The 272,247-nt window shown below is 48.5% G+C and overlaps 1 protein-coding gene and 1 pseudogene across 2 annotated transcripts; one reads left to right on the plus strand and one right to left on the minus strand.

The window, feature by feature from the left end:
• Positions 1-10,353: 10,353 nt before the first annotated feature.
• LOC144167634 (uncharacterized) lies at positions 10,354-11,981 on the minus strand (annotated as a pseudogene).
• Positions 11,982-93,602: 81,621 nt separating this feature from the next.
• LOC144167644 (organic cation transporter protein-like) lies at positions 93,603-243,585 on the plus strand. Of its 2 annotated transcripts, none has more exons than XM_077696836.1 (10): positions 93,603-93,735; positions 95,922-96,334; positions 177,653-177,756; positions 187,584-187,738; positions 200,599-200,767; positions 202,822-203,055; positions 205,089-205,312; positions 227,458-227,639; positions 237,589-237,740; positions 243,406-243,585. In XM_077696836.1, the coding sequence occupies exons 2-10, from the start codon at positions 95,942-95,944 to the stop codon at positions 243,479-243,481; spliced, it is 1,689 nt and encodes a 562-aa protein (XP_077552962.1). In that variant the 5' UTR covers positions 93,603-93,735; positions 95,922-95,941; the 3' UTR covers positions 243,482-243,585. The 2 variants fall into 2 exon arrangements, with proteins under 2 accessions (XP_077552962.1, XP_077552970.1); XM_077696844.1 differs by lacking the exons at positions 93,603-93,735; positions 95,922-96,334 and adding exons at positions 123,739-123,825; positions 126,014-126,426.
• Positions 243,586-272,247: the final 28,662 nt, after the last annotated feature.

Below are 272,247 nucleotides of genomic sequence, written 5' to 3' on the forward strand. Positions count from 1 at the left end.
TCTTTGTTCTCAAGAGCTCGTCCCGGTTTGCGTCAGCACCCCGCCCGGCCGCTCGCACCTAGGTTCGCGTGCAGTCAGCCTGCTCATGCCCGAAGCAATGGCACTCCACTCATTTGGCCACTCTGCATTCACGTCTGATGCACACTGTAGTGCGATACCGCAGACAAACCGGGGTCCTATCTGGAACATCTACGAGGGCTTTCCCCTTTCTAAGCAGCAGCTGGTGTGGTAGACATTCCGGGGTGACACCGTCGCGAAGCACAAGTTGGAGCACACGAGTGGTTGAGTCCGCCGTTTCAAAATCAGCTGCTCTCCATCGGTCGCTAGCTACATTCATCATTTCACCGTACAAAGCGAAGGCCCGGCGAACCATTTCGTTCGACACGTCGAAGGAAACCCAATGAAGCTTCACTCGTACCTCTTAGTTGTTTGGGTAGATGACCAAACACGTACGCCCCTTCACGTCGAGCTTCCCTGCTTCCACCAGTTGGTTCTTTGCTTCTAATTTTCTTTGCTTTGGAAAGTTCACCAGCCAAACGTGCCATATCTGCTAAGCACCAATCCCGCCCACTTCGTGTATGACGCCGAAATCTTTCAGCAGTTGCCGAAAATCGTCAATCCTGTACGGTCGGCAAGTATTATCGCAGTGTAACACGACTGGTATACTTATTGATTCACCTGTGGGCAAGGGGGGCAACACAAACCTGTAATCCTTGGGGACAGCGAAAGACGGAATACCACGGCCGGCATTGGCCGCTATCGCTGCTCTTTCGGAGTCAACCATTATGCGACCGCTCCTATCGGCACCGGAAACAAAATGGCTACACTACACCGGATGACGGAAGCTGTGGTAGATGATATTGAAGTGTACAGCATGTAATGCTGTGCAGAGTGCGACAGATTCATTGCAACTGGTGTCCGAATTTCTATCCGTGCGAGCGAACGCGACCACGATTTGCGCTTCGCGCTTAGAGCTTTGCTAACTATAGGGACTATTTCTCAGTTTTATTCTAAGTACAGCCTCACAACCATAGTTTTTTTTTCTCGTAAAAAATACCAACTCGTCGCCTAGTTGAGATAGATGACTGGGTGATGGGATGACTCATTTTTTCCGGGCAAATTAGCGCCGACTAAGTGTATGTTTTGTGTTCGATTCATATGTGAAGTCCTCAAGGAATCGTATGGGAAAGAGTCGTCTGTGTTAGTGTCAGAATAAGGAAACAGACCATATTTTCCTGCGTCGTAAAAACCAAATTCGGTGTTGCTTAGCCTGAATTCTACAAGTTAGCGTTGATACAGGATCGGGAATGGGAAATGCAAATTGGTTTTAAAGCAGTCGCAGCATTATCAAAGCTTTGGTGCACAAGGCAATTATGTACAAAGTGTAAAAGATAACTTCAAGACGATTACCTGTATACCTGTAGACGATTACCTGTAGACGATTTTAATTTGCAGTTGTTGTCACCAGCGACTTATGCATTTTTCTCGTATGTTAAACATATACATATTCATTACAATTGGGGGTCAACGTTTGCTATTTTCGCTAATATTTGTTCATTGACGCGCTTCAAATCATTAATTGGCCGTTATTACGTCGCGCGAATCGTATGCAACACCGCGTATCAACATAAACTCACCGAGAAGTGTTTGTCCATCGCTCTTAACCGCTCCTTGCCATTACCTGCGGCTGTATTAACCGTAGGCGCTTCTCTTATAATCAACTTTGGTATTTTCTCCCGAGACACCATGTGAAGGACCCACTCACTGCAATGACCTATTTTTTGGAAATCTAAAACTGTCCGCAGACATATGCGCGAAATGGCAATGACGACGCCATTACAGGATATTAATGACGCAGCAGAGACTAATTCTATGCGTTTATTCTTGCCGTTATTGCTTATAGATCGGCGGGGACGAACATATAGTCCGCTTTTGTGCACACGGCGCACACTCTGCCACATATACTCTCCCTGAAGATGAACTGTTGCCAATAAGGACTAACGGCTGTATTTTAGTCCATATTTTAGTCCTTTTTGCCTTAGATTTCAGATTGAATTATAATATTCAAGGAGACACAGTAGAGAGTGATGCGACATGTGAGAAATGACCTCGTAGGTTATTTCATTTTCACCCGTTGAAGGGCGTTTGTTGGCACCAGAAATGGCTGCTTTGTGTTCGGTATAGAAAAACAAAGGTCGATGGCGGGGCAAGCGGCAAGCGGGACTTCGGAGGGGGCACTTGTGGGGCGTGTCGGTGCTACTCATCTTGTAGACAGTAACCTAAAATAGTCTTCAGTTGCATCTCTACGTTAAATGTCGTCCTGCAACGATAGCGCTCAGAAAAAGTACAGCTGCTGAACATTGCTGCACATTCCCTTTCCGACGCGCCAAATTCGCGATAGATGCTTGCGAAGGTGCAGTTTTAAATCCTGCCACCGCTGTCTGCCGAACTTTTCTAAGTGACAATGAGCAGCTGTATTGATATTTCGTTTGTATCAAGCCATTTCGAATGAACATTTGCTTGGAGGACAGATCTAGAAACGGGACCGAGCGAACACTATTCTGTTCTGATATCCTTTCCCGATGCGGCTATGCGTCGACGTCGAAGTAGGATCAAACTCACGGACTGGGAAGCCTACGGAGCCCGCGTAAATCTCAGAATTACAGCTGCAACTCCAGATGACGACCTTATTTCAACCATGATCAACTTTCTTCAGAAGTCCTTCTGATCCACGATCGAGCGTCTCAACGTGAAGACAGACCAAGGGTATGAAAGATTACGAGCTCTCCGCTGGCGTGTGGAACGAAAGGCCCGACGCTCTAAGAAATCAGAAGACGTTCCAGAGACTCCCAGAATGTAGAGGCACGTAAGACGGAGCTCTGCTAGTTCATCGGTGCATATATGTGTGGTGCAATAGCGACGCGTGCCCCGGCACATGAACCGTCAACCAGCGATGGACAAAATTCACTTCGTTTGGGTATCACTTCTAGGTCTGGGGTGAGAGTCCGAAGGTGGCGGGCTGGCGTATGGCGCGTAGTGCCAAACGAGATGCCCTTCACGATCGTGAAAGGCAACCTTTCGTTTGACCAGCGGTATTTCACGACTTTGGCGTACTGAGAGAGACATCCCCCCGATAGGGGGTCGCTCTGGGCGTCACTCTGCGCCGTATGTACGTAATTGAAGCTTAGCGATTGTGGTCTGGTAGTCCATCAATGCATCCATACTGAGGAGGATGTGCGCCGAGTTCCGAGATAAGACAGCGACTGCCGTCGAGGCGGTCGCGCCCGGGGTGACGGACATCACCGCCGGACATTGGGAGCCCTAAAAATCTCCGCTGCGGAAACTCGCCAGAAAATACTCAAACCTGTCTCACAGATAATAGGATGTTACTAATGCTCAATAACAATTTTATAGAAAGCCTTGATATAAATTTATTAATGGCTCATCAGCAATTCTTTTCAAACTGAGATTAAATGCTACAGGATGTTAGGACCAGGCACAGTAAGAATTTATAGAAAGCGACTTGGGGTAAAAAAAAAACACACCGGAAGTTCTATTCAAACTTGACTCACGTACAACAGCATGTTTCGTCGATGCTCAAGAAAGTTTTTATAGAAAGCTAGTTGACATAAATTATTGAACCCCACCAGAAACTGTATCTGAACCTGACTAACACGCAACAGGCTGTTCGTCTATACTCAGTAAGAATAGTAAAGAAAGCTTATGAAAAATATAATACGTATCCTACAAGAAACTGATAACAAACTATATTCAAAACCTGTAAGGCCTACTGACTTGGGTCTATAGACTTTCAAATAAAACTAAGCTGCCAATTTATAATGGGAACTCGATATAAATATCCCATAAAACGTTAACATAATGTTTAAAGAATACCTTGAGCCATCTCTATAACAAGTCTATGAAATCTCCGTAAACATTTGATGAGGAGTGTTTTTCTCTCTATTTTTCTGAAACATTACATCTAGGACAGGAATCAAAGCCCAAATAAGTATATTCCTGAGCTCCCGGTAACAGATTTCCAGAAAAATAAAAACAAACTTGAGTGGATTATTTTTGTCGTAGATATGAAGGGAGACGCGGTCATCCGGTTTTAACACCGTAGCCCATTCATGACCTCAGGAAGGGATATTATTATAAATGGTGAAATAGCCTGTGAATAGTAGAATCTGGATGGCCTCGTTTACAATGAAAGCTCTTCATTGCAAAAAATTTAAAGGGACCAAAGACGCAACTTTTCGATGGTCCATCTTTTGATGGTCCCTAGACCATCAAAAGTAGGATTAAGGCTGTCCGCTCTTCACCCCCTTCCATCAAATAAGCAGAAATGCAGGCAAAAGGAAGGAGCGGGGAGGCTAAGAGGAAGTTTGTGAATAATGTTTTGAAATAAGTTTGGCCAGATGGCCGGTTCTACCACTAGGTGCAAGTGACCTTCATGTATGAGGGATTAAAAGAACACTTGCATCCTACTGCATGAATCCCTAGCGTTCAGGTATGCGGGCAACATGCAGACATTGTGCACGGGCACCATTTTATTTGCAATCCCTAGACCAGGTTCAAAGGCGGTGCAAATGTGCGAATAAAATTTGGTAGTTTTACAATCAATATAATTACTGTAAAGAACTGCAGTAGAATGTGCAGCAAAGGACACTGTAAAAACGCGCCGAATTTGGTTGTGTCTCTGTCATTGTTACACACTAACTAAAAGTCTTGACCTGGACGAGAGCCTTCTTACAGTCGTTCCGAAAAGGTGATGTAGTTGTAGGACACGAAGAACGGTGTAAATGTTGGCATCGGCTATTAAAAAAAAACACCGCAGTGCCGGTCGGTGAAACTAATCCTGATTTTACCTGTTACATACCATCGCTGTCTACCGTAGTTGCACAGGTACGTAATCACAAAATGAGAACGTGAAGCATATTATGCATATAAAATGTGGACAGTGACACCTAATTATGTTACTGTAACAAAACAACTACTCTGCCAATATTTTCGTACCCTATTTTGTATCCTGCGCCGCAGAATTTCAAATGCAACCTCTCGTTGCACTTGTGGAAAGAAGTGCTAACGTTTGCCGCAACAATTCAAACATACAAACATACAGGCACACCATATCAGAATGGGATGCGCTGAGCGAGAGCTTGTTTCTGCGTCAGCATAGGGTGCTGCTATGCGGGCGCACGTTACATTGCCAGGATTGCGGATATGCTTCAAGGTAAGCATCATCTTACAGCTGACATTCGAAAACGCGGGACGAATAGATTTTGGGTCGTCCCCGCTACAAAACCCGAACCAAGTTGCTGCATCGCCGGTAAGTGCCGCTTTGTGGGAAGCGCTCAAATGTGCTTAGGTCTACACAAGCGGTGCGGCTGCTGGCTGATTACGTATACCGAGATCAATATCCACGTAATCTGCCCGCTTAATCCACATATACTAAGAAAAATAAACTAAAATAAATTATTACAGCAGCTGGTTGAACGCAAACAAAAAGTACTATAAAATCGGATGAACCAATCACAAGGCTCGATTCAAGTCACGTGCGTGGCCCGACACTCCTCTCAGAGCACTGCCTTCGAATGCAAGAAAAATGGCAGTCCGACACGGCCCGCTTGTTGGGTCCAGCATGTTAGATCCGACATGCCCGCATCCAACATGTTGGACGAATGGTGAAACAGGCTACAGTGTCACAAATAGTTATTCAAAGCGGGGAGTCTGATTTTTTCAGCTTTCAAAGCGACGGTCCACTGTACCAACGTTCTCACTGATAGGAATATAGTATATGTCTAAAGCGCTTTCAATCCGCAGTACGGGAATCTTGCCATTTGCTCTCAAACATACTTCCAACCGGTTTCGTCTTTTAGTAAAGCAGTTTATCCTAGCAAATATTTCAGTCACATTAACAGATGCTCGTAAAAATAATGGCACCTGCGAGTGAAAGCTGGAGTCAGTAAACTTCAACCCACGAGCACGCGCTTTAGCAAGAAGGCTGTCCCATTTCTGATTCTGCACGAACCGAACTCTTACGCTTTTCTTAAAATATTTTCATTCGGGACTCCCTGTTCAAAGCCTAAAGCTGCCGAAAGAAATGGTCCACCTCTTTTTTGGCCAATTTTACTATTTCAGCTAAGTCCTTACAGTCTGCAAGTGCGTCGTGAGTGTTGCATCCTAGCCCCCACAAACGAGTAACGGGGCACATAAGGATGGTTATAGAAGGAGAATCGTCGCCCTCCGCCGTTCGCACTTAACTGCGAGAAAGCTGCGTGGGGCATCTATTGCAAAGCATGAGTAACTTCGACTGAAAACTGTTTATCAGAACACATGTAAACGGATTGTTGCGCTGTTACCAGTGGCTGAATAATCCGAAATAATTTGTTTTATCTTCGCTTATTGTTCAAATTGCATGATGTACGTTAAAGACAAACGGGTTTTGTCACATGGTGAAAAAACCTCTACCTACGACTCCGGTTCTCCGAGTTTTTAATGGTAACCTTGTTATTGGCATCCTTCTAAGAAAACCTCTGCGTGTGGAGACAGGCCGGAGTGAGCCAATTAGTCACCAGAGTGAGCCTGAGTTTCCCTTTACTCTTGGTAATTATACTTCAAAAACTGACTGGCTTTTTTATAGTGACCCCTTATGAACGACTTATACTTCTTAGGGGTGTCCTCAGATGAGCAAACTAGTTGGATTCCTGCTATTACACATCAATCTCACAGGTGGCGGGAAAAGACTATAACGTAAGCATGCCTACTAAGCAGTGAAAAAACATGATTTTTGTGCCTGATGGGACAAACTAGTTGTATACAAACTGTAGTACATTTTTCGTAGTAATCATGAAGCCCATGTGTTATGAGAAGCTTTTTGTAAGTAAGAAAATGGGAGACAAATATTGCCGCAACAAATGTTCGGGAAGGAGTTCTAACAGCGAAGCTGCTCAGCAATCGTAATTTTTTGGGTCCGCAGTTAAAAATACCATGAAATCACCGAGCGTGCGCATGTGAGTGCGGGCATCGCAGCGGCGCTCCAGAAATCGGCCAAATCAAGAAAATGCCAAGCGCTTCTGTGTGCGTGCCTTGCGACTACGACGCCCGTCCAGCGCCCCCTGCGGACTTTTTCCGAGCCAAGCATAATCACTTAGGGAGATTAGCCAAGAAAAAGAACTTCAGTGTTCGTCGCAATCCTGGCAACACTTGGTCGGAACGAGCAAGACACGTCATAGCGTGCGCCCCTCTAAGGTGATGTCCAATTATTAGCACTTCCAAAAATGAGAGAAGCACCCACCTATAGCAACAATAATGGAGTAAAGATCGTTGCGGCAGCGAGGACGCAAATCGGCTGCAAACATGGGCCTAAACCTTCGTGATGGTCGTAAAGATTGCGTACAGCTTTGCTGCCTTCAAGTCAAACGCGTTAGTGTGAGCTTCCTTCATTTTTGTGTATTTTTTTATTAAACCAATTGGTAACGTAAGTATTCGGCAACTTATCCTATATTTGGTAGTACATAAGCAGAAAAAGGCTGCCGCAAAGGACGCATATGAAAGAGCAATTAAATTCCATTGCCATTCTGTCTATGTGTCGCGAACAGGCAAGGCTGCACGTAATAATTATGCGACGGCATTGCTAGGTTCATTTAACAATTTGACACAAGCAAGAGGCTTCCGCAGCCGCCATCAACTTCACCCGCCCGTTTCAGCCATCGCCTGCAAGCGACGTCATCTCCACCAGGCGGAAACAAGGACGGCGGTAGCAAGCCGGCACCAGCCTGCTGCCGGAATTGACCGCAGCGTGAACTGAAGTGTGGAAAGAAGGATAAGTGGCGGTGGACTCGCCTGCAATTAAACTACAGTGGAGATGAACGAAATGATACGTAATTTCAGAACGTCTTATGGCTGCGCAGATGGCTCCCGCACTCCGGTCGTCACTGCTCGTGCCACTCACACTCACACATGATCAGTTTAAAGGTGCTCACGCGCGCATTGGTAGGCGGGCCTTTTAAGCTTTAAAGCGGCCGATCTGAGAACTTTTGAAATAGAGATGGCATTCCATTCGTCTCTTCGTAGTCTCTTGCATGATAAAGCCTTGATACAGCCCGGTATATACCGCTGCTGCTTACGTTTTCACCATTCAAGCGGTCACATTCAATTTGGTGGTGACTCTTCTCTCGCTCGCTCTGGCTACCGCGAGCGCTTGAAGAGCATAGGTGGTAATTGTCGCAGACGTTTCAAAACGCGCCCTGGACGGCGAAGTAGCGCTGTCGCTTCTCACTTTGAAAGCATAAACGTAAATGTCGTCTGGATTTTCCAACTATATTATTAACTCATAAGTGCAAGAATGTTGCACTAGACTACATCTCCCATTAAAATAATGTCTATTTTTGGATAACTATAGTAGCGACCGAGAGATTCTGCATTTTGTTTAACTGGTACCCATTCTGCAAACACGCTCATAAGGACACTACGAAAAACCTCGGCGACAATACAGACATTGCGTCAGACCACACAACCCGAGCGTAAAGCGATGTAGGTTCAAAAACGAGAGCAGTGCGTAAAAGTTGTTCGCAGAGGTATCTCCAATTAAGTTATATGTTGAGTCCCGCAAGGCCGTATGTTACGACCCTTTTGTTTTAACATTTTATCTACGATATTTTAAAAGCGACAAGAGAACCCAAATTTATAATGAATGCCTCCGAGCCCACATTGCTTATTTGCCGGTAGTTCATTGAGGGGATTCAGCAATAGGGTTTTCGGGCGATAAGCGCGGCCCGTAGCGGTTATATATATTCAGAACAGACGTTAGCAATCTTTGCCGTTGGTTTTTTGCTACGGTGCACAAAAATATACGACGATTCCTTTGATTTTTTAATCCTAAAGAAGACAGTGGTTAATTTTTGGTAGTGCGGAAGCTGTCAGCCCCGCGCGTGAGGCCCACTGTGTCGGTCACTCGGTAATGTCGTCAGGGCTGGTGTTCTACCGCTAGTGTTGGGAACCATGAGATGCCCTACCCTGTCGCTGCAGTATGGTGTCGTAGTTCCTGCAGCACTTCGCTTGCTTTCTTTCTTATGAAACACAAAGTAAGGAAATCTTGAAAGCAAAAGTTGCATCCACTCGCACACGTTTTATAACTGGGTGAAAGCTCCGCGCTGGGGAATTGCAATATAGTAGTAGGAAATCATAATTTTTCCTTTTTTTCTTCTTTTATCTCGCGCCTCTTCGATGTCGTATGTCGTTTTCAAATGAGACAATGACGTTCCTTTTTCTTTTATCTTTGAGTCAATATTGCGGTGCCTGGGATTGGCACCCTTGATAAATTTCTTCGCCTTCTCGAAGTTCTAAAGTTCTTGGTTTTCACTTTTTAAAGTTTTTGCGTTCTTGAGTGAATCAGGTAAATACAGTTGATGAGATAAACCTTCACAACTTCGCAAATACTTAGGTTTTTATTCATGTTCTAAATATGTTTTACGTTGCCATTTTATACACTGTCTCTATTTGAAGTATTGTCTCCTTTTGACAGACAAAGAGCGCGATGCTGAGAGTGAGCCAGGAAAAGAATAGAGTGATGCCATGAAACCACGAAAATATTTTGGAATTATGCCTGGCGTGGGATAAGTTCTATTTAGTTTTCTCTAATATGTAACACAGTCAGAAAACCGCGAGCACTTAGATATCACTTGGAGCAGCGGCAGGGCAGCACCGCCACTTTTGGTCGCGGCTTCCGCACCACCGGTTCTTTCGTGCTCCAGTCACCGGAAGGGAGAAGCAATTCCTCGGGGCCTAGCTCCTCGTCGGCTCCGTCCTCTTTCTCACCCTCAACTTCATCCTGTGCTGCACCTCGGTACTCGAGCGAGCCAGTATGGCGGTCGGAAACTGCAAAGGCTGCCCCTTGCTCTTTGCTTTCAGGTCGGCACAGACGTGTGCTGCAGCGGCTGAAGCGTAGCAACCACTCCATGGACCCCGTGGTTCGTGTCGAGCAGATGTCGCTGCGCCGCCCGTTCGAGACCGGTACAGCAGAGGACAGCTCCCACGGCCACAAGAAGCTGCTGCCCTCCACGTAGCAGTCGTCTTCCTTGACTCCGCGAGGCTTGGAGCTTCTGTATGGACTAGGAGCAGGGCAGGACAAGAATGTGGTGGGGGCCGAGGCGACAGTTTCCGGCAACGTGCCAGCGGCTATGGCGGAGGCCATGCAGGACTGCGTGATGACTATCACCCAAAACACTGTGAAGGCAGCCCCGTGAGAAAGGGGGCGGTGGTGGTGGTGAAAAAAAATTATTAAGTCTATATACAAGTGAGAGATAGGGGCGGCCTTAAGGGCCGACCCTGTACAAACTCTAGGAGGAGTCCCTAGTCCGGGACCCCTGTGGCTTCCGCGGTGGCGCGCGCCCTGGCCACGAGGGCTCGTTGGCCCTCCAAGGTCGAGCAGCCGAGCAGGGCAGCCTCCCAGCTCTCACGGGTAGGGGGGGAAGGGGACGTGATGAGGGGGACCGCCGGGTTGGATGGGCATGCCCACACCATGTGAAAAGTATCCGCAAACGGATGGTCACAGTGTGGGCATTCCCCGGAGAAGGCCGGATTGAAGTGCTTGAGTATCGCCGGGCACAATACCGTGTTAGTTTATAGCCGTAAGAGCCAGCGCTCGTCAGCCTTAGTCAGGCCCGGCGCCGGAGGCGGAAATCGGAGCCTGTTCAATTTGTACATCGCTGTGATGTCGCGAAATGAGCTGACCGGGTTAGGTTCTGGATCGTCAAGAGATGGAGGGCGAGGAGGGTCCCGGGAATCAAGCGCGCGGGCTGAGGCATCGGCAGCCTCGTTACCACCTAGTCCTGCGTGAGCTGGAGTCCAGATGACGGAACGTGTATTTGGGCGGTCCATATAATAACAGCCCTTGAGGATTCGAGCGGCGCGAATGGTGATGCGACCTTTGGTAAGATTTTGGCACGCACTCCGCGAATCGGTAATAATGATCCGAGATGCCGGGTCCGCTGAGGCGAGAGCTATGGCGACTTCCTCCGCATGAGAAATGTCCGGTGCTCGAAAAGTGAGTCCTTGAACAGGCACGTTTTGATGGATTACGGCTGCCGTGTACCACCCCCCGTGGTGAGGGCCAGACGCGTCCGTGTAGAATACTCCAGGCCGGGACCCATAGCGTCCTTGCAAGGCTGTAACCCGCGCAGTTCGCCTGCCTTCGTGAGTACCCCTAGCCATATTTTGGGGTAGAGGCTGGATATCCAACGCACCACGCCAGTCCTCTGGGATCGGGGTTCGCTCTTCTGCCTGATATGTGTAGGAGATGTGGAGGCGTTGTAAGAGGCATCTCCCAGCGTGCGACTTGGTAAGCCGCAGGTACTGGTTGTGGAGATGGGCCTCTTTGAGTTCTCCGTACGTGTTGGTCAAGCCCAAATCTGCAAGACGCTGGTTAGACGTCGAGATCGGGAGGTCGAGGGCGCGCTTGTATATCTTGCGGAGAATGCCTTCGAGCGTGTGCACATCACATTTGGGCAAACGTAGGTAGGGTGTCGAATATAAGATCCTACTGGTCACGAAAGCGTTGGCGAGGCGCAAAGCATCGCGGCTTCTGAGACCCCCCGCTTGTTTGAGACCCGACGGACCATGCGGCCCACTTGATCCCCGACCATACGTAACTTGCGCAGGGTTGTGTCGAGTTTCCTGCTCTTGTGTATGAAGAGTCCCAAGACACGGATTTCTTCGCGTTCCGGGTTTGGCCCGGTTCGCAAGGAAAGTGCGATTTGAGGCGTATCTTTTGGTTTGGGGCGAAGATGCACGTACTCCGATTTTTCAGGGGAACATTCGAGGCCGCAGCGGCGAGCGTATTCATCTACGACCGATGCTGCATGCTTCAGGCTGGCCTCAATGCTGCCAAGGGAACCCTGGGTTGCCCACAGCGTGATATCATCGGCGTACAGAGCGTGCCGTACGCCGGGGATATCCTTCAGCAGTGGGGGATGAGCCATGGCGAGATTGAACAAAAGAGGAGAGAGGACCGCTCCCTGTGGTGTTCCTCGAGTACCCAGAGGGTATGGGCCATGCTCCTTGCCTTGAATGCGGAGGTACGACTGCCGTTCAGTCAGGAACTGACGGATGTACCTGAAAGCATTATACCCACAGTTCGTTTGGGAAAGATGGGTAAGAATGATTTGGTGGGTAACGTTATCAAAAGCCCCCTTAAGATATAAGGCGAGGACTACCTTATCGTTACTTGGATGCTCGATCGGCTCAATGACGTCACGATGGAGTTGTAGGAGAATGTCCTGAGCAGAGCGATGTGGACGAAAGCCGTGCATAGTGTCGGCAAAAGTGTGCTGGGCCTCGAGGTAATCGGAAAGCCTATCCCTAACCATTGTTTCCATAAGCTTCCCCACACATGAGGTTAACGAAATGGGGCGTAGATTTTCGATGTTGATAGACTTGCCCGGTTTTGGAATAAAAGTTACCAGAGCCGTTTTCCAATCAATTGGTAGTGGTTCGCGCCCCTCCAAAATTTGATTGAAGTAGTCGAGGAGGTGAAGGTATGCTGGGTCTGGGAGGTTGGCAAGAAGCTTAACAGTCACTTGATCCCGACCCGGTGCCCTTCCTCGCTTCATTTTCGACAGGGCCGCCTTCAGATCATGGAGTTCAAAGCAACGATCCAAGCCTGCGTTCTCCGAGCCTTCATATGAGAACGCCGGTTCGATGGAGTCCTGCGGGCCACAGATATGTTTATCCCTAAGAGCCTGTGCCAATTTATCTGCGTCACCCGCATAAGCGTAGAGCGCACGTTAAAGATGTTTTTGTGCTTCTGTGCGCGTTTGGCTAGGGTCGATGAGGGCCCTGAAGAAACACCACGTGCTGCGGTTGGACATATGCTTGGCGGCATTGTTGCAGCGTTCTACCCCATTGGAGTCAGCGAGCTGGGCCGCGTACTTGGCCGCTTCCTGAGTGAGGGCTGCTATGCGGAGTTTGAGCTTGCCATGCTCCGATTGCGATCGCCGTTGCTGCGCGGTAGCGCCAGGGCTGCAAGGCGCAGCGCTAGAGGTAGCTCTCCTGCGATGCCCCTATCTGAGACAATGGCAAGCCTTACACACATTTGCTCACTTACAGAACGCCCTCGTCATCACTACTGTGAGCCGTAAAGGAAAGGCGCAAGAACGTCGGCTACCTCCAGAAAGAACATCGATGATGTTGCTGCGGCAGGTGATGCCGTAGATGTTTGTAGCTTGTACGCACATGGGTAAATTGGCCAGGGGTATATCATTGTAGTTCGATTGTGCATTGAAATGAGTAATTTATTTTTCATGCAAAAAAGGGCGTGAAATGGAAGTCCACTATTAAAAAAACCCGAATTACCCAAAAATTAGATTCTTTATCAATTCAAGTAACTTGTACCCGAAAGTAAGCGTGAATACAATTAAAAATATGGCTATTTGAATACCAATAATAGTTGCCACAAACAATAAGTGGAATACAAAGAATCAGTCCCATATACTCAAGGGGTTCCTTCATAAGCCCCTTTCTAGCTGGCGAAAATTGGCGGCAGTGGAGTATAAATCATACACCCCTCCTTGTAACGACGACGATGGCTGAACGCGAAGCTTTCTCGTAATGGATTCCTTAGTAAGCCAATCCCACACTGCGAGTAAGATCTACTCTGGAGGTACGCTCCGCTTTTCTAGAATTCCCACAACAACTCTCGGGTGTGCACTCTGCTGACCTAACGTATACAAAGACCTAACCAAGCAGTAGGAACCTAACCGGTACTGCCACTTGGGGTTCGCTTCCTCCATTTCGACGCACCCTCCGTCCTTGCCTGTTCGGCTAATCCTGGCTTGTCGGTTCCTAATTTCTTACCATTTGAGGTACTGGGGCTCTGTTTTCGACTCCCGGATGTTAGTTGAGCCCTTCACATTTTATATTGAAAATAGGTCGTTTACCCCGTGAGTAAAATGAATCACTGCATTACTTTCCGGGAACGTTAGAGTAACCATTACTTTTGGTTTAAACATGGTTGTCATTTCTAGAACAGTTTTTTTTTCTCAAAATCACGAACATTGCTTTACCTCACAACAATTTTCGCTGAGGTATAATTATTAACCTTCTTTCTACATGACACCCCAGTGCGACTTGGCCAATCCCCCACCGTGGATATGCTTGAGGTTCATCTTACCTCCAAACAACCAACCAACCGATGCGGTGGCTGCATCGCAGTGCCATCGCCATTATCGCTGCACTACGTCGGGGAGAGCCCGTCTGCTACATTTGTTGGAGCGCCATCTCCCGCAAAGCATGGATTCCGCCAAACTGAAGCGGAATTGATTCTATCAGTCTCAGGCAGCGCGATTAACGGAGAAACTGACAGAGTGAAGCTGCTTATTCTGATCTTCCTCTTCGGAACACTGCCGATGAAGATATTTTGATGAGATGTCAGAGACATGGCTCTGGGGACAACACCTGATGTTGCATGCACCTGGCGTTAAAGCACTGGGATCGGCACAGCCCCTCCGTTGTAACTGTAAGGGGAAATCGGGACTATTCGCGTGACACCCGCTCAGTTACTGAGGCAACAAGCAAAGGTGGAGGGTAGGAGCCTCACCTCCTTTCTTTTCCCTCCGCCATTTCTAGCTCTTGGTGGGGCAACATCTCCTTCGATGGTGTCAAAGCTTTACGCGGCCAAAATTGCAGGGACCTGGGAACCAAAAGAATTTGTTTACCACTTTAATTGTTTCGTTTTCATTAATAATATTACATTGTTTTTTTGTGATTTGTTTTCATAAATGATGTAGCGAGTGTATTTAAGCACCTCTTCTTAAAGTTAGACACTGCAATGCTTTGAAAACATTGCGTGACTACTTGCCCGGGTTAAATTTAGGGTACCTGGGCCTTTTGAGGACTCCAAAACCGTACACCCGAATTTATTTATCTAAAGAGGTCACTGAGCCGCCGCTATGGCACAGTGGCTAAGGCGCCCTGCTACTCAGCTCAAGAAAGCGGCTTTGATCCCGGCCGTCGTGACTGCTTTCAGATGGAGGAGAAAAACGAAAACGCTCTGCTGCAGAGATTTCAGCGCACGTTAAATACCCCTCGGGCTCAAAATGAATGTGGTGCCCTCAACTACTGCGCACCTCATATCCCAGGTGTAGCTTCTGCGAGTTAAACCCCACAATCACTCGTATTAGCGGGGGATAAGGGAAAGCTTACACCGCGACTGTTATTCAAACAATGTGTAGCTTAGCAGTTTGGAATTCCCAGTTCAACGAGTAACAGCAAACTACGACTTGGAAGGGAAGGCTTCCCTTTGTTTTCCTCGATATTCATAGGGTCAGTTCATTCCCTTTGCTCAGTTGTTCAGAGCTTCCGTGGTGCTGTGGTCGTATGCCGGCTTCGATCCGGCTAAGTTCTCTCTAAAGCACATCCATATTTTGTTTGCATGATTTTGTGGCGTATCCTCCGTTGTTAAAAGAACTAAACTAATGCACAAAACGAACCTTTTCCGTCACCAGTACAAGCACAAGGCAAATATTGTATCATCTTGACGCAAGCCCTCTCATTATACACATATATAATGCCGCTTGCCACATTCATTCAACAAGTACACTTTTTTGTGGAGTGTTCACCTATCTCGAAGGTCAGATACGATTTGGGTAGTACAAGAGTTCTTCGTACATATTATTATTCTACGTGTTCACCAGACCAATGCATTTACAGCTTAGTGCCTTAGTGCCAGTGCTATCGTCATCCATGTGATACAAATCGTTGCATTCACAGATCTATTGACGTCACGTGCCCGTAATTGCCATGTTAAACGGAGAAATTGTCACCAGCCTTCCGACAGCCCTGTCCCCGTTAAAAATCCCTCAGGGATTTTTGTTCTACATAAACAAAATTTTGCTTCTATGCTAGAAAATAGCTGTAACGCTGGTAGCGTCTGTCTGGAGCAGAAAATCCAGAGTTGCGTAAAGAGGAAAAGAGAACCCCGCAATCGAGGTGTGGGTCGACCAGCGTGCCGGTCGCTCGGACACGGACGCTCGCCGCACGGTGTTGGGCAACTGAATAATCCGCCGGTCGTCCTGGTGTGATGGTGCCTCTTACTGCTCGGACTATCTACTACAGAAGGGATCCAGGTAAGCTTCTAAGGTTTCAGGGGAAATGCCTATCAGTGGAGGGTCGCCAATGACGCGGATGACGTTTGGCCAGTGTGTGCGTCGGTCCTCCTTTGAAATTGAATGGTAATATGCTTGCTTATCCCCCTCATGATGCAGCCTACAACATGGCAGAAACAAAACATGCCGATTCCTAAAGTAACGCGCTTGCAGGACCAATAATTATGTCGGAAGGCAATGCATGTTGTTGCGGGGTGCTGTAACCGGAGATGCTGTGGGCAACTCTCAAAAACCTCATGAACTAGGTGACCGCCCACGCGCCTGTTGCAACTATAACTAATTCTTCCTCAAAGACAAAATCACATTCAAAAAGGCGGAACTCCATACGCAAAGCGGTTTCCCCGCTTGCCTCTGTACTTCGTTACCCTGTGTGACGCGCTAGAAAAGCAGCGGTCACGCCTCCTTATTTCACAAGGCCTCAATATTACTGCTGCGTTATGTTACGTTGCGATTTGAAGATTTGAGTAGCCACGAGCATGGTGAACAGCTTAATTCCGACGGGCCCGTCCCGTCTTAATTTAGATAGCACAGTTATGGTGACGCTGGTTTTTAAAGCCCATCGCGGCCGAGTGCTCCTGATCTTACTTTCCAAGAACTATATACTCTCCACCTTTGCAACCTAACGCCTGGGACCAAGGGCAGGCCATTATAATAAGTGCGTTATCGCTTCATTTTAGTTTTTGCAACCACTGTGATATTTTTATCTTTGAAACCCCTCTCTCGAAGTCCATTTTAATTACTAATCCTGTTGTAGATAGGTAGTGTCAAAACGACTACAACTCAAGGTGGGGACTTTCAAGAATAGAACAAATATCAATCACTCAGTTATCCGCGTGTTGGGATCCGCATGACCAGGAAGCTCTTTTTGAGGAAAAAGCAACAATTTTCTGCATCTGACCGCCTCGGGTGTGCCGCACGTGTCGCGCCGAGCATAAAAGGTCACCTTGAAAGTTTTGGCAATAAAACACTTCAAAGCAAATTTTTATGTGACATTAAGTATTAAATATTTTAAACAAAAAAAACATAACTAGGCGTAATTTTTATTATTCGTTGTCATTTAAAACTATTCTTACTTAAGTGTAGGGCGGCGCAACAGTGACAGCTGCGCCGCTTAATGGAGTACCCTGTGCACGCCTACACGATTATTGGTCTCGTTACTTGTTGCAAACGAAGTAACTGGCCGGCCGGGAATCGAACCCCCGAACTCGTGCTTAGCACCGCAACGCCTTAGCCACTGAGGCACCGCGGCGGGTAGGGGCAAATACTAGGCCTCGTACACCTACCTCGGTTAAGTGCGTATAGACCACGCCAGCTGGACGTCGTGGCTGAACACAACATTTCTCGGAGGTAAAGCTGGTCGCGCTGAAATGGCGTACGCACTCCGTGTACACACCTTCGCCGAGGCCATGCATGGTCGGCGACCAAATAATCTCCGGTATCAAATTGCGCCATTTCCAGTTCAGCGACCTTCACATTTTGCTTTCTCTTCGGTATTCCAACGGTCGTAGAGCACGCCATATTTGGTGCACTCGCTCGCTGAGGGAGGCTTGCACTCTAGTATTTCGACCCGACCGCGATAGCGTTCGTGTGGACAGGTCACGCTGCCAAGAGAATGCTCTTTTCTCCCGTTGGTGCTGGGAAGAAAATAATGTGAACCCATTCAATCTTGCAGAGCTATGGTGTCGTAGTTCCAGCTGTTGTTCGCTTGCCTCCTTTGGTAAGAAACCCATCCTTAGGCTATCTTGAAAGCACAAGTTGTGCCCGCTCATACACACGTTTAATAAATAAGTGGGCCGAAGCTCCGTATTGGGGAACTGTCATATGATACGCGCCATTCACACTTTTTCTGTTTTTTGTTCATTGATATCGCGTCTACTTAATGCCCTCTTTCGTTTTTAAAACCGGCCGTGACATATCGTCATTTTTTTCATTTTAGATTCAATCTTGTTGTGCGCTGGATTGGACACCGTGACGATTTTCTTAGGTGTTTTCAAAGTTCAAACATCTTTGGATGTCACTATCTAAAGTATTTGCTTTCTTAACTGAATCAGGTAATGACACTAGAACAGGTAAATCTTCATTATTTTGTAAATATTTTGGTTTTTATTCAGCTAAAAATATTTTATGCATATTTTATGAATGCTTGCCATTTCATATATGTTTTGTTTCGGACAGACCAAGATCATAATACAGAGAAAGACACAAGAAATACCGTGATGCCATGAAACTATGAAAAGAATTTTATTATCGCTAGCGTAGGATGATATCTATTTAGTTTTGCGTGAATTTTTTAGCAGTCAGAAAACCTCAGACACTTCGCAATCACCTGGAGCACCGGCAGAGCAGTACCGCCGGTTTTGGCCGCGGCGACCGCACCGCCGACCATGTCGGGAGCAGCAAGTAGTCGAGGCACACCACCTTGTCGTCTCCGTCCTTTTCTTCACCCTCACCTTCACCGTCTGCTGCACTCCAGCACTCAGGCGGGCCAATACGACCGCCGACGACAACAAAGGCTGCCTCTTAGTCTTGGCTTCGAGGTGGCACAGCAAGGCGCTGTAGCGGCTGAAGCGCAGCAACCACGCCATGGACCCCGTGGTGCCCGTCGAGCAGATGTCGCTGCGCCGCCCGTTTGAGACCGGTACAGCAGAGGACAGCCCTCACTCCCAATTCTTCCAATTCTTCTTCCGTGTTCTCCACTCCCAAAAATAAAACGAATAACGTGGGAACAACACCCCCTCCAGCAATGCTATGACAGGTCGGCAGCCATTAAAAAATAAATGAACTGGGGTTATAAACCAAACATACTTTTTGTAGTAAAAGCCAATTTGTAAAATGAAAAATTAAAAACACCCACATATTGGTACACTTTCGGCCAGTTCATAGCAGTTCCGCCAGTTCATACCCGCACGGCCACGCATGTCCACCAACCCGTCCACACGCGTACGAAACGTGAGCGAACACCACACTAAAACATCTTAAAACAGGGCACTAGGACACGAGTGGTTCACGAATCCCGCCGTTCCCATCCGAATGCTGGGGAACACCACTCTGAAATCGCGATTGGCATACACTGTTTGGCCACTTGGCAGCAGGAGCACAGCACAAAGAAGCAGCGTCCGGAAGAATTACGCAGCGGATGGCTGTACTGACACAGTTGACTCCACGAACGTCCCAGAAGCTGTAGAAGAACTTGAGTTCCCCCTTTATCTCAGGCTTTGCCTTGAGGCTTCGATCAAAGGCCGTAGGGGAAGGCAGATGGCATGAGCAGAGCAAACAGGTATTAGCTACTAGAGGCCAGATTCACTGTCGCGAAATGTCTGACATGCTGTTACCGACAAACTCCACCAGTCCTATTAAAATTTTCACCGCTTCAGCATTGTCCAGCGCCTAACGCAAATTAAGGAGGTACCAGTGGGAGGCGTACGAGGTGTCCTAATCTGGACACAAAGGGAACTTTTTTTGCACAATCCAGGAGATAGTGGCTCACGGAAGGAGCACTGAGTCCACAGAAGCACGTGTTATTATGCAGCAGATCAAACATGTGGAAATAATTGGGAAACCATCAATGTCTGGTTAAAAGTTGGGGAAGTCTTCGGGGTGGAGGAAATAATGGAGTTATGGCCAGAACACTTGATTCCCATCGAAACAACTCAGTGACTGTGTTGTCGGAGCTCCACCAACGTCGCACTCCAGCCGACCTGTCTTCAAAAGCCATGCTCTTACAATTCGCTTCGAAGTACGCCCCTCCACTTCTGCACCCCTTGTTGCCGCACTTGTAGCGACGAGATCGGCGAGTTCGTTGCCCCACACACCGGGGTGGCTGGGAACGTGGAAGAGGAAGACTCGAACGGAAGAAGCCAGTGATTGATAGTTTACTTGGATTTCATGAACAATTTCTGAGGAGTTGAAAGGATCTCCTAACACCAAAAGCAAAGACGGACAGACAGTCAGAATAAATGAAAACGCGAGAGGAGGGCTTGTTGCTGTTGGGGTAGACGAACAAATGGTGTAAGGCAATAGCTTCTGCGCCATAAGAGCCGGTCGGTGGCAAAATTGGAAACCTTTGTGCCACCAAAACCTCATCAGACGAGCTGAGCACAACGAACGCTGCACCGGCAGATCATGTGTACGCATGTAAACCAGAGCTCAACTTTATCCTCGCAGCTGTACGGCAGTCTATCGTGCCGTGTGGAATCGCCAAGCGCAGCGTGGGATGACAGCAGGTCAAAAGAAGAGGATGTTCCACGTCGCCCGGGGAAATGCGTGTTCCATGCCGCTCAGTGGACTGTCGCAGATGAAACAAGTCGAAAAGACCTGTCTCGATAACCAAGACCAACCACAGCAGAAGAAATTTTGCCAGTACTTCCAGGCCCGCGGTTCTAGTTGTGGTATAAGATCCGGTGAACACAAACAGTGACGAACCCATCAAGGAGTGAATTTTAGCTTTTAACAAATGGTTCTGATGATCGCCCCACCATGCCGCTGCAGCATAAGTTGCAGTCGGCAGAAGTTCTCTGTGGTAAAGAAGGCGAAGGTGTCTGCGGTCCAGAAAGGAAATAAGACGCGCAAAACCGATGATGCAGAGGACGCCTTCTCAACGCGGTTCCCAAAATGATTCGTGTGGGCGACAAAGGTCAAGTTACTATCGAACACCACACCCAAGAGCTTCACCTCAGTGACTTGCCTCAGAGTCGTGCCGCACAGCTTAATGGTGGGCTTCCGCTGTGTACCTCTGTCCTTTCGATACCAGCAGGCATGTACACTTCGTGGGGTTCATTTTAACTTCGCAGCACGCGTCCATTTTAATATTCGCTCTAGAGTCTCATTGGCGAGATTCTCAAGCGCCCGTCGTGTACCTCCCTTGATTACGACTACTGTACCGTCAGCGTAGGCCTGAATATGCACATTAGGTGGTACAGGAAGGCACAGTAGGTCATGAATCGCGATATTGCACAACAGCGGGCTCAAAGGTGAGCCCTGGGGGCTGCCCATCGTTGTCTGGACACGCACACACCCCGCATGACTTCTGTAGTGCACCGACTTTTCATGTAAGAATGATTCAAGCCAGCGGTAAATGTTAGAAGGGCAGCGGTGTGCTCGCAGGAAGTAAAGCAAGAACGGGTGCCAAATGGAGTCAAACGCTCCTTTAAAGTCCAATGGAATGGGCAGAGCTAACGATCCCTCTTCACGGCAAGCCTGGAGAGGCGAGCGCAGGTTGTGTAACGCCGATGTTGCACTCTGTCCCTGAGTGAAACCATACTGGTGTTCGTGCAGTAGGCTGGACGTGAGCAGGAAGAAGTAAAGTCGACCGTTCCGCATGCGTAACGATAGCTTACCGAGTCGAGATGAAATGCAAATGGTGCGGTATGAAGAGGGGTCATGCGGCAGGCGGTTCAGTTTCAGTAGAAAAATAACCCTCGCTTCTTTCCACGCCGACCGGAAATGGCCAAGGAATAGGCACGCATTAAACAAGGACAGCGAAAACGGGGAAGCATGCCTAACAAGAAAGGCCAACAGACTGGCCGTAATACCATCAGGTCCAAGCGCGGAATTTACATTTAAATTTCTAGCAGCCAGTCGAAGTTTATTCATAGTAAATTCTGAATCCGTAGTTGGCGCGTATGCTGTCCGGCGTATCAGCGTCCTCATAGCTCGATGGGCTATGGGCCTTCAGAAACATCGGTTGGCACAAGAGTTCGTAGCAGTAACGCTGCCGATTCTAAAATGGAGAAAGTAGATGAGATGTCAGATGAGTGAAGCGGTGGCAGAACGGAAGGAGACGAAAACTTTTGAAAAGCAATTTTGAAGGGAATTCGAAATAAATTCTTACGGGAGGCTGCAGTGCACCTTCTCCTGACGGCTTTATCTTTTGCTCACTCGACGTGCCGTTTGTGCTCAGCGAGTAACTTGTAATACCAAAATCTGAAATCAGCACGGAGGAGGGGATCACGACACATCTGGTACCTCCGACGCATTGATCTCACAGACGAGCGTTCCCAAGCCAATTCATCGGTCCACCAAGCATTTCCCCTGTGACGTTTTCGCAGCCGCTCCAATCGCTTCCTCAGGCAGTCGACCTTCGCATAAAAAACATTGGCGATGCCATCCAGACTCTCCGGAGATGCCATAACAGTAGAAGATACAGTGTGGAACCAGGGATCCTGTAGCAATTCCTCAACTAGACGAGACTCGGAAGCTTTGGTTAACCGCTTCTTTCGCTCAGTTGGAACATCGTCTATACCGAAGACGATGAAACGGTGATCCGACAAGGTTGGGGTGTCCCGAACTGTCCAGAAAACTCCAGAAGCCCAGATTGGTTCAGCAGTCAACGTGACGTCAATCTATGTTTCTGTGTAGTCGGTGACAAAGCTAGACAGAGAATTGGGGTCATTCAGCATCCGCAATTGACGCGAGCTAATGAACTGCGGCAACTGCTGCCCCCGTGTGTTCACCACATCACCACCCCACAACGACTTTCTCGCATTAAATCACCCGCAATGACCACATTGTCAGAAATTTGACTGTGTAATATTGACGCTAAAGACGTGAGGATATAATCCAGAGCCACTGATGGAGCGGCGTGTACTCCAATCAAAAGTATAGAAATGTCCGGCGCACTCAACACCAGGGCGATGATGAATGGTGACACATGAACAGGGAAGATGTCCAAACGTCCAAAGATGGTTTAGGAAAGACAACCATGCACCTCGCGGTTTGAGCATGACGGAACTTAAACCACTGGGGAGGAATTTCCGGGAATAGTTTTTTTCGAATGTATGGGTTACAAACAACTGCGAAGTCAATTTTTTGGGCTTCAATATACCAGACAACATGTGCTATCGCTGCGCGCGTGTGATCCAGATTAGCCTGTAAAAACTTGAGCGATGCCATTTTTTCGGGAAACCTAAGCAGACAGTGGGGAAACCGGCGTAATTTCGTCGTAGATTGTCTTCGCTCGAAGTCGGGCGATGCGCGCAGTCAAGACTTCGCAGCATGGTGAGTTAAAAGTATAAGAAAATCTTTCTTTCCCAGCAGCACGTTACTCCCTGCACAACACGTTATTGTAGTTTTCAAGATTGCAGGCAGCTGCTGAGTGCTCCTCTGCACAATATGGGCAGGTGATGTGATTGTTTGGACAGCGGGGTGACACATGGCCATAGGAACAGCACTTCTGGCACGCGGCGACGTAGACGCTTTCTTTGAAGGGGTAGGAGGTCCAGCCTATTAAGAGTCGGTCCCGATTTTTAAGTAATCCATACACCGCGGGTCATACCTCGATGATGTGCACATTGTTCCCGGCGCGGTCTCTTAAATATGCCCGATGACGGAAGCCGTCTTCGGGAATGGCAAGGTTGTGGCGCGCATTGATATTTGCACGCAGGATGCCAGGGAGAATGCTAGGGTCCACACCGGAAATTTTGAATTTAGAACCACAAGAAGGTGCTGCCCTAGGAGGCGGCGCCCATGACTCTCCGAGGCCTGGAGCTTTCTACGCACTAGGACCAGGGCAGGCCAACGATGTGGCGGGGTCTGAGACGCAGATTCAGGTACCGTGCCGGTGGCTCTGGCGGAGGTCATGCAGAACCCCGGATGACGGTTCTCCACAACAATGCGACGGCTGCACCCCCCCCCCCACCCTGAAGAAGGGGGCCGGCTCTGCTCCGATTGCGATCGCCAATGGTGTGGGGTAGCCTTAGGGCTGGAAGACGCAGCCCCCGTAAAAGCCCTTTTGTGTGTCCTTTACGGACGCACTGGCTAGCGTTACACACATTCACTCACTTCCACAATGCATCCTTTCTCAATACGGTGAGCCGTTAGGAAAAGTCGCAAGAACGCCAACGAGTTCACTACAGAAAATAGAAGATGCGGCTGCTGATGATGATGCTCTCGATGTTTTTCGCTGTCGCTACAAGGGGGAATTGCCATGGCTATATCGTTTAGTTTAGTATGATTTGACGCTAAAAAGAAATATTTATTTTTCAGGCGAAAAAAGGGCGTAAAACGAAAGTACACGAAGGGAAAAACCCTAATTACACAATAAATTTATGTTCTTTATCCATTCAAGTGGCCTGTATCACAAAGTTAAGCTGGAATGAATTAAGCATATCCCAATTGGCATAACCAATATTTTTCGCCACAAAGTAAAAGTGGCATAGAAGGCGTCAGCCCCGTACTAGCAATAGGCTCCTTGAAAAGCACCTTTCTAGCTCGCGATCAGCGGTGGAGGTGGAGGATATATCATGTCGTACGACGACGTCCACTGAACGCAAAGATTTCTCCTGATGTATTCTTTGGTTCACAAATCCCACCCAGTTATATTTCGCCTCTCCACCTTCTTGGTGACTGATGAAGACGAAATAATAAGGTTCGTTTGACGCTCGAGCCGAGACGACGATCTCGACTCGTTCCGATGACCGACGTCCGATGCTTGAAGCGGGTTAGGGATGAGGACTGCTCTTCTTGGTGGATATTAGGTTTATTTACACTATATACATTACATGAAGTATTCACATCAGGACAGAATGACAGTTACATTTTCACGGCCCCCAGCAGCCTGTTCGGCCGAGATCTATACTGAAGTAGGCCCCTCTCGACCGACCCCGGACCAAACCCAACACTGCGGTTTTGATCCCCACAACCACGCCTCCAAAGGGGGCGTACAAGAAAGAGTGATAACCCCTTTCAAAATAATTTATATGAGCCGTTTATTGGCTACAAGAACCAGCCAATCCTACACACGTCCGCACCTGCGGTCACGTGACACAACGCTCTCTCTCATGCACTCATAGTACGTTTCCCACGCACTTTGTTGCTACCGACCAGCAAGTGCAACCTAAAGGCACTTACCGCGCGGAGTGGACACACCATTACGTTGAGCGGGCGGCATCTGCTCAAAAGCCAAGCCGAAGGCTTAGAGCGGTGTTCGCGCGACTAACCTCTTCCCGCGTCCTCGCCTTGGCGCCTCGTCTGCGCGTGCGCCGGGACAATGAGGGAGTCGTTGCTAATCCCCTCCCAGACGAAGGGACGCCGCCGCCCGCTGTCTGACCCACGGGAAGAGGCGCTCCAAGCCCAGACGACCATCTTTCAGGCGAACGACCGATCAACGAACAGCGCCGATGCCTGCTTCGCAAATCCTCCAAACCACGCCGCGCGTCTTTTCGACACCAAAGCCCCGAGCCCCGTTTACATTAACCCGACGAGTGTGTGTTGAGTTGAAATAAACAGGTTTTTTGGACTCGACGTACTCATGTATAAGCGGTCGCGGTGAGTCAAAAAGCCGTCGGAGCGAGTCCGGTCGACTCGCAGGCAGGGGGTGGGTTGATGCGCTCGTCGGGCTGAGTCGGCGGACCGTGGGGAGATGGATACCGTATTTTCTCGATGCTAACGCGCCACCGATTCTGCCGCGCGGGTACGTTCGCGCAGATAAATCTGAAAAAATATTTGGACTCCGGCTTTCCCGCGATGATGTAAAATACATGAGACGACTTACCTAGAAGTAGGAGATGTTATTTTGCGCCTGCAACTGTGGCAGCCAAAAATAAATTGGGCTTCGTAAACTTGCTTATCCAGGTCCTGCAGGGAATAAAACTATAGTGGGAAACATTGAAGCTGTTTGCGATTTCAAGTGTCTTGACATTAATAATTCTTTGTGTGACGGGTTAATTGCAATAGTATAAAAATGTGTAACAGCTGACCGAGGTATGTCATTCAGGAATGACTGCGCCGAAGGTAACTCACGTGATATTTACTGATTGTTTCATTGGATTGAGTTGGATTTTGGGAGGACCTTGTGCCTATGGCAATGTTGCTGGCCTATTCGGACCTGTTTCGGTTTTGAGCCCGATTGTAACGCGCACACAAATTTTAAGGCTGGCCGATTTGGAACCTCTTTCGGTTTTGAGCCCGATTGTAACGCGCGCACAAATTTTAGGGCTGGCAGATTTGGAACCTGTTTTGGTTTGGAGCCGATTCTAACTCGCACACAAATTTTAGGGCTGGCCGATGTGGAACTTGTTTCGGTTTTGAGCCCGATTGTAACACTAACACAAATTTTAAAGCTGGCCGATTTGGAACCTGTTTCGGTTTTGAGCCCGATTGTTACGTGTTTCGGTTTTGAGCCCGATTGTAACGCGCACACGAATTTTAAAGCTGGCCGATTTGAAACCTGTTTCGGTTTTGAGCCCTATTGTAACGCGCACACAAATTTTAAGCCTCGCTTTTAGCAAAAGAAGGTGCGCGCTAGAATCGTAAAAATACGGTAGCTTCTTCTCCGGTAATCCCCCGGCCCCCTCGCTTCGGCTCTTTGAATGGAGCTCATATATAGGCGTGAGGGGTCGAGGTAGCTGAACCCGCCAGTCGACTCGACCCTCCCTCGTGGGGTCCATGTACCCGGGGATCGGGATACATGAGCCCCGTTTACATTGACCCGACGATCGAGGTACAGTTGAGTTGAGAAAAATTGGGCCCATCTCCCCGCGAGTGGGACTCGAGTAAATGCGTCGCATAGTGGGTGGGTGTATTGCGTTAACGTTTAGTTTTTGGGGAGTTGGTGGAAGTGAATGCGTTGTATCAGCAGCTTCTTGACGTAGTTTGAATGAGCCAAGGATATAAGGCGCGTTCGTAGCCTCCCATTCTTTGTCGGCTTTGTGGCGCAGTGGGTAGAGCACCATGTACATTGCGTTCCGCCCGCAGGGTCGAGGGATCGAAACCAGGCGCCGGATAGTATTTTTTTATATAGTGTAGGGGGAGGGGTGCGGACTACGACTACGGACGTCAACGCGGGTGACATCGTGAGTTACTGAAAGGCTCTGCATTTAAAAACTGGTTTTTTCAACTCAACACACCCATGTATAAGCGGACGGGGTGAGTTCAAAAGCCGTCGGGGCAAGTCCGTTCGACTCGGAGGCGGGGGGTGGGTTGACGCGTTCGTCAGGCTGAGTCGGCGGGCCGTGGGGAGCTGAATACCGTATTTGCGTGATTATAGGCAGTTTTAGCATATCGTTACCAGGTTTGCGTTACCGTTTACGGTGTTACCGGAAGCACTGGCGACGGTGAAGCCTGTGCCGGTAAGTTACCGTTCGCGGTAACTCTCGCGCTGCGCAGTCTACTCCCGCAAACACGGTAAACGGTAACGTAAACACGGTAACGATATGCTAAAACTGCCTTATAACGTGCCACCGATTTTAACTTGCGTTAGGTTCGCCCACTAAAAAAATAAAAATTTGACGCCGGCTCTGCCATGTAGATGTAAAAGACTTGACACCACGTATCTAGAAGAAGGATAATTAATTTACGCATGCAACTAGGCAACCAAAAATAAATTGTACTTCGTAAACTTGCTTATCCAGCTCCTGCAGTAGATAAAACTATAGCGTGGAACATTGAAGCTGTTTGCGAGTTCAAGTGTCTTGAACTTCATAATTCTACGTGTAACGGGCTAATTCCAGCAATAAAAAAATGTTTAACAGCAGACCAAGGTGTGTCATTCAGGAATCAGTGCGCTGGAATTCATTCACGTGGTTTGAAGAATTTTTTTTATTAGATTGAGTTGTATTTTCGGAGGACCTTGTGTGTCAGGCAATGCTGCTGGCCGATTTAAAGCATGTTTCGGTTTTGAGCCCGGTAATAATGCGCACACCATTTTTAAGGCTACGTTTTAGCCAAAGAAGGTGCGCGCTACAATCGTACAAATACGGTAGGTCCTTTTCACGGAATTCCCCCGGTACCCTCGCCTCGACTCTTTGAATGGAGCTCATATAGTATACGCGTGAGGAGTCGAGGTAGCTGAACCCGTCAGTCGACTCCCCGGATACATGGACCCGACGAGGAAGGGTCATGGACCCGACGAGGAAGGTTCGAGTCGACTGACGGGTTCAGCTACCTCGACACCTCCCGCGTTTATATGAACCCCGTTCAAAAAGTGAGGTGAGGGGAGTGGAGGGGTTCCCGGAAAAAGTCACCGTATATTTACGATTCTAATGTACACCCTTTTTTGCTAAAAGATAGCCTAAATATTTGTGTGCGCGTTATAATCCTGCTCAAAACCGAAATAGGCTTTAAAGTGGCCAGCAACATTGCCATGCGGCAGACACGAAGTCCCCTCAAAATCCAACTCAACCCAATAAAAATAATTCGTAAACGCCACGTCAATAAATTTCTGCGCACTAATTCCTCATTGGCATACTGTGTACCTTGGTTAGGTTTTGCACTTTTTTGTGCTTCTGAAATTAGCCCGTTACACCTAGAATTATGAAGATCAAAACACTTGATATCGCAAAGAGCTTCAATGCTCCCCGGTATAACTTTATTTCCAGCAGTAGCTCGATGAGCAATCTTATGAAGCACAATCATTTTTGGCTTCCACAGCTGCATAAGCCAAATAAAATCTCCCTCTTCTAGGTACGTGGTGTCATGTCTTTTTCATCTGCACAGTACCGTCAATGTCAAATTATTTTTTTTTAATTTTCCTTCGCGATCTTACCCGCGCGTTATGATAGGGGGCGTGTTAGAACCGCGCAAATACGGTATTCTGCTCCCCGTGCCCGTCCACTCATGCCGACGAAGGAGCCAACCCACCCCCTGCCTCCGGGTCGACTGAACTCGCCGCGACGGCTCTCCGAACCAACACGTCCGCTTATACATGGAGGTGAAGAGTTCAGAAAACCTGTTTATTTTGACTCAGCGCGCCCTCGTCGGGTCAATGTAAACGGGGCTCAAGAGACACCATCATTTCGCTTCCCGTCAGCTTGTCATGACGAACGACTCAGCCACCTCCCACTGTCGGCATGCCATAACAGCGGCGTGCGCGCCGTACGAGTGGGAGCCCCGCGCCGCACCTGTTTTCACTGCTGTGCACCCATCCGCCGTTCGCTTAGACCGCCCGGTCTAGCTGACTACGCACCGACGCGACAGAGGTACTCAGGCTATAAGCACCCCCGTCTTTTGACACACAAAATGAAAGGACACAAAGCATGCTCTCAGCGGCTGCCAACCTGGCGTCCGTGCGGCTGCATGAAAGCAACAGAGGATAGTATCTACAAGCGTAGGCGACGCCGCTACATGAGCCACCGGCGGCTTTCATTATTAAATGAGGAGGCCGAACTTAACACACCCTGCTCCTATGCGCTACTCTGTAGCTATGCACGCGTTTTCTAGAATACACGCAGGAACTCCGGGGTGCGCACTATGTAGTCCTAATGTTTGGATTTGAGGTGTGCGGCGCGAATCGGTACCTGCAGCTGCGTGTTTGCATCGGCCATCTCGAAATGAATTAATCCGATGAGCGCCAGCTTCATCTGATTAATTCCAGTTTCCACTTCCAGTTTCCAGTTTCCACTTCCGCCCCCAGAAGCATTGTTTTATTTCACTAAACATGATAATTCATCATTATCGTCACGAAAAGGTGGTCTTCCTACAGGGTGTACAGGAATGCAAAGGCATGAGTTAGGGCACTAAAGCTTTGCATTAAAAATTGTTCTGTTGCTTTCTGGACCTTGCAGCCTACACCTAGTTCAGCAGCGGAAAGCCCTGATCTAACGAACATTTCACCAGCACGATTTCACCCTCGGAATCCGGCAGCGCAGCGGTGTCAGATTACTTCGCATTGTTGCGGACGACAAAGGCCAGTATTCTGCCCAAACTTTACACGCCTGTACTCTTCGTTTTGATAAGAGTTCATCTAGACAAGTATTGTCTAGATGCCAAATTATTCTTAATCTCCAGGATGCAAAAACCGACCGGTTTTGCATGCAGAATTGACCGGCTGCTCTGACAGAGAGATTCGCTGCATTGCCCGATACCTTGTTATCGCTGATTCTGGTATGCCCAGGGACCTTCACCAATCGTACTCCTTCACGTGTCCCGGAACGAAGCAACGTATGCGCGGTTCAGTGGAGAGTCTCTGAAGAAGCTAGCCGAAATAGCTGACCTGGAATTGGATTAAACGATGGTTATTTTTGCATGTGCTACTTTAACAGAGGGAGTCCTCTTGCTAGAAATTCAGCGCACCCTCCCTCCTTGTCGTGTCCGGCTAGCTCTAGCTTGTCGGTTCCCATTGTATTATTATTTGAGGTACTGGCCACGCGAATGTTGGTTGAGCCCTTTACACTTTTATTTTAGAAATAGGCCGTTTACCCCGTAAGTAAAATGCCTCACTGTATTTCTTTACCGGAAGGTTACAGCAACCAATTTTGTTTTGTTTTTAAATGGTTTTTATTTCTCGCATCAGTATTTCTTTCTTTCTCAAAAGTTTGAACATTACTCTCCCTCACTACGATTTTCGCTGACTTTAATTCCTAACCCGCTGTCAACATGACACACCAGTGCGGTTTTCTCAATGTCTTACAGTGGGTACGCGCAGGCGTTATCTGGGCTCCATTAAACCAACTTACAAAAGCTGTGGCGGCATCACCAGTGCCATCACCATTGACGCTCCACAACTTCGAGGGCATCCTCTCGAATGCATGTCTGAAAGCGCCATCAACCACAAGGCAAAAATTCTGCCAAACTGAAGCAGAGTTTTGTGTATCAGTTTCAGGCAGCGCATTGTCGGAGAAACAAACGGAACCAAGGAGTTCATTCTGATCTCCCTCTTCGGAACACTGGCTATGAAGATACTCTGATGAGATTGCAGAGCCATGGCGCTCTTAAAATACTTGACTTGCCTCTTCGATAATATACTAGGATCGGTACAGCCCGTCCCTGTAACTGTACGGCTAAATCGGGACTGTTGGCCTCGCACCCGTTTGTTACTGAAGCGGCTCTACTTCGTCTCCCTCCACCTTGACTGATTCATTGTTGGGTTTAAAGGGGTCGTGAAGAGAATTAAAAAAAAGTTGTGTTGTTTGTGCGCTTGTAACCATGGAACCTTGATAACCAAACAATGCCTACCCGTTTCGTTGCCCAATGTCGGCAAATAGGAAAACAGGTGCAGTTACGGTTCACCTTGCAAGTACGGGTGCAAGGTGAAACTACGGGCAAGTACGGGTGCAGCGATGGCGTAGAGGTAGAACACCCGCCTCGCGTGCAGAAGGACCGTGGCTCGAATCCCGGTGCCGGACAATTCCCACCGGTTTAAAAAAAAATCCGCGTATTGATGGAATTGCACAAAGGGGCTTGGGGTGCAGCTTGACCCCGGCGACCATTGCCGGTAATGTACTCCCTCACCAGAGCAGGATTGGCCACCCTGGTGTCGTAACGGCCACAACCTCCCATGAATACACCAATTACCCCTCGGCCCTCAGTCCCCAGAGGCTGCGAAGCAACTGACCACGGCGGCGGTCAGACCTGTGACGCAGCAGAGGGTGCTAAGAATCCCTGGATCCGGACAGGCCGCCAATGGAATCTGAACCTGGCAACGATTAACGCGCGAACCTTATCTAGCGAAGCAAGTCTCGAGGTGTTGTTCGAGGAATTAGAGGGCATTAAATGGGATGTAATAGGGCTTAGCGAAGTTAGGAGGGCAGGCGAAGCCTTTACGGTGCTGAAAAATGGACACGTCCTATGTTACCGTGGTCTAGAGGACAGAAGAGAACTGGGAGTGGGATTTCTAGTCAATAAAAGCATAGCTGGCAACATAGACGAATACTATAGCATTAACGAAAGGGCAGCAGGTCTTGTAATTAGGATCAATAAGTGGTACAAGCTCAAGGTGGTGCAATGCTACGCGCCCACATCCAGCCACGACAACCAAGTAGTGGAACGCTTCTATGAAGATGTGGAATCGGCAATGGCTAAAGTAAAAACACAGTATACCGTAGTTATGGGGGACTTCAATGCTAAAGTAGGCAAGAATCAGGCTGGAGACAAGGGAGTTGGGAACTATGGTCTGGGCTGTAGAAATAGCAGGGGGGACCTACTAGTTGAGTTTGCAGAACGGAATAACCTACGCATAATGGATACCTTCTTCTGTAAACGGGAGAGTCGGAAGTGGACCTGGAGGAGCCCGAATGGGGAGCACAAAAATGAAATAGACTTCATATTATGCGATACCCCTGGCGTCGTGCAGGATGTGAAGGTGCTCGGAAGGGTAAGGTGCAGTGACCACCGTATGGTAAGATCTCGAATTAGGCTAGATTTGAGGAGGGACCGCAACAAGCTAGTACGAAAGAAGCCGATAAATGAGCTAACAGTAAGACGTAAAGTAGAAGAATTCAGGATCGTGCTGCAGAACCGATATTCCGGCCTTAAAGAGGAAGCCGAGTTTACGACACAGGAAGCCAGCGACAACCTTACACGCATTATCACGGAGTGCGCAGTAGAAGTCGGGGGCACTATGGCTAGACAGGATACTGGTAAACTTTCACAGGAGACGAAAGATCTAATCAGGAAACGGCAAACCATGACAATCTCTACCGCAGCTGACAGAATAGAACGAGCCGAGCTCTCGAAGTTAATCAATAGGCGTAAGACAGCTGACATACGGAAGTATAATATGGAGATGATCGAATACGCTGTAAAGAACGGAGGTAGCCTGAAAGCACTGAAGAGACGTCTTGACGTGGGGAAAAATCAGATGTATGCACTTAAGGATAAGCAAGGCAATGTCATCACAAGTAGGGATAAAATAGTCACAGTGGCCGAGGAGTTCTATAGGGATCTGTACAGTAGCCGAGACATACAGGATAATGCCGAACGAGACAGTAGCTCAGAGGAGATAGACATCCCACCAGTAACGACCGAAGAAGTAAGGAAGGCCTTGAAAGAAATGAAAGGGGGCAAAGCACCTGGTGAGGATCTGATAACAGCAGACTTCTTGAAGGATGGCGGAGAAATTGTACTTGAAAAACTGGCAAACCTATATACGCAATGCCTAATGACCGCAATGGTACCGGAATCTTGGAAGAACGCGAACATCATCCTAATCCATAAGAAAGGCGACATGAAGGACTTGAAAAATTACAGGCCGATCAGCTTACTGTCAGTCGTCTACAAGGTATTTACCAAGGCAATCGCTAACCGAATCTCTGCAACCTTAGATTTCAGTCAACCTATAGAACAAGCAGGGTTCCGTAAAGGTTATTCAACAATGGACCATATTCACACGATCAATCAGGTGATAGAGAAGTGCGCTGAGTATACTGAACCCCTATACATAGCCCTCATAGACTATGAGAAAGCATTTGGCTCGGTCGAAACCCTAGCAGTCATTCAGGCATTACGGAACCAGGGGGCAGATGAGCATTATGTAAGAATACTAGAGGATATCTACAATGGGTCCACAGCTACCATAATCCTCCATTGGGAGAGCCGTAAAATACCTATAAGAAAGGGTGTCAGACAAGAAGACACAATCTCTCTAATCTTATTCACAGCATGCTTACAAGAAGTATTCAGAACGTTGGATTGGGAGCAGGTGGGAGTAAGGGTTAATGGAGAATACCTCAGTAACCTCAGATTTGCGGATGACGTTGCCTTGCTAAGTAACTCGTGGTATGAATTGCAAAGCATGCTTTCCGCACTGGGCGAACAGAGTAGAGCCGTGGGCCTGAAAATTAATATGCAGAAAACTAAAGTAATGATCAATAACCTCGGGACAGCACAGCAGTTTGAGATAGGTGGCGAGGCAGTGGAAGTGGTAAGCGAATATATATACTTAGGCCAAGTTGTGACCCCACATCCCAACCATGAGGCAGAGATAATTAGAAGGATCAGAATGGGGTGGGGCGCATATGGCAGACATTCTCAGATAATGAATAGCAGCCTATTATATTCGCTAAAGAAGAAAGTGTATAACAGCTGCATCTTACCGGTACTCACCTACGGGGCAGAAACTTGGAGGCTCACTAAGAGGGTTCAACTTAAATTGAGAACGACTCAGCGGGCAATGGAGCGGAAAATGATAGGTGTAACATTAAGGGACAAGAAGAGAGCGGAGTGGGTCAGGGAGCAAACTGGTGTTAAAGACATATTAGTAGAAATAAAGAAAAAGAAATGGACGTGGGCAGGGCATGTTATGCGAAGGCAAGATAACCGCTGGTCATTAAGGGTAACAGAGTGGATCCCTAGAGAAGGCAAGCGTTGCAGGGGGCGGCAGAAAGTTAGATGGGCAGATGAGATCAAGAAGTTGGCGGGGATAAATTGGTCACAGTTGGCACAGGACCGAGATAATTGGAGAATAATGGGAGAGGCCTTTGCCCTGCAGTGGGCGTAGATAGGCTGGTGATGATGATGATGATGATGACGGTTCACCGAGGCTTTCCTCCTCAACTCATGAAGTGATGTTTCAATAACTCAGTAAGAAGCCAATCACAGTACTCCCTCGTCTGCACAATATGTCGGCATAGAGCGGGCTTGCAAAGGGTCAGATGAAGCTACAACATCGGCGCCATGACATAACTCGCCGTGCAACTGAACGGAAAACGTCTGATCTCTGATACAAGTGATCAACATGGTCGAACTGCCAGTCAACAACGAGGGCGAGTGGCGCAGGCAGAAGTAACCACGTTTAATCTAAACGGGGCATTCGTAAACGGTTTACGCTGCTTCGCACGAGTCTAAACTGTCGTTTTGCTTGACGAATTTTTCACAACTTTGCAGACGCCTGTTTCACGTATTCTGTAATGTGAGTTGAGCGAACGTGAAACTTCTGACCTGACAAGATGAATGAACGAACGCTTAAGATGAGAATTTGTTACATAAACACGTTTATCGAAGGACCATCCAGTAGTCGGAACTTAAAACCCATCCATCATGTACTCATCAAGCGGAAACATAACTAGCGAGAAGCAGCGATTCAGCACGGAATCGCCGAGTCCCACCATCACGCAGTTCGACGATTGCTTTCCTGTTTCCGGTAATAAACAATGCTAATAATGCGGTTTCGTTGATTGTATACGCTCCCCATTGGCTTACTGCAGAAGCGCTCAAAAGTAAGTTGGTGGTTAAAGCTCTGGGTTGATTAAAATTTATGAAAACACGACAGACTTCTGTGTTACAAATGCGAAGAGGCTTTTATGCAGCAGTTTTTCGCCACGCGCGCTTCTCACGTCGATAGTGTAAGGATAAAGAGACCGGCTGGGCGGGCCGTAACGTTGGGCTGGCCCGGAGGCCGCAAGTTCGAATCATACAAAGGGCAATTTTTTTTCCTTGAGTGGTTTTCTGCCATTTCATACAAAAATGTCAGATTCCGAAGAAAATTCGGCAAACAATGTGGAATTCAGCAGGAAACTGGCTACAAACTGTACAAACAGCCAGTAGGTCTGAGTTCTGCGGCAATGGTCGCCAGACAATTGAAGCGGGCACGACAACGCTGACGGGGATAGAAAACTGTTTTTTGGCAACGAATAAAGGATGCATTATTTTTAAAATATCGGGTTTGTAGCTTTTCAGAACAATATACACAAAGAACATCGAACGCGTTAAACTTTTGAATACACTTGACGTGACGTCACTCTAGTTGCGCTGCCGATGGACGACGCGCTCATGGTCGCTTGCGATGCGCCTCAAAACGAGAATTTCAATGCGCCTCCTAAATTCAAGAAGCGATGAATTGTGAAAATATTTGGGATTTACGTTCTTAAAAGGTACTTCAAGCAGTCAATATTAGGCAAAGACAAATGCATTTTCTATTCACGACCCCTTTAACGCAATGACGGTACACACGCGGTGAGGCGCGCTGTAGTTGGACGCTCTGGTGGGGGGCTCAAGGAAGAACTGTGTGTAGTATGTGCACTGTGTGATATGCGGTGGGTGATATTCAAGGGAGAGCTGTGTTCAGTATTTTGGGCTGGCTGACAAGCATGTATAGATTTGTGCGAACACGAGGGGAAAATAAAAGGCCTCGCTCGACTGTGACGAAGAGCGTACGGATCGCGTCCGCTGGACGTTGTGGCTTTGCACCACAAATCGCGGAGCCAAAATACAAGCTGCTAGCACTGAAATGGCATACGTACTCTGTGTAGACACCTTTGCTGTGGCCGTGCATGGTCGGTGATTGAATATTCTCGGGTATCATATTGCGCTGTTTCCAGTACAGCGACCTTCACATTTTGCTTTCTTTTCGCTAGGCAAGGGGCCGTAGTGCACGCTATAGTTGCTGCAGTCGATCTCTGAGGAAGGCTTGCAGCCTAGTAGTTTGTGCCGGCCGTGATACCATTCGCACGAAAGGTGGCACCGCAATGGCAATGCACTTTTCTCCCGCTGGTGTTGGGAAGGGAGGCCTGTGAAGCACTTCCCTGTCGCATCACTATGGTGTCTGTTCCGTTGGTGCTTCGCTTGCTTCCTTTGAAAAGAAACTCATGCTTAGGCCATCTTGAAAGCACAAGTTCCGACCGCTTGTGCACACGTCTAATCACTGGGCTGAAGCTCCGTATTGGGAAATTGTGATACAGTACGCGCCATTCCCCCTTTTTCCTTTTTTTGTTCTGTAATATCCTGTATCTTTGATGTCTTCAGTCGTTTTTAAAGGGGAACGTGAGATTTCGCCAATTTTTGAGTAAGTCTTGCGCTGCGCTGGGTGGGAGAGTTTCATGATTTGGTGAAGCGTTTTCAACGTTTAAAAAATGTTGTTTTTTATTTTCTAAAGTGTTTGGTTTCCTGGGTGAATCAGGTAATGACGATGGACCAGATAAATCTCAACAATTGCGCAAATGTCTAGGTTTTTATTCCCGTTCTAAATATCTTTAGTTAGATATTTTGTAGACTGCTACGATTTGAATTATTTCCGGTTTCGGACAGACGGACAGCACAATGCAGAGGAAGAACCAGGAAAAAGATGCAATGATTCCATGAAAATAGGAAAAGATAAGAATTGTATCGGGCGTGGGATGAGTTCTATTTAGTTTTATCTGAATATGCGACAAAGTCAGAAAACTCCAAGCAAATCTAAATCACTTTGAGCACCCCTAGGACAGAACTGCCTCTTTTGGTCGCGGCGACCGCACCGCCGACACTTTCGTGCTCCAGCCGCTGGGAGGGCGGAGGAAGTGGTCGTTGCAACGCTCCTCGTCAGCTCCGTCCTCTTTCTCACCCTCAACTTCATCCTGTGCTGCACCTCGGAACTCCAGCGAGCCAGTACGACTGTCGTAAACTGCAAAGGCTGCCTCGCGCTCTTCGCTTTCAGGTCGGCACATCCGTGCTCTGTAGGGGCTGAAGTGTAGCAACCACGCCATATACACCGTGGCTCCCATCAAGCAGATGTCGCTGCGCCGCCCGTTCAACGCAGGTGCCGCACAGAACAGCTCGCACGGCCCGGACGATGTGCTGCCCAGCCCGTAGCAGCGGCCTCTGATGACTCCCCGAGGCGTGGAGCTTCTGTAGGTCCTGGGACCAGGGTAGCAAGGATGTGGCGGGGCCAGAGGTTACCGATTCCACGCAGGATCCCGTAATGACGATCACACGCGACACTGCGAGGGCTCCCCTCATCAGGAACGTGGCCACCCTGGCTACGATTGCGATCGCCGTTGCTGCGGTGTAGCCTTAGAGCAGGATTACGCAGTGGGTGTGGAAGCCCTCCTGAGGTGTTCCCATCAGACACAGTAGCAAGTTTTACACACGTTCACTAACTTGCAGAATGCAGTCTTCCTATGTATGGTGAGCCGTGTAAGGAAGCCGCAAGAACGTCGACGAGCTTGCTGCAGAAATTCGACGATGATCCTGCTGACGATGATGCTCTCGATGTTTTTGGCTTGTCGTCACATGGGGTAATCGACCAGGCCTACATAATCATCCGTAGTTTAATTAGGCAATATAAAGAAAAACCTTTTCTCTGGCAGAAAAGGACGTCAAATGAAAGTCAGGTATGACAAAAACCCGAATAACACACTAGTTAGAGGTTATTTTAAAGTGACCTGTAGCAGAAAGATAAGCTTGAATGGAATAAAAATATCCCTTTTTGCATAACCACTATATGTTGCCCCAAAATATGAGTGGGATAGAAACGTCACCCCCATACACTCAATCAGCTCCTTTAAAAGCACCCTTCTAGCTGGCGACAATAGACGGCATTGAAGAAAAAAATCATGTCTAGCGACGAAGAAGTCTAAACGCAAAGCTTTCTCGTGATGGATTCTCTGCTTTGCCAATTCCACACTGCAAGAGTGTGCTACTCTGGAAGTACGCACCACTTTTCAAGAATAGCCACAGCAGCTCTCGTGTGTGGGCTCGGTAGACCGGAAGTTTTGGTGTACGGCGCGAATCGGTTCCAGCAGCTTTGCGGTCGCTTCGACATTTTCGAAATGGACTTATAAGATGGACCCATGTTCGAATCCGCCCCCGGGAAGCATTTTATTCTTTTACTTCACACACGATCATTCAGTATCATCATCGTCAGAGATAGTTGTCTCCAATGCAGCTCTAATTGGTGTACAACGGCATCAGTGAGGACACTACAACTTCGATTTTTTAAAAAATTGTTTTATTGGTTCGGAGACTGTAACGATGACAGCGCCGATGACCCCCGTCTTGACGATGACCCCCCTCCCTTCTCGTGGCCTTGCTGGGTCTCCCCATCCGGTGTCGGAATGTTCGGCGGCCTCCGCCGACGCCAGCGAGTCGCACCCTTTGTTGGGCCTCGCCGGCGGCTTTTGTGCGGCGTCGGGGGAGGCTTTCCTTTCATCTTGACCTTCGGGGACGGTCGGGGGGGAGCGGAGGTCAAAACCCTTTTTGGCATGTGCGCTGCTGTGGGGGAGGCGGCATTGCTCGCGCCCTGCGCGCACACGCTTCGACGAGTTGGTCGAGAGCTGCGACTGCAAGTGGTCGCACGAAGACTCGCTCCCGTGGCGGTTTCTGGGCGCCGGGACCCCACGCATCTTTTCCAGCCAACCGTGCGGCGGTTTGGCACCTTTTTTGGCCTCCGGGCCCTCACCAGGGATCGTGCCGCGATACCCCCTTGCGCGCTGCGGCGCCTTTTAATTTTAATCCAGTTTTCATTGTCTTATGTTATGCTTCGTCGTCTCTTGTAAATACGTGTAAATAGACTTCTTTTTCTTCATCACCTACTGGCCTCGTCTCGTCATCGGGTCCTTCACCACCCTCCACGACGACACCAACCACCTTCACCAACGAACCAAATTTTACTGGCGCAGCCGACAGGGTCGTGGATATCTTCGTCGCTTCAAGTGACGAACTCGTGAACGAAGTGTGACCCAAAGGTGACCGCGAGAGTAGAAGAAAAAAGTCGTCTACACGCAAGGACATAGACGAAGCAGGGCGGCTGCGAGCCGCCTACAAGACAACGAATGGAATAGTTTTCCTGCCGGGAAGACTACACTTCAGGACCTTCCAAAGTCCCGCGGGGGACGAGAGGGACTGACGTGTGTGTTGCAGCGGAGCGGCCGTATCATCGACGGTGAGTGGTCCGTCTCTGCACCTTTTCTTTTTTTGAGGGACATCTTCATTGCCAGAGCCCACCATGGCTAGAGATAAAGAACTTGAAGCCGAACGCGCAAAAACGCGAGAGCTGGAGCGGCTTGTGAGGTTGGCAGAAGCGGAATTCTTAGGGCGTCCGGGAAACGAGAACGTTGTGCGGCCGTGCTGCAGTTGTGGCCGGACAACACATTCGTCCGCTGACTGCCGCCGTTACCGCTATCTCGACCGCGAAGCCAGTCCACCCCCACAGAGGGAACGGTGGGTTGAAGTAGCCGATTCCGAGGCATGTGAAAAGCCGCGTCTCGTCACTGCGGCGGTTTCCGGAATCTCAAAAAGACGACCATACAAGGTGGACGGCCGGCTAGTGGGGCCGAGGGTCTCCGCTAAGCCCTTCAAGCTGAGCCTCAACGCAGTGAATGAAATTGCGGTGTTGAAAAGGATCTTCACCCCTGATCAGCTGACCAGGCCGGCGAAATCTGTCTCACTGGCTCCCCGTGAAGGCGCGATCGCGAGCCCCGAGGTTCTTCCCCCGTCGAAGGCATGCGCCAGGAAAGTGGTGGCGGGCTTGGTCGGCGATTGTGCGGGCAAGGCAAAAGAGCCGGGCAATACCGAGGCGCCTCCTCTGAGATCCACGGGGGTAGGAATAGAGGCGGTCGGTCAGACAGCCAACGCCCACTTGGGTGCTTCAAAATCTCTGCCGTATCGCGACCGGCCCTGCCCAAAGGGTTTGCTTGGGACAGACGCTACCGCGGACGGCTGCGGTAGTAAAACTCCTGCAGGCACGGCGGCTGACGGCAGAGTACGGGGACAGGACGGTGGTGCCATGTCGAGAGACACAGACTTGCACGCCATTCAGCTTCGGTCCCCTCGAACTTGTGCTTGCGCCCGGGCGTACCCGCCAGTGCTCCCTTGCTTTGACAAGCCGATGTACAGGAGAAAGAGAGGCTTGCGTTGTGCACCGGGTGACTTCTTTGGTCCCCCCAGGCGTAGACGAAGCTCAGCAGCGTCGAACGTGGTTGACCACCGCAATGCTCGGAAATCCTTGCCGAATCATGCCCGAGCCTGCTCAAACGGGCTTCCGGTGGCAGTAGTTCCCTCGGACATTTGCGGTGGCAAAAAGACGGCAGGCATAGCGGCGGCGGTGTCCAGCGGGCTAACGCAGACGGGCGCTGCCCCGACGAGCGACATGGACTCGGACGGCACTGAGCCGCCGTCCGTACAGGCGGGTACGCGTCCTCAACAACGTCCGCCAGCGCTCATTAGCGTTGACAAGCCGTCGCCAAGCTGTGACAATGGCTCCAGTGTTGCGCTGTACAAGCTTTTGGGGTCTCCTAAGTCTAGACGCAGCTTCACAGCATCGAACGCTGATAAACTGCTGCCTGCGGGAGCAGTAAATCGAGGGCCCCAAATGAGTGCAAGGGTCGACAAAGGGGCAGCGGAGAGCCACTTTGCATGCGCGGGAGGGGGACAGTGTCAAACGCGTGCATGAGAAAGGGCTCGTGGTCATGCGTGTGGCTCTGACAGTGGGGACTTCCCCCACGGCTTGCAGAGGCGGATCACCTCACGCCTCCGCGAACTCCGAACATCGCAACTGGTGCAGCAACCAGGTGGATTCTCACCTCGAAGCTGCGCCCGATTAATCCGAGTGCTACTGGCGGAAGGAAAAACTGTGGTGAATGGATTGAACGCTCGTACGCGGTTCATTCCGCTGCTGTTTTTTTTTCTTGTCTGCCCTTTGGGCGGAGTGTAACTTTCACCCTGCGTTTTGTTGCTTTATTTTGCAGTTGCGTTGTTCATTGGGCCACCGTTTTCTCTTGTTTCTTCCCTTGTTCTCGCGAGTGAGCCTCACTTTTGCCCTTGTTGTTGTATCCCGCACGCGGGTACTTTTCTGGTTTGCATGATGTGCCCCGGTCGTGTTATGCAGCATTTGTTTTTCTCTTCGTATAACATTTCACTTTGTGCTTTGCTGGCATGCGGGAATCGCGTTTGCACGCATTGAGTCCTCAAGAGATATTCCTCGCGGTTTTTGTTTGCTTGCTTGGGTTACGGCACTGTGATCACGGTGTTTTTGTGCCTGTAGTAGTCCAAACAGTCCTCACACAGGCTTCTGATGGGGGAGCTGTAACGATGACAGCGCCGATGACCCCCGTCTTGACGCAGACCCCCCTCCCTTCTCGTGGCCTTGCTGGGTCTCCCCATCCGGTGTCGGAATGTTGGGCGGCCTCCGCCGACGCCAGCGAGTCGCACCCTTTGTTGGGCCTCGCCGGCGGCTTTTGTGCGGCGTCGGGGGAGGCTTTCCTTTCATCTTGACCTTCGGGGACGGTCGGGGGGGAGCGGAGGTCAAAACCCTTTTTGGCATGTGCGCTGCTGTGGGGGAGGCGGCATTGCTCGCGCCCTGCGCGCACACGCTTCGACGAGTTGGTCGAGAGCTGCGACTGCAAGTGGTCGCACGAAGACTCGCTCCCGTGGCGGTTTCTGGGCGCCGGGACCCCACGCATCTTTTCCAGCCAACCGTGCGGCGGTTTGGCACCTTTTTTGGCCTCCGGGCCCTCACCAGGGATCGTGCCGCGATACCCCCTTGCGCGCTGCGGCGCCTTTTAATTTTAATCCAGTTTTCATTGTCTTATGTTATGCTTCGTCGTCTCTTGTAAATACGTGTAAATAGACTTATTTTTCTTCATCACCTACTGGCCTCGTCTCGTCATCGGGTCCTTCACCACCCTCCACGACGACACCAACCACCTTCACCAACGAACCAAATTTTACTGAGACCTTGCACCCTATTCCTTGTTAAGTAACGGAAAGCGCTCATCTAACGAAGAATCTATTCAGCATTGGAATCCGGTACCGTAGCTCAGTGGCGTTACTTCGCATTGCCGCGGACCACAACGGCCAGCGTTCCGCCCGAACTTCATATACCTGTACTCTTCGTTTAATATTAGTTCATCTAGACAAGTATCGTCTAGATTCCAAATAACTCTTTACCTAGAGAATGGAAAAAACGGACAGGTCTTGGGTACGGAATTCAACGGCAGCTCGAAGAGCGAGATTCGCTAGATTGTCCGCTACTTCGTTGTCACCGGAGGCCGTATGGCAAGGGAAACTCACGAATCTTACCTTTTCCCCGTGCTCCGGAACGAAAAAAAGTTTTTTGCGGTACAGTGGAGAGTCTCCGAAGAAGAAGCTAGTGCCGAAGTATCTGACGTGAAATTTTATCGTATAAATTGAGTATTGCGGAACGGAACGATGATTACTTTTACATTCGCTACCATAGATACAGGGAGACCTATTGGTTAAAATGCAGCGCAGCCTCCGTCCTTGCATTTTTCGGCTAATACTACCTCCTAATTTATATAATTTGAATTTCTGGTCCGGAGGATCTTTATCGAGCCTTCACACTTTTATTTTGGAATTGAGCCGTTCACCCCTTCAGTAAAATGCATCACTGCATTCTTTTCCCTGTACATTAAAGTGGCCCCTTCGCTTTGGTTTATATAGGGTTGATATTTCTGGCCGCAGTATTTTTTGTTTCTTAATATTATCAACATTTCTTCCCCTGTCTACAATTTTCGCTAGTTTAGTTCTCAACTATCCAACATGACACCCAAGTGCCACTCAATTAATTCTTTACAGTGGGTACGGTTGGGGCCAAGTGTTATCTTGGCTCCAAACAAATGCTGTACCCAATAGACCCAGCCTTACAGTCCCGTTTGAATGTGGAGCTGTCACGAAATGTAAAACTGTTTCATCACATGTGGCTAGTTGTGGCTTATACAAAGTCGTTTCTGTTCGAAAGTTACTGTGCAAACTCACCTCCCTGGGCATGCGGAGCTGCCGACGCAGCTATTTCCCACATGATGTTAGAGTGCCCATTATATTCACGACAAAGGCATGACCTTTATAACAAACTGCCATTAGATAACCGTGGTGTGATGTGTTTAGCTCTTTTGTAATTAGATGGGTTTATAGTGGCGGCAGCTTCAGCCACTATCAGCGCCACTATCCTCACCATTGCATCCAACAATCATCATCAGCGGTGCCTGGCCAGGTCGCGTATTTCCAAACGCTTCGCTGCACAGAGCACCCACGTGACATGTCCGTTCGCGCCATGGAGGAAAGAAAAGCTTAGGAGAGGCCCTGACGTCACACCCAGCGCAGCCGGAAACGCCATTTCTGTAAGTCGAATGGCGGACCTTTGGCCCTCCATGCCATTGGCGGACTCTTTTTGCCTCTCTCTCTCGGTGCACCTTCTCCGCCTCCTCCGTCCTGTATCGCCTCTCTTGTCGTCTGCATCTGCCAGCGCCGAGCCGGCGGAAATCAGCTGATGGGCAGGTAGAAGGCCGTTTTGCAGCGCGTGACCGTGAACCTAAACGCGCGGTTACACTGTTACACGTCTTCAGTGTGGCCGCAGCAGGTTTGCGAAGCGGCTCGCTCTAACAATGCCGCAATGCTCGGTGCCAGGCTGCAAGTCGCGATCGGTACCCAAGGAATTGGGCGTCACTTTCCACCGGTTAGTGCATTATTCCGCTGACAAGTATTGCTGTACATTGGTGTGCATTCATCCTTTGTTTGCAATCGCCGCCGTTTATAGGTTCCCAAGCGATGGAGAACGCTGCAAACAGTGGGCGAATGCCGTGCGGCTACCGGACTGGAAAGTGCCCAAGTTTGCGTTGCAGTTTCACTGGCAATCAGAGATGATTAGTCAATTAAACGGCCGTTCTATATATATAGGTAAGCAGTACTTCATGCAGATTTCACGCTAAAAAATTGTGGAATGTTTTTACCGTTGTTCGCGTGCCTTCGATAGAATTTTTTGCGAAGGAGGAGGAGGAGGCAAAACGTTTTATTGAGTAAAAAAAAAAATGAGAGGGTGGGTGGCGTCAATAAACTTTTTTTCGCCAAGTTTCAACTTGTCTCAGTGTCAATAAAATCAAGGTGATATCAGTTGAAAACGTTCATACACTAACCTCGCAGTATGAAGCGTTGAAAAGCGAAATCCAGAGCGAGACCACAAAAAGATCCAGATTCCAGATCCAGCACTCTTCCAGTCAACAGACGGACACCTACTAAGGTAATAGGACGATGGAATTATATCAACTGAGAATCTACCTTGTAACAGTTGCAAAGACACTGCCGCGCATTGCCGGCCTAGCAACTATATATTGCAGCGGCGATAACCAAAAAATTGAGTTGCGAATCGTTCGGTTGCAAGTCGCCTACGTACTGCACACCGTGTATCACTTCCCGAAAATCTACCTGACGGGTGTCCGCGCGTACGACGGGACGGCGCGTTCACGATATCTGCACTTCAATAGGCGCGTCGTGATCGCGACCGGAGGAAAAGCTTGACGCGGTACAAGGTGCACTTGCAAGTAGAAATTAAATGACATTCACATCGGCGCAGCTGTCGCAACTCGCAGCATCCTTTTCGAGTTCCGCAAGACCACAGCGCAGCAAAGCGAAGCAGCAATCTTCGCAATCGGACGACAAGGCAGGCGCTGCCTTTCCTCCATGACTGGCGAACGGCGGGCGGGCTGTTGCTAGGACGCCGTTGCTAACGCTACTTCCAATGGCCGCCGAAAACACGTGACTTCCTCCACACTTTTGCCAATGCGCGGGGATAGCTGGGGGCCTCTCCTAAGCTTTTTTTTCCTCCATGGTTCGCGCGATGGAGAACGGTCATTCAACGTGATCATTGGCTGCGCCCAAAAACTAAAGCGACCTAAAACATGCCAAATAACCATTATTTACAGAAACTACACGCGGATGTGAGTTTAGAAATAAAAACTGAAATTTAGAAAAAAATACGCAATGAAAAAAAAACAAGAAATAGACTTTCCTGGGCTCGAACCCAAGCCATCCGCATCAGTACTCAGTGCTCTACCTCGAGGCTTCAGAGTCAGAACTGCGGGTCCGTTTTAGCAGGCGCTGAAAAGGATAGCGCGCGCAGTGACATCACACATGCCACGTGGGTGCTCTGTGCAGTCAAGCGTTTGGAAACACGCAGTCAAGCTGTTACACGCGACACAGAGATCGAACACGACCGTGCAACTGGGCCGTCGCATGTCTGCGCCAATCTCCAGTTCCAGCCGGGACTAGCACACCTGAATAAATGTCGGAGAGCCAGAGCATCGCCGTGTCCACGGCTTACTTTCCTACAATTGGGGACCCGGACGTGAGACCCGGCCAGCGGCACACGGAAAAGGCGACGTGGGGGGACCCGCCAATACCGGTGTTCTACGCACGCCAGGTTTTTCAATCTTGAGGCCACCTTTTTGCTGAACTACGTCACCATTCAGCCGCTCAAGCACTCCTTCCTCTGATAGACGCTTACCCTCGAGCTCCGCTGCGTCCTCGCCCTTCCACCGCCCAGCGAAACACCGTACGGTGACCTTCGCGCTGCCCTGCTCGTGCACTACGGCTTCGGGGACGACTGCTTTCGGCCTGCAGCAGATAAGGTACCCGCGCTCTCCGCGCACGTTTCGCCGCTGCACATCGTACCATCCGCACCATCGGTGTCCTTTCCTGCCACGAGTGTAGCCCTCCTAGACTCCACCTCCAGCGCGGCAGCAACAGCTACACCGACAATACTCATAGCCGATGATGTCACGGACGCCAACCGGGCGCAGCCCTCCTATTACGCTTCTACCACGCCATTCAAAGGCACCGGTGAGTGCTCCATGACCATTCGATCTGGTCTACCACGGTCGATCGCTACCCCACCGTCGCTCATCATATGCAGCATGGCGCTGACACTCTGCCAAGCACCAGAGCATTCGCAGAATAACTCGCACGATGCGCATGTCGCGGTTTCCAAAGCCAACCCCAAAAAACTTACGCCTCCCATAGTGGTGCCGTCAACGCCTATGCTGGAATATAGAGTGAGTGAATCCGCTCACCAGGACTTCCACATTTCCGCCTTCCAACCCTCGGAACAACACGCCCAAATCCGCCCTGAAGTGCACGTTGACAAAGCATCTACGACTACAGCGCTGCTGTATGCGGTGCCAGAGCTTTCTCGCCTCCACGACCAGTAAGCGCTCACAAAGCCCGACTCTCCGGTAGCACGTGCCAGGTGCGCATCGGTCGATGTCGCCACCAGTTCAGCGTGCTTCGGCGAAGCGGCACCGACATCTCACCATCAACGCCCTAAGCACCTGTCGCCAAGACAAGGTGCATCGCGGGCACTCCTGAGGGGCACTCCCACGAGTGATAAGCGCTGTGTTGCCCAGCACCTTTTCGTACACGTGCTGTCAACGGCGATTCCTGTTTTGGGCCCATCATCGGCGTTCCGGGACTTCGGCGGCTCGAACCCGCGACACGAAGATGCAGCCGAACGAATGCGCGAAACGTCCCCGTCAAGGCACAGGGCGGCCTCTCTAGCATCCACCGTGGTCCCGCGTAATTCGCGCCAACAGCGCCAAATCTTCCCCTAGTGGTACGTGGCGTCTGAAAAACGTTGCATTTATCGTCATGGCAACGAGTGGCGAGGGGGAAAGGAGCTTGGTGACGTCGCCGACGCTGATGACGTCATTTTTTCCGCGGCAGCCGGTCCGGGCCGCCGCGCCGGCCGCAGCAACCGACGCTCGCCCAACTTCCGCGCCTGCCGCCGGTCGCTGCTCATGGGCCGCTCGGCAATGGCACCAGGCGCGAAAGTTGGACGAGCGGAGGCGATGCCTCGGAATGGCCGCCGCCTGTCGTTTGGTATGTGTGTGCAGTAACGTGTTTAACAATTGACCGAAGGAAACATGTTGGTAATAGTATGTTTTCTGGTGTCGAATTGTTGTCTTTGTGGCGATAATAATTGGAGCGTTACACAAACATTCTTTTCGCTTTTCTTTTATTCAAAATTCATATGAAGACATCTTTGATTCGAAGTCATGAAAACACATGCACTACACAAAATATAATGCACATACATTTTATGCACACTCTGTTGGACTCTAAGCAAAAATATGACATGCAAATTTAGGCATGCAACATTGCAGAATAGGAAAAAAACGTGCAAGATGCACATTTAGGTACACAATAATTGATTACGCAAGAATAACCTCGAAAGTTCTAATCACTATACATAATTTTTTCGCGCACACCTCGGCGGAAGAAGGAAAGAACTTGGAAGTTCCCCTCAAATTATACTTATTTCTTGGGCTCGCCTCGAGACGGGAATGTTCTTTAGACATTCAGAAAATTCGTTTCGGTTCAGAGGCACAGTAAACGGGAACCTATAATTTAAAAGAAAGCAGGCACAGGTATGCTTGAACGCCTTCCTTTTGGGCCAGTTAACGCAAACTCTGAAAGGAAGCGTTGACCCGACCATACACTTCCGAGAAATCTTGTTCACACCAACAAAATGCAGCGAGAAAAAACTGTTGCAACACAATAACCGCACTATTGACCACTCATTGCTAGATTATATCTGCGTACAAAAATAATGCGCAACCACGTCGTATAATACAGAACACAATCGCAACACAAATCGAGCGCACCCGTCTTTTCTTTTAATGGCGCTTGAACAGTCTGATTATGAGGGGGGGGGGGACGCGCAGAAAAAAAAGTTTTCCTGTATTGTAAGCCGCATGTACCGACCTCATTACTTGCAGATATCGGCTAGGTTGTCACACGCTACTCCCTAGCTCGTGTCTGGGCAGCGCCTCTTTTCTCATCCTGTCCGATATCGATTCTTTCTTTAGAACTATGGAACAGCAAAGCCACTCGCGATAAGATGACATGGCGCGGGCGCGCAGGTTAGATTGAACAGCAAAGCCGGCAATGCTACCTTTTTTTTATGAGCGAAACGCTTGCAATGGCAGCTGCAGACAACGCATGTATTTCGGCTTGGCCTTCCACTGCTCCCTGTGCAAATTGACTGGCATTGAACACCGCGGTTTTACGTCAGATTTTTCGGAGCACTAAAGCAACGTTTGGCAGCAGTTTTGCCGCAAATATCCGCTTTGGAGCAAGATGACACCGGAAAAATTGGTTAGGGCATGCCACCCCGCGCCAACAATCGCCGTGGTAATAGGTACGCAGTCAATGACAAGAAGCGCGTACAGTTGAGCTTGCCTTCTTTGTGAGCAGGTGCAGCGTGATAACTTTCGAGGGGTTGAGGTGATTCACCACAGGAAACGTCCAATGAAGTCTCGAACCGTCCTCGACTTGGGACCCCACCCAAGACTCAAACCCACTGCACGAAACAACAACAAAAAATACATCGATAAGAATCCTGAATCGACGTTCAAGCAGTTAGTAAGGCAATCGAAAAACGGCAATGCCGCCTCAAATTCACCTTACTAGCAAGAGTCTGCGCGCCGAATGCGCGTTTACTTCTATTAAAACTTTGTGTACCTGCAAGGCTGGGATATATTTGCACATTAGTTTCCACTCCAAGACGACTGACATGTCTCATTAACTTCACGTTACATGTGCGAAGTGAAAATAGAAGAGTGCAATCGGTCGGCTTCTAAGGAATTCACTATAACTTGTACAAAGCTAATTTGCTTACCTGTCATTTTTGGAGAAGACGAGGAACTTGGCCGAACTGTTTCGCCCTGTGTTGCTGCACCACAGAGCTGCGCAGGACTGGTGACGCTCCTTCCCCCGCGGCCCCATATTTAGAATACATTCGTATATATTTTATAATGCAGCGAAACTTTCAGCCGTGGAGGCGTTTAGGCAACCCGCGCAGCCTTTCGCACGCCGGCTCGCTTACGCACGCACCGAACTGACCCGCCGTGCGCGCTCAGAGGAAGAAAGAAAAAAATATTGGCGCCGGTGAGCTTTTGCGCATGCGTGAGGAGGCGCGGAAGCATGCGTGGTGTGGAAAGAAAGAAACGATGAGGGAAAGGGGAGGGCCACGCCGCAGCACCCTGCCGCTAGGATCGCCCCAATTTTGAAACCGAAACTAGCCAGAGTCGCCGACCAGTGGTCAAGGCTATAAGCCTGATCGTTGTAGCAGCCGAACATCAGTTAATACTAGTCAAAAAGGGTGCGCGTAGAGCGCCCGTTCTGCAAATATCGCCTACGCAGCGGCCGCAGCTCGCGTCACTTTTAATTCGGAACTTCTCCATCGTACACCAGTTCATCCCTTCTCACACTCCCAGCCAAGGCCACCTGACCCAATCAACGCTCCGGAGTCCCACAACGGACTGACCAGGACTGTATTCATAGTTTACGCACGATTTGACCTGTACTGTCTAAGGACCTTTACCATAATGTGCCTAGTTAATTATCTCTACATAGCTTCTATTTCTGTTTTGAAGTGATATGTAAACATTGCGGGATTACTAGCGCAAAGTGTAGTCCGGAGTCCCCAGGCCATGTTTCGACCACTCTAGGCGCGTTTACGCGATTTTATTTAGTAGAAAAACTAATTCGAAAACGCTGTCCTCCTCTCTTTACGCTCGCCCATTTTCTGTGGCGTTTTCGTGTGACGTCAGGAGGGGATGAGCTGGCAATTGGCTGCGCCACGGCTGCGCTACTGCACGGCTCCCCGGCCGACAGAGTCAGTCGGCCCAGCGTTTCGTCCGCCGGCCGCCGGCGTGTCGTCGCAATCAAGGAGGTTAAAAAAAAATTGCTTGGTCGCAATTCGTTCGCTTAGTTGAAACGAAGCCATGACACGTTTGTGAATGGAAGAATGTGCCTTTCTTTACTTGGTTTGTTTGTACACTGTATCTAGCTCCAAGTCAAGGTCGCTTCTCACAAGCGCTGCACATGCGACGCTTCGCTGACTGGTACGCCAGTAGGAAAATATAAGGCCTCTTGAAGGCGGGAGAAGAGTCAGCGAAGTCAATATAGGTACTAAGCAAATAAAATCAACTGATATTTTTACCGTACAGCGTAAAACTAGGGCGCGGGAAGCACTTTTTTGCGCTGGGCGAACAAGCACAGCGGTCAGCAGCACGACTACGCATCTGCGAACGCTTTTCAGTCTACGAAATGCAATTGCTAGACGTGAGCTACCGTGGAAACTCGGGCGACGCTTACTACACGATCGCAGTACAACAAATAGTCACCTAAGCGGCTTGAAATGCCAAAATTAAATAAAAGTGTAAACCGGTTGTACAATATATACCCTATATTAGCAAGATATTCTCGTCCCGCTCCGTGGCCTAGCGGTCTGGGGCGCTGGGATTACACCGCAAATGGTTTGCGAGTCACGGGTTCGAATCCCCGCGGGTACGTGCTTTTTTTTTGTAAGGTTAACTTTTTTGTTTTCCGCCGATGTTTTCTATATTGAGTTCGCCTTTTTTTGGGTCGCAACGTTCATGGCTACACGAACTAGTTCACAAAACACGCGCAGGCTGGCACTGGCGCGCTAGCGAGTTCTCGTTGACGTGCTGTTGCCATAAGCACCGACTGCTTGCAGGCAGTGGGCACAGGCCAGAATGAACAGACCCTTGGCCTGGTACGAACACGCTTTTTACGATACAGGCATGAGGGATGCAAGCTCCAAATATGGGGGAAAAGTGCATGACATTTGGGCGTCTGCGGGTACGCGGAGGGCGTTCATGCACTGCGTAGGTCTCGGCTAGTGAATGCTACGACTACAAGCCGTCCTGGGAGGCTTATCTTGTGCATTTTACAGCCGACAACATGGCAGAAGCGCGGTACGATGATTACTGAGATATTGAGAATGCCCATCCAACAAAGCCATCGGTTATGTTTTACAGAACCGAAACCGAAACCGAAACTTGTGTGATTGCTAACCTTGGGCATCGTCCAATCACGGCGCCCCTCCTCTCAACGTCACAGCCTTAGTTGGTGCGGCCGCCGCAAACCGCGCATGGTAGTTTTTCTTCTTTCGCGCTTTGTAAAATAATTACCGATTTGTCAACCGGATAAACGATGAAAAGTGTGCTAATTTGAGCCAGTCTACGCAGTGCAAGCAAAAACGGGAGCTTGACAAATTCACTTCAGTGTCCCTTTAACGGGCTACGCTCTAGGGGGGAGCTCTGCAGTGGCGGCAGCTTCATCCACTATCAGTGCCACTATCATCACCACTGCATCCCACAATCACCATCAGCGGTGCCTGGCCAGGTCAGCAGTTCCACGCGACACAGAGATCTAACACGATCGTGCAGCTGGGCGGTCGCATGTCTTTGCCGCTTTCCATTTTGAGCCGGGGCTTGCACACCTGAATAAATCTAGGAGAGCCACAGCTTCACCGAGTCCACGGCTTCCTTTCCTACAAGTTTATGGAGCGCGATTACCGCAGAAACCAACAGAACGAAACAGCTCACTGTGATCTTAATTTTGGAAACACTGCCGATGAAGACACTTTGTCTAGATCGCAGATACATGGCGCTGGTGGCAACACCTGATGGCGCACAGCCTAGGCGTTAAGGTACTGGGATCGGTACAGCACCTCCGCTGTAACTGTACGGGGAAATCGGGACCATTGGCGTGACTCCAGTTTAGTTAATGAGGCGACAAGCCAAGATGGCGGGTAGAAGCCTAAACCCTGCTTCGCTCTCCTCCACCTTGACTGATTGATTGATTTTGGGGTTTAACGCGACGACGCTACACAGGCGATAAGCACGCGCTGTAGTGGAGGTCCCCGGATTAATTTTGACCACATGGGGATCTATAACGTCCGCCGAAATCACGAACGCACCGGCAGTGTTGCTTTTCGCCGACATCATAAAAGCGGCGCTGCAGCCGGTACCTTTGCCTTGTCTAGCCTTCAGTAGGGCAACATATTTTTTGTCGGTGTCAAAGCCTTAGGCAGCCAACATCGCAACCTGGAGGCGGTGGAGCAGCCGGAGGAGGATGATTAACCTTTATATTTATGTTGGTTCATTAGTAGTGGCAATGGGGCGTCTTCTCAGTCAAGATGTCCCTGTGCGGTCGGTGGCAGGCGGGCCCTTTCAACCATCTAAAGCTGATCGCTGGGGTCCGGGATGGCTCTAGCCGTCACACTCTAGCCTTCCCTGGCTCTAGCCTTCCCACTGCTCATGGTTAGGGGAGGGAATAGGGGGAGCGATGGTGTGTTGGAGCACGCCCAAACGCTTTGAAATTTTGAGGTGCAGAACGGTATGTTTCAGGCGGTGACGCTCGAATGTTGCGCGTGTGCGGCAGCATGAGCCGGCTCATTTCCCTCCAGATACTCATGTCACGTGGTCCAAAGAATATACAGGCAAGGAGGGTTAGGGATGAACTGTAGGATACCGAGGGCTAAGGGAGCAATCTGACCGGCGGCGTAATGGCAGCTTGCGAATCTGTGACTATGGTGACAATGTCTTGAGATGTATCGGCGGCGAGGGCTATTGCGGTTTCTTCTGCAGTTATGCAGTCGTTGCCAATTACTATTGCAGATGTTAGTTGAATTCCTCGGTGGTCTACTGTTGAAATTGCAAAGGTTGAAGCTTGAAGGTTTATTGAAAAAATACAGTTGTTACATTGAAATACAATAATGTCCAATAATACAATACAATAATATATTACATTGAAATACAATACTAAGGCTGGTTTATCGGCATATATAGCGGTGTCAACGTAGCGGATGTCTCCAGGCTTGACTTGAAGCATCTTGTATCTTGCATTCGCATCCGGGCTTGTCGGCGAGCCTGGTTATGAAGGGGGTGCATATTCTTGGGTATTGGGGCGACGGAGATGCAATCGCGTAGTTCCAGAAGGATGCATTGGCGGGGGTGATAAGTGGCAAGTAGTTGGTAGCCGAGGCGACAGAGGAGGTGGCAACCAGTGTTTGAGGTGTGAGAGCTTGAGCCGTTCGATCTGGTTTACATGATGACATGAATGTGCCTGTCCAAGTTCCTTGCAGGTGTTATGACGTCCCATCTGTAGTAATTTGGCAGTGGACGTTGTTGGCGGTAGCTTCTGTGCTAATTTATAAGCTTGTTGGATTATTAAGCCGACTTTTTGGATTTCACTATTTTTGAAAGCCAAATATGGAATTCCATATCCGATGCGGCTAATTAGTAGGGCTTGAATGAGGCGCACGAGGTCATTATCTTTCAGTCGTTGTCGACGATTAGCAATGTGTTTGATGAGGTGCGCAATTTCTAATTGCGTTCCTTGTAATTTATGAACAGTAGAAATGCCTGCGCCGTCTAATTGGATAGTAAGTCCCAGAACACCAATTGTAGGGGTGGTTAGGATAGGAGTGCCATGTACGCTTAAACGTGGGTCTGGAAGAGGTTGTCGTTTACGGCCTTGCGTGCGTTTTTGGAGGACAAGGGCCAATTTTTCTGGTGCACAATTGAGGCCGCGGGCTGTAAGGTAGTTGTCGGTGGTGTCAATGGCTTCTTGGAGGGTGTCTTGTTGTTCCCCAATCAAACCCCTTGTGGTCCTAATAGTCAGATCGTCTGCATAAAGTGCGTGTTTCATGTGAGGAATTTGTTGTAGAAGAGGAGGAAGTTGTAGCTGGGCAAGATTTAAGAAGAGTAGGAAAATGACTGACCCCTTCTCCTTTCATGCCACGCGGTCGGGCATGAAAGGAGACGGATCGGATGGGGCCGAGGTTGACGTTGGCTGTGCGATCGGTAAGAAAGTTTTGTAGGTAATTGCGTATACGAGTGCCACAGTTAGTTAATTGGAGTCCTTCGAGTATAGCCTGATGTGATGGGATGTCAAAGGCTCCATTATTATCCAGAGCTGGGATAGCGCGTTTGGTTAGTGAGATCAGCGGTGTAAGGACTTCCTCTTTTAGCTGTAACAGGACGTCTTGTGAGGATGCGTGTGCGCGGAAGCCTAACATAGTATGAGGTTGTAAGATGTTTTCTTCGAGGTACGCTGTGAGCCGATTATTAACTAGATGTTCATATAACTTAATCATGTTAAACTTAAGATGTTAAAGGTATGAGACGAAGATTTTCTTGGATGGCTTCCCGGGCTTCGGATTGAGCGTGATTTCGGCATGTTTCCATTCAGGGGGCAGATAGTAGGTTGTCCAGCAATGATTAGAATAGTCAAGCAGTGCGACTGTGCATTCCGGGTTGATGTTACAGATTAGTTTGTATTGTATTCGGTCTTTGCTTGGTGTGGTGTTACGAGTGAGGTTGCTGATGGCGAAGGTGACTTCAATGAGAGTGAAGGAGGCGTCAAGGTCGGGATTATCATGTCTTTTGTACTTGCGAGGTGGAATGTTCGGTGATTGTGCTCCGTGGTCTGCGCATTGTGTGAGTTGTGCGTGGAGCTGTTTCATTGAGGTGGTGATTGTGGATTAGGCGACGGATGGTGTGGCCGGTGTCTGCCCTGCTGGGCTTAGTACCCAGCATGGAACGGAGGATGTTCCATGTGGACCTAATGCTGAGAGTTTGTTGAAGGCGGTTACAAAATTGTGTCCAGTTTTTTTTTGTGTAAGGTCGAGCATAGTCGGCTGCTTGTTGTGTGTTGTGGGCGATGCGTGTTTTGAGTTTTTTTGTTGTTTTTGTTTTTTTCAGCGGTGCATAAGCTCTAGGTGGGCATCCAACAGATGTAGGAGATGCATGTCCACTGAAGGGTGCCCTTCTGTTATAGCTAGGGTGCGTGCGTGGGCTTCGACAGTTTTGAGGATATCTGGGGTCCATGTCTCAATGTCTTCAATTGTGCTGGGGAGACGGGAGTCACGAATGGATTTCCAACCTGTGAGTTTAGCATGACCGAGTTTTTTAGGAATGCGGGTGTGATTCATGGTGACTTCATTGATATAATGATCAGTGCCTAATGTTTCGTCGATGAGTGTCCAAGTGGCTCGTGTGATGTTGTGAGTGTATATGAGGTCGGCGGTGGAATCTTGTGCCACGCTGTTGCTGATGCGGGTGGGGTATGCGGAGTCGGTGGAGAGCGTTAGGTGAGCTTGTTGGGAAGCGTGTTGCATCTGCGCTCCTTTTTACTGGTTTTGAGATAACCGTATGCAGTATGAGGGGCGTTAAAGTCGCCGAGAAAGACTAGGCGGTGATGTTTCGTCGTCGCTTTACCTTCTGAAAGATGCAATTTATAGAAGCTAGGGAGAGCTGCTGGAGACTGTAGATATTAAGAAGAAAGACACTGGTGACAGTTTTTAGGCGGTATGAGGTCAATGACGGTATTTTGCTAATTAATGGGAAGGGTGTGTGCTTGTGCAGTATGTGATTTATTAACGAGTATGGCGGTACGTGGCTGATGTGAATGTGTATACGTGATGTAATTACAAAGTTATACGTGAGATGTTTCCATTTCTTGTAAAGGAATCACATCTGGAGAGTGAAGTTAACTTAGGTCAGGGAGGGCTGCTTGTTTTTATAGGTAGGACAATTATACTGTCTAATAGTCAGCTCTGAGGGAGATGAGTGGGACGCTGGAAGCCTGGTAGACATGTTAGATGAGGGGCTCAGGCTGGCCGCAAGGTGGGGTGACCTGATAAGTAGTCGCCTTGGCTTTTTGTGCAGAGCGGGCATGGTTGTTTCCAAGTGTAAGATGCGTTCGGCCTGCTCCTGGGTGACTGGAACAAGTTCAGCAATGATGTGCTCGAGGTTGATGAGGCGGGGAGCCAGCGCTTCAATGAGGTGTAAAACAATTTGCTAACCACTTCATTTGTTTCGTTTTCATTAATTGTGTTATATTTTTATTTTGTGCTTTATTTATACGATACATATTGTAGCGAGTGCATTTGCGTCCCGCTTCTTACCGGTAAGCACTGACGGGCTTTGAAAAAATGTGACTACTTCCGCCGGTTAACTTATCTGGTACGTGGGCGTTTCGACGACTCTGGACGCGTATGCGGGAATTTATTTCGAAGACAGGAAAGCCACTGAGCCACCGTGGTTGCACCGTGGCTAAGGCGTTGCCCTGCTCCTCACAAAAACGTGTGTTCGATTTTGGTCGCAGGTGGCTGCTTTACAGATGGAGCCGAAAAGCGAAAACGCTTTTGTGTTGAGATTTCAGCGCAATTTAAATACCCCCTGTTGCCAAAATAATCTTGAGATTACATTTATGGTGCGCCTGATACCCCAGGGGTAGCTTGGGTGCGTTAAATTCACAATCAGCGGCATTTGAAGGAGAAGCTTACAGAATGAGCGTTATTCAATAAATGTTTATCTAAGCAGTATGGAATTCCAAATACAACAAGTATCAGAAATGCACGACATCGAGGAGAACGCTTCCTGTTCCTCTCCTCGTTATATTCGTGGGGCAGTTCATTCTCACTGGTAAGTTGTTTAGAGCTTCCGCGGTCATAACGTCGTATGCCGGAATCGAATACCGGGCTATGATTTTTAAAGAGAAACACTTTAGCAAATCGTAATTTTTTTGTGTCCGTAATAAAAATGTAAAGAAATTTCCGAGCGCCCGCACGAGAGCGCGGGCCTCGCAGCGACCGCCAGGCTGTTATTAAAGCCAACAAAATGGCTAGTGTTCGTGTGCGCATGCCTTGCGAGAGAACGCCCAGCTTCCCCGGCTCACGTTTGTCAAGCCAATCATTCCCACTTAATAAGATTGGCCAAGATTGGCGAAACAAAGAAAACAACTTCAGGTTTCGCCGTCATAGTGGTAACACTTGCTCGGAATTTCTACGACACGTCATGACGTACGCCCCTTCAAGATCATGTGTAATGATTATCAATTCTCAAAAATGAAAGAAACTGACGCTAATTGCACTAATGACGGAGTGAAGGTCGTTGCGGCAGCGAAGAAGAAGCAAATCAGCTGCAGTCCTCGATTTAAGGCTTGGTGATGGCCGTAACGATTGCGTACAGCTTCGCTGCCATCAACTCTTACGCGTTCCTGTGACCTCCCTTCATGTTCCTTTTTCTATAATGCTCTCTTTAACGCTTCCATGCGTTTTTGTTGCATGATTTTCCGGGGAATGAACTTTTGTTCTGGTGATAAATTAATCCAGAAAACAAAACTTTTCTTTCTCCAGCAAAAGCACAAGGCAAATATTCCATCATCTTAACGCATGCACTTAGATTATATTGGGAAAATGTTGGGCGCCGGATACATTATTCAATTCATTTGTTTATGGAGCGTTCGTCTGTCTTGAAGATGCGATGCGATCAAGTATTCTTCGTATTATATTATTATTCTACGTGTACACCATACCAATGCATTTTAGTGCTTAGTGCTTTACTTCCAGAGTTTTCCTCGTGCATTTAATGAAGATCATTGCATTTTACTGATCTGTTGTTCTCAAGGGTTCGTAATTTCCATGTTAAACGTAGAGATTGTCATCAGCCTGCCGACAGCACGGTCCCCGACACAAATCTCACAACGATTTTTCTTTTACTATTTCTGTATAATTTTTCTTCTATGCTAGATAATAGCTGCAATGCTGGCATTGTCTGTCTACAGTAGGAACTGGAGAGTTGCATACATAGGGAAAGAAAACCCCGCGAACGAGGGCGGGTCGAGCAGTGTATCGGCATATGGCTATCTGGCGAGTGGGCTAAGAACATTGGAGAAAGTGACGCTCGCCGCATCGTCTCACGCAACCGAATGATCCGTCGGTCATCTTAGTGTGGCGGCGCCTGTTACTTTCCGGAATATCCACTACAGAGATGAGACAGACGAGCTTCTGAGGTGCAGGCGGAAACTCCTGGGAGTCGAGGGTCGCCAATGACGCGGAGGACGTTTGGCCACTGTGTCAGCTTCGATCCTCCTTTGGAATCGAATAGTGCGATGCTTGCTCCCCTGAGCGGTGCTGATTATTTTATCCCTCTCATGATACAACCTACAACATGGCAGAAACAAGACATACCGATTCCTAAAGTAACGCGAATGCATGACCAAGACTTACGTCGGAAGCCGATGCATGTTGTTGCGGGGCGCTGTAACCGGAGATGCTGTGGGCAACTCTGAAAAACAAATGAACTACGTTACCACACACGTGCCTGTTGCAAATATAACTATAATTCCCCCTAGTAAAAGAAAACAACACTGTAACCGCCGCACATCCGTACGCAAAGCGGCTTGCATGCTTGCCCCCGTACTTCGTTATCCTGTGTGACGCCCCAGAAAAGCAGCCATCTCAAGTCTTCATTGCACATGGCCTTAACATTACTGCTGCGATATTTTACGTTGCGTCTTGTAAATTTGTGCAGCCAGGTGCACGCTGAAAGGGGTACGAAGGGCCATGTCTGCCCTTTAGCTTTATTCCAACGCACCCGCACAATCGGGGTTTAGAGAAGACGGTTATGGTTACACACGTTTTTGACAATTATTGCGAACGAGTGCCCCTGATCTCACTATATATTTCCCACCTTTACCACCTGAAAGCCGGGGACCAAGGAAAGGCTGTTATTAGAAGTGTGTGACAGGTTGGGTTTCGTTTTTTGAACCACGGCGATGCTTTTTATCTTTGGAACCTGACGTTCAAAGGCCATGTTTAAGTACAATAACTTTTCTCGGTAGATAATGTCAAAACCAGACTATCTCAAGGTGGGCACTTTCAAAAATGCGACGAATATCGATTATTCGGTTATCCGCCGTGAGTGATCCTCATGAACACGAAGCTGTTTCAAGAGAAGCGGCGATTGTCTGCGTTTTTGGGCCTCGTGTAATCTTCACTTGTCACGCAGAGCATAGAATGCCACGTAGAAAGTTTTGGCAATACAAAAACTTAGAGAAACGTTTGATCGCTATTTAGTGTAAATAATGTAAGGAAAAACATTAGATTATTGGGCGTAAATTTGTATTGAGAGAGTCGACGGGAACGCTTGAGGTCCCCTTTATTAGCGAGCGCCGAGCACGGACACAAAAGGACAGCAACCGTTTCAGCAGCGGAGATGATGATCAACCGACGAGAAGGAAGATGAAATGAGGTGATCATGAACGCGCACAATGTCTAAACGACAACGAAGCATAAAAGGGATATTGGCCGCTTCCCGTTGCAAACCCTCCTCTTGGCCAATTTCACGCTCACAGTATTTTTTTTTTCATTGAAAACTATCTTAAATTATGTTTTCGGCCGCAACACAGTGAAAGCTGCTCGACTTCATGCCGTACCCTGTACCCGCCTTCACCCATATAGGTATCCTTGCTTATTGCGCACGAAGTAACTCGCCTTCATAAGTTCCCGGCATCTTTGTTACCCGTTGTGATGCGACTCAGCTGATTTCTCCATTTTAGACACTGGCTCCAGGTGTTGATGTTCAAGGGAAAGCTGTGGGCGGTAGTGTGAGTGGTCTGACAAGCATGCATATATTTCTGCCAATACTAGGGGCAAATGCTAGGCTTTGTACACCTACCACAATTAGATGGGTACGGATCACGCCAGCTGGGCGTCGTACCTGCGCATCACATTTCTTGGAGGTAAAATACGAGCTGCTAGCGCTGAAATGACCTACGCACTCTATGTGCACACATTCGTGGTGGCTGTGCATGGTCGGTGACCAAATAATATCGTGTAGCTAATTGCGCGGTTTCCTGTTTAGCGACCTTCACTTTTCTGTCTCTTCGCTAGTCCATGGGTCGTAGTGCACGCAATATTTGCTACACTCACTCGCTGAGGGAGGCTTGCACGCTAGTATTTCCCCTCTGTCGGTATAGCATTCGCACGCACAGGTGGCAGTCCAAAGAGAATGCACTCTCCTACCGCTGGTATCGGGAAGGAAGGCATATGAATTCCTTCGCTGTCGCAGTGTTATGGTGTCGTAGTTCCGGCTATAGTTCACTTGCTTCCTTTAGTACAAAACTCATCTTTAGGCTATCCTGAAAGCATGGGTTGGGACCCTTCGTAAACAAGTTTAAAAACTCAGCCGAAGCTCCGTATCTTGGCACTGTCATATAGTACGCGCCACTCAAACCTTTTCCTTCTGTTTAACGCGATAGCGTTATTGGGCTCACTTTTTTATTTTGCCGTGCCTGCTAGCCGTCTGCTATCAGGCGTGCTCATTAAGTGTCTACGGACACGTCATCGCGTGCAGCCGGAAGCAACGTCTGAAGCAGCAAGATTCCTGGGCTGGTCTGAATCAGGGCAACTGAAATGTGGAAAGAAGGACAATGATACTACGTCGCAGACGAGAAAAAGTACGCGCATTTTCAGTATAGGTGCGGCGACTGCAGAATGAATTATTTCGACCACCTGGTGATCTTTAACGCGTGCTGAAGTGTGGACATACCGGTGTTGCACGTTTCTACTTCCATCAGAATGACGGACGCCGGGGCCCGGAATTGGACCCACGCCCTTGGAATGAGCAGCGCGACCGCTTATTCACTGGGCCACAATGGCGACTTTTCACCAGGACTGAAGCCGGCACCAACATTACGTTACCTAACAAAACAGGGGGCAAAGGATTAACGCCCGCTTCCGAGAATTCACGGAAGGCATTCATTATGAGTAAAAACGAACTAAAATAAAATCCAAGGGTCTAATTACACGAATTAAACTACGTTACAAGATTCTCCTGGTTCTGTCTCCGTGGCAAGCTCCGTTTCGCTAACGACGGAGAGCGCTATATACATAGCCAAGCTAAAAATCCCCCTAAAATAGGCACGTATATGTCCTCCCACATCACAGTCACGTAGGGTGCTCCGCGTGGCTCTAGAGTAAAATGGTAGAGACGAACTCACAATTGCCAAAAAATAGAATATCTGTAATGAATTACCCCTATCATAAAGCACCTAACGAAGATGAGACAGGAAAGACAGAAGAATAAGTGGTAGCACTTATTCAACCACTGATCATTAGCTGGATATTGCAGAGCTTACCGTACCACAATTTTTCCCGCACTGAATAAAACAAAAAAATAAAAAAACCACCATCATCAGGACAGCATGTAGGGCAATCCTCAAAATCGCATTTTTCACCGTGAGACGAACTGACAACCGTTAACATACCGGGGTAACAGAATGGACAGCCAGAGATGGGTCTATAGAAAGGGGAAGGCCAATACCTCGATGGAGGAAAGAAATAGCAACAGTCGGAGGCAAACAATGAACTCGGGCAGCACAGGACAAGAGCGGTGCATGTCAATGACAGAGGCCTTAGTCGTGCAGTCGACCTAAACAGTCTACCTAAATAGGTTGTTGTTGTTGATGATGATGATCATGAATAGCACCTGAAATTGTGCCTCCATAATGGTCTTTAAGAAATCAGAGAAACCACAGTTATAGCACCAAGTGAGCGGCTGGGAAAACAAAATTGGTTAGAGCCATCGTATAGAACACAAGTTTGCCCTTCAGAAAGAAAGGACTGCGCGCTCGGTAGACAGCTCACCGACTCAGCGACTACGAATAAAAACTATCCTCTACCAAAAAGGTGGATGCCAACCTACACAAGAACAGGCATATGGCGGGGTCAAGTTCATTTGAGGAAGTGACTTATAAAACAACGCTAGAAACAGGACTACAGAAAGGGCACAGAGACAGGGCGCTGACTAACAACTGAGTTTATTGTCACTGAACGGGCAATAAATACCGAAACAAAGTGGCACCTGAAGAAAGAAATAACTGAAGAATACAAAAAATACTATCAGTTTCAAAAAGTACAGTACTCTTCATTACTAACACAATCGTAGCAACTAGCATGCCTTATCTATAGTATCACCAAGAAAGCGAATTTCTTTCCCCGTGAGAGCAACAGAAGGAGCACTGACGCAATCATGTTTCCGGGTATGCATTTCCCAGGCTTCTCTAATCTCACGTCGCATCCGATCGCGGTGTCGCGCCAGCACGTGGCTTTTCTCAAACAGAGGCGAACAGCTTGGGCATTTGGCAACGTGAGTAGCGAGTGTGCTACCTGTGGCGTTTCTTACATCGCACACGTGCTCCAGAAGACGATCGTTAAGGCATCACCCCGTTTGTCCCACGTACGACCGCTTACAAGACAGTGGTATCTCGTAGATAACCTCCGCCTGGTATTGGACGTAGGGCTTCGTATGTTTCTTCGCGCATTTTTTCGTCGCTGGTCTCTCACTATTTACCTTTCTGCAAAGGCTACTTAATTTGTCAGGAGCAGAAAACACGAGATCAACACCCGACCGCCCTACTATTTTGTTAAGCCTGTGGCTCACCCCGTGGATGTAAGGGATCATGGCTACCTTCCTCCTCTCTCTGGATGAAGGTTCATGTTCCCGGGGAGGTTTTCTCAGTCCTTTCAAGATTTTGTAGCCCACGCCGCAAAGCAGCGAATCAGGAAAGCCAGCCCTCCTTAGACGGCTTGTTTGGGCGTCAATGCTGCTGTGGATTCGATGATGACAGGACCTTGACAGCGAGTTTTGTAATGCTGAAGTAGCAACTCCTCGCTTCACAAGCTTCGAGTGCGCCGACGTGAATGGCATGAAACCCTTTTGACTTCGCGGTGCATAACTCCAACAAAGGTGCTCCGCATTCAGGAACAACCTCATATCTAAAAACTGTAGTTCCTCATCACTGGGCACCTCCTTTGTTAGCACGAAGTCACTAAGGTTCTGGGCAAACAATCTCATGATACCATCAACATCGCTCACCTGCTCTTTCTCAGACACCTTGTACAGGACGAGGAAGTCGTCGACGAAGCGAAACACTTTCAGCACCGCGCTGTCCTTCAAAGCCGCATCCAAAGCCCTGCTATAGCGGGCGAGCACAAGGTCACTCAGTATAGGAGCGATAACAGAGCCGATGCAAACACCCTTTTTCTGAATGTAGAGGCGGTCCTCGAATTCTATGAACGTGGAGTTGAGGTAAAAAGAAAGCAACTCAATGAATCTGCCCACACGAATGCCGCATTCATTTTGGAATCGAATGGCACCTATGCAGTCTATGCCTTCTTCAACAGCTTGACAAATGGACGTGTGCGGCAGCGAGTAGTATAGATTCTTGAGATCAACTGAAAATGCGCTCACCGCTTTTGGTTGCTCCATTTCTAGGAATGTTGAAACATCCTGCGCCTTGCTAACTCAAAAAGGGTCATTGATCGGCAGCATGACCAGAAACCGCTGCAAAAACAGCCCAACGGAGTGTTGCCAAGTGCCACGCTCAGAGACGTTCACCCTGAATGGACATTCAGGCTTGTGTGTCTTGGCGGAAAAAAATACTCTCAGACTAGCTTGCTGACTCTTTTTGACTGATGCAGCAACCCTGTCTAAGCCCATGTCCTCGCACCGCTTCAGTGCTGTCTTCCTTATTTTCTGTGGATCTGTCAGAAACATGGCGAAAATTGGCAGCAATCGCTTCTGTTGCCTTCTGTGCGTAGGTTTCCGAGGACATAACCACAAATCCACCCTCCTTGTCAGATAACAACAGCTTCATGTCTGCATCACGTAGCGAGGACACAACTTCCTTGGTGTGAACGGCACGTTTGGTTTTTGGCATGGACCTCAAGACATCCACCCCCTCACTCAAGCATCTGTCGACATCCTCGGCGTTGAATCTGGCGGCGGCTGTCCTAACCACGGATAACAGCTCTACTCTGTCGAGATTTGGTTGCACGAAAAACTTGGGCCCTAGGCTCAAGGCCTTCTTAGCTTGCGGCGGGATGTCAGACGTGTCGAGGATGTGAACTTCTTGGTGAGCAGGAACTGCGCGTGGTTTCCTGGCGATTTGAGCAAAGATTTTTTGCACAAGAAGTTGGTTGAGAGGGGAGCAGACCGCAATGCGTTTCGAAGTCGCTTGTGGCCCCCTCCGGGAGGTGCTTCTCGGAAACAAGCTAACTTGAGGCAATCATTGATATAATCCGCTTGGTAATTATCTTCGCGCCTAAGCAACCGACACATTATGGTTCCATGTTGGCCGACGGAGGAAATGGTCCTACCAACCGAAAAAAGGTGTTTGCATCGGCTCTGTTATCGCCCCTATACTGAGTGACCTTGTGCTCGCCCGCCATAGCAGGGCTTTAGATGCGGCTTTGAAGGACAGCGCAGTGCTGAAAGTGTTCGGCTACGTCGACGACTTCCTCGTCCTGTACAAGGTGTCTGAGAAAGAGCAGGTGAGCGATGTTGATGGTATCATGAGATTGTTTGCCCAGAACCTTAGTGACTTCGTGCTAACAAAGGAGGTGCCCAGTGATGAGGAACTACAGTTTTTAGATATGAGGTTGTTCCTGAATGCGGAGCACCTTTGTTGGAGTTATGCACCGCGAAGTCAAAAGGGTTTCATGCCATTCACGTCGGCGCACTCGAAGCTTATGAAGCGAGGAGTTGCTACTTCAGCATTACAAAACTCGCTGTCAAGGTCCTGTCATCATCGAATCCAGAGCAGCATTGACGCCCAAACAAGCCGTCTGCGGAAGGCTGGCTATCCTGATTCGCTGCTTTGTGGCGTGGGCTACAAAATCTTGAAAGGACTGAGAAAACCTCCCCGGGAACATGAACCTTCATCCAGAGAGAGGAGGAAGGTAGCCATGATCCCTTACATCCACGGGGTGAGCCACAGGCTTAACAAAATAGTAGGGCGGTCGGGTGTTGATCTCGTGTTTTCTGCTCCTGACAAATTAAGTAGCCTTTGCCGAAGGTAAACAGTGAGAGACCAGCGACGAAAAAATGCGCGAAGAAACATACGAAGCCCTACGTCCAATGCCAGGCGGAGGTTATTTACGAGATACCACTGTCTTGTAAGCGGTTGTACGTGGGACAAACGGGGCGATGCCTCAACGATCGTTTTCGGGAGCATGCGTGCGACGTAAGAAACGCCCCAGGTAGCACACTCGCTACTCACGTTGCCAAATGCCCAGGCTGTTCGCCTCTGTTTGAGAAAAGCCACGTGCTGGCGCGATAGCGCGACCGGATGCGACGTGAGATTAGAGAAGCCTGGGAAATGCATACACGGAAACATGGTTGCGTCAGCGCTCCTTCTGATGCTCTCACGGGGTAATAGATTCGCTTTCTTGTTGATACTACAGGCAAGGCGTGCTAGTTGCTACGATTCTGTTGGAAATTAAGAGTACTGTACTTTTTGAAACTGTTTGTTTTTTTGTATTCTTCAGTTGTTATTTCTTTCTTCACGTGTCACTTTCTTTCGGTATTTACTGCCCGTTCAGTGACAATAAACTCAGTTGTTAGTCAGCGCCCTGTCTCTGTGCCCTTTCTGTAGTCCTGTTTCTAGCGCTGTTTTATACGTCAGTTATGTACCAACTGGCCCGCCTTCAATCTGTGTTGCAGTCATTTGAGGAAGGTTTCAAACTCACGAAACCACAGGATACACCGACTTCGGCACGTACAAAAGTACGACGCAGCAGTTGTCGTAGTTGACTACTTAGGCAGCCTTTGTGACTGCATGGCCCTTCTAGGTGCATGAACAAATAAACTAAAGTTGTAGACATCCTCATGGCAATCCGTCTAGCGGAAATATCGCATAGAAGCGTAAACATATTTTCAAGCTGTCAAATGCCATTAGACTGTTTTCTGCCGGCAGAACACCTAAACGCTTCTGTAAGATACTCCCTTCCAAAATTCAGAAAATTAATAACGTCATCTGGGCGCCCACACGCAAGGGTCTGCAAAAAAACGAGGCACCGACCAAGAGACATGGGAACTCACATACCGTGCTCCTTGCGATCACTACTACCGCGCTCCGCTCCAAGAAAAACGCCAAGAATGTCTTCTCATCCTACGCCTAGGAACACAATTTTTTCCCTGGATACAATGGGTCTCAATGCCGAAGAATCGCAACTCTGTGGAAGCTAAACCGACACAAGTATCTACAAATCTATGTGGGCGAAGATGATTGATGGGGACATCAGCCATTATCTTAACTCTTTTATATTCTCAGAAACGTCCATCGTCCTCTACGCAATCTACCTATGTCCAAGGGTATAATCAGAGGTGAACAACTCAGACGCTACATATTCCACTGCTATGAAGACATAGGAGGCATATTTAACCCGCTCATTACCTCAAGATCAGCGTGAGCTGATAACAGGGCAAGCGAAGGAGTGCATATTCTGGCGGCCTGGACTTCATGTTCCACCCGTGATCTCCCTACCATCCCTTTACCCCCCTTTCCTAAAGCTCAACTATTTCTTCCGTAACAATGATCCTGATACACACACTCCTGTCACCCTTTCTATTCACCAAAAAACATGAATGTTCAGTCCGGCTCAAACATCACAGCATAAACTCATTGAAACACTGACACTGACACCTTCTCGCTAAAATTTACCAACATTCAATCCATAGCCGAAACCTTTTACGCTTACATCTTAAGCCCGAGAAATTGAGAGGGAAACTTCGTCTCTCCTGGGCGACGGTGGACAAAAACCCTCCCTCATAGTCTTTCTTTCTTCGCTGTCCTTCAGTGCTAGTAAAGCATAGGTTGTAAATACAGAAACTACATTTGGAAACGCTCACTGGCAGCTAAAGTAACGCTATCGCGTCTTTCATCTTACGACCCATACGTATATGTCACATGCAACTTTTTTTGTTCCATGATATCTCGTCGCTTCGATTTCCTGTGTCGTTTCTAAACCGGACCAGGGCATTACTTTCTTTAAATTTTTTAGTCAAGCTTGTGGTGCGGTGGACTGGACAGCTTGAAAGTTTTGTGAGGTATTTCATTTTTCACTGAAGGTGTTTGATTTCTTGAGTGAATCAGGAAATAAAACTGGGTCAGATAAATCTCCATAATTTCGTATATATTTGTTTTTACTCACGTTTTAAATATTTTTACATAGCCATTTTGTTCGATGTTAATATTCGCAATATTTTTTATTTCGGACAGACGAAGATAATAGTACAGACGAAGATAACAATAAAGCCAGGGAAAAGGTGATCCCATGAAACTATGAAAAGATTGGAATTTTCCTCGGCGTGGGATGAGTTCTATTTCGTTTTGTCTGATTCTGCTACACATTCAGAAAACCGCAAGCACTTAGCAATCACTTGGAGCACAGCCAGGGCACCACTGCCGCTTTTGGTCTCGGCGACCGTACCGCCGACCCTTCTGTGCTCCAACCTCCGTCAAGGGGAAACAGATCGTCGGAGCACAGCTCCTCGTCGGCTCCGTCCTCTTTCTCACCCTCAACTTCATCCTGTTCTGCACCTCGGCACTCGAGCGAACCAGTACGACTGTCGTAAACTGCAAAGGCTGCCTGTTGCTCTTCGCTTTCAGGCAGGCACAACCGTGTGTTGTAGCGGCTGAAGCGTAGCAACCACGCCATGGACCACGTGGTTCGCGTCGAGCAGATGTCGCTGCGCCGGCCGTTCAACGCAGCTGGTGCACAGATCAGCTCGCATGGCCCCGAAAAGGTGCTACCCTCCACGCAGAAGCCGCTGTCTCTGTTTCCCCGAGGCCTTAAGCTTCTGTGTGGACTGGGACCAGGGCATGCCAAGGATGTGGCGGGGCCCGAGGCGACCGGTTCCGGCACTGTGCTGGCGGCTGCGGCAGAGGCCATGCAGCATCTCGCAATAACGATCACCTACGACACTGCGACGGCTGCCCTCGAGAGGAACGTAGCCGGCCGGGCTCCGATTGTGATCGCCGTTGCTGCAGTGTAGCCTTAGGGCAGGATTACTCAGTGGGTGCGTAAGCCATCATGAGGTGTTCTTATCGGAGGCAGTAGCAAGATTTACACACGTTTACTAACATTCAGAATGAAGTCTTCCTATGTATGGTGAGCCGTGAAAAGAAGCCACAAGAACGTCGACGAGCTCGCTCCAGAAATTCGATGATGCGGCCGCTGATTGGGATGCTGTCGATGTTTTTAGCTTGTCACCACATCGGGCAATTGGCCAGGGCTTCATCATTGTCTATAGTTTGATTACGCGTTATAAAAACACTTTTTTCACGCCAAAAAGGACGTCAAATGAAATTCAGGTACTTCATAAACCGGAATTATGTAGTAGTTAAAGATTTTTCACCAATTCAAGCGACCTGTAGCGGAAAGATAAGGTAGACAAAAAAAAATATCCCTTTTTTGCATACTTAATATCTGTTGCCCTAAAAGATAGGTGGGATAGAAAGCATCACCCCCATATACGCTCAATGAGCTCCTTTAAAATCACCTATCTACTTTGGGGCAAGCGACTGCGGTGGAGAAAAAATCATGTCCATCGACGACGACGACGTTTGAACGAAAAGCTTTCTCGTATTCCGCCCGAACTTTATATGCCTGTACTATTCGTTTCGTAAGAGTTCATCTAGACAAGTATCGTCTACACGTCAAATTATTCTTAATCTATAGGGTGCTAAAATAGACAGGTCTCGGATACGAATTGACGGACAGCTATGAGAGCGAGATTCGCTAGATTGTCTGCTACCTTGTTGTCCCTGGAGACTGTATGCCCTGGGAACCTCATCAATCGTAAATCCTCCGCGTGCCCCGGAACGAAAAAAGTATTGTGCGCTACAGTGGAGAGTATCAGAAGAAGAAGGTAGTGCCGAAATCCCTGACCTGGAATTGTATTGCAACAAATGTATATAAATTGTATATTGTGGAATTGTATGGTGATTACTTTTACATTCGCTACCATACATACAGTGAGACCTATTGGTTAGCATTGAACTCCGTCCTTGTATTTTTCGGCTAGTCCTACCTTGTCGGTTCCTAATTTATTATTATTTGAACTTCTGTCCCACGGATGTTCATCGAGCCCTTCAGACATTTATTTTGGAATTAATCAGTACACCCATTCAGTAAAATGCATCACTGCAATCTTTTCCGGGTACGTTACAGTGGCCCCTTCACTTTGGTTTATATATGGTTGATATTTCTGGCCGCTGTATTTTTTGCTTCTCATTATTATCAACATTTCTTTCCCTCGCTACGATTTTCGCTAGTTTAGTTCTCAACCTTGCAACATGAAACCCCAGTGCCACTTAATAAATTCTTCACAGTGGGTACGCGCAAGCGTTATCTTCGCTCCAACCAGTTGCTGTACCCAATAGACCCAGCCTCACACCTCCGTTTGAATGTGGAGCTGTCACGAAATGTAAGAGCTGTTTCGTCAAATGTGGCTCGTTGTGGCTTATACAAAGACGTTTCTGTTCCAAAGTTACTGTGCAAACTAACTTTCCTGCGCATGCGTAGCTCCCGAGGCAGCTATTTCCCACGTAATGTTAGAGTACCCATTATATTCACGACAAAGACGTGAATTTTACAACAAACTGTCATTAGATAACCGTGTTTTGATGTGTTTAGCCTCTTTACTAGCACCATGGCTTGGTGCGGGTCTTCAAAATAAGGTTGTTCATGCCTTGAATGTGTTTTTCTACCTCGGCAGGAATCGCGTCAAGGTATTAGGTGGCGTATTAGTTTTTTACCAGAGATGGCGAAATTACTTCTAAAGAGTAATTAAATTACATTACTCATTACTTAACTAGCATTTTCTAAATTTTATTGAATTACATTAGAAACTACAAGTGGCTGAAAGTAATGACATCACATTTCTATTACATTTCAAAGTAACGAACTTACTTTTAAATTACTTTGAAACGCATGAAAAGGGAACGAAGAGGCACGAGAAAGCGGACAAAACTGTCATCGAAACGTCGTTTTCTACACATTGGTAGAGTTCCAATGCCCAGAGGCTATCTGGGGATTGGAACTCTACTTGTTCAACTTTTATTAAATAACTTTTTATGCCGTAAGAGAAGCGGAAAGGCTATACCGAAATCAAAAGGAACTGGGAAAGTAATGAGTGATTTCCATGAAATTACTGGCCTGGAGTAATTTATTACATTAACAAATTACCAACACTCAAAAGTAATTCATTACATTCCTCGTTACAGCAGAAAGTAATTTTATTACTGTAATTTCATTACTGCCAAGTCAGTTTTTTACCGTGCATGTATAAACGAAAACCCAGGAGGACATTTTATAGACAACTATTAGAACTCACGAAAATTGTCGTGAACACTTTATTTGTATAGCCGGGTATATGACCCTTTATTGGTGAAATGGAGTAGGCTGACGCACATTCGCTTCCAATCTCTCCAATCAATGAACATGTTAAACCACCACCAGCCAACGGAAGCGGCGGCGGAATCACCAGTGCTATCACCGTTATTGTTGCACCACGTCGGAGGAAGCCTGTCAACTGCATTTCTGGCAGCGCCATCTGCCGCAAAGCATAAATTCTGCAAACTGAAGCAGAGTTAATAGGATAAGTTTAGGGAGCGCGATTACCGCAGAAACCAACAGAACGTAGCAGCTCACTGTGATCTTTTTCGAAGCAGTACCGATGAAGATACTTTGATGAGATGGCAGAGACATAGCGGTGGTGACAGTAACTGATGCCGCAGAGCCTTGGCGTTAAGGTACTGGAATCGGTACAGCACCTCCGCTGTAACTGAACGGGAAAATCGGGACGATTGGTGCTACTCCAGTTTAGTTACTAAAGCGACAAGAAAAGATGGCGGGTAGGAGCCTAAACCCTGCCGTGGTTCCAAAGTAGCTAAGACACCGTGCTGCTCAGCTCCAAAACGTGTATTCGAGAGACAGCCCAGCCATGGAGTTTTTCAATATCACCTAGAGCCCAAAGTGTCGCTTCGATCGCACGCCACCGTGGGAATTGTGGGTACTATGGGAATCGGATTGGCAGCAAGTGCCTAGTAGAAAGGGCTATGGATTAGGCTTCTCGGCTCTGAAGTGTTGTTAATTCTGTTTTCGGTATGCTTTTCCGTTTTCGGGATGCCTTTTTTTGGCATTCAATGGCTATCACAGATATGTCTAAACAACAGCGTGTTTAGCACTTCACGCATGCACCCGCGTAAGCGGCGAGTTTCTTAAGATGGAGGGGCGACCACATGCAGGGACGGCCACAAGCCACCCGGAAAACGTTACGCAAAAGCTAAAACAGCAGGGTGTAATGGGTGGAGCGACAACGGAAAAAAATTAATACACTGACGACAATGTCCTTGGTCGTCGTCGCCGGTCGGTCGTCGCTACAGTTCACTGTATCATCACTGACGTGCTGCTTCTGGACGGCAAAAAGCGAGTGAGGGTCCAAGCGGCCTGTGATACCGCTTCATACTGCTTGCCGCCACCGCCCACACTACAGCCACTAAATTAAGCTACGCTAGCCCACACTATCCCTTTTCTGCACACATTCAGTCACGAGTTTCGCGTCGCTCGCCGCCGTCTCTGCGTTTAGTTAGCCCTTGAAGCATTCCCTGCCTTGGCCAGGAGCAATGAGGCGACATAAATAGCTACTCGACAAGCAAGTATTTATTTGCCATTTAAAGCATTCTTGCAATTTCATAATGCTTTTCTCGCGTGCTTGAAGACTTACTTTCGGTAATAGGCCTAGCCTCTATGTTTATTTATATCTGATTGGACAAAACAAATAAATACGACGCGATTGCATCATTCTTGCATCTCTATGTTGCATCTGCTTCGCTTGCCAAAGCGCGTATCATACCAAAATTACAATGTATTGAGAGGAAGCAAGACCACAGTTTAGGACAATCTAAATAATTCTTTTCCGCTAAATACTAAAAAAATCAAGGAAAACCTCACCCCGTTTGGAGATTGTAATAATTGAAAAATATATCCGGGACGGCCCGCTGTATTTGACGGCGTGAGCCAAAGGCAAGACTTCTGCTATTTTTTCCTTTGTAACCCCCAAATTTGTCTTGCAACATAAGACTTCTAACACAGTGTCTTATACAAAATAAAATTTGTTAACAGCGCCAGTTTGGGCAGCATTTTTTTAAACAAAACCTCCATTTGCGTAGCCACAAAGGCGTTGCCGGCCATGCCACGCATAACTTACGCCCGAACTATGCACTCTGACGGCACCCAAGGAGGTGTAGAGCGGTTTCGCAGAATCACGTTGCCGCTAGCGCCAGATTCCACTGTAGGTGAGCTAGTGAGAAACTCAATGCGCCGAGATTCCCCGTCACACGTTTGCCAAGCTAAGCATACCCACTTAATAGGATCGGCCAAGATTGGCGAAACAACCAAAAAAACTCCAGCGTTCGCCGTCATCGTGGCAACACTTGCTCGGAACTTTTAAGACACCGTCATAACGCACGCCCCTCCAAGATCATGTCTAATGATTATCACTTCCGAAAAATGAAAAAAAGCTCACGCTAATAGCACCAATGATTGGATTGAAGGTTGTTGCGGCAGCGAAGAAGCAAATCGGCTGCGCTCCTGGACTTAAGGTTCGGTGATGGCCGTAAAGATTGCGTACAGCTTCGCTACCATCAACTCTTACGCGTTCCTGTGACCTCCCTTCATTTTCATGTTTCTATAATGCTCTCTTTACGGACTCCATGTGTTTTTCTTACATGATTTTCCCGCGCACCATCCGTTATTCCGGTGATAAATTAACCAAGAAAAGGAAACTTTTTTTTCTCAAGCAAAAGCACAAGGAAAATATTTCATCATCTTAACGCATGCCGATAGATGGTATTTGGAGAATGTTTCGTGCCGGATATATTCATCAATTTAATTTTTTTTTAGAGCGTTCGTCTGTCTTGAAGATGCGAAGCGATCAAGGATTCTTCGTAATATATTATTATTCTACGTGTACACCATAACAATGCATTTTACACCTTAGTGGCTCACTTCCAGAGTTTTCGTCATTCATTTGATAAAGGCCATTCATTTTACGGATCTGTGGACCTCAAGGGGTCGTAATTGCCATGTAAAACAAAAAGGTTGCCATCAGCTTCCGACAGCATAGTCACCGATAGAAATCTCGCAACGATTTTGTTTGTCTATTTCTATACAATTTTTCTTCTGTGCTAGACAATAGCTGCAATGTTGGCAGCGTCTGTCTGAAGCAGAAACTGCAGGGTAGTGTACAGAGGGAAAGAAAACACCGCGAACGAGGTGCGGGCCGAGCAGTGTATCGGCGTGTGGCTATCTGGCGAGTGGATCGACCATACAGACAGCGACCCTCGCCTCAGGGTGTCGGCCAACCGAATGATCCGCCGGTCATCTTAGTGTAACTCCGCCTGCTACTTTCCAGAATATGCGCTACAGAGATGAGCCAGACGAGCTTCTGAGGTGCCGGCGGAAACTCCTGGGACTTGAGGGTCGCCAATGACGAGGAGGACGTTTGGCCACTGTGTACGCTTCGGTCCTCCTTTGGAATTGAATGGTACGATGCTTGCTCAACCTGAGCGACGCTGATTGGTTTATCCCTCTCATGATGCAGCTTACAACATGGCAGAAACAAGACATGCCGATTCCTAAAGTAACGCGAATGCAGGACCAATAATTACGTCGGAAGCCAATGCATGTTGTTGCGGGGCGCTGTAACCAGATGTTGAGGGCAACTCTGAAAAACCAAATGAACTACGTTACCACACACGTGCCTGTTGCAAATATAACTATAATTCCCCCTAGTAAAAGAAAACAACACTGTAACTGCCGCACATCCGTACGCAAAGCGGCTTGCACGCTTGCCCCCGTACTTCATTACCCTGTGTGACGCCCCAGAAAAGCAGCCATCTCACGTCTTCATTGTACATGGCCTTAACATTACTGCTGCGATATTTTACGTTGCGTCTTGTAAATTCGTGTAGCCAGGTGCACGCTAAAAGGGGTACGAAGGGCCATGTCTGCCCTTTAGCTTTATTCCAACGCACCCGCACTATCGGGGTTTAGAGAGGACGGTTATGGTTACACACGTTTTTGACAATTATTGCGAACGAGTGCCCCTGATCTCACTTTAAAAGAACTACTATATATTTCCTACCTTTACCACCTGAAAGCCGGGGACCAAGGGAAGGCTGTTATTAGAAGTATGTGCCAGCTTCGGTTTCGTTTTTTCAACCACGGCGATGCTTTGTATCTTTGGAACCTGACGTTCAAAGGCCATCTTTCATGTATCGAGAATAGGTATACCTGTTCTCGATAGGGTGTGTCGGAATGACTATATCTGAAGGTGGGTATTACCTCAAATGCAATTAATATAAATTGTTCAGTTATCCGCGGTTACTGATCTTCATAAACAGGAAGCTATTTTCGAGGGGAAAAAGCGATTCCCTGCTTTTGAGCGGCTCGCGTCAGTCGCAGGTGTCGCGTAGAACGTTTTGGGAATAAAAAGAAACCTTAAAGCAACTTTTTACTTCCCATCTAGTAATAAATTTTTTAAACAAAAATGCATGAAGAAGTGTATTTTTTATTCGTCGTAATTTAAATCTATCCTTAATTAAGTACGGGGTGGCGCAACGGTGAAAGCTGCGCAAAGGTGAAACCAATACGCCTTCACCCGTATTGGTTTCGTTGCTTCTCGCAAGTGAAGTAACTCGCCTCCACAAGTTACTAGGAAAGTTATTATTCTTTGTTAGACGACTGAGCTCATTACTTTATTTTCGACACTGGCTTCCCGTGTGATATTCAGGGGAGAGCTGTGTGCAGTATTTTGGGACGGCTAACAAGCATGCATATATTTCTTGCTATACTAGGAGAAAATATTAGGCCTTGTGCACCTGCTAGTGACGAAGGAGTGCGTACGGCTCGCGCCAGGCTGGGCGTTGTGCTGGGCACCACATTTCACGAACGTAAAATATGACCTGCAAGCTCTGAAATGGCGCACACGCTCATTGTACACAGTTTCGTGGAGGCCGTGCTTTGGTGGCGACTAAGTGATTTTGAGTATCAAATTGCTGTTTCCAGTTCAGCGACCATTGCATTTTCCTTTCTCTTCGCTAGCCCAGTGATCATAGTGCACGCCATGTTCGCTGCACTCGCTCGCTTTGGGAGGCTTGCAGGCTAGTGTTTCTGCACGTCGCGATGGCGTTCGTACGCAACGGTGGCCGGTAGAGTGGAAGCGGATTTGTGTGGAGACAGGTGGCGGGTGGGACATTGCTCGTATTGCCTTCGTTCGTGTTGAGGGGCAAATACAAGGGAGTTTTAGCACAGCGGATAGCGTACGCTACGTTACTGTGGGGGGCTACGTTACTGACAGCGGGTGCCGCGCTTTTTCTTGGGTCTTTTCTTCCCCCATCCCCAAATCTCAGCAGAGAAGCATGTAGGCGACTGTAAACGCCTGCAAACCTCTCTGCTTCTTTGATAAAGACGCTGGCTCCGCGAACACACTGGGCAGGTACGCGTTCGTTCACGTGAGCGCATGCACACTAGAGTCCGGCTACAGGCCGACCCTGGCGTAGCGTTTGCCACTATGCTAAAACTCTCTGCTATTTGCTGGCATGGTGATGTGGTTGCTGCCGAGTAAAAACACGCTCACACGTGCTCGATCCACCACCTGTGGCCGCTGGCGGGTTTGTTTTCCCGGAGCTGCATTGCCCCTCCATCAACAACTGCGCTTCACACAGTCACGCCTAACCATAGCGTCATATTGCGGCGCACACATTATCGAGTAGGAAGGCGCGCTCTTTGCGCGATTTACTGCTGCTGCTTTGTTAGAACGGTAGTTTGGGCTAGTTGGTGCATACTAATTCAAATTCGAAACGCAAGCCGCGTAATAAACCAACCGGTTGCTAGTCAGCGCCGTGTGTCATTGTTTCTTGTCCCGTTTTTTGTTCCGCTGTTAGAATTTAAGTTATCTTCTGCTGTCCCAGGCCACCCGTTCTCCAAAAGCTTGCGATGTGTCACAGCTGGTTCGTGGCAAAACATTGTATCAGTTGCTTCACATGCATGGATCGGAAGCTCTTGGACGACAGAGAAGGAAAACAACAGCCATGTTGTGCGTGTGTTCTGCGGTTTCCGGTTTGCCTTTGCTCGCTGCAGGATCCCCAGTGTGATGTACGCAAGTTTGTATTCTCGTGCGCATTTAGGGTTTATGGCAGCGTCGCCGTACTTTGTTAAAAAAACAACCCCAGGAAGAAACCAACGCGGCACAAAAACTAGCAGCTGAAAATTTCGCAGCAACACCTTGGCGCGCCAAAGAACAGTGAATTTGGCCAACGTTAAAGATAAGTAACGTTGCTTTTGGCTGTTTCGGGTTGCAGCTGCGCGCCGTCCCTCCTCTCCTTACGCTTTCTCCAACCTCTTCGATTCATCTCCCCGGCCTGCACACACGCGCTCAATCGTACGCCACTTCGGCGCCAAAGTAGTATAATGAGTAATTTATTCTAGAAAAAAGAAAAAGCTGCAGTGATATTATTGCGCTCTATATATCCTCCATTATAACGATTTAACTCGGGGTGATAGGGAAAGGGAACATAGGAGAGAGGACAGTGTGGAGAGAGAAAGGAGAAAGTGGGGAAGTGTGTGTAGTTGGTGCGGGCAGGGCGGCGACAGAAGCTCTGCAGAAATGGCCACGTCCTCTCCTTCCAGGCAGAGAGCACCGGCTGCGGAAGCAGCAGCACTACAGCCCACGGCTTGAGAGAGGAAATGGCGTCGCCTGCCTGTCGCGACACTTAGCGCTGAAGGCAGACAAAAAAAGAAAACACATCGGGAACCATTCCACTTTGTGAAAATAAATGGCGAGCGAAGTACAGGGGACAGACAATTTTTAAGAAATTTACCAAGTCTTGAAGGAAGTCGTGATATAGCTAGCCGATGCTCGACGCCATTCTAACTCGGTAGATTCTCTGGTGTTAGATGCTCTGGAGTCGCATGTAGACGCACCTTTTATGCGGTACGGCACCTGTAAAGCGACACTAAAGCATATTTGTCCAACCTCTGCTTATGTTTGAATCGCATAGATGGGCTCAATTGAACATACCGCTGACAATTTTTCCAGTAGCTAAAGCAGTATTTAATACTTAAAGCCGCAAAACCGCAAGAAATACCATTCGAAGACTTCGGCGGCCCCAAAAACTACAGCAGTGAGGAAAATAACTCAGGCATTTCTTGCGATGACATTGGACGATTACAGTTCATGCAAACCCATCTGCGGCAGCGTCTATGTTAATTTTTAAGGAAGAGCTTTCGTTCTCTTTTAAAAGGGCATATTTGTGGGAATGTAGTTCTTAAGGTTTCTTTGGAGGGGTGTCCACACGAGTTTCGGTTTCGGTTCCCTGCACAACATGCTTGGTGTCCGATTACACTCGGTCGCGCGATCTGGATACCTAAGAAATGGACATATCGCGTTTTTTCCATGTTGTTGGCGGGAGAATGGACGGATAACAAAACCAACCCCACTAAAGCTGACCAAGTATTGTATCTTTCAGCCGCAAAGGACGAGCCGAGGCGTACGCCGCGGCTGAACATCCAGCGCGGCATCGGGCATGCTCAACTGGGAGGCATTTCTCCTGCACTTTCGGGGGTCACCTATAGTTCCTCTCTATGCTATCCACTGGGTTATAAGAGGCGCGTTGACAAAGGGACAGCAGTCCGCCGGTTAGGAAAACAAAGAACCCCGCCCGGGATTCGAACTTACCCAGTGATAAGCTACTCGCGTAACTCTTTCATTCTCCATACGACTGAGCTGCGGGAAGATGCAAGGCAGATAAAAAATAACGAGTATATTTCCCGGAGGCCTACTCCTTCATGTTGTACATTGCCGTTGAATTGTTAGGATTGTTGCTTTTTAGATGCGTCGGTCGCACAAGCATATGCAGTCAACAACTCCAGTGAGCGAAGTCAGCGAAACGTCATATGCCAAGTACCGCGTATGCGCAGCCTAGATTTTTTACTTTATTGACTTTACTAAATTTAGTGCGGCCGACAACAAACAAAATTAAGCCACATAATTTCGGGCACAAACCCCGTCGTAGCTCAGTTTTCCCTGCGCGATGGAATTGCGACGACCTGTCGGCGGCCGGCCGACCATTTTGTGGGCCCTGTGGCGGGCGTGCCGGCGAGCCGCGCCGTCGGCGCAGTTAAGCCTATCCGTAAGAGCACGCGTCAAGATTTAAGAAAAAGTCACACCAGTGTGCCTTTATTTTTAAACATCCTGCACACTAGGAAATCGCTCCCAATTACGGCGACACAAGAGAAGAGAACATCAAAAGAGAGGACGTATTTATTGCCGGGCTCGTATGGCAGAATTAGTTTCTGTCCCGGGACGCCCCCTTCGGGCGCAGCCACTCATAAGTAATCAAGAATGCGCTCAGACAACCGCACACGGAAGCGAGCAATGGAGGAAACACGCACACAGGAACACATTGTGCTCTGGAACTCCTCGCAATTCAAAGACCCGTGGGCAGACGCGTAGCCAGGATTTTTTTTCGGTGGAGGGGGCTAAAGTTGTTTTCAAGTCCCCCCCCCCCCCCCTACAGAGAAAAACCTAGGTACTTTGCAGGCGTCCTTAAAGGCTATGAAGACAAAATACATGTTTGGTTCATTAAACAGGCTGAATTTTCCCGATAACAATGATACCAATCTTATCGCAAACTCCAAAGAATAATCGAGATATCAAATAAACAATGAAGCAGCGGCCACTCCCCACCCACTTTCCGGCAATTTCTCTATGACATCACAGGATCTTTTTACGATTGGCGTCTAACGACCTAAGACACAGCCAATCAACATGGCTGCGCGATTGTAGAGAGCATCTACTTCCATTGATGCTATCATTTCAGTTGTTACGGCAGTTAACACACTCATAAACATGTTTTAGTGCTGGCCTGTACTACATCACTCCGGCCCATAGTACGTCGCTGCAGCACGAAAATTTAAAATTTTTGATATTTGTTGCATTGCTCTGGGTAAAAAATGTCTTCTGGGGTTGGAATGTAGCTGAGTGAGTTACCAAAGGCTAGTTGTTTCAAATTTAACAACGTTGTATTTTGTCTTCAAAGGGGCTTAAGGTCTCCATTGGTATTGATTATGATGGTATTTAGCGCCAGATGAAGTTGTAAACTGGGAAAAAATCCGCAGATCGCGTGGTTAAAATCTGCGCCCATGATACGGTACGTATACTGCACGCACGGGCACCTAGTGCAGGCATTGCATTAAATGAACATAATTTCAAGTGATTACTTGTTTATTTCAACGTGTGTAGTATGGTGAGTATGACATTCGCAATAAAAGGGCGTAAGAATGAGATTTTTTCATGCAGTTACTGTTGTCCAATAAACAGAATTTTTTTTTACTGATAAGCGTTCTACGCCCGATCTCGTGCTGTGGAAAGGGGCAACAAAGGTTGCGATCGCGGGCACACCATGCGACAGCCGCTACCTCACTTGGAGTTGCGTGCCTGTAGATGAAGCAAACTACTAAAACTGCAGCGAGAACAAATATATTGCTACGTAACACCCGGAACATTTCACATAGCATTGGACTGGACCACCAGGTGGTCAATCCATCGTACAATTCACCTATGGGTATGTGCCTCATCAGTGGGCGCGTACAGCAAGCCGAGAGACGAAGAAGAGATCGAGCAGAAACGGACTGGCAAGAGCGGCATTGGATTCCTTGCACAAGAAGTTCCGGGCACCGTGTCATGACGTCATTTTACGGAGCCTCCGCCTTCTTGACCCGCCGGTTGCTCTTGGTCGGTCCCTCGGCGGCGGCAACCGGTGGCGTGGCCCAGCGGACAGCGCGTCGGGTTCTCTCGGCGGCGGCAGAGGCGGTCTTGCCCAGCGGAGTAGCCCCTGCATTGCGGCCCTCCTGTGGCTTTGGGAGGTCTTTCACGTTCGGGGTCGTCTTCGGCTCGGAATCGTCGGCTGAATCGAACGCCTTGTCCTTCGCCGGCGGCTTAGCGGTCGTGCCGGGCTCCTTCGACTTCAGAGCGTCCCCCGCGCTCGGGTCCTTGGGCGCGGGCAGGTTTTCCAGGCGCTTCAGCTGGGCACGGTGTTTCGGGACCACCGCCGACCTCTTCTTGCGCGTCTCAAGCTGCCGGTGGTCCTGGATCTGCTTCTCGAAGCGCCGCTCCTGCGACCGCGTACAGGGAGGCGAGTATGCCGTCGCAGGCTTAGCCCCGGGGGCTCCGCGGACGCCCGACTTGCCGTCCACGTTTTCGGCCCCCGACGACAACGTGGCGGCAGCCACGTCGGCCTTGGACTTCGGAGCCTCCGCCTTCTTGACCCGCCGGTTGCTCTTGGTCGGTCCCTCGGCGGCGGCAACCGGCGGCGTGCCCCAGCGGACAGCGCGTCGGGTTCTCTCGGCGGCGGCAGCGGCGGTCTTGCCCAGCGGAGCAACCCCTGCAGTGCGGCCCTCCTGTGGCTTTGGGAGGTCTTTCACGTTCGGGGTCGTCTTCGTCTCGGGGTCGTCGGGTGAATCGCCCGCCTTGTCCTTCGCCGGCGGCTTAGCGGTCTTGCCGGGCTCCTTCGACTTCAGAGCGTCCCCCGCCCCGCGCTCGGGTCCTTGGGCGCGGGCAGGTTTTCCAGGCCCTTCAGCTGGGCACGGTGTTTCGGGACCACCGCCGACCTCTTCTTGGGCGTCTCAAGCTGCCGGTGGTCCTGGATCTGCTTCTCGAATCGCCGCTTCTGCGACCGCGTACAGGGAGGCGAGTATGCCGTCGCAGGCTTAGCCCCGGGGGCTCCGCGGACGCCCGACTTGCCGTCCACGTTTTCGGCCCCCGACGACGACGTGGCGGCAGCCACGTCGGCCTTGGACTTCGTGGCTGGGTCTTTCTTCATCCTGCCGAGTCGACGGCTGCCTGGGGACGTCTGGACTGTGGGGAACGGCTTCCAGGCGAACGGCTTGTCGGTGCTCGCGGGCACCGTAACAATATTTTTAACTCTTCATGCAGTGTAACTGTTCACGTTTTTCACGGGCAGCGGTAACTCTTCATGTACTTAACGCTGTCCCGAAGCGCTTTGAGCAACCTTCGTCAACTTTGTGCATCATAGGATATTTAGGCGTTTATATGAGGAAAATTTACGTTTTCCCTCGGTTAAGTTACCTACCCGCTTCATAGCTGGCGCTCCTTTCAACAACAAAATCAAATGCACATATAGCATGAGAAATAAAGGGTGACGTGTCCTTTTCCTGGTGTCGCTGTTGTGTCAACAAAACTGTACAAAATGCGAAGAGGCCATCAGCAATGCCCTCATTTGAAACCGACCATGCCAAGCGTTCCGGAGGAAGACCGACTGGGCATGATCCACCACTTCCAAGAAGGTATTAGCACAGAACAGGGAGGATTTTAGAGAAGCAAAGGTCTGGCTTTGCCTGTATTGCGAGAAAAAGCGTAGTGGCGGCTTCGTGAACTGCCGAGGACGCCCGCTTGATGGCGCTGTAAATGCGGCTTTGTAAACATGGCGGATGCTTTTTGCACAGGCCGGTTGAGCTCTAATAACATGGCTGCCCTCGCACGGTGGCCGCCGGCTCGCTGCTCCACGGCCGGACTCGACTCTCCTCCTCCCGCGCGCGAAAGGAGCGTCGAGTCCAGCCGTGGCTGCTCCTGCTGGTTCCTGGCTGGCACGCTGGCCGCGTGTTTACTTGCGCCGCGCTAGTGAAGTGATGTTACGCCTGGTGACCAGATGGCCTCGACTGGCACAGACCACAGTGAGCAGCAAATGAGAACAAATCGTTTATTGACATCCGCAAGTTTACAGAGGCCAGGACATCATTTCATTTCGATCGCTGCAATGGTACATCGCTTTCGTGACAACGTTTTTTTGCCATAACAACTCGTTCACTTGCGCTAAGATTTCTAAAGAAGGGCACAAATGAGGTATTGACAGCGACAACGGTTTCGTTTGCACCGTCTTTCTAGCGGAGTGCATAACACTCACCTTCTGTTGGAAGAATCAAATATTCTGGCCTCGACAGCTGTCTTCTGATGCGGAATTTGCCACATTTGTCACTCCACGAGCACTCAATTCCCGTGTTTTGCCAGTCCTCCCAACAACTAGAAACGGTGGGCCGTTGCAGCGGTTTCAATTTGAATTGACGGCTTTCTGGTTGCGAATTCAAAAACGAGGTGGTGCACCAGTCCTCTGTTCGTAAAAAGTTGCGTACATTTTTTCTCAACGGATGATTGATGCGGAACTTGTTAATAATATTTTTAAACAACACATTGTAAGCGAACTGTGTTGGCTCTCTGAGTCACGGAATGAATGTTTTGTGTTCTCTACCAAAAGTAACCTTTCGGTTGCGCCGTCAGGTGGACTTGATGGTCGAAAACTGCGCTGTAGGTTGGTCACGTGGGGCGTCGATTTTTACGCCGCCTGTAGGGAAACCAGGGAAAGTCCAAGCTTGAGAGGCGTGGTATTAGGCAGCGCGACATTGCGAAAGCCACAGGACGTGCACTATGCACCGTGAATCGCATCCTGCAAGCGTTCCGCGATGGCGGCCAGATCGAGAATCGTCCCCGAGGACGCAGACCACGGGCTACCACAAGTGAGCAAGACATGATAATCGCGGCCGCCGCGGCAGTAAAGCCGTCCCTGACGTCTAAACATATCAAGTGAGAGCTCGACGTTTCGGCAAGCACGAAAACTGTTCGACGATGCTTACGTGATGTGCGTCTACGAAATGTTGTCCCTGCTAGGAAGCCAAGCTATCCGAAGCGAACAAGCTTGCGAGACTGCTTTTCGCAGAAGTCCACGCAACCTGGACGGCGGAAGATTGTAGCTGTGTTCTCTTCACCGACGAATCCACATTTTGAAGCCGTTGGGACCAGCGCCAGCGCATTTGGAGTGCCGTGAACACCAGGTATGAGTGATGCAAATGTTTTTCCTTTTCTTTTAAAACCAAATAGTAATAGAGTACACAGCGATAGTGCGAATATAATTAAAAGATAGACCAGGCAAACGAGCCCACGACAAGCTTTCGTGTTGCTTGCATGTTCGTTTACGTGAAGGTTTGTTGCCACTCACCACGCTTTTTGTAGTGCAGTTATTTCATATCTTTGTTCGGCGTAGCCTTCGCCAGCAGTCACAACTATTGCGCTCCCAAGCTTGGGCGCCAAGTTTCTTTTGTGACTCACAATAGGAAAAACGACGGCGGAGCATATGAAGTCATTTAGCTACCTACAGCACTGCCTTTCCTGGAGAGAAATTATGCGTCGGGTGCATCTGTCGACAATGGCCCAGAGATAAACAAAGGTCCGAACGATTTCGGCACTAACCTACTGCGATTTCTTTGCTCAAATTCGAGTCATGCAACTGCAGTAGATTTCAAGTAGCGGTCGGTGCGCCGTTAGCGTGTGGGGCGCGATTTCAAGCCATGGCCTCGGTGCGTAAGTTCGTATCGAGGGCCGCTTCAACGCGGCTGCCTACGAGGACATCGTTGACAGCGTGGTGATACCCTACGCCCTCGATGGTCCATTCGCGGATGGATTGTATTATCTGCAGCACTACCGAATCCCGATACACATGGCTCGGTCAGTAAAACACCTACTGGACGAGCGAGGCGTGATGGTGATCGAGTGGCCACCGCAGGGGGCGGACATGAATATAATTGAAAACGTGTGGGGAGCAATGAAGAAGTCCCTTAGCAGCCGAGAGCTACAGAGCGGCTCGCGTGACGCGTTGTGGCAAGCTGTAGAAGAGCAGTGGCAGCGCCTCCGGGCTACTGACTTCGCGGCGCGCCTTTTCGAGAGCATTCCTCGACGTGTGGTGGCTGTTGTGTCTGCCAAGGGGGACTTCACAAGTATTGAAGTGTCTCAAAAAGGCTCCCGCCGCTGCCTTTGTTTTCCAGGGGATGCTGCCTATCCAGGCGACTGTTTGCCATGACACTTGCATTTTTACCATTTTTTTGGACTAATGCAACAGCTAATTGGAAGTTTTCGGGTTGACGTTCTTCGTCATCTAATTTGTTTTTGTTGTTGTTGGCACAAAGCATTTGCTTCGATATGATGCCTCGGCACTGTGCGGCTGCTACCCGGCCGAAATAAACAGAGTTACGACGTCGTTGCCAATGGGCTAATTATTTTCTTTTGGTCTTGTGGCATGCATGCGACGCCTCAGGATCAACTCCTCACTGCACTAAACATGGCTTTGGGCCAGTCCCAATGGTCGTCGTTTGTTCGAGTCACTGCGCCACGCACGCGTAGCTATGTGACGCTGGCAAAGGCGGGGAGCGGCTGATCGTAGGCGCCGAGGTTGAGAAACCGCAGTTGCCTACTATCATGCGCCGCCTTGCTAACAGCTCAGCTTCCGGCGCTCTTGCGGCGCGGCGACAAAGCAAGCATGCGAGCGAGCAGAGGGCAAGATATCGGAGTAGACACGCAGCCTCGCTCCCTTCATCTCAACTGCGCATGTCCGTGAGTTTTCCAAGACCGCTGCCAGGTGACGGCACCGGTATCTTCGGCCATGCGCTCCGCGGTTCGCATTGGAATTGTCCATGACTGTACATAGTCTTTTGTACATAACTGTACACATGCAATTTTCATACCGCGCTTTGCGCTAGGGGGGAACCATGTAGTGGCGCGCACCTCATTTCTAGCAGCGCCACTATCGTCTGCACGATCGCATCATCATCAGAAGCGGTGCTTGCCCGGCTGCGTCAGCAGTTCCACGCGCCACGAGAATCGAACTCGACCGAGCGCCTGGGCGGCCGCATGACTACGTCACTCTCGAAGTTCCGATCGGGGCTTGCACACCCGAATAAATGTAGGAGAGCCACAGTGCATCACCGAGTTCACGGCTTCCTTTCCTACAAGCTCAATAGGCTGTTCCTAGCTTCGGTTTAACGGGATCGCATTTGCGTTTGATGGAGTCTTATGAAAGCCAGGCAGCGTTCCACGATGTTGATAGACTTCTATGCAGCGATGAAGGAAGCTGGGCCGCTCGCACCACCAGTCGCTACCGCAACCTGCAAAGCTGCAATACATCGCTTTTGCAACGCCTTGTGGAGCTTTGGATACACTGTGTAAATGTGTCACTAAAGCATAGTAATCCACAATGGAGTACGAATGAGTATACAAAACATCCTGTACACACTCTCTTAGCTTCTTTTAAAGCAAAGCTTTACTAACATATCCGAGCCGAGTTACGTAGTCGCCAGCAATTTGGCCTTCACATGAACGCAGCGGCACCGTAGCCTTCGCAACGCATAATGTGACTCGCCGCACCGAGATCCGCCGCCGCCGCTTGCGCCAGCTGCTCAACGTCTGCAAACCCCATCTACAAAGACCATTAATATAGTGTCCTTTACACTAGGGTGTGGGCCCCCTGGCCAACATACTTGGAGGTGTACACGTGAAAATCGGCCGGTGAAAAGAATGTGTATGCACTGGCTGATAAGTAAGACTTTTTCTTTTACATTATTTTCAAGAATTTCTAACATTTCGAGTTGACAACGAAAGAGTCAGTTGTGGGGGTGGCAATGCCCTCCACAGGTGGTACAATGTAACAACCCGCGCTAAATTGTGTCAAATACTCTTTGAAGCAACAGGTGCTATAAAAGAAGCTGACCTGACAACACGCTAAATTGTCACTTCTTCGTCAAATGAGTGTTCGGAAACGGAGGTGGTGGTGCATTCCCCGTCCATACTCTCCAAGCACTGTCTCTCCGCAAGCGATAGTCATGTTGTCTGGTATATGCCCTGTATCTGCCTGGCAATAAAGCCTCACTATGGATTGCCGGAGCCTGTCCACCGCATGTAAGTACCCGAACCCGTGCGTGAGTCTTCAGATTCCGCAGGGCTAGTGTACGGCGCGTAGCACTTTCTCTAGCGAAGCTAGCAGGGGTCCTCTGCTATCCCGTACGTTAGCCCACAGTTGGCAAGCCCACAGTTGGCAAGTGTACACCATGTAATATAAGGTTGAGAGCTCTCCACAGTGAGGACAAGTGGGTGTATACCAGTGTTGTACACGTTCCTCCAAAATAGGAACTAAAGCTCGTTCCTCGTTCCTTGCCAATTTTGAAACGAGTTCCCGTTACAAGTTCCTTTATTGCGAACGGAACGCGTTTCAGTTTCACATCGAAAATTGGAACGTGTCGTTGCATTAAAGTTACAATTAGGTTTTTAAATTAAAATATAGTGTCGGATAATCCTGCGTCGAAATTAAGTGAGACATTTAAAACTCACATCGAACTACGTATATTATACGAATATTAACACCACCGGCCGCAGATTATCTGGAGATAAAGATAATCAAAAGAAACGCTCCTAGGCGAATTTTTTCAGGGAGCACCGGACAAACTCCAGACGGCTCGATGACATTTCGGTGCAGGATATTTCGGTGCGGAAATTTCGGTGTACGGACATTTCGGTGTACGGACATTTCACCGACCAAATTATCCGGTGCTTGCCTGTTTGCGACAGCCGTTATATTTTTATTTCCGCTTAACGTAGGTTATGGACAACAATCTGGAGCAGTGAATTTATTTGTTTGATTGATGCATGTTTGATCCTTGCCAGGTATTTTTAGAAAGTCTACATTTATATATTTTTCTTTTAATACCTTTTCCTGGGGACACCTGTTATGCAGCCGAGTGAGTTCTTTAGAACACGTTTTTTTTTCATTTATGACAGGTTATTAATTTATATTCGCTCTTTTTTAGCTAAGACTTCAGGCTTACGATGGTATACCACCTCTTTTGTATTTTTTTTTAATTACACACCCTCAAATTACATAATTACATGCACACTCTCAATATCCAAAATTTAACAAACATTAGCTAGAACCCCAGAATGTAGAAAACCTTATGAAGAGTATTACGTAGGCTGGGCTGCCTTGCTAAAATGAATTCGTGAACACTGGTCTAGGATATTGTTGGGGAGGAAAAACGGGCCCTTTGGAAAACAGCCGCAGGTTCTAATGTCCTAAATGCTGATTAAGCGCGTACCGGTTGTGCATACAAATTCCACCCATTGTGTTCGGGACAACCAACCTTCGTTTAATGTTTACAAGCCTACATTTACCACATTTTAATTCTTCGTTCTAGCGTCCCCCCCCTCCCACCTTCCGCCTGTACGCTCGAATCTCGACCAGATTTCTTGGTCAGCCATATTATTTTCGGTTTCCCCTGAAAATCCTACTGGCGTGGTGGAGTTCACGGTCTCCGAAGCGTCACCGCAGTTATTTTTTATTTTATTTTTATTTACAACATACTGCTAGCCTCCTAGAGGAGGCTTTTGTAGGAATTGGGTGATACATTCAGAACAATGACATAGCACACTTCGCGTTTAAAACAGAGAAAAAGCTTTACATTCACCATTGGCACACGAAACCTCTATAATGTGACACAAAAAGCCACCCAAAAAGCCGCTGAGAACACAATGGCCACTATCGTTTGCTGGCTACGCCCTTCCGCGCGTTGCGGTCATATCGACGGCGCCCCCACTCCAGGAATCGCTCTTTCTGCTCCTTCAGTCACCCCCTTGGGAATTCACTCATCAAGTCGCGCATATCATGGATACCCCAGGTATACATCGCTTCCTCCCATTATAAGGAGCAAACCCGCCGCGGTGGCTCAGTGGCTAAGGCGTTGCGCTGCTGAGCACGAGGTCGCGGGTTCGATTCGCGGGTTCGAGCCCTCCACTACGGCGCGCCTCATCGCCTGCGTTGCGTCGGCGAGTTAAACCCTACAATCAATCAAATCAATTATAAGGAGCAAAACAAAATGAATAGGCTAGTGTGACGAGGGCGGCAACAGTCGTCTTATAGTTTTCGAAGTCCAGTAGACGCAATGGTGAAGCACAAGTGGCACCACTTTCTCTCTACTTAGGGGGATGATTGCCGGCGGGGCTCAGCTTTCCCCTCCCCAAAGTAACGCCACCGGAAGTGCGATCGTTGTTTTGTTAGTTTTAAGTAGAACTGACACCGAATACAACGAAGGCGAGATTCATTGAGAGAATAATTAAAACGAAATGCAGACGCGCCTAATCAACCTCGTTTTTCTGTTGTGTTTTCGCGGAAGTTTTGCTGGGGGGGCGGTGGGGGGAGGAATAGACTAAAAGCAGCAGCGTCTTGCACCGTTGGATGAAGTGAAAGGAAACCGTTTTGGTAACACTTAAAGTATTAGGGTTGTTCACATGAATGTTAAAATAACAAAAAATGGTTGAACGGATCCAAACTAACAACGTTAATTTTTACCATTTACTACACAAATTGGGTTTCACGTGGCAATGCTCCCCCAGGGTTTAGCGTTCGTTTCCACGAACGGCGGAGCAAGCACAAGTCTCGAACGTAAAATCATATCAAGTCACGAAATTACAATATTAAAGCTAAAATGTTCAAAGAATGCCTGGCACATCCCCTCACTCAAAATGTCTGGTCCAAGACGTCGTGCACCAAAATGTCCGTGCACAGAAATGTCCTCACCGAAACGTCCTGGACCGAAATGTTCGACACCGAAATGTTCGGATCCCGTTTACCAGTCCGTCCGTTTCGTTGGCTAAGTTGTCACCGGGTTGACCGGGACCGGTCTGCTCCTGAGCGCGCGGAAGGGCGAGTAGGAAGGGTGCGGATGCACGGACATGGCCAAGGCAGGCCCGCGGAACTAATCCCCCTACCGCGACGAATGCCCAAGTGCCCAGCCGGGTCCCGGTCAACCCAGTAACAACGCATACGACAGAACGGACGTACTGCTAAAACTCTCTTCTTTCCCCGCCAGGAAACAGTTCTATCGGCCAGACGCGCATTCTGGCCTCCCCAGACAAACGATGAAGGGTGAAACGCTTTTTCGCGGCTACGCTATTCACCCGCCGAACGCTGCGTAAGCAACCAGCATGAAAGCAAGCACAAGCTGTGGCCTGCTGCGTGGTTATTTTTCTGCCTTTGACCTTCGAGGAAGGACGTATGGCTGAAGGGCGGGCAAACTGACCATCTTATAGGAAGAGAAACGCAGTAGCATTTCGTTGATTTTTTACTCGAGCCTTGGCATCAAAAACAGCCAAATCCTAGCGATGTAACGGCAGGAACGCCGTTCCTGCCGTTCCTTCAAAAATGTAACGAGTTACCGTTACAGTTCCACCGACCCTTAATGAAACGCTGGCGTTCCTCCGTTCCTCCTAAAAGGAACTAGTTCCACGAGTGCCGTTCCTTGTAACGCCGTTCCGTACAAAATTGGTGGATACATTGTAGGGAATGTATCCTGCAGCCTGGTAGGGTGCGGAAAGTTATTTGTCTGTAGTTGCCTAAGTGAGGTTTCTTGCTCCTTTGTGAGGGATTTATGGCCTTGGCGGATATATCCGTCGGGAAAGCCTATAATGTTGAGTGATATCTCTGTACTTGACTAACGGCTGGTAACCCTCTGCTGATCTCCTTGTGGAGCCCGGCCGGCTAATTCTCGGGCACTCTTCTGAGCGACGAGGTTTCCACGAAGACTAGAGTGTATAGTCACGATAGTCACATTTTTCATAGGAGGGTTTTGCTGGAGGATTTGAAGGGTGGTTTTGGAAATTCGCCCATTGATATAAATACCGCATGCTCCCTGTGAGTCGGAGATGACAGTTATGGCTTCAGTTTGAGTGATGGCAAGCGCAATGGCTCCTTCTTCTCCTTGCAGTGTATTGGTGCGTCTAAGTGTCAGGTTTGTGAGTGTTCACACCGTGTCGGTGACCACTGCCGTCATAGCATGTTCCCGAGCGTAGTCCACCGCGTCTGTGTACACTACCCTGCTTTTTTGCCCATATTTACTCTGTAAATTTTCGGCTCTGGCCGTTCTTTAGCCCTCATCGCACTGAGGGGGGATATTTCGCGGTAGGGGGGAAACTCTGATGTTTTCCAGATTTCTTCGTGAATATCTTCAATGGCAGGCCCCGACTTCACTGCCGAATATTTGAGACGGCGCAAAAGGTGACGGCCAGTTGGATTGGTGGCGAGTCGTTGCTTCTGAGCGGAGTGGTGGCCTCATTACAAGACCCTGGCCGTTCACGGTGCCCCCTTGGGCGGCCCTTTCCACCAATTGAAGCTCGTGGTCCGGACTAGAACTGGACAGGGCGCTCTACCACTGGTCATGAGACGGACCACCAGTTGTCTCTATGTTTTTTTTTCACTCGCCCCCCCCCCTGCCCAAACAATGCGGTACAGAGTGGCAGGCTTATCTATTACGCCGCTCACTGCTGATTCACCAATTCCCATTGGCAGAGAAATCAACACATCGATCCGCACATATGCGGTCCCAGCTCGACGAGAAGTGATACTCACAGGCGCTCAGATCAAATGTGAAAGCTGAGCTTACTTTGTACTTTATAGTGCCAATACAGAGTGGCAGGCTTATCTATTACGCCGCTCACTGCTGATTCACCAATTCCCATTGGCAGAGAAATCAACACATCGATCCGCACATATGCGGTCCCAGCTCGACGAGAAGTGATACTCACAGGCGCTCAGATCAAATGTGAAAGCTGAGCTTACTTTGTACTTTATAGTGCCAACAAACAGCGAACGCGTAATCGTCGTGGCCGTGCCGCCAACAAAAGCTCCGGCGGAGCCTAACGGCTCCCGGGTGAGCTTTACTGTACCAGCAGTGATAGTGTTGTTTTGCAAAAACTCCGCTAGCCTCGCTGAAAGTGGACAAAAGGAGGGAATGACGCAGTGGTTGGGGGAAGTGGAGGGGCAGTGGGAAGGCGCAGGAGGGGAGAAGGTGCAGTGAACGGGGGGGGGGGGGCTTAGCACACATCCATTGCACAACAGGAGTCGCCGTGAGCGCGCAGAATCCCACTACTTCTATCGGAATTATATATATATATATATATATATATATATATATATAAGGTGCTTTTAGCAGGACTGAGAGCACACAAGGCGTTCCATCTTTCGCTGCAGCCGTCGGCTGCATGCTTCGGTTTCCTTTCGTACTTGCTATAGTTATACTCAAGAGTTCGACGATAGTTCGTCTGGTCAGGTATCATGATGAGGACGAAGATGCGGTCACTGAACAAGTCAAGGTGAAAACAGAGAGACGTTTCGGAACCCGTACGGATTACTTGATCAGTTATCTCATCGCAGAAGTCAGGAAACACACGATTTAGCGGGAGAACCAAAATTATGTTAAATTGTAAAATTTCTCAGTCAATAAAGCATTGTATGGTGCCAGGCAAGCGCTGGGGATACTATAAAACACCAAATCTTTCGGATACAACAAAGTTGTATTTTGTCTGCATGACCCCTTTAAAGAGACCGTGAAACACGTTTTTAACTGTTTTCTTAAATCCTAAATTCTTGCAGAACGTAATCAACCAACACATCCAGTACTTAGACTACGGTATCGCAAAGTATACCCCAGCGAAAAATTACTGCTCCATGACCCTTAGATAACTTTGAAACTTTCTAAAAAGGTTGTTCTCTCTTTCGTTGTCTCGGGCGTCTTTGACCGCCGGAATTACGTTGTTACAGCGGTGTATGGGTTATAAGCACGCTTAGCTGATGTTTACCTCGCAAGCAGCAGCCCCTTTTTCTATATTCTGGTGGTTCAGGAAGTCACTTCTATTGTGCAAGATGCCACGCACATCACGGCCTCGATTCTAGCACTTCAGTGTCGGCGCCCCGTCCGAGATACCAACAGCCGGGATATCACGAGTCGAGCATGGGCGCCCACGCAATAAAGGCATCTAGGTAACATCCCGGTGAAAAAGGCTGATAAGAACGAAAAGGTTTATGGGGCGCAGATGAAAAGACGTCAGTTGTTGATGTTGTAGTCGACCAATCAGATTGCAGATAATAAAAGCGGTAAAAAGTAACCGATGCATTCATGACAGCCCTCTCTCTTTACGCCGCATCTCAGTGTCGGCTTCGTAGACCGTTGGCACGGCACGCTGCAGGCAGTGGGTGATAACCGGTTAAAAAATCCCCACTTCTTTATCGATGTCCTTCCTTGTGCTACCGGCAGCTTCATTAAGAAAAGTGCTGCGCTCACAGCGGCCTCTGTTCAGAGCAGAGTGCCTTTTGGGCAGCTTGCCTTCAGTTGAAGCAATGACCATTCGATAGCCACTTTTAAAGAACGCCACAAAAGCAAAGCAGAAACGGTATTCATGTTTGCTGCGACGAGCAAATCACGCTGTGCCGCTCCATGCTGGCGACAATTTCGCAGTGCTTAGAGCCGCGAAGAAAAGACTAAAAGCGTTTATATGAAGCGTTGCAGGGTCCCTTTAACAGGAATGATTACCCACGCCACTGAAACTAAAACGTCGCTACGCAGCACACGCAAACAAAGCGTTTCTAAAAGCGGCGCATATGACTGTGCAAGCTTCTTCTCAGCCGCAGAAACACGCGCAACGAGTTCGCGAAGAAATCTGGCATTGCGAATACTGAAGTGCCGCTCAGAACGAAATTTTAAAATTTTTGCTCGTCAGCGCAACGTTGGCAGGCAAACGAAGCATGCAATGCCCAAAGCGTCTCGTAGTGAAGAGGAACACCAATCTCTGCTGCCGAAGCAACAGCGCCCGTACAGTACACTAGCATCTTAGAACAGTGGCAAAAGCAAAGGCGTTTTCAATTGGAGGCACCGTGGAGGAAACTAATGCTCCTGTACGTGAACGGGAGCATGGAAGAAAGGTTCTTACCCCCACTCCTTCCTCTATTTCAGGCACTATAGCCAAATATCCAGAAATACGCAAGGGCAGCTCATGGCGAATGCTTGATGGAAAATATTGTACTCGTTACAGTCTCAACCTGTAAATAGGCGTCAGTGGCTTCGGATATAGGCATGTGCTGATTTTATTTTGTGAGAAATTAATTTACGTGGCATTGAATTATTAGAGAACTAGCGGTAGCACCTCGCGGCGGGGGCTGGCCGAATATAACAATGCGTATAACAGATAATGAGTAAGTGTAAAGCGCTTAATTATCTCCCTACTCTAGGTTCGGTGGACTCGACATTGTTTGGGACAAGAGCTGAATTTAGTTTCTAGTTGTTGGTGAGCGCTACACATATCTAAAAAAACAGCTTCGATAATTGAACCTCCGCCGACATAATCAAGAATTTCCGAGAGAAATATTTTAAGACATTGCTGTGAAACTCAAGGCTAATATTACCTCCTCCCCTTTAAATGGCTCACTGGTGTGCGGCGTCCGTAGACGAAAGCATACAAAGTACCATTTTCAAGAAACACCCTTTTCCCGCAGCGAATTCTCGGTCGCCCTCAATGTATTCGGCCATTTTAAGGCGAAATCCTGAGTACTCTGTTCGAAGCACGTGCGTTGTTAGGTACAGGAAATCGTTCGCCAACCAAAATATCAGCCCCCTTGCACTCTGCGAAGAAGGATGACCAGCGAAGCAGGCAGCAGCGCATGGAGTGCACAAAACAAAACGAGTTTGTAATTCACTGTTGAAGAAAAATTTGTCCCCGTCGAGGACGAATTTCCCATCAGCTGCGAAGTTTTCGAGAAAGCTGTGTTGCTTTCCCTTGTAGCCGTAAGGCTGAATTTCAGGTGGATGTAGCTTTGAGATAGCCGTAAGGCTGAATTTTCCATTGGAAGGAAATTATTCTACTTCGGGGTTTCCCCTACATACACTCGCACGTGCCGAAATATGCAGACAGATGTACACGCATGCATATGTGCCCGCACACCTGGCCAACCAACTCCCTTCCACCCTCCTTTTCTTTCTGCCTTCCACTTTCCATCGGATATGCGGTCGCATGTGGTGGCAAATGTTGTTCAAACGGTGTCGTCACTACTACCTCAAATCTGCGCCCCTGAATACGCTAGCAGCTGTTGCTGCTTTTATGGCGAGTGTGTTCTTGATCACCACGCATTTCCGGCGCCGCTGTATGCGACTGGAAGAGCACCGCACATTACACTTCGAGGCTAGAACTCTGCGAGAATACGAAAGACGGTAAGCCATCGGGAAGGTAGTGGTTGTGACCTGACGGGCCCGTTGGGGTATTATTGCTGCGCGTCCAGCGTGATTAGATTACATTGCTGGAGAAATGTGTGTTTGAACTCTGGTCGTCGCTGTTGTTTACGGCGGTGTAATTTTTGTCAGGACGTGGGGGGGGGGGGGCAATTTCACATCTACAGTGACTGCCTTTGCATGAAAACCATTCTTTCGCTAGGGGAAATTGCTCCCTATTCCTTGACAGGCATCCATTTAGAGACAACCCTGCGTACAAGAAAGCTACCTTTTAGTCCGAGCCTGGAGGATTGTGAGAAACTGCCTTGCAATAATTGTAGCGTTTACTTACCGCTATAACACCTTTTTTCAGCAAAGCAGCATACCTCTACCCCCGCACGGTTTCATCGCCGCGGGCAGAAACGCCAAGGGGCCAAGGCCTGAGGCGCAGAGCACGTGCTTCACGCTAATCAGACATACAGCATAGAGATCAGAATTTGTTTAAGGTAACCACAAAACAAGTATAGGAACCACATTATAGATAAGGCGCTTGTCAACAATGGGACCCCCGCACCATGTACACCTCATCAAATATGTTTGAAGAATATGTTTGAAACATAGGCAGGACTAGCGTCACTAAATAGAGAAGTTCTTGCCCAAGTCGCGGAGCGCATGTAACAGGCTAGCCAGGACCCAGCATTTGCAGCCAGAGAAGCCAAGCGTAGCGTCAGTAGATAAGGTACTAGAGGACCGCCATGGAGGTACGGAAGTCGGCGAAGGCGGCGGTTTTGTCGTTACCAGTGTTGCGAGGTCGCCGCATCTACGGCTTCGCCGTTAACTTCGACCTTGTCTTTTGTCAAGAACACTACTGGAGATGCAACAAAACGTCATATTTGGACACACTTCTGCCGCTTAAATACTGTTGCATGCGCTAACTTTGATTCGTATTCGGGACGACTTCAATCGCGAACAGCGGCAGAGCAGGGAGGATAAGCGATAGGCCTACCTGAATGAACTTCTGAAACACAAAAAAAAAAAAAAATCTCGGCGCCTATGAACCGTCTAAGTGTAAACAAATGTCAAGTAATGGGAACTTACCAATAATCCGCCGCCGCCGCTTGCGCCAGCTGCACAACGTGTGCGAACCCCATCTACAAAGACCATTAATATAGTGTCCTTTACACTAGAGTATGGGCCCCCTGGCCAAAATACTTCGAGGTGTGCACGTGGAAATCGGCCGGTGAAAAGAATGTTTACGCACTGGCTGATAACGAACACTATTTCTACTACATTATTTCCAAGAATTTCTAACATATCGAGTTGACAACGCAAGAGTCAGTGGTGGGGGGTGGCATTGCCCTCCATTGGTGGTACAATGAAACAACCCGTGCTAAAATGAGTCCCATACTCATTGAAGCAATGGCCCTGTTTACCAGGAGCTGGAAACAACACGCACACTGCTTAATCCTAGTATGATGGCCTACACCACAAATAACTACGCCGGCCCTGCTGATACTCGTGCATATGAGACCGCAAAAAAAGGACCTTTATCCCACATGGAATGTGAAAACTTTGCTAAATTTGTGGACATTGATTGCTGGTGAACCTCGACAGCATGAACCTTAACTTTCGAGCGGAAGCAAGGAGCTTTAAAAACAGGTGACGCTCTACCAGCACAGCGCACGGCGAATTCGGTCGTGCACAAAGCCCATGGCGTTGCTTATTTCACTGCTACAAAAAGCTACGTGAGTTATGAAAACACCGTTATTCGTACGCACAAAGAGAGTTTTAAAATGACTTAAAACTGCTGTATTTCGGGCCCCAAACTTAAGCAAGTTGACGCAATAGCTACTACAAGACCTTGCCGTGAAATTGATTGAAATAGCTTGTAACCGTACACAGTAATAGCCGATAGCCCGAAGCTGTTATGGATAACTAAGGTCACTGCCTTGCCGTTTACACTCAGCTCTATTTCGTATTTTGCTTCGAAGTGATTTGAATTAGAGAAACCTCCGTAGGTACACGATTCTGTGCACTTTAAACAACCCCATCTTCTCTAGAGGAATCCGTACTCGCCACTTTGTTGCGCCACTAATCAATGTCAAGCTTCAGCAGACCAAACCATGAATGTATTAAAGCCCGCCGTTGAGCACTACAAGCATATCCGTTTTTTTCTGTATGGCCTCCAGCTCTCCCAGGGCAAAGAGACATGCTCGAAGTCAGCCAGGTCATCGGTCCTCCGGGCTGGTACCACGCTCTTGTCGCGGCGCTCTGTGTCTTGCGCTCCTTCTGCTGCGCCTGGACCGTATTCCTGGGTCCCTTCGTAGTGCCGCCAGTACAACACTGGTGCGCAAAGCCGCCCCTTGAGGCACTGGTCAACTGGACAGAGCAGCAGTGGAGGGGAATCGCTATACCCCCCTTAACAGCAGCTCCCGGGTTCCCGAACCGATCTGTGGGATTGGCGTACGACTCGTGCCATTCGTACTTGGTCCGAGCGGTTCACCCCAACGGCTCCATCGACTTCGACAAGGAAAACGTGATTCCCTGCGAATCTTGGGCTTTTGACGAGGAATCATCAAGGTCTGCTTCTGCTGTTCCAGAGGTGAGTGCCTTTGGGAGGCTAGTGCCTTTCAAGAGCCTTTAATTTAGTTTCCGTTATTGCTCAAGCCACTTTTTGTTTGACACGATTGCCCGTCACCTAGTACTGACTGGCATCCAGGCACAATGAAGTGTTTCATGTCTCGAAGTCAGTGTAACACGGCATCCAAATGTCCAATACTTGCGATCCCGGTTACCACAATGTAGCAGGCAGGTATGGTTGTTCTGCGCATTTTAGTCCTATTCATCCAACGAAAAGCCGCAGGCGAGAAACTTACACTACAAAAGTTCACATTTTACTAATTTGCACCGTACTGTCTTAAACGATTCTATGGAATGTGTGCGACATGCCGCACAAGTTCCCGAGTACATGTCTGCAGGGTACTTTTATCAGACAGACGTAATATCACAGCCGCATTTATGACGCTGCGATGGTGCTTGTTAAGCATTTACATGTCTGTGACCGCATCTGGATGTTCATCGCTAAAGAGGGTTGGTATACGCGCTGCGATGCCGCTCGTCCTTTATTCCTTAACCTAGTACTCACAAGCATAACTTTAAAAAACCCAGAAATCAATTTCTCGAACTTCTGTTCATGTCGGTATTCCATAGATCAGCTCAAACAAACGTATTGTGTATCTAATCGTCTATAATAACTGTGTGTCCGACGTTACCACAGTGTGCAATTTATAAAAGCAGAAAGAATAAAAAATACGATTCATCATCTGAGGCGGCTCAAGCAAGTTCTGCAGTGTCGCCTAACTATGCGGAATGCTTTTACATTGTGATTCGAAGATGTTCAAGTTTTTAAAGTTAATGCATCCACGCTTGCGGTGGCGTCAATATTATTGGTTTGAACGAAAATGTTCCCTTATATTTCAAAGGAGCATATGTTCCGGAGTGAAGTTCTTTTTTTAAGAGTAGTACACACCCTTGTCGCTTTCTATTCTCTGCAACAAAATGTTTGGCGGGCTGCGTTATCTTTGGTAGCGTATTTCCTATACCTCAGGAAACAATTTTCCGCTCTTAAGCGCTGTCGTCGGCAGCAGACGTGGCCGAATAAGCCTACCAATCCCGCTTAGGATGAACCAATATCGTACATTTAAGTGCAAAATGGCGAGCCGAGCCGTAGCTCCGTAGCCGAACAAACTCCGCGTCACCGGCAACACTCAAGTTAAAGGCATTTGCGCTGCTCTTTCGGAGCTCGCCTGGTTCGACTCTGTGCCGTAAGAGGTGAGTTCACAACAGTCTGAGAGTCGGCCGACGGGGCACCGTGTCTGGGATCTGTCGGCAGCCATGTCACCCCGCGCCGACGCCGTCACGTCGGTGTCTGCACGCACTCTGACAACTCCCCATTGTAGCAATGAAGGTTGCGTCCCAAAATCTTCCCTACGGTATAGAGCGTGTTACGCATATAAAAAATCAACAACAAAAAAGCAATCCCACCATTCGCAACTGCACGGTGAGATGCGGTCTTCGCATTTCTCTATACCCGTGAGCCAGCAAGACGGACTGGTCGCTCCAGGAAATAACAGGCATATCAATCAGTGGAATATCCGCAATGTTGTACATTGTTATTTACTTACTATTGCAGCATTGCGAGCTGCTTAGTCTTGCATTTATTGAATAACGTTTGGTGAGTATACTACTTCCTAAGCCCCACAAGTAGCTGATCAGCACCGTCTACGTTAGTGAAGGCAAGAAAAGCGATCGCACATGTCCGGTCGTCCTGCAGACCTTGCCGGAACATCCTGCAGTCGTCAGGGGTGGCTTGATAAAGCGAGGCTTTATTTGTCTCTCGTGGCCTCTCGGGTGGCTACTCCTAGCTGGTGTTGTCCAAGCGAAATTCGTCGCTCGTTCGCGGGGGCTACTCCACGGCAGCATCCTGAGTTCCTCACAAAACGGCCAGGTGGCCCTCTGGTCTCCGCCATTGTAATGAGGCTCCAATTCACCTACAGGTAGTCACAAAATGAAACGGACCATGCGAGCGGTGCGCAAAAACTACAGGCGCGACACCTTCCCGCGCAGCGCCTGCTGTCGAGATGGCTGAGTGCGCATTTATGTCCTTCACATGTCCGTGCATATACATTTTCGAGATCTCCGCCGCAGAGCTTCGTTCCTCTCTAAAACAGCTCCTGCAAGCGCCTTACGCGGCAAGACGTGTGAGCTGCACGATCTCTGGTAGCGTGTGGCATGCGCTGCAGCCGTGTCGCTCCCGTGTAGGTCCCGTTCACTCCGAGGTATCTTCGTAATGCGCTCCGTGAATGTGGAAGCCTTCTTTGCCGAGCACCTCGGGGCCCCAATGTGTAACGCCCTGCATCTGCAGAATTATCGGGGTTAACACATTTAATCCAGCTATAACACTCTAAATAAGGATAACTGTTCAAAATCAATTTTTGAACACAGGTAAAGGCAAAAAAATAAAAAAAAACAATGAACGAAACGGGTCAATATAGCCGGCATCACACGAGGGAGACAAAAATAGGAAGCTCCGAAAAAACAGACTGAAACAGTAATAAAGCATTATAAAAATAAACTAACCTCTGTGTAAAACTCTGTATTTACACAAACCTGCGTAATTACCGAAGGTAGCATGTTGATTTTTCGTAATAATCTGGGTGTACAGGATTCGTTCAAAGAAAAACAAACCTAAAATTAAGAGAAGCAGCGCAGTAATACCTAATATTTGCTGTAATTTCGTCACATAATGACTGGAAACCATTCAGTCACATTTAAAACGTTATCCTGCTGCAACGTCAATCTACTATCGAGCTAACAAAATTATAAAAGCCCATCTCCTTAGGCGCATATCTCAAAACTGCACAAGTGTTTGGGCATGCGTCACACGCTGTCTGTCGTTGCAAATAATCCTGCCGCTCGCTCTGCGCGCACCACAAGGCGTCTCCTCTTCCTTGGATGTCCTATAGATCAATGAGGCGCTGCCGCTGAAATAGAGAAAAGTGACATGCAGTGACTGACTTGATTTGCAAAAGTCCCCCACGCCAACTAGCCATCTCAACAGCAGGTGCTTGGCCGGTAGCTGTGGCGCCGGTTGTTTTCGCGCGCCAATCACTTGGTACATTTTATTTTGTGGCCGCTAGTACACTCAGGCTGCCTACGTGAACGCAGTTGCCATCGATGCGTCCGATAGCCAGACAGACGGCATCTTACAAACTGGGCCTAATGGGCCGAACAATCAAATCGGCCATACTGATCATGGCACCTCCCTAAATTCGCCCTTGTTCCAACCCCAATACAAGTGTTTGCGAATGACAACTTCATCCCACACTAGTGCGCTGAGAATCTTGGGTCTGACTATCACACACAGCAGATCTACGCTTCCTGCACTCAACCACATAAAGAAATACACCTCAACAAACGCGTTGCCAACCACCACCACGGCGTAATTTTAAGACAAGTTTTAAGACACCGTCATAACGCACGCCCCTCCAAGATCATGTCTAATGATTATCACTTTCCAAAAATGAAAAAAGCTCACGCTAATAGCACCAATGATTGGAGTGAAGGTCGTTGCGGCAGCGAAGAAGCAAATCGGCTGCGCTCCTGGACTTAAGGTTCGGTGATGGCCGTAAAGATTGCGTACAGCTTCGCTAACATCAAATCGTACGCGTTCCTGTGACCTCCCTTCATTTTCATGTTTCTATAATGCTCTCTTTACGGCCTCCATGTGTTTTTCTTACATGATTTTCCCGCGCACCATCCGTTATTCCGGTGATAAATTAACCAAGAAAAGGAAACTTTTTTTTCTCAAGCAAAAGCACAAGGAAAATATTTCATCATCTTAACGGATGCCGATAGATGGTATTTGGAGAATGTTTCGTGCCTGATATATTCATCAATTTAATTTTTTTTAGAGCGTTCGCGTGTATCCAAGATGCGAAGCGATCAAGGATTCTTCGTAATATATTATTATTCTACGTGTACACCATAACAATGCATTTTACACCTTAGTGGCTTACTTCCAGAGTTTTCGTCATTCATTTGATAAAGACCATTCATTTTACGGATCTGTCGACCTCAAGGGGTCGTAATTGCCATGTAAAACAAAAAGGTTGCCATCAGCTTCCGACAGCATAGTCACCGATACAAATCTCGCAACGATTTTGTTTGTCTATTTCTAGACAATTTTTCTTCTATGCTAGACAATAGCTGCAATGTTGGCAGCGTCTGTCTGAAGCAGAAACTGCAGGGTAGTGTACAGAGGGAAAGAAAACACCGCGAACGAGGTGCGGGCCGAGCAGTGTATCGGCGTGTGGCTATCTGGCGAGTGGATCGACCATACAGACAGCGACCCTCGCCTCAGGGTGTCGGCCATCCGAATGATCCGCCGGTCATCTTAGTGTAACTCCGCCTGTTACTTTCCAGAATATGCGCTACAGAGATGAGCCAGACGAGCTTCTGAGGTGCCGGCGGAAACTCCTGGGACTTGAGGGTCGCCAATGACGCGGAGGACGTTTGGCCACTGTGTACGCTTCGGTCCTCCTTTGGAATTGAATGGTACGATGCTTGCTCAACCTGAGCGACGCTGATTGGTTTATCCCTCTCATGATGCAGCTTACAACATGGCAGAAACAAGACATGCCGATTCCTAAAGTAACGCGAATGCAGGACCAATAATTACGTCGGAAGCCAATGCATGTTGTTGCGGGGCGCTGTAACCAGATGTTGAGGGCAACTCTGAAAAACCAAATGAACTACGTTACCACACACGTGCCTTTTGCAAATGTAACTATAATTCCCCCTAGTAAAAGAAAACAACACTGTAACTGCCGCACATCCGTACGCAAAGCGGCTTGCACGCTTGTCCCCGTACTTCATTACCCTGTGTGACGCCCCAGAAAAGCAGCCATCTCGCGTCTTCATTGCACATGGGCTTAACATTACTGCTGCGATATTTTACGTTGCGTCTTGTAAATTCGTGTAGCCAGGTGCACGCTAAAAGGGGTACGAAGGGCCATTTCTGCCCTTTAGCTTTATTCCAACGCACCCGCACTATCGGGGTTTAGAGAGGACGGTTATGGTTACACACGTTTTTGACAATTATTGCGAATGAGTGCCCCTGATCTCACTTTAAAAGAACTACTATATATTTCCTACCTTTACCACCTGAAAGCCTGGGACCAAGGGAAGGCTGTTATTAGAAGTGTGTGCCAGCTTCGGCTTCGTTTTTTCAACCACGGCGATGCTTTTTATCTTTGGAACCTGACGTTCAAAGGCCATCTTTCATGTATCGAGAATAGGTATACCTGTTCTCGATAGGGTGTGTCGGAATGACTATATCTGAAGGTGGGTATTACCTCAAATGCAATTAATATAAATTGTTCAGTTATCCGCGGTTACTGATCTTCATAAACAGGAAGCTATTTTCAAGGGGAAAAAGCGATTCCCTGCTTTTGAGCGGCTTGCGTCAGTCGCAGGTGTCGCGTAGAACGTTTTGAGAATAAAAAAAAAACCTTAAAGCAACTTTTTACTTCCCATCTAGTAATTAATTTTTTAAACAAAAATGCATGAAGAAGTGTATTTTTTATTCGTCGTAATTTAAATATATCCTTAATTAAGTACGGGGTGGCGCCACGGTGAAAGCTGCGCAAAGGTGAAACCAATACGCCTTCACCCGTATTGGTTTCGTTGCTTCTCGCAAGTGAAGCAACTCGCCTCCACAAGTTACTAGGAAAGTTATTATTCTTTGTTAGACGACTGACCTCATTACTTTATTTTCGACACTGGCTTCCCTTGTGATATTCAGGGGAGAGTTGTGTGCAGTATTTTGGGATGACTAACAAGCATGCATATATTTCTTGCTATACTAGGAGAAAATATTAGGCCTTGTGCACCTGCTAGTGACGAAGGAGTGCGTACGGCTCGCGCCAGGCTGGGGGTTGTGCTGGGCACCACATTTCACGAACGTAAAATATGACCTGCAAACTCTGAAATGGCGCACACGCTCATTGTACACAGTTTCGTGGAGGCCGTGCTTTGGTGGCGACTAAGTGATTTTGAGTATCAAATTGCTGTTTCCAGTTCAGCGACCATTGCATTTTCCTTTCTCTTCGCTAGCCCAGTGATCACAGTGCACGCCATGTTCGCTGCACTCGCTCGCTTTGGGAGGCTTGCAGGCTAGTGTTTCTGCACGTCGCGATAGCGTTCGTACGCAACGGTGGCCGGTAGAGTGGAAGCGGATTTGTGTGGAGACAGGTGGCGGGTGGGACATTGCTCGTATTGCCTTCGTTCGTGTTGAGGGGCAAATACAAGGGAGTTTTAGCACAGCGGCTAGCGTACGCTACGTTACTGTGGGGGGCTACGTTACTGACAGCGGATGCCGCGCTTTTTCTTGGGTCTTTTCTTCCCCCATCCCAAAATCTCAGCAGAGAAGCATGTAGGCGACTGTAAACGCCTGAAAACCTCTCTGCTTCTTTGATAAAGACACTGGCTCCGCGAACACACTGGGCAGGTACGCGTTCGTTCACGTGAGCGCGTGCACACTAGAGTCCCGCTACAGGCCGACCCTGGCGTAGCGTTTGCCACTATGCTAAAACTCTCTGCTATTTGCTGGCATGGTGATGTGGTTGCTGCCGAGTAAAAACACGCTCACACGTGCTCCATCCACCACCTGTGGCCGCTGGCGGGTTTGTTTTCCCGGAGCTGCATTGCGCCTCCATCAACAACTGCGCTTCACACAGTCACGCCTGACCATAGCGTCATATTGCGGCGCACACATTATCGAGTATGAAGGCGCGCTCTTTGCGCGATTTACTGCTGCTGCTTTGTTAGAACGGTAGTTTGGGCTAGTTGGTGCATATACTAATTCAAATTCGAAACGCAAGCCGCGTAATAAACCAACCGGTTGCTAGTCAGCGCCGTGTGTCATTGTTTCTTGTCCCGTTTTTTGTTCCGCTGTTAGAATTTAAGTTAGCTTCTGCTGTCCCAGGCCACCCGTTCTCCAAAAGCTTGCGATGCGTCACAGCTGGTTCGTGGCAAAACATTGTATCAGTTGCTTCACATGCATGGATCGGAAGCTCTTGGACGACAGAGAAGGAAAACAACAGCCATGTTGTGCGTGTGTTCTGCGGTTTCCGGTTTGCCTTTGCTCGCTGCAGGATCCCCAGTGTGAAGTACGCAAGTTTGTATTCTCGTGCGCATTTAGGGTTTATGGCAGCGTCGCCGTACTTTGTTAAAAAAACAACCCCAGGAAGAAACCAACGCGGCACAAAAACTAGCAGCTGAAAATTTCGCAGCAACACCTTGGCGCGCCAAAGAACAGTGAATTTGGCCAACGTTAAAGATAAGTAACGTTGCTTTCGGCTGTTTCGGGTTGCAGCTGCGCGCCGTCCCTCCTCTCCTTACGCTTTCTCCAACCTCTTCGATTCATCTCCCCGGCCTGCACACACGCGCTCAATCGTACGCCACTTCGGCGCCAAAGTAGTATAATGAGTAATTTATTCTAGAAAAAAGAAAAAGCTGCAGTGATATTATTGCGCTCTATATATCCTCCATTATAACGATTTAACTCGGGGTGATAGGGGAAGGGAACATAGGAGAGAGGACAGTGTGGAGAGAGAAAGGAGAAAGAGGGGAAGTGTGTGTAGTTGGTGCGGGCAGGGCGGCGACAGAAGCTCTGCAGAAATGGCCACGTCCTCTCCTTCCAGGCAGAGAGCACCGGCTGCGGAAGCAGCAGCACTACAGCCCACGGCTTGAGAGAGGAAATGGCGTCGCCTGCCTGTCGCGACACTTATCGCTGAAGGCAGACAAAAAAAGAAAACACATCGGGAACCATTCCACTTTGTGAAAATAGATGGCGAGCGAAGTACAGGGGACAGACAATTTTTAAGAAATTTACCAAGTCTTGAAGGAAGTCGTGATATAGCTAGCCGATGCTCGACGCCATTCTAACTCGGTAGATTCTCTGGTGTTAGATGCTCTGGAGTCGCATGTAGACGCACCTTTTATGCGGTACGGCACCTGTAAAGCGACACTAAAGCATATTTGTCCAACCTCTGCTTATGTTTAAATCGCATAGATGGGCTCAACTGAACATACCGCTGACAATTTTTCCAGTAGCTAAAGCAGTATTTAATACTTAAAGCCGCAAAACCGCAAGAAATACCATTCGAAGACTTCGGCGGCCCCAAAAACTACAGCAGTGACGAAAATAACTCAGGCATTTCTTGCGATGAGATTGGACGATTACAGTTCATGCAAACCCATCTGCGGCAGCGTCTATGTTAATTTTTAAGGAAGAGCTTTCGTTCTCTTTTAAAAGGGCATATTTGTCGGAATGTAGTTCTTAAGGTTTCTTTGGAGGGGTGTCCACACGAGTTTCGGTTTCGGTTCCCTGCAACAACATGCTTGGTGTCCGATTACACTCGGTCGCGCGATCTGGATACCTCAGGAAGGGACACATCGCGTTTTTTCCATGTTGTTGGCGGGAGAATGGACGGATAACAAAACCAACCCCACTAAAACTGACCAAGTATTGTATCTTTCAGCCGCAAAGGACGAGCCGAGGCGTACGCCGCGGCTGAACATCCAGCGCGGCATCGGGCATGCTCAACTGGGAGGCATTTCTCCTGCACTTTCGGGGGTCACCTATAGTTCCTCTCTATGCTATCCACTGGGTTATAAGAGGCGCGTTGACAGAGGGCCAGCAGTCCGCCGGTTAGGAAAACAAAGAACCCCGCCCGGGATTCGAACTTACCCAGTGATAAGCTACTCGCGTAACTCTTTCATTCTCCATACGACTGAGCTGCGGGAAGATGCAAGGCAGATAAAAAATAACGAGTATATTTCCCGGAGGCCTACTCCTTCATGTTGTACATTGCTGTTCAATTGTTAGGATTGTTGCTTTTTAGATGCGTCGGTCGCACAAGCATATGCAGTCAACAACTCCAGTGAGCGAAGTCAGCGAAACGTCATATGCCAAGTACCGCGTATGCGCAGCCTAGATTTTTTACTTTATTGACTTTACTAAATTTAGTGCGGCCGACAACAAACAAAATTAAGCCACATAATTTCGGGCACAAACCCCGTCGTAGCTCAGTTTTCCCTGCGCGATGGAATTGCGACGACCTGTCGGTGGCTGGCCGACCATTTTGTGGGCGCTGTGGCGGGCGTGCCGGCGAGCCGCGCCGTCGGCGCAGTTAAGCCTATCCGTAAGAGCACGCGTCAAGATTTAAGAAAAAGTCACACCAGTGTGCCTTTATTTTTAAACATCCTGCACACTAGGAAATCGCTCCCAATTACGGCGACACAAGAAAAGAGAACATCAAAAGAGAGGACGTATTCATTGCCGGGCTCGTATGGCAGAATTAGTTTCTGTCCCGGGACGCCCCCTTGGGGCGCAGCCGCTCATAAGTAATCAAGAATGCGCTCAGACAAGCGCACACGGAAGCGAGCAATGGAGGAAACACGCACACAGGAACACCTTGTGCTCTGGAACTCCTCGCAATTCAAAGACCCGTGGGCAGACACGTAGCCAGGATTTTTTTTCGGTGGAGGGGGGCTAAAGTTGTTTTCAAGTCCCCCCCCCCTACAGAGAAAAACCTAGGTACTTTGCAGGCGTCCTTAAAGGCTATGAAGACAAAATACATGTTTGGTTCATTAAACAGGAGGAATTTTCCCGATAACAATGATACCAATCTTATCGCAAACTCCAAAAAATAATCGAGATATCAAATAAACAATGAAGCAGCGGCCACTCCCCACCCACTTTCCGGCAATTTCTCTATGACATCACAGGATCTTTTTACGATTGGCGTCTAACGACCTAAGACACAGCCAATCAACATGGCTGCGCGATTGTAGAGAGCATCTACTTCCATTGATGCTATCATTTCAGTTGTTACGGCAGTTAACACACTCATAAACATGTTTTAGTGCTGGCCTGTACTACATCACTCCGGCCCATAGTACGTCGCTGCAGCGCGAAAATTTAAAATTTTTGATATTTGTTGCATTGCTCTGGTTGAAAAACGTCTTCTGGGGTTGGAATGTAGCTGAGTGAGTTACCAAAGGCTAGTTGTTTCAAATTTAACAACCTTGTATCTTGTCTTCAAATGGGCTTAAGGTCTCCATTGGTGTTGATTATGATGGTATTTAGCGCCAGATGAAGTTGTAAACTGGGAAAAAATCCGCAGATCGCGTGGTTAAAATCTGCGCCCATGATACGGTACCTATACTGCACGCACGGGCACCTAGTGCAGGCATTGCATTAAATGAACATAATTTCAAGTGATTACTTGCTTTATTTCAACGTGTTTGGTATGGTGAGTATGACATTCGCAATAAAAGGGCGTAAGAATGAGATTTTTTCATTCAGTTACTGTTGTCCAATAAACAGAATTTTTTTTTACTGATAAGCGTTCTACGCCCGATCTCGTGCTGTGAAAAGGGGCAACAAAGGTTGCGATCGCAGGCACACCATGCGACAGCCGCTACCTCACTTGGAGTTGCGTGCCTGTAGTTGCAGCAAACTACTAAAACTGCAGCGAGAACAAATATATTGCTACGTAACACCCGGAACATTTCACATAGCATTGGACTGGACCACCAGGTGGTCAATCCATCGTACACTTCACCTATGGGTATGTGCCTCATCAGTGGGCGCGTACAGCAAGCCGAGAGACGAAGAAGAGATCGAGCAGAAACGGACTGGCAAGAGCGGCATTGGATTCCTTGCACAAGAAGTTCCGGGCACCGTGACTTGACGTCATTTTACGAAGCCTCCGCCTTCTTGACCCGCCGGTTGCTCTTGGTCGGTCCCTCGGCGGCGGCAACCGGCGGCGTGGCCCAGCGGACAGCGCGTCGGGTTCTCTCGGCGGCGGCAGCGGCGGTCTTGCCCAGCGGAGCAGCCCCTGCAGTGCAGCCCTCCTGCGGCTTTGGGAGGTCTTTCACGTTCGGGGTCGTCTTCGGCTCGGAATCGTCGGGTGAATCGCCCGCCTTGTCCTTCGCCGGCGGCTTAGCGGTTTTGCCGGGCTCCTTCGACTTCAGAGCGTCCCCCGCGCTCGGGTCCTTGGGCGCGGGCAGGTTTTCCAGGCGCTTCAGCTGGGCACGGTGTTTCGGGACCACCGCCGACCTCTTCTTGGGCGTCTCAAGCTGCCGGTGGTCCTGGATCTGCTTCTCGAAGCGCCGCTCCTGCGACCGCGTACAGCGAGGCGAGTATGCCGTCGCAGGCTTAGCCCCGGGGGCTCCGCGGACGCCCGACTTGCCTTCCACGTTTTCGGCCCCCGACGATGACGTGGCGGCAGCCACGTCGGCCTTGGACTTCGGAGCCTCCGCCTTCTTGACCCGCCGGTTGCTCTTGGTCGGTCCCTCGGCGGCGGCAACCGGCGGCGTGGCCCAGCGGACAGCGCGTCGGGTTCTCTCGGCGGCGGCAGCGGCGGTCTTGCCCAGCGGAGCAGCCCCTGCAGTGCGGCCCTCCTGCGGCTTTGGGAGGTCTTTCACGTTCGGGGTCGTCTTCGGCTCGGAGTCGTCGGGTGAATCGCCCGCCTTGTCCTTCGCCGGCGGCTTAGCGGTCTTGCCGGGCTCCTTCGACTTCACAGCGTCCCCCGCGCTCGGGTCCTTGGGCACGGGCAGGTTTTCCAGGCCCTTCAGCTGGGCACGGTGTTTCGGGACCACCGCCGACCTCTTCTTGGGCGTCTCAAGCTGCCGGTGGTCCTGGATCTGCTTCTCGAAGCGCCGCTCCTGCGACCGCGTACAGCGAGGCGAGTATGCCGTCGCAGGCTTAGCCCCGGGGGCTCCGCGGACGCCCGACTTGCCTTCCACGTTTTCGGCCCCCGACGATGACGTGGCGGCAGCCACGTCGGCCTTGGACTTCGGAGCCTCCGCCTTCTTGACCCGCAGGTTGCTCTTGGTCGGTCCCTCGGCGGTGGCAACCGGTGGCGTGGCCCAGTGGACAGCGCGTCGGGTTCTCTCGGCGGCGGCAGCGGCGGTCTTGCCCAGCGGAGCAGCCCCTGCAGTGCGGCCCTCCTGCGGCTTTGGGAGGTCTTTCACGTTCGGGGTCGTCTTCGGCTCGGAGTCGTCGGGTGAATCGCCCGCCTTGTCCTTCGCCGGCGGCTTAGCGGTCTTGCCGGGCTCCTTCGACTTCACAGCGTCCCCCGCGCTCGGGTCCTTGGGCACGGGCAGGTTTTCCAGGCCCTTCAGCTGGGCACGGTGTTTCGGGACCACCGCCGACCTCTTCTTGGGCGTCTCAAGCTGCCGGTGGTCCTGGATCTGCTTCTCGAAGCGCCGCTCCTGCGACCACGTACAGGGAGGCGAGTATGCCGTCGCAGGCTTAGCCCCGGGGGCTCCGCGGACGCCCGACTTGCCTTCCACGTTTTCGGCCCCCGACGATGACGTGGCGGCAGCCACGTCGGCCTTGGACTTCGGAGCCTCCGCCTTCTTGACCCGCCGGTTGCTCTTGGTCGGTCCCTCGGCGGCGGCAACCGGCGGCGTGCCCCAGCGGACAGCGCGTCGGGTTCTCTCGGCGGCGGCAGCGGCGGTCTTGCCCAGCGGAGCAGCCCCTGCAGTGCGGCCCTCCTGCGGCTTTGGGAGGTCTTTCACGTTCGGGGTCGTCTTCGGCTCGGGGTCGTCGGGTGAATCGCCCGCCTTGTCCTTCGCCGGCGGCTTAGCGGTCTTGCCGGGCTCCTTCAACTTCAGAGCGTCCCCCGCGCTCGGGTCCTTGGGCGCGGGCAGGTTTTCCAGGCCCTTCAGCTGGGCACGGTGGTTCGGGACCACCGCCAACCTCTTCTTGGGCGTCTCAAGCTGCCGGTGGTCCTGGATCTGCTTCTCGAATCGCCGCTCCTGCGACCGCGTACAGGGAGGCGAGTATGCCGTCGCAGGCTTAGCGCCGGGGGCTCCGCGGACGCCCGACTTGCCGTCCACGTTTTCGGCCCCCGACGACGACGTCGCGGCAGCCACGTCGGCCTTGGACTTCATGGCTGGGCCTTTCTTCATCCTGCCGAGTCGACGGCTGCCTGGCGACGTCTGGACTGTGGGGAACGGCTTCCAGGCGAACGGCTTGTCGGTGCTCGCGGGCACCGTAACAATATTTTTAACTCTTAATGCAGTGTAACTGTTCACGTTGTTCACGGGCAGCGGTAACTCTTCATGTACTTAACGCTGTCCCGAAGCGCTTTGAGCAACCTTCGTCAACTTTGTGCATCATAGGATATTTAGGCGTTTATATGAGTAAAATTTACGTTTTCCCTCGTTTAAGTTACCTACCCGCTTCATAGCTGGCGCTCCTTTCAACAACCAAATGAAATGCACATATTGTATGAGAAATAAAGGGTGACGTGTCCCTTTCCTGGTGTCGCTGTTGTGTCAACAAAACAGTACAAAATGCGAAGAGGCCATCAGCAATGCCCTCATTTGAAACCGACCATGCCAAGCGTTCCGGAGGAAGACCGACTGGGCATGATCCACCACTTCCAAGAAGGTATTAGCACAGAACAGGGAGGATTTTAGAGAAGCAAAGGTCTGGCTTTGCCTGTATTGCCAGAAAAAGCGTAGTGGCGGCTTCGTGAACTACCCGGGACGCCCGCTTGATGGCGCTGTAAATGCGGCTTTGTAAACATGGCGGATGCTTTTTGCACAGGCCGCTTGAGCTCTAATAACATGGCTGCCCTCGCACGGCGGCCGCCGGCTCGCTGCTCCACGGCCGGACTCGACTCTCCTCCTCCCGCGCGCGAAAGGAGCGTCGAATCCAGCCGTGGCTGCTCCTGCTGGTTCCTGGCTGGCACGCTGGCCGCGTGTTTACTTGCGCCGCGCTAGTGAAGTGATGTTACGCCAGGTGACCAGATGGCCTCGACTGGCACAGACCACAGTGAGCAGCAAGTGAGAACAAATCGTTTATTGACATCCGCAAGTTTACAGAGGCCAGGACGTCGTTTCATTTCGATCGCTGCAATGGTACGTCGCTTTCGTGACAACGTTTTTTTGCCATAACAACTCGTTCACTTGCGCTAAGATTTCGAAAGAAGGGCACAAATGAGGTATTGACAGCGACAACGGTTTCGTTTGCACCGTCTTTCTAGCGGAGTGCATAACACTCACCTTCTGTTGGAAGAATCAAATATTCTGGCCTCGACAGCTGTCTTCTGATGCGGAATTTCCCACATTTGTCACTCCACGAGCCCTCAATTCCCATGTTTTGCCAGTCCTCCCAACAACTGATGGACGCAAAAGCACATAGCAGTCACTAAACCAGTGCTCCGCGCACATAGAAACGGTGGGCCGTTGCAGCGGTTTCAATTTGAATTGGCGGCTTTCTGGTTGCGAATTCAAAAACGAGGTGGTGCACCAGTCCGCTGTTCGTAAAAAGTAGCGTACATTTTTTTTTTCAACGGATGATTGATGCGGAACTTGTTAATAATATTTTTAAACAACACATTGTAAGCGAACTGTGTTGGCTCTCTGAGTCACGGAATGAATGTTTTGTGTTCTCTACCAAAAGTAACCTTTCGGTTGCGCCGTCAGGTGGACTTGATGGTCGAAAACTGCGCTGTAGGTTGGTCACGTGGGGCGTCGATTTTTACGCCGCCTATAGGGAAAACAGGGAACGTCCAAGCTTGAGAGGCCTGGTATTAGCAGGCCTCTCAAGCTTGGATGTTCCTTGGTTTCCCTATAGGCGGCGTAAAAATCGACACCAACCTACAGCGGCAGTTTTCAAAATCAAGTCCACCAGACGGCGCAACCGAGAGGTTACTTTTGGTAGAGAATACAAAACATTCATTCCGTGACTCAGAGAGCCAACAAAGTTTGCTTACAATGTGTTGTTTAAAAATATTATTAACAAGTTCCGCATCAAACATCTGTTGAGCAAAATGTACGCAACTTTTTACGAACAGCTGACTGGTGCACCACCTCACTTGTGAATTCGCAACCACAAAGCCAAGCTAAGCCAAGCTGGATTGCGGTTAACTTGATTCTGTGGTCTTGTCAAATCTAGTTTTCTTGAGTATTTCTGCGCTGTGAACATGCAGTAAGTGTGATACGTGCCACCGGGAAGGCTCAGCGACCCGCGTGAGCCTGTTGGAGCCCGTGTTAGCGGGGCCGCTGTACCGCCGCATCGACTTGTGATGGCGCATCTAGGCCTATAGCCAGGCTGCGACTCGTGTTGCTATTGGCATCACTCTTCGTTTGACGGACTCGCCTCGGTCCAGACCTCGCCAAACGTACGTGTTGCTCCTCACGACGGATGCGCCCGTCTGAGCGTGCTCGCCACTACAAGTCTGCCTGTCTCGCGCGCTGTGCTCGGAGTTGGTTCCCACCACCTCGCTGAAGCATCGCCCCAAGGTATGCCGCCACATGTGCGCACCCCTTCCTGGCCGCCCGACAGTCACGTTGTGCCTCTTGCTCGCTGGAGACATTGAGATCAATCCCGGCCCCAAGCGCACGTCGTCACGTCCTACTTGCAGCCGCTGCGAAAAGGTTGTGTATGACAACGTCGCCGCTCTCCAATGTGATGGATGCGGAAGGTGGGCACATCGCACGTGCGAACTGATGACGCTCGCTGTATACCGCCGCCTTTCATCGTCGACTGAGTGTTGGGTGTGTGCCCTTCGTTCGAAATCTTTGCGCAAGTGAACGAGTTGTTATGGCAAAAAAAAAATGTCACGAAAGCGACGTACAATTGCAGCGATCGAAATGAAATGATGTCCTGGCCCCTGTAAACTTGCGGATGTCAATAAACGATTTCTTCTCACTTGCTGCTCACTGTGGTCTGTGCCAGTCGAGGCCATCTGGTCACCTGGCGTAACATCACTTCACTAGCGCGACGCAAGTAAACACGCGGCCAGCGTGCCAGCCAGGAACCAGCAGGAGCAGCGAGCCGACGGCTGCCGTGCGAGAGCAGCCATGTTATTAAGGAGCTCAAACGGCCTGTGCAAAAAGCATCCGCGATGTTTACAAAGCCTTGTTTCAGCGGCACCAAGCGGGCTCCCTCGGTAGTTCACGACGCCGCCGCTACGATTTTTCTGGCACTACAGGCAAAGCTAGACCTTTGCTTCTCTAAAATCCTCCCTGTTCTGTGGTATTAGGCAGCGCGACATTGCGAAAGCCACAGGACGTGCACTATGCACCGTGAATCGCATCCTGCAAGCGTTCCGCGATGACGGTCAGATCGAGAATCGTCCCCGAGGACGCAGACCACGGGCTACCACAAGTGAGCAAGACAGGATAATCGTGGCCGCCGCGGCAGTAAAGCCGTCCCTGACGTCTAAACATATCAAGTGAGAGCTCGACGTTTCGGCAAGCACGAAAACTGTTCGACGACGCTTACGTGATGTGCGTCTACGAAATGTTGTCCCTGCTAGGAAGCCAAGCTATCCGAAGCGAACAGGCTTGCGAGGCTGCTTTTCGCAGAAGTCCACGCAACCTGGACGGCGGAAGACTGTAGCTGTGTTCTCTTCACCGACGAATCCACATTTTGAAGCCATTGGGACCAGCGCCAGCGCATTTGGAGTGCCGTGAACACCAGGTATGAGTGATGCAAATGTTTTTCCTTTTCTTTTAAAACCAAATAGTAATAGAGTACACAGCGATAGTGCGAATATAATTAAAAGATAGACCAGGCAAACGAGCCCACGACAAGCTTTCGTGTTGCTTGCATGTTCGTTTACGTGAAGGTTTGTTGCCACTCACCACGCTTTTTGTAGTGCAGTTATTTCATATCTTTGTTCGGCGTAGCCTTCGCCAGCAGCCACAACTATTGCGCTCCCAAGCTTGGGCGCCAAGTTTCTTTTGTGACTCACAATAGGAAAAACGACGGCGGAGCATATGAAGTCATTTAGCTACCTACAGCACTGCCTTTCCTGGAGAGAAATTATGCGTCGGGTGCATCTGTCGACATTGGCCCACAGATAAACAAAGGTCCGAACGATTTCGGCACTAACCTACTGCGATTTCTTTGCTCAAATTCGAGTCATGCAACTGCAGCGGATTTCAAGTAGCGGTCGGTGCGCCGTTAGCGTGTGGGGCGCGATTTCAAGCCATGGCCTCGGTCCGTAAGTTCGTATTGAGGGCCGCTTCAACGCGGCTGCCTACGAGGACATCGTTGACAGCGTGGTGATACCCTACGCCCTCGATGGTCCATTCGCGGATGGATTGTATTACCTGCAGCACTACCGAATCCCGATACACATGGCTCGGTCAGTAAAACACCTACTGGACGAGCGAGGCGTGATGGTGATCGAGTGGCCACCGCAGGGGGCGGACATGAATATAATTGAAAACGTGTGGGGAGCAATGAAGAAGTCCCTAAGCAGCCGACAGCTACAGAGCGGCTCGCGTGACGCGTTGTGGCAAGCTGTAGAAGAGCAGTGGCAGCGCCTCCGGGCTACTGACTTCGCGGCGCGCCTTTTCGAGAGCATTCCTCGACGTGTGGTGGCTGTTGTGTCTGCCAAGGGGGACTTCACAAGTATTGAAGTGTCTCAAAAAGGCTCCCGCCGCTCCCTTTGTTTTCCAGGGTATGCTGCCTATCCAGGCGACTGTTTGCCATGACACTTGCATTTTTACCATTTTTTTTGGACTAATGCAACAGCTAATTGGAAGTTTTCGGGTTGACGTTCTTCGTCATCTAATTTGTTTTTGTTGTTGTTGGCACAAAGCATTTGCTTCGATATGATGCCTCGGCACTGTGCGGCTGCTACCCGGCCGAAATAAACAGAGTTACGACGTCATTGCCAATGGGCTAATTTATTTTCTTTTGGTCTTGTGGCATGCATGCGACGCCTCAGGATCAACTCCTGACTGCACTAAACATGGCTTTGGGCCAGTCCCAATGGTCGTCGTTTGTTCGAGTCACTGCGCCACGCACGCGTAGCTATGTGACGCTGGCAAAGGTGGGGAGCGGCTGATCGTAGGCGCCGAGGCTGAGAAACCGCAGTTGCCTACTATCATGCGCCGCCTTGCTAACAGCTCAGCTTTCGGCGCTCTTGCGGCGCGGCGACAAAGCAAGCATGCGAGCGAGCAGAGGGCAACATATCGGAGTAGACACGCAGCCTCGCTCCCTTCATCTCAACTGCGCATGTCCGTGAGTTTTCCAAGGCCGCTGCCAGGTGACGGCACCGGTATCTTCGGCCATGCGCTCCGCGGTTCGCATTGGAATTGTCCATGACTGTACATAGTCTTTGTACATAACTGTACACATGCAATTTTCATACCGCGCTTTGCGCTAGGGGGGGAGCCATGTAGTGGCGCGCACCTCATTTCTAGCAGCGCCACTATCGTCTGCACGATCGCATCATCATCAGAAGCGGTGCTTGCCCGGCTGCGTCAGCAGTGCCACGCGCCACGAGAATCAAACTCGACCGAGCGCCTGGGCGGCCGCATGACTACGTCGCTCTCGAAGTTCTAATCGGGGCTTGCACACCCGAATAAATGTAGGAGACCCACAGTGCATCACCGAGTTCACGGCTCCCTTTCCTACAAGCTCAATAGGCTGTTCCTAGCTTCGGTTTAACGGGATCGCATTTGCGTTTGATGGAGTCTTATGAAAGCCAGGCAGCGTTCCACGATGTTGATAGACTTCTATGCAGCGAGGAGGGAAGCTGGGCCGCTCGCACCACCAGTCGCTACCGCAACCTGCAAAGCTGCAATACATCGCTTTTGCAACGCCTTGTGGAGCTTTGGATACACTGTGGAAATGTGTCACTAAAGCATAGTAATCCACAATGGAGTACGAATGAGTATACAAAACATCATGTACACACTCTCTTAGCTTCTTTTAAAGCAAAGCTTTACTAACATATGCGAGCCGAGTTTCGTAGTCGCCAGCAATTTGGCCTTCACATAAACGCAGCGGCACCGTAGCTTTCGCAACGCATAATGTGACTCGCCGCACCGAGATCCGCCGCCGCCGCTTGCGCCAGCTGCTCAACGTCTGCAAACCCCATCTACAAAGACCATTAATATAGTGTCCTTTACATTAGGGTCTGGGCCCCCTGGCCAACATACTTGGAGGTGTACACGTGAAAATCGGCCGGTGAAAAGAATGTGTGCGCACTGGCTGATAAGTTAGACTTTTTCTACTACATTATTTTCAAGAATTTCTAACATTTCGAGTTGACAACGAAAGAGTCAGTGGTGGGGGTGGCACTGCCCTCCACAGCTGGTACAATGTAACAACCCGCGCTAAAATGTGTCAAATACTCTTTGAAGCAACAGGTGCTATAAAAGAAGCTGACCTGACAACACGCTAAATTGTCACTTCTTCGTCAAGAGAGTGTTTGGAAACGGAGGTGGTGGTGCATTCCCCGTCCATACTCTCTAAGCACTGTCTCTCCGCAAGCGATAGTAATGTTGTCTGGTATATGCCCTGTATCTGCCTGGCAATAAAGCCTCACAATGGATTGCCGGAGCCTGTCCACCGCATGTGAGTACCCGAACCCGTGCGTGAGTCTTCAGGTTCCGCAGGGCTAGTGTACGGCGCGTAGCACTTTCTCTACCGAAGCTAGCAGGGGTACTCTGCTATCCCGTACGTTAGCCCACAGTTGGCAAGCCCACAGTTGGCAAGTTTACACCATGTAATATAAGGTTGAGAGCTCTCAACAGTGAGGACAAGTGGGTGTATACCAGTGTTGTACACGTTCCTCCAAAATAGGAACTAAAGCTCGTTCCTCGTTCCTTGCCAATTTTGAAACGAGTTCCCGTTACAAGTTCCTTTATTGCGAAAGGAACGCCTTTCAGTTCCACATCGAAAATTGGAACGCGTCGTTGCATTAAAGTTACAATTAGGTTTTTAAATTAAAATATAGTGTCGGATAATCCTGCGTCGAAATTAAGTGAGACATTTAAAACTCACATCGAACTACGTATATTATACGAATATTAACACCACCGGCCGCAGATTATCTGGAGATAAAGATAATCAAAAGAAACGCTCCTAGGCGAATTTTTTCAGGGAGCACTGGACAAACTCCAGACGGCTCGAGGACTTTTCGGTGAAGGATATTTCGGTGCGGAAATTTCGGTGTACGGACATTTCGGTGTACGGACATTTCGGCGACCAAATTATCCGGTGCTTGCCTGTTTGCGACAGCCGTTATATTTTTATTTCTGCTTAACGTAGGTTATGGACAACAATCTGGAGCAGTGAATTTATTTTTTTGATTGATGCATGTTCGATGCTTGCCAGGTATTTTTAGAAAATCTACATTTATATATTTTTGTTTTAATACCTTTTCCTGGGGACACCTGTTATGCAGCCGATTGAATTCTTTAGCACACGTTTTTTTTTTCATTTATGACAGGTTATTAATTTATATTCGCTCTTTTTTAGCTAAGACTTCAGGCTTACGATGGTATACCACCTCTTTTGTATTTTTTTTAAATTACACACCCTCAAATTACATAATTACATGCACACTCTCAATATCCAAAAAGTAACAAACATTAGCTAGCCCCCCAGAATGTAGAAAACCTTATGAAGAGTATTACGTAGGCTGGGCTGCCTTGCTAAAATGAATTCGTGAACACTGGTCTAGGATATTGTCGGGGAGGAAAACCGGGCCCTTTGGAAAACAGCCGCAGGTTCTAATGTACTAAATGCTGAATAAGCGCGTACCGGTTGTGCATACAAATTCCACCCATTGTGTTCGGGACAACCAACCTTCGTTTAATATTTACAAGCCTACATTTACCACATTTTAATTCTTCGTTCTAGCGTCCCCCCCCCCTCCCACCTTCCGCCTGTACGCTCGAATCTCGACCAGATTTCTTGTTCAGCCATATTATTTTCGGTTTCCCCTGAAAATCCTACTGGCGTGGTGGAGTTCACGGTCGCCGAAGCGTCACCGCAGTTATTTTTTATTTTATTTTTATTTAGAACATACTGCTAGCCTCCTAGTGGAGGCTTTTGTAGGAATTGGGTGATACATTCAGAACAATGACATAGATCACTTCGCGTTTAAAACAGAGAAAAAGCTTTACATTCACCATTGACACACGAAACATCTATAATGTGACACAAAAAGCCACCCAAAAAGCCGCTGTGAACACAATGGCCACTATCGTTTGCTGGCTCCGCCCTTCCGCGCGTTGCGGTCATATCGACGGCGCCCCCACTCCAGGAATCGCTCTTTCTGCGCCTTCAGTCACCCCCTTGGGAATTCACTCATCAAGTCGCGCATATCATGGATACCCCAGGTATACATCGCTTCCTCCCATTATAAGGAGCAAACCCGCCGCGGTGGCTCAGTGGCTAAGGCGTTGCGCTGCTGAGCACGAGGTCGCGGGTTCGATTCCCGGCCGCGGCGGCCGCTTTTCTGATGGAGGCGAAAAGCAAAAACGCCCGTGTGTAGGAGATTTCGGCGCACGTTAAAGATCCCCAGGTGGTCAAAATTAATCCGGAGCCCTCCACTACGGCGCGCCTCATCGCCTGCGTTGCGTCGGTGCGTTAAACCCTACAATCAATCAAATCAATTATAAGGAGCAAAACAAAATGTATAGGCTAGTGTAACGAGGGCGGCAACAGTCGTGTTATAGTTTTCGAAGTCCAGTAGACGCAATGGTGAAGCACAAGTGGCACCCCTGTCTCTCTACTTAGGGGGATGATTGCCGGCGGGGCTCAGCTTTCCCCTCCCCAAAGTAACGCCACCGGAAGTGCGATCGTTGTTTTGTTAGTTTTAAGTAGAACTGACACCGAATACAACGAAGGCGAGATTGTTTGAGAGAATAATTAAAACGAAATGCACACGCGCCTAATCGACCTCGTTTTTCTGTTGTCTTTTTGCGGAAGTTTTGCTGGGGGGGCGGTGGGGGGAGGAATAGACTAAAAGCAGCAGCGTCTTGCACCGTTGGATGAAGTGAAAGGAAACCGTTTTGGTAACACTTAAAGTATTAGGGTTGTTCACATGAATGTTAAAATAACAAAAAATGGTTGAACGGATTTTTACCATCTACTACACAAATTGGGTTTCACGTGGCAATGCTCCCCCAGGGTTTAGCGTTCGTTTCCACGAACGGCGGAGCAAGCACAAGTCTCGAACGTAAAATCATATCAAGTCACGAAATTACAATATTAAAGCTAAAATGTTCAAAGAATGCCTGGCACATCCCCTTACTCAAAATGTCTGGTCCAAGACGTCGTGCACCAAAATGTCCGTGCACAGAAATGTCCTCACCGAAACGTCCTGGACCGAAATGTTCGACACCGAAATGTCCGGATCCCGTTTAGCAGTCCGTCCGTTTCGTTGGCTAAGTTGTTACCGGGTTGACCGGGACCGGTCTGCTCCTGAGCGCGCGGAAGGGCGAGTAGGAAGGGTTCGGATGCACGGACATGGCCAAGGCAGGCCCGCGGAACTAATCCCCCTACCGCGACGAATGCCCAAGTTCCCAGCCGGGTCCCGGTCACCCCAGTAACAACGCATACGACAGAACGGACGTACTGCTAAAACTCTGTTCTTTCCCCGCCAGGAAACAGTTCTATCGGCCAGACGCGCATTCTGGCCTCCCCAGACAAACGATGAAGGGTGAAACGCATTTTCGCGGCTACGCTATTCACCCGCCGAACGTTGCGTAAGCAACCAGCATGAAAGCAAGCACAAGCTGTGGCCTGCTGCGTGGTTATTCTTCTGCCTTTGACCTTCGAGGAAGGACGTATGGCTGAAGGGCGGGCAAACTGACCATCTTATAGGAAGAGAAACGCAGTAGCGCTTTGTTGATTTTTTACTCGAGCCTTGGCATCAAAAACAGTCAAATCCTAGCGATGTAACGGCAGGAACGCCGTTCCTGCCGTTCCTTCAAAAACGTAACGAGTTACCGTTACAGTTCCACCGACCCTTAATGGAACGCTGGCGTTCCTCCGTTCCTCCAAAAAGGAACTTGTTCCACGAACGCCGTTCCTTGTAACGCCGTTCCGTACAAAATTGGTGGATACATTGTAGGGAATGTATCCTGCAGCCTGGTAGGGTGCGGAAAGTTATTTGTCTGTAGTTGCCTAAGTGAGGTTTCTTGCTCCTTTGTGAGGGATTTATGGCCTTGGCGGATATATCCGTCGGGAAAGCCTATAATGTTGAGTGATATCTCTGTACTTGACTAACGGCTGGTAACCCTCTGCTGATCTCCTTGTGGAGCCCGGCCGGCTAATTCTCGGGCACTCTTCTGAGCGACGAGGTTTCCACGAAGACTAGAGTGTATAGTCACGATAGTCACATTTCTCATAGGAGGGTTTTGCTGGAGGATTTGAAGGACGGTTTTGGAAATTCGCCCATTGATATAAATACTGCATGCTCCCTGTGAGTCGGAGATGACAGTCATGGCTTCAGTTTGAGTGATGGCAAGCGCAATGGCTCCTTCTTCTCCTTGCAGTGTATTGGTGCGTCTAAGTGTCAGGTTTGTGAGTGTTCACGCCGTGTCGGTGACCACTGCCGTCATAGCATGTTCCCGAGCGTAGTCCACCGCGTCTGTGTATACTACCCTGCTTTTTTGCCCATATTTACTCTCTAAATTTTCGGCTCTCGCCGTTCTTTAGCCCTCATCGCACTGAGGGGGGATATTTCGCGGTAGGGGGGAAACTCTGATATTTTCCAGATTTCTTCGTGAATATCTTCAATGGCAGGCCCCGACTTCACTGCCGAATATTTGAGACGGCGCAAAAGGTGACGGCCAGTTGGATTGGTGGCGAGTCGTTGCTTCTAAGCGGAGTGGTGGCCTCATTACAAGACCCTGGCCGTTCACGATGCCCCCTTGGGCGGCCCTTTCCACCAATTGAAGCTCGTGGTCCGGACTAGTACTGAACAGGGCGCTCTACCACTGGTCATGAGACGGACCACGAGTTGTCTCTATGTTTTTTTTTCACTCGCCCCCCCCCCCTGCACAAACAATGCGGTACAGAGTGGCAGGCTTATCTATTACGCCGCTCACTGCCGATTCACCAATTCCCTTTGGCAGAGAAATCAACACATCGATCCGCACATATGCGGTCCCAGCTCGACGAGAAGTGATACTCACAGGCGCTCAGATCAAATGTGAAAGCTGAGCTTACTTTGTACTTTATAGTGCCAACAAACAGCGAACGCGTAATCGTCGTGACCGTGCCGCCAACAAAAGCTCCCGCGGAGCCTAACGGCTAACGGGTGAGCTTTACTGTACCAGCAGTGATAGTGTTGTTTTGCAAAAACTCCGCTAGCCTCGCTGAAAGTGGACAGGAGGAGGGAATGACGCAGTGGTTGGGGGAAGTGGAGGGGCAGTGGGAAGGCGCAGGAGGGGAGAAGGTGCAGTGAACGGGGGGGGGGGGGGCTTAGCACACATCCATTGCACAACAGGAGTCGCCGTGAGCGCGCAGAATCCCACTACTTCTATCGGAATTGTCGGCCGTAATTGTTTTATATATATATATATATATATATATATATATATATATATATATATATATATATATATATATATATATATATATATATATATATATATATATATATATATATATATAAGGTGCTTCTAGCAGGACTGAGGGCACACAAGGCGTTCCATCTCTCGCTGCAGCCGTCGGCTGCATGCTTCGGTTTCCTTTCGTACTTGCTATAGTTATACTCAAGAGTTCGACGATAGTTCGTCTGGTCAGGTATCATGATGAGGACGAAGATGCGGTCACTGAACAAGTCAAGGTGAAAACAGAGAGACGTTTCGGAACCCGTACGGATTACTTGATCAGTTATGTCATCGCAGAAGTCAGGAAACACACGATTCAGCGGGAGCTCCAAAATTATGTTAAATTGTAAAATTTCTCAGTCAATAAAGCATTGTATGGTGCCAGGCAAGCGCTGGGGATACTATAAAACACCAAATCTTTCGGATACAACAAAGTTGTATTTTGTCTGCATGACCCCTTTAAAGAGACCGTGAAACACTTTTTTAACTGTTTTCTTAAATCCTAAATTCTTGCAGAACGTAATCAACCAACACATCCAGTACTTAGACTACGGTATCGCAAAGTATACCCCAGCGAAAAATTACTGCTCCATGACCCTTAGATAACTTTGAAACTTTCTAAAAAGGTTGTTCTCTCTTTCGTTGTCTCGGGCGTCTTTGACCGCCGGAATTACGTTGTTACAGCGGTGTATGGGTTATAAGCACGCTTAGCTGATGTTTACCTCGCAAGCAGCAGCCCCTTTTTCTATATTCTGGTGGTTCAGGAAGTCACTTCTATTGTGCAAGATGCCACGCACATCACGGCCTCGATTCTAGCACTTCAGTGTCGGCGCCCCGTCCGAGATACCAACAGCCGGGATATCACGAGTCGAGCATGGGCGCCCACGCAATAAAGGCATCTAGGTAACATCCCGGTGAAAAAGGCTGATAAGAACGAAAAGGTTTATGGGGCGCAGATGAAAAGACGTCAGTTGTTGATGTTGTAGTCGACCAATCAGATTGCAGATAATAAAAGCGGTAAAAAGTAACCGATGCATTCATGACAGCCCTCTCTCTTTACGCCGCGTCTCAGTGTCGGCTTCGTAGACCGTTGGCACGGCACGCTGCAGGCAGTGGGTGATAACCGGTTAAAAAATCCCCACTTCTTTATCGATGTCCTTCCTTGTGCTACCGGCAGCTTCATTAGGAAAAGTGCTGCGCTCACAGCGGCCTCTGTTCAGAGCAGAGTGCCTTTTGGGCAGCTTGCCGTCAGTTGAAGCAATGACCGCATTCGATAGCCACTTTTAAAGAACGCCACAAAAGCAAAGCAGAAACGGTATTCATGTTTGCTGCGACGAGCAAATCACGCTGTGCCGCTCCATGCTGGCGACAATTTCGCAGTGCTTAGAGCCGCGAAGAAAAGACTGAAAGCGTTTATATGAAGCGTTGCAGGGTCCCTTTAACAGGAATGATTACCCACGCCACTGAAACTAAAACGTCGCTACGCAGCACACGCAAACAAAGCGTTTCTAAAAGCGGCGCATATGACTGTGCAAGCTTCTTCTCAGCCGCAGAAACACGCGCAACGTGTTCGCGAAGAAATCTGGCATTGCGAATACTGAAGTGCCGCTCAGAACGAAATTTTAAAATTTTTGTTTGTCAGCGCAACGTTGGCAGGCAAACGAAGCATGCAATGCCCAAAGCGTCTCGTAGTGAAGAGGAACACCAATCTCTGCTGCCGAAGCAACAGCGCCCGTACAGTGCACTAGCATCTTAGAACAGTGGCAAAAGCAAGGGCGTTTTCAATTGGAGGCACCGTGGAGGAAAGTAATGCTCCTGTATGTGAACGGGAGCATGGAAGAAAGGTTCTTACCCCCACTCCTTCCTCTATTTCAGGCACTATAGCCAAATATCCAGAAATACGCAAGGGCAGCTCATGGCGAATGCTTGATGGAAAATATTGTACTCGTTACAGTCTCAACCTGTAAATAGGCGTCAGTGGCTTCGAATATAGGCATGTGCTGATTTTATTTCGTGAGAAATTAATTTACGTGGCATTGAATTATTAGAGAACTAGCGGTAGCACCTCGCGGCGGGGGCTGGCCGAATATAACAATGCGTATAACAGATAATGAGTAAGTGTAAAGCGCTTAATTATCTCCATACTCTAGGTTCGGTGGACTCGACATTGTTTGGGACAAGAGCTGAATTTAGTTTCTAGTTGTTGGTGAGCGTTACACATATCTAAAAAAACAGCTTCGATAATTGAACCTCCGCCGACATAATCAAGAATTTCCGAGAGAAATATTTTAAGACATTGCTGTGAAACTCAAGGCTAATATTACCTCCTCCCCTTTAAATGGCTCACTGGTGTGCGGCGTCCGTAGACGAAAGCATACAAAGTACCATTTTCAAGAAACACCCTTTTCCCGCAGCGAATTCTCGGTCGCCCTCAATGTATTCGGCCATTTTAAGGCGAAATCCTGAGTACTCTGTTCGAAGCACGTGCGTTGTTAGGTACAGGAAATCGTTCGCCAACCAAAATATCTGCCCCCTTGCACTCAGCGAAGAAGGATGACCAGCGAAGCAGGCAGCAGCGCATGGAGTGCACAAAACAAAACGAGTTTGTAATTCACTGTTGAAGAAAAATTTGTCCCCGTCGAGGACAAATTTCCCATCAGCTGCGAAGTTTTCGAGAAAGCTGTGTTGCTTTCCCTTGTAGCCGTAAGGCTGAATTTCAGGTGGATGTAGCTTTGAGGTAGCCGTAAGGCTGAATTTTCCATTGGAAGGAAATTATTCTACTTCGGGGTTTCCCCTACATACACTCGCACGTGCCGAAATATGCACACAGATGTACACGCATGCATATGTGCCCGCACACCTGGCCAACCGACTCCCTTTCACCCTCCTTTTCTTTCTGCCTTCCACTTTCCATCGGATATGCGGTCGCATGTGGTGGCAAATGTTGTTCAAACGGTGTCGTCACTACTACCTCAAATCTGCGCCCCTGAATACGCTAGCAGCTGTTGCTGCTTTTATGGCGAGTGTGTTCTTGATCACCACGCATTTCCGGCGCCGCTGTATACGACTGGAAGAGCACCGCACATTACACTTCGAGGCTAGAACTCTGCGAGAATACGAAAGACGGTAAGCCATCGGGAAGGTAGTGGCTGTGACCTGACGGGCCCGTTGGGGTATTATTGCTGCGCGTCCAGCGTGATTAGATTACATTGCTGGAGAAATGTGTGTTTGAACTCTGGTCGTCGCTGTTGTTTACGGCGGTGTAATTTTTGTCAGGACGTAGGGGGGGGGGTGGCGGACAATTTCACATCTACAGTGACTGCCTTTGCATGAAAACCATTCTTTCGCTAGGGAAAATTGCTCCCTATTCCTTGACAGGCATCCATATAGAGACAACCCTGCGTACAAGAAAGCTACCTTTTAGTCCGAGCCTGGAGGATTGTGGGAAACTGCCTTGCAATAATTGTAGCGTTTACTTACCGCTATAACACCTTTTTTCAGCAAAGCAGCATACCTCTACCCCCGCACGGTTTCATCGCCGCGGGCAGAAACGCCAAGGGGCCAAGGCCTGAGGCGCAGAGCACGTGCGTCACGCTAATCAGACATACAGCATAGAGATCAGAATTTGTTTAAGGTAACCACAAAACAAGTATAGGAACCACATTATAGATAAGGCGCTTGTCAACAATGGGACCCCCGCACCATGTACACCTCGTCAAATATGTTTGAAGAATATATTTGAAACATAGGCAGGACTAGCGTCACTAAATAGAGAAGTTCTTGCCCAAGTCGCGGAGCGCATGTAACAGGCTAGCCAGGACCCAGCATTTGCAGCCAGAGAAGCCAAGCGTAGCGTCAGTAGATAAGGTACTAGAGGACCGCCATGGAGGTACGGAAGTCGGCGAAGGCGGCGGTTTTGTCGTTACCAGTGTTGCGAGGTCGCCGCATCTACGGCCTCGCCGTTAACTTCGACCTTGTCTTTTGTCAAGAACACTACTGGAGATGCAACAAAACGTCATATTTGGACACACTTCTGCCGCTTAAATACTGTTGCATGCGCTAACTTTGATACGTATTCGGGACGACTTCAATCGCGAACAGCGGCAGAGCAGGGAGGATAAGCGATAGGCCTACCTGAATGAACTTCTGAAACACAAAAAAAAAAAATCTCGGCGCCTATGAACCGTCTAAGTGTAAACAAATGTCAAGTAATGGGAACTTACCAATAATCCGCCGCCGCCGCTTGCGCCAGCTGCACAACGTGTGCGAACCCCATCTACAAAGACCATTAATATAGTGTCCTTTACACTAGAGTATGGGCCCCCTGGCCAAAATACTTCGAGGTGTGCACGTGGAAATCGGCCGGTGAAAAGAATGTTTACGCACTGGCTGATAACGAACACTTTTTCTACTACATTATTTCCAAGAATTTCTAACATATCGAGTTGACAACGCAAGAGTCAGTGGTGGGGGGTGGCATTGCCCTCCATTGGTGGTACAATGAAACAACCCGTGCTAAAATGAGTCCCATACTCATTGAAGCAATGGCCCTGTTTACCAGGAGCTGGAAACAACACGCACACTGCTTAATCCTAGTATGATGGCCTACACCACAAATAACTACGCCGGCCCTGCTGATACTCGTGCATATGAGACCGCAAAAAAAGGACCTTTATCCCACATGGAATGTGAAAACTTTGCTAAATTTGTGGACATTGAGTGCTGGTGAACCTCGACAGCATGAACCTTAACTTTCGAGCGGAAGCAAGGAGCTTTAAAAACAGGTGACGCTCTACCAGCACAGCGCACGGCGAATTCGGTCGTGCACAAAGCCCATGGCGTTGCTTATTTCACTGCTACAAAAAGCTACGTGAGTTATGAAAACACCGTTATTCGTACGCACAAAGAGAGTTTTAAAATGACTTAAAACTGCTGTATTTCGGGCCCCAAACTTAAGCAAGTTGACGCAATAGCTACTACAAGACCTTGCCGTGAAATTGATTGAAATAGCTTGTAACCGTACACAGTAATAGCCGATAGCCCGAAGCTGTTATGGATAACTAAGGTCACTGCCTAGCCGTTTACACTCAGCTCTATTTCGTATTTTGCTTCGAAGTGATTTGAATTAGAGAAACCTCCGTAGGTACACGATTCTGTGCACTTTAAACAACCCCATCTGCTCTAGAGGAATCCGTACTCGCCACTTTGTTGCGCCACTAATCAATGTCAAGCTTCAGCAGACCAAACCATGAATGTATTAAAGCCCGCCGTTGAGCACTACAAGCATATCCGTTTTTTTCTGTATGGCCTCCAGCTCTCCCAGGGCAAAGAGACATGCTCGAAGTCAGCCAGGTCATCGGTCCTCCGGGCTGGTACCACGCTCTTGTCGCGGCGCTCTGTGTCTTGCGCTCCTTCTGCTGCGCCTGGACCGTATTCCTGGGTCCCTTCGTAGTGCCGCCAGTACAACACTGGTGCGCAAAGCCGCCCCTTGAGGCACTGGTCAACTGGACAGAGCAGCAGTGGAGGGGAATCGCTATACCCCCCTTAACAGCAGCTCCCGGGTTCCCGAACCGATCTGTGGGATTGGCGTACGACTCGTGCCATTCGTACTTGGTCCGAGCGGTTCACCCCAACGGCTCCATCGACTTCGACAAGGAAAACGTGATTCCCTGCGAATCTTGGGCTTTTGACTAGGAATCATCAAGGTCTGCTTCTGCTGTTCCAGAGGTCAGTGCCTTTGGGAGACTAGTGCCTTTCAAGAGCCTTTAATTTAGTTTCCGTTATTGCTCAAGCCACTTTTTGTTTGACACGATTGCCCGTCACCTAGTACTGACTGGCATCCAGGCACAATGAAGTGTTTCATGTCTCGAAGTCAGTGTAACACGGCATCCAAATGTCCAATACTTGCGATCCCGGTTACCACAATGTAGCAGGCAGGTATGGTTGTTCTGCGCATTTTATTCCTATTCATCCAACGAAAAGCCGCAGGCGAGAAACTTACACTACAAAAGTTCACATTTTACTAATTTGCACCGTACTGTCTTAAACGATTCTATGGAATGTGTGCGACATGCCGCACAAGTTCCCGAGTACATGTCTGCAGGGTACTTTTATCAGACAGACGTAATAGACAGTTTTAGCTAAGCGGGTTTACGTTCAGCGGAGAGGAGCGGACGAGCGGAAAGCGAGCGGAACGCAGCGCGGGAAAAAGAGTTTTAGCTGGGCGATCGGCTGCCGGCCAGAGCGGAGCGCTGTACACTGCGCCATCTATCTAACAGCGATAAAACAGCGCCAGAAAAACGAGACGAGAAAGCTGAACACAAGACTGTCGCGGGGGGTTGGCCTGAAAGCATTACGTGCAGAATGAACAAATATACTAACTTTTTAAGGTTCTTGGCGTCCTGCCGCTTCCAGTATCCCAGCAAAATGTCTACACGATCTTTTATTCCTCTTAGGGTGAGCTCCCGGCCCACCGCCCGATTCACCGCAGCGAGAACATGCACCCACTTGATGTCATCGCCAAACGGCTTCGCCGCGGCCACCTCCCGAAGAAGACAGAGGTCCTCGTGTGCACTGAAGCACCTCCGGGGCTTTTTAGCTGGTTGCATTCCTGTTTCAGAAGCGTTCGCGCGGGATATTGACGCGACCACGGCCGGCGACGCGACACCGCGAGCGTTGGAGGCAGCCATTTTGGATAACTACGCTCGCTCGCCCGCCCGGCCGCCGCTGCGCGCTGCGCTGGGATGACGAAACGAGCGGGCGAGCGCGCAGCGCCGTAAATCCGCTGGCCGCCTCAGCGTACTGGCGCATGTGCAGTGGCGGTTTCCGCTGGTCCGCTCCGCTGCGCTTCCCGCTGGCCCGCTCTGCTAAAACTCTCTAATATCACAGCCGCATTTATGACGCTGCGATGGTGCTTGTTAAGCATTTACATGTCTGTGACCGCATCTGGATGTTCATCGCTAAAGAGGGTTGGTATACGCGCTGCGATGCCGCTCGTCCTTTATTCCTTAACCTAGTACTCACAAGCATAACTTTAAAAAACCCAGAAATCAATTTCTCGAACTTCTGTTCATGTCGGTATTCCATAGATCAGCTCAAACAAACGTATTGTGTATCTAATCGTCTATAATAACTGTGTGTCCGACGTTACCACAGTGTGCAATTTATAAAAGCAGAAAGAATAAAAAATACGATTCATCATCTGAGGCGGCTCAAGCAATTTCTGCAGTGTCGCCTAACTATGCGGAATGCTTTTACATTGTGATTCGAAGATGTTCAAGTTTTTAAAGTTAATGCATCCGCGCTTGCGGTGGCGTCAATATTATTGGTTTGAACGAAAATGTTCCCTCATATTTCAAAGGAGCATATGTTCCGGAGTGAAGTTCTTTTTTTAAGAGTAGTACACACCATTGTCGCTTTCTATTCTCTGCAACAAAATGTTTGGCGGGCTGCGTTATCTTAGGTAGCGTATTTCCTATTGGCGGTGAGCGCGACCACGGGCGGCGCTGCGAAGTGCGCCTCCGTGACGTCGGCTTAGGGATTCTCGCATTTGTCGTCTGCTTCACTCGGGCTCGCTCTCCCTGCTGTCTCTTTGTGCTCGGTTAACGTCTGATGCTTGTCCGCACCACATTTTGCGCGTGCGTAACTTTTTATCATAAGAATAGACTTAAAATCGCCTACAGTAGCTCAAGACGTGATTTAACGTATAGTTTTCGATAGCGCTACGGAAGAAACATCGCCGGCGCCGCCTCATTCTTTGCGAAGCCGGTCTTGTACGCAGCGCGAAGAGTCGTAGCTAGGCGTCGGCTTCTGTTGTAAGCAATATTTCGAACAAAGGGAACAGCCAGCGGCTATAGTAGCCGACAACAGCGAAAATACAAAACCAAAACAAATTCCAGGCGTTCGCGGCTGTCGGCTTTGGCAGAAGGCATTACAATTCCCGGTAATCGCATGTAAGGTAAATCAGTTTTTGCAACCTTGACGAACGCTCGAAAGTATTATATCGCATCACTTTAAGTTGTCGTGCCATGAAATTGTGGCCATATGCACTATGGGCCCCAAAAACTGTGGGTTGAGTTCCAAATAACCCACTGTGTGTATAGGCGCGTGCTGGTTTTAAACAGGCTTCTAACTAGTATGGAGGTTTATTGAGCAAAACGAGCCACGTCTACGGTAATAATACAGTAACACTATGTTTGTTCAGAGATGGGGGGATATTTCGTTACATATCCCACAGCCATATCTTTCCAATATTCAGATATGCGTTACAGAAAAGCTGCACTCAAAGGGAGGAGGTGGAGGAGGAGGAGGAGAAAACTTTATTGAACCGTAAAATCGAGATGATTAGTGGGCCGGGTCCTCAGTCCAGGACAAGAGCGTAAGATTAATTTCGTTCTTTGCACCTTGAAATAAAAGTTGAAAAACAATAAAGAGTGGCTTGGAAATATTCATCGGTTTCGTTTCTTGCTATATATGCACGTATCCTATTTATTGCGTTCGTTAGCGACTATATCAAGCCTTCAACATCGTAATCATGTAGTAACTGCTCAGGTTGAGAGTCGGTTCGTTATGATAACGATAGTTACGATAGCAATTCAGAGCACAAAAGGCGCCTTCGAGTACTCTGGACAACGTTGTCTGAGGCGCGATCGCGGTGGTGTAGCACAAACCTTCTCTTTGTATTTGGATGTGAATAAACAACTCACGCTGCAAATATACACCTTCTTGTACGCAGCCATTGGGAAAGCCAATTTATGAAGAAGGGAATGTATGCCATACAGCCTGAAGAAAATATCCACACGATCTTTGTGAGCCTCCCAAACAATCCCAAACCTACTAAGACGTTCGTGACGGTTCAGAAAAATTAATGCGTTGGGCACAGATAAAAAAAAACATTCATCTAATACAAGTCAACGAAAGAAATAGAAAACAGCCGCTTTATTTTCTGCTGTGCGATGTGCGAATAGTAGCCCGCTGCTTGGTGCGTAGCATTACAGACTATTGAGTCTCCATAAGAGCATCTCAAAAATACTGTAGGGAAGCGAACGCATTTTGAATACTTATCGAGGAGCTCTCAACGTTGAACCTCGCGAATAAACTAGAAAGGACGAGTTACACCCGATCTTCTGACCGATACTCTGAAGAAAGTTATTTCTCTCTTCGGTGTTGCAAATACGTGGGGATACAGCTTGAAATTATTCAGATATGTCAGATGCCGGCAAAAATTACTGAATTACTAGAAATACGCTTTTCAATGCCCTAAAGCATCAAAGCGGGGGCTTACTAGCGCAGGCACTGCTGCCACTGCTGCCTCCTACAAGCGGAATGTAGCAGACGACAGCGGCGCGAGTCCCTAAGCCGACGTCAGAGCCAGGGGGCGCCACTCAAACATCTCACCGCCAATACCCCAGGAAACAATTTTCCGCTCTTAAGCGCTGTCGTCGACAGCAGACGTGGCCGAATAAGCCTACCAACCCCGCGTAGGATAAACCAATATCGTACATTTAAGTGCAAAATGGCGAGCCGAGCCGTAGCTCCGTAGCCGAACAAACTCCGCGTCACCGGCAGCACTCAAGTTAAAGGCATTTGCGCTGCTCTTTCGGAGCTCGCCTGGTTCGTCTCTGTGCCGTAAGAGGTGAGTTCACAACAGTCCGAGAGTCGGCCGACGAGGCACCGTGTCTGGGATCTGTCGGCAGCCATGTCACCCCGCACCGACGCCGTCATGTCGGTGTCTGCACGCACTGTGACAACTCCCCATTGTAGCAATGAAGGTTGCGTCCCAAAATCTTCAATACGGTATAGAGCGTGTTACGGACATAAAAAATCAACAACAAAAAAGCAATCCCACCATTCGCAACTGCACGGTGAGATGCGGTCTTCGCATTTCTCTATAACCCTGAGCCAGCAAGACGGACTGGTCGCTCCAGGAAATAACAGGCATATCAATCAGTGGAATATCCGCAATGTTGTACATTGTTATTTACTTACTATTGCAGCATTGCGAGCTGCGTAGTCTAGCATTTATTGAATAACGTTTGGTGAGTATACTACTTCCTAAGCCCCACAAATAGCTGATCAGCACCGTCTACGTTAGTGAAGGCAAGAAAAGCGATCGCACATGTCCGGTCGTCCTGCAGACCTTGCCGGAACATCCTGCAGTCGTCAGGGGTGGCTTGATAAAGCGAGGCTTTATTTGTCTCTCGTGGCCTCTCGGGTGGCTACTGCTAGCTGGTGTTGTCCAAGCGAAATTCGTCGCTCGTTCGCGGGGGCTACTCCACGGGAGCATCCTGAGTTCCTCACAAAACGGCCAGGTGGCACTCTGGTCTCCGCCATTGTAGTGAGGCTCCAATGCACCTACAGGTAGTCACAAAATGAAACGGACCATGCGAGCGGTGCGCAAAAACTACAGGCGCGACACCTTCCCGCGCAGCGCCTGCTGTCGAGATGGCTGAGTGCGCATTCATGTCCTTCACATGTCCGTGCATATACATTTTCGAGATCTCCGCCGCAGAGCTTCGTTCCTCTCTAAAACAGCACCTGCAAGCGCCTTACGCGGCAAGACGTGTGAGCGGCACGATCTCTGGTAGCGTGTGGCATGCGCTGCAGCCGTGTCGCTCCCGTGTAGGTCCCGTTCACTCCGAGGTATCTTCGTAATGCGCTCCGTGAATGTGGAAGCCTTCTTTGCCGAGCATCTCGGGGCCCCAATGTCTAACGCCCTGCATCTGCAGAATTATCGCGGTTAACACATTTAATCCAGCTATAACACTCTAAATAAGGATAACTGTTCAAAATCAATTTTTGAACACAGGTAAAGGCAAAAAAATAAAAAAAACGAACGAAACGGGTCAATATAGCCGGCATCACACGAGGGAGACAAAAATAGGAAGCTCCGAAAAAACATACTGAAACAGTAATAAAGCATTATAAAAATAAACTAACCTCTGTGTAAAAGTCTGTATTTCCACAAACCTGCGTAATTACGGAAGGTAGCATGTTGATTTTTTGTAATAATCTGGGTGTACATGATTCGTTGAAAGAAAAACAAACCTAAAATTAAGAGAAGCAGCGCAGTAATACCTCATATTTGCTGTAATTTCGTCACATAACGACTGGAAACCATTCAGTCACATATAAAACGTTATCCTGCTGCAACGTCAATATACTATCGAGCTAACAAAATTATAAAAGCCCATCTCCTTAGGCGCATATCTCAAAACTGCACAAGTGTTTGGGCATGCGTCACACGCTGCCTGTCGTTGCAAATAATCCTGCCGCTCGCTCTGCGCGCACCACAAGGCGTCTCCTGTTCCTTGGATGTCCTATAGATCAATGAGGCGCTGCCGCTGAAATAGAGAAAAGTGACATGCAGTGACTGACTTGATTTGCAAAAGTTCCCCACGCCCACTAGCCATCTCCACAGCAGGTGCTTGGCCGGTAGCTGTGGCGCCGGTTGTTTTCGCGCGCCAATCACTTGGTACATTTTATTTTGTGGCCGCTAGTACACTCAGGCTGCCTACGTGAACGCAGTTGCCATCGATGCGTCCGATAGCCAGACAGACGGCATCTTACAAACTGGGCTACACAATGCCATCACACACATCACCCCATTGGCCTAACGGGCCCGACAATCAAATCGGCCATACTGATCATGGCACCTCCCTAAATCCGCCCTTGTTCCAACCCCAATACAAGTGTTTGCGAATGACAACTTCATCATCCCACACTAGTGCGCTGAGAATCTTGGGTCTGACTATCACACACCGCAGATCTACGCTTCCCGCACTCAACCACATAAAAAAATACACAGCTCAAACTATACACCTCAACAAACGCGTTGCCAACCACCACCACGGCGTAATGGAACTGGGCCGACTACGTTTAGTACACAGCTTTTTGATAAGCCACATACTGGAGCAACTTCCCTGAATGCATACCACCCACACTCAAACACACGCCTTGGATGCCATGCTCCGAAAACATATCCCCCAGCCCTGCTCTTCTCCCCCTCCCCCGTGGCCCCTATCTATTGTCTAACCTCCCTAGCTATCCATGGCATCATCAATAAACTCCTTGAGGCCCACCGCAGAGCCCAACTCGATACTCTCCACCACACCCACGGGCCATTATATGAACCAAACCACAGGGCATTCACCCTTCACAAAATCCACTACCCCAATACCTATTCCTCGCAGCATTCGAGCCCTTATCCGCATAAGACCGCTTCCCCGTCCTAAGCACCCTATATTCAATGCCAACCGCCGAGCTGCTCGTACGAGTCACCACGCAAACTACAACCCCTTGCCAAACACACCCTATGCGTAGAAGCAGCCAAATACCCGCAACAGGCATATGCCCTTCCGGTTGTTACCGGACCTGACATCAACGCCCCGACACACGCTGCCACCATCTCCACCTCATGTGCAACTACGGCGGAGGAGGCGGCCATTTCCCTTGCACTCTCGCAGAGCCCGACCCCATCACCATCCTATGAGACTCGCAGCAGGCCATCCGCCACTGTAACAAAGGTATTATATCAACCTTGCCCATCAAAAGCCTTCTCCGAAGCCCCCCGACCGACCAATGCTGGCATATGCGCTAACGAGGCAGCGAACGCACATGGTTGAACTTTCATTTCCCGGGTGACTGCACCTCATATACTACCACACGGGCCTTCCGTGGACGAGACCTGCAATACTCTCCTGACATTCAGTAAAATTACCCTTCATTACCGCCTCCTCCGCCATACTCTTCCACCAATACACGCCCATCTAACACCCGAAGATGCCCACATATGGCGGATACTACAAGCGCACACCGTCCTTCGTCGTACTCAAATAATATATACGCATCCACATATTTCACACACCCCACTGCCCCAAGTGCGATCAGCTGTATGCTCTACATTACGCTCTGTGCGAGTGTCTTGCTACGAGTGTCCTGCTAACACTCGGAGCTGTCCATGGGCATCTCCGACGAGTCCAACTAAGGGCTGGTCACCTCCCGAACTCTGGCGGCCGCAGCGGACTCTTGATCCGCCGCCACCGCCGCCCCCCCCCCCCCCTCACCAGCATAGTTTTCTAAATAAAGTTTTGTCACTCTCTCTGTTTGTCTCTCTCTATATCTCCGTTAAGCAGGCGAACACGAGCCAGTAAAATTGCTCGAATAAGTTCCCCTAGCGTCCAGGGCATCGGGGTCCGTAGGAAACGAAACGTGGCGTATACTCAACGAATTTATGCTTGATCGCAGACGTGAGGAGTCAAGGCATCAACGCACGGCGGCAATGAAAGACGCCCACAAAAAAAGCCCGCCAGGGGGCCGCGCCAAGCGTTCGCGCTTCACAACGGCCCCGCATTTTACTTGCCCAAGTGCGTTACGCCTTGAACAACTACTTTGGAGCTCGCCACAGTCACCGGAAGCACCCAGGAATTGTGGGAAAACCTTTTTACGGTCATGCACCCCGCCAACTCGACATTGCAAGCCTTGGAAGACTGGACCACGTCGCTCGCACTGCTAAGCCTAACCAGGCTTAGCCCCGCGGCTGCACTCGCCCCCAGCACGCCAGGCGGGAAGCTACTCCTTGATGCACCTCGCCCGCCCAGCGCTATGGAAAGCGAAGTTGTGGGTGGATCCATCACCCCGGACGAAGTGCTTCAACCGGGCTGGAAAAGTATACCAAGAAAGCGGCAAGCTCTCCGTTGTACCGAGAAAATTTCCCAACAGGCAAGCCTCCCAACAGGCAAGCCCCCCTTGAAAATCCTCGACGTCCGCCGACTAGACAGGTCCAACATGGCCCAAATACCTGTTGACGGAACTCGCGCACCTCGCGCATTAGGTTCGGAATCGGACCGCCACCTATCCCTGCAGACCCTCCTGGCGCAGAACCGAAGCATGCACCAGCTGTTCGAAAAGGGGTCTGCGCCAGGACGTGTTCCCAACGCAACAATCTGTGCCCCGGTGTTGTCGCTGTGGCGCTACCAACGCTCATGAAAATAACCCATGCTGCCCACGCTGCATAGACTGTAAAGGAAGCCACCTTACAGGTTCGGTGGACTGCTCGCGCTGCTTGCTACCAGCCCAAACCACGGACGCTCTCCTACGCACAAGCCGCGTCACAAAGCCGCCCTGCGCTACCTGACTCTTTCCCGCGACTAAAAAGCCAAGACCGCAAGTCCGCATCAGACAAGTCAACAGGTAGCAGGACTCTCTCTGGTTCCCAGCACAAACTCCTCAAGTCATCGCCTGGATCGCAGTCCCACCCGGTGAACAGCTCAAGCGCCCCTCCCAGCTACCAGCTCCAACGCGCTTCCCTAAACTCCCTATAGGTACCTGCATAGCAGACGTGCTAGGAGAACTGCAGACTATCCGTGCTGAAATCACAGCTCTCGGATAGGAAAACGCTGCTCTCAAGCACGAGAACATTTTGCAAAAAAATCAATCGCACTCAACTCCCAGCAGAACTCAGCTTCCCTACCACAAAAACAGAAAACCTGCACCGTCTCCCAAGATGTACTTAAGGACCAGCCACCTCATCAGCTAGTGGCATCTCAGGAGGCTATAACACACCCTGTAAGAATAAAAAGCTGAGTAGACAAATCTACCCCAATCCTTGCTTTGCAATCAGGTGGCAATGCAGGGAGCCTAGAGGCAGTAGGAGCGGAATTGTATTGCTACATTCAGTAAATACTGACCACCATCACCGTATCGGTAGCCTCAGTATTAGGTGCCCCCATCACAGATGCCCCCATAACATAACCAATTCTTAGTCTGGCAGTGGAATTGTCGCGGCCTCCAACAGAAGCGCGCCAACTTACAAATGCTAACTGCCTTGTCCGTGAACCCCCTCAATAATAGCCCTACGAGAACCTGTTCCCCAAGCCAAACTAGGTGGCTACCAATCATTCCAAGGCCCCGGAACCCACTCACCGCAGTCTTAGTGCACTGTAGCATCCCAGCCAAGCGACTGCCCTTTTACAGCGTTTCTATCCCTCGTACCATGGTCGTCATTTACCCAAAGCTCAGTCATCATACCGACTACACGTGCTCAACATATTCAGAGGCCTCGAAGATTACACACACAATTTCAACAAACTTCTCACTACCCAGAGAGAGGCACAAAGCTACCCCCTCAAGTAGTAGGCGACTATAATGCCCAACATACTGCGTGGGGTTATCCTACAATATCGAAAAGGGCCCTCCAACTATGGGAACACTCGGACCCCTCCTGACATACCTGATACGAGCGGATTTTGTTAAACTGGAGATGAAAATAACCGAGACCAGAACTAAACGGCAAGCTCTCATTATGTCCATCAATACCCGAGTTAGGCCAGAGATCAGACAGCGCCGGGAAAATATGGACAGCGAAAACGGAAATAATAATCTGGTAATCCAAAAACAAGAAGACCAGTACAAACTAGAATTGAAATCAGATGGTGTTTCATCTGTAAAGGACAAGAGTCTTAATTTCTGCGCAGCAAATAACTTGTGCAATCCGATGGACAATAACAGCCCAAAAGAAGTAGGACTGATTCTGGGTACAGCGAGATCGACGCTACCAGAAACCAGGCCGAAAGAGAAGAAATTTAGGACCGGTTTTTTTCGCAACGTGACACATTCAAGACACAAGCGGAAATATTGGAGACGGACTCGCAAGTTGAAGCGGAAAGACCGAGTTGCGAGCAGCCTGCAGAAGACGGAGAAAATAAAGCTGATGAAACGACGAAGGAAAATAGTGCCTATCTTACTACAGAAGTATCCAAGGCAGTAATGCGAGTTTCTGTGATGAACAAAACGACTGCCGGCTGGCGAACGAAGTTTCTACCCAAAAGAAAGACTCCTTTCCACAGATCAGCGGCTTCTCAGCAAGAAAACAGGTCTCTTCTTCGCCACGCTAACAAGCGTCGTTTTCATCGATGGAAGCAGAAGCGGCGAGGTCCCCGAATCTGTTTGCTTCAACTGACCTGATTTCTTGATGCCTGCAAACTGGACCGCTTTCCTGCCATGGACTATAAAAACGCAGTGAAACTTGTAGCCATTTTAGCGCGGGAGAGGATGTTGAAAAAGGTGACGCCTCGCCTCCCTCGTGCCCATCATCATCATTGTCATTTTGTATTATTAAAGCACGCATCAGAACGCGTCTCGGCGGCTTGTTCCTTTTCCCACATTTTTGGTGCTGATGAACCCCGCTGCGATTCGGAGGCATCCGAACTTTGGCCTATTAGAAGGAGGACCCCTCGATACCGATGACGGACCCTGGTGATGGCCAGGTCGATGGTGCTACCCAAAGCCGAACAACGCGATGGGCGGACGAGACGACGGTGACTCCTCACCTGTCACGACTTTTCCCGATGACCTCTGGCAGCGATATTCTAAACGGTGAGAGCTCCGCTGCTCATCGCACAATGGAATGGATACGAAAGGGACGAGCGGCTCGTCCCTTTTCCCACATTTTTGGCGCCGAAAACCCGTTGCTCGACGTTCTCCGAGCTTGCGACAAACCGCCGGGAGAACAAGGAAGAAGGAACCTCCAGAGGTGAGCCACACCGAGCGGATTTTGGATTACTTTCGACCGCCTTCTCACCTCTGGGGAACAGAAATGAAAACACCATACCAGCGAACCCATTGAAAGAGGTTGGTCTAGCTAAAGAAGAAGAAACCAACCGGAGCCATTCGTGCTGCTTTGCCGACCCACATGAGATGCGCTTTCGCGGCTGCGTACCTGCCGGAATGATCGCGCCGACCTTTGCCCCGTGAGTCCGAGCCCCATCCCTATCGACGTCTATGACGCTGTACTGGACCATGGAGGCTCTATACGAAAGGCGGATGATCGTCCGGAAGCAACTGACAGATGTGATCGGCAGAACTGAAGACTTTTTTCGCGTGGAGCAACCACCCATACGTGGGTTGACTCACCTGTTGAACACTCTGACGGAACAAAGTGAGTTATTGACCCAGATTAACAGATATGTCGAAACTGCCGTGGACATGGAGAACCTGCAATCCGAGATGTTTGACGCATTTGAATTTGAGGGCATGGTAATATCTGCAAAAGTGAACTTGGAAATGAAATAACCGAGATCAGAACTAACCGGCAAGCCAAAACCCGAATTAGGTCAGAGATGAGACAGCACCTGGAAAATACGGAAACCGCAAACGCAAATATTAGTCTGGTAATCCAAAAACAAGAAGGCCAGTACCAACGAGAATTGAAATCGGAAGCTGTACCATCTCTAAAGGAGAAGAGTCTTTATTTGTGTGTCGCAAACAACTTGTGGAATCTGATGGAGAAAACCTTCACAACAGAAGTAGGACTGATTCGGGGTACAGCGAGACCTGCACTACCAGAAACCACTGTTGACGACTCCGACCGCCGTGAAGTGACATCAGAAACAACTATGTTGACATTTTCTGTTGAAACGACATTTGTTACCGACAACGAAAACTACCAGGAAGTAGAAGGCAGCGGGCCATTTGAAGAGCGAGAGGAAAGAACCACCGTGTTACCGTATCGTCCATTCATATTTCGCTTCCCTGGGGCAGTGCACCACATTAAGCCTGTCAAATATCGCCAGAAAAGCGTAAAAGGAGCTGCCGTACCCGAAGAAAGCAAAAGAGACACTGAATCATCGCGCAACACGGCTCATTCAAGACCCAAGCCGCACCAGATTCGGGTTGTGAGGATGAATAGAAAGCACCGGCACCATGTGGTCAACAGCGCAAGGACAGCCGAGAGCTTAAAGCGAATGAAAAGAAAAAGGGAGACAGTGCCTTTGATTTCAAAAAAAGTCTACGGGGCGCGAAATCAAACGAAGAAAGCTAACTTCTGGGAGGAACACAAAGACCTGGCGGCGAACAACGCGTTTTGGACCCACAAGCAATAGCAATTTCGTCGGTTCCAGGACTCACATCTACACAGACGGCTCAGTGGCTGCACAGTCAGGTAACGGGTCTACGTTACGGAGCCGTACGAAGTACCTTTATCATCGGTGGAAGCAGAAGCGGCCATGTTCCCGACACTGCTTGCCTCTACGGACATTAATGACGTTGCTTGTCAAGTGGACTGATTTCCCGCCATATACTGTAAACACGCCGTGAAACTTCTAGCCATTTTCGCGCGAGGGAGAATGTTGAAAAAGATGACGCCTCGCCTCCCTCGTGCCCATCATTATCATCATGATCATGTTTGATTAAACCACTCATCAGAACGGGTCTCGGCGGCTCCTCCCTTTTCCCGCAATACCAACCAGACATCGCGATAGTGTACTATTATGAGCAATATTAAAGGGAACACAGGAACGCGTAGCAAACAGCCTCGAAACAGACTCGTAGCGATACGCAGATGGCGCTGTGAAAAACAAAGGCGGAAAGGAGGGCACTCTTCCACTAACTGTTGGCAATCCCACCACGCTTGCGTATCTACAGAGCAACAGAGAAGCAGCTTACATCATTTCGCCGATAATATGGCATCGTCAGACACCCGATCAGACGCACGGGGGGACTGAGAACAGCTGTTCAAACAGCGTGCCCATTTCCACTTTGTTTCCGATGGAGGCCGCTGCATACACTCATAGCTGGGACTGAGGGTGTTTTCTACGCGTTCCTGCGTCTTCTTTCATATTAACCTTAATAGTACAACGAGAGACAACGCCAGATCTCACTTTTACCCAACGCACATCCAACGCACACTGGCACAACTTCGATCACACTCTTGGAAGTGACCATTGCATTATCCAGCTCACCATTCCCCCTTCTACACACTTATGTTCCACAACAGAAACAACAAGTCATAACAGACTGAGCACGCCTCCAGGTCTACTCAAAACGAACAACCGACTGCACCCACTGCAGTACAGTTCTTAGATACATTGGTAGCTGAACTCCTTCAAGGCAAAAAGCCCAACATAAACCACTTGACGATGAGATCCCGGTTGAAATGGTAGACTCCAACCTCAAAAATATGTGAGCTGCACTACGCAGCTTACGGCGAAACTTGCAGACAATTAAACATAATGAGCGCCTCAGAAAAAAAATCGCACACCTAAGCCACAAAACAGAAATATACGCACCAGAATTAGCCCCAGCCCGATGGGGAGGAGGAGGAACACCTTCATTAGCAGAGCGGGTATGAATGCCCCGTTGGGGATGGAGAGAAACACGAAGGAAGGGAGGGAATAATAAAAAAACACACTGTTCGAGGTTCAAGCACCTGAAATGGTGGATAGCATTTTAAAGTCCGTGAACATATAGTTCGCAAATTCCGTGAAGAGATAGGTGCTATGTTTATGACGCGAGTCGGTCCAGGTTATTACACCAACTTGTAGAGACCACTGGTCAGTGAGTATTCAATAACTTTTTTCTAGTACCGAGGGGTCGCTCGAACGCGTTGCAAATGCGCTTCTTCATTTGCGGGGGGAGCACCAAGATCCAATAGTGCCTCCCGACCTGCCTTGAAGTGTGCACAGTGCTATATTGCCGCGAACCATATACGGGTGTGTTTATTTATAGTTGTTTTTAATGCCCGGCCGCGCCCGGATCTGTTATCTGTGTCCCATGCGAAGCGCCTGTTCCATTCTTTATTTTTATGCCGCACGGGCTATCTCATTCAGATAAGCAGAGTGTTTCGCCCTAACGCCGCTAGCCCAGAATAATCTTTTGTGATCTACAATGTTCTGGATGTGAATCGACGGTTCCAGAAACTCTCGCGCCGAAAGATAAAAGCCTGCACAGCAGACGCCGCGGCATTCGATTCTGCGACGCTCGCCGACGCAAGTCATTTGGTGACCGCTGCTTCGCCGCCTCTGTATTTTTTTGAGTTGTTAGGCGAGCACAAGTTCGCTCCAATAAACTTGTTTCTCCTTCAAGACAATTGCGTCGTCCTTGGCTTCGTGACAATATCAAATCATAAAGGTTAGGAATGCACTTCTCGTCACAATACGGGCAGCGTTTGATGTGCTAGCTTGCTCCGTGGGTCAATTTATGCACTACATGAGGGGTTAGGGCCTTGTTAGCATAAATATTATTAGCTACCACCTCCCCCGAGCGTGTGAGCGTCTTGAGGGGGCTCAGAACGCCCACCGGGGTGGTTTTTTAAAGGCTCTTGCGACTGTCTGCCTTGAATTTGCGCAGGTAATGTTGTCAGTCTGGTCGTGCTAGGTGTTGCAATGGGGCACTGGAAATAACTGGAGGTGTGTGAAATCTCTGGCGGGCGGCGTGTGAGCCATGTGGTTTCCATGTGCCCCAGGCGTATGTCCCGGGGACGAGACGATGCGAATGGCGATGCCTTCCAGTTGAAGGTCTCGAATGGCATATAGTATATTTGTAGCTGTGTAATTACGCACAAAATGTTCTGTTCAATTGTTTAAGGTCGACGTGAGAATTCGTAATGATGCGAAATTTCCGGGATGAGAGTTAATCACAATGATCGAGGAGGGAATGTACAGCGCCCAGGACACCCATAAGTTCAGCTTCTTCAGCTAGACCATATATATTACAGATCTTCCAAGAACCATTTAGCCAAGGGGCATCCGAAGATGTCCAGGCAATCGCACCCTCATTGCCGCGCATGGCGGCATCCATGAAGATGTCGACTTCGTTGTGCATCTGGATAGTGCGCACGTATAACTCGCGTGCTCCCACCTACCGCCGAGGTACTCATTACTACATGGCTCCTACGTCGCGTCATTAACAGAACTGATCGCACGGGTTTGCAGGATTATGTGATTGAACTGGACATTCACAAAGCTTCGATAATGCTAGTCAATCGGGCATTTTGCGGAAATTGGCTACCGCGTTCCCCAGTCTAAACGCTCAAAATTGGGTACGGAATTTCCTTCAGCACCGACCCATTCGAATAAATGCTTCCATACACCAGCTGACCACTTTCTATTTAGATGCCGGTGTTTCAGAAGGCTCCAACTTAGCTCCAATTTTCTTTAACCTAGCCATGAATTGGGTGGCACCAACACTTGAACAAGACACTGCTGGTCGGTTTTTTTTATGCGGACGACGTAGTGGTCTGGACAGAAACTAAAGACTATCCTTTTAAAGATCCCATGCAAATGGAACTCCAGGCTGCAGTATTAAGCCTTGAACACTGCTTTTACCAGTTGCAATTACGGCTATCACCCGCTAAAACAGAGCTACTAAGCGTTGACCGCAAAAATGGTACAAATTCAGATCAGGCCATTTCCATACAGATCGGGGATACGCAGCTCCATTATCATAACGGCAGCATTCGTCTTCTCCGCCTGCCCATTAGTCGTTGCAATGGCCTCGCAAATGAATCCTTAATCTGAAAGCCACTTGGCGCAACACCTTGCATGCCATCTTCCGCCTATCCAATAGGTTTAGTGGTGCCCGTCAGCAGGCTTGTACAGTGCTTGGCCGTGTAATTCCTCACGGGCGCCTCACTTACGGCTCTCCGTTATGATTTTCGCCCAGCTCACGTAAAGGATCTCCATATATTAAGTCTTCACCGCCTCCGTACAGTTAATTGTCTTCCTCAATTCACCACCGTAGACATTTTCACCAAATTGAACCCCATTTCTCCGCTGATACCCTGACCGAAGCGACTAAGCTACGTATTAAAGAACACCTTGAGCAGTCTCCCCAAGGCAAGGCTATCGGTTCATGGAACTATATGGACCGTAAATTCAACCCCACTCGTTGCCCATTGTCCCTTCCGCCCTGGAAGCGCCTTTCGATTGGCATCCCTCGGCGTCGCCCAATGGGGAGAAATCTGTGACTAGCTCAGAGGTACCCTTCGCACGAAGCGCACCTGGTCACTTTTGTATAACTTCCTCGACCCCCATAATACAAAACTGCGCAGACCAACTGCATGGCCCAACTTGTCCTCTCCTACCCAAGTACCCCGCGACACCTCATCTCCTCCCTTCAAGGAAAATACATCCCTGGTGGCGACCGTAAGCCCCTACCAGACTACCAAGGAACACCCAACGCACTCCTCGATGCGGATATAACTGAAACACAACTCCGAGCCACTCTTCTCACTGTCAAAACCAGTTCGGCTCCTGGGAGAGGCGGAGTAACTAACAAAATATTACGCAACCTTGATGACAACTCCTTTACAACACTGACACTTCTACAACAAACACTGGAAAGAAGACACACTACCAGCGTCGTGGACACGTGCGAACATTTCACTCATCACGGGAAACCGTTGAGCTTAGATCGCCTCCGACTGATTTCTCTCGCCACCTGCATCGAAAAAGTACTAGAACATATCATAGGTGCCAGTCTCACCAAACACATAAACCAAACCAACTCCCCCCCACCCACCATGTTCGGTTTCCGAGCCGGAATCTCGACAACTGATGTTCATTTCCAACTCTACCACATCATTTCTTCCCCCCCCCCCAGTCTGACACAGCAGCGATTTTAGCACTAGACCTCACGAAAGCCTTTGACTGTGTCTCATATCACTCAATCCTCCATGGCCTTTCCGCTATATCCCCTGGCTTGCAAACGTACAATTACGCCAAAGCTTCCCTTTCCTCACGGACCGCAACCCTCCGACTGGGCACCTTAGAATCAGGCGAGCTTCACCACCGCCCGTAGGCCCTCCGCAAAGAGCCGTGCTATCCCCTCTCCTTTTCAATATAGACCTCATTTATATTCCAAAAGCTGTACATTGCATTCCCAACATACACTTTAGCCTCTACGGAGGCATCACACTTCGGACAAGGGAAGGCAGTGATGCAGACGTAGGGGAGACTCTCCATGCAGCAGCGTCAGCCGTGGTTGAGGGAGCCACTATAGCCGGCCTCCAATGCTCCCCATCTAAATCAGAATTTCTTCTTCTCCCTCCGAAACGCCCAAAGCGCAATACTTTAACATCCCGATCTACGTAGATTCAAAGCCTGTGCCAGTCGTCCCACAAATAAAAATCATCGGCCTAGTCATAAACCGTAATAGTTCAAACGCAGAGTACATCAAGCTCCTTTCTTCACGTTTCCCAAACCATCGGATTCCTTCGCCATAGCGACAAAACACAAGTTTAGTTTATTCGAAATATTGCCTCATTAGAGTCATACTGACACCACTTGTAACATAAACTTCGCTCAAATAAGCTATATAATTAAGGAAAAAGGGAATGGCCATGCGACCCACTAGCTCAATTCTTGCAACAGAACCTATGATGTCTTATGCCGCAGCTCTGAGATTGGCTGAGGCCGCCAAAGGTAACGCAAATTAGAGAGGGCTTACAAGCTTGCCCAACGGGCTATTTGCACTTCAATTGAGGGCACATTCTTTTTATAGCAGTAAGAATGGTAGGGTAAGCAGTGGAAGTTACGAAAGTAGACGTAAGCATAGAAGTACTGATGCGTACTGCTACTGGTACTGCGGGCATTATGCTTGTTTTAGCTGCACAGTACTGCCGCGCTTTGGGGTTGCTCTAGATTGACCACTAGAATCGAAACTGGCCGATTGGCGTAAGCGACGGTGTCTTACGTGACCGTACTTGCCGTGCGAACACCATGTTTCATGAAACGATTATTTTCTACCTTAACAAAAACAAGCTAGGTACAAACATCGTCGAAACCAAAACTGTGGTGGCGCTCCAGCGGCGATGGCGCTGGGGCTGAGTGACAACCAATGAGAGCGGACCACGCGTCGCCAGTGCGCAAGCAGCCACGTACCCCACGAGCGTGGAATAAAACGGGGCCTCAGTTTCTGGGTGCACGGCATAGCCTTCAGACGTGCCTCGGCTGGCCTCTCTGTCGCATGGCCTCACCCTTAACAGTGAAATTGTGCATTCGAGTTACCATCATTGGAGTTTCTCGGTCACCTCGTTGACCACAATGGAATTCGCACTCTACCAGATAAAGTGAATGCCATAATTGATTTCCCTCGGCCTGAGTCCTTACGCCAACTGCGCCGTTTCCTATGACTGGTGAATTATTACCGCCGGTTCATCCCAAACTGTGCAGCCATTGTGCACCCTCTCGAAATTTCCCTTCAAGCTTCCAAGTCTACCGAGTGCAAGCTTGAATGACCTGAAACTGCCGATCGCGCATTCACTACCATCAAGAAGCGCCTGGCTTCTGCTACTCTCCTTGTGCACCCCCACCACAACGCTCCCACGTGCCTGATGGTAGACGCTTCCCACTGTGCGGTTGGAGGTGTACTTCAGCAACACATCCGTGGCACCTAGCACCCGCTCGGTTTCTTTCGAAGAAGCTTTCTCCAACTGAGCAATGCTACAGCACCTTCGGGCGGAAGCTCCTGGCGGCATATTTCGCTGTTAAGCATTTCCGTTTTTTCTTCAGGGCCGCAGCTTCGTGATCTTCACCGATCACAAGCCTCTTACGAACGCCTTCAAGTCATCGGAGACTGCATATTCTCCCCAAGAGACGCGGCACGTGGCGTATCTTGCAGAGTTCACGACGGACATTCAGCATGTCAAGGGAGTCAACAACATCTCATCCGACGCCCTTATCCGTATTTCGGCCATACAACAGTTTTCAGTACTCAGGAGTTGGCTCAAGCCCAACGAGATGACGAGGAGCTCCGAACTCTGCGTTCTTCAAACAGTTCCTCTGTGCAACTCCAGGACATTATCTGCCCTGAATCGAGACTCAGCATCGTTTGCGACATTGATGCGATTTCAGGCCGCAGACGACCGTACCTTCCTGCTTCTCTCAGGCGCATTGCTTTCAACTCTATTCACCGTCTCTGTCATCCTGGAGTTCGTGTCTCACGGCGTTTGGTTGCCGAAAAATACGTCTGGCCTGGCATGAATTCTGACGTACGCGCATGGGCTCGTTCCTGCCTCACCTGCCAGCAATGCAAGGTCTCTCAGCATACCACATCACCTCTGGCCCATTTTCCCTTGCTGGACTCTAGGTTCTCCACAATTCACGTCGACCTTGTTGGCACGCAACCACCATATAAGGGCTACCGTTACATCTTGACAGTGATTGATTGTTTTACTCGCTGGCCGGAGGCGGTTCCAATCGACGAAATAACGGCTGTACCTGTTGCTTCCCCACTTATGTCCACGTGGATCGCCCGTTTTGGCGTGCCATCGGAGATTATAACAGACCGTGGCTGCCAATTTTAGTCTACGCTCTTTCACCGTTTGGCATGCCTACTCGATGTAACGCACTTAAAAACAACGGCCTACCATCCTCAAGCCAACGACATGGTAGAGAGGTTTCCTCGTCAGCTAAATGACTCATTGATGGCTCACGAATCACCTGAACAGTGGACAGCTCACCTTCCTCTTGTGCTGCTAAGATTACGCACTGTCATCAAAGAAGATCTTGGTTGTGCCACCTGTCAAATGGTCTGTGGTATGTCTGCGCTTGCCAGCAGACTTCCTGGTTCCTCCCCAGCCGCAAGACAACCTTTCATTCCGCAGACTGTCCTACGTAAACGATTTAACCCGGTTTTTCAGCTATATTCGTCCCTAGCCACCACGGCCATGTTCCACCAAGCACACTTTTATTCATCCAAAACTTTCTGACAGCCAATACGTTTTCATCCGTGTTGACAGCACCCGCCGGCCACTTCAACCGCCATACACCTGCCCTCATCTCGTCATTTCACGCTCTGACAAGACGTTTACGGTTCGCGTCAACGGCCGCGACACCGTCGTTTCCATCGATCACCTCAAGCCCGCATTCACCGAAGCTGCCCTGCCTGCGTTCCACTCCACTATTCACCATTCCACCCTGAACACCACCACTCTCCCTTCTGTTCGCACCACCACCCGTGAACCTCGCAACGCAAAGACTGTGCGTTTTGCTTTACCGCTCTCTACACGTATTCCTCCTCCAGACTCCGTCTCAAGTGGAGGGGGCTATGTGGCGGCGCTCTAGAGGTGACGGCGCTGGGGCTGAGTGACAACCAATAAGAGCGGGCCACGCGTCACCACTGCGCAAGCAGCCATGATCGCCACGAGCGTGGAATAAAACGGCACCCCAGTTTCTGGGTGCACGGCATAGCGTTCAGACGTGTCTCGGCTCGTCTCCCTGTCGCGTTCGCGACAAAGCAAAGAAGAAAACGGCCCTTCGCGGTATGGTGGTGTAAACAAGTCTACTTGTAAAAGAGGCTCCGCCATCGGCTGCAGAGCGGTTCTCGGGATGTCACTGCAGACATCGCCAAAACACGGGATTTGGAGGGAGAATCAAAATTTTCACTTAAATTGATTAATTTCTCTGTGAATAATCCATCGTTCGCTTCCGGACAAGCGCTAGAGGTGCTATGAAACAGCAAATCTTTCGATTAAAACAAACTTGTATTTTGTCTGCATGGCCCCTGTAAGGGAGCATATAGGCTCCGCCTCCCTCAAGCATTCGTTGTAAGCCGAAACACATCTGCTCTCCCCTACCTCTTCTCTTCTAATTCAGAACTGGCCAAAATCGATTACTTTATCTGCACAATTACAAATATTCTCTACAACTCCCACCCGGTACCTCCACTGCCAGACTAGAAGGAACAGGGTGTACAACACGGCCCAAGAGTTTACAGGGGCGCACCGCTTCAGCAAAATAAGCCGCCCAGCCAAAAATACCCCCGGCACACACCTCCTTCAACGCCTGCAGCTCAATGCGCCTATTATTACCGATTCAAAACTACCCATACCTACTGTCACCCACGGCTGCTTCCAAGTACGTACACTACCCCACAATATCACCGAGAACCATACCAACCATACATTGGGTTTGTTTATTTGTGTTTTGCTTTTACCGCCCGGCTGCGCCGGTCTGTGTTATCTCTTCGCCAAGGGCAGCGCGTGTTCCATTCTTTCTTTCTGTGCCGCATGTGTTATCTGTTGTGATAGGGAGAGAATTCCCATCTAACGTGAACAGCCCAGAAAAAATTCCCCCGCATTTCCCCGAGGGGGAGAATGTGAAAGTGCGAATGCACGGTTGTCGGCCCGCTTGCGGCGCTTGCGCTCGGCCCCCGCAGCCCACCGCCTCGCCGCCTTCTCTTCCATCTCTTCCATCGGGTTTGTAGTATCACGTGTACACCACGCAGTTATCAAGGCGCTATAACGCCGCTGAGTCGCCAACGCACGCCGCTGACGACGTAGTTTGAATGCGTTAAAGATATAATACGCGTTACTAACACTGATATCAGCGTCGCATCCGTGGCTTAGTCGGTAGAGCGTCGCGCTGCGGTCGCAAAGTCCTCGGATCGAAACCTGGCGCCGGATGCTGTTTTTTTTATATAGAGAGGAGGACTGCGTTAAAGATATAAGGCGCGTTACTAACACTGATATCAGCGTCGCGTCCGTGGCTTAGTCGTAGAGCGTCTCGCTGCGGCCGCAAAGTCCTCGGATCGAAACCTGGCGCCGGATGCTGTTCTTTTTTTATATATAGAGAGGAGGACTGCGGACGCCGCCGCCGCCGACGCCGCCGGCGGTGGAAGGTTTGGGGTCGCTTATAAAGTGCATTCGCACTTAATAATCTTCTTGGATCTACTATGTTCTCGATGCGAATCGACGTTTCGAGAACCACGCGCGCCAAAAGATAAAAAGCCTGCAGTGCGGACGCCGGGGCATTCGATTCGACGACACTCGCCTGTGCAAGTCACTTTGTTGACCGCTGCTTCGCCGCCTCTGTATTCTTTTGAGTTGTTAGGGGAGCACAAGTTCGCTCCAATAAACGTGTTTCTCATTCAAGACAACTGCATCGTCCTTGTCTTCGTGACATCTGGTGGAGGTGCGGGGTAGCACCCTTCATGCCCACTACAACCTCGGGAAGCCGCCAAGCCAGTCCAACAAGAGCCAGCCTCCGCCTGCAAGATTTACCACCCGAGTTAGGTTTGATGCCAGAAGGGCCCAAGAAAAGGAACGCTGCAACCAACACCATGGTGCAAGAAACAACGTCGCCAATCGTCCTGCAGCAGCCCCGGGAACCGCCATCGTTCCGGGGAGCCCCCCCTGAAGACCCCGAAGAATGGTTGGAGAAGCTGGAGCGCGTCCGCATCTTCAACAGGTGGGACGACGAAGAAACTTTCCGGCATGTCTTCTTTTACTTAGAAGATGCTGCTCGAACTTGGTTCGAGAACCATGAGAGTTCTTTGACCAACTGGACTCACTTCAAAAGGGAGTTCCTTAAGACATTCACTACCGTTGTGAGAAAAGAGCGAGCTGCACTTATGCTTGAAACTCGGACACAACACCCCAACGAAGGGGTCGTGATCTTCGTTGTGGAGATGAAGCAACTATTTCGCCGCGCGGACCCCGAAATGACAGAAGAAAAGAAGTTACGCTTCTTGATGCGCGGTGTGAAGGAGGAGCTGTTTGCTGGACTTGTCCGCAACCCGCCCTAAACCATCGCTGAATTCGTGACCGAAGCCAGCACGATTGAGAAGGCTCTCGAAATGCGTGCTAAGCAGTATGACCGGAACTTTGTTGGCGTGGCTAGTGCGAACTACGTCGACAACATGCGGATTCCGGCTGATAGCCTACGCGTGACCATCCGCGCAGTAGTGAGAGAGGAGCTGCGGAAACTTTTCCCGACGACACCGCAACCCCAAGTCGCTTGCCTAACTGACGTGATCCGGGAAGAAGTTCAAAACGCTTTGGGAACTTCTGTGGCATCCGAAGTACACTGCGAGCCCCAAGCTATGACGTACTCCGCGGCTGTTCACCGACCCCGCCCTGCTCCAACACGTCGTCAAGAGGCACGTCGTCAAGAGGCCCCGCCCTACCGCCGCCCACTGTCGCCCGCCCGACCCCCGGTAGCACCAACCCAGACGCCGAGGAAGACTGACGTATGGCGAACACCGGATAATCGTCCTCTGTGCTATCACTCCGGAGAGTCCGACCACATCTACCGTCGCTGCCCATACAAGAGACTCGGACTACGTGGTTTCTCCGTCGACGCACCACGCCCCCGACCCGGCCAGCACCCACCTGAGATTGAAGAATACCTGTCGAACACCAGCCGTGGACCAGCCCGTTTCAACCGTTCGCCGTCGCCCTACCCGTACCAGTCGCCGGCCCGCCGTAGCAGTGCTGACTTCGCACGTGGAAGGTCTCCCAGCCCACGCGGGGGAAACTAAAAGCGGCAACTTCTGGAGGTGAAGTTTCTCTACGGCGAAAAACTGGAAACCCTACAACGACGCAAGGACGCGCTGAAGACAGTGATTCACGACATGCCCTCATCCCGACGACCCGACCTAACCCTGACGAGACTCCCGAACACGACGACAGCTACACGGCGCGACGCTTACCCGACCTGACCGAGACGTCCGTTAAGAATACGACAACGACGATGCACAGTGCCCGACGATCAACACGTACAAGCAGAGATACGACGCCCCGACGAACCCGGAACTCGAGGAAGACTGCATCTGACGTCAAGGTGTCCATCGACGGCTTTGACGTAGTCGCCCTCGTAGACACGGGAGCTGACTATTCGGTAATGAGCGGACCATTTGCGTCTAAACTGAAGAAAGTTATGACCAGGTGGGACGGTCCGCACATACGCACAGCAGGAGGCCACCTCGTGACGCCAAGTGGAACGTGCACATCGCGCGTCACCATAGACAGCACAACGTACCCTGCGGCGTTCGTCATTCTGCCTAACTGCTCCCGCGACGTAATTCTTGGAATGGACTTTTTGATGGACAACGGTGCAATAATCGATCTGCAGACTAAGTCAATAACTTTTTCCCCCCATCACTCCATGACGCCAGAACCGAACCCCGAACGGCGTGCTGCTGTAAGGATTGCCGATGATCATGTCACCCTGCCACCCCGCGCAAGCTTGATGGTCGCATTCTACTGTGAAGATGCTGCTCCTGACGTCGAAGCTATCGTAGACACTGATCAAAGCGTGCTTCTCGACCGTGGTGTGTCTGTCGCAAGAGGCATTGCGCGCTTCAAGGGACACCAATCCCACATTTTGGTTACTAATTTCACCAAGGAGTACCAGCATTTAAACAAGGGCGCGGCAATTGCATTCCTCGAAGAAACGCAAGAAGCAAGTGACGTGATCACGGTCGCCGACTTTGAACGCACACCTGTAGAAACCTTCAAGCTCCCGCAGGCATTCGACGTGAATCCGGCGCTACCGCAAGAACAACGGAAAAAATTATTGGCTTTGCTGCGTCGCTATAGCGAATGTTTTTCGTCGAGCGCAAAACTACGTCAGACGCCTCTAGCGAAGCACCGAATAATAACCGAAGATGGAGCCCGACCTACCCGACAGTCACCGTACCGCGTCTCTTCACACGAACGGGAAGCCATCCGGACTCAAGTCGACGACATGCTTAGAGATGACATTATACAGCCATCGAAAAGCCCCTGGGCTGCGCCCGTCGTACTCGTAATGAAAAAAGACGGCACATTAAGGTTTTGCGTTGACTACAGGCGACTGAACAAAATCACGAAAAAGGACGTGTACCCCCTCCCCCGAATCGACGACGCCCTCGACCACCTCTGCCACGCGAAGTACTTCTCATCGATGAACCTGAAGACCGGCTACTGGCAAATTGAAGTGGACGAGGGAGACCGAGAGAAGACTGCATTTATAACCCCAGACGGCCTATACGAGTTCAAGGTGATGCCGTTTGGGCTGAGCACAGCACCAGCGACGTTTGAAAGAGTCATGGACACTGTGCTAGCTGGCCTTAAGTGGCACACCTGCCTCGCATACCTCGACGACGTAGTGGTATTCGCCCGGACTTTCGACGAACACCTTTGAAAGGTTGGAGTCTGTACTCGAGGCCATTCGTACGTCGGGGTTGACGCTGAAGCCTGAAAAGTGCCGTTTCGCATACGGTGAACTCAAGTTTTTGGGCCACGTCGTCAACGCCGCGGGAGTCCTACCTGACCCGGCAAAAACCTCAGCCATTGCGAACTTCCCAAGGCCGAAAGACAAGAAGGGCGTGCGAAGATTTCTCGGGCTGTGCGCATACTACCGGCGCTTCGTCGCAAACTACGCACGCATTGCAGAGCCACTCACGCACTTGACGAAAGGTAGCACCCCTTTCAGCTGGGAAAACGACCAAGAAAAAGCATTCCGCGAGCTGCAAAAACGCCTGCAAAGCCCGCCCGTGCTCGCTCATTTCGACGAAAATGCCGAAACGGAAATGCGCACGGACGCCAGTGATACAGGCTTGGGTGCCGTCCTTGTCCAAAAGCAAAGCGGCTGCGAAAGGGTAATCGCCTATGCCAGCCGTGGTCTCTCGAAGGAGGAGAAAAACTATTCTGCCTCTGAGAAAGAGTGCCTGGCTATTATATGGGCGATTTCAAAATTTCGCCCATACGTGTATGGAAGACCATTCAAGGTTGTAACAGACCACCATGCGCTGTGTTGGCTCGCCAATTTGAAGGACCCCTCTGGCCGTCTTGGGCGGTAGAGCTTGCGCCTGCAGGAGTTCGTCGTTACAGTCGTTTATAAATCCGGCAGGAAACACTCCGACGCCGATTGCCTGTCCCGCGCCCCCGTCGACCCACCACCACAAGACTCTGATGAAGACAGCGCGTTCTTCGGGATAGTGACGGAGAGCGACCTAGCCGCCCAGCAGCGTGCCGACCCCGACTTACGCGTCATAATCGAGTACCTCGAGGGATGCAACGTTGCCGTTCCTAGGACCTTCAAACGCAGCTTACCAGCATTCAGCCTGAGAAACTCCGTCCTTGTGAAGAAGAATTTCAGCCCCGGAACAAGAGCGAATTACCTTCTCGTCATCCCCGCGGACCTTCGGGACGAAATTTTGGAAGCGTGCCACGACGACCCGTCTTCCGGACATCTGGGCACAGCCCGCACTATTGGAAAAATCAAAGCAAGGTACTACTGGCCCGGCCTTACCTCTGACGTCACCCACTACGTCCGGAGCTGCCGTGACTGCCAACGACGAAAAACGCCACCGACAAGACCCGCCGGACTTCTGCAACCGATCGCCGTCCCATCGAGACCATTTCAACAGATTGGAATGGACCTTTTAGGCCCGTTCCCTACGTCGCGATCACAGAACAAGTGGATTGTCGTAGCGACAGACTACATGACGCGCTACGCAGAGACCGCCGCTCTTCCGAGGGGGACTGCACAAGAATTGGCGAAGTTCTTTATAAGCCAAGTTGTGCTGCGACATGGAGCCCCGGAAGTCTAAATCACAGACCGTGGAACGGGATTTACTGCGGAGCTGATGCAAGGAGTATTACGCCACAGCAACACGGATCACCGAAGAACGACGGCGTACCACCCCCAAACGAACGGACTAACAGAACGTCTGAACAAGACAATCGCAGATATGCTGTCAATGTACGTTGACGTTGAACATAAGACTTGGGACGAAGTGCTCCCGTATGTCACGTTTGCGTACAACACGGCTATCCAGGAGACGACGCAGCTGACGCCGTTCGAGCTTGTCTACGGTAGAAGGCCGACTACAATGCTCGACGCCATGCTTCCGCACGTAGAAGACGACGACCTCAACGCCGACGTCCACGGATATCTTCAACGTGCGGAGGAGGCCCGCCAGCTCGCTCGAGTTCGTATAACGGACCAGCAGCTGGTGGATGCGGGCCGCTACAACCTCCGACGCCGAGACGCCGAGTACCGCCCAGGAGACCGTGTGTGGGTTTGGACTCCCATCCGACGACGCGGACTCAGTGAGAAGCTCCTGCGACGGTATTTCGGACCCTACAAGATTCTACGACGTGTTGGCCAACTCACCTACGAAGTGATCCCCGATGGTGACTCCGGCACATCACGACAACGCACGCGGCCTGAAGTCGTCCACGTGGTTCGCTTAAAACATTTCTACGGACGATGACGAACTTTTATTTTCATTTGTTCGGACTGTCGCTTATGTTAGCATCGGGTCGATGCGCTCTTAGAGGGGGGGTAATGCCGCGAACCATACATTGGGTTTGTTTACTTGTGTTTTGCTTTTACCGCCCGGCTGCGCCGGTCTGTGTTATCTCTGCGCCAAGGGCAGCGCGTGTTCCATTCTTTCTTTCTGTGCCGCATGTGTTATCTGTTGTGATAGGGAGAGAATTCCCATCTAACGTGAACAGCCCAGAATAATCTTCTTGGATCTACTATGTTCTCGATGCAAATCGACGTTTCGAGAACCACGCGCGCCAAAAGATAAAAAGCCTGCAGTGCGGACGCCGGGGCATTCGATTCGACGACACTCGCCTGTGCAAGTCACTTTGTTGACCGCTGCTTCGCCGCCTCTGTATTCTTTTGAGTTAATAGGGGAGCACAAGTTCGCTCCAATAAACGTGTTTCTCATTCAAGACAACTGCATCGTCCTTGTCTTCGTGACAACATGGCCCCTCATATTCGCCACCGCCACAGACAGCGGATGAAAGCCTTAGGAGAAAGCTACCCCATACGGCCTTCCATGGTGTGCGTAGATGCCGCCGAGTACCGTAACAAGAGCTCTTTCGCACTGGCAATTTTTAATGCCCCAAACACCACCCCAGTCAACTCACTCACAATTCGTACCTCGGAGCCTGAAACGGCGGAAGACGCGCTAATTGCACTGGCGCTGTCGCACCGGCCAACCCCTGAATTCATATTATGTGATTCGAAAACAGCCATTCGAAATATTGCTGCACGTGGCATTTCACCCCAGGCTCTAAAACGTCCTATGCAAAATCCAACCACCACCCAAGTAGAACTGATCTGGACTCATGCCCAGACAGGGCTTTGGAGGCAATGAGGCGGCTCATGCAACGGCCCGAGCGCTCACCTCCCGGGCATACCCCAGTCCCATTGCTTCTCACGGAGCCAGGTCAGCTCGCGAAAGCCTCTTGGGCTACCACGAGATCACCACCTATTACCACCTCTCTCGCCTCCGAACACCCCCCTCACCAACCCTTGCATCCGCGCTACGGAAAAACGGGTCTGGAGACTCCTACAATCAGAATCGTTTAGAGCTCTCCCTGACCGTATTCACCCCTCACTATTCTCCTTTCCCAAAAGCACATCCTGCGGCACGAAGGCCAGAGTACAGAACCAAATGTGGGCCTACCCCGACGACGCCTTAACCCCAGTAGCCACTCCGGAGTTAAGGCGGCGCTGGGCTGCTCTGACCTGACGACGCAACAAGTCCTGACGGGCAGAGCAACCAAGGTCAGTGAGCAGCTGCGGCTGCTCGCCACCTGCCCCGACTAACAGGGCCTGATATCAAATAAGGGTTTCTCTCTCTCTCGTCTACAATTGGCAATTGAACAAAAATTTCACAGGTCCTTTCGTCTCAACCCAGTTCTGCCATTACGCCCGTGCAATCACTTCAAATGGAGGCTACTTCAACTATATAGTATAGTTCAGAGCACTACCATTAATGACGACGTAAACTTAGTTGAAAGCTTGGCTTTACGTCGGTTTCCGCATATGCGTGGGATCCATCAATTTTTGTAGCTTAAAGGGGTCCTGAAATAACTTCCGCCGACGCATGGGTGTACATGTAACCAAAAAAAGCAATGTATTAGCAATCTCCTCCCGCAAAAAGTTTGTTAAAGCGATGAGTATTAGCTGAGAAATCGTAAATCAAAAACCGCGCATTATCGTCGCGCCGCGTTTCCTCCTCCTTTCGCTGTTGACGGACGCGAGCCTTCCCTCCCATGATGCTGCGCTCCTCAGCGGTGACGTACTTCCGCTATGGCGCTCCGTCTGCTACGGACAAGCTTTGTTGACACCATGAATCCCGCACTCCGCTCAAGGCTGGAAAAGCGAACGAAAAATATGGCCGCATTTGTGCGGCGGCCTGGTCCTGCCCTTTCGCGGTGTACGTCGCTGCAGTTGCTATCGGCGGCACGTGACTTTTTATCGGCGGTGAACTCGCAGCCGCTCGAGGAGGATCGTGTGCTCCGCCTCTTTCATGCACCGTGCATTGTTTATCCAAAAAGAGCCGTATCAGATGTGGCCCCGCTGGTGCCGGGTCTTATTTTGCGGCAGTGATAATTCCTGCCGGCGGCATGTGAAAAAGACATCTTAAACCCATACAGAACCCGTGCACAAAACGCTTCAATTATGTGACCAGTCCAGCTTGGGGCGACGCGTGGTGGAGAGCGGCAACGTTGGCAAAACATGATCAGGCGCGGCTCTGAGCTTTCTAGGGCTGGAGCGCACGCCATTTCTTTGACAATCTCAAACATCGGTTGCCTTGGCAACAAGGCACAAACCGCTGCAGAAGTAAATTACGGTTGCGTGATCCCGGTTCAGCGCGGGGCACCACCTCGCGACATGTGGGTACTGACTCTCATTTGGAAGTCGAGATGCGTTTGGCTACAGGAGGCGATGGTGTGTGTGTTGTGGACGCCTTTGTTTCGCGATGAAATGCGACGTTGTGCTTCTGCGGGTGGATAGTGCTTCCCATGGTCTGGATTATCTTTCTCGAGCGACGTACGACTCATCCTCACATGGGGTATGTGCAGTGTGCGTGGCTAAAAGCCATCTCGGCTTGTGCGGCAGGGTTAAGTGACTTGCTGTTCGTCCCCGTAAACCGCGCGCGAGGTGAGTGTCGAATGTACGACGGGCAGGAGGAGGCAACCCATCGTCTGTCAATCGCGGTTCAGACATGCAACTCATGTTGGGATGTTGAGTTTGTTCGAAACGCATCTCTGTATTGTTTTGAAGTTGAATAAAATGTATGCGTCAAACCCGGGCATTCGGCTCAGTGCGTTCTCTGCGATTGCACGAAAGAAGTGCCACGGGGCTTCAACGCTTTCTTTATGGAACGTACTCAGGTAAGAGAATATCCATGTCGTGTTATGCCCGTGTTGCATTCAATACAAACGGTTAAGCGTTTGTTTACACTTGTTTCATTTGTCGTAAAATGTCTAAGCACTCCGGCACTCCGCTGGCAGATCAGCCGGCGAGCCGACGCTGAGCAGACGACTCATCTCGTTGCCGGAAGTGTGTGAAAATGCCGCCCAATAGCAGGATGTCTGGCTCATGACGAACATCTGGGAATCGATGATGTAGACATGTGAAGATGGCGATGTGCAAAAACACGAAGGGAAGGGTGAGAAAAAAGCGACAAACTTTGCAACAAAGGTATGAGCTTTACGCTGCGCGTAAAAAAGTAATACTTGGCACAGATGACGTTGACAACCCAGTCTAACGATTGCGCTACTTCATTCTGTGTGCTCAAAACGCCTTTCAGGGCCCCTTTAAGCTACACTGGCCGAGGTTGAGCAGTTTGGCGTGGACCTTGAAGGGCCGTGCTTGCCAAACGTGACGAGCATTAGATTGGATTGGACTGGATCAGATTAGATTTGATTGAATTTGGATTGGAATGGATTGGAACGGATTGGAATAAATTGGATTGGATTGGACTAAATTGGATTCGATTAGATTCGAATGGAAATCCAATCGAATTGGAGTACGGGTGTGTAGAGAATTGGGTCTGCACATTCGCCGGTCTGCGCAATTACAGAGGAGTGACGTCATAGCCGTTGCAGACGCAAGGGCGCCGGCGCGGGCCCAGCTGTGCGCTTCCGTTGCGCAGTAGCCCAGTCTGACGCTGCGCTGGAACAGCTTGATAGCCGTTTCGCATGGCTGCTGGCGAGCCGTGCGGCGCATGCGCGAGGAAAAGTGACTGGACTGGACGGGACGGGACCGGACTGGACTGGATTGAATTGGATTGGAGTGGAGTTGACAGTATGGGACTGGATTACATTGGATTGGATTGGATTGCTGAACCTTAGCTGACGCTACGTACATGCTGGCATACCCGAGATAAGACTGCTAATTTTTTCTTCGTCTGGTCCCTTTCTGAGCCTTACGAAAGAAAACCGTATGGCACAAGTTAAGATTGCTTTTTGAATGCTGGGGTTAGAGTAATGAAGAGCGGGATAAGACGTCCCGGTACATCAATATAAGAGGGATCATCACAGCAGCCCTTATTATGCCATTCCTCACTTTAACACTAGGTAGGCAACTCCCTTCAGCAGAGCAGGATTGGCCACCCTGGTGTTGTAACGGCCACAACCTCCAATGAATACGCCAGTAACCCACGGCCCTAAGTCTCCAGTGGCTGCGAAGCAACTGCTCACGGCGGCGGTCACACCTGTGACGTAGCACAGAGTGCTAAGAATACCTGGAGCCGGAAAAGCCGCCGTTGAAATCTGAACCTGGCAACGTTTAACACGAGAACGTTTAACACGAGCAACGTTTAACATGAGCAAAGCGACTGTAGAGGTGTTGTTCGAGGAATTAGATGGCATTAAATGACATGTAATAGGGTTTAGTGAGGCTAGGAGTACAGGTGAACCTTTATGATGCTGAAAAATGGACATGTTCTATGTTACCCTGGTCTTTCGGAGAGAAGAGAACTGGGAGTGGGATTTCTAGTCAATAAAAGCATAGCGGGCAACATAGACGAATGCTATTGCATTAACGAAAGGGTAGCCGTTTTGTAATCAGGCTTAATGAGAAGTGCAAACTCGAGGTGGTACAGGGCTACGCGTCTCCATCGATCCACGGCGACCAGCTAGTTGAACACTTTTATAAAGTTGTGGACTCGCCAATGGCTAAAGTAAAACCACAGTATACCGTATTTGTGGGAGACTTCAATGCTGAAGCAGGTAAGAATCACGCTGGAGACAAAGCAGTTGGTAACTATGGTCTGGGATGCAGAAATAGCAGGGGGCCTACTAGTCGAGTTCGCAGAACGGAAAAATCTACGAATCACGAACACCTTTTTCTGCAAACGGGCGAGCACGAAGTGGACGTGGAGGACCCCGAATGGGGAGCATAAAAATGAAATACACTTCATATTATGCGATTATCCAGGCGTCGGGCAGGAAATGGAAGTGCTCGGAAGGGTGAGCTGTTGTAACCACCGTATGGTAAGCTATCGAATTAGGCTAGATTCGAGGAGGGACCGCAACAAAGTAATACGAAAGAAGCCGATAAATGAGCTAACAGTAAGACGTAAATTAGAAGAATTCAGGATCGTGCTGCAGAACCGATATTCCACCCTTAACGAGGAAGCCGAGCTTACGACACAGGAAGCAGGCGACAACCTTACACTCATTATCACGGAGTGTGCAGTAGAAGTCGGGGGCCCGAGGGCTGGACAGGATACTGGTACACTTCCCCAGGAGACTAAAGATCTAATTAGTAAATGCCAAGGCATGGCAATCTCTACCGCAGGTGACAAATACAAGAAGCGGAGCTTTCGAATTTAATCAATAAGCGTAAGACAACCGACATACGGAAGTATAATATGGAGAGGTTCAAATATACTGTAAAGAACGGAGGCAGCCTGAAAGCAGTGAAGAGGCGTATAGGCGTGGGGAAAAATGAGATGTATGCACCTGAAGACAACCAAGGCAATATCATCACAAATGGGGATAAAATAGTCATAGTTGCCGAGGAGGTCTATAGGAGGCTGTACAGTAGCCAGGACATCCAGGATAATGCCTAAAAATGAAGTAGCTCAGAAGAGATAGTCATCCCACCAGGAACGACAAAAGACGTAAGGAAGGCTTTGAATGAAATAAAAGGGCAAAGCACCTGGTGAAGATCAAATAACCGCAGACCTCTTGAAGGATGGCGGGAAAATTGTACTAACAAAACTGGCAAACCTGTACACGCAATGCCTAATGACCGCGAGTGTACCACAATCTTGGAAGAACGAGAGCATCACCCTAATCCATAAGAAAGGTTACATAAAGGACTTGAAAAATTACAGGCCGATAAGCTTACTGTCAGTCGTCTACAGGGTACTTACCAATGTAATCGCTTACAGAATTTCGGCCACCTTGATATCAGTCAATCTAAAGAACAAGCAGGATTTCTTAAAGGCTATTCAAGAATGGACCATATTCACACGATCAATCAGGTGGTAGAGAAGTGCGCCGACTATACTGAACCCCTATATATAGCCTTCATAGATTATGAGAAAGCATTTGACTCGGTCGAAACTCAGCAGTCATTCAGGCATTACGGAACCACCGTGTAGACGAGCATTATGTTAAAATACTAGAGGATATTTACCATGGATCACAGCTACCATCATCCTCCATAAGGAGAGCAGTAAAATACCTATAAGGAAGGGCGTCAGACAACAAAACACAATCTCTCCAATGTTATCCCAGCATCTTTACAGAAGTATTCAGAAGATTGGATTGGGAACAGGTGGGAGTAAGGGTTAATGAAGAATACCTCAGTAACCTCAGATTTGCTGATGATGTTGCTTGCTAAGTACCTCGGGGGATGAATTGCAAAGCATGCTTACCGCACTGGAAAAACATAGTAGAACCGTGGCCCAGAAAATTAGTATGCAGAAAACTAAAGTAATGATCAATAACCTCGGGACAGCGCAGCAGTTTAAATTAGAAGGCGAGACAGGGAAAGTTGTGAGCGAAGATATCTACTTAGGCCAAGTTGTGACCCCAGATCCCAACCATGAGGCAGAGATAATTATAAGGATATGAATGGTGTTTAGTGCACTCGGCAGGCATTCTCAGATAATGAATGGCGGTCTACCATTGTCCCTGAAGGAGAAAGTGTATGACAGCTGCATCTTACCGGTAGTTACCAACGGGGCAGAAACTTGGAGGCTCACTAAGAGGGTTCAATATAAATTGAGGACGACTCAGCGAACAATGAAACGGAAGGTGATAGGTGTAACATTAAGGGACAACAAAATAGTGGAGTGGGTCAGGGAACAAACGCGTGTTAAGGACTGATTAGTAGAAATTAATAAGAAGAAATGGACGTGAGCAGGGAATGTAATGCGAAGGCAAGATAACAGTAGGTTATTTAGGGTAACAGAGTGGATTCCTAGAGAAGGCAAGCGTGGCAGAGGGTGGCAGAAAGTTAGATGGGCAGATGAGATCAAGAAGTTTGCGGGGATAATTTGGTAGCAGTTAGCACAGGACCGGGGTAATTTGGAGATCAATGGGAGAGGCCTTTGTTCTGCAGTGGGCCTAGATAGGCTGTTGGTGATGATGATGACGATTATACAACTCCCGTTTGAAGTCAGAAAGCATGATTTCTCTCTTCCCTGGAATTAGCAGCACGGTGAAAGTAAGCTGTGTCTTGATGAACGGGACCATGAATCTCCTCCTTGTGACACATGAAATCTTAGTGCGTTGCGTGGTTAAAGATCGCTAAAGTATGATCAGTGTCGTACGGAATGGCTTGCCTGGAATTCGTTCCTTTTGGCTGGAACGGAGGAACGCTACAGTTCCGTTAACGGTCGGTTCAACTGTAGCGGTAACTCGTTAGGTTTACGGAGGAACGGTAGAGGGAATGGCGGTCCTTCTGTAAACGTTCAATCACTAGGATTTGGCTGTTTTTGATGCTAAGGCATTAGGGCACTGAAGCTAGTTTAAGATGACACAGGCTGCTACTGTGTTTGTCTTCCAATAAGCTGCCCAATTTGTCCACCCGTCCAGGGAACGTACATCCTCGAAGGTCGATGGCAGAAGAATAACGACCGAGGCGGCACTGCTTGGCGGCAGGCTGCACCGGGTGCGCTCGGCCTTGTCGCTACGGCGGCTGCAGACGCCAACGAGACAGGTGCTTCTGCGCGCCTTTGATTAGTACTACAATGGACACAAAAACCTGGACGACGCTTAAGCTTCGCCTTTCAGAATGGAACGCAAAGCCGAGCAGGAGCAGACGTGGATGCGCCATCCGCACTCGTAGAAGACGCCATCTCGGAAGAGCACCTGACACAGGTGGACTGCACCGCATTCATCACACGCGTGTTCTCAACAGGCAGCCCAGCCAGCCGAAGGTCCCGTACGAGACTGCTCTGCTGTCTCTCAATGGACACCTGCATCACTAGCGTTGCGCTCACCGTGTGTAAAAACAAGGCCTCAAGTCGCCAGCCTAGGTATCATGAAATATTCATGAAAAATCATGAGGCAAAGGCTAGACCTCATGCGCAACAGCAACCATCCCTGAGAGCTGCAAGCCGAATATGACCGCTGACGTTCTATCGCCCAACACATTCAAATGTAACGTTAATCGTTAATGTAACGGCACGTTGCAATGTTCGAAATGGAATTGGAACGCGCTCCTTTCGCATTAAAATAATTTCTAAGGGGAACTCGTTTCGCAATTGGGAAGTAACGAGGAATGTATACAACACTGCGCCTAATCATTCCCTTCTTACTCTGCCCATGCCGCCGCGTTCTTCTGAAATTATTAAGCTGTATTGCTCGGAAGGCTGGAACGGCCTATAGCTTTTGCTTTCCATACGTACATTTGAGGAGGCGAGATGGAAAGAAGCAGCGTACTGATGGCCTTATTGGGGGCAGACGAGAAATAAATGCCTCGGCTGTAAACGAAAACCTTCTACGGCGTTGAAAATAGGGACCGGAACCTGGAGTTTGCCGCGCGACACTAGCGCCATTTTTTTTCCCGTAGTGGCGGAAAACGGAAGTTATGGTTAAAAAAAAAAAAAAAAAAGAACGTGCCGCAGCTGTGAGCGCGATGCCCACAGCTGCGGCACGTTATTTTTTTTTAAGCGTGAGCGCTTTTTTTGCTTGCCGCGAGTGTTTCCCGAGGCAGTAGGGCTCGAACGTTAATTACCTCATTTATGTTAATTAGTTAATTATTGATTAGTCAGATTGGGTAAAAAGTCAAAGTGATGTCAATAGGGGTTGTGAGGTATCAAATTAAAGGTCTCGATTAGTGGAATCACGTGGTAATAGTCATGAGGTAATCACGTAAGTCATAGATCGGGTTAAAAGTAAAAGTGATGCGACTAGGGCTTGTGAGGTATCAAAATAAAGGTCTCGATTAGGGGAATCACGAGGGAGAAATTAAAAACTGCTTACTGGTCATAGTCATGAGACAGTCATGTGAGTCATGGATTGGGTTAACTGTCAATGTGAGGCCACTAGGGCTTCTGAGGTATCAAATTAAAGGTCTTAATGAGTGGAATCGTGTGGGATAAGTTAAACATTGCTTCCTTGTCATAGTCATGAGACAGGCATGGAGTCATGGATTGGGTTAAAAGTCAAAGTGATGCCACCAGGGCTTGTGAGGTATCAAATTAAAGGCCTCGATTAGAGGAATCGCGTGGGACAAGTTAAAAATTGCTTCCTGGTCATAGTCATGAGACAGTCATGTGAGTCATGGATTGGGTTAAAAGTCAAAGTGGTGCGACTAGGGCTTGTGAGGTATCAAATTAAAGGTCTCGATGAGTGGAATCGCGTGGGACAAGTTAAAAATTGCTTCCTGGTCATAGTCATGAGATAGTCATGTGAGTCATACATTGGGTTAAAATTCAGCGATGCCACTAGGGCTTGTGAGGTATCAAATTAAAGGTCTCGCTGAGTAGAATAATGGGAGACAAGTTAAAAATTGCTTCCTGGTCATAGTCATGAGACAGTCATGTGAGTCATGGATTAGGTTAAAAGTCAAAATGGTGCCACTAGGAGTTGTGAGGTATCAAATTAAAGGTCTTAATGAGTGGAATCACGTGGGACAAGTTAAAAATTGCTTACTGGTCATAGTCATGAGACAGTCATATGAGTCATAGATTGGGTTAAAAGTCAAAGTGGTGCCACATGGGCTTGTGAGGTATCAAATTAAAGGTCTCGATGAGGGGAATCACGTGGGACAAATTAAAAGTTGCTTTCTTGTTATAGTCATGAGATAGTCACGTGAGTCACAAATTGGGTAAAAGTCAAAGTGGTACCACTAGGGCTTGTGAGGTATCAAATTAAAGGTCTCGCTGAGTAGAATAATTGGGACAAGTTAAAAATTGCTTCCTGGTCATAGTCATGAGACAGTTATGTGAGTCATGGATTAGGTTAAAAGTCAATGTGAGACTAATAGGGCTTGTGAGGTATCAAATTAAAGGGCTCGATGAGTGGAATCGCGTGGCACAAGTTAAAAATTGCTTCCTGGTCATAGTCATGAGATAGTCATGTGAGTCATACATTGGGTTAAAAGTCAAAATGGTGCCACTAGGCCTTGTGAGGTATCAAATTAAAGGTCTCGCTGAGTAGAATAATGGGGGACAAGTTAAAATTTGCTTCCTGGTCATAGTCATGAGACAGTCATGTGAGTCATGGATTAGGTTAAAAGTCAAAATGGTGCCACGAGGGCTTGTGAGGTATCAAATTAAAGGTCTCGATGAGTGGAATCATGGGGCACAAAGTAAAATTCGCTTCGTGGTCATAGTAATGAGACAGTCATGTGAGTCATGGATTAGGTTAAAAGGCAATGTGAGGTCACTAGGGCTTGTGAGGTATCAAATTAAAGGTCTTGATGAGTGGAATCACGTGGGACAAGTTAAAAATTGCTTCCTGGTCATAGTCATGAGATAGTCATGTGAGTCATACATTGGGTTAAAAGTCACAGTGGTGCCACTAGGGCTTGTGAGGTATCAAATTAAAGGTCTCGCTGAGTAGAATAATGGGGGACAAGTTAAAAATTGCTTCCTGGTCATAGTCATGAGACAGTCATGTGAGTCATGGATTAGGTTAAAAGTCAATGTGAGGCCAATGGGGCTTGTGAGGTATCAAATTAAAGGTCTCGATGAAAGGAATCGCGTGGGACAAGTTAAAAATTGCTTCCTGGTCATAGTCATGAGGTAGTCATTTGAGACATACATTGGGTTAAAAGTCAAAGTGGTGCCACTAGGACTTGTGAGGTATCAAATTAAAGGTCTCGCTGAGTAGAATAATGGGGGACAAGTTAAAAATTGCTTCCTGGTCTTAGTCATGAGACAGTCATGTGAGTCATGGATTAGGTTAAAAGTCAATGTGAGGCCAATAGGGCTTGTGAGGTATCAAATTAAAGGTCTCGATGAAAGGAATCGCGTGGGACAAGTTAAAAATTGCTTCCTGGTCATAGTCATGAGACAGTCATGTGAGTCATGCATTAGGTTAAAAGTCAAAGTGATGCCACCAGGGCTTGTGAGGTATCAAATTAAAGGCCTCCATTAGGGGAATCACGTGGGAGAAATTAAAAATTGCTTTCTTGTTATAGTCATGAGATAGTCACGTGAGTCACAAATTGGGTAAAAGTCAAAGTGGTGCCACTAGGGCTCGTGAGGTATCAAAATAAAGGTCTCGATGAGGGGAATCATGGACAAATTAGAAATTGCATCCTGGTTATAGTCACGAGCTAGTCACGTGAGTTATAGATTGGGTTAAAAGTGAAAGTGGTGCCACTAGGGCTTCTGAGGTATCAAATTAAAAGTGTCGATTAGGAGAATTACGTGGGACAAATTAAATATTGCTTCCTGGTTATATTCATGGGATAGTGACGTGAGTCATAAATTGGGGTAAAAGTCAAAGTGATGCCCTAGAGCTTGTTATCGCCCTCCCGAATGTAAAAAGCAAGTTGCACATTCGAGATGGGGGCTGATGGGGTGTTGAAAAGTGCGCTAGGAATGTGTGTTCGCGCTGGTAGTGAAAGCGACAATAGCATATCTGCACAAGATCCCGGCATCCCAAAGTCTAAAGTCGGCCATGAGTCGTTCGGGGAAAATTCGTTTTTTAAGCTCGCCGCGAGCAGACTTGTTCAGTTTGTGCTTCCTTCAAGCTCCCCTATTCTAAGGGAAGATTTTGTGCGTCTTCAATATTACTGGGGACTTTCTGACCCGTCTCGGAATGAGAACAGAATGAGCTCTGCATGCTGAGTGGTCGACGCTGCTCCGGTGGTTCCGAATAGGACGTTATCTACCGGTGCCCGATCGCGAAAGGAAGCCACATCTCTTACCGCACATTGGTCAGGGGTCGTTTGCTTTCGCGAAAAAAAGGCTGTTTTGGTGTATTTTCACAAGCAATAAACACCTTTTCCTGATTTAGCGTCAAGAAAACTATAAAGGAATGCTACCAACAAATGTTTTGAAAAGCTCTTCAGCAGCCCTTTAAAAGCATGTCGAGCTTTTAATATGTTTGGAATCGTGTTTTTTCTATTTCCGATATTTTTCTAAAAAAACATGAAAAGAAATTTTTTTTTCACGCCCTTCACTATTTGATGGAAATTACAACTCTACTGTGGTGGCATCTCCTTGCAATTCGAAATGAAGCTTTTGTCTTATATATAAAAATAAGTATATTCATTTGTTTTGTTTGTTTATTGCTACTTTGTTACTTGTGGCTGATATGCCATGTGAAGCAACGTACGTAGCACCAACACAATAATGTACCAGGATGGTAAACATATCTATGGTGCTTTACTTTTTTATGGTAGTAAACAAATATACACATGACGAACCAGCGCGCTTCGGAAGCCTGTTACATCCCCTGGCAGTCTTACAGCAGTAACTGAAAATAGCACCCGCTGCAGTGGCTCAGTTATGCTGCTGAGTCCAAGGACGCGGGTATGATCCCGTTCGCGATCTCTGCTTTTCTTATGGAGGAGAAAAAAAAGGCGATCGTATGTCGAGATTTCGTCGCGCGTTAAAGGTGCGCAGGTGCTCAAAAGTAATCCAGAGCCCTAGTGGCCCAGGTGCACAGCCGCGGCGCGTAAACTCTCATAACTTGAATTTAAAAAGGCCCTATATCTCCGTCCTTTGCTGCAAATGCCATCGAAAGACAGTAGTCGTCTGCCATCCGAGCCTGTAAAATCCCCTTGTGTCCCCCCCACCCTGGTCTCTTCCACTCCCCCTCCACCACCATAGATGCAGTCGAAGTTTGCTCAATTTTATCCTACTCTCCTACGTTCGCTGCATCTGTTCAGAGCTCTTTTTTCTATGGCTCTTTGGCGCGAATTAACAGCCCCCCAAAAAAGCAACACACAGCGCCTCAAGAAAGCAAGCAGTGCTTGCTCCAAAGTAGTGGATAGGGAGCGTCGTGCTGCTAGGGGGAAAAGAAGCTCGAGCCACCGTCGGGAAAAGAGTTGTCAATCATGAAGCTGAGGAATTTGAAAGGCCTGTGAAGTAAAAATATAATATTTTCCAGCAGTCCCATGATGGCACCTGATTGCAGCGCCAGAATTTCCTGTAGTGAAATTTTTATAAACGACTTCATCCTCTAGAGAGTATGTTGCAAGCCACCGACAGAACGAGTAATGCCAGTCACGTGATGCGCCGTCCAGAATGACTGTCCCCAAGAATACTCGTGGCGACGTCACCCACTTCTTAGGGAATGCGCGGCGCAACAGCGCCATGATGCGCCCTGCAAGACGTTTCGAGGGGTTACTCTTTTAACGTGACAGCACTATACTGTCTTTTCTGCTCCTTAAAAGGGTAATGAATAAATCGACGTGCATGTATTCCAATACACAGATACCGGTTTGTGTCGTCTCGGTACAACTATTCACAACTATCTGAACACTGGCACCACGATTTGTAAACTATTCCACCATAAAAATAAGGAAAGTTTAGGAGAGGCTGTGACCACCTCTTTCGTGCAACCGGTAACACCATCTTAGGAGTGTTCACTTGTTCTTGTATTTTGAGCCCATTCTCCCTTTGGTTCTCCTTAAGTCGCTTCTCGCTTCGTCTTCTCCAACTGTGCCTCTGAACCTGTGGAAGCAATTTTGTAGCTTCGGCAGCAACGAAAATTGATCACTTGGATTGTTTCAGCTTGTCCCGCAAAACGACATATTGCCGCACTAGCGACGCCGCAGCTGCGAATTCGTTTGTCAATTCGCACCATATAGAGCGGGCTTATGGCACCCTACTTGCATTTACGCTTAGGGCAATACAGTCGAACACGGATATATCGAACACGGGTATATCGAATTATTGTCTATATCGAACTCATAAATTATCCCCTTGAAAATTCTGTGTAAAAGTATAGGAATTCGTACGTTTATATCGAATCGTATTTTTCCCTACATTGGGTATATCGAACGCCGCGCGAGCTGGAAGGTGCTCTTCGGCGGTCGCTGCCCCCCCGACTAAGGTTGAGGAGGATGTAAGGAATGCGCGGGCATGGCGAAGACTGGCTGGCGGAACTAATCCCCCCTACCGGAACGAATTTGCGCTTGCCCAGTCGGGCCCCGCTACCGGCCGCCGTACTGTTAGTGGACGGAGCCCGGTATGCTAAATCTCTCTAGGCACACAAGCCAGAACGCTGGGAAAATGTGGCAGTGCGAGGTAGGGATGCCCCGACTGGGGGCCATACATATGATGACAGGCGCTTGGAACGGCATGAAGAAGGAGACCGTGGCCAACTCCTTCCGGAAATCACGCTTTGTGACGGCCGAACTTCCCGAAGCTTGCGAAGACGGCGACGACGACGACGTGTGCATGGGCGACACGTTTCGTGAGTTGTCGTCCCTTTTCCCGGCTGCTGTCCCAGCCGGAGTGTCTGCCAACGACTTCGTGAACGCTGACACCAATGTCCAGGCTGTTTCGAGCCTCGGTGACGAGGATATCGTAGCTGCGGTAGCAGGAGCCCAGGCGAAGTAGCTCGAGTGGCGAAGATCGTCAGGACGAGGAGGCGGCTACACGATCGTACTCCGCGGGTGAAGTGGCCGCTGGGTTCGGCTTGATTCGCCGTTGTTGCGAGGACATGGAAGGAACTGGGCTGTCGCACCTGGACAGGCTCGAGAAGATCGGGATCAGCGTCTTTAATTTAATTTCCAGGACGAAGAAGCAGGCCAAGATCAGCGATTTTTTTTCACGGAAATAAAGCGTTCTGTTGCGTCGTAAGTGCGGAATTAGTTGTCATTCATGAATGCGCCGATCGGTAAGTGATCGTCCGCCATAGGTGAGGTCTCAGAGCCCATATTTTTTATATCGAATTCTTCATATATCGAACTATTTCGCGATCCCCTTGGAGTTCGATATATCCGTGTTCGACTGTAGATCAATTTTTGCCACAAGTGTGGTTCCAGAACATGAATACTCATCCGCCCACTTTCATTCCAATACCGTATCAATTCGAGGCGCAGACAAATAAGTGGCTATGATTATCATTGTAACGATCGTCCTTCTGCAGCTCCGCTAGACATCTTGTACCTCATCACATAGCTTAGCTTTGAGGCTCACTTCATTCGACTGTTACAGTATATATGCCCAAATCCGAGTAACGGTTTTTGCAGTGGCTCTGAAAAATCAGCCCGCATTTAGAACGATCCCCGTACAAATATTTTCCGGGGTGGGTTGACAGCAACACATGTGAAGTTCCCACTGCGTTCCCTCCTCACCCTTGTGTTACTTCACCATCGCACCCCGCTTGGGCCAACTACATTATGCAACCGGCCAGCGCGGACGGTGTGCAAGCCGTGTATTGGCACGAGGTGTTCTGCGAAGGCCGCATTACCTTGGTTACACAAGCGGCTGCCATAGAAATGCTGCACCTTATCAATATTATTTTATTTTATGAGCAATAATATGGATTACGATCGAAACTGTGTAGCATATGTTATACAACTCCCAGACGGCAGATCAAATTATCTTTCGAGCGAATGACATTTGCTTTATGTCAATGTTTCAGCGCTACACGACAACACCGAAGGACGTTTGAGATGAATGATATTTAGCGGCGAACCGTGGTTCGGGAGCTCATTCAGCGGCGAATAGAGTGGCCTCGACAGCAGTGCCGCATCAACAGTGAAGAAAGTACTATGTAAAGATAAAATCGCGCCCACAATGTGCGCTGTACCCTAATACGGATTCTTCGCGGACTTATGTCGGCTTGTAATATCAACTGATGTCACCTAAACTGGTGATCTTTCTAACTTTATTTAAAGATATTCCTTCGTTATCTTTTCAAAAAATAGATTGTATGAAAACATTCTAGATGGAGACCTTTCATTTGATCTCCCCCAAGCCCCAGTAGCGTCACACTCACGTTTAACCCAACCTATGACTCACGTGACTATCTTATGAGTATAACTAGGAAGCAATTTTTAATTAGTCACATGTGATTCCCCTCATCGAGACCTTTCATTTGATACCTCACAACCCCTACTGGCACCACTTTGACTTTTAAACCAATTTGTGACTCACATTTACCATCTCATGACTATAACAAGAAAGCAACTTTTAATTTGTCCCACGTGATTCCCCTCATCGAGACCTTTAATTTGATACCTCACAAGCCCTAGTGACACCACTTTGACTTTTAACGCAATCTATGACTCATATGACTGTCTCATGACTATGACCAGTAAGCAATTTTTAACTTGTCCCACGTGATTCCACTCATTAAGACCTTTAATTTGATACCTCACAACCCCTAGTGGCCTCACATTGACTTTTACCCAATTTGTGACTCACGTGACTATCTCATGACTATAACAAGAAAGCAATTTTTAATTTGCCCCACGTGATTCCCCTCATCGAGACCTTTAATTTGATACCTCACAAGCCCTAGTGGCACCACTTTGACTTTTAACCCAATCTATGAATCATATGACTGTCTCATGACTATGACCAGGAAACAATTTTTAACTTGTCCCACGTGATTCCACTCATTAAGAGCTTTAATTTGATACCTCACAAACCCTAGTACCTCACATTGCCTTTTAACCTAATCCATGACTCACATGACTGTCTCATGACTATGACCAGGAAGCGAATTTTACTTTGTGCCCCATGATTCCACTCATCGAGACCTTTAATTTGATACCTCACAAGCCCTAGTGGCACCATTTTGACTTTTAACCCAATCTATGACTCATATGACTGTCTCATAACTATGACCAGGAAGCAATTTTTAACTTGTCCCACGCGATTCCACTCATTAAGACCTTTAATTTGATACCTCACAACCCGTAGTGGCCTCACATTGACTTTTAACCTAATCCATGACTCACATGACTGTCTCATGTCTATGACTAGGAAGCAATTTTTAACTTGTCCCACGCGATTCCAGTCATCGAGACCTCTAATTTGATACCCCACAAGCCCTAGTGGCACCACATTGACTGTTAACCCAATTAATGACTCACATGACTGTCTCATGACTATGACCAGGAAGCGAATTTTACGTTGTCCCCCTTAATTCCCCTAATCGAGGCCTTTAATTCGATACCCCACAAGCCCTAGTGGCACCACTTTGACTTTTAACCCAATCTATGACTCACATGACTGTCTCATGACTATGACCAGGAAGCAATTTTTAACTTGTCCTACATGATTCCACTCATTAAGACCTTTAATTTGATACCTCACAACCCCTAGTGGCACCATTTTGACTTTTAACCTAATCCATGACTCACATGACTGTCTCACGACTATGACCAGGAAGCAATTTTTAACTTGTCCCCCATTATTCTACTCAGCGAGACCTTTAATTTGATACCTCACAAGCCCTAGTGGCACCACTTTGACTTTTAACCCAATGTATGACTCACATGACTATCTCATGACTATGACAAGGAAACAATTTTTAACTTGTCCCACGCGATTCCACTCATCGAGACCTTTAATTTGATACCTCACAAGCCCTAGTGACCTCACATTGCCTTTTAACCCAATCTATGACTCACATGACTGTCTCACGACTATGACCAGGAAGCAATTTTTAACTTGTCCCCCATTATTCTACTCAGCGAGACCTTTAATTTGATACCTCACAAGCCCTAGTGGCACCACTTTGACTTTTAACCCAATGTATGACTCACATGACTATCTCATGACTATGACCAGGAAACAATTTTTAACTTGTCCCACGCGATTCCACTCATCGAGACCTTTAATTTGATACCTCACAAGCCCTAGTGACCTCACATTGCCTTTTAACCCAATCTATGACTCACATGACTGTCTCATGACTATGACCAGGAAGCAATTTTTAACTTGTCCCACGCGATTCCACTCATTAAGACCTTTAATTTGATACCTCACAACCCGTAGTGGCCTCACATTGACTTTTAACCTAATCCATGACTCACATGACTGTCTCATGACTATGACCAGGAAGCAATTTTTAACTTGTCCCACGCGATTCCACTCATTGAGACCTTTAATTTGATACCCCACAAGCCCTAGTGGCCTCACATTGACTGTTAACCCAATCAATGACTCACATGACTGTCTCATGACTATGACCAGGAAGCGAATTTTACTTTGTGCCCCATGATTCCCCTAATCGAGACCTTTAATTCGATACCCCACAAGCCCTAGTGGCACCACTTTGACTTTTAACCCAATCTATGACTCACATGACTATCTCATGACTATGACCAGGAAGCAATTTTTAACTTGTCCCACGTGATTCCACTCATTAAGACCTTCAATTTGATACCTCACATGCCCTAATGACATCAATTTGACTTTACCCAGTCAATGACCACTAATTAATTAATTAACCAAATTTTACGTAATTAAAATGAACGCGCGTCGCCCGGACCCAGTTTCTGGCAAAAACTGTGCGTGTCACGTGACCAACATCATCACGGTAACGAGCGGTTGCACTTTTAAACTGCACGTAAACACGGTGCTCCACATTCACACGCCAGGAAATACCCAGTTCAGTTTTGCGATTTTCTTCCGCTGGTGGCGCTGTTGAACGGCGCCAGCAGCGCCACCTGTCCCACGTTCGGGCCCCTATACGAGCTTCTTCAAGCAGCTGCTTTTGTTGTGTCCTTATTTGTTCAGGTGGCTTAGAATGAGAAGAAATCGTATTTGCTACTATACACGGCCGCACTAGTTAAGGAGGGGTTCATTCAGTCCATACAAATGATTTTACAGAGCGAATCTCGTTGTTGGTGTAGGTTCTGAGCTAAGCTACGAGCTAGCCACTGGCAACACGAGAGTGAGTAATAAAAGAGTGTAGAACAGAAGTAATGCATGGTATGACGAATGTTAGAGGAGTCCCAAATGCAGATATATATTGTTTGTTTTTTTTCTTCTTCGGGTTCTTAATTCACACTTATAGGCGTGCACTCTGGGAAGGGTGGAGCCAAGTGAGCCACCCCCCCCCCCCCCCCCCCAAACGGCTGTGGAAGGGCTAAAAACGTCTGATGACTTTTAAATAAAATGAAATATACCTTCCTTAAGGTCTTAGGCTTAGTATTTACCCAGGCAGCACAGGACTGTTCGGCCTTACTCAAGCCGGTGTACTTCGGCCGGTGATTTTCTGCCCGGCCTTTCTCCGGCAACCATGTTCAGCCCGTGTCCAAATGTGGGCCTTTTGGCCGTATACGGGCGTACTCTCATCACTGTCAAACGGCCAGTGTCCGACGGCCAGTCGAACGGCTTACGTTCATACGGCCAGATTCCAGCCGTACGGCTCCGGCCATCCCAAAGCCACCCGTGTGCGGCCGAAGTACGGCCACCGGAGGACAGCCGAGATGCGGTCGTCGGACTCCAGCCGGACTAAAGCTACAGGAAATTCGGCCGTACTACGGGCATTGTAGTTCAGCCACAGTACGTTAACTGTACTGAGGCCGGTGGGCGACCACTGCATGCAGCGCAAGCAGATGACTCAATTGCGCTGTCCAGCAGCACAAACCCGCCATTTTGCGTCCACTGCACCCACATCAAAGTGAGCCCGCGTGCACCCACCAGCCGTCCAGCCTTGAGCGCAGCCTGGATTAATGATCAGCGTCAGTTTGCACCAAAATTAATTTGTTCAACAGTGCTCACAAATGGTCGTTCCTTTAATAGCTGTGCCTCATTTACTGTCGAATACAGCAAATATTCATTTCTTTGCAGAGCTGGAATAGATTTATTGTCCAGGTCCTGATATCTTCTGTGGGGCGGCTTACCTGTAATAAACAAGGAAGGATGGGGGGGGGGGGGGGGGTAAACGGAGGCGGAAGGCGCATACTTTAGTGGGTTGAATTTCACAAAGATGAAAGTGCCGCTTTGAGGCAATTTGTGTTAAGACAATATCTTCATGCTGTGACTAAATCAATTATTTTTAAAACAGCTGCTTGACCAGTTTTTTTCTATATAAAACCGGTGCGAATGCCTTTACGAAGCGGTTCGGTGCTCCACAAAACACTCAGCAGCATTCGATATAATTTACTTCACACAAAAAGTACGTCCAGTATTTGCGCATTTTTCTTGCAAAGAAATATTCTAGTCGATCAGCTTTTCTGATGATCTTTCACAGGGCTGATCCTAGAAGAGATCAAAGAAGTACTTTCAGTTTCAATATATTTTTATGTTGTTTTCACGAGTTACGTGCACACTCCTTAATAGTCCAAAATAACTTAATTTTCCTCTAAAGTCGTACTACGTTAAGAAAATTCTAGACGTGTTGCGAATGACGCCCTTCTTCAGATGGCTGCAGTTGTATCCCACTGTGTTCACGCAAGGAAAGGCGTAAGACAAGAGTTTCATATTTTCTTTCAAACAAATAACTTCGCAATTCTAGTATTCGTACAGCAAACCTTGCATACTGCAACGAATAAAGCAATAAATATTTCATTGGTCAAGTTTGAATGCGTAGGGTTCTCAACCCGTCGGAGGCGAACTTGCGGCTCCGCAAGTTTATTTATTTATTCATTTATTTATTTGTTTATTTATTGATTTGTTCAGTTATTTATTTATTTATTTATTTGATACCTGCTTGCCCTTGCATGCATTACAGCAGGGAGATAAATAACACTAAGCATCAAATATGAGACCAAATAACAAAATAATTCTACTAAGCGCGGTGAAAGTCGTCATTATAAACAGTGGATAAAATCATACGTGGAAGATAATTACACTCTAATCTTGATCTAAAATAAAATCAAACCTTAAAGACAAGTTAATAATTTGCTTCAAGCTACCGATGCCACTTTGGGATATGTAGAATGGCGCTTGGATATACTTCTCCCCTTCTATTTTAGTTTTCGAATGATAGATATTACGAAAAAATTTCAACCTCAGGTTTCGTCTATGATCTTTCGCGTCTTACCATTTAAGTTTATTTTTACTTTCCCTCATCCTAAGTTGACAGTGCCAATACCTAATACGAACCACACTGCCCTATTCTGTATGTTTTCGAGCGTATCAACCAGCTCTTTGCTGTAGGGATACCAGAAAACACATGCGTACTCCTACATTGAGCGCACATGAGTGAAATACGGTTGTTCGTTTAAGTTAGGTGGACGTTCGCTGAAATTTTATCTCGGAAAGCCAAAAACACGTGCAGCCGTAACTTTTATGTCGTGAACGTGCCTATTTCTCTAACAACTCGTTAAATAAACTCCTCGTTATTTATATTCCCCGGCCGTTCTTAAAGCAGTGTAATTTACTGTATACGCATTTAATTGGAATGAAGCTTTTCTTGTAAAGTTGACGTTACCACACTTTTTAAGATTTAACGACTTTTCTGAATCAGCAGACCAGGATGTTATTAATTTTGTCGCGACAGCGACAGAGAGGAGCGAAGACACACGTCTGCACGCTACAGCGCCGTGGACCCAAACTGGGGTCCCCGCTTTATTCCACGCTCGTGCCCAGCGCGCACCGCAAGCTCGTGGTCCGCACTCGCCACTCGTGGCTCAGCCCCAGCGTCATCGTTCCTGGAGCGTGCCCGTTTGCGGCAGCAGACGACGCAAGCTGCTGGGGCGCCGCCACAATTTGAATCATGCTGCAAGTATTGGGAATCCCGTTCATTCGCTATAGTCCTGTAAATTACACAGTCATTCGCGAACATTTTTAACAAAGATTTGAGGCCACACAAACAAAAGAGTGCCCGCAACTGAGCCTTGGGGAATTCCTGAGGCCGCGGAACATATCCGGACGAACAACCATTGAGAGCGACAAACTGCTGTTTTAGTGCTATCCATGCAATAACCTATTCATTCGGTTTATTGCCCGCAATGTACTAACAAGAAGGTGATAAGAAACACCGTAAAATGCTTTTTTGCCGCACAAGAAAATAGTCAGCTACTTTAAGCTTATCTATTGCTATAGCCAAATCGTGCGTGAACTCAACAAGCTGCGTTGAGCAAGAAAAACCCGACAAAATCCGTGTTTGCTATGATCCTGGCGATTATGTTTAACCAAATGAGTCATCTCCTAAGTGTAGCTAATCTCAATTTCAAACACCGCAACTAAATTAACATCCGGGCTTCGTCATTCACAAGGCTCTGTTGTTATGGCAAATTAAAAATAACACTTGTTTCTAAATAGGCAGTCATAAAATCCCATCAAGTAACATAGTGCCGGGCACAAAGTTGAGCATACCAATGCACGAGCTTAGCCTCTTCTAGGTTTATCACAAACAATATAGTGCACAGTGTTTTTCGCTGTATTATTGTGAGAAGAATAGCCGGAAACTTGCGCTTTTGCGCGCCCTTGCCTTTCTTTGGTGGGGAGTCCTTGACATGGCGCCGGTTGAGCACCTGCGTGGTGGCCGCTTGCTCGACACCCTTTAAGGTCACTTATTTTGGTGAACCACCGCCATCTCGGGTCGGACATCGCTGCCGGGTCGATGTCTCCAATGGTCTCCATTTCTTGAGGGGGCGAATAGCCTCGAGCTGATGCGTCGACGAAGCCGACGGGCGAGATGTTGTAGCGGCTATGACTGGCGAGGCTTAGCTCACCCGTCGGTGTGGCACAGTCTTAATGTGGCAGTAAATGGCATTTCGAAGGCCTAAACATTTCCCTGGTAATTTCCAGTGAGTCCTTGCACCTTGCCCGTTCACCTAGAACACTCATTACTGTTTGACAAACGTAGTTCGTTCATTTAAAACGCAGAAACACCGAGCGGATGAAAAACGTGTCTGCGCCATTCGACTCCCTAATGGCTCTTTCTTCACCCAGGGAAAAACCGGTCCTACATCGGCGGGTCTTCTTCCAAGCACGTCTGTGCATCAATTATCGGCCCCACACGCGCGCCGTCGTTCGCATAATGACGTATAACCTGATACGTTGCGAAGGCCGGTCTCCTCTTGAACACCGGTTGCCGAAAATTCTGCGGCCGTTCGCTTGCCGTAATTCGGCCGAGGACCGCTAACCAAATGAAAAACGTACATTCTGAGGCCGTAAGTCGGTCGGTCTCCTTTATAACACCGGCTGCCCGAAGAAAACAGATATTCTACTGCCGGACGCGCGGTTCACCGTTGAAAGAGCGGATGCGCGGCAGCCGCGCTACGGCCGGTCTCCTTTGGAACACCAACTGTCACAAGAATACGGATATCCTGTGGCCGGTCCCTTGCCGTGCTTCGGCTGAACACCGCTTCCCGAAGGAAAAACGGATGCCCTAAAGCCGTACTCCGGCCGATTTCTTTCTGAACATCGGCAGCCGAAAGGCAACTGAATATCTGGCAGCCGGGCAGCTGCCATTGTGCGTCTGAACACGGGCGGCCGGAGAAATATCGAAGCGCTGGTTGCCGAATTTTGGCCGTTGATTGTATGATCAGTGGCTGCCAGAACCTGGATGCTGGCCGGACATGCTAGAAAGCAGCCATAGACGAGCCGGTCTTGGGACACACTTTCTGTGCCGCCTGGGTAATGGAACCTTGACCTTTCACCCACGTTATTTAACACTCTTTTCGCCCGAACAAAATTTCTGCGAATTTCGCGGTATGAAAAAAATTTGCGAACATAGCACCACACGAAAATTATTTTAAATATAAAATTCCGCTCTAACCGCTAAGCGCGCTTGCATTCTTTGTTACGAAGATTTTCCCAGGTCGAATGTGCGGAAAGCAAAGATCTACGTTTGCCTAAGGACGAGAGCACCGAACGTGAATTTCATAATACAGGGGGTTGCAACAATAAGGATCGTCTTTAAAAAAGTTATTTACCGGACGGGGGGAGGAGACAAGCTGGCGTGATTGCACTCGACCTTTTTATGGACATTGCATTTTGCGGCCAATATATATTTTTAAAAGAATGCGTGCAACTGCTATGTCCTGGATTTTATGTAGCCACCCTCTGCTCAATCCTACCAATCCGCCGTCTCCTGTTGTGTTTGAATGTGAGGGGGGGAGGGAGTCACTCTGAAGAGAACTGCGCCCTCTCCGAACAGGTGGTGCCCTGCGCATGCCTATGTCTACCTAGATGGATTGTCTTCACGTATTACTTTCTATTCATTTTAACCCAATTTTACTGGCGTATCCATTTTTTTCTTTTCGCAGTGCCGTTGGCCCCTATTTTATTGCTTTTTATTCTGCTAACTGCTTTTTATTCGAAATCACGCCTGTGCACTGATTGATTTTTTGCTCTATTTTCGCAGTGGAACTTAGTCTGTGGCAACGACTGGAAGCGGTCCGTCATAACCAGCATCGCTTTTTTCGGGTTCCTCGCAGGGGGAATCACCATGGGCCACATTTCTGATCGGTACGTCATTTTCGCCGATCCGTCCATGTCACCATCATTTTCAGACAGAGAATGCCGTTAGCATAACAAATCTTAAGTTTATAGGGACCCGTGCATGCACGCATCAGTGAGTTCCAGCTATGCACATGCAGTGCTTTTGTTAAAAAATATTCTTTTGTTTTTAATGCTACGATGTATACCTAAGCATTATGCATATCCGGCAACGGTAGTCATAAGGCAGACCACAAGGACCTTACTGATTTCGCGGGGTCGCGCCAAAATTTTATGCGTTTGCTCCACTCTGCACGGTCCAGCAGTTAGAAAATCACTATTTCCTCATTTTTGCATTTAGATTGCATTTATAAGTGTGATTTTTACATCCCGACCATGGCAGGGCTGCTTCGGAATCCCACTGCTACTACTACGCTCAAGAGTAATCTGGTAACTATGAGTCAAAACTACTGTAGCCAAGTAACAACAGACGTGCATGCTCGGCATTGCTGCTATCATGTGACACCTATACTATTCTTGATACACAGAGAATTAGCAGGGAACGTGGAGGATCCTTCAGCAGAAACGAAATAGCCGCAGCCGTTGTGATAAAGCTGAACAGGCTGATACAGGAGAAATATACTGCGAGCCCATGCACCAGAATGTAGCTACAATGACAGTAGACAGTTTCTATGAGGATGTCGAATGAGCAATGAACAAAAGAGCAGAATGGTTCACGACTGTGACGGGATCCTTTCCAACAAAGAGGTGAGAAGTGGGCGAAAGGTTATAGAGAAACTTCGGAATAGTAAGTGGCAACAGGTGAGAAGATATACTGATTTGCGTTGCGGAGAAAAGTAATCTCAGTGTAATGGACACATTCCGCAAACTAATGAAGAAGACGTGAACATGGGAAACCCCCAACGGTATAAGTACAAACGAAAGTGAATGCATCAAAAGTGACAATCCAGGTATTGTACAGGACTTTGAAGTGCTAGGTGAAAATAAAAACAGCGATTCCAGAATGGCAACGCGCAGTGCAAGAGTGCATCTCCAAAAGAAAAGAGTGGAGCTGCCATTCATAAATTTTATATGGCTTGAGCGCTCGGATAACTGAGGGAAAGTGTGCTTGTTTCAGCTGGTTTACGGAATAGAGACACGAGCACAAGTTCAAACTCACTTGAGGGTGCCTTTAAGCGCTTTCGCAATGCAAAATAGTGGGCCCATTTTCTGCCCGTCCCACTAAGGAGCTAACATTTACCTCTCAAGATGTACCATGCCTAGCTACTGCTAACTAAGCATAAATCAGCGCCAGGAGTAAATTTAATATTCATGGCATTTTTATACAGCTCCCCAGTAGTCTCAAAATTCTTCGACAAAATACCGTCTACCGAGAAGGCTACAGGGAGACACCACGGTTATAATTACTGTCATATACACGTTGACCATTACAAAACAAAATAAAACTTCTAAAGCATCAGGGCACGCTCCCTGTCAAGTGAGGTTTGTAGCTTTTTAAATGATTTTCATTCATTCACCTCAAAACACTTGCAAACTATGGCGTACTTTTAGTGGAGTACTTATGTACACTGGCACTTCTGTGTGCCGCTGCCCCGACTGCTTATTTTCATCATTCCCCTACTGGTACATGTGTTTTCAACCTTTTAATGTTTGTAATTTAATTATACCCTTTACTCATCACATCGTTGAATATTTGTTTTCCTTATTAGTAACCATATCACTTTAACATTTCTACAGTGACCTTTGTCCTCTTGTATTGCTACATCAGTGTTTCTGTTGGCACGGTTTTTCACATTTTAATTATCGGTAAACTGAACTACAAAAACTTTAAAAAGAGTAGGCGGGAACGTGCGCATTCCAGCACCCAAGCATTCGTACACCCCATTCGGAGTGTTTGCTACAAGATTGAACGCGAGGTTAAAGAAAGTACGTTTGAGGCGATGTTAGGAGTGCCCTCGTAGAAAGAAAGTCGCGGCAAACAGGAATGCGACGATCCATTTTTTATGTCACAACGCGCTGTAGATGGCTGTTCAAAACTTTATGAGGGTAATACCGCACCATTTAAAGCATTAAATCACCCTACCCAACAGATGATCCTTCAGGATTTCAATACATAACTGAATATATCTGTTTCCAAAAGTAAAGACGACACCCTGTGACTTAAAGACCCGGAAAGGTGGGATCGATATAGGAAAGTGTCCTCGAGTTCCCTTCTTTATGAACTGTGCAAAGTATTGAATTCTTATGGCTTCCTCGGTGGAACTCATTCTCATATCTCAACATCTAAAGTGTTGGTTACCCGGAATAGATTAACGTATGCATGGTATTCACTAAAAAAAATTGCGGGCGATTTCTCCGCTGGCAACACTTAAAAACACCTTGACAGTGCCCGCTGTGCCTGCGTATCCACTTTGCTCCCTGATCTCACAGCAAAAAAAAAAGACTAGCGGACACCGTCTGGCTCGTCTCAACCCGATTCTCGGCAGTGGTGTCAAGAGATGTATCATTAATCGCACACACATTATGTGGTTCCTCTCTACTTGCCCTCGAGCACTTCGTATCCCCGGAGAATGAGGCCGCGGCTGCGAACGAAATCTACACGGTGCGCAAGAGGCCAACGCTGCAGTTGCCTGCGACCACGGATGTCGCCACAAAGTACCCTCTGATGTGTGGTTGAGCGCAAAAAGCAAATACTGGTTTGAAGAGATATTTCACGCTACGCCGACTTAGTTTAATAGTTACGATAGTAGCGTAGCAGCTAGTGCATGCGAGACCATCTCTGGAACCGCACCTTGCTCTAAATGCTCAGCCGGCAGAAGCGCTGGCGAATCGCAAGCGACGTTAGAACAAATCGCTTAACTTGGCTCCCGCGCGGCAAAATTTTTTGCTACAATGTTTTGGTTGTTGTCCTTAAATCGGTGACAGACCTTGAGCGGAAATCGGCTGTAACTTGCATACGCACGCGACTTCGTCCATCACGACGCAGTTGCACGAATACATAGGCCCCGTAGTGTTACCACTCTACCTAGTCGCGCGACGATTTCAACTGTCTAGCGATACGTAAATCGTAAGGTTCTGCACGTAACAGTATTTGGCGTTGAGGTATTACTTCTCGTTCGGTGGGCATAGTTTGGAACATCGAACAGCTCGATGTTGTCACGCGCTGTGCTTTGACGGGCGCCAGTTCGGACAAGTACTGTCATCTCGTAGAGCCCGGCGTAACCACTGCGGCGTCGCCCTAGTAACACAGACGGTTGGGCAAAATCATGGCGCCGCACGCGCATGGTTTCCGCATGTGTGCCACACCAGTGAATACAAACTATATTTAGTAGGTATTACTAATGTATGGCCTACGTATTGAGCCAATATCCACTCAGCGTGTAAACACTGATTAAAGTTGGGGCACCAAATACTGCAGTTTGCCACACACGCGAGGTGCATGCAGACCGAGCACTGAAGCCTCCCCCATCCCAATGTGATGTGCAAATTTGGTTCCCAAAGGATTGCGCTGAACTGAACTGGGAATACGTTTATTGTAGCTCTGTTTTGCATAGTTGTGCGGCACATCAACAGGGTCTTGTGCCCTGTGATACAGCTCCCGACGGGGCTCACCAGGGGCGGAACCCTTGTTGCAGGGCTCCATCAGCCTCTTCTGCTTTTCGTGCCCTTTCAACCAGACTGATGTGGTCTTCGCAGCGGCCGCTTGCGAGCAGCTCCTTCTAGTGCCTCGCATTAGAGATTTTGATCCCAAGCGGGAAGAACAAACACGCCCCCTTTATTTCTAAATGATCAGAATTGATCATATCCCAAATTTTAAGACGTAAATTAACTTTGCAGAACGCCAATATTCCACTCCGTCCACAGCCAGGTTGTTCGAAAATGCCCCTTTCCCCACCTCTGCCTGCTGTTGCCATTTGCAGAATTACAAGAATTTGTACGCCATTGTCATTATTATTTGTTTAATATGAAATATATACGCATTTAGTTTACGGCATCAATAAAAATAAAAATGCATTGCATGAAACATCCGTCCGCAGTTCAATGAAAGGGCGTTCTCTTAAACTTGTCCCATGAACGGCGTTCCATGACGCGATGTTGAAGGTAACGGTCCAACGTGCATACAGGGTGTCCCCGCTATCATGCACCAAGATTTTAAGAAAAGAGAAACCACATTACTCAAAGAAAACCTAGTGCATAATGTTTCCAGCACAGTGGAGTAGCGGCCACTAATTTATTCGTTATTGAGATTTAAATACTTAGTTGAAATTAATTATCTAGCTCCAGAAATACTATCCTATTATTCAAGTGTCAATGAGGTACTTTTAGTGGCCGACAAGAGGCACCCAACTGCGCCGTTTTACGTGATTAATGCCACGAAATACGAAAAATACCACGCGACGGCGTGCCCGTCGTCATTACAAAGCAGTGTTCTCGAACAGGCTGCCTCCAAGTTAGCCAGAATAAAATAAAAAAAGAAAGAACAAATAGCGACCGAGTTTGCGCACTATCTGCTACACACGCCCCGCGAAACTTGCTGTAGCTTCTGATTCCATTCATGCAATTATCAAGGTTTTCCGCTGTCTCATAGGCCGTGTGGCAGTCAAAGTAGTTGCTTTAAATCAGCTTATTTCAGGGTGCTGGTTCATGAAGCGGGTGTGAGCACTGTCACGTGGTATTTTTATTATTTCGCGGGGTTTCTTTCACTCAGAATAAATGAGTCCGCAATACGTTCGTCGCCGAAAATACCACAGTAAGACTACTCTCGCAGATAACTGCTAGTGCCTCGTGGACACTTCAATGATTAAGACAGTACTTCTCGAGTTAGATAGTTAATTATAATATTTTGTTCGATTTCATCAACCACTAATATTTCCCGCCGCTACTCCACTGTAGTGGAAACATTGCGCACTAGGTTTTCGGCGGGTAACCCCATTCCTTTTTTTTTTTTCAAACCTTGGTGCATGATAGCTGGAACACCCCATTAATATGGCAACCAGTGACACACGTCAGAGATTATTAGTGCAATCCACTAGGCAACCACGTCGGCTCTCAGCTTTCACGTCGGCCAGTTCAGGGGTATTACTTGGGCCTTGCTCGACGTGGTGGCATCGCACGCCCTTGATTGGCTTGGTAGACTGTACGTCAGCTCGGGTCGTGACGTGGCACTAAACATTTCATTGAGCGCCAATTTATCTAATGCCGTATCTTCGAGGGCCGTTTCGTCCAATTCCATTACATCCAATTCTGTTCACCCCATGCCATGTCAAGGAAGCCAGTGTATCGAACGACATCACATCGAGTCACAATACAGCGAAGGGTTTAGGCACTTTCAGAAGTACTTAAATAACGAAACCTTTATCTCCCAAACGCTAGTCCGATTTTCCAGGGTTCCAACAGAATTTGCAAACCATTTCCTGTACAAAATCAAAAACATATGAATACTACAAACCTAATATAAATCAGCTCAATCAATCGCTTTTAAAGCGAGCCGTTTTTACAGGAGTAGTGAATGAATTCAAAATATTGCGCCATATTAAGTTCACTGAAAAGTGTACAGGGGGTCGAAGCCTCCCGTACGTTCCTAATATGTTCCTTATACATTAACTTTCGTCCTGATATAATATTTGCCGAATATAATATTTACAACGGAATGGTGGAATATCTTCAAAGACGTGTTCCCTCCAAGCTTGCCGCCGGCGGAACCTCACTGTTTATAATGATCCGAGAAAAGAAAATACAAGTTTGGTCTACTAAAAACCCTGCTTTGTTCGTATTTCGAAGACGCCAGTTTTAGTGCAAACTTACAAATGGGCTAGATACAAAAGCAAAGATATGGAGCATTTGTGACTCACCAACTCAAAGGAAGCGTGGGAGAGTGTGGAAGAAAGTTAGATGGGCAGATGAGATCAGAAAGTTTGCGGGGATAAATTGGTCGCATTTAGCCCAGGACCGGGGTAACTGGAGATTAATGGGAGAGTCCTTTGTCCTGCAGTTGGCGTAGATAGGCTGGTGATGATGATGTGACCCACCGGGCATTGTCTTACCTGATTCTTAGGCCATCTGCCGTTTGCGGACGCCTCCGTTGGGTTGGGCGACCGCCAACCAAAGCTACCCCTTCAGTTTTTCTTCAATGCTTACGTGCAGTTACAACATTTAGTGATGTGTTTTTAGTATTTCCCAGAATACACCACTGCTGCGTCATGCAGCTTTAAATTTGTCTTTTTTTTACGTTTCTTCCATTCTCTTTAAAAGAGCCACCAAAGGGTAGTTCCTTTAAATAAAACAAAGGTATTTAAAAGGCTGCGTTAAAATATTTTCAGTAATTCACTCCAGGATAACTTTCAGACTACAGCACCGAGGTCACTTTTATAGAGCATATTTATGCTACCGCTAATTATTCATTTCTACCATTGTAATCACTAAGTACGTTATTTCGAAATTTCCCTCCCGAGCACTGGGAGAGAGTGAGCGAAATAAAGATAATAGAGTGCACCTCAATAAAGACAATACAAAGACAATATACAATCTATAAAGACAATAGAGTGCACCTTACTTGGGAAGTACAGAAATGCGCACAGCAGGTCAACATCCATCGGGGACTGAAACAGGGATGCCCTTTGAGCCCAATACTGTTCATGCTTTACATGGCACGGTTAGAAAAGAAACTGGAAGAAAGTCAAGTAGGGTTTAGCCTAACCCATATGCTACAAAGCGAAGTGGTACAACAGCATATTCCGGGAATGTTATACGCAGACGACATTGTTCTTTTAGCTGATAACCAAACCGATATGCAGCGGCTAATAAATATTAGCGGCCACGAAGCCACCGACCTCGGGTTAAATTTCAGTACACAAAAATCAGGAATAATGGTTTTCAATGACGCTACCAATGACGTAGTGTCAATCCAGCAAGGCGAATTACCTAGAGTGAAGGAATATAAATATTTGTGAGTGTGGGTAAACGAAGGGAATAACTACTTAAGAATTCACAAGCAGCAACTTAAGGTTAAGGGAAAGCGAAACGCAGCTATAATGAAGCATAGAGCTCTTTGGGGGTATAACAAATATGAAGTAGTAAGAGGAATGTGGAAAGGAGTAATCGTTCCGGGTCTCACGTTTGCGAATGCTGTACTCTGCTTAAAATCAGATGTTCTATCAGGTCTTGAAGTAAACCAGAGAACGGTAGGACGTTTGGCCTTAGGCGCGCAAGGAAAAACAACGAACGAAGCAGTTCAGGGAGATATGGGCTGGGCGTCGTTTGAAGTTAGAGAATCTCAGAGTAAAGTATGTTTTGAGATGAAGTTTAGGGCAATGGATCAATGAAGGTGGACAGCTAAGGGTTTAGCCTAAAGAACGGAATAACACGAGCGCTGATCTGAAAGCGTGGACACGCAGTGGTTAAGAAAGTCTAGAAGGCTAACGATGAAATGCGGAAAGAGCAGTGGAGATTCCAAAAAAGCCAAGGTAACCAAAAAAGAAGCAAGGCAGATTGAAACGAGTAAATGGAGGGAAAAAATGGAAGCTAAAACGTCGTTAGAGAAGTACAGGGCTGAGAAATTGAACATCAGAAAGGAAAATTTCTACGATAATTCCCAGGGCAGTGTTTGCTTTTTCAGGCTAGAGCAGGTTGCCTGCGAACTAAGAGTTTTGTGGGGAAGTATTCACAAAATGATGGGATATGCGTGGTCTGCGGAAAAAAAAACAGAAACTATGCGGCACATAGTGTTAGAATGTGAGGGTATGCATCCAAATCTACATGAAGGGAATATTGGGCTACCAGAAGCCCTAGGATTTAAGGGTATCACAGAGGAAGTTAACTTCAAGACTGTCGAGGGCACGAAAAGAACATTAGAATACTGGTGGACGAAAAGCAGAGAGAGGAATATTGCCTAGGACAGTTACCACCTGTAACAGGGAAAAAAAGTATTTCGTGCCAATAAGCTTTAGTGCCTGCCCTAAGCAGCGCTAGTATTAAACCAAGAATGTAAAACATGCTTATATTAGTCCTTTTTGGTAAGATAACATGTCATCACCCCGCTTCAAAAGGGAAACCAACAGCAATCATCGATCATCATCATCAGATCAGCGCTCGTGTTATTCCGTTCTTCCAATTCGTCCTTGTTGCAAAGGCCCTTTCTTCAGCGCTTCTCTGACTATCTGTTTACCTTATCCTTCAAGTTTATTATGAAGCCCTTGACATCAACATTTCTACACTAATTTCGACCCTTAGGTACCAGCATTGCTGCGGTAGTGGGCATTTTTCATGCGTTGTGTATATTACTACTACACATAAACAGAATTCCGAATATAGAAAAGGCGGCGGCAGAATTTCTCCGCATTCTACCTAAGAGAAATTTTTGGATCCCGTTGGGGATATCTCGAAACGACCGGAACACGAACTGATGGATTGTAACCTCGCGGCGCTGCTGCGTGTGTTCAGAACCTTTTGGCTAAAAGGGTGCCCAGACCGAAACAGATGCCAACATCGGTCTCTAAATTGACCGCTGCCACCAAATAGCTGTTCCGTACTTCCTCTGGCACATTTCTCGCTGTTGGAATCGTTAAATGGCTATAGTGTAATATATGGCCGTGCAAACTTCTTCTGAATTAGTGAATAAAGTTATTTCGTAAAGCAAAGCCGTAAAGTTGTAAATTCGGGTAGGAGTAGCAAAAGTATTTTAGGACAGTGTCCTCGAGTTCCCTTATTCCTAAATTTTGTGACGTACGGCTTCCTCTGACCTCCTCCCTCAAATATCTAGATCGAAAGTATATATTCGCATAGACTGAACGTGTCGGATAAGGAGATGCTTCTGTGGCGTCTTTTAGATCCCACTCCTGATAGACCTACACCATGTCCAGTGGACAGCGATAAAACTTAGGACATTAAATACTGGGCCCAGTAACGCGTTGCATGCATATGTGGAATAAGTAGCAATATAGACTACAAATTTTTAATTTTACAGGTTGACTAATATACTTTCACCGACTTCTATGCATTTTCAACCATCGCTTTGAAGTGCGACCTTTCCCATCCTTTTGGAGGAGGAGCCACGCTACTCAGTGCAACTATTTTGGTTTGTCCCGGGCATAGCTAGCCTGATGGAAGGCATTGCTATAATGGCAAACACATTATTTTGGAAACCATATGCAAAGAATAAACTTTCATGTGTCAGTGAAATTGCGGGCTCCACGAATAAGGTGGCGACATTGTGCCGAGATTTGGTAACTATGCTACATTTAATGATTTCATTTTATTCTGAACTCTAAAAAGTCCTAAAAAACTCACGTGATGTAGTCAAGGAGAAACCATTTTCGACAGTTTCTAGTGTTGGACATCTTTCCTGTTACTTGGCAGCCTTTAGAACGTCATGAACTTAAATGTACGGAAAATTGCTCCTGGCTTGCAAAAAAAGCCAATGGCGACGACTGCTGTAAGCGCTCTACGCGAACTCCTAATTCTATTAATCACACTTTCGCAAAGACCACAGTAAAAATATATATATCTTGTGTGAATAAAAGTCTGCTTAAAATGTTCAGCTTACTTTTCGATCCGAGGGTATTTATGCTAGAGTTCTGATGGGAGACCGCTGATGAAAGGCAGTAATTATTAATGCACCGCGACAATTATACGGAAACCTATGTCTTTCAACACTCACTATGGCCCAAGGTACCCGCAAGCACACTGTTGGATGGCTAGGACTTTAGTGCAGTTTCTACACTACATCGATGTCTGAAGGTGTCGTTCAGAAAAGGCCCAAATGCTCGTATCCCTGTACACGGCGTGAATATTGTTTTGCTGCATGGTAAATAGTTCCTTATCGCACACTATATTTCCAGGTTTGGGCGACGTCCAACTTTAGTGGCCACGTTCTTGGGCACGGCCGTGTTCTCCTCGGTTTCAGCCGCGTCGCCGTCTGTAGAGTGGTTCCTGGCCCTACGGTTCTTCACATCCGTGTGCGTCGCTGGCATCCAAACAACATCTGCAACTATCTGTAAGCAATACGGAGCAGGCAACGCTAAAGAAGTTATTCTCTACCCATCTTAAGTCAGTTTTTTAAATGTGGAGCTCTATCCGCAAAACAGAAAAAAAAACAAGCGACAAACATTTCACCAATAGTGTTCTAGGAGAACCATTCAAAAGGAAAGGTTAATTTTGAGGTGATTCCTCATGTGAGGTTCTATGCCTCGCCTCGCATTATGTCGCAGAGGTTATAAGTTCAGCGGAGTAACATGCTGTCACTTTTGAAGAAATTCGTGGGGTTTAACGCATGAAAGGTATACGTGGGCAGTCAGGCGGGCCATGGACAAGGGCTACGGGATGAATTAAACCACGTGAGATACGTGCTGAAATGAAGAAACACAGGGGCTTTTGTTTCGCGCCGCCATCAGAAACAGGGCCTCCTCTGTCGGTAAGTGCGGTATAGAATTAACGCGCGCCTTTGGTTTCAGCGGACGCTCTTACAGTAATGAACTTTTTTTTTTGCATAGTGTGCCCAATTGGCAGTCTGGCGTACGAATTCTGGGTAACAGTAGTCGATCCGCTTGAAGTGCAACAAACTTGGGCATTCATTTTCCTGTTGTTGTAAGTACAAAATAAAGCGGATCAAGTGGGCGGGACAGGAAAACTTCTGGCGCCGGCTGTCAGAATAGCTGAGTGCGCATGCGTATCCTTCGCAAGCTAATGCATGTCAATTTTCTGGATTTCGGTTTCAGAGCCTGGTTGCACTTGCATGTGGCACCTGGCAGTGCACTTCGTGGTGCGCCGAGCGAGCGGCGCGGTTTTTGGTCGCGGATTCTTGGCAGCGCAATTCTTGACCCCGATTAGCTTCACGATATCACGTTCGTCAGGCGCTCTGCTTTATCGTCGTTATATTAATTGCGAAGTAAATTGGCGTTGGGATGTATACGAGGAATATTCACGCATGATTAAACACTTCGCTTTGCTTAAAGAACAGGCAGCTGATATCATGCTCTAAAAACAATGGTGATAGCTATTTCGCTTTAAAAAAACCTACTCAATATCCGGGATTTTAAAGTAAACTGCAATGAACACGCAATGAGTCGCTTCTCTTAAAAATGATATAAAAATAAGTAAAATGGTAAAATGATAAATAAATCAAAATGAATCCGGAGCCCTCCACTACGGCACGCCTCATCGCCTGCGTTGCGTCGGCGCATAAAACCTATACAAACAACAATAAAATGATATAAAAACAAGTACCTCGTATGGCGTGACCATGTGGAGATAGTTCTCGAACGTTATGATTGTTGCCACTCCACCGAAGAGTCACGGCTGCAGGCAGTCGGAGAGGAATGGAAAACGCTGCGCGCCAGTCCAGAAATCATACACTCTTAGGCAAAAAGGACTAAAATAGGGACTAAAATACAGCCGTTAGTCATCGCGGGCGACCGTTCATCTTCAAGGGGAGTATCTGCGGCAGAGTACGTGCCGTGTGCATAAATGCGGACTAACTGTTCGTCCCCGCCGATCTATAAGGAGTAATGGGAAGACGAAACTCATGCAGTTAGTCTTTTTGCTGCGTCGTTAATCCCGTAATGGCGTCGTCGTTGCCCTTTCGCGCATATGTCTGCGAACAGTTTTATATTTACAAAACACAAGCCATTGCAATCACTGGGTGCTTTAGATGGTGCCACGCGAGAAAATATTGATGTTAAGAGCGGCGGGTAATGGCAAGGAGCGGCGAAGGGCGATTGCCATACGCTTCTCGGCGAGGTTATGTTGATACGCTGTGTTGCATACGATTCGTGCGAGGTAATAACGGCCAATGAAAGCTTTCAAGCGCCTTAACAGTAACGCAAAAATTAGTGACAATAGCAAAAGTAGATTCCTGAGCGTAATGAATATGTATATGTTTAACAGACGAGAAAAAACGCATGTTGCTGATGACAACTGCAAAACAAAAATGCTCGCTACAGGTAGGCGTCTCGAAGTTATGTTTTACACTCGGTACATAATTTCCTTGGGCACCAAAGCTATATCAATGCTGCAACTGCTGTAAAAACCACTTGCATTTCCCAGTCGCAATCGTCTAGCGACGCGAATTTTAAGAATTCAGGCTAAGCAACACCGAATTCGCTTTCGCCGATGCAGGAAAATATGGCATGTTTCCTTATTCTGACACTCACACAGACGACACCGTTCACATACGTTACATAGAGCACTTAACATATGTATCGAACACCAAGAAAGTACTTAGCTTGCGCTAATTTGTGCGGAAACAAATTAGTCGTCCGATCGCCCGGCTACCTATCACAACTAGGCGACGACGAGTTGATTGTTATTTACGAGAAAAACTATGGTTGTGAGGCTCTACTTCGAATCGAACTGAGCAATAGTCCCTAAACCTAGCAAAGCGCTAAGCGCAAGGCGCGAAACGCGGTCACGTTCGCTTGCACAGATAGAAATTCGGGCACTAGTTGCAATGGATCTGTTGCGTTATGAACAGAACTAGACGCTGTACACTTGAATATTATCTGCCGCGGCTACCACGCGGCGGACTCCCAATTTCAATAGAGGAGGTTACGAATGCAATTAAAGATCTCAACCCTGGAAAGTCACCTGGGCCTGACGGCCTCAGTGCAGCCTTTTACAAGGCCTTAAGAAATGAATTAGCGCCAATTTTGACAGATGTGTATAATGAGGCTTACGATATTAATGTTGTGCCAACGTCTTTTACCGTTTCACACACAGTTCTTATTCCTAAAACCGAGGACCCCGCAATGCTGCGTCAGTCCACATCATATAGGCCAATCAGTTTAACCAATGTTGACTATAAAATATTCATGAAGATACTAGCTTAGAGGCTCCAAACAGTAATGACAGAACTTGTGGGACCACACCAAACGTGTGGTATTAGGGGACGCACAATCTCCACGAATATCCACACAGCCCGTTGTGTGTTGGAATGCTGCGATGCAACAGGAACCAACGTAGCGATGCTTCAACTAGACTTAGAAAAAGCATTCGACAGAGTTCCCCATGAAATATTGCTGTGCATTTTAGACTATGTGAATGTTGGCTCTGTTATTCGGGAAGGTGTGGCCATGACGTACAGGTGTTGCAAGACGCGGTTAATAGTAAATAAGGCTGTGGGAGAAAGCATAGAAGTACAGCGCTCTGTACGCCAGGGATGCCCACTTAGCCCGTTACTTTTTTGTTTATACATTGAATCACTTTAAGTATTATACGCAGCGACAGCGTACACGGATTTCGGCTGCATGGGGCAGAAGTTAAACTCTTAGCTTATGCGGACGATATTGCTGTTTTTTGTTCAGATGTCGAAAGCATCAATGCGGTAGTGGAAATCGTCAAACGATCCTGTGCGGCGAATGGGAGTGCCGTAAACTGGAAAAAATGCCTGGGGTTCTGGCATGGAAATTGGCCATCAACCCCTAGCATCTTCGCTAACATGAATTGGGTCAGCACACCGGCAAAGTACTTAGGTGTGCCTTTGGAATTTTATAAAGACAGCGATCCGTATTGGAGGAAGGAAGCCGAAGTAATGAAAGAAAGGGCAGAAAAGTGGAAAGGGTGGAGCTTATCAATATTTTCAAGAACGACTGTGTGCAACTTATTTTTTGTAAGCTGGTATGTCCTTCAGGTTCTTCACTGTTCCCGAGCAAATGTTCAAAGTAGAGCACTGCACGGGGCCGAGCCGGCCCGAAAGCCCGGGCCCGACCCGGCCCGCGGGCCGGGCCGGGCCGCCCGAAGTCGATTATCAGCGGGCCCGGGCCGGGCCCGGGCTCAGTGCCTCGGGCCCGGGCTGGGCTCGGGCTCAGTGCCGCGGGCCCGGGCCGGACTCGGGCTCGACGCCACGGGCCCGGGCCGGGCTCGGGCTTGAATTCATAGGCCCGGCCGTTAATAGTTCCGACGTGAAGTGTAGAAAAGAGCATAAAATTGAATATTCTGAGTATACTTTTATGCGCTTCTTGGTGTTAGTTGTACACATTGTTTTGAAAACGTGTTTTGCTAGGGCTGATAGTCACTATACTGTAACTTTAATGACATTTCATGTGCTGCATCAAGATTTTATATTTTGGTGTATAACATATCAAAGATACGGTTACAAGGAATGCCCTAGAGGGGAAGGAATTAATTAAGCCACCCTAAAGCTGTGCACCTATGTCTATGTACGTGTGTTTTAGATGTCGAACGAATCTTAATGCGGCTGCCGTGGCTGGAAATCAAACTCGCGTGCTAGAGAAGCACCACCTCTTAACAACCACTCCAGGGAAAATATTTCAACGCACGCACATACGCGTGGATTCAAATGGAGAGCAAGAAATTTCAATAATACCAACTTGTGACCGAAACAACCACATGAAGTTGCCAAGAGTCTGGCCATCAAAGGTGATGGTGTCTCTCGTGTAAGAATACGAGCTATTATTACGCCCATGTGGCGTGAACTGCAGACGGTGTGAGCTAAACTACGTGTACTTTTCAACCCTTTTTTTTGCGTTACAATTCAGGGCGTGCTTGTACAGACTAGATGCTCCGTCTGATTTCCCGCTACGAAGATACTCGACCAAATATAATAAACTAATTTTCTTCAACGTCTAAAACCAGGCCTGGTCACATACATGCGGGCCCTCTGTAGGCTAGAAAAAAGACCGTGCCCGGGCTGGGCGTGGGCTTGAGACGACGGGCCCGGGCTGGGCCTGGGCTTGAGACGACGGGCCCGGGCCGGGCCTGGGCTTGAGATGATGGGCCCGGGCCGGGCCCGGGCTAGGCTCACTTATGAATGCCCGGGCCCGGGCCGGGCCCGGGCTTGGCGTTACGGGCCCGGGTCGGGCTCGGGCTTCACAACGCGGGCTCGGGCCGGGCTCGGGCCTTAAAATCAGGCCCGTGCAGTGCTCTAGTTCAAAGACTGCATCGTGTATTCGCTGTGTTTATATGGGGGTCAAACTGGGAACGGACAAGCCGGACAAACCTGTTTCGTAGGGTCAGGGACGGAGGTTTTGGACTAGCACACTTGTTTGTACGTCAAATTGTAAACCGTTTCTTGTTTCTCCGCGATGTTAAGGACCCAACGTTAAGAACTATCTGTCAATTGCGCTTGGGTAGAGCGTTACCGGATATTATAGTCACGTCCAATGTTATACCTGGCGGCCTGCATGGTTTTATGAGAGAAGTTGTACTGTCATGCCGTTTCTTGGCTGTTCGATTTTCTTGGGAATACTTGTGTCAAGTAAATAGGAAAAAGTTGTATAAAGACGTGTGATGTAGTCCTCCCTGAACCAATGTACCGGTTGATTTATAGAGTAGGTAGGGGTAAAGATGTGCTTAAAAGGGTTAAGCGTATGCAGGTACCCCCTAGCGTAAAGACTTTTTTCTTCAAACTGCATACTGGAACCCTCTCTGTTAAGACGTGGATGGCAGAAAAAGACTTGTTCGTTCCATGGGGAATTGACTGTAACATATGCAAAAAAGCTGAAACTATTAAGCATGTATTCATCGATTGTTGGGATGCTGTGTTCCTGTGGGATGTGCTCCAACGAACTCTGAAAAAGGATCTGCCTGTGGATGCCCAAGGCATACGGTACTTGCCTGTTGAAAACGAGGATGGTATGCCTTACGACCTCATCATGCTTGTTGGTCTGAGCTCTATTTGGAAAGCAAGAATGGCCGCAAGGTACTCTGACATCGATGCGCGAAGCGCGAGACAGTATTTTAGAGAGGCAATGAGAGAATATGTGGAAAATCAAAAATATGTGTCGAATCCGCCCGAATGTCTTGCAGACATGGAATCGTTGGTACACCTAAGGGACTTTTAAACACATGACGTCAACCAAAGTCAGGTTGACGGCTGTCTGTGAATGAATGTCTGTGTTCTGTATGTGCCAAAGCAGGCAATAAAGAAAAAAAAAGCGGCATGGTCCATCGGATAGCGCGTCGGGTTCCTTGTGTACATTTCCGGCCGTCAGGCGTTCGATCCCTGCCGGTGCCGGAGTTTTTTTCTTTTTTCTGCCTCTACGCAGTTCGTCCTGGGGGAGTATCGGAACGGACCATCCGGGTGGGGGACTAACCGTTCGTCCCCTCGCAGTTAGTCCCCAAAAGGACTGATGATTGTGGCAGAGGCCGGTAGTCCCCGAAAGGACGAACTTTTAGTCCTTTTTGCCTAAGAGTGTGTGATTCCTTTACAACTCCTAGCCATGACACATCTATTGAAAACAAACGTCACTTCGCACACAATTGATCATCCTGATGGAACTGCCTCGCGAAATAATTAATGTCAGTTCATGAAGGGAATCAATTACCGCAGTTCTTTTCAGTGCTCGATATCAACTGTCGGTTTGTCATATCACAGCCGACCAGGATTTAGTCACGCGACATGAAGCTGCTTTGTGAGCTTGCTGCAATGCCAATCTGCTTTACAGCCAATAAAATGGCAAAAAACAAGTTCACGGAAAGCATAATATCGAAGCTGAACCGCTGCCGCGAAGAATCGTGCCGCCCACTCAGCACGCGCCGCTAAGCGCCGCGGGTTGCCACGTTCGAGAGATACGATGCGCTGTGGCCAAAATCGAAAAACTGGTATGCATTCATTGCTGAATGATACGCTTAGCGCTCAGCTATATCATTCGACAGCAGGGGCTGGGCCGGAAAATGTCACGTCAATAGTCTCCCCGCACCTGCTGTCTTGGCCATTTCATTTTGTGGCCGCCTGTACTATGGCGCTCACATTTAGCGGGAACACGGGAGCGCGTGGCGCGAGCTACTGTAAGACCATGCTAACGGTGCCGCGCGGAAACAGCGCGCATGCGCATTGTAGGGGCATGAAGAATACCGAGCTCATCCCGCGCGTCGGGTCATCAGGTGGCAGCGCGTCGTCTGCTACTTGCCTGCTGCCGTGCTAAAGAAGCAGTCGACGTTCTCAGTCCTGGGGATAGGCGCTGATTAAAGCTTTTTTTCGCGCAGACAAAACGCTTAATGCCGCAAAGCAAAAACAAATTGTGCTCCTTTTCTGTGCGCACACATAGTCATTCCGCAACCGTGAGGTTCTCTAGAACAAGCCGCAACCCCAATCTGAGGAACAGTGATGCTAATAGGCATTGCAATAACTTCAACCAGCGCTCCATCTACCAATAACAGCGTGGTGTTACGTCCATTTATTGGGAAGCAACGACGCGTCCCTGACGCTCAAGTCACGGACACTCCACTTGAGCTCACTGGCTCAAGTGGAGTGTCATTTGGCGTGAGATTCAGTAACTCACGTGATGCGCAATAAATGGAAGATAAAAGCAATTCTCTTAGCTGATAGCTTTTCTCGGTAGTAATAGTGGACTCCTGAGTCATGATCGCGCGGGAGGCGTTCAAGGTACCTTCACTGCGCGGCATATTACTTTCACGGCCACCCGGTACACTTAGGCGCTAGGCGACGAAGTTACGCGTGTTGCCACAAAAGTAATATCGGGAGGCTATCACATTTTTCAGCGTTATTTAACAATGCATGCTGCGGTGGGCCTTAAAATAGAAACTTGTGCAGTGAAGCCCACCGTTGCCCTGAGCATTGCCGGAAAGTAAGCTTCTCAAACGAAGAACCTCAACCCTGCAATGACGCTAATTATGCAGTGATACATATAAAGCAGTAGGGGAGTAGGAAGAGGAGAATAAACATTTATTTACCATAAGTGCTGATCGCAGGCCACTCGCTCGGTGGATGGCATCGTTATTCCGGGATACCCAGGCTACGACTTGGCGTCCAAGCCCTCTCTACCAGTTCTTGGTGGTGTCGAACGTCCTGATCGACCAGACGACCCATCCACTGCTTACAAGTTGGGAGGGAGATAGGGGGTAGCTTTCCAGTTTGTTGGCCCTCTCATACTGGTGGTACAGGGTGCCGGGCGTTGGACAGAAATTGCAAAGGGAGGGATACTGAGTTGGGTAGATGGAATAAAGGAGGGTGCTGTGGGGATAAGAACTTGTTTCCAATCGCCGAAGACTGGTGGCTTCTTCTCTGGTTAACCGAGGATGAAGTGGTGGGCATTTTCTTCTGCCAAGCCTATAATGCTCCAGGGCGTCTGAATACCGGAGAAGTGAGTCCGTTTTGGTGTCAGCGGAGAACACTTCGTCTCGGGTAATGGCACGGTGTATGTACGCGCGGGCAGCGGTGTTAGCCGCTTCATTACCGTCGATGGGTCCATGCCCAGGAACCAAGACGGAGTTTCCATCTCAGGTAGCTCTGGAATGATAATTAGAATGGTCAGTGCTGGTGTATAGATGCGCCTCCGCTGATAACTTCGACATGCCGTTTGCGAGTCAGTTAGTATAGTGATTAAATCTTTGCTGGTCGTGGCAGCCAGGGCACTCGCAACTTCCTCTGTAGCTTCTGTTGAGGTTGTGCGTACAGTCATAGGTGTCATTTCCTGACCGGCCGCGTTAACAACGCAGGCGACTTGTACTGGTTGATTTGGATATATGGCTGCGTCGCTGAGTCTTGTTTGTGTGTTCGTTCTATACTTGGAATTCATGCCTTTAGCTCTAGCGATGAGGCGTGTTTTGCTATGAACGGGGTGCACGTTTCTTGGTATTGGTAGAATTTGAATGTGCTGTCCAATCTGTCATAGAACACGGGTCTTGTGGCCTTGCATAAGTGGCGTCGCAAATCCTAGCTCTCTTCCCGTCCATCCCGTGTGAGTTAGCTTCAGTCGTTCAATCTGAGAGGTGCGCTATGCTTCCTGTATGTCCTCCCAACTATTATGTATTCCCACTTGGAGCAACATTTTCGTTGATATGTTTCATGGTAGTCCTAAGGCGATCTTGTAAGCTTCTTGAATTATATTTTTCAATCTGGCCTTCGTTGTTTTAAAGTCAAGATAGGGCGTGCCATGTGCGACCCTGCTGATGAGCAGTGCTTCTATAATGCGCAGTTATCCGACTCCAGCAAGCCAAACCTCCTATTCGACACCCGATGTATGAGATGCATTAGTTGGCTGAGAGTGGGGTTGAGAGGGCCAATTGTATGCATTCCTGAGCCATTTTTGGGAATCACAAGTCCTAAAATACGCAAATTAGGCACACTGGGAACTGGTTGGCCCTATATTGTGAGCTCGGGCTCAGGGATGCTTTTCTACCTCTGCGTAGCTTTCCCAGATATCATAGTAAGCAGAGCTGACTTCTCTGGGTCGCATTGGAGGCCTCGGGCTCGAGGGTATTCGTGTGCCTTGTCGATGGCTTAATGTAGGTCGTCTTGTTGCTCTCCCATTGATCCCGTGGTGTTCGAAAGGTTCACGTGGTCCGTGTAAAGCGCATGCCGTAGATGCGGGATGTCATTCACTATCCGAGGGATATCTTTCATTACTATATTCAATAGAAGCGGTGATGTCACCGAACCGTGTGGAGTGCCCTTTGGTATTGTTTTAAATGTTCTTGAATGGAGGTGGCACATTCCGATGGTTGCCGTGCGTCCTGTCAGGAAGGCCGAAACAGAGTTATATAGCCTCTGTCCATAGTAAATTGATGCTAGTCCACGAAGAATGGCTTGGTGGTGAACATTATCAAAGGCTTCTTTGATATCCAAAGCTAGTATGCATCTTTTGTGCGAATTGGAAAGCCTGTTTATTATTTCTTCTTTAAGTTGCAGCAAAATATCTTGTGTGGAGAGATGGGGGGAGTAATCCATACATATTTGTTGGAAAATACCCTTTATCTTCGATATACGGGGAAAGGCGATTATGTACTACGTGTTCCAATAACTTCTCAACACAAGATGTGAGAGAAATAGGTCGCAGATTTGCTGGGGCTAGTGGCTTACCGGGTTTTGTTATCAATGTAATGTCGGCGTGTTTCCTCTGGGATGGGAGTTTCTCGCTCATCCAATGTTCATTTATGTATCCTTATAAAGCCCCTAACGCCGTGGTGTCCAAATTTCGTAGCAGCACAAATATACACGAGAAATTAAGAGGCACGGAAAAACCGCAAAGCCGAGACTAGCCTTACCGGTTTAAAATGTCATTCAAAATGACCATGTTTTGTCCGTAATTATGCTTACAGAGGTTAAAGTTCTTCGGAAGACGACACCCCCTGCAGATTATGCGCGCTGGAGCCGCGTATCATTAGGGCAGTCGAGCGTTAAAAGCGTTCGCCAGCACGGGGTGACCACTCGTGCTAGCGAACTTCACGGTTACAGGATGACGATGCGCGTTTTGTTTGCTTTGCTGCATCAAGCGTTCCGTAGCGCGAAAAAAAGCTTTAATCAACGCCGCTATATTTATTATTGCAGTTGACGGCCACTCCGAACATCGACTACTTCTTTAGCGCCGGCAGCACGCAACTAGCAGAAGACGTGCTGCCGCCTGATGACGCAATGCGCGCGATGAGCTCGGCATTCTCCGTGCCCCTACAATGCGCATGCGCGCTGTTTCTTCGCGGCACCGTTAGAACGTTCTCGTAGTAGCTCGCGCCACACGCTCCCGAGTTCCCCCTTAGTGTGATCGCCATAGTACATACCGAATGGTATGACAGCCGTATTCAAACTTCCCGCCAGTAACTGCGCTGCTGTTTCAAATGGTTATACATTCATAGCTGCATGACGGTGTTTCTCGTGAAAATTAAAAAAAAAACACATTGTATTACAAGACATTTCAGCGCACATTGAAGCCCTCCGGGTGGTTTCAATTAAAGAGGCACTGAAGTGAAAGGGCCGAATTGTTGGTATACCTGCATTGTGCAGTTTACATCATGCCATTTACAGGACTATTTCGCGTAATTGGAAACGCTTGTCTCGGCTATTGTTGGCCGGAGAAGCAAAAAAACTACTCCCCAATCGGGGCTGCATGCACACCAACTACGTCAGTTACGCCGTGATGATTGTCAGGGTGTTTTTATACTGTCTCAGCATTCATTATATTTATTTTCACCAATTTGATGGTTACCATAGATCTTTACAGCGAATCTGTTAGCCTCTGCTTCGTCGGAAAAAAATTTTGTGTCCCAAAGGAAAAATACCAACCAGGACCCAGCAGTTCTCCTTCAAGACACCGAGCGCATGCGTCATGCTGATCAGGCGTGCAGCATAAGCTAACTATTCGTGTAAAGAAAAAAAAACATAAAAAAAGGACCGAAACCGCATGATGAATGATAAGGTGCCGCTGAACAATGGGTATCCCTCCCCCCCAATGTGTGCTGGTTAAGGTTAAGTGGCGGCTGCTCTCTAAAAGGGGGGGGGTGACGTCATTCGAGGGTCAGCGCGTGCGTCTGGCGAGGCAGCACCCAGCAGTTTTCACCCAATAGGCCGATGGCATGCGCCAGGACACAGCCTTTGCCGCCAAAGAAGCTGCGTGCAAGCGACAAGCCCGCCGACACAACGAAGAACATGTAATACCCTCCCCCATCCCCATGTGTAGTAGTTTACAACAGCTGCGCTGGAAAGGGACTTTCGCAGGGCTGAATGGCGTCCATCTTTTTTCGGTTTCATCACGCGCCCTTCAATGAGGCCACGAAGACAAAATGAAAGTTTGACTCATTCAAGAGAAGAATCATGCTGACACCCCTTTTAACGTAAACTTCGCTCAAATAAGCTGTATAATTAGTAAAAAAAGGAATGGCCATACGACTCACTAGCTCATTCCCCGCAACAGAACCTATGGTGTCATACCAGCCAACTCTGCGATTCGCGGAGGCTGGAAAAAGCGAACGCAAATTAGGCAGAGCTTACAAGCTGGCGGAACGAGCTATCTGCGCTTAAATGTAGGGTACATTTTTTTGTATATCAAAAGGAATGGTCGAACTAACACTGGAACTTATGAAAGCACACGTAAATATGTCAGTACCGATGCGTACTGCTGTTGGTACTGCGCGTACTACGCTTCGTTTAGATGTCCAGCACTGCGGGATTTGGGGTTGTCTCAGGCGACACTGGCCGATTGACGCAGGCGACGGTGTCTTACACGACCATATTTGTCGAGAGAGCACCATGTTTCACGAAACGGTTATTTTCTCCTTGAAGAAAAACAAGCCAGGTTTAAATACAGTCGCAAGCAAACCAAAGTCAGAATACTGCTTGCCGCGGTGTGGTGGCGCCATCTAGGTTGACTAACAATAAGCAAGTCTCCGCTCCACACTAAATTTAGCTGAAAGACCTGTTCTTATAATGTCACTGCAAACGTCATTGAGACACACGTTTTGGCTCGAGAATCAAAATTTGAGCTTAATTGATTCATTTCGCAGTGAATACAGCATCGTTTTCTTCCGGGCAAGCGCTGCGGCACTATATAACACGAAATCTTTCGAATAAAACAAACTTGCATTACGTCTTCATGGCCTTTTTAAGCACATTAGACATGCTATTAATGCTCTGAATATGGGTCCCCATATTCACTAGTTAATGCGCACACCCTACGTCGCCAAATGGGCGGGGAGGTGGTGCTAAGAAGACGGCTCTTTCAAACGCCCTTTTGGTATTTCAATCGAAAAAAAAAAGAAAATTAGTGTGTAGGCCACGTACCCAGCACTTTAGGCTCGTCAGGTATTGCGCCCATATTTACAAATCGTTTCAGGCTTACTTTAAGCCGCAGCGTTCGAACACATAGTCTAGGTGAACGTAGCTCGTGCGCAAAACGGAAGGTCGGAGTTTTCAAATTTTCATTCTGAAAGAATTCAGTGATATACATGCACGTTTTCACCTTTTATTATAATTCTGTCATACAATCCCCAGAAGCTGAACAACCTCTCTAAGCTGAACAAAGCCTTGCCGAAGACCGTTTCTGTCGGAAAACGCGGCCTTTGTATACTTTGGAGTCCTCACAGCACTGTTTCCTCGCTCCGTCATAACTCGCCCCTGTGTGTGCCCCCCGGTTACGACACCTGCACGCTGCCTGCTCCTCTGCGCAGTCGCAGAAATACTGGAAGCACGCTACCGAACGGCGCTGAACGTGGGCTTCTGCCTGGGCTTCGGCCTTGCTGCGGTGTGCCTGCCTGCAGTTGCCTACGTCATCGAGAACTGGAAATGGCTGCAAGTCGCCGTGGGCTTCAGTGCCTTGACCTGCCTCCCACTGATGGCGTGCGTAGCCCTACCATTATCCAACCTTTATAATGCTCTCCACTGGGAATTCGTTTCGTAATACAGAGTAAGCATTTGGTTTAAGGCTCGATAGCCAATTACCCTACACTGAGAACAAGCCCTAAAAACTACACCTAAATTCATGTACCATTTTCCGGATTATCACTCCAGGCGGAGCACTGCGGCATTCTGACAGCTATATGATCCAAACGTCATTAAACTAAAATTATTGTAAGATATAAATTATGCTAAAATATTAAAAAGACCCTAAAAAGCGTTTGAAGTGACAACCAACATTCAGAGTTCAAGAAGTTTGTCAATAACTTATAAGAATTCAGGTTTGTTATTTCCCCGAAATTAAGATAAAATTGTAATTTTACGATTTAATGAGATGCATGTGCCCTTGAATCTTCTCAAGGACAGAACAGCCCCTCCCAAACGAACACCGAAGTGCGAGCGCATATATAATCCAGCGTTTAAAAGAAACAAAAAAATTGAGAGAAATTGGAGGATGCCACGCAAGGGTGGGTAACGACGTAACACGGAGCTTATCCTGGAAAACCTGGGTTGATATAAACTGGCATGTGGCATTTCTTTAGATCGTTGTTGTGACTAGCGTGGTTCCTGATTTTTCGAAACTGTGAGCAGTAGACACTGCCTCGACAAATACGAGACATAACAGAAAACGTTCCTCGTCTCAACCACCATGGCGAAGAAGCCACCAGCTCCATGCGCAGAGACTGTGATACTAGAGTGAACCGGAACTTTCCAAGCCCCCCGCCCTTCCTCCCCCCCCCCCCCCCCCTACAACACTATTCTTTTGTCGTTTACCGGACCAACCCCTCCAGCGGTGCGCCAGCAAACCAGCGCTTTTTTGCGTACCTACTTTGGGCGCCCCTCACGAGTGACTGTCTGGATCCCGAGGGCACCATACGTGGAGGCCAGCGTTTTCTGAAGTGTACGATAAAACCCAGAGGCGCACCACTCCAAAAAGCAACAGAAACAGAAGCAGAAGCCGCAGCCCCCGCAAAAACGGGTGAAATGCAAAGAAAACTTCGCTCTAAACAACAAACATCCTGAGCCATTCCACTCGGGGAAGATCGATGACTAGCGAAGCTTAGGTGCAACAGAATTTTGAACAGAAGTACCAAAAAATTGCCGCAACTTACACTAGTGCAAGGCTGGTGAAAAAGCAGAGCTGGGGGGTCCTTCTTCCTTCGTCGGCGACCCGGCTGTTGCATCTTCCATGGATTTCCGAACTTGCTGCTGAAAGTTCTCCGTGACTGCTAGGCCCAGATAGCTTTGTCAGCAGGCTTTCACGTCTCTACTAAAGGGGACCGCGTTAGCACGCGCTGGAAGCCGAGGAAACCGGCTGCGCGAACTCGGCGTCTGCAGTTCGATAGTTGTGATATTATAACACATCTGTTTCTCCTGAAAGGTCTCTTTTGAGCAACACATTTATTCAGAAAAGTGAAGCCGACTCTCGCAAGGTTCGGTGTACTGCAGGGCGGCTGCAAAGAAGGATTTCTCCTTATCCCACAATTCGCACTTGGGGGTAGTACGCCGCCCCCCCAAGTATTCTTTTTTTCCACCACTTGTCTCACTGCAGTGTGAATTCAGAAAGTCTCCACAAATTCATGCTTTTCAATTTCTTTTGTTTCTGTAATGGCATGGACAAATGTAACGCGAACGCGAAAATATTAACCAAGACACCCAAATAGAGCGATTTCTTCTCATGCAAGTCAAAATGACGCGTGACCTAAATATAAAAACAAAGTTTCGAAATGTTGCTTTCCAAAATATCAATAGTGTGTCATTCATTGCTGGACCTCAAAGAACGTTATTTTTTCAATTTTGCGTGTTCTGGTCCATATTGTCGTGTTCTCATTTCCTTTTTTCATGACTGTAGACGCTTTCCTCACGTTTAAACACGTGATGATGCGTTGTCTATATTGCTGCGATTGAGGGGGTCAACTGCCAAAAGGTAGGTATGTTTACGGTCACACATGTGGGGGCTACAGAGCCTTATTAAGCTTCGTCTAATTGGCATGCAGGATCATCCACGAATCACCTCGTTGGCTCCTCACCATGCACCGAACCACGTCAGCGACCGCAGCAATTAAAAGGATCTTCGCCATCAACCGGAGGCCCCTGCCGAATGTACAGGAGACTGTAGCAGAGCTGATGCGAAGTATCAGTTCGGCCAAAGCTTCCTCGCCCTTTGGCCCCGTACACATTCTCCGCTTCAAGCGACTACGGCGACATGCTCTGTGTGCGTTCATTCATTGGTACGTGGTCACTTGTGGTACTTTAATATGAAGTACAGTCGAAACTCTACTTTAGGAAACCCGATTTTACGAATTTACTTATTTAAAGAAGACATTAGGATTCCCCTTGCAGTTACATAGGCTTGATGCTTTTATGAACTCGAAATAACGAAACTAACTTCGCCGCCAAATTCGATTAAACGAAGCATTCCGTGAAACTTGTGGCGAGAAACCCGGCCCTTGATTGTTGTGAACTGTTTCCGGCATGCTGGCTTCCGCACTTCTACTTCCGAGGCTCCGTCGGGCTTCACAAGAACGCAACAGGAGCAAGAATGGGAATCGCCCGGCTGTTGAAAAGAGCTTCGACAGCGTCACAAGCTGGCCGCAGATCAGAACTTCGATGACTTCGCGAACGCGGATGCAGACATCCACTTTGACATAGCCGAAGTTCTAGACGACGAGGACATAGTGCACCTTGTTTCCAACGCACAAGAGGGGTCTGAAGATGCGAATGATTGGGATACTTTCAAAGCTCCCGTGCCCACACCAAGCCAGGAGATGTACGCCGTCGACCTCCTGAGGCGGTTTGTTGGGGCATACAATGGTGCCGCGGACGCTTTGACTTCACTGGCCAGCAACGAGAAGCGTGTGCTCCCGCTGCTCACAAAGCGCATGTAGGCGATAATTACGAGCTTTGTGGCTGGCAATACATTTGTCGTTCTCTAGAACAAAATTTGTCGTTCTCTCGATTTTACGAAATCCCCGATTTAACGAAATAATTCCCTCGTCCTGGTGACTTCGTTAAATCGAGGTTCAACTGTACTTTATTTATCGTGTTGAGCTACTTACACCCAAAACGACTGTATTAGAAGCATTTCGGGATTCTGAGTACTGAGGTGTTGAGATTAGTTTGCTAAGGTTTATTTACACGTCACGACTAGGCCGAAGAACGAGCCTCACATCTGAGGTTGTTGTCGCACTTGGAACGTGAACAGAGGGTTCAGAGGTGCCCACTCTAACTCCCTCGCTATATCTGGACACTCATTTATCGCTAATCTTCTGATGCTACGCAAGGTCTAACGTATCGTCAGTGCCCTCCACTTTCCTCTGGCCCATTCTGACGTACAAAGATTTTGCAGTCCATCTTGCTATGGAGCTGACACGCGTAGATGTCAGGCCAAGGATACTTGACTCCTTCCCCATTGTTCTGGGGCCTCTACTTTACACTATTTCCCGCATGTACACATCCCTCTACTCGTCGTACACGTTTAGTCTCCCGCAACCTTCATGATCCTTCCAGATTAGGTACCTGCTTTCCGTACGTTTAAACGCGAGGTCGTCGTACACATTCGTACACAGCCACCTTGGCCAGCCATAACAAGCACTAAGCAAGCAAAAGTCGTTTCGATGAAACGTGTGAATTCAAGGAATAGTGATACCCAGTACTCAAATATTACTATCCCCACAGAATCTCGCTTTGCTGCAAAGTTGTTCAAATACGCGCAAAAGTATACGTTCCCAAGTGACATGGTGACCTCCGAGTAGTCTTTTTCGTGGTATGAGATAATTATCGGTGTACCATTGCATGCGGTCTCCAGGAAATTTTCTCCTGGTTTTTCACACCGAATGAAGACACAGATAACCACCTTAAAACTGCTGTGTGCGGAACACATCAGAAAACAGTCACAATCTTCATTTCTTCATAACACACATCAACACCCGCCTTCGGCCTTCCTCGAATTATCAGTCATCCACACGCCCTCTCCAGTATATGATAGGCGAGGTGTATGACGCCAGTAATTATCGGCGTCGACTCAGGCCGAGTATTTCCGTAGGAACTGTCCCAATCTATGAACGCTGTAGGCCAGTGTTCGTGGATGTGGAGCCGTATGCTTTGGTGTCGTTTAGGGCCAAGCTTTTCCCTTTTCCCTCTGCGTGAAAAAAAAACAATGTTTCATTTTCAGCATTCCTACTGCTGAGTAAAACATGTGGACAAGCGTTATTGTGGCAAATACACAAGTTTCTTGCCGTTTGTTTTTTATTTGTCTTTCAAGGTTCTGCGACACGTTCTTGTTGTACACCGTGGCCTTCATGTCGGTTGACCTAGGCGGTGCCGACAGCAGTTACCTGGTCAAGTTCGCCCTGTCGTCTGCAGTCGAGCTGCCCGGCGCCTTCGTGGCTTTCGCGGTGGTGTACTTCTTCAGGCGAAGGACATCGCTTATATTCGTCACGCTCTTGGGCTCTGCTGCGGGTGCCACCAGCTGCTCTGTCCCATCCAGTGAGTCAAAGCACAGTCAATTCCGCGCTCTAAAGAGAAGGCTCAACTGGAATAAACCAGATATGTGGTGAGGATTTCCTTCAAGGGGCTTCTCTAGCAATATCGTCGATAATTCGTGTTAGTAAAATTCAAGACAGATCACTATAGGAGGTCCGACATCGTTTCCTAACCTAAGCGTACGTGAATTTGGCAATACGCATACATTTTTGCACTCCAAGACAAACAGAATCGCGGCATTTTAGAAATTCAAGTTATTCTACGCTTTATGACACGTATTATCTACATACTTAAGCGTTTCCCGACAAGGAGCGTGGCAGAGAATAACAGTACGAATGAAAGATTGACAATACAAGGCGCCGACTAGCAACAACCAGGTTTATATCATCGTTGCGGAATATGTTTCCGCAAAAAAATTCGCGCCAATCCACCCTTTGAATGTAGTCCAAAGCAAAGCTTTAAACGGCAACCACAACGATTACCCATGCGACGTTATTTAAATTCACTCATGTCGCTCTACAAATAGTGAAATCAAAGAGAAGTGAAGTGCACTTAACCACACCCTTTATTACTTCAAAAATATATTATTGGTGAGGTTAAATCAATGCATGATGCATGAACGGTGGCTGGTTAAGTTCTATTGGTGTAGCACATGAGTGGAAACCCTTTTTTTTTCTCAAATTAAAGCAAGCTCAAACCCGGTGTTAGGCGTCTCACTTCTCCGTCTCTGCCGCCGCCGACGAAGGCGATGAGATCGGCGGCAGAGACAGAAGAGGAGGAGGAGAGGAGGGAGAGAAGAAAAAGAAAAAGGCGAAGAAGAAGAACAAGAACAAGAACAAGAACAAGAAGAAGGAGGAGGTGGAGGAAATACTTCTATTCAGATTTCTGATGGCTTAGAGTGCGGCCCAGAGGAGTGGTTCCTTCTTCCCTGAAGCCCACATGCAGTCGGCGCCGCCTGTGCTCTGTCCAGCAGCTGAAGCTGGGTAGGTAGAGAGGGGCTGTAAAACAGCATCTCCCATCGCTATTGTTGGGTAGTTGAGGGGAAGAGAGGAGGGTGCTCAGGGATAACGTCGCACACCCCCATTATGTGCGGGAGTGTTCCTACTTCTGAGTAAAATTTACATTCAACGTCATAGCGATTTGGGCGCATTAATTGAAGACGTGTCCGGTGTCGGAAGGAGCACGATTGTATGAGCTGTAGTGTAGTCTGTTGTTCTCTGGAAAGGTCACGCACGGTAAGGCGAGATACGGTCTGTCTCTGAAGGCGATATTACTGGGTTATGTCCGTGAACGAGAGAAGCTGATGACTGTTCTCGTGCGGCTCCGTAGGACGGGGGGTAAAAGCGCAGGCTTGTTGGTGGGCGTAATCGTTGCCCTCCATTGAAGCGTGAGCGGGTGTCCAGATGAGGTGAACGGAATCATTTGGATAGTGGTTTTTAGCACACGCAGTGTAGCCCGGGACACCCAACCCGTCTGGTACTTCCGATGGGCTTGTTAGGAATCGGCGACTACCTTCCGAATGAGAGCCAAGGCGATGGCTGCCTCTTCTGCTGCCGTTAAGTCTTGGGTCTTGAGTGAGGCACACGCAAGGAAGTTTGTTCTGGAGGTAGCCACGATGATGGCGCACTGCTGCCCTCGATGTGGGAACGCGTCGGTGTAGATAATTGCATGATCCCCACCGAGGGTGGTATTGAGCGCTTGAGACCATGCTTGTCGTCGACCCTCGTCGTGTCAGGGGTGCATATTTCTAAGCAATGGGGCCATCTTTAGTTGTCGCCAAGAGTGTGGGAGTACATCAGGTGGAGTGACATTTTGTGCTGCCCAACCAATGTGGTGAAGGATGCCGCGACCCGCCGCAGTACTGCTTACTCGGAGCTTCTGGTTAGAAAGATGGCCCTCTATCAGCTCTTCCACCGTGGTGGGGAGCCCAGTTCTAAGCAGCCTTTCTGTGGACGCACTCACTGGAAGACCAATGGCCTGCTCAACCGCCTTTCTAATCATGATATAAAGGGTCTTTATGTCTTCCTTGCCGACAAGAAGAACGGGGATGGACATAAGTGATTCTCAAGAGGACAAAAGCTTGAATTATTCGAAAGGTATCGGATTGATTCAGGCCTCGCTCCTTGGTGGCAACTCGCCTGATCATGTGTATGATTTGATTGATGCTGTGTATGAAGCGCTGCAAGGATACGTCACTCTTGGTGTTGGCCAGGAGATGCAGGCCCAGGATCTTGATGCTGGGGCTTGGAGTTGGCCATCGATGAGTATTTGAATGTTTCCTTGATGTGCCGTTTGGCGTGAGGGCGGGAGACAAGGAGTTGTGATTTTATACGTGAGCACTGGAGGCCACAGGCTTTAGCACATGTGCGTACTAGATGTGAGAGGCCATGCGTTGGTGTAAGCTTCCTCTAATTTTTGTAACTCCTAGGACACGCGCAAGGCCCGCTAGACCGGCCGTGGGCGGAGCACACAGCGGCGCGAGAGGTGCCGTCACGCTATCACGTGGCATTCAGCGAGAATGCAGGAGTTAAACCCGTAGATATGCTTGGTGAGTGCACCACCTGTCTTCCCCGTCTCCGTGTGGGCTCGTAGCTAAATCGGTAATACAACGGGCTCCCGCTTTGTTACTCTATTAGTTCAAGGTTCGATTTCTGGCGGTGCCAGTAAATTCTTTTATTTGTTCGCGGGAGCTTTCTGTTGACACCAGCGGTCGCGAAAGAATCCTTGGGAGGTATAGGTAAAAATCTTTGCTTTAAAATGCAGAAAGAAAGAACGGATAAAGATAAAGAGATTGTAAACAACTTATATTTACATACATAAACACGCGCGAAGAAAGTTCTCATCGCTCAAGATAACCATGCTCCTTTGGTAGCAAATCAATAGATGGCTTGCTGACGGATGAATCCTTTCGCGTGTGGATGACGTGCGCCTCGAAGATCTCTCTGGCGCACTGATCTTTGTATTTTCGAAGCACACGTGTCTGGTAGAATTTGGGTGTGCACTTGCACTTAGCGCAACGTACGGCGAGATTGCTGCCTCTTCCTTCCTTGTATGTGCCTGCATGTTCCTGCAACGGGTCATTCAAACAACGTTTTGTTTGACCCGTGTTGGACCTCCCTCGAGGCAGCGGAATGTCGTGAACGACGCCTGACTTGCACTCCACGAATGGCTTGTCGTGTTTTTTTGAGCAAGCTATCGCGGTAGTTCCTTCCCCGTCCACTATGCTGCAGAGCTCACCTAATTTGTTGCGAGCGAGAAACACCACGGTGACTCCGGCTCGAGCAGCAACTTTTTTCAGACCCCGGGAACGGACGGGATGACTGCTACCTTCCTTTTTTCTTTCCGTTCGTGCTCTTTCACAGGATTTAAAGAGCACGATGCTTGCATCAAATGGGCGACAGCTTTTCCGCTCAGGCTCAAAGGCTGACAAGAGCAGGATTCCCCACACCAATGCTTTTCAAATTGTGTGAATCACTGCTGAAGGAAATCCGCCGCCGCAACCTGCCGCCGCAACCTGCATGTAACCTGTCCCCTACTATAAAAAGAACACCGGTGGACAAAGATGTATTTCGAAGCTATTATGGTGTGATTCACGCGATGTGAGATCCCTGAAGCCCAGTAGCAAACTGCATGCGCTGCGGGTGAGCACCCAGTGGTCTACTGTGATTTGATGCACTTTCGTCACAGTTCCAAATACATCCTGGTAGCAGCGCGCTTCGTTTCCTTTACGTACAGACATGGACCAATGAAACGCGGAAGTGAAAATATCACTCAAAACACGCAAAACCGACGAGTATAGTTCGTGAAAACCACACAATAACGCGGTTGTGGTATATTTGGAAAGTAACATTTCCAAGTTTTGTTACTGTTATGAAGCTATTCCACACTTTTATTTGACTAGAACAAGTTTACGCTATTTGTGTGTTCCAAGTTATATTTTCGTTCTCGCATTTCTTTTTTCCCTGACTGCATTTCTCAGGCGCAAGCCGCAGCCAGCAACATATGTGGAATGTGTTGCTAATGTAGACCCGACAACAAGGCGGAAAGTCGTCGGTAAGCGAAAGGCGTATTTGGGTCAGTGCTGTTTCGCGTCCTCGTGCTGCTTTCACTGCGCCTGTTTAGCATTCTTCCGTGGCGTAGATTGTGTTTACATGTTTCGTCTACTATGTTCACTGTAAACACAGGAGTAGATTTTACTGCATAATCGCTACCCTAAACGTAATCCGTCAATAAAATTTACGTTACCTGATATTAAGGAGAAAATTCTTTTCACCTCTATTCAAATCCTAACAGTGTTTTTGCAGGTCGATGCCCATGTTTTCCGCTTCTTTGTTCCAGTGAAAAGTGTAGTAATGACCATGTCTGCGGCGGTCGATCTCGTGGAGCACAGGACCTATTTGTGCATTTTTTTCCACAAATTGACGACCTATTTCCACTTCGTAAAAACATCGTCATTGTCAGTCCTACGTATTAATCCGCAATTCCTGCATCGTCGTGTCATCTTCTTAGCGCCCATTGGCGTGCTCTTTCCCCTTGACATGACACAACACATGAATAGTGCAATGGCGAAGCCGGTTTTCCTTGCAACCGCCGACATTGATCACAGATCCCGTCGCTGGGTAAAGTGCGGTAAGTGAAGACCTATGTGCGCCCAAAACAAGCATAAACATCCAACAAAACTTCACCGAGTTTTTAAAAGACGATAGTCTTTCTCGGGCTACTTAAACGCAGAAATTTTGGTCTGTCTGTATGTATGTATGTGTGTCTGTCTGTGTCTGCGACTTGATTCATCCACCCGGCCAAAATGAAACAAGAACTGCGCAGTAGTCTTATATACCCACAGCCATATCTAAACGTCTAAGTCCGTTTTCAATGTTCATACTTGTCAACACTGCTGAACAAGAACAACACATTACGCAAATATAAGGCAGAAACTCAATAAATAAAGGATATGTGCCATGTCGCTTTATTAAAACATTCATGGATGCTTGGGTTTTGAGATATAAAATGAAATAGTACATCTCCTTCAGAAAACCGTCTCCTGCTGTTGCCAGCGCTACTATAGCTCCTGGCGGCAATTAAGAATTCAAACGGTAAACCCAAAGAAAGGTTCCACTACATAGGCTGGACGTTCCGCTTGGCATGCTCGTGGAGGGTAACGTGGTCCTATAAGCATTGTAGTAGGGAGACTCAATTCATGTGCGTCTCCGTGGTATGGCAGCGCTGACGTCGAGGCACCCGACTTGGAGCAGGGGAACTCGGCAAATTTAAATTGACTTGAGCATACCTCAAGCGTGTTATCTTGGGAGTAACGAGACGTGAAAGGAACAGCATGACAGGTGAGCGGGAAAGAGAAGAAAGGCATTTGTTATTTACCTTGCACAGGCACCAGTCGACTATCGTCTTTCGTCGACACTTGCAACGAGAGGAGCAGATACGCGGCCATTATTTTTTGCAGGCCGAGCATCCGAACTTTTATCTCCAAATGCATCCAATGATTGTCTTCAATCGACTAGTTCAGTGGTGCCCTCGGTTTATATTGGTTAGTATATGCATGTAAATACGCATAAAACATAAAGATTGTCCCCTCTCCCATCCTGATTTCCAGCCATCGTTTATATTGTATTCCTCCTCACCGCTCATTTTCAAAGCGCCAAATTTAAACGCCATGTGCCACCTACGTTTTTTCTATTGTCGGTCATTCAAATGTTGAGTACGGAGAGTAAACTTGCCTATCGTTTTAGCCTTTCCAGCGCCTGGTTCTTCATGTATGTAGGTATCTATAGTTTCTATGCATACTAAATCATCAATTGGATGACTCATGCTTGTGTTCATATCGATCGCGGCTTCATCAACTTTCGCCTGCGTAAACTTTCCAGTTCGTGTGTTTCCTGCAATGGTTTCGCACCCCTAGAAACGGTACACTGCCTGGCGAAACTAAAGTGGAAAACAATAACACTTAAACATTCCATGCGTCTCTGCGGGACAACGCTCACGTGGGCGCTTTGAAAATTTAACCTGGCAGAAGCGAATACCATTGACGGAGTTGGGTGGGGCATGCTCAGTTGTTTTCAAAATACTCCACGCACTACATAACCTTTGAAATTGCCTCTCAACTGAGACTGCGGAGTACTTAGCGAAAATTCAGCACATAAAGCAACCCGCCGACGAGAAAGTATCACGACATAATCAAGGCCTTCTGTTCAATTCCGGTCATTTGTATATGCCAAGCTGCACCCGCTGTGCCAAGTGCTCTATTCACTTCTGGCAGTTGCACCGTCCGCCGCCGAAGCCCCTGTTCCCTGCTATTTTCAGAAGGGGGGGGGGGGAGGGAGAAGGGGGCGACAGGTTTGTTATTTTTTCAATTGATCTGTAACCAGCCCTACCAAAGAAGAAATGATTTCCAAGCACGCAGCAATTATGCATACCAGGCACAGAGATGACGTTAGCGAACGAAAGAGAAAGCCCTGCTTTTGGTTTTTTTTTTATCTGGAGAGCCAATTGTGGTGCTATTTTAACCATTATGATACCACTCAAACTCACTTGGCATTTTATAAATCAACAAAATTACGCAGCGCGCTTGCTAGATAATGCAAATATTAGTAAGGCGTCTGCAGTGCTTCTGCCAAAAGTTGAAAGCCACGAGAGAGTGCAGCTTGCCACTTAACTCCAGCGTTGGACACCTATAGTCGGCAAGACGCTGGGCTGGAAGAAACGAATTTGATTTCCCGCGCCAAATATTGATATTTCTAACGCAAAACTGTTGAAACAAACCTTGGTTACGTACGTGCCCACTACACTCAGAGCAATGCAGCAGACGGTAATGACTTGAAGCATTGCTCGACAGAAGGCCCTTAACGACTGTACTGTAAAACGAACAGTCCAGTCATAATTTCCAGCCAGCGCACCGTAACTTTCACATCGTCTCAAATCACAGGGGCAGCAGAAAAAGAAACAAGTGCACTTTTCATAAATAATCTGTTATTATTGGTCGTATTAAACCTTTTGCAGGAGGAGAGTACCTATGTGCTCCACAGCGTCAGCACCGAGGGCTGCAAAATTCATGTAGTTTGCACTAGAATGCTTTTCATGTGAGCACGTTATGTGCTTGATGAGTCGATGCTCCAAGTCCTGCATTTATTTTATTTTTATTCGAGCCCGATTTTTGTTTCAGGGAACATCGTAAGATACCAAAAGGGAGCCAGGAAGCTTACCGCCAAAAATATGCATCACTTACATGGTTTTGTTTTTATTGGGAGTGTAAAACTGTTCCTTGTATGTAGTTCAGGCACAGAAGCACTAATCCTGTATCGATTCCTTATATAATTTATTTCCCGTTCTTGGAAGAATTAATGGCCATTTCGTGAATAAAATTACATTGGGAATACCTTTCACTGCTTCATTGCATAGACTTTGAGCAAGTTTTCCTGCTACGCTGTTTCAAATGGATTTATATTTAAATCTCTTCTTTTAGAAATAAATCGTAATGTAGCGGATCGTTAAAAAGAAGCAAAAAATGTCTTTAATGATAAATATCTCCGCTCAGTCCCAACCTTTCCTATCAAGATTGTAAGGAGGTTACAGATTTCGTGTGACAAAACGAGAGCTGCTTATGTCAGCATCACGAATGTCCAGAATAAGTGGAAAGGCCTGCGGAGATTTCATAAGAGAACATGATCCATCCCCTCCAGTGAAAGTGAATGACCAGCGAAGATAAGGTCACACAGAATTTAGAGCAAAGGTGCAAACTTTTGACCAAAATCGCGCCCGTTCAACGACGTCATTCCATTTCAGTAGATGGTCGGGAATCATGGGGTATACATAAGCGCTCATGGTGGAAAATCGAGACAGTTCACGTTTACTTAAAGCAAGGGGCCTTTAGATGCCTGGAACACATGGAATATTTTGACTTCCCCGGCGTCTGGGAGTCCAAACTATAGTCGGCTTCTCCATTACGACAGAAAATCAAATTGAAAATGTATAACAGCAACTCGTCGAGTTAAGGCAAGTACGGAGCCAAATCAAACCAGCAAGCCCCCAAAGTAACAAATAAACAACAAAATGCGGACACGAGAACTCATCGTGCTACGAAACGCCTCAAACTTTTGCATCAGACTCTGGAAGTCAGTTTTACAGCCGCTGATCGGTTGCCGGACACGAACAATCCACGGCACCCTAGCCATTAACAGCTTCGCTGTAAAAAAAAATGGACGGCACAACGCCACCACCACAACTCCCAGTACCCTACCCTCTCTGCGGCATACTGGAGTTTAAATATCCCGCTTCAAATCGGAGTGTAAATAGCTAAAAAAACGCGAAAACCAGAAGTCGCCATCAGTCAAGATAACAGAGTGAATAACGTCACAATGCATGCAACATCAAAGATATCCTCGCCGCGTTACAGTTTTTCTTGGCTGAAATGCGCTGGATAAAAACGACTTGAAAGGATTTTGTGAAGGTCGGACATCAGGCATGGCCAAGGCTTCTGACGCATGGAAAAAACTCGATGTATTCCGCAGAACGAACTCACTCAATCACCTCCCCTCTACCGGCAACGTGAAACCACTAACCCATATAGATATAATTATTATTTATTACCTAATTATTACTTAATAATTATTGTTTACTTGATAATTAATTAATTCGGTTGTTCAGTTGCTCGTTAATTCAATCACATACGAAGTAATGTGAAACAGAAACGGGCGACAGGCTTTCAACGCAGCATAGTAGTGCATGCTCAAAGCCTAGAGTAGCCTGAGATAATCGGTATCTAATGGCAGAAATGCCAATCTGGAGTTGGACATCTTCCACAGTAACTTCACCGTGTAACAGGATTACACTTGAAGGGTGGCAGTGCTAGGAGAAACGGAATGCCAGTTGAATTGAGTGCTTGTTGCCCCTAGTAGAATGGTAGTGTTATTTTGGATGAGCTGTATTGATCTCCAGCTCGGGGACACAGCCAAGTTGGCTCTCGAAAAAGCTTCATTACAATGATGCCGGAGGATCGAGTCTTCTACTGGTATCTTATCGTCCATACTCGCTCACAAATGAAACTGGTCATTGACCATGAGAGGAGTGTTGCGCAATTATGGAAGACGAGGAGAGCGACCGCTTACTATCATGGCGATCAGGGGCTAGAGGTACCGCGAGTTCGTCGTGTTCAGCGGAAGAGAACACGGAGAAGCACAGCACCCCTACATTTGCAACGTTGTCGGTGAACCACGCCGCGGGACGTAGCCGCAATACCGAGTTCGACGAAGCAGCCGGTGCGGTGCCATTCCGCCCAAGTGAGGAAAATACCATCCCAGACTCGCATGCTCTCGGGGCCAAGCCCAAAAGGCCATCGCGCACGCGCAAAACTCAGATGAAGTCAAGGGATAACAGGTGTCCCGCGTGCAACGACAAGACATTCACCCGTGTGCCAGCGTTACGAAACGAGTGGCTCAGCAGTAAGTCTCTGAAGAAGCGAATTCAAGCACGTGAAAGACAAGCGTCCGCTCGACCGCCTGAAGACAGAAAACGCCGATCCATTGCGACGATACAGATGCAAGTTGTTAAAGCTCAGCCAGTACGCAGAAAGGAACGTCGAAGACGAACAGGAAAAGAAAAGGGCACCACTGACCAGAAGGTTCAGGCTGCATTCCGAACACGATTTGTCCATGCTCACTCGAGGACCAACTTTACTGCATCATTTATAATACAGCCCGACCCAAGCAAAACTTGGGGCCCCGTCCTACCCAAGAAAGAAGGCATCGAGCCTCGAAGCATCGATGGAGAGTAAAGCAGGCGCAAACTGCGATTTGTCGTCTTCAAAGGAATAATACTGGACCACCCATCTATGGCAGAACCTATACTAACATGTTCTAGTATAGCAGAACCTATACTAACCTGTTCTAGTACCTGTTCTATACTAACCTGTACTAACCCACTAGTGTCACCGGCGGGGGTGGGAGTATGTTGTAGAATTATGGAAGACAAGGAGGGCGCCCGCTTAATATCATGGCCATCAGTGGCTAGAGGAGAAGGAAGCTAATAAACCTCGGTCCGGCTCAGCCATGGCCTCGCGTCCGCGTCCCGTTCCATAACAAGGACACAGAAAATAATGGGAGGAGCGGTGAATCAGAAAGGCAGGGAAGTAAAACTAGTGTGACCAGGTTCGCTGCCCTTTTGGCGGTAAAGGGGAATGGTACGGTAAAGAAAGATAGACTAATGGAATCATTGTAAAAATCTATGAAAACGAAAATACAAATTTGTATAAATGAAATACAAAAATAATGCAGTCGATACTGCAATAAAAATAGCCGAACATTTCTTTGTAATGAGAATACTGAACGAAACTGTTCAGATATTTTTCCCTGCGATGACAAATCATATTTTCGATGACATATGACTTCGAATCAACCCTCAATCAGACAACCAGGTCACAAATTTCAACAGGCTGTCGAGTAACCGCTCCTGACACGCCCCCTGAGACATGTGATTCCACGGGGCGCACGTAGCAACGTATCATCGACATTTTCTTCGTGGTGATCTGGGCCTCTTTCTCACTCTGTGCTACAATAACACCGACCCTCTTCTAGCCTCCGTCTGCAGAACGCGCTATTCTGGTAACCATAGTTACTGCCTTTGTTAAACGGTTCACTCGGGGTAGAACATGCAAGAATGTGGTTACCTACGCTACCTCACCCTTCGCAGACCGACCTCCGCTAATACAGCTCTGTGCTTCCTCGTTCGCTACTCTCCTCCTCCACTTTCCTTTTCATCCTTCCGCTATGCATTTCATCCTTGCCCTGTCTTCGCCGTCCATTAATTCTTCGCTGAGCTACGAGTTTGCGCTCTTTCATCCTCCTCTGCGCCAATAAATCGGTCGGTTACGCCAAGGCCAAATGCACGAGCAACCGCTTAGAAGTACACAGAATGTTTTTTGAAGCTGGCTATCAAATGAATTGAGCTGATAGAACAAATAATGCACAGTATTTGAGGCAAGTATGAGCCCTTTATGATGCACGTATAACCTGTAAGCAGTTTTTAAAGATGCCCTTTCATAACATGTAACGGCGACTGCACAGTGCTCATTTTTTTTCCGGCGTGCCTCCTGGCAACAGAGGGTGAGCCGTTTCATTCGACTTGGGCTGTTGACATCTCGTGGCTTGGCCACGTCCCGGCGGTATTATTCAGGTGTCTTCCTGCTCAGTTCAGTGCTAGTTTCAGTACGACCTCAGTGAGCTTTAGGAATAAAGTTGAGTACTGCTTTTGTATTTTTGAAACCTGCACTCGCGGTCTTCTGGTTAGAAGGGAATCTCAAATAATGAGTCACTGGTTACGAAGCCAGCGGATGTCTTGATTTTAAGCTCCTAGGGGCTCTTTCGAAACATATTTGTCTACCTGTTCATGAAATCCTCGTGTTTGTGGCAGGCACTTCGCGCCTGTAACGTGCAATATTCCACCATTTAGGAGAAGCATGGGCCTGTAAATCAGCCTTGCCTGTACAGAAAGCCCTTGCCTTCTGTGGGGAACTTTGTCTGACAGGTTTCAGACCAGCGCACGCGTAATCTTGCTTCTTGTTTGCAACGACACCAATTAGAGATAGATGAACAAGTATATCTATCGCGCACCCCATCGCAAACAATATCAAATGACTTCCCTAGTGACCAGGCAGGCAGATAAGCCGATCATACACCCGCTTCCTTAGCCCTCGTGATATAATAAACCACCCGGGAACCTTACATAGAAAAATAGGCATTTCATGAATCGCGCAAAAGCAAGTTGATTGTATTACGTATGAGGGTTGCTTTGACTGCCTTGCACTTCTCATGGAGAACCGTTGTGTAAAGCAGCTTACGTTTATTTTCTGTTTTCGCTAAACACGGCAAAGGCCAATGCTAACTTGTTTTTCAGTCAGAGTAACTGCTTACAGTGGTCGTGCTAGTCATGCTAGACTGCATGTAGATTGTGTTTGTGTTTGATTACTTCCTTGCATTTACCTTGTACACATGAAAAAAGGGAAGGCGTTGTCTACCTGCAAGACATTTTTGTAACACTTATCGGCTGGCATTTCTCGGCCGCAAAAGTTATCATCACTGCTTTGCAACTTGACTAGGCAGTGTCTCAATTGTTTGCCTTTCAGATGGGCAGTGAGCACAATAATTCGAGCGTTGGCTCTGCTTTATACTCAACTCGAGCTGACCTTTATGCACACAGCACTTAAGGAGCTCGCCTTGTCGTCGTAGCTCGTACGCTATCACAATGTCTAGCGAGTGCCGGAATCAAGCTGCGCAGCGAGATAATAAAAAGAACCCAAAAAGCAAAAACAAATTTGGCGGGCAGAACCGCTGAGTATGGGCAGGTCGCTGTCCATAAAGCTGGTCGTGCTCTTGAACTACGTACTCAAGATACACCTGCGCAAAAACAAGCCTTTTGACTGATTACGTGGGCTGTGAACAGACCGGTGTTTCGTACAACCTGCCTGATAGATGGTTGCGTTTTATATGCTGGACTGGAAAAAGTGCAGGTACCAGGGTGCTCGCAAAACATAGTTTACTTAGGAGAACCCGTTTGAAAGCCCAAGCGGTAGCGTAAAATTCAATCGGTCATTTGTCATGACCCTACTTCCGGTAAAACGCAGCTGCTGCAGGAATAAACCCCGAGCACGATACGCTCATTTGGAACAGGAAATTCACAGCTTCCCCTTGGAGCACTTCACTTCACCCTATTTATGATCGATGGATACGACGCGAGGTTCTGTGAAGTACTGAACAAATGTCACCCTCCCCCTCCCTTCCCCCCCCCAAATTAAAGCTGTAATACTCAACGTGGAAGCTGCCGGAAATGCAGAGCAGTGATTCGCCATAATGGGCTGCGGCACCGTTATCGGCTCAAGGCTACCACCCATCACGCTGTTCGCCTCCCTGTCTAACTCCTCTCTTGATGAATTGAACGGAGGTTTCTTCATTGCAATTCAAATTTCTCTCCTCCGCCGTCCTCGCGCGCCCCCTTCTGGGAACAGCGCGACAAGTAGTTCTGTTCTTTTTGCGCATGCTTTCATCCTGTACATGCCGGCGCCCAACAAACCCATGCGAAAGCAACACCGCAAGAAGAAAAATACCACCCCTCCAGAAGACCCGCTACCAACGGATGATGTTAAAATCGTGCTGCGACCACAAGGAGGCCTCAACCTTACCCAAGTGAACGCAGCCCTTTTGGCCGACACCATCTTCAAGCAGGCCAACCTCACCAACACTCACGAAGACCAAGTCCGAATTAACCAGAGATCGAACTTCATAGTCATCAGCACACCGTTTGAAGCACGCGCCCAACAGTACTTGAATCTACAAACCCTTCCATGGAACAACACCAACTACGCCTTGGCCAACCATATCCCTCCGCCCAGTACAACCGTAACAGGGGCACTCTTTCAAGTACCCCCCAGCGATGATGACACCACCATTATGGACAGTCTCGTCCAGTGCAATCCTACCATCACCGTCCTTGAGGCAAAACGAATCTGTGGCACAGGAATCGTTCAAGTGCTCTTTCTCGGCCCATTAATCTCCTTCTGGGTCCGCTACCGTGCCGTCATCCTCCGGTGTTACCCTTTCAAGCGGAAGTCGGAGGCCTGCTTGGCCTGCTGGAAGCCAGGCCACAGGCGTGACGTATGTCCCAACCCTTCCCCACAACCTCACTGCACCACTTGCGGAGCTCCAGGCCCCATACCCGACCATCCCTGCAAACCCAAGTGCATCCTCTGCGGCGACGCCCACGTCACCGGAGCGGCTGGATGCCCCAAACGGTTCCAGCCACGCCGCAAGACCCCCGCCACAAACCAGCAGACCACCACTACTCTACCACCTGGGAATCCCAGCACTGCAGCCTATCCACCCCTCAAGCCCTTCCACAACAAGTCCTACAGCCAGGCTGCCCAGAGCTCGGCAAGTGCCCAGGGCCTGCTCTCTCCCCCACCCTCTCCACAATGCACAACACAACAATGGCAAGATGAGATGGCGGCACTCCGCCGAGAAATGCAAACGCTCCGCCACACAATCACCCTGCTACGCCAGGAAAACGAACGCCTCACACGCGAAAACGCCCAACTCAAACAGCAAGTCTCCCTCAACAATCCGCAGCCCCCCGCTCTCAATGACTCGTCGCAATCTCCCCCCCTCAAAAGACGGGCATCCGCTCCAACTAACACACCACCGGCCCCGGTAACGCATGACGCGATTACGTCCCTACGCACAGAAGTAGAGTCCGCTTTTACCGCCCTAAAAAATCAGACCGCGGAACAAATCAAAGCCATCCAAGTCACTGTGTTCGACCTTAACCAAGAAATGCTGAACTGGATGCAGGCAGCCATTCTGCAGCCCGTCCCACCTCCCTCAGCTCATACCCCACTAGATGCTCCAATAGAACATAGCGAAGAATTCTAAGCCGCAAATTATATGGCAATGGAATTGCAGAGGGTACAGAACCAAACGCTCTAACCTCCAGGCATTCCTCACCACACTCGACGAAACACCACTCCTCATAGCGCTACAAGAAACACACACGCCAACCAAACTTCTCAATTACAGAGCACATCAGGATACTCGATTCCCCCAACTAAGCACTCTCGTACACAGGAATACAGCCACCCAACAACACAGGCTCAACTCTGACATCCCTCATGTATTCATTACTCTTTTACCCCCCAAACCAACTAGCACCTACTTACACGTCTTGAAGGTCTACAGCCCACCCAAATCCACCTATACTAATTTCAAAGCGCTATTCCAACAAGCCATACACCATTCCAAAGCCCAGCCACTACTCATTCTGGGCGACTTCAACGCGCCACATATAGCATGGGGATACACACGCACCACCCGAAAGGGTAGAATACTATGGGAAGTTATACAGGAACTCCAACTCACAATGCATAACGACCCTTAACAGCCCACCAGATTATGCAATAGCGTGCAAAAGGACACAGCTCCTGACCTAACCATAACGAAAAACATATCCAACGCCACATGGAACCCACTTCCACAATCCCTAGGAAGTGACCACTTCATCACTCAAACACAAATTATCTGTAGCACTCATACACGCCCCCCACGAAAACAACACACCATTACCAACTGGGACCAATTCCGAATCAACAGTCTAGACATCCCGCCCCCTAACACAGAAAGTGAGCTCGAAACATGGATAACATCTATCCTACACGCCAAAGAACAGAGTACGTCTCTCATCGACCCCAAAATCCCCACCCCATACGTTGACCCTCACATTATTCACCTATGGGAAGCTTATTGCAGCATCGAAAAACGATGGCGTAAGCACAAACAAAAAGAGCACTCAAACTCAAACTAGCACACCTCCGAACACAAATAGAACAGCATGCCCAAACTCTCGCGCGATCGAATTGGACCTCCCTCTGCGACGACCTCAAAGGACAGCTCTCAACCAGAAAGGCATGGTAGATACTTCGTAGCCTCATAGACCCCAATAACCCCAAACAACAATCACAACACCGCACAACCCAATTAATCCATTCGCTCCAAACACCCCCGGAAGAAACCATAAAAACACTGAAGGACTTGTACATCCCGCAACCGCTACCCGCAAATCCCACTTGAACTTGCTACATGGGAGCACCAAATGCAGCCCTCGATTCCATTATAACTATAGAGGAAGTGAAATCGGCCATATCAACCCTACGCCGGCACACAGCCCCGGGCCACGATAAAGTAACAAATACGATACTTAGACATCTCAATGACGATCTCATCACGCAGCTTACCGATTACTATAACCAACACTGGACGTCAGGCACCCATCCAGCAGCCTGGAAACACTCGGACATCACGCTAATACCTAAACCGGGTAAACCATCCTCTATACACAACCTCCGCCCCATATCTTTGACCTCCTGCATTGGAAAATTGCTAGAGCACGTCATCTACAACCGTATTTCCCACTATCTAGAATCTAACAACCTATATCCTCTCAATATGTTAGGCGTCCGCCCCGCCCTCTCCACACAGGATGCCCTTTTACAATTCCACCACGACTTAATAAAACACCCACCTGCCAAAGATAACTCTGCGGTACTCTCACTTGACCTGGAAAAGGCTTTTGACCACTTATCACATGAGGCAATCCTCGCAGCCATCAGCAACCTCGGACTGGGAACCCGATTTTATATCTATATCCACAACTTCCTTTGCCAACGCACAGCCGCTATCAAACTCGGCCCCATACAATCCATGCCTTTCCAAATGCCTAATCGCGGGTCTCCCCAAGGGGCAGTTCTCTCACCCCTACTTTTTAATATTACTCTCATTCCACTCGCTCCCCAACTCCTCAATATCCCCGCACTTCGCAGCACCATTTACGCAGATGATATCACCCTATGGGTGACACGTGGCAGTGATAACCAGATAGAAGACACCTTACAAGCTGGGCTTGACCACATCCTCACACACATCACCCCTCTTGGCCTAACATGCTCGCCCACCAAATCTGCCCTACTTATCATGACACCTCCCAAAACCCGCCCTTCCCCCCAACCGTCAATACGACTATTTGCGAATGAAAACCCCATCCCCCACACTCACGAGTTAAGAATCTTGGGGCTTACTATCACACACAACAGATCTACACTCCCCACACTCAAGTACATTAAGAAATACACAGCCCAAACTATCCACCTCATTAAACGGGTCTCCAACCGCCATCATGGCTTAACAGAACTGGACCGACTACGTTTATTACACAGCTTTATGATCAGCCGCATACTCTACCACCTCCCCTACATGCATATCACAAACACTCAAACAAACGCCCTGGATGCCATGATCCGCAAAGCATATCGCGCGGCCTTGCTCCTTCCTCCCGGGGCTCCTACCAATCGCCTTATGTCACTAGGCATCCATAACACCATCCCTGAAATCCTTGAGGCCCACCGGACAGCCCAACTCGCCAGACTCTCCACCACACCCACGGGCCATTACATACTCCAAATCACAGGTCATACACCCCTCACAACATCCACTACCCCCCAACCTATTCCACGCAACATCCGAGCTCTCATCCGCATCAAACCGCTTCCCCGTCACATGCACCCCATATTTCATTCCAACCGCCGAGCAGCTCGTGCAAGTCATCATGCAAAACTCCACCCCCCTGACAAACACACCCTATACGTAGATGCAGCCAAATACCCACATAAACCGGCCTATGCCCTCGCGTTTACCGGACCTGACATCAATGTCCCGACACACACTGCCACCATCTCCACCTCATGTGCAACTACGGCGGAGGAAGCGGCCATTGCCCTTGCGCTCTCCCAAAGCCCCACCCCAATCACCGTCCTATCAGACTCGCAGCAGGCCATCCGGCACTTCTCTAAAGGCTTTATATCCCCCGTAGCCCTCACAATTCTTCTCCAAAGCCCCCCGACCGACCCTGTGCAACTGGTGTGGACCCCGGCCCACACCGGCATAGGTGCTAACGAGGCAGCGAATGCACACGCTCGAGCTCTTACTTCCCCGGGCCGCTGTTTCTCGTACACCTATACACGGGCCTCCCGAGACCGAGACCTCCGAGTCTCTCCTCAGTTTCAGGGAAATTACCCTTCATTACCGCCTCCTCCGCCGTACTCTCCCACCCCCCCATCCACACCTATCCCCCGAGGCTGCCCACATGTGGCGGATACTCCAAACGCACACGTTCCCTCATCGTACTCAACTAATACATACACATCCACATCAATTCCACACACCCCACTGCCCCAAGTGCAGTCAGCTGGATACTCTGTATCACTCTCTTTGCGAATGTCCTGCTGACCCATATTCCCCACTCCCCTCCTCATTCCACTGGGAGCAGGCCCTGGGCAGCTCCGAGGAGTCCAGCCAAGTGCTGGTCACCTGCCGAGCTCTGGCGGTCGCGGCGGACCTCTGGTCCTCCGCCACGCTCCCTCGCTAACCCGGTTTTCTTTTCTTTTTTAATAAAGTTTTGTTCTCTCTCTTACTGCGCAGTTTGGAACGCGTCGTTTTTGGCGGCCACTTTTTTCGCCTGCTATCGTAAAAACCAACCCAACGGCTGTTCCTGACTAAATGGACGCGGGGGCTCCATGTTACATGCACAGATTTTGCCTCACATGTACCTGCAATTTTCTTTGCGCTAAACAGCGGGGCGATGTATGACAGGCGCCAGCAGTTCAGGAGTTTCGAACAGTTATGACTATATAAACCGCTTGCTTTTCGAAGCCTCAGTTGGGGTCCATCATGCCGTGACCCCGTGGGGCTGTACTTGGGTCCATTTTCTCGCTGCATCGCCTGATTCCGGCCGTCGCTAGACATTGCGACAGCGAACGAGCTACGACAACAAGGCGAGCTCCTAAAGTGCTCCATACTTAAAACAACTTGTTGCATGCTTTCATATAGCCCATCAGCAAAAAGCAGAAAGAAACACTAGGTGGGTGGTCAATTCCCATTGGCTTACGCTGCGTTCCATAGCACGTTTGTAACGACGAAAGCACGAAAAACTCGTGCGCATCATAAATCTCGTCCGACGTCTTGTTTGGCCTTCAGCTTTTTAGGAAGCAGTGTCGCAGCCGCATAGATAGAGATCCTGCAACAAATAATTACGATGACTCTGCTGTCGAGTATGGTCGATATGGGTAGAAGGGTCGACGAAAAATATATCCAAAAGAAACGGTTTCCACAATGACTATGCTGAAGGATCCTGTGCAACGTTTTCGCATAGTACTTTCACTGAACTAATTATCGTACACCACGGTATCTTGTTGCGTAAAGATCAGCAAGACCGGCAGCCGCTCTGCTAAGGCAATTTCTTTTCATAAGGTTCCCATGACTTTGCTACGGGTCAGTGGCTCAAAGCTATACTCCTAGGATAAGCGCAGTGCTTACTGCCGGCATTGACTGGTGACTCCTAGCATACCCAACTTTGTCAGTTTTTGGGCTTATAAGACAGCTTATATATATGCTTATGTTATTTGAGTTGTTTTTATAAGCCAACACATTTGAGTTTGTTTGGGGATTTTAACACTGGTCTCCATAGCAGGTGCATTCTGCGATACCGCTGCATTGAGTCCGCACGTTGCCAGTGTAGGAAGCAATGGTAAACCAATGCGTGCCGTGTGACAAGTGAACGTGGTGGCACGTGAGTACTACAGGCACACCTAAGCCTCACGAAGTCTGATTTTACGGAAGCTGTGGCGTGTGTCACCATTGTGCCGGTTGAAATATTTCGCATCCAAATAAAAAGAAACGAACGCGAAGAAATAGTCGCTATTACTATGTAGCTATAAAGAAGTCGATAACTATCGCAAGGTCAACAACTTAATAGCCCCGATAATTTTTTGCATTTACGGATCGCTTTTTGCGCTTTATTTGTATTTACAAGCAGGGGTTTGAAGCTGCACACCATAAAGCTTATGACATATAAGAAAAAAAATTACACGTACTCTATTATAAATCAACACGGCGTGAGACTGGGAATTGTAGATTTACTGCGTCTCGTTTCGTGGACACTGCATAGGGATTCGCACAGTGTTCTATTATGCTCCATATTGTGTGCTGCTGATAGGTTGGAGCCAATGCCTTAAAATGTCGAAATCGCCGCGCTCATATCGCGTTCATTATCACAGCACATGTATTAAAAATCGGATGCAAAAAAAATCGCGCCAATCCACCCCGTGAATGTGGTTGGAAAGCAAAGCTGTAGACGGCACCCATAACAATTACCCATGTGACGTAACTTAAATTCCCTCACATCGCTCTACATATAGAAAACCAGAGAGAAGTGAAATGCACTTAACCACACCATTTATTACTTCAAAGAGATATTCTTGTTAAGGTTAAATCAATGCATGAAGCCTGAACGGTGTTTGTTTGAGTTGTATTGGTGTAGCTCAAGAGTGGAAACTTTTTTTTATAAAAGTAAAGTAAGCTCCAACCCGGTGTTAGACGATCTGTCTTCTCCGTCTCTGCGCCGCGGACGGAGGCGACGAGATTTGGGGCAGAGAAGGAGGAGGAGGAAGAAATACTTCTGTTCAGATTTCTGAACTGCCCAGAGTGCAGCCCTGGGGAGTGAGTCTTCTGTGGAGCCCATATGCAGTCCGCGCGGCCTATGGTCTGTACACCCGCTGAAGCTGGGTAGGTAGAGAGGGCCTGGACAGCAGTATCTCTTATTGCTCTTGTTGGGTAGTTGACGGAAGGAGAGGAGGGTGCTCAGGGCTAAAGTCGCACACCCCGATTACGGGGCGGAGTGTTCCTACTTCTGAGCAAAATTTACATTCAGCGTCGTAGCTATTCGGATACATGAAGTGAAGACGCGTAGGTTGTGGGAAGGAGCCCCGACTGTATGAGGCGTAGGGTAGTTTGTTGTTCTCTGGAAAGGGCAGGGTAAGGCGAAGGTACGGTCTGACTCAGAAGGCGATAATGGTGGGTTATCTTCCTGAACGTGACAAGCTGGTGACTGTCCTCGGGCAGCTCCATAGCACGGGAGGTAAAAGCGCAGGCTTGTTGGGTGGGCGTATTTGTTGCCCTCCATTGAAGCGTGAGCGGATGCCCAGATGAGCTGAATGGAACCGTTTGGGGAGTGGTTTTTTTCACACGCACAGGGCAGGTTAGGACACCAAACCCTACTGGTAATTCCAGTAGGCTTGCTGGGAATCGATGACTACCCTCCGAACCCCTGGTTGAGCGAGAGCCAAGGTGATGGCTGCCTCTTCTGCTGCCGCCATTTCTTGGGTCCTAAGCGAGGTACACGCAAGGAGGTTGGTTCTGGTGGTAGCCACGATGATGGCGTATTGCCGCCCTCGATGTTTGGAGGCGTCTGTGTAGATAACTGCATGATCCCCACCGAGGGTGGTGGTTAGCGCTTGAGCCAGTGCTTTTCGGTGACCCTCGTCATGTGAGGGGTTCATATTTCTAAGCAAAAGGAGCATCTTTAGTTTTAGTCGCCAAGAGTCTGGGAGTACGTCAAGCGGAGTGATATTCTGGGCTGCCCAGCCAATCTGGTGAAGCATGCGGTTACCCATCGCAGTTCTGAGTCGGACCTTCTGGTTGGAAAGATGGCCTTCTATCAGCTCTTTTACCGTGTTGTGTAGCCCCGTGCTAGCAGCCTCTGTGTGGACGCACTCATGAGAAGAACAATGGCCGGACCTTCTGGTTGGAAAGATGGCCTTCTATCAGCTCTTCCACCGTGTTGTGTAGCCCCGTGCTAGCAGCCTCTGTGTGGACGCACTCATGAGAAGACGAATGGCCTGCTCGACGGTATTCTAATCATTATATAAAGCATCTCTATGCCTTCCTTGTCGAGAAGACAGGGGGTTGACATAAGTAACTCTCGAGAGGACAAAAGCTTCAGTTAATCGAAAGGTACCGGATTCCGTTAGGCCTAGCTTCTTGGTGGCAACTCGCCTGATCATGTGTATGATTTGATTAATGCTGTTTTTGGGGCGCTGCAAGGAGACGTCACTCTTGGTGTTAGCCTCGAGATGTAGGCTCAGGATCTTGATGCTGGGGCTTGGAGTGATGGCCTGGCCATCAAGGAGTATTTGAATGTATTCCTTGATTTGGCGTGAGGGCGAACGACAAGGAGCTGTAAGTGTTTACGTGAACACTGGAGGCCACACGCTCTAGCACATTGGCTTACTAGAAGTGAGATGCCATGCATTGGTGTGAGCTTCCTTGAATTTTTTAAACTCTAATCCCATGAGAAAAGTGCGCACAGGGCCACTAGATGGGCGTGAGTGGTCGCGTAACGCTTTCAAGTGGCATTCAGCGAGAACGCAGAGGGTAAACCCGTAGATGTGCTTGGTGAGTACACCCCCTTTCTTCCCAGTCTTCGCGTGGGCTCGTAGCTAAATCGGTAAGACAACGGGCTCTCGCTTTGTTAGTCTATTTGTTCCAGGTTCGATTCCCGGCGGTGCCAGTATTCTTTTATTTGTTCGCTGGAGTTTTCTGGTGACACCAACGGTCGCGAAAGAACCCTTGGAGGGTAGAGGTAAAAAGCTTTGCTTTAAAACTTCGCAAGGGGCTTATTTAACTTCCTCATTTGTAGCGTCGCCGGGATACAGAAGAAAACGTCAGACTATATGGACAGTGCATACCCCGTTATTCTTATATCCATTACAGGCATACCGTATCTGAGCCTGGCGCTGAATATGACGAGCCGCTGCTTGTTTGTCGTCACGACGGGCATCAAGTGGGTGTTCACCATGGAGGTGTTCCCTACTCCCGTCCGCAGTTTCGGCTTTGCGGCGTCTTTTACAGTAGGAAGGATCGGAGGCATCCTTTCACCTTTCACCAGGGATCTGGTAAATACGCCTTTTTCCGCTTTCTGTAGTCGTGCGAGTACCTGTGCTCTTCAAAAACTGTTGTGGGTTTATTCTCCAGAATCCTTTGGAAACATCGAGCTACGCGGTGGCTCAGTGGCTCAGGCACCTCATTCCTTGCCGCTGTGGCCGCGTGTATGATGAGGGCGAAAAGCTAAAAAGCTTGTGTGTTAGCTTTTGGTGCAAGTTAAAGACTCTTCTGTGGTGAAAATTTATCCAGAGCACTCCACTACGGCGCGTCTCATAGCCATGGGGAAGCTTTGGCGCGTCGAACCCCCAAATTTTGAATTTCGAATGAGTGGCAACACCATGAAACATGGCTCTAGGAAAGTGATGTACTGAACCCACCACTCGTAATTCCACATTTGAATCTGGGGCTCGAGACGACGAAGGAATGGTGTTATAAGGCGCACCGTAGTGGAGAAGAAGGAAATCATTTTTCCGAACGCGTTCAAAAAACATTAGCAGTGGCTTAGCTCGGCTATGGCAGGATATACGTATAATGAGCTCAGGTTCAGCTGGTTATTGTTTTATTGCCTGGTTGTCTAGGATTAGCTTGATTATCATGCTTACTGCTGCTTCAATGGCACACACGTGGTATACGCATTATGTGACACATGTATATTAATCAAGCGGCTCCGGCGCAGCGTCACCTATCACTCTGGCGTAAGCTGGTTCAACAGGCTGTTACGACCGGCGTATTAGCATTGCCGCGACCGTCTCCAATATTATCGTGTTCAATCACCCAACCCTCCCGTCGTCTGGTTTTCGCCAGTTATCCCCTCCCCCTCCCCCCATCGACGGGGAGCGACAAGGCTTTGTACGCAAGGACGTGGGGCCGACTAATTCTGCCATTGGACACAAGGCACTTTCCGCGGCTTCACGGTAGCCCAAGCGCCCGCCGGCAAGGCCGGTCACAATGAGCGAGCATGGTGCAGGGCGGGATGAACAAAGGCGTGCTGTGTTACTCTTCCCGCGGCAATCTTCAGCTGCGAGCCGAGCATCGTGGGGCCGCTTTGTTGTGGGTTCGAAACGCCGCTGTTCAAGGAAGGTTGCACCACCGAAGCCAACCGAATGACCTGAGCGAGAGGGAAAGTTCCTTCTCTTTGTGAGTGTCGGGACGTGAATTTGAGTGCTACGGATTTTCGTGATTGGTGCGTCCTGACATCAGCCGAGAAAAAGGGTGAAAAGGGGTGGACCCAAAATGGTTATTTAATTTTGCGCGCAGGAGCACAGGTCCCTGTTCACTCAGTCAAACGCCATGTAAATATCTGCACATAAAGTTTCTTTTTTCGCCCTACCCGGCCCCAATGTTTGTCCCAACTCCGGAACAACGAACGCCATCACCGGTCCCGCTACCAGATCCGCAACACTTCCGGTCTCTCAAGAGGCATGGGTTCGAATCCCACCGCTGCCACCAGTGTTGCGGAGCTGGTAGCGTGACCGGTGATAACGTTCGTGGTTCCGGAGTTGGGACAAACATTGGGGCCGGGTAGGGCGTAGAAAGAAACTTTATGTACAGATATTTACATGGCATTTGACTGAGGGAACAGGGAACCTGCGCTCCTGCGCGCACGAGATTAAATAACCAGGTTGGGTCCGCCCCCTTTCACCCTTTTTCTCAGCTGACGTCAGGACGCACCAATCACGAAAATCCGTGGCACTGAAATTGACGTCCACACACTCACAAAGATAAGGCACTTTTCCTCTCGCACAGGTCATTCGGTTGGCTTCGGTGGTGCAACCTTCCTTGAACAGCGGCGTCTCCAACCCACAACAAGTCGGCCCCACGATGCTCGGCTCGCAGCTGAAGATTGCCGCCGAAAGAGCAACGCAGCTTGCCTTTGTTCATCCCTCCCTGCACCATTCAGTTATATTAACCTGCCCTGCCGGCGGGCGCTTGGGTTACCGTGAAGCCGCGGTAAGCGGCTTTCGTCCTGTAGCAGAATTAGTCGCCCCGCGTCCTTGAGCACAAAGCCTTGTCGCTCCCCGTTGATGGGGGGGGGGAAGGGAACCGGCGAAAACCAGACGACGGGAGGATTGGATGATTGAACCCAATAATATTGCAGACGGTCGTCGCAATGCACATACGCCGATCGTACAAGGCGCACGCACGCCGGTGTTGCTGCGACGCACGAGCCTTCGGTTCCACACCCGGCCACCCCTCGCATGATCCTCAAGTGGAGTGGGCCGCAACGTGCGGAACGGAGGTCAACGAAGACCATGGGCGCGTGAGGTGTGTGTGTGTGAGAGAGAGAACAAACTTTATTTTCCGCAGCACCTAAGTCCAGGTCCTAATATGAAAGTTCAATTCACCGGATCCACGTAGTACTCCAGAATGTCCGTGCGGATCCAGTGCACGTGTTTGTAGAGAGCTTCCTGGGCAGCCTGGATGTTTACTGCCGGCGGGGGAGACAACCAGAGCTCTCGGGAGGTGATGGAGGCAAGGGATGGGTCAAGTGATGGCGGGGTGCAGTCCCAATAAGAAGGATGGATGGGTAGGAAGAACAGGTGGGACAGGAAGGATGGCCAGGGCGCCGATAGATGCGGTGAAGAATGTGATGGGAGGGGAGTGAAGAGGTGACGCCCTGCAGCGACCAACGTTCTGTGCGCCGTGTGACGTCAGTGCTCCTCGCGCATGCGCAGCACGGCTCTCCAGGAGCCACGCGAAGCTGTTAAACCTCTGCCACTGTAGCTCACGCTACAAAAAAAAGCGCTTTGGTAGCTCACGCTACCAAAGCGCTTTGCTTTCACTTCAACAAACGGTGCAAGAGGCTGCTGCTTTTAGCCCCCCTCTCCCCCACAGCAAAACACCCGCGAAAAAAACAAAAGAAAAACGACGTAGATTAAGCGTGTGTGCTTTCCGTTTTAATTATTTTCTCAATCAACCTCGTATTCGTTGAATTCGGTGTTGGTTATACTTAAAACTAACCAACCAACGGTCGCACTTACGGTGGCCTTACTTAGGGGAGGAGAAGGCTGAGCCCCGCCGGCTACCAGCCCCCTTGGTACAGAGAGAAGGCTGTCACTTGTGGTTCACCATTGCGTCAACTGGACTTCGGCAGCTTAAAGAGGGCTGCTGCCGCTCTCGTCACACTAGCCTATTCACTTTTTTTGCACGTTATAATGGGAGAAAGCAATGTATGCCTGGGGTGTCATATGCGTAACTTGAAGAGTTAATTCCCAACGGGCAGACTGAAGGCGAAGAAAGAGCGATTCCTGGAGTGGGGGTGCCATGGGTATGACCGCCACGCGCGGAAGGGCGTAGCCAGCAAACGATAGTGGCCATTGTGTTCTCCGCGGCTTTTTGGGTGACGTTTTGTTGCACATTATAGAGGTTTCGTGAGCTCATGGTGAATGTAAAGCATTTTCCTGTATCACTGCTGTGCGGCTTCGGAAGCCGTGAACGCCGCCACGTCTGTAGGATTTTCAGGGGAAAACGAAAATAATATGACTGAAAAAGAAATCTGGTAGAGATTCGAGCGTGAAGGAGGGGAGGAGAGGGGGGGGGGGGGGCGCTAGGACAAAGAATTAAAATGTGCTTAATGTAGGCATGTAAACATGAAATGAAGCTTGGTTTTCCCGAACAGGATTAGTGCAATTTGTATGCACAACCCGTGCGCGCTGCGGCTGTTGTCAAAAAGGCCCGTTCTTCCTCCACGACAATATCCTAGACCAGTGTTCGCTAATCCATTTTAGCAAGGCAGCCCAGTCTACGTAATAACCTTCATAAGGTTTTCTGCATTCTGGGGGGCTAGCTAATGTTTGTTACGTTTCGGATATTGAGAGTGTGCATGTAATTTATGTGATTTTAGGGTGTACATTTTAAAAAATACAAAAAAGGCATCGGACCGTCGTAAACACCGGTTAATTGTCTTAGCTAAAAAAGAGCTAATTTAAATTAACGACCTGTCGTAAATGAAAAAAAAAACGTGTGCTAAAGACTTCAATCAGCTGCCTAACAGCTGTCCCCAGGAATAGGTATTCAACAAAAAATATATGCATGTAGAATTTCTAAAAATACCTGGCAAAGATCAAACCCGGCATCAATAAAAAATATTTCACTGCTCCACAGTGTTGTCCATAACCCACGGTAAGCGGTAAGAAAAATATAACGGCTGTCGCAAACAGGCAAGAACCAGACAATTTGGTCGCCGAAAAGTTGGCGCACCGAAATGTCCGTACACCAAACTTTCCGCACCAAAAATTCTGCGCCGAAAAGTCCAAGAGCCGTCTGGAGTTTGTCCGGTGCTCCATGGCAAAATTCGCACAGGAGATTTTTTCTTGATTATTGTTATCCCCAGATAATCTGCTGCCGACGGTGCTAATATTCGTATAATAAGTAGTTCAATGTGAGTTTTAAATTTCTCACTTAATTTCGCCCCAGGATTATCCGAAACTATATTTTCATTTAAAAATCTAATTGTAACGTTAATGTAACGACACGTTCCAATTTTCGAAGTGGAACTGGAACGCGTTCCTTTCGCAATAAACGAACTTGTAACGGGAACTCGTTTCGAAATTGGGAAGGAACGAGGAACGACCTTTCGTTCCTTTTTTAGAGGAACGTGTACAACACTGGAAGGATGATAGTAGCGGCGGACCTATTATAAATATCCTCTAGTATTCGTACACTATGCTCACCTACACCCTGGTTCCGTAATGCCTGAATGACTGCTGAGGTTTCGACCGAGTCAAATGCTTTCTCATAATCTATGAAGGCTATATATAGTGGTTCCATATACTCTGTGCACTTCTATGTCACCTGATTGATCGTGTGAATACGGTCCATTGTTGCACAGCCTTTACGGAACCCTGCTTGTTCTTTAGGTTGACTGAAATCTAATGTGGCAGAAATTCTGTTAGAAAACACCTTGGGAAGTACCTTGTAGACGTCTGACAGTAAGATAATGGACCTTAAATTTTTCAAGTCCTTCATGTCACCTGTATTACGAATTAGAATGATGTTCGCGTTTTTCCAAGATTCCGGCACACTCGCGGTCATTAGGCATTGCTTGAATACTCAATGCCTAATAACCGCAATGCCCAATGACCTAATGGCTTCGAAGCAACTGACCACGGCGGCGGTCAGACCTGTGACGTAGAAAAGGGTGCTAAGAATACCTGGAGCCGTATGGAAACCGTAGGGCACAAGTTAAGATTGCCTTTTAAACGCTGGCGTTAGAGTGGTGAAGACCGGGATAAGACGTCGCGGTACATCACTGTAAGAGGGATCACCACTGCAGCACTTAATTATGCCACTCCACACTTAACACTAAGTATGCAACTCCCCTCACTAGAGCGGGATTGGCCACCCTGGTGTAGTAATGGCCCCAACCTCCCATGAATACGCCTGAAACCCACGGCCCTCAGCCTCCAGTGGCTGCGAAGCAACTGCCCACGGCGGCAATCAGACCTGTGACGTAGCAGAGAGTGCTAAGAATCCCTGGAGCAGGACAGGCCGCCGTTGGAAGCTGAACCGGGCAATGTTTAGCACGGAAACTTTATCTAGAGGAGCGAGCCTAGAGGTGCTGTTCGAAGAATTAAAGGGCATTAAAAGGGATGTCATAAGGCTTAGTGAGGTTATGAGGAAAGGTGAAGTCTTTACGGTGCTGAAAAATGGACGCGTCCTACACTACCGTGCTCTAGTGTACAGAAGAGAACTGGGAGTGGGATTTCTAGTCAATAAAAGCATAGCTGGCAACATAGAATACCATAGTATTAAAGAAAGGGTAGCAGGTGTTGCAGGTAACTCAAGGGTTACGCGCCTCCATTCAGCCACGACGACAAGCTAGTTTAACGCTTCTATGAAGATGTGGATCGGCACTGGCTAAAGTAAAAACACCGTATACCGTAGTTATGGGAGACTTCAACGCCAAAGTAGGCAAGAATCAGGCTCGAGACAAGGCAGTTGGGAACTATGCTCTGGGGTGTAGAAATAGGAGGGAGGACCTACTAGTCGAGTTCGCAAAACGGAATCCTCTGCATCCTGAGTACCTTCTTCTGCAAACTGGAGAGCCGGAAGTAGACGTGGAGGAGCCTGAATGGGGAGCATTAAAATGAAATAGGCTTCATATTATGCGATGAACCTGGCGTCGTGCAGGATGTGGAAGTGCTCGGAATGGTCAGGTGTAATGGCCAGCGTATGGTAAGATATCATATTAGGCTAGATTTGAGAAAGAACCATAACAAGCTAGTGCGAAAGAAGCCTAATAATGAGCTAACAGTAAGATGTTTATTTTAAGAATTCAGGATAGCGCTGCAAAACCAATATTCAGCTCTTACCGATGAAGCAGAGTTTATGACACAGGAAGCCAGCGACAATCTTACACGCATTATCACGGAGTGTGCAGTAGAAGTGGGGGGCACGATGGCTAGACAGGATACTGGTAAACTTTCCCAGGAGACAAAAGATCTGATTAGGAAAGGGCAAACCATGACAATCCCCACCCCAGCTGACAGAATATAACAAGCGGGGCTTTCGAAGTTAATAAGAGTAAGACAGCTGACATCCCGATGTATAAGGTGGGGGGGATCAAAAATGCTGTAAAGAATGGAGGCAGGCTGAAAGCAGTGCAGAGGCATCTAGGCGTGGGGAGAAATTAGATGTATGCACTTAAGACAAGCAAGGCAATGTCATCACAAGTAGGGATAAAATAGTCATAGTAGCTGAGTAGTTCTATAGGGATCGGTACAGTAGCCAGGACATCCAGGATAATGCCGAACGAGGAAGTAGCTCCTCAGAGAAGATAGACATCGCAGCAGTAACGACAAAAGGAGTAAGTAATGCTTGGAAAGAAATGAAAGAAGGCAAAGAACCTAGGGAGGATCAAATAACAGCAGACCTCTTTAAGCAAGGCGGGGCGAATAGTCCAAGTGAAACTGGCAAACCTGTTCACGCAATGCCTATTGCAGAGTATAAGTGTATTCAAAGATGGTAAGTCTCTCTTTTGCCACACGGCGCACGCTCAAGCGGGATTCACACGACGGAGAACCCCTTTCTTTTTGGCCCGCGGGAGCCGCTCACGTGACCGGTTTTAGGCTCCGCCCCTCGGTGGGGATCGCCCGCGGATGCTCCGGGAAAGAAAATGCCACCGCCTGTTTTCGCTCGGCGGCGGCGGCCCTCCGTAGGGAATGGAACCAGTTTTTGGCACACAGGGCGAGGCTCGCGCGGAGGAAGCGAGCCTCGCCCTCGCTTCCTCCGCGCTGTCGTCTGCTAGTCACTCCGGGCAGCTCCGCACGTGTGGATGCGCCACCAAGACGGAAAATCCGGTCACGTGGTGTTGACGTCACATATCCGTCCGCCTCCGTGAGAGGGTTTCTCCGTCGTGTGAATCCCGCTTCATCGGGCGCTGGAAAAACTCCGCTGGGAGGAGGAATCGGGCTCTTGCGGAGGCGGTGGCGCCCTCTCTTGCGTTTAACCGGATTTAAGCAAATAAAGAAGTGTCCGACTGGCCGTAAGTTGCCTTTGTGTCACATTCCGCAGCATGCTAAGAAGTATGCTTTACAAGAGACAACCCCACCTTTGAACGCATTTGTGAGACAAAATTTATTACATTTCTGTTATAATGAAACTAAATTCTGAGTATTCATTTATTTTAAATTAGTTTAAATCATCTAAGTTTATTTTGAACTGGTTTAATCCATGATACACTTGTTTCTTGACCATCGTTTCACTTGATTTACCATGGCGACATAAGACGACGGCGACAGGAGACGCCGACTGCCCGAGCCCCTCGGGTGGTTCGCCCCTAAACAAGGGGTCATCTGCACTACCGTGAAACCTTGGCGGGGGCGAAGCATGCAGTGTATAAGTGTATTCTTTGCGGAGCACAAGTTAGTTCCAATAAGGGTCAAATTTTAAGGTACATCGCTTCGCTCTTCACTGCTTGACAATAAGCAGCGACGATGCCAAATCACCCCACGGCGCGCTATAAGGATTCCGAACCCCCTCAAAAAACGCATAGCGATAAGAGCTCTTTGGCATGTAGGCCTATGCTCATGTAGGCCTATGCTCATAGAAGAAAAGTGGTCAAGTAGGCCTATGCTTATAGAAGAAAAGTGGTCAAGAATTATTGTGTGGCGCAGAAAAATTAATTTAGGGAGCAAGTGCTCAAAAAAAATACAGTTAGTGGTGCTTGCAAGGGTGCGCGTTTGGATGTGTCCGACCCACTGAGGTAGTGGGTAGATACAGGCGATAGTTTGTTTTAGGCTGGGGATGACGAGCTCTCTGAATTCTTTGAGCTTATCAATTGGGAAACGAAACACTTTTTCTGACGCCACATAAACACTCCAGCACCCTTTAAGATACATATGGGAAGGCACGGAAGCAGACAAGTAGTGTTCCAGAAACGTGTTAATTGCAGTGGAACTTCAGATGGTGTCATGTGACTGGCGAATACAATACTAGAGTTGTACAGACCTGTTTCTTTAAAGTGTTCCTTGTATCATTATGTGACCTACAAATTAACGCTACACAGCAGAACTACAAACATGCTCCTTTAAAGTGATTCTTGTGTCATTATGTGACCTACAAAGAAACGCTACACAAGACAACCACACACAAGCTTCTTTAAATTGCTCCTTGTATCCCTATGCGACCTACAAAGAAACGCTACACAAGAGAATGCTTTTCGCCGCCTAGTACCGCTGCCTGGGGAAACGCTGTCGGTGCACCTAGGTTTTTGTGTCATTTGCAGCAAATAATTTTTTTCCGGTTTCTGCTGTTGTCAAGAGCACGTTACAAAATGTGTTTATCGCTGCCGTCTAACCTAAGCAAACCTTTGTTGCAGCCACAGAGCCATCAGAACGTACCACGGCATTGTCCAATTGCAAGTAATAATTTAAGCTGCTAGCTTTGTTGCAGCGTCTTTGTTGAATCGCCCATAAGCTTCCGACTCATTGCGGTCAGTTTTTAAGTGCCGAGCACTTTAGGGGCTCGCCTTGTCGTCGTAGATCGTTCGCTGTCACAATGTCTAGCAGCTGCCGTGATTAGGCGGCGCAGCGAGTTAACGTACCTAAGCAAAGCCCACGCAGTTACAGCGTAACGGACCCAAACAGAGGGTTCGAAAAACAAGCGGATTAACCATTCGAAACTCCTGAACCGCTGGCGCTTGTCATACGTCCACCCGCTGTTTAGCGCAAAGAAAACTCCAGGTACATTTGAGGCAAAATCTGTGTATATAACTGGCAGCACCCGTGTCCATTTAGTTGCGGACGCCCATTGGGTTGGTTGTAACGACAATAATCGAAAAAAGTGGCCGCCAAAAAAGACGCGTTCGAAAGTGCGCAGTAAGGCGCCGGCATGTGCTAGATACCGTATCCGGTGTTCCAGGCAGGGCGCAGGAGAACACTGTGAAGGCGGGAAATATGAATTCCTTTGGACAAACGTCCCTTAAATTCATCAAGAGGGGAATGAAACAGGGAGGCAGAGGGCGTGATGGGTGGTAGAAGTGAGCGAATAACGGCGCCACAGCCCATTATGGCAAAGACTGCTCTGCACTTCCGACACATTTCACGTTGAGTTCAATGGCTTAATTTTTTTTTCCACAGCTCTCTAGACTGTCCGCAGCCGGAACTTCTCCGGAAAGCCGTAAACAACGCTAAAAATGGGTCTGTGACATTCAATTGAGCCTACCCGGAAACATCACGGTTTCAAAACTGAGGCAGGCCTAAGCCATGCTTAGAAACGTTACTTATGGCAAAGTGATAAACACAAACTTTCTTTGTAATAGGAAAACGGAGATCATGCATTTCGTTCGAAACATTTCTAAGACACGTCGGCGATTCGTTACATTTTCGAAGAGGCAATGCTTGTGTTCTTAGGCGCTGTTTGTCCATATGTTAGTTAACCATAGTATGCCTGCCTCTATGCTTTGTTTGCATGTATTTAACGTATCAACTGCCGCTAATCCTACACACGCCTTCGCAGATGCTGCATGCCCACTGGACAGTCGTTCCGGCCGTCCTGCTTGCCGCTGGAGTCATAAGCGCCGTGGCCGTAGGATTTATGCCAGAAACCCTTGGAATAGACCTGCCCGACACCTTCTTTCAGGCTGATCAATTAGGGCGCCGACGCTCAAGGTAGGTGTTTGAAGATAATATATGAAAATAGACATTGTCAGAAAACCCTCAAGAAAATATATTGGCCAGAGTGGCTACTTCAATAACAGCAGCTTATACAAGGTTTGGAGAGCGGCGGCCACGGCGCAACCATGTTGAACGATGTGACGTCGCCCGGCATTGCGGACCTTTTCGGGCGCGCTTCTCGCCGCGGCCTTCAATGGGCCGGGGCGCATCGGCGAGCACCGGAGCTAATTTATTGGGGAATGGAGCAATTATTTTGGAGTGTGCCTGTAAATGAGGACTTATCGGTTGATTTGATTGATTGTAGGGTTTAACGCGGCGACGCAACGCAGGCGATGAGGCGCGCCGTATTATAGGTAGGTCTCCGGATTAATTTCGGCCACCTGAGGATCTTTAACGTGCGCCTAAATTTCGTACACACGGGCGTTTTACTGCGGAACAGTATATGTCTAACAGCCAACCCCCCCCCCCCCCCCCCCCTCCCAGTTTTCTTTCCGGTGAAGCCGATTTACTCGGCGACGCTCAGCTGCGCTTCCTCGGCACGGCCGACCCCTCTTTCACAACTGTTACTACAACTGTTATTCCCTTCCCAACACCAATGCGTCTTTCATAAGTTGCGCAATCGGCTGACCACGGCGGTATCACCGTTATCAAGTGATTGCGGATAATACATAGAAGCGCGAATGGGCCTAAATACGACCGAAAGCCGCCGCCACCGTTGCCACCTCAAATTCCACATAGCCCAATATCTTGCGAATCCTTCCGCTTGAAGAGCAAATCTCCATCTTGGAACGCTGGCGTGAGCCGAAAATTCTTCTTTAGCTTGACAGGCTTTCCGAACGACATTTTCGCCGGTGTATTTCACGCCTAACTATACGCCCTTCACCTGTTGCTGGTTCATGCTTGCCCGGGTTGGGGCTGGATGGACGTGGGCGTGAACACACCGCTTGGCTTCATGCCGCTACCGATGACATACCCGTTGTGCTGTTGGGAGATTTAAACACGGAAGCGGCTTCATGCCGCTATCGATGACATACCCGTTGTGCTGGTGGGAGATTTAAACACGGAAGCTGCATGCCTCAATGCGACGTGTCAGCTGTACTACGCAATCAGCTGGTTAGGGTCTGGGTTGGTGTGTTACACAGTCATTAAGGTGCCTAAACGGAGAAGGGAAACGGACAGCCACATGTTTGTCTGCTAAAATAAAGCTCCAGGCCTTCCAGGTTTTAAGTTGCTATGGAACAGACGCATATGCAGCTCACTTCGAGGAAGAAGAGTGGGAATTGAAGGAACGTCGGCCCTAACAGAAGCGGGAATGGGCGCGAAAATAACGGAAAGACGCTGTCGCTGCCGTCGCGGCTCAAGTTTCAGCTCGTCGAGTAGCTACGTTTCACTCCCGGTTGAACAGCAACGTGCCCGGTCAGAACACCGACGGGACCGAACAATACTTGTTCAGCTTAAACGGCTTCCAGAGTGACCTTTTCGACCGTGTCTTGAACTTTTAAGCACGTGCATATAACCGGTTGCCGGTTTATGCATGCACTGGATCGTAGTAGAGGGGGGGGGGGGGAGCGGGAGTGCACGCTCAACTATAGTTTCATGCACTTATTGATGACATGTCCATTGTGTAGGTGGGAAGTATAAAAGTGGACGTCAGACGGCCCAATGCGACTTGACCGGTGTCCCTCAATAGTCGAGAGGAATGGGTTGGTGCGTTACATAAAGAGTAAGATTCCCAGGATGCGGGAGTGAAGCAGACAGCAAATATAAAACAGTGCTAAGATGGCACAAAGTGAAAAGCGACGAACACTTATCCGACTAACAACTGTTTATTTTTGGAAATAAAGAATATTGATGGGGGGAGAAAACCAGCATGGCTATCAGTGTGCGTATTGCGGCAAGCGGAAGCGAAAACAGGGTGTGAAAGCCCGTACCTAACACGGACGCGGTCTTTACGTGAAACATGAACTTCTCCTATCTCGCCTAATAAGTTATTTGTTTACCGAGCAGTGCCACAGACGTTGTGCTTATGACGATCTTGTGGTACGAATGAAGAATCCCTCGCATATTTCGCGTGTGCGCTTGCCTCTGAGTAACACACAGCTCCATATTTTCCGCTAGAATAAAACAAAATTCCTCCCCAGTTTCAATCATCCAATTGAATGGGAGGTAGTCTCAGTCGCAAATTACAAAGAAGCGTGTTTTGTTTCGTGCACTCCGTGGGACTGCATCGACTGCAGCTTTGCACGTCATCCATTTTCACAGAGTGGAACGGCACTAGTTTTTTTATTTCGCCTCCGTCAGAAAAGCGGCCACCATGGACTTGGAAGCCTTATCGGACGCGTAGATATTGTGTGCCAACGTTTAGAGACTACTTAGTCGGGAAAAATGGCCCATAAAGCTTTGCAAAGCGCTGTTCTGACTGGCGCCAGTCGCCAAAGCCCTTTTCACGCGTTTCATAGCTGTTTCACGGCATTTTTTTATTTATCAGAGGGCCTCATATCTACGCCAGCACTGACCATTCTGAAAACCAAGGCAAAGCAACTTGAGATGGAAATCGGCTGGGTTCCTGGCCATGAATCCACCGACGGTAACGAGGCGGCTCGCACCGCTGCCCGACCGTATACGTACATACACCGGGTCATTACCCCAGACGGAATTTTCCCCGATGACACCAGAACGGATCCACTTCTCCGGTATTCAGACGTTCTGGAACAATATAGGCTCGGCAGAAAAAAATTCTCACCACCTCATCCTCGGTTAACCAGAGAAGAAGCCACCACTATTCGGCGATTGCAGACGAATTCTTATCCCCACAGCATCCGCCTCCATTCTATCTACCCGACTCAGTATCCCACCCTTTGCAATTTCTACCCTGTACCACCAGGTATGGGAGTGACAACAAACTCCAAACGTACCCCCAATCCCCTTCCGAACTTTTGAGCAATGGATGGCTCGTCTGGTTGATCCCGACCTTGGACACAGGCAAGAGCTGGTCAAGAGGGCCTGGACGGCAAGTCGCAGCGTGGGTATCTCGGAATAAGGATGCCCTCCACCGGGGACATCAGCGTAAGTGCCATCAGCACTTACGCTCAATAAATGTTTATTCTATTTCTCGCCTCCTCGTCTATTTCTACGTACACAGAAAGCGTTTATATCAGGGCTCGGCAACCTGCGGCCCGCGGGGAAGTATTATGCGGCCCACGGCATAGCGTCAGAACCTCCATCCCAATGTGACTTCTGCAAGCTGACATAGAAAATCGAACCTGAAATGGGGTTAGACAGGAACAAAGCGAGATCACTTCCAGTTGGCATTGCTTCTCATCTTCCCACTTAGCCAGATAACATCTTCACTTCCTTTCTTTTCCCCGCTCTAATAAAGCCATGCCTCCCCCCACCCCGTTCACATCGCGGCCCTGCCGTTCGGCCTTTGCCGTGTCGGCTTCATGCAACTCGGCCCTCCAAATCAAAAGGTTCCCGACCCCTTCTATAAATGAGACGGCTGTGACACAGTGGTTGAGACACTTTTATCAGATGACCATGTAGGAATTCATTCACAAACAGATTATTAAGAGTTAGAAAAATAATGCTGTTCCACTCTGTGAAGAAGGATGACCTGCGAAGCTAAGCACAGTCCAGGGAGTGCGCGAAAGAAAGCACGTTTATTCGTAATTTTCTATTTAGCACACTTCCTAGCGAATTAGCTGAATGAAACTTGTAAGAACCCGAGCTCTGTCTCGCGGACAAACATAGAGCTGTCTGTTTTACTCCCGCGTCGTACGCATCCTACTGTTCGTGCAAGACACCAACCAAATCCGTTCGACAACTGAGAGGACACCGGACCAGTCGCACTGGGCCGTTTTACGTCCACGTTTAAACATCTCGCCAGCACAACAGACATGTCATCAGTAAGGGCATGAAACCTGGAGCTTCGCGTGAAAACTCCCCCCCTCCCCGCCGCCACCTCCCAACTCGTGCACGACGGCAGCCGGTTATGTGCGAGGGCTTGGAAGTGAAATAAACCGTTCAAAATGTGGCTCTAACAGCCCTTTAAGCTAAACAAATAATATTGCCCCATGTCGGCGTTCCAAGCGGGCGAGTTGCCGTTCAAACAGGAGGGATTCGCTTCTACTTGACGAGCTGGAACTGGAGGACGCAGCGGCGGAGGCAGTGGCTTTTCATTTTTTTTCGCGCCTATTTGTGATTCTGTTCGAGCCGACGCTTCTTCAACTGCTGCTCTACCTCAAAGCGAACGGCATGCGTCCGTCCCTTAGCGAGTTAAAGCTGGGAGCTCTCGAGCTTTATTCTAGCGGACAAGCATGTGACCGTCCTGTTTAACTCCCTGTCATAGGCATCTTACTGTGTATAACACACCAACCCAGACGTAAACCGCTCTATTAAGGACAGCTGACAGGACGCATTCAGCCATGAGACTTCCACGTTTAAATCTCGATCAAGCCGTTGTCAGCCGATAGCGCAACTTGTGAAAGAGGCATCGATGGTGGCAAGGGGAATAACAGTTCTGATAGAGCGGTCGGCGGTGCCGAGCAGGAGCCCCGGATGGGCGCCAAGTGAAACGGCTCCACAGGAATCAAACCGCAGGGGTTAGAGATATACTGCTTCGCAGTAATAACGTCGAAGCTGCAGCCTCCGGCGCAAGGCAACAACCGCTACGGGTTAGATCTGGTTGCGCCAACGTGCATAAAACAGGCCTGCAATGCGATGAAACACATGCATTGCAAAATAAAGCCAGGTTTCTGCGGTACGATGAAACGCGTTTGGTAAAATTTAAATAACGCGAGACCAGATATTTTGCGCTGCGGCAAAGCTGATATGCGCTAGCGAAAACTAGATAAGAATCTAGAAGTCACGGTCGGCTAGCTTAAACTGCCAGACTGACTCGTTTTGTCGCGACGACACGCACGCATCGCGTAAACACGACAGGAGGCATGCTTTTGAACAAGCGTGCCGAGGCAAACGGGTGTGGACTACACTTCGCTTACAAGCAGCCTTCCGTCACGGTCTGAAAAGTCGCCCTTGCCGATGTTCTTGGAGCAAAATTCTTTCGTCAGAGAATTGCGATCTAGCGACGCCTGGTATCCATGTAGCGCTCACTGCGCGGAAAGCGGGGCATTGGGAAAACCGCACACACGGGTGGACTTAGTAAAGTTGCCGCCAGTGAGGCTCGCATGGCATTTAGTCCCACACCTTCAGGCCCCGATCCTAGCTGGTACATCCGAGTACGGCTCAAGTTTTCCCCCTGACTTCCACATTTTCTGACTGCGCACTTCGCTGAGCAGCCTGACAGCCTACGGCGGAAACCGAAATCGGCCCGTTCTAAAGGCCAGTCATGGCGAGTGCAGCGCTAGCGTCACCTCTTGAAGGTCAGCCCAACTGCTCGCTGTAAACGGTCTATATGTCTCTGCGTTTCTTTAACTTTGTAGTTCGCAACGACTTCTTCTCCATGTTATAAAAATTATTAGACCTCTTAATTCTATCCATTAGTTTCCACTTTATACACAATACATAAATAATTCCATGGCCAAGAACTCTTTAGTTGACTTCCATGACGACAGTATACTTTCCTTCTAGTTTCCCGATCTATTTTGTTCTCTGAATTTCTTACCACTCTTAGTTGCCTTTCATTGTTTTATCCCCACAGCTCTCGCAGCGAAGTACAGCTGAAAACGGAGCTGCCATCGGAAGAAAATGAAGCAGTCCCGCTGGAGACGTGCTGATACCTTGACCAACTAACAAGTTCCACTTCACCTGAAAGCACTTCGGAGATTTTCATCTAACGTCGGTATTATCAATTTCAACCTAAGGCGTTTCAAATAAATAATATTACTCACTTTTAACCTCGGCGGCTATGAATTATTTCTCCATTCCTGCATTCATAGGCGACCCTCCTTTTTCAAGGTATCCACAGCCAGAGGGATCAGCTCGGAAGGGAGTACGACGAAAGCGATCCCTATTACATTATATCAGAAGACACGCGTTTTTTTTATTACTCTCTCTATATTTAGCACTGCTAGACCTATAGTGTGCACTGATTTTGGAAAAGGAGCGTTAACTCATTTCTGAACCTGGGACAATGGAAACACGACAACAGTAAGTTAGTATGAAGCGCCCTTTTCGCATTACATGGAGGGACATCTAACAACTTCTCATTGAAAAATCCTCTAGATTGAAAACCGTGATTCCAGCACGATACTCTTGGTCAGTACAGCCGGCATGCACTTATCAGAAACTTTCTTGATGAAGAGTTTTAGCTTACCGTTTCTGACGGTGCGCTCCGCTCCTCTGGCAAGCGGGACCGCCATTGCGCACGCGTGGCGTGCGAGGGCGCTAGCAGCGATACCGTAGCGGGGCCCCGCTCCGCTAGCCAGGGCCTCTTAGCGGACCATCGCGGCAGCTTACGCTACCGCGCGCAATTTTGACATGGCTGCCCCACCCCCCTGCCCCGCGAGGCGAGCGCGCTACGGCGAACTCTGTTTCGTCAGCTGAAACACGAGCGACGAAACCGCGAAAGTGGTTCCAATAGGCAAAGGTGCCACACACCTCAACGAGCTTTAGAACGGAATCGAAAATCGTTCACCGAAGCGCCAGCGTACTTCTATGCAGCGCCGAGAAAGGCAGCCTTGTCTTGGCTATTCCAACGCTGAACGGCTTCTTTGAAATTGTTTAGTACCATTACATCGCGCCAGCGACTACATTGTATTAAAAAGGATAAATTAGGAACAAAACACGGTATTTGACTCTGAGTGACCAAAATATCAATTTTTATGTTTACTTTGGGATGGAATTTGGTTCACACACACAAAGGGCACGACCAGTCACGCGAATGATTCCCCATCGATGGAGATATCGCCATCGCTTAGCAAAATCCTTTCGGCTGCTGACGCTGCTGTTGTGCTGAGCGGGCCGCCGATACCAAAGCGGACCGTCTAACACGTCCAGCTAAAAATCTAATAGGTGCATCTAAAAAAATTTAATTAACAATTCATTTACCCCGAAAAATCGACACGAGACTCCTGAAATCAGCCAGAAGAGATGCAAGAGAAGCGGGTGGGTCTTTAATTCCTCACAAGAGCGACCGTTCTCTGACAGAGCAGTCGCTGATAGATCTACAGAAAAAAACACGACATGCTAGTGCGCCCGTCCAGAGTCAAAACCTGATTATAGAGACTAACTTCCTCTAGCAAACGACACCAACCGCTGCAGTGGAAGCACATCTAGTGCCCTGCAAACACAACGAATCTTAGTTCTATATCTATTACCTTGACAACATCAAACACAACCTGCGCAGTGGGCAAAGTATTAGGCACCACTCTGGAATTTTCGTATAGGCAATTTTGTCGAAAGGACACAATAAACATGCCCTTTTAACTTAAAGCACCCATAAGTTATTCTATGCAAAAATTCTTTTGAAAATTTCAAGTGTGCCACATTTCATGCTTTTCATGCTTTAAGAACACTGGGGAGCATTTTACACCCTTCGTACAAACGTCATCATCATCCCCTTTTTTGTCTACTGCAGGACGAAGGCCTCCCCCACCGAGATCCACCCACTTCTGTCCTGTCTGCTCGAGTTCATTCTTTGTCTTCGAATTTTCTTATTTCATCTATCCATAGAGTTAATGGCCTTACCCTCCTAGTCTCGTCTCTAGGTGTCCATTATGTTACCGCTGTGGTCCACCTGTTGTCAGTTCGTCGTACCACATGGGCAGCCGACGGCCATTTCTTTCTCTTAACCTGAACCATGATTGCCTCTATCCGAGTTTGCTCCGTAATCCAGGTTGCTCGTTTTCTGTACCGAAACGTTACTCCTCACATAATTTGCTAATTGACACGTTGGGCCGAACTAAGTTTGTTTTCCAATTGATTAGTAAGGCCGGGTTCAGACTGTTGCCGCAACTTTCGTAATAACTTTAGAGAATGAAGTCATTTCACGTCTCATTCAACACAACCGCATGACATGCCGTTTTTTCGCGCCCATAGATCACGATATGATTTTTGTGTCGGTAGTCTGAACATAGGCTGAGGCGCTAAATTTTGGCTCCGCATGTTATTTCCGGCAGGACGCATTGGTTGAATACCATTCATTTTAGGGATAGAGGTACCTTACTTTTCAATAGTTAGGAGTGCTTGCCGAATGCACCCCATACGATTCCGATTCTGCGTCGGATTTTTTTTTCTCGTGGCCGGGATCAGCACGGTCCATCCGGCCAAGGTATTTATATTCTTGTAAGCGTTCTCGTGTTTTGTCTTCATCACAGTGCTTAAGAGACGGGTTCAGCATGTTTATTTATCATTACTGTTATTTTATTCTTTTTTATCCTTAGCCCCACAGCGAAGCTCTCTGATTTTAGTTCTGCAATCATTTTTGGGAGTTGTTCAGCATATTCACAAAGACAGACTATGTCGTCTGCAAACCTTAAATGCCTCAAGTATTCCCCGTGTATCCGGAGCCAAAGTTTTCCAGTCAAGCCTCTTGAATACACTCTCCAAACATGCTGGGAACAATTTCGGTGAGATGGTGTCTCCTTGTCGCACTCCCTTGCGGATCGGGAATATATCACTTTGCTTGTGAAAGGTAATTGTGGCCGTGCATTCCTCATACACGTCGCTTAGGAGTCTCAGGTAGGTCTCTTCTATTCATTATTCCTTTAAGTCGTCCATTCATGGGGCTGCGTTAACTGAATCAAACGCTTATTCATGGTCTATAAATGTGATGTAAAGCGGCTTATTATAATCTGCGCATTTTTCTATTACTTGGCTGATGACATGGAGGTGATCCATTGTACCGTATCTCTTTCTAAGCCTAGCCTGTTCCCTAGGTTGTTGGAAGTCTAGACTAGCGGTTATGCGGTTAACAATTATCTTGGTAGACAGCTTGTATTCCACCGACAGGAGGCTGATGGGTTTCTGGTTCTTAAAATCTCTGTTATCACCCTTCTTGTGAAATAAACAATGTTGGTGTTTTTCCATGCTTTGGGTACCTTTCAAGTGCTTAAAGGGGCCCTGAAAGGCATTTTGAGCACACTAAATGAAGTAGCGCAATCGTTAGGTTGGGTCGTCAAGGTCATCTGGGCCAAGTATTACTCTTTTACGCGCAGCGGAAAGCTCACACTTTTGTTGCAAAGTTTGTCGCTTTTTTCTCAACCTTTCCTTCGTGTTTTTGGACGCCGCCATCTTCACATGTCTACATCAACGATTCCCCGATGTTCGTCATGAGCTAGACATCCTGCTATTGGGCGGCTTTTACACGCACTTCCGGCAAAGAGATGAGTCGTCTGCTCAGCGTCGACTCGCCGGCTGATCTGCCAGCGTAGTGCCGGAGTGCTTGGACATTTTACGACAAACGAAACAAGTGTAAACAAACGCTTAACCGTTCGTATTGAATGCAACACGGCCATAACACGACATGGATATTCTCTTACTGGAGTACGTTCCATAAAGAAAGCGTTGAAGCCCCGTGGCACTTCTTTCGTGCAATCGCAGAGAACGCCCTGAGCCGAATGCCCGGGTTTGACGGATACATTTTTTTCCACTTCAAAACAATCCAGAGATGCGTTTCGAATGAACACAACGTCACAACATGCGTTGCAAGTCTGAACCGCGATTGACAGACGATGGGTTGCCTCCTCCTGCCCGTCGTAAATTCGGCACTCACCTCGCGCGCGGTTTGCGGGGACGAACAGCAAGTCACTTAACTCTGGCGCGCAAGCCGAGATGGCTTTTAGCCACGCACACTGCACATACCCCATGCGAGGTTGAGTCGTACGTCGCTCGAGAAAGATAATCCAGACCATGGGAAGCACTATCCACCAGCAGAAGCACAACGTCGCATTTCATCGCGAAACAAAGACGTCCACAACACACACACCATCGCCTCCTGTAATGCCAAACGCATCTCACACTTCCTAATGAGAGTGAGTGGTACGTCTGCAGTGCCCACATGTCGCGAGGTGGGGCCCCGAGCTGAACCGGGATCACGCAACCGTAACTGACCTCTGGGGCGGTTTGTGCCTTGTTGCCAAGGCAACCGATGTTTGAGATCGTCAAAGAAAGGCGCTCGCTCCAGCGCTAGAAAGCTCAGAGCCGTGCCGGAGCATGTTTTGCCAACGTTGCCGCTCTCCACCACGCGTCGCCCCAAGCTGAACTGGTCACATGATTGAAGCCTTTTGTGCACGGGTTCTGTATCGGTTTAAAATGTCTTTTTCACAAGGCGCCACCTCGGACCGGCAAGGATCAAGTCCTGGCTAGTCTTTTCAGCAAATAAACGTTTATTTCTCTCTCTCTCTCACATGGCGCCGGCAGGAATTACCACCACCGCAAAATAAGACCCGGCACCAACGGGGCCACATCTGATACGGCGCTTTTTAGATAAACAGTGCGCGGTGCATGAAAGGGACCGAGCGCAAGATCCTCCCCAGCGGCTGCGAGTTCACCGCCGATTAAAAGTCACGTGCTGCACTGCAGCAACGCACACCGCGAAAGGGCAAGGCCAGGCCACCGCACACATGCGGCCAGATTTTTCGTTCGCTTATCCATCCTTGAGCGGAGTGCGGAATTCATGGTGTCAACAAAACTTGCCCGTAGCAGACGGCAGTCTGAGGAGCGTAATGCGGAAGTACGTCACCGCTGACTAGCGCAGCATCATGGGAGGGAGTGCTCGCGCGCCGTCAACAGTTGAAAAGAGGAGGAAACGCGGCGCGACGATAATGCGCGGTTTTCGATTTACGATTTCTCAGCTAATACTCATCGCTTTAACAAAATTCTTGCGGGAGGAGATTGCTAATACATTGTCTTATTTGGTTACATGTACATCCATGCATCGGCGGAACGTATTTCAGGACCCCTTTAAAGGGAGCCTGCAACACTCTTCCAGCAACAGAAGTAAACCTACGCGATGGTTGGATTACGCTGCCAGGAATACCTGATCCAAACATTACACGTGCACGTGAAGCGGTGAGCGCGCAAATCGCTGTGATGGACGCGGAAAAACCAACCGTGCTCCCTTCAACTTCCCTCATTATGCACCCCTGGCAAGGCCTAAACGACGTCATTGAGGCCATATCTGTCTATTGGCTATCGCTGTGAGCTTCGCGGCTTATTTCTCTCATTTCCTGTGACGATCCGCCGTTGTGGGCGCTGTGTACCAACCTCTTCTATGCCCGAACCACTACGTACAGTTTTGACGTTTCTTTTGTTTTGAGTGCGCGTGGAGTTTGAGTGACGAACTTAATACTCCCCTTTCTACCATATCACATCACAACAAATGTTTATTGCTACAAAAACGCCCTACCAGCCTGAGCGCGCGCTTGCGAGCAGGTAGCCGTGCCTGCTTTTTTGTGGCACCAAACCGGAAATAAACCCCTCCACGTTTCAGAGAAAGGGGAAAACTCCTCGGCCTGTCATATATCGAAGGCCGCCGCAGAAGACGCCGTGAGCCGCACCCCTATTCGGGAGAGAGAGCGCAGCTTTCGTCACGTTTTCTGCGGTCGAGTTGAGAAGCAACAATTATGGGCGATTTCTCATCGCGCGTAGTTTCGGTGATATTGAACGGATGTTCATAATTTTTGTGGGGGGAAATTGCTGGGACAATAGGATTTACCTTAAAATAATTTCCGAGTAGTTGATGGTAAGTGTTGCAAGGTCCCTTTAAACATTATGAGAATAGTTTAGCAAGCGTTTGTAGTATTATATGTACACCCTCTTTAAAAGGTCTGGGGTTACGCCGTCGTCGCCTGCAGCTTTCCTTGTTTTCACGCCCTTAAGTGCCATTTTTACGTCATCTTCAGTTACTGGGGGAACATTGCAACGTACTCTTGTACGCTCGGTAGGTTCCCCTAGTTCAACGTCGCTGGCCTATATAATGGTGTAGAATCGTTCCGCGATTCTTATTATCTCGTCCATATTGTGCGTAATGGTACCCTATTCATTTCTAAGTGCGTACATTGTGTCTGTGCCAATATTCAGCTTCCTCCTAGTTCCTTCCAAGCTGCCTTCTATTTCCAACGTTTCCTCGATGACCGCCATGTTGTACGCATGCATGTCATTTGTTTTACTTCTCTTTGTCAATTCCGAGAGCTCCGACAGTTTTATTTGATCCAACGTACTCGACAATTTCATGTTCTGACGCTTCGCAATAGGCTCATTTTTTCGCCGGAGTTAGTTTTCCCGTCTGTTTCATACATGCACTCCTCCAATAGCATCTGCTGAGTCTGTGATTGCTGTTGCTAGGTTGTCATTTAGGGTGTCAACACTGTCCTCGTATATACCGTCTACAAGCGCGAATTTCGCCTGCAGGGTTAGTTTAAACTCCTGCGTCCTGTCTCGGACTGGCTTGATTCTGGGTTTCTATTAGGGGCGGAGTACCTTTGGACAGCCAAATGTCCATCCGCGTCCGTGCATATAGCATTTTACAAGCGCTAAAAACCACAGAGTCACTGGCAGTATTCGAGCCTGTGTCTTGTGGACCAGACAGAGTTAGTGTCAGTCGTCTGACCTATTGGGATACGACTGTGAGTTAGTACCCGAGAGTCAAACGGCTTACTTCCTCGCCTGTAACCACGCGGAGTACCTTAGGGCCTCCCAATGTCCGTCCGCGTCCGTCCGTGCGCACACCAACATCAAGCGAAAATCAAGCGAAATTCAATTTAAGCCATGGTTTGATTTAGGGAATAATCTAGGTGCAACTCACGGCTCAAATCGAATGACGGTCGGGGCACAAATCGGATGTCACTCGGGGCGCAACTTGGATGTCATTTCGAGTCCCTGTACTCCGCACCCTCGGCATCATCCACGGAGTGGAGATGCTGCATTTTTTTACGAGTTCCCGTCTTTCTTTTTAGCGATTTAGCCTTACTTTGCACCTTACCATCCTATGATCACTGCACCGAATTTTACTTAGTTACCTCCACGTTCTGCACAATAACCGGGTTGTCACTCAAAATAAAGTAAATTTCGTTTTTGGTCGTCCTGTGAGGACTTTTCCATGCATATTTCCTACTTCTGCGTTATGGGAAAAGTGTTTTGATTAGTTTGAGGTTATTTCTCTTGGCAAATCCAACTAGTTTATCTGCTCCACATTTGGGAGTGCCTATTCCCAAATTTCCCATCGATTTTTATTCTACTCTCTATGCACCTACTTTCGCATTAAAGTCTATCATTACAATTGTGAACTGCGCCGTTCGCGAATTCATTGCCTGCTCGACGTCTTCGTATAAACTGTGTACGGCCTCATCCTCGTAACTAGCTGATGGTGAATAGGCTTGTAGTATTTTTAACCTTTACCGCTTTTTAAGCTTAAACACAATGACTGCGACTCTTTCGTTAAATGCCGTAAGCGGAAAGTTGCATTGGGAGAAAAGTTGAATGTGGTAATTTTGTCTAAAACGTCTAATTACCAATCACACTGAAACTTTGCCCGAACATCAACTCCGAATATTCGCCAACAGCGTCAAAGTTTCAAATTTGGGATCACATCCCGGAACCTCTTGCGCAGCTCAGAGGCGCGGTATTGGAACACCAGGTAACACTGATCACCAGGGACCAGAAGGTCCTGGAAGCATATGGTACCCGTTAAAAGGGAACTACCTCAATTACACTCTTAGTCGCGTCCCGGATGGCGTCCTAGTTGTATGCGGTGGGCAGTCTCAGTACCGTGATATAAGAGGCCCTGACAGGTTTCTTTTCCGTGACAAAACCTCAGGTGGTTGCATCACGCTTATATGCTGCACCAATGGCCAGTGTCACGGCTATAAACTAGCAGACAGCCTGACGCCAGAAATAAAATAAAAAGGGGGGCAATCGTGAAGCTCCGAGCGATATGTGTGGCTTGCGGCGCATGCGCGTATTCCTCCTCACACAATCGCCCACGAGCTACTTTTGCGGTGGCCGACGACGCGCGCCCGACGACGCGGCGAAAGCCGAAAAACCTTCAAAAATGTCTCGCGCGCACATGCGCAGTAGGAGTGGAAAAAAGTTCGCGCGCGGCGAGTTGTCGTGCGGTGATTTGTCTCTATCGCGCACGTGCGAGGAATTTGACCGCGGAGCAAGTTGGGGTCCCGCGCTTTGACTCTTGCTCTGTGTAGTTCATACTTAGTTCCGAGCGTTCACACTTTCTTGACCACGTTCGCTTCCGCTGACATCGAATGTGTGCTTCGAGGTTCGTGCAACAGTGGAAACAACTGCAAATGCGATGGGAATATTAGGGCCACCGGTCACGCAAGCCGAACAGCGACGACATTTCAAGCCGGCTCGTGTGTGTATTGCGGCCATAGCCCGGTTGAACACGAAAGGATAGATCCCTGGACTTCTTGTTTTTTTTTCCCGAGGGGTGGGGGGCGCAGACTGTAAAAAATATGTGTTTGCAGACAATTAGTAAAGGCCATGAAATTATGCCTTTTTCGTCGTCGTAAGAAGCCCGCGCCAAAACCGTTCTCCGATACCCGGGGCCGTACGGTAAATTTGAAGGGCTTTATAGAGATGATTTGATTTCCCTGTGCGACGGCCGTTTTGGGATCCAGGCGAAAAATGAAAACGCTTGCACATGTGATGCACTTCCGTTGCCGTAAAGAGTACCGTGGTGTCGTAAAGAAATTGCACTTTTCCATTCGTTTCATTGTCCAGGTCAAGGCACATAAAACCCAGTTTGAATTTTGTATTTTTCAATATTCCATGGCCACTGCTTGCCATTTTCGGTAGGCGTAGCAAAATGTTATGTAAAGTTTTTTTATAACTAGGTTTTCGCGTCATCGTTTCGGCTCGTGACTTTTCTGGCGCGTTGAGTAGTCTGGCTTCTGCGGCGATTTGTAAAGTTCATTACCGTGCGTTTAAGTGGTAAAGTTTTCACATGAAGCAACATGTATGAGTAACACCAGCACCGATCTTGTTTTGTTCGCCACAGCTGTCGTCTGTCTGGAGTGTCAACTCGCGGTTTGCAGAAACATGATAGCATTGGCAGCGCACACGCGGCGCGTCGCCGGCGTGGAGGTCGCTCGAAGTTGTGGCTTCTAATGTTGTTACAGATGAGCTGGCTGTTGCTCGGTGCGCGCAGTTTACCTATGCTGTATCAAAAGATATTGCTAGCAATTTTCTTCCATCTTTAATAAAATGTTTTGCGCCATACTATTGGTGGCAATTGTTTCATAAAAATAAACTAGGGCACATTACCCTCCGTATATAACAGCGAACAGACTTTCTTTTCGACGTGCAATTGACGTGTCTCCGTCATATAAAATTATGGCAACGTTTTCTCGCACGCCTTTGCACTGAAAAAGCGCTCGGCCTTCCTATGTATATGAAGAAAACGTCCTTTTGGAGTGCGTTTGAATCTACAAGCAGTAAGAAAGAAATAATTGCCCAAACTACAGCGATGCACTTACCTGATTTATACTTTCGCATATCTGCTAACGCGTTGGTAATACTTCTGCTGCGCCCCTTCAGGCTATACTGTTTTACCACCGATAAATAACGCCACCCTTTTGTACCTGGTCACTTATTCACCTGCCGTTTCTTCACGCAGTGCCAACACAACAAATTGCTACCCGTGACTCAACGTTTTTGAGATGTTTACAACGCTGTTTCGATTCCAGTGGTGCGAAATTCCAGAAGCAGCAGCTCCCGGCCCAAAGATTGCTTGGGGCGATTCTACAAAGGCCATCTACATCATCAGAAGTGGTGTACCTGGACCATAATTTAAGCCCAGAGAATGTACTTTTTATTTCTTTGGTATTATATTGCATGAAGGACATGAGATACCCGTCAGCTTTAGGCCAAACGTTGAGCGTTATACAGTCAGTAGCCTGAAAAAAGACGAGTTTCCTCCCTGTTTTGTAAACAGCAAGCTGCTGAAAATTCTATAAATAAAAACAATAATTTTATCTTGACAGGCCGTTATTTGCTCTTGCACAAAAATATTTTCATTTGTGTGTTCCATAAGGGCAATCTGCTAATATTTGTATTTGTTATTTCAGTATAAGTCGTTTGTGTTCATATTTGTATTTTGGATATCAAATAAAAAGAAAACATCGCTACTTCGACATGGTGTCATTTTGTAATTTTCATCTCACACCTGTGCATGCTCATGAATTCGAGAATGACAAAATACTTAACATTTACCTACCCAACTCAGTTCTCTGTTCGTGTCCCAAGCTTGTATGAGTATAAACTATCAGTTCAAGATCCGGATAGGTTTTAGGTATACAGATACTTGCTTTACAGCTTTGCTTGTAACATGGCATTATAAATAAAGGGAGTTTTTTTTCGTGGTATGCGCATTGAGGCCTCATAAATCAGGTTGCAATATACTGAGATTATGAAGGTAAAACCTCATTGCATAAAAACAGGTCATGAAGATGTTCCAGAAGGGCACAAATTAAAAATGATTTAGGGAAATTGCAGCCATTGCAACCCATTTATTTGTGGCATTGTTTTATACGGCTTAAACTTTCGATGCTCTAGGGTGCGTTCATCCCCAACTGCTATGGGTTTGGTGAACTGCCTTGAAAGTATTGAAAATGCTGAACCGCGACCTTGCGCTTCGGCGTACAATAATATAACTCGTTAATAACGGAAGCGCGAATGAAACGAGGCCACTTAAAAAAATTGCACGAATTCCGAGAATTGTCTGCTAATGCGCCGCATTTTTATGCCATTTCTCTTGAGTGTAAGTCTGTTAGAGCCAATTTTATTGGTTTTTCAAAGCCCGGTCCGTCCAATTGTCTCCATTTACCCTATCAATCACTTACTTGCGCTAAATCTGCATTTTTTGTAAATGAAGGGCGTAACAAGGCTTAGCATTTCCGTATTTTTTACTGTCCTTGTTCTTTAGTTTTTCATAATTCTGTTCGACCAATTATCTCCATCTACGCTATGATAACGATTAAAAGCATAATTTCAGCTAAATCTGCATTATTGTGGAAATGCAAATCGTTATACAGGTCGCCATTTTTCGTCATTGTTTTATATTTTTCCTAACTTTTAGTTTCTCAAAATTTTGTTTGACCAATGATCTTCATTTACGATATTATAATGAATAAAGGTGAAACTTCCGCGAAACCAGCATTTGTCTGGAAATGCAGGGCGTTACAAGTTACACGGCCGGGCGCTTATCTGGCCTGCGCGAGAAAACGCTAAGATATTTGTTGTGTGCTCACGATCCATAAAAGAAAACGCAGTATCTGGCCTTCCGAGGGCTCTTTACCTGGGCGTCGACGCAGCAATTCTGCAGGCGTCGCGACACAATGTTAGGTAGAGTGGGTGATTTAATATTGCTTCATTACATTACAAGATGCGTATTTTACTACCGCACCCCTATTACAAAAACAAAGGTCAAAGCATGTAACCGCACCATCAGAAGAGCTACGACGAGCAGAAAAAATTTAGTACACCATTTCATGCTTGGTATAATTGCCACTCGTGACGAGACAGCTCTTATTTGCAGTGCAACAGTGCGCCTTACGTGTTAGTTATTTTCAAGCATTGTCATATGGGACACTTTCCACCAATGGCCAAGAATACTTTCGGTAACCAGGCAGAATACCTGTTATCAATTCCGTTTGCATCGATTGAATAAATCCCCGCACGGCGCATCATACTGTTGGAACGGGCACACAGCATGACAAAAGGTTTCCGCTCGTACCAGTGTACTTAAATTCCCGCAAACCATGTAGTATTATGCCTCTTTGGTAGAGCGATTCAAAAACGGTGGTCTAAAGAAAGCCACCTGCCGCCGAATGTGTTATTTAAGACTCAAGCTTGACGCGCAACAGCATGCAGAATACTTATAAGCCCACGCTTGCACTACCCAGCAGCCCGTGGGTCGTGGCGCAGTGGTTATGATGTCCGCCTCTTGATCGCCCCTTGATGTGTTGTAGTAGACCCAGGTTCGATTCCCCGTAGGGTTACGTGAATGTGCTTATGAATACTTTGTGTGTCTTGTATATCGTAGCGTATATTAGAGCATTCACCGCAGGGTGCTGGCGTTGGCGCTGTCAATGCGGACAAAAAAAAACGGATAGAACCGATCCTGGCTGAGTGCACTGACTTTTTCTTTTTTTGTGATGAAAAGCAACAAGGCCGCTTATTTGAGGGGCTGTATGATTTGGGGGCCGCTCGTAAGCGGGAATATATTAGCATAACGGGCTAATAGAAAAATTACGGCTACGGTAGAAAAATTACGGCTAGCGGCCCGCCGAACACTTGGCCCGGGATTTAGGTGGCCTTCTAGCTAGGCGGCCCTCAATATGGCCGCTTAAACGCCGGACCGCGTGTTCGGTGGGCCACGTGTTTTGCGGGCCGCTTGTGCTCGAGGCCGCCTGAACTGCCGCTTTATAAGCGGCTTTAAATTGACGCGGCGGCCCGCCTGCATGCGGATCGTATAACCAGGAATTGACTAAGAGTGTAGCGCTTAAGCGCTACATTTAAATGGCTCAATAAAGTTTCTTTCTGGTGTGGGAACGAGAGATAGTTCAGGCAGAGTGAATCAATCAAACCTTTGTTGGTTCTGAGGTTCAACGCAGGTGATGAGGCGCGCCGTAGTGGATGATTCCGTATTAATTTTGATCGCCTGAGAATCTTCAACGTGCGCCGAAATCTTGAACACACGGGCGTTTTCGCTTTTGGCCTCAATCACTAAAGTGGCCGCCGTGGCCGGGATTCGAACAAGCGTCCTTGGGCTCAGCAGCACAACGTTTTAGCCACTCAGCCACGGCGGCGGGTGAACTAATTAAAACAAACAAATCACTAACGCATCGCCTCCGGGATTGCAAAAAAAGCAAAAACAGACACCAAGGCCAACCAGTGCCGGATTAAGAAAATTGAAGGCCAAGGACGTAACCACATCCATAGGGCCCCAATGACGACGACGACGACGAAGATGGCGATGACTTGTTCAAGACTATGAATTTTTCGAACGCAACATGTTACGCTCGCTTATAAGCGGAGAATATACATCATGCATTGATTTCTCTGTTTGAATTCTAAAACTATGTAACCGTTACTGCCAGAATTACACGTTGGTATGTTTCTAATCATGACTTCATCCCAAATTCACGATTAATCGAAGTACCATAACGGCACGCAGCACAGGCCACAAAGCAGAGGGGCGTTTTCTTCAAAACAAGAAACTTTTTATTAAGCATTTAAACTTTAATTGCAAAGCGCAGAATGTATGAACATTTACAGCCTTTGTACATTAATACAACCGTAGGTGATTTGCTTATAAATCAATATTTACATTCAATACAATTAGGAAAAGCACCCGCCGCGGTGGCTCAGTGGCTAAGGCGTTGCGCTGCTGAGCACGAGGTCGCGGGTTCGATTCCCGGCCGCGGCGGCCGCTTTTCTGATGGAGGCGAAAAGCAAAAACGCCCGTGCGTACGAGATTTCGGCGCACGTTAAAGATCCCCAGGTGGTCAAAATTAATCCGGAGCCCTCCACTACGGCGCGCCTCATCGCCGGCGTTGCGTCGGCGCGTTAAACCCTACAATCATCAGGAAAAGCAAGCATGTCGGACTCAAACTTCCTAACTCGAGGCAAAATCGGAACAAACAATAGAGAGTTATAGCAGATCGGAAAAACGGTTCCGGTACGGTACACGGTACCTGTTACCGGACCGTACCGGGGAGGCTCGTTTTAAGAGTTATAGCAGACCGTAACTACCGTCCACGCTACCGTGACTGGGAGCGACTTGTGTTGTACGTCGTATGACAATTTTTCGTGAGTCTGTGGCGTTTCCTGTACTGAAGTATTAGTTTTCAGTTCTCAAAAGCGCTAAAGACAGCATTAGAAAAAAAAAAAAACATCCAACGCCCTTACGGAGATTCGAACTGCGACTGCGTGAACATGAAGCGAGCATTTTACCTCTTCGCCATTTCAATAGATGGCGCCAGCAGGTCAAGCTGGGCCGTCAGTACACACGGCTGGCTGTTTCTCGTTCTTCGTTGTATTTGAGAGTCCCTAGCACTGACACCGCCTGTTCCTCACTCGTCGATTTGTAGACGGGCCCCATGTTGCTGTCAATACAAGTTATGTAGCCGTATCGCCTTTATTTAACCTAAAAGAAGCTATCGGACATGCGTCGTTCGACGACACAAGCCACGGCAGTTGGGCCGGGACCGTGTTTCGCTTGCTGCTTGAGCTGTCAGAATCGCGCGGAATTAATTTGTTGCAACCTCATTTTTCTTAAGCGATCTCATATTTACAATCCGTTCCACTAGGCGTGAGCCAATCGTACGTCTCCCAAACTCTTCCAAAGCGGCCGCCCGCTTTCGAACGACGGACCGTCTCGGTACCGTGCGGCCAAGTCGCTCCGGTATACGGTAAGGTTCTGCGCATGCGCGGTGGCGTCCAGACGGTAGACGTTACCGTACCGGAACCGTTTTTCCGATCTGCTATAACTCTCTAATGACTTTCATCAGGCATTACATTGATCAAAAACAAGTAAATGAGAGAAACTAGCCTGAGCTAATGCATCAAGAAATATTACATTTAAAACACTAGCTTGCGGATTTTTGCGGCTCTCTCTCTCGCGCACGCTGGTCTCGCGCTACCAGAGCGTCGTAGACCTGATAAGAAACTTTTAAAGACGCCAGTCTATTTTGGGCAAATGAAACGCGAGAAGTTGGGTATCTTTGTCTACCTGTCCCGCGATTTAGCCTTGTGAAGAAAGGTGGAATAAATTCGTCCAAAGGTATATATAGGAATTAACGTTGGAAACTTCTGAAACTGCTGGCATTGGTCATATATGTCCCCATTATTTAGGGCAAAAGGAAACCTTAGGCACATTTCAGCCAAAATGTAAATACTTTACTGGTGATCCCCGAGTTATTATATTAGGGAATAGACGTTGCTTTAGTTTTAAGATGGCAAATGCGGAGAAAAAAATTGACAAGTTAAAAATGACGCCGAAAGGCTCGAGCACCGGCGGCACGAAGGCAAGCAGAAAAAGAACGGGATTCCCGCTGGTGCTATTCCAGGCTTAACAATAAACAACAAATATGGCAGAAGTCAAAGCGTTTATTGAGCAAGAAGGCCATGGGGGGTGTTACATTCCGGAAGACGACCCCGAAATGGTCTCCGTCGCCTCCGTCATGCGTGTGGTAGCGTGGTGGTGAGCGGCCAGCAAAGGTTGATGCCTTGGTGACGACAAGAGGCCGAAGGCAAACTTAACTGGTTTACTGCATGGCGAGAGCTTAGACGAAGCAATGCAGAATTTCATTGATTGATTGTAGGTTTTAACGCGCCGACGCAACGCAGGCGATGAGGTGCGCCGCACAAGAGGGCTCGGGAATAATTTTCACCACCTGGGGATCTTTAACGTGCGCCGAAATCTCGTACACACGGGCATTTTTTGCTTTTCGCCTCAATCAGAAAGCGGCTGCCGCGGCAGGGCATCGAACCAGCGACCTCAAGAGTCAGCGCAACGCCTCAGCCAATGAGCCACTGCGCCGGGTCCGAAGCAATACAAAAAAATCGTGCCAATCCACCCCGTGAATGTGGTTGGAAAGCAAAGCTGTAAACGGCACCCATAACGATTACCCATGCGACGTCACTTATATTCACTCACATCGCTCTACAAATAGTAAAACCAGAGAGAAGTGAAATGCACGTACCCACACCATTTATTACTTCAAAGAGATATTCTTGATAAGGTTAAATCAATGCATGATGAATGAACGGTGTTTTGTTGAGTTGTATTGGTGTAGCACAAGCGTGGAGACTTTTTTTATAAAATTAAAGTAAGCTCCAACGCGGTGTTAGACGATCTGACTTCCGTTCAGGTTTCTTCCGTTCAGGTTTCTGAACGGCCCAGAGTGCAGCCCTGGGGAATGATTCCTTCTTGTGTGGGGCCCATATGCAGTCCGGGCGGCCTGTGTTCTGTCCACCCGCTGAAGCAGGGTAGGTAGAGAGGGCCTGGAGAGCAGCATCTCCCATTGCTCTTGTTGGGTAGTTGACGGAACGAGAGGAGGGTGCTCAGGGCTAAAGACGCACACCCCGATTACGGGGCGGAGTGCTCCTACTTCTGAACAAAATTTACATTCAGCGTCGTAGTGATTCATTAAGTAAAGACGCGTATGCTGTGGGAAGGAGCCCGGATTGTATGAGCCGTAGGAGTTTGTTGTTTTTTGGAAAGGTCAGGGTAAGGCGAAGCTACGGTCTGTCTCAGAAGGCGACAATGCTGGTTCATCCCCCTGAACGTGACAAGCGGGTGGCTGTCCTCTGCAGCTCCATAGCAGGGGGGGTAAAAGCGCAGGCTTGTTGGGTGGGCGTATTTGTTGCCCTCCATTGAAGCGTGAGGGGGTGTCCAGATGAGCTGAATGGAACCGTTTGGGGAGTGGTTTTTTATCACGCGCAGTGCAGGTCACAACACCCAACCCGATTGGTAATTCCAGTAGGCTTGCTGGGAATCCGTGACGACCCTCCGAACCCCTGGTTGAGTGAGAGCCAGGGTGATGGCTGCCTCTTCTGCTGCCGTCATTTCTTGGGTCCTAAGCGCGGTACACGCAAGGAGGTTGGTTCTGGAGGTAGCCACGATGATGGCGTGTTGCTGCCCTCGATGTTTGGAGGCGTCTGTGTGGACAACTGCATGATCCCCATGGAGGGTGGTGTTTAGCGCTTGAGCCCGTGCTTTTCGGTGACCCTCGTCATGTGAGGGGTTCATATTTCTAAGCAAAGGGAGCATCTTTAGTTTTAGTCGCCAAGAGTCTGGGAGTACGTCAAGCGGAGTGACATAGTGGGCTGCCCAGCCATGCTGGTGAAGCATGCGGTTACCCACCGCAGTTCTGAGTCGAACCTTCTGGTTAGAAAGAGGGCCTTTTATCAGCTCTTACACCGTGTTGTGGAGCCCCGTGCTAAGCAGCCTCTGTGTGGACGTACTCATGAGAAGACCAATGGCCTGCTCGACCGCCTTTGTAATCATTATATAAAGCATCTCTATGTCTTCCGTGTGGAGAAGAACACAGGGGGTTGGCGTAAGTGACTCTCGAGAGGGCAAAAGCTTCAATTAATCGAAACGTACCGGATTCCTTAAGCCTCGCTTCTTGGTGGCAACTCGCCTGATCATGTGTATGATTTTATTAATGCTGTTTTTGAGGCGCTGCAAGGAGACGTCACTCGGTGTTAGCCTCGAGATGTAGGCCCAGGATCCTGATGCTGCGGCTTGGAGTGATGGCCTGGCTATCAAGGAGTATTTGAATGTATTCCTTGATTTGGCGTGAGGGCGGACGACAAGGAGCTGTGATTTTTTACGTGAACACTGGAGGCCACAGGATTTAGCACACTGGCGTACTAGAAGTGAGATGCCATGCATTGGTGAGCTTCCTTTAATTTTTGTAACTCTTAGCACATGAGCAAGGTGCGCACAGGGCCGCTAGACGGGCGTGAGTGGTCGCGTGACGCTTTCACGTGGCATTCAGCGAGAACGCAGGGGGTAAACCCGTAGATGTGCTTGGTGAGTGCACCACCTGCCTTCTCCGTCTTCGCGTGGGCTCGTAGCTAATTTCAGCTTTTGTTCATTTTGCGTTTTCGGAATTAAAACTGTGTGTCCTAAATAAAAGGTTGGCGGCAAAACATCATGGTCGTATGCTGCTGTGAATATGTCTAACAGAACGGGAGCAAGGATATCAGAGAACTTTTGATAAAACTCTCCGCTCAAACCATCGGGCCCCGGGGTCTTGTTTGTCTTGAGGTCAGAGATGGCAGCCTTAACTTCTTCAAGTGTAATAGGCCCAGAAACCAGAGCGCACTCATCGTCTGTCAGCTTTGGGAGTAAATCAGTGAGGGAACTAAATTCTTGCCCCCGAGCTAATAGACTTGACCCCGCAAATAGCGTGCTGTAGCGGTCATGGAAAGCACTAGCAATTTCAGCTGCTTCAGTGGACTTAATACCAGTGTTGTACGGAACGGCGTTACAAGGAACGGCGTTCCTGGAACTAGTTCCTTTTTGGAGGAACGGAGGAACGCCACCGTTTTATTAAAGGTCGGTGGAACTGTAACGGTAACCCGTTACGTTTTTGAAGGAACGGCAGGAACGGCGTTCCTGCCGTTACATCGCTAGGATTTGGCTGTTTTTGATGCCAAGGCTCGAGTACAAAAATCCACAAAGCGCTACTACGTTTCTCTTCATATAAGATGGTCAATTTGCCCGCCCTTCAGCCGTACGTGCTTCCTCGAAGGTCAAAGGCAGAAGAATAACCACGCAGCAGGCCGCAGCTTGTGTTTGCTTTCATGCTGGTTGCTTGCGCGGCGTTCGACGGGTGAATAGCGTAGCCGCGAGAATGCTTTTCACCCTTCATCGTTTGTCTGGGGAGGCCATAATGCGCGTGTGGCCGATAGAATTGTTCCCTGGCGGGGAAAGAATAGAGAGTTTTAGCAGTCCGTCCGTTCTGTCGTATGCGTTGTTACTGGGTTGACCGGGACCCGGCTGGGCACTTGGGCATTCGTCGCGGTAGGGAGATTAGTTTCGCGGGCCTGCCTTCGCCATGTCCGTGCCTCCGCACCCTTCCCACTCGCCCTTCCACGCGCTCAGGAGCAGACCGGTCCCGGTTAACCCGGTAACAACGTAGCAAACGAAACGGACGGACTGCTAAACGGGATCCGGACATTGCGGTGTCGGACATTTCGGTCCAGCACGTTTCAGTGTGGACATTTCTGTGCACGAACATTTTGGTGCACGACGTCTTGGCCCAGACATTTTGAGTGAGGGGATGTCCCAGGCATTCTTTGAACATTTTAGCTTTAATATTGTAATTTCGTGACTTGATATGATTTTACGTTCGAGACTTGTACTTGCACCGCCGTTCGTGGAAACGAACGCTAAACCCTGGCGGAGCATTTCCACGTGAAACCCAATTTCTGTAACAGATGGTAAAAATTAACGTTGTTAATTTGGATCCATTCCACCATTTTTCTGTTATTTTAACATTCATGTGAACAACCCTAATATTTTAAGTGTTACCAAAGCGCTTTCCTTTCACTTCACCCAACGGTGCAAGACGCTGCTGCTTTTAGTCTATTCCTGCCCTCCCCCCCCCTTCCCCCCCAAGAAAACTACCGCAAAAAAACAACAGAAAAACGAGGTCGATTAGGCGCATGTGCATTTCGTTTCAATTAATCTCTCAGTCAATATCGCCTTCGTTGCATTCGGTGTCAGTTCTGCTTAAAACTAACAAACCAACCGTCGCACTTACGGTGGCGTTACTTAGGGGAGGGGAAAGCTGAGCCCCGCCGGCAATCATCCCCCTAAGTAGAGAGAGAGGGGTGTCACTTGTGCTTCACCATTGCATCGACTGGACTTCGAAAACTTGAAGGCGACTGTTGCCGCTCTCGTCACACTAGCCTATTCATTTTTTTTTTTTTGCTCCTTATAATGGGAGGAAGCGATGTATACCTGGGGTGTCCGTGATATGCGCGACCTGATGAGTTAATTCACAAGGGGGCGATTGAAGGTGCAGAAAGAGCGATTCCTGGAGTTGGGGCGCCATCGGTATGACCGGGACGCGCGGAAGGGCGTAGCCAGCAAACGATAGTGGCCATTGTGTTCTCAGCGGCTTTTTGGGTGGCTTTTTGTGTCACATTATAGAGGTTTCGTGCGCCCATGGTGAATGTAAAGCTTTTTCTCTGTTTTAAACGCGAAGTGTGCTATGTAATTGTTCTGAATGTATCACCCAATTCCTGCAAAAGCCTCCACTAAGAGGCTAGCAGTATGTTCTAAATAAAAAAATAAAAAATCACTGCGGTGATGCTTCGGAGACCATGAACTCCACCACGCCAGTAGGATTTTTAGGGGAAACCGAAAATAATATGGCTGAAAAAGAAATCTGGTCGAGCGTACAGGTGTGAGGGGGGGGGGGCACTAGAACAAAGAATTAGAATGTGGTAAATGTAGGCTTGTAAACATTAAACGAAGGTTGGTTGTCCCGAACACAATGGCTGGATTTTGTATGCACAACCGGTACGCACTTAATCAGCATTTAGGACATTAGAACCTGCGGCTGTTTCCCAAATGGCCCGTTTTTCCTCCACGACAATATCCTAGACCAGTGTTCGCGAATTCATTTTAGCAAGGCAGCCCAGCCTACGTAATACTCTTCATAATGTCCTCTTCATTCTGATGGGCTAGCTAATGTTTGTTACTTTTGGATATTGAGAGTGTGCATGTAATTAATGTAATTTGAGGGTGTGATTTTAAAAAATACAAAAATTGTCTTAGGTAAAAAACCGCGAATATAAATTAACAACCTCTCATAAATGAAAAAAAAAACGTGTGCTAAAGAATTCAATCTGCTGCATAACAGGTGTCCCCAGGAAGAGGTATTAAACAAAAATATAGAAATTTAGAATTTCTAAAAATACCTGGCAAAGATCGAACATGGCATAAATCAAAAAAATAAATTCACTGCTCCAGATTGTTGTCCATAACCCATGTTAAGCGGAAATAAAAATATAACGGCTGTTACAAACAGGCAAGCACCGGATAATTTCGGCGCCGAAATTTGGACACCGAAATTTCCGCACCGAAATATCCTGCACCGAAATGTCCCCGAGCCGTCTGGAGTTTGTCCGGTGCTCCCTGAAAAAATTCGCCTAGGAGCGTTTCTTTTGATTATCTTTATCTCTAGATAATCTGCTGCCGGTGGTATTAATATTCTTATAATATATGTAGTTCGATGTGAGTTTTAAATGTCTCACTTAATTTCGACCCAGGATTATCCGACACTATATTTTAATTTAAAAACCTAATTGTAACGTTAACGTAACGACACGTTCCAATTTTCGAAGTGGAACTGGAACGCGTTCCTTTCGCAATAAAGGAACTTGTAACGGGAACTCGTTTCAAAATTGGCAAGGAACGAGGAACGAGCTTTCGTTCCTATTTTGGAGGAACTTGTACAACACTGCTTAATACCGTTATCCGTTATGTTGAATTTCGATTACCTCCTTTGCAAGTGCTGACTCCCGCTCATCATTTAGTGAACGACGAGTGGGGTAACTATCAAATAATTTTTCAGTTCTCGACCGAATTAGAGCGCCATGGTATTTTTCGGTAACATATTGCTGAAGTTGTGCCTTAACAGTGCCAATTTCCTCTACACCCGATCCCGGACTGACCGCTTCGAGTTCATGAAGCCCTACCAATGTACGAGTTAGTTCCCGTACATAAAAACGTTTTAAAAATGAAAGGCGTGCGGACTCTTCTATTGCGCAATCCCTTACCTCCTGTTTGAATAAATCCCATTTCTGATATAAAGAAAGACTGTGTGTTTCAAGAATACTAGTCAAGCAATCGGATATACGTTTACAAAATATTTCATCGGCCAATAAAGAGGTAATAAGCTTCCACAGATCCCATTGAGGCAGCACGCTACGCGGTCTTGATCGTCCTAAGCAAACAGATACCATGCAGTGGTCTGTGAAGAAGATCGGGCGTACAATATAGTCAGAAATGCTAGGCATCTCTTCTGCTGAAATGTATATGCGGTCAAGACGGGCATTCGAATTGCTCTGAAAGTGAGTAAAGTGCATGGTACTCCCTTTTACCTGACCAACATCAACAAGACCATTATCATGCACTAAATCAGACAGGGTGGCAGCACTTTGGTCGTATTGTGAGCGTGGTCTAGATCGGTCTTGCTCACAGCAGACACAATTAAAATCCCCCATGAGGAGGATTTTCCGTTGTGTGCGTAGAAAATTCCCTAGTGACATAAAAAAGGAGTTACGTTCCCGACAATTCACTGGAGCATAAATGCATATGATACGCCATTCAACTCCTATCATAACAAGGTCACAGCAAATAAAACGCCCAGAATCATCTATACTACAGGAGAGACTGGAAAACTCAACTTTCTTGCTAATAACCAAAAAACATCCACCAGACAAGCCTGCAGAGGGACTAACACATACGCTGTAATGTTCTAAAAAGGGTTCTAATGCAGCCGCCGTGTCCTCATCACTGCAGAGCTTTGTCTCCTAGATGGCCGCAATGTCCACGCCCATCCGTTTAAGGAGGCGTAAAAGCTGGTGTTGCCTTCTCCTGTTTCTTAGACCTCTCACATTAAGTGTGGCAGCGTGAAATGCTGTGACACTTGCCATTTTGTTGGAGCTTCTCAAGCGACGTTTTCACCTCCAGATGTGCCACCCTTGCGGGTGGTCTTGGATGACAGTGATTTTCCTGACTTTTTGGAGCCAGCCCGCGTCACAAGACCACTAGTCACCACAGCCATGTCGGAAGAATCTTGAGCATTGGACGCCTGCTTTTTGCCAGCGCTCGATGACTTGTCCTGAAATCGGTTGATTGACGGCTATCGGCCAATATCTCTCTGCAATGTAGATTATAAAATTTTCGCAAAAATTTTATCTAGGCGCCTTCAACTTGTCATCACTAGTTTAGTAGGACCTCATCAAACTTGCGGTATTAGAGGTAGGAGCATTCAAACAAACATACATGTTGCCCGTTCAATATTGGAGTGTGTGTCTGATTCGGCAGAGCAGGTGGCCCTTATCCAAATTGACCTTTCAAAGGCATTTGATCGCGTTTCTCATGATTTTCTATTCGCACTATTGGCAGGGGTAAATTTAGGGGATGTGTTGTTAAAAGGCATTCAGCTTTGTTACAAACAGTGCACCACACAACTGATCGTCAACCGCGTTCTGTCTAAGCCAGTTTCGATTAAGTCGTCTGTTAGACAGGGCTGCCCCCTTTCACCCTTGTTGTTTGCCTTATACCTCGAACCTCTGTGCCTTAGTATTCAGCAAAGTGAAAGAGTACGGGGCTTTTCATCGCTATCCTGTGAGGTTAAGGTCCTTGCTTACGCGGATGACATGGCCTATTTTTGTGCTGATAAAAAAAGCGTTCAAGAAGCCCTTAATCTCACCAGGCAGTTTTGTGGCGCGTCTGGAGCAGCTGTGAATATGGAAAAAACAAAGGGATTTTGGTTTGGTGAATGGGGTGCGAAACCGTCCTTATTTGGTGGCATTACTTGGGATAAGGACGCACTTCAATACCTAGGTGTACCTTTGCACCAAATACGAAACACCGGGCCTCATTGGTCATTGGCACTCCAAAAAGTCAAGCGAGCCTCTCAGGCATGGATGGGGCGAGAACTTTCTGTGTTTGCGCGTGCGCACGTTTGTAATGTCTTCCTTGTCGCAAAGCTTGTTTATGTGCTGCAAGTACTCCACTGTGCGCGTTCTAAAGTACAAGCTCTACATAGAGTTTTTGCAACATTTGTGTGGGGGTCCCAGTGGGAACCTATGCGTAGGGACAATTTGTTTCTTCCATTAGTGTCTGGGGGTGCTGGGCTAATACATTTGTTTGTACACCAGCTTGTATCTCGGTTTTTCTTCTCTAAGGTGACGCATCATCCACTTCTGCTCAACGTTATTCAACAGCGCATAAGTTTTCATTTACCGTTTTTGCTCGTCTCCACTGGTGAAGTCAGTACGAAGCGGCCATGGAGGTTTTTAAAGGAGGTGGTTGACACCTTCAATTTCCTTACTGCGAGGTTTTCCCTGCAATATCTGTTTACCCTTTCCAGGAAGGCTTTGACGAACACTTTATTAGATAGTCTGTTCCCAGTGCCGGTTTATCGCCAGCCTTACATTGGCCACCATAAGGACAGTGTTTTGAAGCGGGTCACACGTATGTGTCTTCCTCCAAATGCAAAAACGTTTTTCTTTAAGCTGCATACATCAACACTCCCAGTGAAAACATGGTTGCGCGAGAAAGAAATGTCTATTCCTTGGTCTGACAATTGCCGTTTATGCAATCAACCTGAAACCATTGATCATTGTTTTGTTTTGTGCCGGGATGCGGTGTTTTTCTGGGATGTGTTGCAACGAACTCTTAAAAAGGACATGGACATTACCCCTTATACAATTCGGTTCTTGCCTTTTAGAGATGTTACTGGAGTGCCCTATGATATGTTTGTTGTGATCGGATTGTATAGCTTGTGGAAGTGCCGCATGACGGACAGGCACGTGGAACCCCCTCGCCCAACGAAGTCCATTTTTCGGGAGCAAACTGCGTTGGTGCGGAGCATTTATGCGGCGCAAAGTGACCCACCAGAATGGCTGCATCTGTTGGACGCGTGCGTCTGCTTGCCAGAGTTTTAACGGACGGCTTATTTTAGCTGCAGTGATGTGCATCTTCTTGGATGACTCCTAACTTTTGTTGGCTGTATTAAGGGCAGTTTTCCATGCAATAAAGAAAAAAAAAAGTGGGCTCGTAGCTAAATCGGTAAGACAACGGGCTCTCGCTTTGTTAGTCTATTAGTTCCAGGTTCGATTCCCGGCGGTGGCAGTAAATTCTTTTATTTGTTTGCTGGAGTTTTCTGGTGACACCAACGGTCGCGAAAAAATCCTTGGGGGGTAGAGGTAAAAAGCTTTGCTTTAAAAAGCTGAGTGGTCTGGAACAGTCTGCATGTCGCTTTGCAAGTCGCAAGTTCGAATCCCCGTTAGTGCATGTTTTTAAAGTTGATTTATTTGCTTTTGGGCAATGTTTTCAATGCTGAATTCACCCGTTTTGCGCTGTAGCGTGCATTGCTTCACGAGCGAATTCGGAGAACACGTGCAGACTGACACAGACGCACTGGCGAGTTCTCGTTGGTGCGGTGTTGAAATAACCACCCATATGTCCGTAAAACTAGACGCAACTCACTCACCCACTCAAAAAAATATATTTCCCTAACGCGTCAATCCCACCCCCACTCACCACTCGGCCTAACGCTCACTTCTCGCCATCACCAGTCGCACCAACTTGCATTCATGCTCACCAATCGCCATGACCACTCGCACTCACTGGCGCTCACGCTCACCTCTCGCCGTCACTACTCGCCATTGCAACTTGCACTCAAGCTCATCACTCGCACTCACTCGAGCTAACGTTCACCACTCCTCCTCACCACGTGTACTCCCTCGCGTTAACCACTCGCACTAAAACTCGCCTCCGCCAGGCTCACCCCTCGCCGTCGCCACTCGCACTCACTAGCACTCCCTACTCGTCGTCACCCCTCGCACGCGAGTGTGCGGAACAGACCCTCCATGAGTCTGAAACGTGATGGTATCCGGGCACTACGCGTATACGGCGTCAGGAGTTCATCCAAATCATGTTCCTAAATCAACATGCCACCAGAGAGTTAACGGAGCTCATCGCGGTAAGCCCCGCCAATCACGCGAATGCACTCGCAAGTGGTGAGAGGGATTCAAGGCGAGTGTCACTCCCACTCTCGAATGGGGAGCAAGGCTCCCCGTGAGTGGCGCTCGCACTCACGAGTGGTGAGCGGGGCTCACTGATAGAGGGGCCCGCACCGTGGTCTCCGCGATCGGCTGCCGGCGGCGCGCCGTTGCTCCGGCCGTCCCAATCGCCCGGAGATAGCTTAAGTTAAAAAGGGGGCGTGGCTGCGTCTTTCACCACACCACGGCGCGCGTAGCTCAAAGTCGCTTTCCCGGTCTCGGGCCGGCGCAGGGGACGAAAACTCGGCCGTCGCAGCATGTTCGCGACGTTTAATAGCAAAAAAATTGCCGCACACCAATTCGCGAGAAAGGTAGAAGTAGTTAGGGGTGCTATTAGTGTAGTTACTGGTGCGTTTGAAATTTTGACATAGACTGTGCCAGGGGGAAGCATACGTGAATTCGTTGAACAGCAGCATTCTTTTTTATAGTCATGCACGGTTCCAAAACACAAGACGTTGGCCGGTTTTATTTCTGAAAATCTGGTGCATGTTATTTTGAACGCACGGAACGCATATTCCGTGCGTTCCGAGCAAGAATCAGATTATGGGACTTGAACCGACGGAAATCCAACCGTTAGTAAACACGAAAACAGCACCTATGTCGTTCCCTTTTTTTCTCATTTAAACTTGCTGTCTTTGACAAATAAAGTAGATGACATGGAAACACTACTTGAAATGTTTGGCAGAACTTTTACCGCGATACTATTTACAGAGGCGTAGTACAATTCAGCATCAGAAGTGGGGATAAGTGGGGACGGTGAAATCGCTATCAGTATTTGTCCCGCAATAGGCAGGGTAAACGTGGTGGTGCCGTTTATTTATATGTATGCTTGCAGATACAAACGCACAAAGTGACTTCTAGTCTACCATAAATGGACGTGGTGTAAATAATGTAATAAAAATCATTAAACGAGTTACGAATGGTAATTCTCTACTTGATGTGTTTATTACTAATATATTTCCAAACAACTTACGGCCTATGTTGTGCATACAGATATTAGTGATCTCTTTAAGGTAAACTTCTCACTGAAACAAATAATACCCTTGAAGGGACACTGAAGTGAATTTGTCAAGCTCCCGGTCTTGCTTGTGCGTAGACTGGCTCAAATTACCACACTTTTCATATTTTATCCTGTTGATAAGTCGTTAATTATTTTATAAAGCGGGAAAGAAGAAAAACTACCATGCGCGGTCGGTGGCAGCCGCACCAACTAAAGCTGTGACGTCGCGAGGAGATAGCAGCGTGATTGGACGATGTCCGAGGTTAGCATTGAAACAAGTTTCGGTTACGGTTCTGTAAAACGACATGTTTGACATCCAACGGCATCGTTGGATGGGCCTTTTCGATATCTCAATAATCGCCGTACCGCCCTTCTGCCATATTATCGGCTGTAAAATGCCTGAGATAAGCCTCCAAGGACGGCTTGGAATCGTAGAAATCACCAGCCGAGGCCTACGCAGTGGATGACGCCCTCCGCGTCACCGCTGACGCTCAAATGCCATGCGCTTTTCCCTCATATTTGGAGCTTGCCTCACTTATGCCTGTATTGTAAAAAGCGTGTTCACACCAGGCCAAGGGTGTGCTCATTCAGGCGTGCCCACTTCCCGCAAGCAGCAGCACGCTAACGAGAACTCGCTAGAGCGTCAGTGGCAGTCAGCGCGCGTTCTGCAAACTCGCTCGTGGAACAGTGAACGTTACGGCCCAAAAATGGTGAACTCAGTTTAGAAAACATCGGCCGAAAATGAAAAAATCAACTGGCAAAAAAAAAACGATGAACCCTCGGGGATTCGAACTTGCGACTTGCAAAACGATAACCTAGCGCCTTAGACCACTCGGCTTTTTTTTTGTAACACAACATTTATTTACACAGATGTAGATTTATACATGATGTACTGACAAGCACGAGGCACTGCCGACGACAGACGTAAATACTGTCGCGACGCAACGTTCAGTCACGACTCAAGCGAGTCTTGGCTTAGTCACAAAATACACAACCCATATAAGACTATAGGTGCCACGAAGGGTTCTAACAGGAAACTGTGACGGCGCAAACACTTTAAAATCAAAAGTACTTAACAGAATATGTTGTAAAAGTACTGTGTTAACATGTATATGTGTACTCGGGGTTGATGTAAAGGACGCATGATCGGTGAAAGACGGCGTTGCAAAAACGCAGTGGTAGGACCACCCGCGAGTCACAGCCGTTGCCAGCAACGCATTTCTTTTTAAGTGCGAATGCACTATATAAGCGACCCCAAACCATCCACCGCCGGCGGCGGCGGCGTCCGCAGTGGTCCTCTATATTTAAAAAAGAAACAGCATCCGGCGCCAGGTTTCGATCCGAGGACTTTGCGGCCGCAGCGCGACGCTCTACCGACCAAGCCACGGACGCGACGCTGATATGAGTGTTAGTGCGCGCCTTATATCTTTAACGCATTCAAACTACGTCGTCAGCGGCGTGCGTTGGCGACTCAGCGGCGTTATAGCGGCTTGATAACTGCGTGGTGTACACGTGATACTACAAACCCGATGGAAGAGATGGAAGAGAAGGCGGCGAGGCGGTGGGCTGCGGGGGCCGAGCGCAAGCGCCGCAAGCGGGCCGACAACCGTGCATTCGCACTTTCACATTCTCCCCCTCGGGGAAATGCGGGGGAATTTTTCTTTGAAGTGCTGCAGGGCTTGGCACCTCATTTGCAGTGAGTCGCGCAGCCCGAAGTCGGCGTCTGGATCCCCCAGCGCGCTCACGGTCCATTCAACCTTTACGGTAAAGTGCTGCCAGGCAGGCTTCAGGCTCCTAGCGCATTCCACTGCGTCCACTCTAGCCCTCCACATAGAGTGGAGCCCAATGACGAGCACGCAGTGTCGAAGCGCCTTGTTTCGGGTGGGTGTGCTTAGGCACCGGAGATCTGACCATACCTCGGCAAAGTTGGCGCGGCTCACTCAAACTCACTCACAATTTTTTTTTCGAATCACCACTCACTCAAACTCAGACTCAATGCTGAGCAGCACATCTGCGCTCACTCAAACTCAAACTCACATTGAGCTCAAAACTCAGAACTCACTCGGACTCAAAACTCAAAATGTACTCAGAACTCAAAATGTACTCAAACTCAAAATGTAATCAAAACTCAAAATGTACTCAAACTCAAAATGTACTCAAAGTCAATTTGGACTCAAAACTCAAAATGTACTCAAAACTCAAAATGTACTCAAACTCAAAGCGTCTTCAAACTCAAAATGGACTCAAAACTCAAAA

The sequence above is a fragment of the Haemaphysalis longicornis genome, unplaced genomic scaffold, assembly GCF_048455015.1.
Source record: "Haemaphysalis longicornis isolate Haplotype H1 unplaced genomic scaffold, Haemaphysalis longicornis Haplotype H1 scaffold_1, whole genome shotgun sequence".
NCBI classification, from domain to species: domain Eukaryota; kingdom Metazoa; phylum Arthropoda; class Arachnida; order Ixodida; family Ixodidae; genus Haemaphysalis; species Haemaphysalis longicornis.

Excerpts from the sequence above, each read along its gene's own strand:
- LOC144167644 (XM_077696836.1), top strand. The coding sequence starts at position 95,942 with ATGCTCGAAGTCAGCCAGGTCATCGGTCCTCCGGGCTGGTACCACGCT. Across the intron at positions 187,739-200,598 it reads AACAACATCTGCAACTATCT|TCGCAGAAATACTGGAAGCA; the intron begins GTAAGCAATACG and ends TCCTCTGCGCAG. Across the intron at positions 205,313-227,457 it reads CAGCTGCTCTGTCCCATCCA|GCATACCGTATCTGAGCCTG; the intron begins GTGAGTCAAAGC and ends TATCCATTACAG.